The sequence below is a fragment of the Dromiciops gliroides genome, chromosome 6 (genome assembly GCF_019393635.1).
Source record: "Dromiciops gliroides isolate mDroGli1 chromosome 6, mDroGli1.pri, whole genome shotgun sequence".
Classification (NCBI taxonomy): domain Eukaryota; kingdom Metazoa; phylum Chordata; class Mammalia; order Microbiotheria; family Microbiotheriidae; genus Dromiciops; species Dromiciops gliroides.
Window position 1 is genome coordinate 223,051,099 of NC_057866.1, and position 208,875 is coordinate 223,259,973.

The 208,875-nt window shown below is 39.5% G+C and overlaps 1 protein-coding gene across 1 annotated transcript; it reads right to left on the reverse strand.

The window, feature by feature from the left end:
- Window positions 1-37,690: 37,690 nt before the first annotated feature.
- On the reverse strand, window positions 37,691-196,732 carry ALPK1 (alpha kinase 1). Its single transcript, XM_043971670.1, has 15 exons — window positions 196,628-196,732; window positions 170,316-170,394; window positions 105,686-105,909; window positions 97,829-97,983; window positions 67,266-67,464; window positions 66,029-66,088; window positions 62,662-62,748; window positions 57,039-57,115; window positions 54,595-54,690; window positions 50,803-50,907; window positions 48,114-50,226; window positions 45,209-45,362; window positions 42,494-42,656; window positions 41,024-41,210; window positions 37,691-38,069 (listed from the first exon to the last, which is right to left on the reverse strand). Exons 3-15 carry the CDS (start codon window positions 105,795-105,797, stop codon window positions 37,876-37,878), a joined length of 3,702 nt encoding a protein of 1,233 aa, XP_043827605.1. The 5' UTR covers window positions 105,798-105,909; window positions 170,316-170,394; window positions 196,628-196,732; the 3' UTR covers window positions 37,691-37,875.
- Between the last annotated feature and the right edge of the window lie 12,143 nt (window positions 196,733-208,875).

The following is a 208,875-nucleotide window of genomic DNA, read 5'->3' on the forward strand; positions in this document are numbered from 1 at the left end:
GCAAGTCACTTAACCCTCATTGCCCTGGAAAACAAAACAAACAAAAATTCCTAAATTATATTCAATCTTCTTTAGCTTATACCCATTAAAGGAGAGGGGGGAGGCTGACTGAGTAAAGCAAATGGACTTAGGGAAGTTTTGTAACTCGGTTAGAGAGCACCAGTAATAGCAGCAGAAAATAATTTAGCTAAAACTTAATCTGGGTCTTGGAAATTTTGATAGATAGTGTGATTTTTCATTTTTGGTTGAACTTTTCTTTTTAAACAATTTCTCAAACAAATCACATTCTGCTTTATATATTTCAAAAGTTCATGGGGCAGCTAGGTGGCACAGTGGATAAAGCACTAGCCCTGGATTCAGGAGGACCTGAGTTCAAATGTGACCTCAGACACTTGACACTTACTAGCTGTGTGACTCTGGGCAAGTCACTTAACCCTCATTGCCCCACAAAAATAACAACAACAGCAACAACAACAATACCATTTATATAGCACTTTAAGGTTTGCAAAGTACTTTATAAATATTTCATTTGGGGTAGCTAGGTGGCACAGTGGATAAAGCACTGGCCTTAGATTCAGAAGGACCTGAGTCTACCCTGGGCAAGTCACTTAACCCTCATTGCCCAACAAAAAAAAAGTATAGAAGTTCATAGGGCTTTTTCCCCAAATATGAGGTGTTTAAAAATTGTTTTATTAATGCTTTTTATTTTTTTACATCACTTTCACCTCCATTAAATCTTTCCTTATATCAAAGAAAGCCAGCTAAGCCAAATAAATGGTCACCTCAGCCACAGTTTACAGAATTTATAACATTTTGTGCCACTAGTTTATCACCTCCTTAGGGAGGGAAATGTTTTTCAACTCTGGTCTTTTGGAACCAAGTTTGGTCAGTGTTGTTTTCATTCTTTTTATTGTAGTCATTGTCTCTAGTCTCTAGGTACTGTTTCCTTGTTCTGCTTCTGTTCATACAAGTCTTCTCATGTTTCTTTGAATTACTAATATTCATCTTTTCCTTTGGTACAATAATAGTCTTTAAACATAGCACATATAGGTTCTGGAGAGGATGTCATTTTCCCAACTTGTACTTCTGCTGGTGGGATAGATAACCAGAATATGGCTACAGCTCTTTCCTCTTCAAAGTTCTACAAGCAGCTCTGAGGGGATTGTAGGGTTTTCTCTAATACTATTTCTTTTTTCTTTTCTGTGACTAGGTCTCCCTCCCTCACCCAGGCTAGAAGTATAGCCCACTCATGATCCTGCCCCTACTTCTGATCATCATGGAAGCGTTATATATATATTTATCCATTCATTCATTCATTCATTGTACCACCTAGCTACCTCCATGGAAGCTTTATTTTTGACCTGGGCCAGTTTGTCTCCTTTAGTCAGTCTACTGGCCCTCTGCTCCTAGGATTAACCACAGGGGTGCTAGACTTATTATAGACAGCCAATTAGCTTTAATCCTCTGTATCTCTGAGCTCTTAGAACTTCTGGACTCAGAAGATCTATCTACAGGTGTCAGCCTCCCCTGTAGCTAGGGTTGCAGATGTACACCACCATGACTGCTAATGCCACTTCTTATAAACCCCCATATCGTGTATTCTCCCCCAATACCAGTTGACCAATTACCATCTACCTGATATTTAATAATTTGTTATTACCCTAATATAATTTTGATGAATTAGCACTATTTAGCTTTACAAAGGAATGTTTACTGAAAAGTTATAGTAGGACCTCCCAAATTGGGTGCCCACCTCAGTAATTGGGAAGAGTGGACTTCATTTCCCCAAGTAAGTTACTTCTTAGCCTACTTACAGGTCACAGTGTCTTGTCCAACAGGCTAATTAATGGGCTGAGTCAAACAAGTTGATCCCAGTTGCTAGACATTTGGTGGCTCTTCTGACTTTTTGAAGATTATAAACCATAATCTAGTCTACTCTATCTATGACACTTGTTCACTTAAGATTGGGAAATAGCATATACAACATCTACAGAAGAAACAGGTGGCCATGAGTTCATAGCCATGGGTTCATGGCCACAAAGGGACCAGGTGAGAAGGGAGCCTGAGACCTGTTCCCCATCTTGAGACTTACAGTAGTTTCTTTTCACTCAAAAACCTCTATAAGGAAGAATTTCTCTTTATTCATGCCTTTTTTATGCACACTCAATTCCAGCTCACCAACCAGTTAAAAGGCTATTTATCGGGGCAGCTAGGTGGCGCAGTGGATAGAGCACCGGCCCTGGATTCAGAAGGACCTGAGTTCAATTCCAGCCTCAGACACTTAACACTTACTAGCTGTGTGACCCTGGGCAAGTCACTTAACCCCAATTGCCTCACCAAAAAAAAAAAAAATTAATAAATAAAAAAAGGCTGTTTATCATGGCAGAGTTAGTAAACAGAAAAAGTTCATGGACTACCTGTGCACACTCCAAGGGGGAGCACAAGACCCTTCATTCCTCATCATCACTCATTCTGGAAGCATGCTTACTGACTTTCCACTCAGATTACCAGCAGCTAGAGCATCCTGTGCAAGCTCCTAAGCACAGGGCTCACCTTGTCCAGTTGCCCCATTATATTAAAAACCTGGTTATCATTTCCCAGTGATTCTCAACCCAAACAATAACCTCTTAACCCTTCCATGGAATTGGTAAGTATGGAACAAAACAAAGAAGCACATTGGGCTTGCCTGGAAATGTATGCCTCAGGGGGCAACTAGGTGGTGCAGTGGATAAAGCACTGGCCCTGGATTCAGGAGGACCTGAGTTCAAATGTGACCTTAGACACTTGACACTTACTAGCTGTGTGACCTTGGGCAAGTCACCTAGCCCTCACTGCCTGCTCAAACAAACAAACAAAAAAGAAAGAAAGAAAAAAAGAAAGAAAGAAATGTATGCCTCATCTTTAGTTGTCCACTTCTCTGGTGCAAGAAGCATACTTCATCCTCAGTCATGGTGTCCTGCACATAATGAATACTCAATATTTTCTTTCTTTCTTCCTTTTTCTTTCTTTCTTCCTTTTTCTTCCTTTCTTTCTTCCTTTCTTTCTTCCTTTCTTCCTTCCTTTCTTCCTTCCTTCCTTCCTTCCTTCCCTCCTTCCTTCCTTCCTTCCTTCCCTCCTTCCTTCCTTCCTTCCTTTCTTTCTTTCTTTCTTTCTTTCTTTCTTTCTTTCTTTCTTTCTTTCTTTCTTTCTTTCTTTCTTTCTTTCTTTCTTTCTTTCTTTCTTTCTTTCTTTCTTTCCTTCTTTCCTTCTTTCCTTCCTTCCTCCCTCCCCTCTGAGATATGATTGGTTACTGTGTTGATCAAACTTCTAAAATCTTTTAAATTAACTTAACAAATTCAAACATTTCAATATACCATATAAAGAATAAAAAGGGGATTTTATATGAAACTGACCACTTTCTGAAGTCTTTTGATATTGTCTTCCTTTAAATTATCAGTTAATCAATCATCAACATTTATTAAGCACCTGCAATGTGCCAGGCACTATGCTTAGTGCAGGAGATACAAAGAGGCAAAAGATAGTTCTTGCTTTCAAGGCATTTACAATCTAAAGGAGGGGGGACAATATGTAAACAAGTGTGTACAAAACAAGCTTAGTGAACACTATTTTCCTGGTTCTGCTTTCTTCTTTCTGCATCAGTTAATACAAGTTTCCTAGTCTTTATCTCAGTTCATCATTCCTTATGGCACTTTAGTTTTCTATTATATTCACATACCAGTTTGTTCAGCCCTTGCCCAATTTGTAGGCACCCACTTTGTTTAATAGTGGGTTCAGAATGCCTTTTAGAAGAGGGATTATGATGACCTCCAGCAACACTCATAAACAGAGAAACGAAGTTTCCGGGCCCATTTTTTATGATTCTAGCTATAAAGTAAAAACTATAGCGTTAACAAATAAGAGTTTATTGAATAGAATGGAGCAAAAACAACTGAAAGGAGAAGGTTGGACTAGACAAGAAGATACCCTGATCTAGAGCCTATGATCACCCATGATCTTCCACTAGACCTGGAACTTTTAGAACTTATTAACCCACATTTAACATTTGATACCTAGAATTGGCCTACCATCTTGAATTCAGTTTGTTTTTTCATTCAGTACTTGCACAGAAAGAAGGCAACAATATCAGATTGGGAATTTTTTTTTTAAGTCAGCCATTTTAAAAAGCATTGATTCAAACCGTTTCTCGGTAGAGGTTTCCTTTTTTCTTTCTTTTATCCCAAGACTGAATTCCCTATCTGTCTCCTCTTTTCTCTCTGATCTTTCAAAGATGTCTCTTAATTTGTTTATTAGAGGGCTGGAGGCATACCCTACAAAGTTATTTAAAATTGTTCTTTCTGAAGGAAAAATAATAATTAATAATAAAAGATTAAATCTCAGCTCTCTCCCGCCCCAAACAGCACTGCTCTCTTGCTCTCTCTCTCTCTCTCTTCATTTTCTTCTTATTTAATAAAGAAGAGTTAGACTGGACCAGTGCCGATGGCATATTTACCTTTGTGAGTTAAAAAAAAAGTTAATTACTGCTTGGAGCAAGTTAGTCTGCCTATCCTGAGCTGTCTTTTATTAGTTGTCCCCTTCATTAATTTCCCTCGCTGGATTTGTTGCTAATAGCTGCCTGGTCCCAGGCTGCTCAAAGCAGCATCTGTGCTTCAGAGCAGAAGACCAGGAGCCAAGGCCAAGGGAGGGTGGGGGTAGGGGTGTTTGATCGTGTAGTGGGGAGACACTATTTACAAATCAACCCTTATTAACATGATGGCTTAGTCTGGGTAGGGGGAAGGGTGAGTGAAGACTGGGGCTGGGCATCCAGAAGCTGCCAGGACAAAGTATGGCTGTTTGGATTTTAATTTCACTCATATCAACTAGTGTTGAAGGGGCAACAACTTCCTTTCACATACAGGAGGTGGCCTCAGGATCTTGTTAGGGAATATTACATATAGAGCATTATATAGACTTAGACCTAGAAGGGATCTTAAAGGCTTCCTAGCCTAACTCCCTCATTTTACCAGTTGGGTAAATGCAGCCCAGAGAGGTTGTGACGTACGCAAGATCACACAGGAAGTCAGTGGCAGAGTTGGGACCAAATCTGGGTTCTCTGCCTGTAAAATAGCACTCAGAAGCACTGGTCTGCTATCAAGGGAAGAACTGATTTTTTCCACAGGGAGCCTGAGATGAAACACCTCTCTCTCGCTCGCGCTCCCGCTCGCGCTCTCGCGCTCTCTCTCTCTGTGACTTCCTTGCAGCTATATGCATAGACATCTGTAGTTAAAATATACAAAACCAAAGTAATGTATCAATAAGTTGATACATTACTAAGTGGATTTCTCCTTTTAAATATCACTAGGTTGTATAATGTCCAGCACTAGAGAGACACTAATCCTGTTGAGCTCTGTCTTGTGCTTAGTTTTGGGTGCCATATTTTAGAAGAGACATAGATAAACTGGAGAATGTTCAGGGGAGGGCAACCAAGTGGGAAAAACTCTTAAATTTGTACCAGATTGGGATCAGGTAGAGTAGAATACAAGATGGTGTTTCTTGTGTAAGGAACAGCACTGGATCATGGAGTAAATATGGAGGACTGAGTAAAGGTTTAAGAAGACTGGAAATGTAGGAAGAGGCCAGGTTATAAAGGGAAGAGGATTCTAAATTCAAATTTTAATTTCAATTTTTGAACAGAGGATTTTATGTTTGAGCCTGGAGGTGGAAGGGAACCATTGGAGTTTATTGAATGTGGGTGGGTGGGTAGAGAATGATACAGTTAGACTTGTGCTTTAGGAAGATCAGGTTTTTTTTTTTTTAATTCAATTCAATTCAATTAATTAATTCATTTTTTTTTAGTAAGGCAATTGGGGTTAACTGACTTGCCCAGGGTCACACAGCTAGTAAGTGTTAAGTGTCTGAGGCCAGATTTGAACTCAGTTACTTAGGAAGATCAGTTTGATAGCTGAGTGATGGAAAGAGTTAGGAGAGACTTGAAGCAAACAGTTCCACCAGCCAGCTATTGAAATAATCTAGCCATGAGGTGATAATGATGGCCTGTCCCAGGGTGATGGTAGTGTCAAAGGAGCAAAGAGAGCATATAGAAATGATGAAAGGAGAAACAATAAATTTGTCAAATGATTGGATATGGGGAATGAGAGAACGAGGAGTAGAGGATGACGGCCAAGTTTCAAGCCTAGGAGACAGGGAATATGGTGGTACTTTCAACAGTAATAGGGAAAGTAAGAAGAGAGCTAAGTTGGTTTGGAAGGGAGGGAGAAGATAATGGGGTTAGCTATGGAAGTGTTTGGTGTCTATGAGACATTCGACTAAAGATGTCTAACAAGTAATCAGAGATGTGAGACTGTAGGTCAAGAGAGAGGTTAGGGCTGGACAAATAGATCTCAGAGTCATCTGCATAGAGTCTTTGCAGCTCTTTTCTTTTCACCAGGAATGCTTAGAAATGTTCTAATTAATTAAAGGTGCGATTTTTCTCCATATATGATTATGTTAAGTTTTACTGGGTGAATTAGTCTTGGCTGTTAGCCTAGAATCCTATTCCTTCTAGAATACTGTATTCCAAATTCTCCATCTCTTTATAACACTGACTGCTAAATCACATGTGATTCTGACTATGGCTCTTCAGGACTTGAATCCTTTTTTTTTTTTTCTGATTGCTTACAGTATTTTTTTCTTCTTTGACCCCAGAGTTTTAGATTTTGGCAATGATGTTCTTGGGAGTTTTCATTTGTGGGTTTTCTTCAGGAGGTGACTGAAAGATTCTTTCTATTTATACTTCACCCTCTGGTTTATCTGGGCAAATTTCTTTTAATATTTCTTAAAATATGATGTCTAGGGAGTTATGGCTTTCAGGTAGTTCAGAAATTCTTTTTGTTTGTTTTTTGCAGGGCAATAAGGGTTAAGTGACTTGCCCAGGGTCACACAGCTAGTAAGTGTCAAGTGTCTGAGGCTGGATTTCAACTCAGGTCCTCCTGAATCCAGGGCTGGTGCTTTATCCACTGCACCACCTAGCTGCCCCCTAGTTCAGCAATTCTTAATTTTTTTCCTCATTCTGTTTTCATGTCAATTTTTTTCCTCTATGAGATATCTTACATTTTCTTCTGTTTTTTTAAGTCTTTTGACTTTGTTTTGACTTTGTTGACTTTTGTTTTAATATATTTTATTTTCTTTTAAAAATAATAAACATTTTAATTTAAAGTTTTGAGTTCCAAATTTTATCCCTCCTTCCCTCCCTCCCCTTCCCCCTCTCTGAGGCGCTAAGCAATCAGATATAGGTTATATACATATGATTATGTAAAACATTACCATATTAGTCATCTTGTATAAGAAAACTTGTATAAAAGGAAAAAAGTGAAAGAAAGTGAAAATAGCATGCTTCAGTCTGTGTTCAATCAATATCAGTTCTTTTTTTGGAGGTGGATTGTATGCTTCATCATTAGTCCTTTGGGATGGTCTTGGATCACTGTATGTTGAGAATAGTTAAGTCATTCACAGTTCTTCATCAAAACATATTGCTGCCTCTGTGCACAATGCTCTTTTGGTTCTGCTCACTTCACTTTATATCAGTTCATACATGTCCTTCCAGGCCTTTCTGAAATCATCCTGCTTGTCATTTCTTATAGCACAATAATATTCCATCACCATCATATACCACAGCTTGTTTAGCCATTCCCTAATGAATGGACATTCTTTTGATTTCCAATTTTCAGCTACCACAAAAAGAACCGCTATAAATATTTTTGTACAAATAGGTCTTTTTCTCTTTTTTGGAAACGTCTTTGGGATAATATATCTTATTTTCTTATAGATTTATTGGCTTCCATTTGGTTCATTCTAATTTTCAAGGCGTTTATTGCTTGGCAACATTTTTGTGCTAAGCTGTTAATTTCCCTTTCAATTCTTTTTTCCATAGCTCTCATTTCCCATTTTTTTTCTTCTAGTGTTCTCATTTCATTAAAAACACGACTTAAAAACTCTTTTTAAAACCCTTGCTTCATATCTTCAAGAAATTCTAGTTGAATTTTTGCCTAAATTGTGTTTTCCTTTGAGGCTTTGCTTATAAATGCTTTGGACTCATTCTCTTCCTCTGGGTTTCTGTCTTTAGTGTCCCTGCTACCATGAAAGCTTTTTATAGTGGAATTCTTTTTTATTTTTGTTTGACCATTTTTCCAGCCTATTTCCTGACTTTGACTTGATGTTAGGGGCCAGGCTCTGTGCATTTCTGAAGGGAAGGTCTAGGCTGATCCTATTGCTGCTTTCTTAGAATACTGAGTGTTATGTTATTCCAAACTCTTAGGAACATATCAAGCTAGAGACCTGCAAGCTTTCAGTACTCCCAAGGGGTCTGATTGTTGTCCCTGCAAATTCCTTATTTGATTTTTAAAGTCCTTTCTAAGTTCTTCCAAGAACTCTTTTTGCTTGGGGTCATTTGACATTTGTCATTGAAAAGGGAGTGGGTTTTTTTAGTTCCATTATCTTCCTCTGAATAGGAGCCTATATCTTCTCTATCCCCATAGTAACTCTCTATGGTTGGGTTCTTTTTCCTTTGCTTACTCATCTTCATTTATTTATTCATTCATGTATCCATCTATCCATTCATTTATTCATCCATTTATTCATTTATCTATCTGTTTATTGATTTTGTTTTGTTTGTTTTGGTTTTAGCAGTTATTTTCTGAGGTGCTTCTCAGGGCCTCTCCACTCCTAAGCCACAAGTAGGTCCCCCAGCCACACTGTCCTTCAAATGACCTTGCTCCCTGCAGTCCCTCTGGTGGTTGCAAACTACAGCTGTCCTCTTTGCCCTGGAGCTGAAACCTGGGACTCTGCTCTCCTGCAAGTGTCCACAGCCAACAGGGTCCCTGACCTTCACTACTGCACTCATCAGGTATATGTTAGTTCTTTCTCTCCACAGCCACAACCCAGGATGTGTTTGGTCAGCACAGCTATGCTTGGCTTCCCTCAATTAGTGGAAGGTATTTCAATCTTCTCCTACTTAGCCATCAGAGCCTCCACACTGATAAGATGAAAGTTTCTAAGGCTGAGGTTGCTTGCCCCTCAACCCCACTGCCCCTAGGGCTTATTTTTTGTTGATTCTGAAGAGACAGCCTAGGAGGCAGACAGGTGGCGCAGTGGATAGAGCACCAGCCCTGGATTCAGGAGGACCTGAGTTCAAATCTGGACTCAGACACTTGACATTTACTAGTTGTGTGACCTTGGGCAAGTCACTTAACCCTCAGTGCCCTGCAAAAAACAAAACAAAACCAAAAAACCACACACACACACACACAAGAATCAGCCTAGAGATATTTGTACTTCACTCAGACCTCAAGGTTGGGTCCTTCCTGTGGTCTTCTCAAATTGTCTTAGGAGGACATCTGCTTTACCTGGTATTTATTTCTGCTGCTCTGAGGTGATGTTCTGTCTTTTTTTCCTTTTTTTTTTTTTTGTGGAGGAAATTTAGAGAACTGAAAGTTTTCTGACCTACTTTACCATCTTCCCATAATCCTCTCTCTTTGTTTACATTTAGAAAAAAGTCTCTTACTGGTCTCTCTGTTGTCACTGTTGCTATTACTGTCCATGTCTGCTGCATTTATTCTCACCTTAAATTTTTGGGTTTTTTGGGGGGTGTTCAAGAGGCAAGTGATCTCTTTAATTCTAATTTTCTTTCTAAATATGTATCAAACTCTTCTTTATTATTGAACACCATCTTTTGTCCTGCATGGTTAATTTCAGATTTGTGGATAGGTCACCCTGGGCTGGATCCTGAGCTCCATTTGGAACACATTATTCTACTTTCTTTTTCTTTTTTCCAGGGGGTGCTAAATAGGCTTGTGTTATTCAAATAGCCTTTCCTTTCGGTCTGAAAGTCTTTCTTCTGGGGGCAGCTAGGTGGCACAGTGGATAAAGCGCTGACCCTGGATTCGGGAGGACCTGAGTTCAAATCTGACCTCAGACACTTGACAATTACTAGCTGTGTGACTTTGGGCAAGTCACTTAACCCTCATTGCCCCGCACCAAAAAAAAAAAAAAAAGATAAAAGTATTCTGGTGGCTTGCAGAACTTGTTTCTGAATGGAATTACTGTATCAAGTTTTTTGTTTTTTTTTTTTCACCCCAAAGACTCTTTATTTTCTTCTCATGAGAAGGAGGCACCCTAGTGTGCAGCTAATGGGTGCCCCTACTGTATCACGTTTAACCACCATGTGTCTTGGAGTTTGCAACCTTGGGTTTTTTCTAGAGGCAATCTATGAATTCCTTCAACTGGAATGTCATTTTCTATTTTTAGAAATTCTGGGCAGTTCTATTATTTCCTTCATTATAGTTGTTAAGATTTTTTTTGTTCTGTTGGATTCTTCTGGGAGACCTGTGATTCTTAGGTTGTCTCTGTGCATCCTATCTTCAACTTAAGTATGTTTGCTTGAATAGTTTAGATAATTTCTTTTAATGTTCTTGTTTTTTTGCTTCTAGATTGTCTTTCACTTCTGTGCACTTACATCTTTTATTTCTTTGGTGAGACTTGTCATTGCAGATTCAAATTTTTCTATTCTACTCATTATTTTTGCTGTGCAGGACATAAACTCTGCTTTTGTAACCCTCTTTTACAGTCAGTTAGGTGGTGCATGCATAGAGTGCCAAACCTGGAGTCAGGAAGATTCATCTTCCTAAGTTCAAATCTAGCCTTAGACACTAGCTGTGTGACCCCAGGTAAGTCACTTACCCCTGTTTGCCTCAGTTTTCTCATTTGTAAAGTAAGTTGAAAAGGAAATGTCAAACCATTCCAGTATCTTTGCCAAGAAAACCCCAAATGGAGTCAGGAAGAGTTGGATAATACTGAAAAATGACTGAACAACAACAACATTCTCATTTCTCCATTCAGGAAAAGTGTGTTGTGGTTCCATGTTCTTTTCTAATTCCATAGCATCCTTTGTGTCATCAATGGTTGGATCATTATCCTGCCCCACACCCCCTGATCCCCACCCCAGTATTTATCCATAGCTGCCTGAACTCATTTACTAGATCTGGAGTCCATATTTTCTTCTCTCATTACTTTTTTTTTCCTATTGATTTAGCTGTTTATGTTCAAGGTCTTTCAGCTTTCTTATTCCTGAATTTTTTGGTACTTTCAGTCTCTCCCCAACCTTAACTTCTTTATCACTATTCTTGACTACCTCCTCTCTGATGGTGATTTCCTTGGGGGCTGGATCTCAAAATGTCTTTACCTCCTCACATGATGGGCATTTTACAGATTACTAGCCTAGATCTCTGTATCAAGTGACTTATGGGTACTCAGAACTGGCTCCAGTTGGATGCTCTGATCTTTCCCTCAGGTTTAGTGGAGTGCTGCATAGCTCTCCACATGTGCAGTGTCCTGTTCTGATGAACTGTTCTGCTCCCTCTGTTCCTTAATTCTCTGACTCAGCACTGGCAGTTCAGGCTCTGCTTTCCTTGGCACTGGTGTTTCTGACTTGTAGCCCTTGGCAGTCAAAGCTCCTGAAAGACTGTAGCCAACCTGACTGTTGAAGCTGGAGTGAACTTGATGCAACCTGGAGCCAAGGTCTCCTCAACCCTGGAAGGAAGAGGGTGGACCAGGGTACAAGGATAGATTTTGATGTGAGCCTATGTTACATCCTTCAGTCTGCTTGTGTAGCTTCACTGTCAATAGCACAGGAGGTGGGCGTGGGGATCTTGATTCTTGGGTTTGCTTTTTTTTTTAACCTTCTTTTGGATTTGGGTGTTTTAGACCATGGAAACAGCTGAAATTTCTCTATCTTTGGCACATAATTTTTGCTTTTGATAGGTTTGAGAGGTCATGGGGATCAGAGAAAATGTCTGGTCTATCACCTTTCACTATTATCTTTTTTTTTTTTTTTAGTGAGGCAATTGGGGTTAAGTGACTTGCCCAGGGTCACACAGCTAGTAAGTGTTAAGTGTCTGAGGCCGGATTTGAACTCAGGTCCTCCTGACTCCAGGGCCAGTACTCTATCCACTGTGCCACCTAGCTGCCCCCACACTATTATCTTTTAAATATGAAACATTTACTAAACAAGAAAGCAAAAATAATAACCATAATGTAATATTTACTCAGTAAAAATAATTGAAATATTTTAGCCTACCATAAACTTGAGTTATGCTCTCATATCAAATGCAAATAGTTTTCTTGGCAGAGAGTGGGGACACTCCTATGGAGGCCTAATAGGTAGGCACATGACTAGAAAAAACCATGTTCCTAGAGTAACTGACAACTCCAGACTGGATGTCTTTGATCTCTTTAGGCAAGAGTTTGAACTGCTAGGCAAAATTATTTATTAGCTGCTTCCCTTTTAGCCTTCATACCTATCCTTCTGGTAAAACCACTTATTTGCTAATCTTGAGGTGCTAAAGTAGTGTCAAGCTCTCTTAGAGCACAGCCACCCTTGTGAGGTCACTAAGAAAATGTTACACTCTTAGAAAAGTACATTATGCTTTTTGAGTGAAACAGAAATTTCCCTGGTCTGGAACCTGATATCAACTCTATTATTTATGTTTTATAGTGGGGAGGATTTCCCTTTCTAAAGTCATAAACAATAATAAAGAACAATGCAGGCAAGCCCCTGTGAATTTTCCACCTTAAGGTATAGATGACTGGGCAATGTAATATTTCTTCAGTCAGGTGTTCAAATAGCAGAGGATTCCGTTTTCTCTAATCAGCACTCAGAAAAGAAATGCCTTTTCTCCAATAAGCATAGCTCACAGAAAATGAGATGCAAAGGCTTCTATGCATTCTCTCTCTCTCTCTCTCTCTCTCTCTCTCTCTCTCTCTCTCTCTCTCTCTCTCTCTCTCTCTCTCTCTCTCTCTCTCTCTCTCCCCCCCCCCTCCCATAAAGAGCAATCAAACACAAATGATGTTCCCTTCTCTCAGGCTATAGATAGATAGTGCTATCAAGCAATAATCCCAGCTAGTTCTTCATATAAGGAAGAAGATTCTGCTTTCCTCCAATCATCTAGCAGCAAGGGAAGTCCTCGTCAGTTTCTCTCTCTCTTACTGTTGTTTATTCCCATTCTTTGGCTTCTCGTGACTTCTCCCATGCTCATCTTCTGTCTCTTTCTCACTTTTAATGCCTAAAATCAGGTTTTCCTTGTTTATATAATAGTGAGAAAATTTTAAAATTCACCTGTTAGGCTTGAAACTAATATTCCTTATGTAATTGTTTTATGTTCCCCCAATATTAATTTGATTTATAATTTCTGTCACAACCTTCAAAACCCTGAAACTAAGGTCCAGGGAAGTTCAACTACTTTCCCCCAAGCACACACAGATCATTGGTAGAGCAGGAATTTGAATCCAGGTTCTTTGATGACAAACCCAATGCAGTTGGTCATGATTCCATTCTCATTTTACTCCAGCTGGTTCTAATACTTGTGTAGAAATGTTTAGTGAAAACAGAGGTCGGGCAAGGTGTTTATGAGCTCTAATAAAGTGAAAATCATGCAGCCCCATAACTGAAAAAAGTCTGCCTGTCTTGTTGAATAGAAAAATGAATGAATTAAAAAAATTAAGTGCTTAATACATGCAAAATAGTAGAAATACAAAGAGGAAAGCAAGACAGGACCTAAGATTCCAATAGGAGAGACAACACACAGAAGGTTACAGCAGCAAGTCACATGGAAAGGCACTTATGGTCCAGCAACAAAGCAGATAATAATGCATTCTCTTTAATGCTATTTCATCCATTTCTGATATTTAGCCACTAGACAGTGCCAGGAACTTTCATGATGAGAGCTTTCCTTTCTGGGTCCTAAATGGCTGTGCCTGCTGAGGAAACAGAGGCTGAAATACCTAGAGAGGCACTTCCCAGGTCACTCCTTCTGCACGGGCTGCTTTTCTAGACAATAAGTGTGAGGGAGCAAGCTACCAGCAGGGCTGGTGGTCTGAGAGGTGTTTTTATTCCCTGGGTTCTTAGCTATTGGTTGGTTTTTCATGCTGGTGGTGGCAGGGATGGTGGATCTAGATTCCTGCTGTGATGATAAACTATAGAACCTAGGCTCCATGAGGGTCTGAGGGGCAGTGGGAGTTGGGGTGGTTGGTACTGTTTTGACATACTTGTTACATGCTCTTGTTTCTCAAAATGCCTTGCTGTTTCAGCTAGGCTCATTTGACTGCCCTGTTGGTGGCAATTGATTGGCAGTTGGTGGGACTTATGGGCCCTATCTACACAGGTTTTGCTCCTCTGGATTAGGCTATGAGGATGGGGCTGGAGGCAATACCCATTGTCTAGGTGGGCACTTTGATTCCTAGAGTTTTGGGATTCTGGGTCCTGGGCTGCCTCAACCCATGCCTTAGAGGTAGTTATGGTTGAGGTTATGTTAGTGGTTTGATCTGCCTGGCATATGTCACCTCTTGTCTCTCCCTCAGGGTATTTTGTACATTTACAGCAAAAGCACATATAAGTTTTTCTTTTCTGGTGGTGTTGAAGTTCCAGACCTGTGATTTTATAATTATAGGGAAGTCCCTGGTGAAAAAACTCTATCAACCAATGAAAATCAGCAACAGCTTCCTAAATGAAGTCTTATAGACTTTCCTGGAGTACTGAGAGGTTAAGTGACTTGCCCAGGGTCACACCACCTGTATGCGTGAGAGACTGGACTTGTACTCTGATTTTCATGACTCTAAGACTATCCGTTGCTCTCCATTATGTGTTGCTATCTCTCCCATGTGAATTATCACAAAAATACCTACCTATGTGCCAAATGGGACCAATTATTTACTATTTAAAATGTGCATTATTGAATTTAGCAATATTGAAATATGAATATGGAAATTATCAAAAAATATCCTTCCTTGAGACTCACCACACATCGTACCATGGGCAGCTAGCTGCTTCTCTTGCCTCCAAATAAAGACCTGGTTTTCAAAGTTTCCAGTTTTGAAACAAGCTCTGTGGAGTGTGATAAGAGTGAGCCCATGTGTCCAACAGGCATATAATAGATGAAGGCTAACAGGAGAGGTTTCTTTTCCACAAAACAGGTTGACAAATCTCAACTGCTACTGAGAGCATCTAAGTCCCATTGCTGCTGAGAACCCATTTTATCCAAAGTCTTGAAGAGACTCAGAGATGATTTTATCATTAGGTATGCTACTAAGGCTTCTCATACTAATATTTAAGCTAGAGGACTACAGTTCCTCTTCCTGGCACCTCTCACCCTTCCTAGTCTGGCTCTTTATTCTATTAAATACATCAACGGTACATGGTTCTTCTTAAGTATAATAGAAGCAGCTACCAGTTCCTGGAAAGCTGTGGCCGAGAAAATTCCAGCATGAATTCTGCAGACAGAAACTTGAAGACATTGCCTACTGAGACAATTTTTGTGCATGTTGGTCTGTGAGGGGACAGGACAGGGTGGGACAAGATGGGACTGGGTGGGGCAGGGAGGACATGACAGGAAAGGAAAGGAAACAAAGAAAAAGAAAGAGGGAAGGAAGAAAGGGAAGAGAAAGGAATAGGACAGAAAACAATAGAAAAGGAAAGGAAATTTAAAGGGGGAAAAAGAAGGAATGAAAGAAAGGAAAGGAAGAGAAATGGAGGGAGAGAGGAAGAAAGGAAGGAAGAAAGAAGGAAAACAAAATAAGGGGGAAAGAAGAAGGAAGGGAAGAAAGAAAAAAGCATAATAAGACTTTAAAAACTGCAAGTGATACATTCTCATTCTCCTCCTCTTTCAGGCATAAATAACATAGACATGGACCAAGTCAGAGACCTGGGGGCTTCTTTCAGACTTTTAGAAAGGCTAAGAACAATTTCAAGAGCAAAAGTTTCTATGTCAACTTGCAACCCAAGTCATTTTCCCCATTTCTTAACCACACTGATGATCATGTGCTTATAAGACTTCAGTCTCTTTTATTTTTCAAACCTGATCCATCTTTCCCAACACAGTTTTCAACATCTCTCCCACCTCTTCCCTGCCCCCGCCCCTCGACTATCCACAGGAATTCAAATATCTGAGGTGAGGTAGCTAGATGGTATAGTGGATAGAGCATTGGACTTGGGATTCAAAAGACCTGAGGTCAAATTCTGCTTCAGATGCTAACAGTGTGATCCTAGCCAAGTTATTTAACTTCTGTTTCAGTTTTCTCATCTATAAAATGGGATAATAATAATACCTACCTAGAAGAATTGTTGAGAGGATCAATTGAGATAATAATTGTAAAGCACTTTGCAAACTTTAAGGTGCTATATAAATGCTAGCTATAAGTTATAAAATAGGTGTTGACTTAGTTTGGAGGTTCTCATTAAGGACTTCACAGAATTTCTCCATTTTATCATCCAATCCAAAAGATGGTGCATATGCTTTAAGGTGGTTTACCATTATGATTACCAGGAGCACTGCAAAGTGAACCAATCAAATGTCACCAAATTAAGAAGAATCTATGAGCCATCCTTCCATTTAGAGGCAATTTCCTCTATCTTCTGGTTTCATTTATAATTGATAATGTCAATATTAATGGGGTTCAATAGCATATTTGTTGACCATTGGACAAACATTTCATGTTTAGAGTACCAATGGTCAAGTTAATGTTTCTTGACATTCTCAAAACTTTTGATTCTTGACACTTGCTAACTCCCTTTCCATCACTGACACTTAACATGTGGGAAGGGGACATAAAAGAATGGGGACTAATTTGCATTTTTCTTTCCATTATGAATTCCCATGGTCACATAATTCATCACTTAATTACCAACATGCTAACAGCAAGTCTTTGCAACCTAAGCTAATTTAGTTCTAAGACAACCAACTCAATCTGTTACCTGAAACATACTGTATCTTTTCCCAGCATGGCAGAACTTGCAAGAAATCGCATGTCATTGATAAAGCTTTCAAGAATCCAGTCTCCACAATCCCAAAGGGCTAATGATAAAGCATACTACCCACCTCCAAAGAAAGAACTGATATTGATTGAACACAGACTGAAACATGCTATTTTTCACTTTTGCATTATTCTTTTATCCAATTTTTCTTATACAAAATGACTAATATGGTAATGTTTTACATAATTGCACATGTATAACCAATATCTGATTGCTTAGTGCCTCAGGGAGAAGGAAGGGGAGAGAGGGAAGGAGGTATAGAGTTTGGAACTCAAAATTTTAGATAAAAATGTTTATTATTATTATTTTTGGAGCTGGGTGATTGCACATATAGTATATATATATATACACACACATACATACATATATACATATATATGTATATGTATATATATATATGTATATGTATATATATATATATATATATATATATATAAACACATATCAAATTGCTTTCTGTCTTGGGGAGGGCAAAGGGAAGGGAGAGAGAAAAATTTGGAACTAAAAATCTTATGAAAAAAATGATGACAACTATATATGTAACAGGAAAATAATAAAATACTTTTATCATATAAAAAATAATGGAGCTGGAAGGGGTCTTTTTTGGGGGGAGGGGCAATGAGGGTTAAGTGACTTGTCCAGGGTCACACAGTTAGTAAATGTCAAGTGTCTGAGGTTGGATTTGAACTCAGGTCCTCCTGAATCCAGGGCTGGTGCTTTACCCATTGCACCACCTAGCTGCCCCCTGGAAGGGGTCTTAACCTTAAAAAAAAGAATTCAGTCTCCACACCACGATTAGGCATCAGAGTAGAGATATCTACACTACTGAAATCAAAATTCTTTTGAAGACCTGGAGTAAGTCTCTGAAGTGCACACATTAATACTGCTTTAAATGTGATTTTGATAAATCATTTCAACATCTTATGGCTTGAGGTTCTAGCATACTCAGGCCACCATTTAGAGGGATAGCATAGCATAGTGGATAGAGAGCTATCCTTGGAATCAGAAGACCTGGATCCAAGTCCTTCCTCTGACACATGGGCAAATCACTTAAACTTTAAGTGACCTAGCTAAGTCTCTAGAACTATAGGTTACTGATGAGTTGCTTATTTACATCAGTGGAAAGTGTTTCTATGGTAAGATTTCCCTACACTGATATGATTACAGGTCTGATAGATAAAACAAATCCCCAAATTCTATTCCCTACCACTGGAAGGTTTCCATTCTAACAAAACATAACTATCATGTTCTTGGCCATGTTGTGAAAAATGGATGAGCTCAAAGCCTCTTAGACTTTTGGTGAAGATCTTTATATATCAAAGACCTGGAGTGTATCTAGGTAGATGCTTTTTGCCTGCCCACTCATCTAAATGGGAGAGTAAATGTACAGGAGTTTGGAGGTGAGAAACCAGAACCCTAGGAACCCAAACTATGTTGGCAGCTGCTGAATGAGCAGCCCTTCCTTACATAGATGATGACCAGATCAAATCTTCTATAATTGAGAAGTATATGGAATGACCATCATAAATGACAGTAAAGTTGTCCATAGAGACCCAAGCCTAGAGACAAGGAAATTAAATTAAGAAAAAGATAGACTTCACTCTCACAGTGCACTAGCTACTTAGGGAAAGGTGTCTCTGCTGTTTTCCAAGACTTTGAAGGGAACAAGATGGGTCATAAGAGAAGGAGATTAGGAGGACTCACCACCCAGCCCCTTGGAAGGCTTTTTCTGGTCTATGGCCAGGGGGGTGGTTCTAGTCTCTGGCTTTGAACTAAAAGAGAATGATAGAGCCTACTCTTTTTTTTTTTTGAGCCTACTCTTCTTATGAGGATGAGATGACACTTTAGCCAAGATCAGAAGATGTAAACAGAAGCCCCACAGCTACTTTCCCAGCAGGGCTGTGCTTGACCAAATTCAATGGAGCAGTGGTCAAAAAATCAGTGCCTGGTAAAGACGAGTGGGAAGCAGGTACATCTGTGTGCATCTGAGCAGCATGTTGACATGATCAGAAGACTTCTACATCTCTTTATTGACAGTAGCATGATATATTCCTCTGTGGGTGTGTCCCGGACATACCTTCCATCTTAGGAATGGCTATTCAAAATGCTCGAGCAGCAGCATGGTATACCAAGGCAAAAGAATACCGGATTTGGAGTCCACCTGGGGGACGGGAGAAGGTGTCTGGGGAAAGAAAAAAAGGCAAAAACATAGTCCCCGCTCTCAAGGAGCTCATTGTCCGATGGTGGAGAGAGCCAACATGCAACTCAATATATACAATCAAGCCATATACAGGATATATTGAGAATAATCAACAGATCAACAGGTAAAGGGCACTAGAATTAAGGGGGAAGTTGGGGGATGGAATGTCTTGTCTGAGGAGGCTTTGAAAGGACAGCATTTGTATTTTGGGGTTTTTTCCTTCAAGTTTCAGGTTTGGAGTTGAAACACCTTTGGCCTAGGAAATCAGACCAGAGAAGTAGTCTCACTCCAGAGGGAGACAGAAGTCACCAACTCAAGTTTTTCCAATTTGATGGAGGATCACAGGACCTTGCTATCTACCCTCTTATTGAATCCTAAGGCTCTTCAGGCCTTTCCATCTGCCATGTCTCTATGCCCTACGGATGTTGGCACTGTCATTTGACTGACTGATACAACCTATGGCTCTTTGGGTCTAGTTATCCCATTCCTTCTACTTAGGACATTCACCATTAGGACTTCTGTAACATTCTTTCTGATGTAAAGTTGAACTTTCTTTTTATGTGTTGTCTTCCCTCAATGAACTGTGTGCTCCTTGAGAGAAGGAACTGTCTTGATTTTTCTGTTTGTATCCTCAGTGCTTAACACAGTGTTTGACACATACTAAACACTTAATACATATTGTTTTTTCCTTCCTTCCTTCCTTCCTTCCTTCCTTCCTTCCTTCCTTCCTTCCTTCCTTCCTTCCTTCCTTCCTTCTTCCTTCCTTCCTTCCTTCCTTCCTTCCTTCCTTCCTTCCTTCCTTCCTTCCTTCCTTCCTTCCTTCCTTCCTTCCTTCCTTCCTTCCTTCCTTCCTTCCTTCCTTCCTTCCTTCCTTCCTTCCTTCCTTCCTTCCTTCCTTCCTTCCTTCCTTCCTCCTTCCTTCCTTCCTTCCTTCCTTCCTTCCTTCCTTCCTTCCTTCCTTCCTTCCTTCCTTCCTTCCTTCCTTCCTTCCTTCCTTCCTTCCTTCCTTCCTTCCTTCCTTCCTTTCTTCCTTCCTTCCTTCCTTCCTTCCTTTCTTTCTTTCTTTTCTTTCTTTCTTTCTTTCTTCTTTCTTTCTTTCTTTCTTTCTTTCTTTCTTTCTTTCTTTCTTTCTTTCTTTCTTTCTTTCTTTCTTTCTTTCTTTCTTTCTTTCTTTCTTTCTTTCTTTCTTTCTTTCCTTCTTTCCTCCTTTCCTCCTTTCCTCCTTTCCTCCCTCCTTCCCTCCTTCCCTCCTTCCCTCCTTCCCTCCTTCCCTCCTTCCCTCCTTCCCTCCTTCCTTCCTTCCTTCCTTCCTTCCTTCCTTCCTTCCTTCCTTCCTTCCTTCCTTCCTTCCTTCCTTCCTTCCTTCCTTCCTTCCTTCCTTCCTTCCTTCCTTCTTTCTTTCCTTGGCAGCCACCTAATTCTGAATTCGAGAGGCGATCAGAAAAGTCAAAATGGCAGCTGAGATAGATCCACACTGAGGAGTTCCCTCCTCCCCCAACTTTCTAAGCCAGCTGCTTTAATTTAACCCCCTGTTTGTTCTGGAGAGGACAAAGCATATCCTGCTTAAAGAAAGCAGTCAATAGCAGCAATAGATAGAAGGGTGGGGGATGTGTAAAAGGAAATTATTGGGGGAATAGATAGGGGGGATTTTATTTTATTTTTTCCCTAAAAATGTGCATGGATAGGAATATGCAGATAGCCAAGCTCGGGGAGAAAATCTATTAATTAAATTCTGGAACAAAGGGAATTTTCTTCCCTTGATAATTTGGGAGATGGGTTAGATTCTCATCTGCATATGATAGTTTAGGTACAATCTCTATTGGAGATTTGCACTGGGGGTGGGAGGAGGGATGAATTGACCCTGTAGCCTTGTGTTCTATAATTCTCTAGCCCCCTTCCCCTCTCCATCTCCCCAGAACACTGTGTATTCCTAACACATAACACTTCAGGAGAAGTAGGGCACCACCATGAGCACACTCTCATCTTTTCTAGAAGAGATCTTGCAGAGACACCATCTTTCTGGTGTGCCTTCCCTTTTGTTTCTTCTGTCCCACATGCTGAGACAGATGACAAGGGTCATTTCTACTTAAATGTTGAGGACAGTGCACTCAAAGTGACCTTTCCAACTGTGAGGAAGCCATTCACGGCTGACTTTAAAACAATCCTCCACAAAAAAAAAAGAAAAAAAAAGTGCGTCTATTTCCGTCAAGTCCACACTGTCAAATTTAGGCCTGGGTTCCCCAAGGCCCTCTGCATCTTCTCTCTTTTTAGGAGATGTGGATCTCTGCTTTTTGCAGGGTTGGAGAGAGAAAGTAACTGCGAGACTTACAAAGAAGCAGGTATAAAAGGGAGCACCATTTTCCATGTTTTGGAGTGAACCATTCTTCTTTCTTTGCTCTTGTGCACAAATATAGCATTTTGAGTGCACTCATCCTGCCCCTCCAATTAGCTATATGCCAGTAACAAAAAACTTGGCAAAATGATTCCTGAGAGGAGTATGGATTGGGCCAAGGAATCACAATTCTCTCTGTTTATTAGATCTGCCCAAGCTTCAAGGTTTTTTTCTAAATCCCCAAGCTGCTGCTGCCCATTCTCTTCCTTGCTCATTTATTCATTCATTCATTCATTTGTCCATTCAGCTATTTATCTATCTATTCATTTATTCATTCATTCACTTATCTATTTATTCATTTATTTATTTATATATACATCCATCAATTTATTTATTTATATATTTTTATTCATTCATTCATTCATTTATTTATCTGCTTATTTATTTGTTTGCAGGGCAATGAGGGTTAAGTGACTTGCCCAGGGTCACACAGTTAGTGTCAAGTGTCTGAGGTCACATTTGAACTCAGGTCCTCCTGAATCCAAGGCTGGTGCATTATCTACTGTGCCACCTAGCTGCCCCCTTTCTAATTATTTATATGTTCATTGATTGATGTAAATTCCCCAAAAAGAGGTGCTACTTCATTTTTCTCTTTGTATATTCACTGCCTGGAACATAAGGATAATAAATGTTTGTTAACTGATGAAGAGTATATTCTCTTGGTGCCTTGTATTATTGAGAAACCCTGGGTTGCTCAGACCTTTTTCAAAAGGATCTATTCATTGTCTCCTTAATTATTTCTATACTTGTCCTTTCTGCTGTGATTTGGGATCATGCCTAATGGTATATGATATACTGGTCACAGTATTTCTGGGGTATCTATGCATTAGAATACGAAACTCAATGAGTAAATCGGTTCATATTAATGATAAGTTCAGGAAACCTTCCTTTATATATTTGTGGATTATTCCCAATAAATGAATGACTTCTCCTTGACAGCACAAATTGAATCTATCCCCCTTCAGTCTTTAGTTAGCACACACAGGGAATGAAGACTAATTTCAGTATTAAATTGAGGGGCAAAAGATTATAAGCAGAAATGCTGAGAGGCAGTATTGAGCAGTGGATAGAGCAGTAAGCCTGGAGCCATGGCTTGAATTCTACTTAATCTACTTTCTCATCTGTAAAATGGGTGGTTTAGATTCCATAGCCTTCAAGGCCCTTGGTCCTTTGAAAGAATTCTGGATTTTGCATGAGGCTGACCTCTACCAGGTGAATTTAGGGTCATAAGTGGGGCTGGAAGGGACATCCTGTCTAACCCCCTCATTTGGCAAATGAGAAACCTAAAGTCTAGAGTTAATTAATAAAGTAAAGTAATAAAGTTTTGTTACTTGCCCAAGGTCACATGAGGTAGTGAGCATCAGAGGCAGGCAGGATTTGAATCCCAGAGTCAGCTTCCTTTGCCCCTCACTGTAATGACTACCTATGATGCCTTGGATGAATTACTGGATCAGTTTTCTCATCTGTAAAAGTGGCCAGTTGGATCTAGGTGGGCAACTATCAAGGTATCTTCCTGTGCTAAATCTTCCATCCTGTGGCTTTTGATTGCATGCTATTTTTAAGTTATCTGTTGTTCTTTACCAGTTAAGAATTGACTTAAGAAGGCAGCATTTTCATGAGAAGCTTTGAAAATAGGTTATAAATACTGAGACTCATTCTCAATAGTAATAACTTAGATTTACCTTATTAGTGACCAAGGACTTTATGTACATCATCATCTTTGACTGTCACAAAAACCTTGTGAGGAAAGTAATATTATATCTCCCTGCCGCGCCCCCCCCCCCCCATTTTACAGGTAAGGAAACTTTGAGAGGTAAAATCACCTGATCAAGATCACAGTGTCAGAATTCAAACCCAGGTCTTCTGGCTTCTAATCCAGTGTTTATTCCAGCATACTATGCCAGGGTGCCTACATTGTCCAGGCTTTTTTTTTTTTTTAGTGAGGCAATTGGGGTTAAGTGACTTGCCCAGGGTCACACAGCTAGTAAGTGTTAAGTGTCTGAGGCCGGATTTGAACTCAGGTACTCCTGACTCCAGGGCCGGTGCTCTATCCACTGCGCCACCTAGCTGCCCCCAGATCAAGAATTCTTAACCTGGGGTCCATGGGTAGACCTCAGAGGCCCCATGGGTCAAGTCAAGAAGCAATTTTTAAGAATCTACTATGTGCCAGTCACTGTGTAAAGAACTGGAGACAACAAAAAGAAAAAGAAAAGAAAAGAAGAAAGAAAAGTAAAATTAAAAATGAAAATATATAGTACTATAAATATTTTAAATTTTATCTTTATTTTTCGATTTTTTTTTGTAATTTTACATATGTTATTTTATACACTTAAAAATGTGATTCTGAGAAGGAGCCCATAGACTTCCAGAAAGGATATAGAACACACAAAAACTTAAGAATGCCAGGATTGAATAAGCCAAAGTCCTGTCCTGTTAATTCTAAAATTCTTTTATTCCTGGAGCTCAGAAGATATAAAATTACCCCCTTTTTGTGGGGAGGGGGCAGGAGGGAAGAACTTGATAGCTCATAAGAAATCCTGGTTTCCCACTTCAAGAGCTCCCAGCACCTTCCCCCAGGCCCCAGCCTAGAGCCCAATCTACAGGGGTCATATTCATTGCATTAACTTTCCAGACTGGGCTTGGGAGGGCTTTCTTCCACATTAAGGCAGCCTGACCTGGCCTGGTCTGACCTGGCTCTTTTGCCTGAACATGCCCTGGAGGCTGGGGAAAGTTACAGCTGGCCAGAGGACGAAATCTTTCAGCCAATGCCTTTTCGTCCCATGCAGGTGGCTTAGTGACTGCTGTCCAACCCAAGGGAATTCTTCCCCAGATCCAGGTGTTACGTATAGAGAGAATGTGCCCTATTGACAATGCATTGGGAATGTAGTCCTTTAAAAACATTTGCTGTGAATCCTTCTGCTATTTGGAAAAGACCATGTCAAATGTCTAACAAAAGTGTTTAAACAGCTCCCTCCTTTTTAGTGATTTGTGATGGAAAAAAAAAAAGTTCAGTCTAGTGTCCTTTCTCAACAGACATGACAGAGCCTAGGGTACTGCTATTTATTCCTACTGGGATGCTTAGGGTCAAAGTTTAATAGAAAATTCATCAAGTAATACTTTTTAAAAATCTAGATTTAAGTAATGAATCTAGATCTAAGTAATGAACCCCAACTAGAAACTGATTTGTGCTTTAAAGGGGGGAAAATAGGCTGGGGAAAGGATTAAAAACAAAACAACCTAAATGAAGAGAAATCTTAACAGTGGTGATCCATCCAGATGCAAAGAAATCTGAAAGTTAAAGTGATCAAGTCCCTTTCATGTATTCAAATGGTAAGACATTACCATTGTATTGTCACATTATTCCAAGTTTTACTATTCAAAGAACATTGTTTTTAAGGATTAGAGCCATTTTCCTTTCTTTTATAAGGAATGAGACATTTAAAATTAATTTAACAATTTTGTGGATGCTTCACCTTAATGTAAAAAAGATTTTTTAAGAAATAGAAAAAGAAGTAACTCAGTAAAACAAACCAACACATTGAGTTTGTTAGAGCATCCCACTCTTATAGTCTTCCACTTCTGTAGAGAAGAGAGATGGGCGTATTTTCTCTACTCTTCTTCCAGTGTTTGGTCACTATTACACAGCATTCAGTTCCATTTTATTAAAAGGTATCATTTTTCAGGGCACCAATTTTTATTCATGCTTTTATTGCAAATAAAAATCAAACATGGATCCACCTGCCGTCCTCTGCTGCCCAGCTCCTCCCTCCAAAACAAACACACAAAATTGTTTTCACTCGGAAAAGCACAGTTTTTCATGTACCTGTCAACATTTGTTTCTCCTGCACTGAAGGAGGCCTGAGTCTTTTTACCCATGGATTCCTGTTTAAATGTTATTAGTGGCAATGGATATCACAGAGTGAAATAACAAAGTTAGTCACTTGCTACTGTAGCTACAGGATTTGAAGCTCCTTCTTAGGAAGCAAACTGCCTCGAAGCCCCTGGGCTGTTCATTTATTTGGACACGTTTAAATCAATTGCCCAGGCAGTCAGACAATAAATTGTGTCTGTCTCAAGTAATAAAATTGGCATCTCCAATGGTAGAGCCCTGTAGAAAGATTGAACGCCTGTCTCTCCTGTTTGGGGCAGCTCCTTCTTTGTGCCCCCTTAATAAGAAAAGTGCTTTAAAATGCAAAGTCATATTAATTTTCTCTTTTCTTTTTTAAATGCCCTAGTGATCTAAGGACTGCAGGGTCGGACCCAACTTTTTCTGGGTAAATCTCTTCTATGACTGCTGGAGGGGGCGTCTTTTGTCCAGGCAGCAGAACAAGATAACCGACTTAATCTTTCCAGGAAACACGTGAGCTTCCATGTATCATTTTAATCTGCAAAACACTAGAGTTGAAGTAGTGTCACATGCTGATTGTACTTTTCTAAGGGAAAGTGACTCCCTGGATCCATGATGGATTGCTTGTTCCCTTTAAACAACAGTCAAGATGGTGAATGCCCCCGGGTGATAGACAGAGTGTGCAATGGGGACGGGAGCAAATCTGATGGCCCAGTTCAAGTTCACCTGACAAAGCTGGAGCAGTCTGCAAGCAGCATTCTAGAAAGGATTATTCACAGTAGCATTAGATTTTTGAATGCATTTTTTCTCCTTGTGCAGCTGCAAAGCTCCCTCACACTGAAGGTTTATGCACCATAATAAAGAGATTTAATTTTTCTCCCTCTGTCTCTTGCCTCTCACTCCTTTTTACACCTAGTTTCTACTAAACTATTCAGGCAGAGGACATCTGTATATCCAAACAACTCAGAACAAACATCACCTTGAAAACAATAGCTGGGCTAAAAGGCGCTGACAAAAGCCTGAAATCTTTGCTGGTTGGAGAGACAAAAGCTGGGCATCCGCTTAAACCCAGCACAGCTCAGGAGACCTATCTTTTCAAGCATTGCCCCTTCCCCACTCCCAGAATCCCTGTAGCACACAACACACACACACACACACACACACACACACACACACACACACACACACACCACACACGAACCCCACACAAGAAGAGAGAAAACCCCTCAATCTTCTTTATTGGCAATAATATGGTATTTTCCAAAATTTACTTGAAACTGGGGTTTGTTTTTGTTAACGTGTGTGTGATGGATACCTTTCAGCAGAGAATTAAAGCCTATTTTATAAAATAAAAATAAAATCCCCTTTTCTAAACAATGTTTTTAAACAAATAAAATATGATTACAAAGGAAACTGATGATATTAAAATAGCTATGAAAATATGAAAAAAGTAAAATGAACAGACCTCTGGTTAAGATCCCCTGCTTTAAACAAAATATTTTCCCTTAGCATCCACACCAACAAAAAGAAGTGGAAGGGTAACATTTATGCTCTTAGTCATTATCTAATCTCAGTATTTACTTTTTATCACTGGGTTGTCGCTTTGTCCATCATGACCATAATTTCACTTTACAGAATAGCAGGCAAACAAACTAAGTAGTTTTCTGAAAACACGAGAGAGAGAGAGAGAGAGAGAGAGAGAGAGAGAGAGAGAGAGAAGTGGAGCAAATGAGTCAACCCCATGTTTAGAGTATAAGCTTTCCTCTCCCTACTTCTCTTGGCAGCAAGGCACAACTTCGGGGCACTTATTGAACACCTAATGCAAATCTTGTATACAAAAGAAATACTAGTCACTTCTTAACTCTAAGCTTTTCCCATGATACTAGGCTGTCACCTTCTAAGGTGCTATTTTGCTTGACATTTCCAGGACAAATCCTCTAAATTTCTTTTTATTAAAATTGAGCTCAATGTTCTAGCTTTGTTAGTTTTGGTTCTTTTTAAAAGTATTATTGTATTTGGCTCTAATGTTCTAAAATGAGATAATATCTGTTAAGAACTTGGCATTATGCCTGACACATAGTTGACTCAATAATAATAATGCTGGTTCTCTTCCTTTCCTGGTGAAAATTATTTTGGATCCTGACTCTATCATTCAGAGTCTATCCTGGATTTATGCTATTTTCAAATCTGATAAATGTGCCATCTATTTTTTTTGTTTGTTTTTTTTTCTTTTTTTTGCAGGGCAATGAGGGTTAAGTGACTTGCCCAAGGTCACACAGCTAGTAAATGTTGTGCCATTTATTAAAGCTGTTATTTAAGGCATTGATAAAAGTTAGGCAACACAAGACCAAGCATAGATCCTTGGGATACTATTGGAAACTAAATTGACATTGAACCATTAATGAGTGCCCTTAGGCTCAGGTCATTCAAGTATGGATTCTGAATCTATGTACAGTCAGTTCTGCTATCACACAATATATCTATTCCTAAAAACCACCATGCCATGCAAAATTGTACAATAAAAACCATAGGACTTTTAGGGAAAGTAGGTTTAGGGGCAAAACGTTCAGAAACATCATCAGAGTCACTTAAAAAAAAAGATGGGGAATGAATAAAAATGCTAGCACAGTTTTATACGTGTTAAATGGTTAAGAAATACATAAATAGGGAATAACTAGGTGGCGTAGTGGATAGAGCACCGGACCTGGATTCAGAAGGACCTGAGTTCAAATCTGGCCTCAGACACTTGACACTAGCTGTGTGACCCTGGGCAAGTCACTTAACCCCCACTGCCCCGCAAATAAAAAAAATAAAAACAGAAATATATAAATAGTACAATGAATAGTGGTGGTGCCTACAGTCTCAGGCTGCTACTCCATATGTCCTGGGACTGGTAGAGGCCTGAGACCCAGTTCTAGGGCTGGGGGCAAAGTAGGCATTTTAATAAATGCTATTGATTGATCAGCCATGGTAGAAGGTGGCAGAGGGGATAGGGGTGGACCATCCATTTTCAAACCATATCTTTTCTTGTTGTTGTCAGTCCTTCATTCTCTTAGTGTACCATAAGTTATACAATAAATATAGCACTGTATCATAAAGTTTGCTTATGAAAATATATATTGGAAGGTTTGCAGCTTGCAAGTTATTGTGAAGTGGTACAATTTTCTGTATTTTCTCACTGTTTCTTGGGGCACAAAACTACACATAAACAAACAAAGAATTCATATTCTGTTCAAATCCTTCCCTTATATATGAATTAGGTTGGAACAAATTAGTGTTTTCAAAACAAACATCACAACAGTACTGACTGTAATTATGGTAATGTCTAACCAACCTCTTTCCATCTTTTTCTTTTTTTTTTTTTTTTTGCGGGGCAGTGGGGGTTAAGTGACTTGCCCAAGGTCACACAGCTAGTAAGTGTCAAGTGTCTGAGGCCGGATTTGAACTCAGGAACTCCAGAATCCAGAGCCGGTGCTTTATTCACTGCGCCACCTAGCCGCCCCTCTTTCCATCTTTTTCACAAGAATAATATGAGGTAATTGTACATATATAACCTATATCGGCTTATAGCCTCAAGGAGACGGGAGGGGAGGAAGGGTGGAAGGGATAGCCTTTGGAACTCAAAACTTTAAATAAAAATGTTTATTTAAAAAATAATATGAGGGACTTTGTCAAATGCTTTGCTAAAATCTATGTAAGCTATAGCTACTGCATTTTCCTTATATATACACACGTATAATAATTGAAAACACATGTAGAATGTTTGAATTAGTCAGAGTGGGGAGCTTCTGGGGAATGTCTTGGGTGAAAACTCTTTTAACCAACCCATCTATAACTGACTAGTTACAAATATTTTAGCACATGCTGGTCCTTTCTCTTTGAACTCTTTGGGGTACAGTCCCAAGACAGGTATCGCCGAGTCAAAGGATGTGCATAGTTTAATAATTTATTGGGCTTAGTAACAAAATACTTGTCAGAATGGCTGGTCCAATTCACAATTCTACTAACAGTGCATTAATGTGCCTTTTTTTCCCCCTACAGCCCTTCCAACATGTCATTTTCCTTTTTTTTTTAAAAATCGTCTTTGCTAATCTGATGGGTGTGAGATGGAAATTCAGAGTTAGTTTTATTTGCATTTTTCTATTAGTCATTTGAACATTTTTTTTCTTAATAGCTATTAGCTTAGATTTCTTCCTTAGAAAATTTCCCATTCATATCCTTTGACAGTTTATCAGTTGGGGAATTGCTTTTATTATAAATTTGAATAAATTCCTTATGTATCTTAGAAATGAGACCTTTAGTAGAGAAACTTGCTGCAAAAAATTATTTTCCCAATAAATTATTCCCATTCTAATTATATTTGTGTTTTTAAAATTAACTATTATGGCCACTGCTGTATTTTCTATAACTAATTGCTATGGCTATATTTTATAAATTAAATTGCTATTAATTGCTATGTTTTTAATATAATAGTTGTTATTGCACCAGTTTTGTCAGTAAGCATTTAATATTATAGATTAATTAAGCAATTAATATTATAGATCAAAAAAGTATTGACCGAGTGTCTCCCTAACTTCTCATGGTCTCAGGCCTTCAGACCTACATCTTCCTAAGAAAAAGAGGCCACCAAGAGAAAGTGTCTAGAGCTGAGAGATCAAGGCACTGGAGTGGCCAAGAGGCAAGTCATTTTACATTGATCAAAGCTAATTGGTTAGCATCATTCAGTTCCATTGAATGACATGACTTGAGGGTGGTCTAAATTAAAATAAACTGTACAGATGACCTCAGGGAAGAGTATGCAGTATCTAGGTGTGGTTCTTCACCGAGCTAGACAAAAGAGACTATCTCCATTTCTTTTGTTCCATCCCGCTGGTCTCTGACAAGGGCTGAATTTTCTGGAGTGGGGGTAGGGGGGTGGGGGGGGGGTCGGGAGAGAGAAAGGACTGAAACTGATCTCTGGGTCCTCCCCAGAAATTTATTATTAATAATTATTTTCTCACAATTTTAATTTTATCTAATCAAAATGATCCATTTGATCTTTTGTGATGCTCCCTACCCCTTGTTTGGTCATAAACTCTTCCCCTATAAATAAATCTGAAAAGTAGTTTCTTCCTTATCCATTTCGAGTTTATCTTGGTATATAGTGTCAGGTGTTGGTCTACATCTAATTTCTTCTTTTTTTTTTCTACATCTAATTTCTGCAAGGATGCATTCTAGTTTTCCAAGTAGGGTTTTTTTTTTTAATTCTTTTAGTTGGAGTCTTTGGTTTTACTGAATACGATGCTACCAATTTTGGTCACTTTTGTATTTTATGTACAAATTCTGTTCCACTAATTGACCTCATGATTTTTTTACTTTTTTATTTTTTTGGAGCAATGGGGGTTAAGTGATTTGCCCAGGGTCACACAACTAGTAAGTGTCAAGTGTCTGAGCCTGCATTTGAACTCAGGTCCTCCTGAATCCAGGGCTGGTGCTTACACTGTGCCACCTAGCTGCTCCAGACCGCATGTTTTTTTAAACTAGTATCCAGTCTTTTTGATGATTACTGTTTGTTGTGTAGTATGAGATCTGATACTCTGAGACCTGATTTTTTTTTTTAAGTGAGGCAATTGGGGTTAAGTAACTTGCCCAGGGTCACACAGCTAGTAAGTGTTAAGTGTCTGAGGCCGGATTTGAACTCAGGTCCTCCTGACTCCAGGGCCCATGCTCTATCCACTGCGCCACCTAGCTGCCCGAGACCTGATACTTTTAAGACCCATTCCTTTCCACTTTTTAAATAATTTCCTTTGAGATTGTTTTGACTTTTTGTTCCTTTAAATGAATTTTATTATTATTTCTTATGGTTATCAAGAAGTCTTTTGGTAATAAAAATTGTATGACACTGAATAAATGAATTTAAGTAACATTGCCACTTTTATTATATTAGTTTGGCCTTGTGGGTGGCATAAGCAATTAGTATTCTTCCAATTACTTATGTCATAGTTTCCATAAAGAATGTTTTATAGTTGTAATCAAATAGCAACTTACATCGCCAAACAAGCCAGACTGTATCAGATTAAAACATCTATTTCTATAATTCCTTCCAGTTTTAAAATTCATTGCTATTGTCACAGAATCTAAGAGTTGGAAAGGTGTTGGGATGCCATCTGTTCCAACACCTTGTTTACATTATATTGCCTCAAAATATCAAACATTAGCAGAAGCTTGAAACTGAGCTTGAAGTAAATGATTATTTTATTTTGTATAGTCTTAGCTTTATAATCATTCCACAAGATATTATAGAGGCAACAATAAGATAGAAATCAGACATTAAGGAAAAGCTGGAACAGGTCAGTGCCAGGAGGAAGGAAGTCCATTGAAAACTCCTATTAGACTAGGAGCTCCTTGGGGGCAGCGACTATTTTTGCCTCTCCTTGTATCCCCAATGCTTATCAAAGTGCCTGACACATAGAAGGTATTTAATAAATGCTAGGTGATTGACTGACTCAAAATGTACAAAGAATTAAGTGGTATTTTAAAATCATCAAGATGCAGTCAATAACCAAAAGTATAAGTTACTCTAGAATTTTTTTCAAGTGGGAGTTAGAGAAGAAGAAATTCTATATTTGGGCTCAAGATTGGCTTAAAATGAGTTAATTGTGGAACATTTAATTATTTTTTCCACTTAATAGTATTTTATTTTTCCAATTACATAGTTTTCAACACTCATTTTCATAAGATTTTGAGTTCTAATTTTTCTCCCTCCCTCTTTCCCTTCTCCCCTCCACAAGACAACAAGCAATCCTATATAGGTTTACATGTTAAACATATTTCTACATTTGTCATATTGTGAAAAAAGAATCATAACAAAAGGGGAAAAAAAACATGAGAAAGAAAAAACAAAGAGTGAAAATAGTATGCTTCAATATGCATTTGGACTCATAGTTCTTTCTCTGGATGTGGAGAGCATTTTCCATCATGAGTCTTTTGGAATTGTCTTTGATGAAACATTTGATTATGAACAAAATGAGGTTTATTTAGCCTTACTTAGCTTACTTACATGAAAAGGATATTCAACAAGAATACAGCATTTATATTAGGTAGAGATGGCTCCCCTTGTCTCCATAGAGAACCATGTCTGGTCAGCAGGGCAAGGTCTGGTGACTCTTAAGTCTGGACATTTGGCACGTTATACCCTTTGACAACCAAGAATCCATTATAACTGCCTGAATTTACACCCTTGGGCCAATTAAGTCTCAGAGTCGGTTTCCTTGCTTCTTCATCCTCCATCTGGAATCCTGATGCATCACTAATCAGCAGTTGTACATTTTTTTTTTTGGTGAGGCAATTGGGGTTAAGTGACTTGCCCAGGGTCACACAGCTAGCAAGTGTTAAGTGTCTGAGGCCAGATTTGAACTCAGGTCCTCCTGACTCCAGGGCCAGTGCTCTATCCACTGCGCCACCTAGCTGCCCCCAAAGCAGTCTTACATTTTTCCAAAATTGTTCATCTTGTATCAGTTGGTCTTCTGGTTCTGCTCACAACATCACTTCATACAAATCTTCCTGGCTTTCTTTGAAATAATTCCTTTTGTCATTTCTTATGACATGCTAATGTCCCATTATATTAATATAATAAAATATCATAATGAGTTCAGCTGTTCCTCACTTCCTGGGCACCACCTTAGTTTTTAGTTCTTTGCCACCACCCAAAGAACTTTCATAGATATTTTTGTATATATGGGCCCTTTTCCTCTTTCTTTGCTCTTTTTGGTAAATTACCCTAATAGTAGTACAGCTAAGTCAAAAATCAAGCAGATTGGTGACTCTTTGGACATTCCCAAAAGTTCCAAATTGCTTCCAATTCACAGCTCTACCAACAGTACATTAATGTTTCTGTTTTCCTACAAGCCCTTTAACATTTGTCATTTTTCTTCTTTGAGCACCTCTGCCAAAAATACATTGTTTTTCTTTTCTTTTTTTTTTTTTTTTGCAGGGCAATGGGGATTAAGTGACTTGCCCAGGGTCACACAGCTAGTAAGTGTCAAGTGTCTGAGGCCGGATTTGAACTCAGGTACTCCTGAATCCAGGGCCAGCGCTTTATTCACTGCGCCACCTAGCTGCCCCTAATACATTGTTTTTCTGATGGGTATGAGGTGAAGCCTCAGAATTGTTATAATTTGTATTTCTCTAATTTTTAGTTATTTGGAACATTTTTTTATTTGGTTGTTGATAACCTGGATTTCTTCCTTAGAAAACTTCCTGTTCATATACTTTGATTATTTTTAAATTGGGGTTGGCTCTTATTCTTATAAATTTTATTTTGGTATTGTGAGATTTAAAATTGGATATTAGATCATAAATCTCCCCTCTTTAACCTTTCCCTTAATTTATCTCCCAGACTAGTAAATGGAAGAAGCTTCTGGTTTTCTAGTTAGAGCTTTTATTGTATGGTAGTCACAAGGCGATGTTGATTAGAAGGATAGGAAAGTAGAAACACAATACAAATCGTCTTAAATCTAAGCTTAGTCTATATTCCGTATAAAACTCACCAAAAGCCAAAGGCCACCTTTGGGGAGAGAGAGACCGTGTCAAGCACCTGCTGCTGCTAACTGCGAGCCGGGCCCAGTCGAACTCTCATCAGCATCAGCCAGTGCAGCGCAGTCAGGAGACCAGCAGAGCAGGAAAAAAACTCCCACTTCCGTTCTCTCCTTGCCTTTTAAGCTCACACCCCGGAAGTGGAGTGCTAGCAGGCAGTCTGACGTGCGAAGCAGGCGGACTGGCATGCATAGCTCATGCCATTGGTCTCCTCCCCAAAAGGGTGGTCCTTAAAAAAAAAACTGGCGTCTTTCAGTTATCCTAACCGACTGTTAAAAAACTTTCATATTTTTTTACCACAGTATTTTGGTATCTTGGAAAGAAGACCTTTATCAGAGAAACTTTCTACAAATATTTGTTTTCTCAGTTAACTGTCTGTCTTTAAATTTTACCTGCATTGGTTTGCTTCTATGCTTCCCCCTCCCCCTGTCCCACCCCAACCTTTAACTTTTTTCCAATTACATGTAAAGATAGTTTCCAACATTCACTTCTGTAAGATTTTGAGTTCCAAATTTTTCTTCTCTCCTCCCTTCCCTCCCCCTCCTGAAGCCAGCAAGCAATCTGATATATGTTATACATTACAATTATGTTAAACATATTTCCACATTAGACATGTTGTAAGAGAAGAATCGGAACAAAAAGGGGGAAAACGCATGAAAGAAAAGACAACAACAAAACAACTAAAAAAGTGTGCATTCAGACTCCATAGTTCTTTTCCTGGATGTGGAAAGCATTTTCCATCAATGAGTCTTTTGGCATTGTGTTGCTGGGAAGAGCTAAGTCTATCACAGTTGATTATCACACAATGTTGTTAATATTGTATACAATGTTCTCTTGGTTCTACCCATTTCACTCAGCATCAGTCCATCTAAGTCTTTCCAGGTGTTTTTTTTTCCCTGAAATCTGCCTGCTCATTATTTCTTAGAGCACAACAGTATTCCATTACATTCATATATCACAACTTGTTTATCCATTTCCCAATTGATGGGCATCTCCTCAATGTCCAATTCTTTGCCACCACAACAAGAGCAGCTATAAATATTTTTGTACATGTGGGTCCTTTTCCCTTTTTTTGTAATCTCTTTGGGATATAGGCCTAATAGTGGTATTGCTGGGTCAAAGAGTATGCACAGTTTTATAGCCTTTTGGGTATAGTTCAAAATTGATCTCCAGAATGGTTGGATCAGTTCACAGCTCCACCAACAATGTATTAGTGTTCCAATTTTCCCACATCTTCTGCAACATTTACCATTTTCCTTTTTTGTCATATTAGCCAATCTGATAGGTGTGGGGTAATACCTCAGAGTAGTTTTAATTTTCATTCCTCTAATCAGTAGTGATTGAGAATGTTGTTTTTTTTTTCATATGGCTATAGATAGCTTTAATTTCTTCATCTGAACACTACCTGTTCGTATCCTTTGACCATTTCTCAATTGAGGAATGCGTTTGTTCCTATACTTTCAATTAAAACCCAGAGTTCAGAGGAAATGGCATGCTCTTTGGAAAGAGATTGGTCCAAACCATAAGAAACAAGAGAAACCCAGGAGCATCCTTATCTTACAGGACAAAAATTGTGAGGTGTCAGGCTCTGTAGTGGGAGTCACTTATCTTTTAGAGTCTGTGTGCACCTTCCTGTTGCTTGCCACACTCTAAATGAGGGTGAGAGGAACCACCCAAAGAGGTGATAAGAATTAGATAACAAAGACCTGGGAAGGAGGAAGATCTTTGGGGAATGGGAGCAGGTAGGAAAAGGGTAAAGCCTGGAAGACTGTTATTTTCCATCTAACAGAGACATGAAACCTAGGCTGTGATTTGATTAATGGTCATATTCTGACAAACAAAATATGGAAATGAATTTCTGTTGTTACCAGGGACAAAATAATTTTTGTCGCACAGCACTGGTATTCCAGTAAAAGCACATGTTGATGGGCCTGCTGTACACACCTGTAATCTCTGACTGGGGAGGCTGAGGCTGGCAGATTGCTTCAGCTACAGTGGGGCTAAAAGCTGATCATTTGTCTGCACTAATTCCAATTACAGGTCCTGGTGGCCACCAGGGTCCTGAAGAAGGTCAAATTGACCCAGGTCAGAAAAGCAAGTCAAAGGTTCCATGCCCATCAGCAGCAGGTAAGGCTATGAGTTATTACAGCATTTTTTTCCATTTTGAAAAAATAATAAACATTTTTATTTATAGTTTTGAGTTCCACACTCCTCCCTTCCTCCCTCTGTGAGAGGGTTAAAAAATCAGATATAGGTTATACATATGCAATTATTTAAAACATTGCTATATTATTAATTTTGTATAAGAAAACTTGAATAAAAGAAAAAAAATAGAAAAATAGCATGCTTCAGTCTGTGTTCCATCCATCTGTTCTTTCTTTGGAGGTGGATAGTACGTTTCATCATTAGTCCTTTGGGATTGTCTTTGTTGATAATAGTTGAGTCATTCCCAGTTCTTCATCAAACAACATTGCTGTCTCTGTACAATGTTCTCTTGGTTCTGCTCACTTCACTATACATCAGTTCATACAAGTCTTTTCAGGACATTCTGAAATCATCCTGTTTGTCATTTCTTATAGCACGATAATATTCCATTATAATCATATACCACAGCTTGTTTAGTCATTCCCCAATTGATGGACATTCTCTCCACCTCCCTCCAAAAAAGTAGGTGGGGAGCAGAACACCCCACTAGGAACAAACAAAACCCATTATGATCATATTGCTATCTGACAACATCTGGGCATTCTTTAGAAGCCACCTACAATGGGATATCTCATTACCTTTCCCCAAATATTTTCTTTATTAATTGCTGACAAAAATATTTTATTTATATGGATTTAACTATATTTGTTTATAAAATTACAAAATATATTTATAAAATTATATTCCTTGGAGGAATCCATTCTTTTTTTTCTTTTTTGCAGGGCAATGGGGGTTAAGTGACTTGCCCAGGGTCACACAGCTAGTAAGCGTCAAGTGTCTGAGGCCGGATTTGAACTCAGGTACTCCTGACTCCAGGGCCGGTGCTCTATCCACTGCGCCACCTAGTCGCCCCCAGGAATCCATTCTTTATCTGGGTCAGATGTTGGTCCAAGAGGTCCCTACATGGGTAAAATGTGTCTTTACTTAGAAACTGTTTTAGTCATTTATATAGGGCATATTGATGTTGGTGAGTTTTACCTAGAGGTGACTCATAACTGGCAGGTGTCTAATAGTGGGTGTTGTAGTGACAACCCTTTCTGGGTTGTCACTCATCTAGCCAAGGGACTCTGGGGAAGGGAGTTAAATGGATATAATTGTGACTAATAACATTTACCTGAAAATACCTAGGATAATACATGGTTTAAAGGCAGAGGACTTAGTTTGACTACCAATTTTTCTGAGTTTGGGGAAATTAGAAATTCTACAGGTGCCATGGTGTAGTGACTATAGAGTGGAAGCCAAGAAGACCCTCTGACACATACTGGTTATATGGCCTTCAGCCAGTCTCTTACCCTTCCAGGGTTGTGGGCAACTCTCTGAGGCTCTAAGATAAAGAGAAGATGCAATGGTAGAGAGAATTTCTTCACCTGGGAGTTCCCTGTACAACGAAATCACAAGTCTATCCCTCTTTCTCATTCAATAATAATGCACTCTTATAAGAACAACAATTACAGATAGCCAAGTATAGTAAGAATATATCTAGGGGCAGCTAGGTGGTGAAGTGGATAGAGCACCGGCCCTGGAGTCAGGAGGACCTGAGTTCAAATTCGGCCTCAGACACTTAACACTTACTAGCTGTGTGAGCCTAGGCAAGTCACTTAACCCCAATTGCCTCACCAAAAAATTAAAAAAAAAAAAAAGAATATATCTACATGATATAAGGTAAAAACAAATAAAAAAATCCATCCCTCATTTTTTAAACAATGTTAAATATCTGTATATCTACTTATCAATGATGTCCTGAAAGTTAACTGATTTTTCTTTGTTTTATCTAACCTAAATTTATTGTTTCAATTATATCACTGTTGAAGGAGAATATGTGCCTAACTAAGATGTTCAACTGAAGGTCTAGTCAAACAAAGTCGACGGCAGATTTCATTACACTCCACGTGCTGATTATTGAAGAAATAATAAATGCCTCTTTTCCCAAAGTTCGTAGTCACATCTTTATGGTCAAGAGAATGAATCTGGGGATCCGTGAGGTAGATGACCCCTTTTCCATTACCAGTCACCCAACCTGTGATAAAAGATTTTTTGTTTTAGAATCCTTATGACACATCATTTTGGTATTGTAGAATGGGCACATTTCTAGAACATATTTATTTAGAGCAGGTGTTCTTCACCTGGGATATGTGAACTTGTTTTAAAAAATATTTTTTAACAGTCTTTCAATATAATTGGCTTCTGTATTTGGTTTTATGCATTTAACATTTTAAGGATGGGTCTACAGATTTCATCAGACTGCCAGAGGTCCAGGAAACACATAAAAAGAGGTTAGTAACCTTTGACTTAGATACCTAGTAAATTTTATGAGAGCCAGGATGTTCATAGAATGTTGTGTTCAGATGAACTCATTTATGCTAAGAGTTGACCCTAATCAATCTCCCAGAACCATTTTATAAGATTTGCAAAATGCTTTGTAAATATTATCTCATTTGATCCTCACAACAACCCTGGGAGGTAGATGCTGTTATTTATCTACATTTTACATATGAGGAAACTGAGGCCCGGGAAGGCTAAGTGACTTGCCCAAGGCTATACAGCTAGTAAGTGATTGAGGCAGGACTTAGGCTCAGGTTGAATTCAAGGCTGTGAACTCACTCTATCCACTTTGCCTCCTGAAAAAAATGGTGAAGCTGATATTTGGGTTAATAGATTACCAATGTTCTTTTTTTTTTTTTTTTTAGTGAGGCAATTGGGGTTAAGTGACTTGCCTAGGGTCACACAGCTAGTAAGTGTTAAGTGTCTGAGGCCGGATCTGAACTCAGGTACTCCTGACTCCAGGGCCGGTGCTCTATCCACTGCACCACCTAGCCGCCCCCCCCCTTTTTTTTTTTAGAAAACTGGAGTGGGGAGATCTTTATTGACAGTTTCTCAGATGTAGATCCCATATCTCAAATATATAAAGAATTTTGTCAGATTTATTTTGTTTGTGTTTGTGTTTTTGTTTTTAGTGAGGCCATTGGGGTTAAGTGACTTGCCCAGGGTCACACAGCTAGTAAGTGTTAAGTGTCTGAGGCGGGACTTGAACTCAGATACTCCTGACTCCAGGGCTGTTGCTCTATCCACTGCGCCACCTAGCTGCCCCCCGATTACCAATGTTCTTAAGGTCCAGAATGCAATAAAATAAACTTAAAATGAATACCAACTCTATTCTTATTTTAATACTTAAAAGACCTGTGATTTCGTCAGATCCTTGGGCATGGGTGTTTCCATCACTGATTCATTTTAAAGCCCTCCCTTGACTAAATAGATGGTTTCATGGATTGCTGCTGTGTTCAGAGAAATTAATGTCCAGGTTGCCAGCCTTGTATTGATCAGCTTCTGTGAACTTGACTAGGTTGATCCTATGACAACTAAGCCCATAATTTGCAGCTTGGTATAACCTTCTAAAGATTGCATTTTCTTAACATGGCCTTTAAGAAGCTATTATAATCTCGAAACACAGCTAGCTGATACACTGGATAGAGTGCTGGGCCTGGAGTCAAGAAGACTTATCCTCTTGAGTTCAAATACGACCTCAGACACTTAATAGCTGTATGACCTTGGCCAAGTCACTTAACCCTGCTTGCCTCAGTTTCTTCATTTGCAAAATGAGCCAGAGAAGGAAATGGCAAACCATTCCAGCATCTTTGCCAAGAAAACCCCAAATAGGGACATGAAGTGCCAGACATGGCCAGGCCTGGGCCTGGCATTCCATTTACTGTGCTACTCAAATCCTGCCTTGGATACTTACTAACTATGTGACTTTGGATAAGCCAATTTCTTCCTTTTAGCCTCAGTTTCTTCATTTTAAAAAAAATGGGGATAATTTGATTGAACTGAATTGTCAGTTTTAGAAGCTGTAGCAAAAGTTTTATGCTAATTTAATCTTATTTACCAACGAAATACCTACCTCATTGAAAATCAATGAAAAAATAAATACATGTAAAGCATTTCATAAGCCTTAAAGTGATAAAACTACTAATATTTTGGGGACATCCTGTATGTATTTACCACCATCATCATCAAGCTTGTATGATTTCTGCCACAGATATGAATGAGAAAATAACAAGGGGTTCAGAAGGTATTGTCAAAGATGACTTTGTAACATGGACATCACTGCCTACACTTTCTGGGCACATGTCATGCTGTAAGATCTCTGTTAGTTTTCCACACAGTTTATTGCATGAGATGCTCCCTACCCCCCACACATAACACAGTGAAACACAAAACCATACTGGGAAAGCCACCCAAATAACCAGACTTATTTGAATTGCTCTGCACTTCCAAAAAGAGGTCTCACCTCTCTCTCACTCTTTCTTTTGAAAGATAGTTACAATAAGAAGACTAATTTAGAAACAACAACTAAGAAGTTTGTACCAGATTTGATTTTTTTTCAAGGACCTCAAAAGATAAAAATCCCATTCTGGCAGCTTCATAAGGATCACCACCCAAAACGATTGCCTATTTGCCCTATGGATCAATTGGCCAATCTCTTTGATTGTGGGAGGCAGCTTACAATAACATCTGTACAATAAGAATAAAAGTCTGGAAGAAAGAAGTGCTGGAGAAAATTTAATAATCAATATTATTAAATCAATAGCATTTAGCTCTACGAGTGAGAAATTTAAATGGTAATTCATGATTTTGTAGTGGAATCTGGGGTTATATGGAACTAGATCCACTCAGAAATTATGCAAATATGAGTACCTAGTATTCAGTAGTTATTCAATAAATTTTTATTGAATTGAATTGTGACTTTTAGAAGCAGCAGTAACATTTATAGAATGCTATCAGTTCATTTACAGAATGAAACAAGAAAATGTCTACCTTAATCTCCAGCAGAATTTGACATCCTAGATGGTACAATCTGTTTTTAAAATAATAATTATTATCAGGAATGTAGACAGAGAGGCAGACAGGCAGAAATTTACATATATAATATACAAGATTATGTTTGGTTAAAAAATAATAAAAGTGGCCACGTACCTTGCAAATCAACCACAACATTTGTGTGATTGGAAAACTCATAACAAAAATGTCCATAAGCCAATCCATATTCTGTGGCTTTGTACTCCGTTTTCACTACTTTTGTGTTATTGGACAGTTTAACAAATTCTCCCAAAATGTAAGGTTCCACACTGACACATCCTTTAATTGTCTTGCCCTCTAAAATCTGAAAGGCAACAAAGAGGGGCAAAGGGGGGAATCAGGGAAGTACCATGGAAAGAGTCCCTGGTTTAGATTGGGGTTCAGATCCTGTCCTGGGATCCCGTGTGACCTTGGGAAAGCCATATAACTTCTCTGAACCTCAGTTTCCTCATCTGTAAAAAGGGATTAATTTACCCATTCCCAGTGTGGTTAAAAAATTCTATGCAGTCAGTTGGTCAGCAGATCCTTTTCCTTGCTGGCTTCTGCCACTAGAATATGTCCACAAACCTAAGCACTCTTATTTTCTATGAGGGACTCAGAAATTACCAGGCTTCCTCTGTCTAGGGCCTATATGTGTATTATGTATACATATATGTTTGTGTAAATATATGTGCATGTATCTGAATATGTGTATATATGTGTAAATATGTGTGTGTATATATGGGGTATATATAGAAATGGGGTATATATATATATACATATATATGTGTGTGTGTATATATATATATGGTATGCTGGTAAATTTTTAACAATAGACTCTTCAAAAATGCATGCAAAACATACTTTTAAGTTTAATTTGCATTATCAATTTTTTCTCTATCAATTTCTTAAGGCTGGACAATAATCAAAATAATAAATCAAGCCTTGATTTGTAACATTTGCTGATTTCCAGGGGTATAATTGCCCACACTAAAAATTTAACAATTGGCCATCTAGAGTCAGTAAGACTCAGTTCTAGCACACCAACCAATCAACCAATCAGCATTTATCAGGTGCCTACTAAGTGCCAGGCATCATGCTAAATGTTGAGGATACAAAAAGAGGCAGATAATCCCATTGAAGGCATTATTTTGACCAATGCAGGTGAATACCTGATGTTCCACATTTATCTTGAAAAGCTTCTTGGGGGGGCGGGGCGGGGTAATGAGAAATTAGATGATTTTTCCGGGGTCACCCAGTCAGTCTGAATCTAAGGCAAAAATTGAACATCCTGGCTCCAGGGCTAATTATCTACTCAATATGCCACACTGCCTTCTGTATTTTTATGTAGACTCCTAGATCTAGAATTGGAAGGCACTTATAGAGCATTAAACCCACACTCATTTTATAGATGGAGTAGCTGAGGCACAGGTAGACTAAGTAACTTGCCTAAGGTCACACAGATTCGAAGTGTCAGAAGTTGGTTTTAAATTCAGGTACGGTGACCAGAGTCAGTGCTTCTTCTACCATGCTGTCTCCTGTTCATCCTTTCAGGGAGGATCTTGTTTTGGAGTCCATCCCTATTGTGATTTAGCATAAATTTCTTACCAGCAGTACTGTGGATGGGATATAGAAGATCTGTGTTGGGATCTTTTGCTCATAGAGTCTTTTGTTAAACTCTGTGACATAGTACTGTGCTGTCATCTGTCTCTCCACATCGACGAAGTGATGCCAAAGTCCTTTTTGTGATTTATATTCTTTCCCAACGTATCTATGGGGGAGAAAAGCAAACAGATGCTAGAGCAAGCTCCCTAAACTCAGGGCAGAATGGGAGAAGAAATTGATTCAATGTATTTGAACAGGCTTTGAAAAGCTTAACAATATACAACCAATACACAAACTCTATACAAACACAAGGCTTTGCCTCACACTGTCAGTTCTATTTCCTGTATCTAGTGATTTCAATGGTTTTGCCATGACAGAAGCTGAACATATTTTGATCCTTAGCTCTCTTCTATCAGTGCTATTGATCACAAGGAGAAACTATTTAATATTGACATTGCACCAGACACCCATGGGTGCAGGGATCAAGAAGCAGGGTGATTCAGGAAAAAGAGCCTTGGATTTGGATTTAGAGAGTCTCTGATGCTTACCACCTGTGTGATCTTGGGGAAGTCACTTAGCCTGTTTCCTTATCTGTAAAATGAGAGGGTTGGATTGGATGAACTCTTTTTAGCCCTATATCTATAGATTTGACTCAAGTTCGTGACTTTTTAAAAAGCCTACAAACGATCAATTCAACAGAAAGCCTATGGTTGTTGTTTTTTTGTGTAGAGGATTGTTCAACTTGAAGGTGCAGCAGGGAGACGTGGTTCTCCGTAAAGGTTAAAGATATGTGCATTGGCATGTTGTTGAGTGGACTGAGGACATGGCTAATATCTTCAATGTCTTGACTCACTGACCCCTCACTGAGCATGCAAGATCAAGTCTCATTAATTAAGAATGATTTGGTGGGATTTGGCTATTATAGATAAGAGAGGCACATTTGTGCTGGCCCTAAAAAGGAACCTGACAGATTTTGGAAACTCTTACTTGGAAAGTTCCCAAGACAGTTGAGCATAGACAGGAAGACTGTGGAAAAACTATGGATAAACTTGAGTCCCAGGGGATGGGGGAAGGGAACACAATGAAGTTGCATGTCAATCATATGACAAGGGATAGCGGTGAAAGAGCCAGGTACCTAACTTGGAGAGAAGAGGATCCTGGGACCCAGCCTTCTAAAAGAAGGGGTGGTAGTATACCCAAGCAAGACCAGTCTCAGAGAGGAGATCATGCATACAGTCCACAAACTGGAGGAGGAATAGGCCTGAAATATAACAAAAACCTGGACTTTTCTCTCTGCTTTTATAGTGAGTTATTGAGATGTTGCAGTTCCATTGGGCAAGGAGCTTGCCTTTGTAGGAATCCCTAACACATTTTCCTTCTGAAGTAGTCCAAGTCCTTACTTAGGTAAGTACCAAGTAAGGACTTGAAGAAGGGAATTATCAGCATGTCAAGAGATTCCTGCTCTAGCAACCTTAAATTTATTTCTCTTCTACAGAGAGTTAGTATGAGCCCAGAGTCTGGGAATTTGGTGGACTTTAAGTTCAAAATGAATCAACAGGGTGAAGTGAAAGTCCCAAAGAGGAATGCAGTCTTGGGATACATTTAGAGTAGCACAGTCTCCAGGAAAAAGGAGGCGATTCTCTGATTCTCTGCTCTGGTCAGATCATTCCTGGAAAGTTGTGTTTAATTCAGGGTCACAGTTGCTAGAGCTCTGGGCCTAGAGTCAGGAAAACCTCAGACACTTACTAGCTGTGCGATGCTAGGTAAGACACTTAATCCTATTTGCCCGAGTTTCCTCATCTGTAAAATGAGTTAGAGAAGGAAAGGCAAACAACTCCAGTATCTTTGCCAAGAAAATCCCAAAAGGGGTCACGAAAAGTAGGATATGACTGAGCCACCACCACCACCTGCACCAGCACCATTGCCATCATCACCACATTTAAGGAAGAATGTTGATAAATTAGAGAGCACCTAGGATGGTGAAAGGTCTTAAGTCCGTGCTACTGGACAATTTAATGAAGGAACTGTGGACTCTTAGCTTAAAGAAGACAAAGCTCAGAGGGCCAGGATAGCTGCCTTCAAGAACTTGAAAAGCTTCAGAAGGGCTAGACCTGGTTCTGCTTGCCCCCAGAAGATAGGACTAGAAGCAATGAGAGGGTGCCGAAAAGAGGTAAATTTTGGCTTGAGAGAAGGTAACGCTTCTGAACAAGATTTGCTATCGAAAAGCAGAATGGGCTGCCTCAGAAGATAATGGGTTCTTCCTCACTAAAAGCCTTCAAGCAAAGGCAAGATAACCATTTTTCAAGTATGTTATAATGGGGATTCTTTTGGAGGAATGAGTTGGATGTAATGGCAGCTGACCTCAATCTTCTGAACTCTGTGGCACAAAAGCTTGTTTACATCTTGGGATCTGGTTCTGGATTCCTTTGGACTGCATAGCATGGGGTTCACTTGATGGGCTACTATGAGTCCTTTTCTGCATCTGCCATAGGATTGACTCTGATAAGCCAGTCAGTTCATTCCCAATTGTTAAAACTCAAACCCTCATTCTCAGTGAGGTACATATGGATTGACAAGGCCTAGAAAATATCATTAATCCTCTCAACCAAGTATTACTGGGCATGCCTACCCCCCTCTATATGTGATCTCCTCAAATTCATCAAGGAACTTCCTTGAATTGCATTTACATTAATATTTTCCCTCCTTTTTGACCAATACCTTCCCAAAATTTCTTCCTGATGAAGGAGGTGTATCCAAAAGGCATTTCTTTGTTTGCCTTTCTTCTTTACAACCAGGTAGTCACCAAAATACACAAGAGTTTCTTGGGCTGTCCACAATTCTGATTTCTTAGAGTATTTTAACAAAAGAGCATCTGGAAAAAGAAAAGGTGAAATTAGCCATATCTTGAACAAGGCTATTATAATCCAGGAATAAGACTAAAATAAACAGAGCCCTTAAGTTTTAGTACTCCTTCTGGGGAAATTTTTCTTCAAATCCTTGAAAAATATTCCCTCTCAAATCTCCCACATTTTAAACTTCTAACTTCTAGACTAAAAGGTAGTAACATATGATGAATTTGCAACAAAGAGAAGCCTTACACTAATAAAACATTCTGTTGTGGGTGATTGGCAAGGAGCAATATAAGATAAGACAAACATTTATGGAAGAAAAATTCCTGACACATGTGATGTGGGACACAGAAAATAGAAAAGTAATCATTCAGCAAGGGAAATATGACCCCATCATTTTTCGACACCCTGAGGTGACCTTGAAACATAGAATACAGAGGTACAACTGTGTAGGATGGTGTAAAGAAAATAATTTCTCTGGCCTGCTCCTCCATAGATTTGTCAGCATCCTTTCCTGTAAAAGGGTACTCTTTCTTCTCTCCTCCAATTCTGGAACTATCAACCATGATCAAATCAACCCTGCCATTCTTACTGGATGACATGTCAATCTACTCCTCATCCCTATAGCTTCGTGGGCCAAAATACCCTTCCCTGCCCACTGCTCCTTTTTGTATGTCATTTCCCTACGTGGAGGGTAGAGGCTGTCTTTGCTTTCTGTATTCCTGGCATTCACCACAGTACTTGATACATAGTAAGTGCTTAATAAACATTCATTCATTCATTCATTCATTCATTCATTCATTCATTCATTCATTCATTCATTCATCCATCCATCCATTCATTCCAATACCTCATTTGAGTCATTATTTTTCATATTATTAGCTATGAAACTACTGAGCCAGATTGTCTCATTGGAGCTAAAATCATCTTCTGTGTAAAAGGGGGAATCTATCCAACTTGTCTACTTCACAGACATGCAAAGGGGATAATATATGTGAAAGCAACTTGGAGATGTTAAAACAAGAGGCAGAGAAAAGGTGCTCTTGGTTTGTTACGGGATTCCAAGACAGCAACTGTGTAATTAATTTCTGAACCGGTTGCCTGACTGAGGCTTGTGCCTCAACCTGCGGGAGGTGAAAGCTTTATTTGAAATTCACTAGGCCGCCATGCAGCCTATGGCTTCTGCAATATTCACTGGAGTTTGCAAAAACTGACTTCACTTAGACATCACAAGATCCAATGTGCTCTAGAAAGGGAAGAGCCTTAGGGTGGAAATCAAAAATTCATTGGATCCTGGATCTAGAGATGTATGAGACTTCAGCAATTATCTTGTCCAATATCCTTATTTTAACCCAATTAGGGATGGTTAAGGAGGTTGAACAATGTAGCAAAGACCACACTGACTCTACGCATTAGCCGTGGGATTTGAACCTGGGCCCACAAACACCAGAACCATCTTCTTTACACTGTTCTGACTGTGTGCTATTCCCTGTCTCCTCTATTCACTAGCTTTGTGACTTTGGACTGTTTGCCGCTCTAATTTGGGCCTGAGTTTTTTTGTTTGTTTGTTTTTGTTTTTAATGTGTATAATGAGAGAACTGGACTAGAAGATTGTCAAAGTTCCTTCTAGTTCTAATGTTCATTGGATCATAGATTTAGACTTGGAAAAAGCATCTTAGAGACCACTGAATCCAACCCCTTTCTTTTACAAATGAAGAAACTGGGGCACAGAGAGATTAAATGAGTTGCTCACAGTTATACAACTAGCAAGTATCTGAAGCAAAATTTGAACTCAGGTCCTCTTGATTCTAGGCATCATTGTTGTCATCGTCATCATTATCATCATCACCACCACAACCACAATAACAATAATAAATGATGATGATAGATAATATTTATATATCGCCTACTATAAGCCAGTCACTGTATGAAGCACTTTACAGTGATTATCTCATTTGATTCTCACAAATACCCTGGGAAGTAGGTACTATTATTATCCCCATTTTACAGATAAGACAAAAGAGGCTAAGTGACTTTCCCTGAGTCCCACGGTATGTGTCTGAAGCAAGATTTGAACCCAGGTCTAGTCCACTATCTATTAGGTCAAACTGCTTCTGAGTTTATTATTATATTTTTGTGAGAGAGCGCAGGTGGTGCTATTCTCTTTTTTGAACTAAGAAGGACAACTGCATTGGTCAAGCTGGGCTAAAAAGAACATCGCTTGGTCTCTATCTATTATAGTCAAGCTACAAATTCAGTCAAATGCCACATAAAATGTACAATATCCTGTATACATGCCTATCTATCATGTTTGATATTTGCTAGAGGGATCTGAGCCTTTCATGAATTTTATGTCTCAGAGAATATATATATATATATGTATATATATGTATGTATATATGTATATGTGTGTGTGTATATATATATATATATATATATAATTTTTTTTTGGTAATATCTGGGGATCCTAGATTATTGTCACCACCCAACGGTCTCCGCATCCTCCCAACCTTCAAAAGAATCCTTCCCTGGAACAAAGAGTAGTTCAACAAAACAAATCAACATGTATTGCCAATGACACATGCCTCATTCTTCACTCAGTCTCTCCCACCTCTCTTCCAAGAAGGGCAACATCTAGCTATTCAATTGAGCCACACAAGTATTTATCCAAGGTTGCCAATGATGCAGAGGTGGCCATGTTCAGCTTCACAAATCAAAACCCAACTTGTCAGCTTCTTAAAATCAGACCCTTGTTCCCTACACCATTTACTTACTGTGTGCTTGGTGGAGTTCCCTGGGCTTAAAAACTCCTGTGTTCTCTAGTCTCTGGAATAACCAGTCATGCCCTACTCCTGACAGGAGTTTCTCAAAGTCATTTTCCTCCAGGGTTCGTGCTTCTAGGACTTCTTGCTTGGCCCTTCCTGGTATAGATACAAAAGAGCTTCCGCTGGAATTCAGAAATGACAAGGGGCTTCCCGCCCCAGAAGAGCCATTGGAGAAATCAGGTGAGTTGAGCCACCCTGATAAGGAGGAGCTAGAATTCTGTCTATAGTTTCCAAATTCATTCCCCCCACCATGATCCTCTGTGGTGGTATCATCACACAGGCTGGGGAAAGGTCTGCCACTGTTTGCCCAGGAGCTATGAGCATTGTTCACCATCAGACAGGTTTGCTCTCCCAAAGTATTCAGTCTATGAGACCCATTTTTATCTGCCCAGTGGCTCACTTTACTACTAGTGACCTCCGGATCTTTGTCCTCTGTAGATGCATCTGACTCATCTGCTTGCCCTTTTGCCTTTCTTTGTTTCTTTGTAGCCCAGTGATGAGTGAAAGAAGTATCAGTTACAGCGGAATTGTTGGCTAAGGAACAAGCAGAAGAGACTTTGGTATTTTTATGTTGGCCCAAGGCAGCATCTTCTACACTCTCTGTAGTTTCTACTTCTAGATCAACCCAAGAAGTCAGTTCTCTAAACACGGATTCTTTATTTCTTTCAGTTGTTTTTACTCCCTCCTCTTCTCCATTCCTCACTCTGAGATTCCCTTCAGCTTCGGGTAACACATCAGTCTCAAACAAGTCTGATTCTTCCAGGGAAGGCAATGAGATCATCTCAGTAGACCCGATGGAGGTAGGGGAACAACAAGAAGAGACCTTTGAATGTCCAAAAAATGGAGAGCCATTTTTGGATTCTGTATTTCTGATTTCCTGGACATTTTCTATTTCTATTTCTCTGTTGACTAAGATCGCTTTATCAGAGACTGTGCCTATTGTCTTGTGGGGAGTTAAGGGAGTTTGCTTACATTGCTGATTTTGAGAAGCATCCAAACAGTCTTCTTTAGAGTTCTTGACAGAGGGAGGGTGAGGCGCTGAAACATGGAGATCACTGTTTTCATCATGGTTCTCCAGGTCTTCAGTTAGGGCTGTAGAACACTGAGTGTCTACTAGTCTTTTTTCTTGAATGGTCTCCCTCCTGACTAGCCCATCATCAGCAAGATCATCTACTTCCTCCCAGCTACTAGAAAAGCTGGATCCTGATATCTTGCTCCAAGAGCTAGATGTCTGACTTCCATTCAGAGAGTTGCTAGAAACATCAGTTTCCCTATTATGGAGGTGGTCTGGTTGTTCAGTTTCTGTCTCTTCATCAAGTGAGACATGAGCTGCATTTGACTGGGGCCATTTTCTTTGTTCTTTTACTTGGAGCTTCCCATGATTCTGTGGGGTTTTTTGTGAAGAAGGAATATCAATGCTTTTTTCACTTAACAATTTGTCATCACTAGTACTCAAGGTGTCCATGCTTTTGGTTTCAGTTTTCAAGGATGTGATACAGGCTCCTGTTTTTATTTCCTCTTCCCCCCTCCTGTGGCTCCTACATATACTTTCAAATACTTCACACACTGAAGCATGGTGTTGGGAATGCCTTTCAAGGACTCCTTTGAAATCCACTTTGCCATGCAACATAGGCTGATCAATCCAAGATTTGTAACTTTCTGGGACATAAGATCTGTCATCTAAATTGTGGAAACTTTGGACTTGCAAATACTTCTTAACCTGCTCAATATTAGACATGATCTCCTGGGCCAGTGTTTCTTTGTCTTGAGTCCCCCTTGAAGCAGAATAAGCATACAGTTTCCCCACTGCTTCTCTACAAAGTTTATCCGAAACACAGACAGCTTCAGTCTCCCCACTGAGGCTCCGGTGTACTGTGGTAAGGCAGAAAGCAGCTTTGATAAAACTATGAAGTTCCTGTTTTCCAGCAACTAGGTCAGTGCCTTTTTTGGTGAGGAGGCCAATTTCAAAGGCCTCTTTGGCTTCAGATAAATACAACTTTTTCTTTTCTGGAGGACAGTCATTAGAATTAATATAGGACAATAAACATGTGCCTTGGATGTTCTGTGGGAAAAACAACAAAATAGATGTTGAGTTAAAAACCTGGGATTTTCTTTTACCAGAGCTTAGGATGGAAAGATCTCAGAGCTAAGGCACCTTTAGAGAATACTGCAGAATGGTTTTGGAAATGCATAATTAAGCAGCACAGAAAGATAAGGGATGTTGTATGTGTCTATTTACCATTCCATTGTGACCGTGACATTTTTCTGTTAAAGATGATTGACCCATGATTTCTTGCCCATAGAGCCAAGGCATGGACCTTCCATTCAAAATAAGGCAATTGAACATGTATACACACACAAACTGATCTTTGCATCAATATGCATTCAGATAATAATACTTAGTACTCAAGGGCAGATGGCATTTTATTGCTCAAGCAGAATTAACTTAGCTCCTACCATGGTGCTACAATACTAAGTATTAAAGCCTTTACCCTACATGAATAGTCTCTAAACTAATACTGTCAATTACATAGCAGGAAGCCTGGCTTAACTGGATTGATTTTTTTCCCTACCACTGGGTAAATCTGAAAGGCCATAGGGCAAGGAAAGACTAATGGGCTTGCTCTACCACACTTACCACAGCTGTGAGCACAAAAAGTGGGGTGTACTGGCTAAAGGCGGCAGCCAGCTTACAGGCTGCTGCTGCTGATAGTAAATGGTGATCAAACTCTCTGAGAAGGTTCTGCAAGAAAACAGAAGAGACAACAGGACTTAGATACCTTCTTGACCAGGGAAAAAAAGTGAGAGGGAGGGTGCTAAACTGCTCTACTCAAGATTCACACTTGGGCTTCTGAACCATGGCTCTCCTAACATCTACAATGAAAATACAGCAGGAAAGAGGAGTGGGGAGTGGGGCTGGAATTGGAATTCTGTGTATAACACTACTCCTTCCTGCCTTTTCCTTTCTTTCCCTGACTCTCTCCCTTCCCAAAGAGAACAAGATTTCACTTATACCTTTTTCCATATAATAACCAACTAATTGATGATTATTGCATATATATTGGCAAAGACCTCATTAGCTTGTAACTTAATAACAACTAGGATACTGGTATAACTGAGTTCCATCTGTACATATGGAGTTTAAGGTCTAGTAAAAAGTTCTTAGACAGAAGGGACTGCTTTGTTTTCGCCTATATAGCCAAAGCACTCAGCACAATGCCTGGCATATTTTGGGGCTTATATTTATAGCAACTCTCTTTGTGGTGTCAAAGAACTGGAAATTGGGGCAGCTAGATGGCGCAGTGGATAGAGTACCAGCCCTGGAGTCAGGAGTACCTGAGTTCAAATCTGACCTCAGACACTTAACACTTACTAGCTGTGTGACCCTGGGCAAGTCACTTAACCCCAATTGCCTCACCAAAAAAACCAAACAAACAAAGAACTGGAAATTGTGGGGATGCCTGTCAAATGAGGAATGGCTGAACGAGTTGTGGTGTTTGATCATGATGAAATACTACTGTGCCATAAGAAATGATGAGCTTGTTGATTTTAGAAAAAACATGGGTAGACTTGCAGTAAATAATGAAGAGTGAAATGGGGAGAACCAAGAGAGTGTAGAGCATAATATAATATTATATTATATTATACAATACAATGTAATATAATAATACAGTAACAGCAATATTTTAAAGAACAACTTTGAGACACGAAGTCATTTTGACTATCATAAATACCCAAATTAACTACAGAGGACCTATGAAGGAAGTCATTAGCTGCATCTAGAGAAAGAACTGATAAATAAAAGTATGTAAAAATAAAGTATAATACAATTTTACATATCTATATATACATATAGATATTTTTCTTATTAGTGTCTAATGATAGCCATCTCTAGAGCAGGGGGAGGGGAAGGGAAAAAAAGGAAAAAGAGAAAGTTACATGATAATTTTATTACATATTTAAAAGGAATAGCAAGTTGTACATAATTGATTTGCAGTTTCATGTATAATCATCTTTTTAAAAATTCTACTATGTTGTGGAAATGCTTGTTTTATTACAGAAATTAACAATAAAAAAATTTGAAAGCTTGTTGATCAAATAAATAATTGAAGTGTGATATTGTCTGAACCTCCCCATAAAGCAGAATTATTACTTTCAACATTTGATAAATAACTTGATTTTTTTGTTTTATTTTGTGTGTGTGTGTGGGGGGGCAATGAGGGTTAAGTGACTTGCCCAGGGTCACACAGCTAGTAAGTGTCAAGTGTCTGAGGCTGGATCTGAACTCAGGTCCTCCTGAATCCAAAGCCGATGCTTTATCCACTGTGCCACCTAGCTGCCCCATAACTTGATTTTAATAATGTTAATTTTAAAATTCTCAAATTGCCATAGAACATGATCAGATAAACAACTTTGAATTTGCAACAGAACTCCATTATGGCATGTAAGAAGGGCAAGAGACCAAACAAAGAGTCTTAATTTTAGCTGAAATATGTTGAGACTCCTAAGTTGTTATGTTTCCATTTTATCAATTTAATATGCCTAATATGCAACCAAATTGTGGTTTTGTTGCGTTTTTTTGAGGCAATCAGCATTAAGTGACTTGCTTACATAAGTAATGAAGTATTTTAAAATATAATATTTTATGTTATTATAAGGTTCCCTTAAGCTTGTGTTTGCCCAATCTTCACATACATTTTCCCTTTCATATGACAGCTATCATGTTCTGATTTTAATTCTATAATTTTGCATTATTTCACAATTCACCTTTCCATGTTTCTTTGTATTGTAGGAGTGGACTATGCGGGTAAGGAGGGGGGCAGTCTTTGAAACCTACACAGGTATTTCCTTTTTGATCCCTCTGGGAAAGCCAACTTCCCTGTGGCCTGACGGTTCAGGAGGTGGTCTTGTGTCATAATGAGTCATTCAATTGGCTGAAGATCTAGAAGAACTCATGATGGAGAATTACTGAGTGAGGTATCAAAGAGGGTCAATTTGGCCTTTCATTGTTCTCTTCTCCTTTGCACTTCTGAGAAAGCAGGACTAGTTTGATCTGGCCTTGATATTCAGTGGGGGAAGGATGGTAACCCTGTGTCCTAACCAACCATGGTGACTGTGAGCATGTGGCCATCTCTGTCTCTTGGGGTTTATTCTTTCCTGAATTTTGACAAAAAGGTTATTCTGGGATGTAAGTGCACAGGAAACCTGTTGAATTCAGGTGATCCAGAGATTCCATGGGTAGTCCTATTGGTGGTCAGAGCTAAATGGTAGAAGTAGCAGCAGCCACTGGATACTAGTAATGGTGAACAACACTGGAAAGAATTGTAGATGCTGTGGAAAGACATTCAACTAAGGATGATAACCACTTTGGGGAATATGGTTCCTCTTGACAGAGGGAAATGTCAACTATAAAGTCCAGAAAGGCACTGATCTTTGGAATTCATCAGAGATCTATACCTAAAGGGAACTTCATGAGGACTGATTGACTCCTCTAGGGTCGCAAGCTGGCAGGGTATCCCTTTATTACACATGTACTTCATTTCCACTGTATTTTAAGCTTGAGTACACTCTCCCCAGGGACCTTGTGTGTATAAGGAGAGAGTGCATCTTAGGTTTTAGAGGAAATGTTATTATACAAATTCTCCTTACTTTCTGTAAAAGCTAATTGTCTTCCTTGTTAAATGCTAACAGGGAGCAAACTAGTGGAGATTTGTGATCAACAGTCCTAGAAACCCACCCCCTCAGGTTTATTATCCCTATGACCCTGAGAGAGAGAGAGAGGAACAGTCAGCCACTCTCTGTGGACTTACTCTGAGAATGCTTGTGATGGTTGGGGAAGTGAGCCCAGAGGGGATCCTGTGTTTATATTCCTCATACTTATTAATTTTAATTATATAATTCCCTTAGATTGATGTAATAGCATAGCAGCCATTTCCCAACTATGGGATATTAAAGTCATTTCTCATTTTTTTCAATTACAAATAATGTTGCTATAAATATCTTTGAATGGACAGCTATTTTTTTTTCATTTTAATTATACTCTTGGGATACATTTCAAAAATATAATCATTGGGTCAATTATTTTTGTAATTTATAATGTTCAAAAAGATTCTACCAATTTGCAATCCCAACAACAATATATAACTCTACCTGTTTATTCCCAAGTCCACCAACACTGAATTTTGTTACTTTTTTGAATTTTTAGCAATTTGATGGGTTTAGGTTGGCAATTCAATACTATTTTAATTTTCTTTCCTTTGTTTTTTAATGAGGTTGGGCAAATATGCAAGTGATCATTTCAAATTTGTGTTTTGTCTTTTCGTATCTTTGGACTATTCAGCCTTTTTGGTTAAGATAAAAAAATGAAGAAATCAACATGCTGAGGGAATTTTTGTCAGTGATTCTATTCTATAACACGCTTGATAATTACCAGGGTAATTTGAGGGTTGTTTTTAAATTTTTCATAATCCTTCTTGCTCATAGAAATGAAGATATCTGCTAATATACCCAGAGATGTAGCAATTCCCTGTAAAGAAAAACAAAAGAGGTTAAGTGTCAATAAATAATTGGGTCAATTACTGTTTGTGTCCTATAGCATAAATTGAGCCCTCTCTGTAGTTACTACTCCTAAAGATTCCAGAAGCTTATCACTTAGCTTTTTTTTTTTTTTTTTTGCGGGGCAATGGGGGTTAAGTGACTTTCCCAGGGTCACACAGCTAGTAAGTGTCAAGTGTCTGAGGCCAGATTTGAACTCAGGTCCTCCTGAATCCAGGGCCGGTGCTTTATCCACTGCGCCCCCTAGCTGCCCCCAGCACTTAGCTTTTAAATCCAAGGCCATAGACATCATGGGGAAGTGGGATGAGCACTCAGCAGAAGTTGCTGACTCCACCATAAAATCAATCAGTGACATTGAACAAGTTACATTAACTCTGTTTCAGTTTTATCTTCTGCAAAATGAGGAAGTGGTTACTAAGGTCCGTTCTCTCTCCAGGATGCCTGTGAGGGCACATGAATTTACCCAAAGCATTTGCCATTTCTTGGCAAATTTTCTTTGAGTTATCACTACAGGGTCATTCTCAGTGTTTCTAGATAGTAGGAAATGTCACTTAAACCCCGCCCTCAAAAAACCTCACCCCAAACTATATTATAACAGGAGCATATAGACCATAGATTTAGAGCTGGGACCTCAAAGCCATATAATTTTACAGACAAGGAAACTAAGGCTCAGAGGAATGAAATGATTTGTATCATATCAGACAGGTAGCAAATAAGAGGCAGGATTTTAATTTAAACCCTCTGATGGTAGAATTAGATCATTTCCACCGAGGTAGTGTTTCATCTTACAGGCAATGAGGTGGGGCAGTGGACAGAAGTCTGCACTTGTTGTCGGGAAGGAAAGAATGAAAGGAAGAAGAGAGAGAAGTAAGAAAAGAAGGAAGGGAGAGAGGAAGAGAGGAAAGAAAGAAAAGAGGGAAGTAGGAAGCATTTATTGAGTACCTACTATGTGTCAGGTCCTATGCTAAGTGCTTTACAAACCCCATCTTTTTGATCCTTGAAACAACCCCAGGAGGGAGTTGCTGTTATTATCTCCACTTCATAGTTGAGGAACCTGAAGCAGACAGAGGTCAAGTGGACTCATATCTGACCTCAGACACTTCCTGGGTATATGACCCAGCACAAGTCATTTAACTTTCACCTGTAAAATGGGGACATCTACCTCAAATGATTATATGAGATAATATCTGTAAAATGCTATATAAATACTAGCTATCATTATTACTTTACTCAAAGTCTCCCAGAGGTTTAATTAGTGTTTAGAATATTGCCAGATAGTTCCATAGGGTTAGAACATTATTCAAAGATAAAAGAATGCTTTTAAAAGTTGCTACATATAAATATACTATATAAACTATACGAATATTTTAGCTATATCAACTAGGTCTTACAGTAGAGGTTCCCAAAGCTGAGGCTCTGTGCAGTTACTGTGAGGAGTTTATTCAGTTCCAGTAAAACATGCATAGTGAACAATGGGCTAAATGTCAACAGTTTTATATTATTTATGCTTTCTTTGGGCCTAATAGAATTTCCTCCCTGGCCTTTTGGATTAAGACCTTTTCTTTTCCTGTTAAGACTTATAAAATACCAATCACAAAAATGTTATTGGATTCATAGTATATATTATTACATACTTTCTAAATTAATGAATATTAATACTATATATTATTTAGGAGGGCTTGTGAAATGTTTCGATATTAAACAGAGGTCCTTATATAGGTAAAGGTTAGAAACCACTATCTTGAGATATTTTAGAAAACTCCATATCAGGCCCCTTAAATTCTTCTGGAAAGAGGTAAGATAAAAATCCTGAGTAAACAAATAAAAGTAGATAGCTTTAGAAATATGGTTTGCCCAGGATCCAACAGTGAATAAAAGCAGAACCAGACCCAAAAGCATGCTTCTGTATTGTGCTCCCTACCCATCATGCAGAGGAAAAATAAAATTAAGATGATCCAGGCAAATAAAACTTATGCTTTAATCACTTATTTTTTGGTGAGGCAATTGGGGTTAAGTGACTTGCCCAGGGTCACACAGCTAGTAAGTGTTAAGTATCTGAGGCCAGATTTGAACTCAGGTCCTCCTGACTCCAGGGCCAGTACTCTATCCACTGCACCACCTAGCTGCCCCTTTTAATCCCTTTTAAACACACACACACACACACACACACACACACACACACACACACACGGGGGGGGGGGGAGAGAGAGAGAGAGAGAGAGAGAGAGAGAGAGAGAGAGAGAGAGAGAGAGAGAGAGAGAGAGAGAGAGAGAAGGAAGAAGATACTAAGGGAGGGGAGAGAGAAAAGAATTAATTCACCTTTTTATCTGGTTGAGGAAGTTCCAAATACCCAATGATTGAAGCCCAAATTAATTCTGCAGCTTCATACCACATTCCTGAAATAAAGCAGATTAATAGTTAGCAATCATCTGAGCTTCCTCTATATAAAATGCCTCTGAACATCCTTTTAAAACAACAAAAAAAGAATATTCATTCTGTTGATAAAAAGCTGGGTTGGATTCGCAGGTTGATTTTATTTAATCTGTTTTTGACATTTGGTTTATATCTGTCCTTTTTCAGACTTATAGGGAAATGGGTACTGGATTTGTAATATGAAGATGTGAATTCAACTCTTGGTTATGTTGTTTACCAGAATGATCTTGTATAAGTCACTTAACTCCTTTATTGTTTGCTATTAAGTTGTTTCAGTCGTGTCCAATTCTTTTTTGATCCCATTTGGAGTTTTCTTGGAAAAAATAATGGAATGGTTTGCCATTTTCTTCTCCAACTCATTTTACAGATGAGGAAACTGAAACAAATAGGGTTAAGTGACTTGGCCAGGGTCACTTAGCTAGGAAGTGTCAGAGGCCAGATTTGAACTCAGGAAGATGAGTTTTCCTGATTCCAAGCTCAGTGTTCTATTTACTATGGCATTGCCTAGCTGTTCTACTTAACTCCTTCAGATCTTAATTTCCTCATCAGTAAAATGAACGGATTGGCTGAATTGATCTCAAGTCCTTCTAGCTTTAAACTCTAATGCTATGACCCGCTTCTAGTATTAAAACTACTCTCAGGCTTGAAGTTAGAAATTGTTGACAAACAAATCAATTCTCTCAGGCTAATAAGGTTTACTTCTGTATGTATGTATTGAGGCAATGGCTAACTAAATATCATCTTAGAGACCTGAATTTTAATGAAGTTTCCAAAGAAGCTAATCTACAAAAAGGCAGTAATTTTGTCACTAAGAAAATCCAGTCTTGTTAAGTGTTTTGAGGGCAATAGAGAGAGATGATACCTGATCACAAGAATAACTCATTCTTACATTATATTTATGTCTAATTATAATGTCTTATTTTTTGGGGGGTGGGGCAATGACGGTTAAGTGATTTGCCCAAGGTCACACAGCTAGTAAGTGTCAAGTGTCTGAGGCTGGATTTGAACTCAGGTCCTCCTGAATCCAGGGCTGGTGCTCTATGCATTGCGCCACCTAGCTGCCCTACACTGCATTATTCTTTTTTGTTTTGTTTTCGGTAAGGCAATTAGGGTTAAGTGACTTGCCCAGGGTCACACAGCTAGTAAGTGTTAAGTGTCTGAGGCCGGATTTGAACTCAGCTACTCCTGACTCCAGGGCCGGTGCTTTATCCACTGCGCCACCTAGCTGCCCCACAGTGCATTATTCTTAATGTTCACTCTTCCTCGTTTCACATAGCTAATCTTGCCAATGTTGCCAATCCAGGTGCTTTATCTACTGTGCCACCTAGCTGCCCCCTATAATGTTTTATTAAAAGGGATTGGACAGCTAGGTGGCATCATGGATAGAGTGCTGGGCCTGGAGTCAGAAAGACTTATCTTCCTGAGTTCAAATCTGGCCTCAGACACTTATTAGCTATGTGACCCTGGATGACTCCCTGTCACACCTCAGTTTCCTCATATGTAAAATGAGCCGGAGAAGGAAATGGCAAACAATCCAGTATCTTTGTCAAGAAAACCCCAAATGTGGTCACGAAGAGTTGGACGTGACTGAAATAATTGAACAACAACAAAAAGGGTTGGGATTGGAACTATGATTTCATGAGTTGAGAGAACTCCCTGGTGAAGAAACTTCCTCTGTTAATGTAAATTGGTACCTTCTCTATAATTTATTGTCTAAAAGTTGCCTAGAACACTTTCTTTGACTCACATATCCTAGAGAGATTAAGTGATTTACCCAAGATCATACATGTATGTATCAAAGGCAGGACTTGAACTCAGGTCTTTCTGGCTTCAAGAATGGTTCTCTATCCACTATACTACAATGCCTTTTTGTTATAATCTTAAAATTATAATATTTAAATATAATAGGTTAAAAATTCTATTTGGCCAGGACCTGTGGTTATAATGGTGTAGGGAAAATTGTCTAGAGTGCACCTAGAACAAATTCAATTCAATAAACATTTATTAAACATCTATTGGGTGTGAGGCACTGGGATAAGCAGATTAAAATGTAATGGGGGTGGGGTGCAGCTAGGTGGTGCAGTGGATCAAGCACAAGCCCTGGATTCAGGAGGACCTGAGTTCAAGTATAGCCTCAGACACTTGACACTTACTAGCTGTGTAACCTTGGACAAGCCACTTAACCCTCATTGCCTCACCTCCCCCCCACCCCCCAAATGTAATTGGAGAATATCTGAAAAAATAAATAAAATATAAAAGAACATAGATAATGTTAAAATGTGGGTTTCTATGTCAATATGCCACTGCAGGGATCTTTATGTACAATTCAATGGCTCTCTCTTTCTGAATTTGACATCACTGTTGTAGGGAATTCTTGGGAGGAAATCCTCTCTCCCAATGAAGATTGCATTTGTTTTACAATATACATACTTTTTTTTTTTTTTTTTTTTTTTAGGCAATGGGGGTTAAGTGACTTGCCCATGGTCACACAGCTAGTAAGTGTCAAGTGTCTGAGGCTGGATTTGAACTCAGGTACTCCTGAATCCAGGGCTGGTGCTTTAACCACTTCGCCATCTAGCTGTCCCACAAAATACATACTTTTAATAGCTGGGGCACTGAGAAATTTAGTGATTTGCCCAGTGTTACAAAGGCAGTATGTGTCCGAGGTGACACTTAAACCCTTGTCTTCTTGACTCAGAAGCTGGCTCTCTAGTCACTATGTCATACTGTCTCTAAGATTAACCTGTTATTATTATTTTATTCATATCACTTTAAAAAATAACAATCTTTGGAATAGTAATGTCCCATAGGCATCTCAAACTTAACATATCCACAACAGAACTCATTACCTCCCACCCTGCCCCAACCCTCCCTTTTCTCCCTATTTCTGTTTTGGGTGCCACCATGCTTCCATTCACTCAGAATGAAAACCACTACAGTATTTTTAAAATTTATTTTGATTTATCTATCATCTATCTATCTATCAATCTATCTATTTTTTTTCGGGGCAATGAGGGTTAAGTGACTTTCCCAGGGTCACACAGCTAGTAAGTGTCAAATGTCTAAATCTGGATTTGAACTCAGGTCCTCCTGAATCCAGGGCCAGTGCTTTATCCACTGTACCACCTACCTGCCCCCTCCCCACTGCATTATTCTTTTCTTTCTTTTTCCCCACTGCATTATTATTATTATTATTATTATTATGATTATTATGATTATTATGATTATTATTTTAGTGAGGCAATTGGGGTTAAGTGACTTGCCCAGGGTCACACAGCTAGTAAGTGTTAAGTGTCTGAGGCCGGATTTGAACTCAGCTACTCCTGACTCCAGGGCTGGTGCTCTATGCATTGCGCCACCTAGCTGCCCCACACTGCATTATTCTTAATGTTCACTCTTCCTCGTTTCACATAGCTAATCTTGCCAATGTTGCCAAATCTTGTAAATCTAATCTCAACAACATCTCTGACATTCATTACCTTTTCTCCATTCGTGTGACTGCCAGCCTAATTCAAGTCCTTTGCACTTCTAGCCTCGGATGTTGGAGTAAACTCCCTATTGGTATTGGTCTCTCAGGCTCAAGCCTTTCCTCTCTTTAATCTATTCAACAACATAGGAACCAGAAGTGAGGCTTCTAACATAGAGGTTTGGCCATGTTACTCACCTCCTCAATAAGCTTTAGTTACTTCTTACTACTTGTACTCTCAAACACAAATTCATCTGCTTAATATTTAAAACCCTTCCTAACCTGGCTCCTTACCTGTACAGCTAACTTCATGTATTCTAAGATCCAGGAAGACTGACTTTTTTGCTGCTCTTCATTTTATGTATAACCGTCTGTCTTCCAGCTCATTTTGCTTTTGCAAAGGCTGCCTGCCACCAAGCCTGGAATACACTCTATCCTCATCTCCCCTTCTGAGAATCTCTATCTTTCCTCAAAGATCAACTCAAGAACTACCTACTTATCCTGCATTGCTACCTATAGGAATCAAGGAAAGTCGAGTAATCTCTGTCTGCTCCAGTTTCCTCATCTGCATAATAGGGATAATAATAACATGTATCTCCCAGGGCAAAATGAGATAATATCCATAAAGCACTTTGAAAATATCTTAACGAGTTACATAAATGCTATAATATTATTGTTGTTCTTGTTATCTCTTAAATGAACTTCCCTTGCTCCCCTCAACTGTTAGGATTTCCCACTGGTTATTTATCTTGTCTATACTCAAAACCATAAGTATCATTTTTTCCAATAGAATGTAAGCTCCTTGAGGGCAGGAACTGTTTTTATCATATTTGTCTTTGTGTCCCTACTATGTAGTACAGCACCTGACACATTGTAGACCCTTACTTAATAAATGCTTGATTAATTGGTTGAAGTATGTTCCTTATAGTTCTATTAATCTTTTTTAAAATTTTATTTCAGTAGGATATTTCTACAAGTACTATTGGAAATAACTATAACTGTACTGTTCCATATTCCTTGCCAGAGAGTCACTTCTAACTTCCATAAGGACACTTCGGAAGAATGATAGGGCCAGATGTTATGGCAGATTTAGAAAACATCGTTACCATTTCACAGGAAAGCCCTACTGGCAGCAAAATGTCGGGCAGTGGCAAGTATATTAAGAGCAAAAATGCTTCTTCAGTAAGGGTATAACCATGGATAAACTTTGTTTATATCATCGAATGTAAAAGAACTTAGCATGCTGCCTTATTAATCTTCATAACTTCCTTGAAAGGGACAGTGATTATTTTTTTTTCACTTTTTTTTTCCAGGTGGAGAAACTGAATTCAAAAGTCATCACCTATTCCATGGGAAAATTTCCAATGGTTGTCAGTTTTATCAACCCCAGCCTATATTCAACACCAGAACCACAACTAGAAAAATGAGGGCATTTATCTGAGGGTTCCAATATGTATGTGTGGGAGGAAAACTTTCCCATATCTCATCTCCAAGGTCTTGTCTTCTCCTAGGGCAATCCTTCCCCAGAGGCCATTAGGCAAGATGGCTCTCTGCTTTTCCCATCAGAACATGACAGCCTGAATCTCCTTTCTTCTGGTGTGACTGAACCTTCAGTTCAACTGCCCTTTGCACTGCTACATTACTGCTTCCACTTACACAACTATTTTTGCTTGATGTGAAACTATCTACAGTAATGACTCTGCTTGGGAGTCAGCTTTGGTGTGGATACAGAAGTGGATTCAGAACTGGGAGAACCTGGGTTCAGATCTTCCCTCTGACCTATACTGACTTGATGCTGGTCAAGTGTCCTTGGTCTTTCTGTGTTCTGGGTAATTCTCTAAGATTATAAATTGTGAACAATATTCTTGCAATCTGCGTTGATAAAGAGAATTCTTTCATCTGGGAATTCTCTCTAAGGATGAAATCAAGGGCCTAGATTCTATCCTTATTACTTGACATTATAATTTATAATATGAGGTGAATAAAATATTGTATGAATAACTTATTCTTTGTAAATTATTGTGGGAGCAATGCATAGCTCACCTAGTTTCTGTAGGATTTGTCCTCTGATTTGTATACAAACTGACTGGACAAGGATTTTGTCACTTTCCTGGTTATACTTCCATGTGCCTGAAAAGAAAAGAAAAGAAAAGAAAAGAAAAGAAAAGAAAAGAAAAGAAAAGAAAAGAAAAGAAAAGAAAAAAGGGAAGCATGTATCCATCTGAATGGCTATTTACATTTCATTTATTTATTTTAAACATCAATTAAAAGAAAAATTTTGAGTTCCAAATTCTCTCCCTCCTTCCCACCCTTCACCCACCCATGGAGAAGGCAAGCAAAGCACATATTAGGCATATTGCAAAAAACAAACAATAAAAAGCAATAAACATAAAGAAAGTTTAAAAATGCTTCAACCTACACTCAGACTTTATCAGTTATTTCTCTGGAGGTGAATAGCATTTTTCATCATGGGTCCTTTGGAATTGTTTTGGATCATTGTATTAATCAAAGTAGTTAAGTCTTTCAGAATTGTTTATTGTTACAATATTTCTGTTACTGTATACAATGTTTTCCTGGTTCTGTAAACTTCATTTTGCATCAGTTCATATAAGTCTTCCCAGTTTTTTCAAAACCATCCTACTTATCATTTCTTAGTGCATCACAATTATATACCACAATTTGTTCAGCCAAGTCTCAATTGATTCCTTAATTTCCAATTCTTGTCACCACAAAAAGAGCTGCTATAAATATTTTTGTACATTATAGCTCATTTTCCCTTTTCTTTGATCTCTTTGGGATACAAACCTAGTAGTGATATTGCTGAGTCAAAGGGTATGCACAGTTTTAGTTTTATAGGTCTTTGGGCATATTGAATTGCTATTAAAAAACAAACAACTAACCTAAAGATATATTTTGGTAGAAAATGATGACTCAGAACATACACATACAGGTACTTTAAAAACATCTTCACTATATAGGACAGGAAAATGCTTCCATTTTGTAGAAGAAAAATTGATACAGAAAATTTAAATGGATTACTTAACATAGTAGACTGTTACTATTTCAGGTAATTTCCAAAGAAACACCACTAATCTTTGTAGGTAGTCCTCTTATCAAAGCACTGTTGGGCAGGTTGGTTATTTTTTGGGGGGGGATTTTTTTGTTTGTTTTTATTTTCCATGTGGTACAAGGTCACTGCAGTGAATCTTTCTACTTTTTATCTTTTTACTTTTTCCAAATTCAAGCAAGTTTTTATAATGATCTGCTTCAAAATCACATGTACCCCTAAGATTGAAGGAAGATATTCCTGAATTGTTTTGGTCCAACAACACCACATGTGCAATCATTGAGTGAGAGGGCTTCCAATATCACCTTGTAGTCTTTTCCAGGTATCTGGAACTACACTAGAAGTTCCAATTAGTATCTATTTTAGAACAAGCCCAAAATTGTTATCATAATGATACCAAGACATTAATGTATAATATGGTAAATATTATTAGACACAATCAACATAAACAAATGTTCTTTTGGGGTCTTCAATAACTTTTTTGGGGAGGTTCAATAACTTTTAAGAGTATAGGGGATAGCTAGGTAGTGCAGTGGATAAAGCACCGGCCCTGGATTCAGGAGTACCTGAGTTCAAATCTGGCCTCAGACACTTGACACTTACTAGCTGTGTGACCCTGGGCAAGTCACTTAACCCCCATTGCCCTGCCCCCCCCCCAAAAAAAGGATCCTAAGAATAAAAAATTTGAGAACTCCTATCTTATATTATTTATCTTTTTATATAACAATTAAAATAAATTACGAATCATTTTATGAAATTAATAGTAACATGTAACCTGTTAATGCTCATAACACTAAATTTTTAAAAATTTTTTATATCTTAAAATTATTTGTAAAAGTCACATGGTATCCACTCTTTACTTTGTAATTCTTGGTGAAAAGTAATAAAGCATGACCTGGGAGATCACCTTAAGCAGAGGCATCCCCCCTTTCCCAGAGTGAGCTTTACATTCGATTTCATAAAAATTTTTTTAATACTACTAAGGGTTAGGGGGGATGGGAGGTGAGGAAAGAGGGGATGAAATTACAGTCAAAGATTCTCCTGCTGCAAACTGCCTGGCTGTTGTTGCAAAAGCCTGATGGGGCCAACCCTGAGGGAGCTGTCCAGCTAAAGGGACTTCAGAAGAAATTGGAGGGGATGGAGAGGGTGGCAATCACCCAGGACCAGGCATAAAGCACACGCCCAAACAAAACTGAGGGCAACAAATTGAGAAAATTTTTTATCTCATTTGCCGTCCTCTTATCTCACCAGGTACCAAACTACTGAAGTATGGATCCCCTGCCTCATTTTGCACTATTCCCTTCTGACACCTTGGTATTCCTGGTTTTGATATTGACTTTTCTGTGATTCGTTTAACCCTTTTCTTGAGCTTGGTCTGTTTACATGTTGATTCTGACCCATTCTGACCCCGTCGTCTTCAACCTTTCCACTCCCCACAGCTTCCCACCCCAGGGACACTATTCAGCCACAGCCCCTTTTCCTTTGGAGATGTCCAATGTAGAAAGCATGGCAGCTGCTGCCAATGTTGAAATTGATCACTGGCAGTACAGATTTCCTATGGCCCTAACCATTAAAATGTGATTCTTTGCATGTAGGTTCTATATGCAAAGAACATGGTAGCTACTTGGTCTGAATGTAAGGTAACTGTAAAGTCCAGTACTTGGAGTTTAAATGCTGCCTCAGAACCTTGCTAGCTGTATGAACTAGAGAAAGTGCCTTAACCTCTCCCAGTCTCGCTTTGCTTTATCTGCAAAATGAGGATAACAATAGATTCTACTTCCCAGGGTTGTTCTGAGGATCCAATGAGATAAAACATGTACATTATTTTACCTTAAGGTACCAGGTTCGTGCTAGCTATTGTTATATGATTAGATTTTGAACAAAGAAATACTTTCCAAACATTTATTCTAATTAAAATTCTTAAATGGTTAAATTAAGTCAAAGAGCTAAATTGTTTTCTTAAAAATCCAAAGGCCACACACTTGCTCTTAAAACATCCTATTCTTAGCCACAGAGTTTCTTCTGAATTTCCTTTTCTAAAATGGTTTCTGAGAACTCTCCAAGATTTCAGTCTGGTTTTCACACATTATTCCATTAGACCATACAGAAATATTCAGGGGAGCACTGGGACCCCCTTTTCAAAGTAAGGAAAACCAAGAGACAAAAAAGGATATTAACTAATATTAACTGTATTAACTAATACAGGCAGCACTGTAGTATGAGTTAAAGCTGAAGCCAACATTAGACATCAAAAAGTGCAGAACATGAAAGAGTCATTCTGTTTCTTCTAAATTAGAAGTGTTGTACTTGGGATAATCATAGTTTGAATGTACATTTATTTACCTGTTGCTCCTTTGTTGCTGATAAGGCTGCTTAGGATATATTCAGCTTTCAACAGTTTTCCTAAAAAGAAACAAGCAAACTCCTATCAATTCATTTGGGGTGGGGGGCAGGGCAATGAGGGTTAAGTGACCTGCCCAGAGTCACATAGCTCTAGTAAGTGTCAAGTGTCTGAGGTCAGATTTGAACTCAGGTCCTCCTGAATCCAGGGCAGGCCACTGCACCACCTACCTGCCCCAATTCATATTGAAAGGAAAATGTAGTTCAGGTTCCAAGATCACTGACTTAAAGCCCATAATCAAATTAACTAAATTCTAAGATCAGATCTTTGTGTCTATTAGAATTTACTTTGTTGTGAGGATCAAATGAGATAATATTTGTAAAGACTTTAGCTCAGTGCCAGGCACACAGTAGGTGCTTAACAAATGCTTGTTTCTTTCCAGTTAAGGTAACTTTGTCTTTTGTTCATTTTTAGGTGACGCTTATATTTCTGTTCTCAGGAATGAAAGTAATGCATCACGCTTCAAAATAAATCAGAAGCAATCTAAGTCATTCCAGATTTAGAAGCTGCCATTAAAAAATTAAATAATTGATATAACTAAATAATCCTCCAATCCCCCCACCTCAAGATAAATAGGTTAGTCTCATTTTTAGTTTGGTTTAAGAGGTAACAGGGGAGAACCTCCCTCTACTCCCCCCAGTATTTTAAAGCATCTTCAGGTAGAGCTACCCCATGAATAGTGAAAATATCAAGTTACTTTGGGGGACCTGTCAGCTGCATTGTTTGTATAGTCAAGTGACCCTATAGAAAAGAGACAGGGGGAACTAAGAGAAAATGCTAGAATTCTAATCTGCTTTTTAAAGTCTCTTGGTCCGAAGTATAGCAATTCAGATACCCCTGTTTGAAAGCAGCAGGACAGATTTGTTAGGAGACAAAGGCTCCAATTAGTATTTTCCACACCCTTTCACAATTTTCTCTACTGCTGTTGGCTCTGGAATCCTTTATGCCAGGGCTTTTGTGCTGGCAAGGGGTGGGTGGAAGGGCATGGAGACAGAGATGGGAGGGGGCGGGGGCTGGGACAGAGGCTTGAACGATGGCACACTGGGATCTTAGAAGTGCCATCTTCCTCACCAGACAAAGTGCCTTCTCAAAAGTCAAGTGGCTTTTGAGTGAAGTGGAATTAAAGACACCATGGTGGCTCAACAAATGGAGGTGAGCCTGGCAGGAGGGAGACCTTACCTGTGTTGACTGAGATCCGGGCTTGTCGGATGACCACCTGGGGGGCAATTGGGATTGTTGGATGCAACCTGTGTAGACTTTTGGCGACCTGCAGGAGTTTGCCAGAGGCATCAAGTCCATACAAGAACCTGTCCATCAAGAACACGAGAGCAGCCGCTGTCATGAAGTCCTGGACCAGGATGGAGGCTTTCAAGTATGCCTGGAAAGAACAGGCAGAGAATCAACTAACTGGAAAGAAGTAGAGAAGGTTAGAAAATCCCTTGGAGTGGGATACAGTCTCAGGATGCCTCTGCCCTGCATTTCAGCCTTTTTCAGCATGGACTTGGGATTTCACTGACGTAAGGAGCTCCTGGTGCAGAAACTCCCTCTGAGATTGCATGCGATGATGCTCCAGCCACGCCATCTCCACTCTGGTCATCACTGCCACCCCCTCCCCACTAAGAAATTGGGGTTTGCCCCTGGGATGTCCCTGGAGTTTATGATAGGCCAGCTCTGGCCTTATATTAATCCACTCCAGGCCACCAAATCACTCCCGGACATCTCCAGTCATGTCACTGGGTGGGGATCCCTCTCCTTCCCGTCCTTTCCCTCCCCTCCCAATTTCTGTCTCTCCTTTATGGTTTCTCTTTCCCCATTAAAGTGTAATTACTTGACAGAAGGGACTGTCTAGCTTGGCATTACTTGTATTTCCAACACTTAGCAGGGTATCTGAAACTTAGAAAGTGTTTAATAAATGGTTTATCTATATTTTCTATTACTATTCATCCATCCATCCATCCATCCATCTATCTATCTATCTATCTATCTATCTATCTATCTATCTATCTATCTATCTTCTATCATAACCTTAGAGAGTTGCTGTGCCATTGAGAGGTTAAGAGACTTGCTTAGGGTCACAGATATGGACATTATGTGTTAGAGGTGAAATTTGAACCCAGGTTTTCCTGGCTCTGCTCTCTATTTTAGTCTTTACTCTAAAAAAAGTAAAGGAAAAATGTTCATATCACTGACAAAAGAGAGGGGAGAGACAAGGAGACAAGGAGAAAGGAAGTCCCAAAAAAGAAAGAGATGGGATAGCTAGCATGGCAAAGGGACAGGTAGACAGAGAAATGCTCTGCATCTGTGTGGCCTTCAGTGTGTGTTTTCTGCTCACTCTGTTTCTAGTTGGCCCGTTTCAGGTCATACCACAGTGGTTTTGATACCAATCAGACGAATATGCACCTGTAGGTAGAGAATATGCAGCTGCGATGTCAAGCATAAATAGAAATGGGGGCCATGGGGTCATAGGTAAGGATCCTTGGAGGCCACATATTAACTTAGTTTTAAAATGTACTATTATCTATATTTTATTGTATTTTTACTTATTTTGTTAAATATTTCCCAGTCATGTTTTAAGTTTGGGCTGCACTCAGAAGTGTTGTGGGCAGCATGAGGCCCTCAGGCCATGTGTCTGACACCCCTGGTAGGGTGGGTAGAGAGCTAGACTTGGAGTTGAAAGCCTGGGTATTCTTACAGTCATTTGTTAGCTGTATGACCTTGGGCAAGTCTCTTAACCTCTCTTATCTTGTTTCCTCCTCTATTAAATGGGAATAATATCAGCTACCTCACAGGGTTATTATGAGGATCAAACTGGATAATATATCTAAAGCACTATGTAAGCCACTTATTATTATTATTATTATTACTATTAGCCTTTCCCTTCCTCTAATTACCAAATTACAAAAAGAGATTTAGACTATCAAGCTGGCAAGTGGAGAATCCCGGGAGAGGCTGTCATGGAGGCCGGGTCAAGGTGAAACATGGGCAATGGCCAACATACGGGTAGTGGGTGGTCTATGGCTCGTGGGTCATTTAAAGGCTCACAGGACAATAGATAGATAGATGTGTAAGATCTAGATAGATATTGATGGAAGATAGATGGATGGTAGATTATCTAACAATTATCCCTGAGCTACAGTGTGGACCAGACCCTTTTTAACAGCTGTGACATTTTAGAAAATGTAGTTTAATCTGAGGTATATCTGAATGGATGAAATAACAAACTTTATCATTGTGTAAACGCTACTGGATGTAGTCAGCAAGAAGGGAGGATATTGTTATTGCTCAGTCAGTTCAGTTGTGTTGGACTCTTTGTGACCTCAGTTGGGGTTTTGGCAGAGAGACTGGAGAGGTTTGCAATTTCCTTCTCCAGCTCATTTGACAGATGAGGAAACTGACGCAAACAGGGTTAAGTGACTTGTCCAGGATCACAGAGCAAGTAAGTGTCTGAAGACAGATATGAACTCAAGTCCTTTTTGACAATGGCTCCAGGCTATAAATCTTTAAGGCTGAGCCACAAATGGTTTCAGGACCTAAAATAAGGGGACTGTATCTACAAACTTGTTTGTGAGCAAGTAATTTCAGCTATAACCTCATCTCCAATGTACACACACACACACACACACACACACACACACACACACACACACACACACACACACGCCCTGCCAGGAGCCATGTTAAAAGCATCATCTCTGAAGGTGGAAATATGAAAGAATAAGAAGGATTTCCAAAAGGCTGAAAGTTTAGTGCGGCCTATGCAGCCTGAGTCCTGTCACATCTCAAGCTTACTTCATTTTGTAAAACCACCAAAATGCCTCTTTGCCACTCAGATACTTCAGTGCATGTGTAATCTCATCAATATGGATAGTCCAGTGATGCAGACTGTAACCTATCCATGTCTGGTAATTCTGAGAGACTCCAATGTGATAGAAGTCTTCCTTCATTTGCTCTGACATTGGGAGGGTATGAGTGGAATTCTCTGGCCTCTCACTACTCATCATTCACTCTTACCAAGTCCATCTTCTCTCCTTATCAAACACTTCCCTGATAGCACCTTTGAAACAGTCCCTCTTAAATCCAATAGGCTTTGATGAGGAGGTCCCCCTATACTTTTATTTCTACAATTGCTTTAGTTTCTTTCTTTCTTTCTTTCTTTCTTTCTTTATTTCTTTCTTTCTTTCTTTCTTTCTTTCTTTCTTTCTTTCTTTCTTTCTTTCTTCCTTCCTTCCTTCCTTCCTTTCTTTCTTCCTTTCTCTCTCTCTCTCTCTCTCTCTCTCTCTCTCTCTCTCTCTCTCTCTCTCTCTCTCTCTCTCCTCCCTCCCTCCTTCCCTTCCTTCCTTTTTAGAATTAAAAGGATTTTATTATAAGTAGGCAGGGTAGCAACACATTAACAGGATGATAACTGAAGATCAGCAATGGAGTCAAGGTGGGGCCAGCTTTTATAGGTAACTTTAAGATAATTCAGATAGGTCCACCTCAGTAGAATAAATTGAGCCCTTTGCTGCTCAGTTCTTCCCCGAGGTAAATTGCCTTAGTTTCAAGGCACAAGTTTTAGAAATTAAAATTATAGATTAAAAAAAAACCCAGGACATCTTTCAAAGAGATGACAGGATCTCTTCAGCTAAAGATCTGCTATTCATGGGGAAGATAAAAATACAAGGAAGAAAGACACTGAAATTGGAAACTATTAACAGAAGAAAAAAGACTTAATTTTGTCATTGTGGGTAGTCCTACAACCAACAGTGATCATGATGCTTCTATAATTTATCAGATGCTAGATGTAGAATTCATAGGGACCTTCTAGACCATTTAGTTCAACTCAATTTTATTTTGTTTTTTGCATTCAAGATATTTATCAAATGTTCTTTTGTACATGACCCTCTTAGGAACCATACAGAAGTAATGTGTAAACCTGCCCTCAGGGAATTTACAATCTAAAATGAACAACAGTCATGCAGATGCTACTTTTTGTTACTTAGTTCCTGGTGAGATATCTTGTTGTTTGTCCTTAGTTCTTGAAGAGGATCATGACATCAGGAGGTGATGTCATGACTTGCAATGAATTGGATTTAAGTGAGGGAAGGCTGTGCAAGGTCACCAGCCTCACTCTCTCCTCCAAGAAACATCTGGGTCCATGGCAAGATATACATTAGGACAACTGGAGATCGCCCTGGATGTTTAAGATAATTGGGGTTAAGTGACTTGTTCAGGGTCACACAGCTAGTAAGGTCTGAAGTGAGATTTGAACTCAGGTCCTGTTGACTCCAGGGCCAGTGCTCTCTATCCACTGCACCAGCTAGCTGCCCCTTGTGGAAATATCTAAGGAGAAGAAGGATTGGGGAGTATAGGATTGAAATTAAAAAAAAGAAGAGGGGCTACAAATTCAAGTGACCATACACTCAATGGGAAGTGCCCTTGAAATGTGTGTTATTCAATTTAAAGAAGATGATTAATGTAATACCATGGGCACCTAGGTGGCACAGTGGATAGAGCACTAGGTTTGGAGTCTTAAGTACTTGGGTTCAAATTCAGCCTCAGATATTCATTATCTGTGTGACCCTGGACAAGTCACTTCATCCTGGTTGCCTCAGTTTCCTCATCTGTAAAATGAGCTGGAGAAGGAAATGGCAAACCCCTTCAGTATCTATGCAAGAAAACCCAAATGGTGTCACAAAGAGTTAGACACAAATGAAAAACAAACCAAACAACTATTACTTATCATTGATATAGTGCTGTAAGGTTCACAAGATGCTTTTTGAATATCATCTAATTTTATCCTCACAACAACCCAGAGGGGAAAGGATATTTTTATCCCCAGTTTCCAGTTGACAAAAATAAGGCTTGATAATCGAGGTTAAGTGACTTGTCCACAGCCATATAGTGTATCTACAGCAGAGTTTGTACTTAAGGCTTGTCAATTTCAGGTCCAGTATGCTACCCACCATGTCCTTTAGTTGTCCCACGTGCTTTAACTACAAATTAAGTGCTGCCACAACACCCTGGTACTTGAAAGTGCTTTGGCTGAGAAATTCTTCACTCTGTGGCTACTTGGTTGATAAGTCTCCCCAAACTCAGAAATGCTGCTCCTTGGACAACAGACAGGCAGGCCTTCCCTAGGCTCATACCCAAAGCCTTTATGGTTAGGGCAAACCCTTCTAGTGTTGGTGATCCATTAACATAGCCTTCGGTAACCCTGGGTAGCCTCCACAACACGGTGAGGCATCACAGTAGGATATCAATGAAATAATGGAGCAAAGTGTGGAAAAAAAAATTTGCTAACTCAGACTAATGAGAGAGTCTCCTGGTTCATGTTCTTTCTTTCTAAAATTACAGCAGTGGTAGAATTTGTCTCATCAAAATTTTAATTTTTACATTCATTTTAGAAATTGTTGGTTCCGAATTCTCTCTCCACCTCTCTCTAGCACTTCCCCAACTCATTGAGTAGACAAACACTATGATTACCCGTTATAGATCATCAACCTTTTTAAAAGAGAAAGAGCCTGTTTCTCCCCTCCCCCAATCTCTATTGTGCTTATCCCAGAAAAATTCCAAGACTCTTGACTCAGGGATTCTTAATGTGGGGTCCATGGACTTCTTCCTCCCCCATTAGCCTGTGAATATGGATGAGAAAAAACTAGTTTAAATAACTTTTGAAATCCTATATATTTTATTCTTTTCATTAAAAATTATTCTGAAAAAGGGTGTACCAGATTGCCAAAGGAAATCCGTGACCCTAAAAAGATTAAGAATCCCTCCTCCAACTCGTTTCCTACCTCTTCCCTCTTCTCCTTTAGTAGCACTTAGAAATGAACTGGCTAGGGGGAAAAAAAGGAGAAAGCCAAGACAAGTGAGCAGATCCTGTCATCTGCATCTGCTGAAAAGAGGCCAGTTCTTTAAAGGGGATGCCTTCGCTCCATGCACGTGGGGCAGGGCTTTGGGCTGCCCACAATGAAGGAATCCCTCTCCAGGCACCTGTAAACTGCTGCTGCGAGCACCCCATTCTGCATCCCCCATGAACATGCTCTATATTTTAGCGGAGAACATTGCCTAATCTATTTTTCCCCCTTTTACCCTTAATAGATTGGAGCACAAAAGCCTGAGAGAGGGTGACCTGGTTAACAAAAGGACCTTTGAGTTCCTTGCAAAAGTAGACTTGGAGGAGGATGGAAGAAATCCAAGTGGCCCTATTATTTCCACTTGCACTAATTAGACATTTTTCTGTCAGCTATTGAGCACTGCTGAGAGGCCAAACTCACTGAATTCATTTCTAAAGTGTTTACAGAAGTTTGCATCTGTTTGTGTCTCTTCAGGAGGAAAATAAGCACTTCAATAGCATTGTGGAAAATCTAAACGAAGCATCCTATTCTGGGGGACCTGGCATCCCTGCAGCTGCATAATTTAATTCTACTCATTGCTGAAATCTCTCGCATCTCTCTCCAAAACCCAAGCAATACAAAATGCAGAAAAGTCAACTTGGGAGAATCTTTTCTTCCCTTTTTCTTCTTTCCTTTTTCTTCCTCTCCTTTAAAATGGCTGCCTGCTGTGCACCACATACAGATTTTGGTGGGTATCATTCTTGCAGTTACACTCGGGTGTTCCTACCGAACACACTGAGAAATTAATACCCGTGTCTTTCATTTGCTGCCAAGAGAGAGGGTAGTAAATTCCTTAGCAGCGAGGCAGCCAAATACATCACCATCCTGGGAATTTCCACAAAATGTACACTGGGGATCATTCCTGACACCAGGGAGAGAAGAAAGGAAAGACAGACGGGGTATGTTATAGGGGAGAGCCACTAAAAGTGTCCTTATAGAGTCAGATACTCTTGGGGGACCCACAGTTAGACTGGCATGAGAAAGTCACATTTTCAAAACAAAACAGAATGAAAAATTACGACAATATGAGCAGTAACCTTTCTGACTCCACCTCTGCAAAATGTACGTTGGACTATTTGGAGTTTGACTAGAGTCTCTGCTTGGGGTTTGATTTATTCCTTGAGATCTTAAATGGTCAAAAAATAATGTGGTTATTCTGGGGTAGACACGGGGAGGTTCCAGTGTTAGCATATAGTTAAAAATGAATAGAAATTTCATCCCTTTGCTTTAATTAGGAGGTGTTTTTTTAAATTAAAGGTCTAGGTTTCAAAAACTCTGCTAAACCCAGTTATGATAATAAGTCTAATTGGGAATTCATGGAAAGAGAGACAAGAGAGAGTAAGAGTTCTGCGTCCCTTTAGAGAGAGCTTTGCCTGCACAGACATACAAATGCACAAACATCACAGGCACACACACCACACACACATGTCCATGGGTATGTATGCAACATGCACCACAATCCACAGTTGTGGTTGCTTAATTTTTCATCAGTTTCCAGTTTGGGAAATGCAGGGGCTATAATTGAGTTTCTGGCACAAAGGGGACCTCATGGCTAAGAAGCTGAGTCAGGTGGAGAAGGAATTAAACTCTGTGATGAGATTTCTATACACAGATGATTGAAGAAAACACTAGAGAGGCCTTTCTTGAGGGCTATTGCTTAACAGGGAGGGAGGGAGAGAAAGTGTGTGCTGTTTTCATGGTTTCTTGCATTAGTGTGCTAGCCCCTCCTCCCATTCCGCCTCAAGTTTGGGTCTCAGCTATGGGTTCAAAGCCGGGGTGTGTTCATAGCAATGACAATGGCAGCTGTTCTCAAGGGGGGTTAGGGGAGCTCAGAACCGCAGCCATCTGGCATTGCAATTGGCAGAAGTGTAAAGGGAAATTATTTCTGCATAGCAAATTGGAAGATTGGGAAGGGAAGGGGGGCGAGGGGGAGGGTGTTTTGAGGTGAGAGTTGATTCTGTAGGAATTAGAAGAATACACAAGTGAAATATTGATTCCAGCCAGCACAGTTATGACCAAGATAAAACAAAACAAAAATAGAAAAAAGCAAAACAACAAAACAAACAGGAGAGAAAGAGCTGAGGAGGCCGAAGTACATGTAAAATTGGGTATGGCATGTTGAACATGTATTCTGTGCTCTGGAATTGAATGGCAGAGAGAAAGAAATAATCCTGGGCCTGGGGCCTAGTCAAATTCTCCTTGACGATCATTAGGGTTTGCCATTATTTCATAAAAAAAATAGAATATGGAAGTTTGAAATATTTTTGGAACTTAATTGGGAGCTTTTTCTTTCTCTTTAGTCTAGCCTAGCTACTCCTTTTGCCTAAAGAAAGCATTTCATGAAGTAGATCCCAGTGTGGTCCAAAGACCTCTGGGGTCCCCAAGACCCTTTCAGGGGGTCTGTGAGGTCAAAATGATTTTCATAATAATACTAAGACATTTCAATTATAAATATTGTAAATACCAAGAGATATAAAGATATAACCCACATAAACAAAAGCTCTTTGGAGTCCTCCATGATTTTTAAGAGTATAAAGAGGTTCTGAGACCACAAAGTTTGAGAACTACTGATATGAAAACAGAAAATAATGTATTTTAGAGTTGGGAGGGACACCAGAGCTCATGTAGTTCAAATCATATCTAAAACATAAATCTACTTGGCAATATCTATCTTTTGCCTTTCTTCATATCCCCAACATGTAGCAATGTGCCTAGTAGGTGCTTAATAAATGCTTATTGTGGGGGTAGCTAGATGGCGCAGTGGATAAAACACCGACCCTGGATTCAGGAGGACCTGAGTTCAAATCCAGCCTCAGACACTAGCTGTGTGACCCTGGGCAAGTCACTTAACCCCCACTACCCCACAGATAAATAAATAGATAAACAAACAAACAAACAAACAAACAAATAAATAAATGCTTATTGTTTGACTGACTAATATCCCAAGCAGTCATCCAATCTCTGGTTGAAAACTTCCGTGGAAAATGGAAACATTCACCATCTCCTGAGGCAGCTGATTCTATTTTTGGCCCACTCTGTGACAAAATTCTTCCTTATACTAGGTCAAACCTGCCTCCCTACAACATCTACCTACTGGTCCTATTTCTGCCCTCTGGAACCAAGAAGAATAAATCTAATCCCTTTTCCATGTGGCAATGCTGGAAAAAATTGAAAACAAACACTGTGTCTCTTGTAAATTTTTTTTCCCCCTGGACAAATCATCCCCACTCCCCCCCCCCCAATACTCTTATCTTGGTATGATGTGATTTTAATTCTTCTCTTCCTTATTTAGATACCATCTAAACTGTCAATGTTCTTCCTCATTTGTGACCCACAGAACCGAATACAATGTTCAAGATGTGGCCTGACCAGAGTGGAATGGGGCTGAATCATCACTTCTTTTGTTATAGAAGCCATGCAGTGAAGGCTTCAGTTAGGATGTTTGGCTGCTGCATCATTGTTGATTCCGATTTAATTTACTGCCTCCCCCTTATTTACCCCCGACTGTTTCACATGAACTTTTCTTCAGCCCAGGCACCTCCAAATTGTCTACATGCAGCTAAGTTTAGAACCCAAGTACTGGCCGTTACATTTATCTTTATTAAATGTCATATTATTAGATTTATCTTTTTTCCACCAAACTATCGACTTTAAAAAAAATCTGCTCAAATGTATTAACTTTTCCCAGTCATATTTGTATCATCTGTAGTTTTGATAAAGAGATGGCGAGGCTGAAGACATAGATTAGGAGGTTATTCCAAAAGTGACAAGTAAGAAGCAATAAAGACCTGCACTAAGATGGCAGATAAGAAAAGACTAGGTGTGAGAAAGGTCACGAAGGCAGAATTAACAAGATTTGGCAACTGATCAGCTATAGGGGCTGAGAGAGAGAGGGAAAAAAAAATTAAAGCTGATTTGGAGCCTGGGAGACTGGAAGTCAACTCCGGTAGAATGATAGAACTGGTAGCTGGGTCAAAAGCAATGAGAAATGGGTAACAATGGAAGTAAAGGCAGTAAGTTGGAGAATTCAAGGAAGGTGAAGACTGAGAAAAAGACCAAAGGAGTTATTCTTTTGAAGATCCCTGGTGAGCAATGAATGGCCAATGACTATAGATATCTGGGGCACTGAGAGATTTCTTACAGTGACCCATGGTAGAAACCCATTTGACCTGAGAGGATAGTCCATGAACAATGTACGTGAAATACGTGAACTCCAAACTTCTATGTGAAAGAGGGGATACTTCGAATTCCCTAAGCAGAAAGATGCATGTCGAACTTATCCTTCCAGCCAGAGGAAGGACATTTTCTTGTCATCACCACAGGGATAACCCCAAGTTTGAAGGTTTCCAAGTTTGAGAGTTTGGAAACTGGAACTTTAAGAGGGAGGATGGGGTTTTCATTGTATATTTCTTGGAGAAGGAAGACAATGATCAATCTGGCCATGGAAACTGAGGACACTATGGGTAGGAATCCAGATAGATCTTGCCACCCCCCTGCTATTACCACAAGTTACTCAGTACAGGGCCAATGAGAAGAGGATAATTTATTTAGTAACTCCCCAAATATGGTTACCTATCTGAAGGAATTATCATAGTACTATGACTATAGGTGAATAGGAGAATAAAGAAGAATAAGGTTTTGTAGAAAAGAGTAAGTCACCAGAATATGCAAAGATTGCTCATATACCATCTCCAAGTTTAGTTCTCTTTAGGGGGAATTTACTTGTCTCTTCTTGTTTATGAGATCCTAGGATTTCTTTGTGCCTTCTCTGTTTCCTGTAGACCATCCTGAACCTGATATACATTTGGTCCCTTACATGTCTATATGACAGACGAGGACCCCTTTTGTCCACAGCTGGGGAAATTTGGACATGAGTTATCACATAAGTATATCTAAGATTTTTTTTGGAACAACCCCAGGTACAGCTAATGAGTCAAACAGAAAAAAAAAATGACCCATTTATGGAGTCAGCCTTCATGATCTATGTGAGTACAGAATCCTTGTAGGGTTCCATATGTATGAAAATAGAACTGGAAAGAATCAAGATTCTAGATTTTCAAATGACCCCTCCTTTTTGAATCATCTTGAATATGCAAATGAAACACATATTTCACAAATAGATACAAAACTAAGCTGCAGGTAGAATTGCTTTGTTTGAGGCACAATGAATTATTGTCTTAAAATGAAGGGCGAGAGATATTTTCTAGGGACATCTCATTATTGGAGGCAAGATGACATCTATACTTTTCCAATGATTATTATTAAGCTGTTTTAATTTGTAAATGCTTTAATTATAAACAATTATGTTTTAGTAAAAATTTGGTTATATATACATATATACATATACATACATACATATATATATATGTGTATCTACATCTATATCCATCCTTCTATCTATCTATCTATCTGAGAAAATCTACCCAAACTATTTTATGTGTACTTGAGTTCAGAATTCAAACCATCAATGTCAGTGCCTAGGACTGGGACAAACTCTAGTCCTTGGCATTAGAGGTAGAACCCTTAGAGGCTAAATCATCTTATGATAATGGGGCCTCCTGACTAGTCTATTAGAAGTTCAGTTTTAGAGATAGAAGGAATCTTAGAAACCATTAAATCTCACCTCTTCATTTTGTAGATGAGTAAACTGAAGTACAGAAAGGTCAAGTTACTTGCCTGGAGTCATAGAGCTAGTAAGAATCAGGTGGGATTTGATCCCAGGTCTTCATGACTCTGATACATGTCTAATCCAACATTCTCTAGCGCCTAACTAACAGACCTTATGAGGAAAGTGTCACCTGTGTGGAGCTCTAAGTGTTACCAAAGATGTGACCTTTCTATCATGAGGGGTGTTAAGTACTAGGGGGAATGAGGGGAATATCCCAGTTCCTAAGAACTAAAACCTTATAATACATGAATAAATCCCCTTTAACAATTAATGACCTGTGATAAGGAAATGGAGAAAATCTTATCTTGAACTCTAAGAATAAAAAAGTCAATAAGTCAGTCAATAAATGCTTACTGAGTACTTAGTAATTGTGTGGGTTCTACCCCCAAAAGAATACATAGTGAGACTATTATTTGATTTATATAAATATAATATATTAACGTAGATGGCAACTGGTGGTACAGTGGACAAAGTACCAGACCTGGAGTTGGGAAAACCTGACTTCAAATCTGGCCTCAGACCCCTATTAGCTGTGTGAATGTGGGCAAATAACTTAACCTTGATTTGCCTTAGTTTCCTCAACTAGTAAGCAGGAATAATAATAGCACCAGGGTTGTTCTGAGGATCAAATGAGATATTATTTGTAAAAAGGGCTTAGCATAGTGTCTGGTACTATCTTTTGGTCTTAATTTGTCTCAGTCAATAAATGCTTATTGACCAACTAAAAGGTCACATTTTCTCCTCAGGTAATCTCTTATTCTTTGCAACAGTTTCCTTTGTCTTTGTTCCTGATATAAGGCCTCTCTGCCTGACAAGAACCTTGCCCTTACCTAGTCACTTTGCCCTTGTCCTTATTTTGCCTGACAATAGACTCCTATACCCAAGCCATTTGCCCTGACCTGTGTTTGGCCCAGCCTCACCTGATTTCTTCCTAGCCTGACCGTGACCACTTCATCCTGTCCCAACCATAAACAAAACCAGTAGACCAACCAACTACATTTGTATCTGATGGGTCTCACACATACAATGTTCATAAATTGGTTGGTGTTAATACAGATGGAGGTCTCCAGTGTTCTGATACAGGGTTTTCTTTTGTTCAGTGAAATGATCAGGATGGACACATAGGGATGGATGATGACAAGAAGAAGGAAAGGAGAATTCCCAGTAAACAAGAGAATTGAAATTCCAAAAGAAATCACTGGACTGAAATGATGAACCGAATCTAATAAGATTAAATTTAATAGGAGGTAATAAATGCAAAGTCCTGCTCTGGGGTTTAAAAAAAAATCAGCTGTTCAGGTACAGACTATAGAGAAACATTCATGTGAAAAAGGCTTTGTTGTTGTTCAGTCATTTCGGTTGTGTCCAACTCTTCATGACCCCATTTGGGTTTTTCTTGGCAAAGACACTGGAGTGGTTTGCCATTTCCTTCTCCAGCTTATTTTACAGATGAAGAAACTGAAGCACAGGGTTATTTGACTTACCCAGGGCCACACAGCTGGTAGTGTCCAAAGCTGGATTTGCACTCAAGGAGATGAATCTTCCTGATTCCATGCTTAGCATTCTATCCACTGCACCCTCTATATGAGTCAATGGTCTGATGTGGTTGCCCAGATATCTGGTGTGAACTTTCACTTTACTGGCAGGGAAAGAGGAAAAGGAACATATATATATATATATATATATACACACACACACACACACACACATATATATATATATACACACACACATATATATACACACACGCATATATACATATATATACACATACATACATATATATATAATACCTACTATATTCCAGCCATATAGTTTCAAGTGTTTCTTTTGTTGTTGTTGTTGTTGTTTTGTGGGGCAATGAGGGTTAAGTGACTTGCCCAGGGTCATACAACTAGTAAGTGTCAAGTGTCTGAGGCCAGATTTGAACTCAGGAAGATGAGTCTTCCTGATCCCATGCCCAGTGTTCTATCCATTGCTCCACCTATCTGGCAAAGTCATTTAACATCTTAGTGGTTTTGGCAGCTCCATAAGAATAGAAATTGCACAGAGTGTGGTGACCTGCTTTGGAAGAGAATGTTTTCTCATCTTGGAATATCCTAACCCAATGAAATCATAGGTGTAGTACCCATCTGTATCTACTCTGATAAGCACTATTCTCCTAAAGAATTGTAAAGCCCTAGTAGTGACCCATCTCTAAATTAAAAGGCTCAGTTGCCCCACTTTAGTTATGTCTCTGCACAATAAAAATTTTATAGGTCCCACTGATCTAGTATCTTAATTTGTCCTTAGGTTATCTGCCTCCCCATCAAAATACATTTAATCACCTGATTATGCAGAGTGTGGCCCTAGATGCCACACAAAAAGAAATACATAGAATTGCTTTCTACGTTAAAATGGGCAGCTAGGTAGGGAAGTGGATGGAGTGCCAGACCTGGAGTCAGGAAGTCCTCAGTTCAAATCCTGCCTCAGATAGCTGTGTGACCCTGGGCAAGTCACCTCACCCTGGTTGCCTCAGTTTTCTCATCTGTAAAATGAGTTGAAGAAGGAAATGGCAAACCACTGCAGTATCTTTGGCAAGAAAACCCCAAATGGGGTCATGAAGAGTCGGACATGACTGAAATGACTGAACAACAATGACAAAATGGGATACCGCAAATGACAATGACTAAGCTTGTTCCCAAAGAAGGGATATGAGAAAGCACCTCCTTCTACTTCTTTGCTAGAGGTGGGAGACTGTGGTTATGGGACATTGGTAAGTTTTGCTAAACTCTTTATTCCTCCTCTTTTTAATTCTTTGTTATAAGGAATGCCTCTCGGAAACTGGGGGAGCTGGGAGCTAGGAAATGTTGGGAAATGGTTGGGAAATATAGGTAATGTGGAAACAAAAGAGATCAATAAAATATTTTTTAAAGAATTAGTCTCTACATTGTAGACATTTATGATGTAAAAAGCCACATCTGCACAGATTCAACAGAATTTATGTATTAATTCATAGCTAGGAAGTTTTGCTTGAAGAAATTTCTATATCACAAAATCTAAGGGCCAAGTTCATCTGGGATTGCTAACACTATGAAAAGGTTCTTTACTAGTGGATTCCTGGAAATGCCCTTTATATAATGTCTCCTCTTTCTAATAAAAAAAATAACTCAATTAATTATAATGTATATTACAGATAAGAGGAGTTATTTGATAGAATGCTACCTCCTTGAGAACAAGGATTGTGTCACTCTTGTTTTTGTATATGGTGCTGTGTAAAGAGAACGTGAGTTGAAGTCAGGAGTTTGAATCTTGCCTTGAACACTTAGTTGCTGTGTGAGCCTGGGCAACTCATTTACCCTCCTTCAGAATCAATGTCCTCATCTGAAAAAATATAGTTTGATTATCTATATAGATCAAGTTCATGGGACAACCCCCAAGTCTTTACTTCATTTTATGCTATGTAAAAGCTTCTCTAATAGAGGATGGAATCCAAGACATGACATGAGAGGGACTTAATTTCCAGGGCACCTTTGTCTTTAAGATGCAGTGGAAGATGTTGGCATCCTCATTATTATGTATGCTATGAGCCAGAAGAATCCACACTAGTCAGGGAAAATTGCAAGGAGCAAGAAATTGAGTATGGTTGTAGAACACATAACATTTTACTCATTTTAAATTTAGTGCGAACAGCACTGGACATGTACCAGGAGAGGTTGGTTCAAGTTCCAGACTTGCCAATCATTAGCTAGTGACATAAACAGCTTGACCATGGGCAAGACAATTTCTCTCTCTGCAGCTCACATTCTCATCTGTGAAATGGGAATAATATCTACACTGCTTACTTCATGGTGTGTGTGTGTGTGTGCACGCGCACATGTGTATCAAATGAGAACAATAGATGGCAATGTGCTTTGCAATCTAGACAGCATTACTGAACTCTAAGCCATAATTACTAATAAGCTATGATTATTTGCTTGCTAGCCTACATTTGACTACATCTCCAGAGCCCCCTGGATTTGTCTCTTTATAAATGTCATCTTCTCTTGTCTGCTCTCCACTCCTCTGTCTGTTCATGAGGCTGCTGGCGTTTTGAGCAGGGTTTCTTTCAATCTAATCACCTCCTCCGGGGGCTTGGCTCAATCTTCAGTGCCTCATTATTGGAGACTTATAGGACTCATGCCATAGGGTTAATTTTCATCAAAGGGATAGTTTGCATGCCTGGTTATGTGGCAACGGGCAGATCAATTTCGTTGGTAGAATTTTAAGGAAGAGCCACCATTTTAATTTCCTATTGAAACCTGAAGGTACTAACGAGTAAAGTTTTGCATAGTTTTGGGGCAAAATTTTTAAATCCTTTAGTATTTGAATGAAATTTTAAAAACATAATTACAGGTGCTGATATGTGTTGAATCTTCTTGGCACCTATTTCCCCCTCCTTGTGTAAGAGCAAATCTCTTTGCAAGAAATTTCAACTTTTTGTGTAGGTTCCTTTAAAACAAAATCCAGGGCTTTTCAAAAGAAACTAAAAGACTGAACTTCAACATTTGCAAGTCATGAAATTTGCTTTAATGAGCTCTGTTGTGAATGGTGAGCTAAATCACAAACACAGAAAATGACCAGTGACCAAGTCTTATCTAAATTTTGTGTCTCTCCAGTGCCTGTAATTGTGATCTTCATACGGTAAGTACTTAATAAATGTTGTTTGTTGCTATTTAATTAGTCCCACAGACCTTGCAGCTACCAAGTGGGCAGAGCAGTAAGTTAGAAGATGACATAGAATATCAGACTCCAATTAGTGAAAGGGAATTGGGTAACTGAGAAAAGACATTAGGACTCCATAAGCATTCTTAAAAGTAGTATTAGAAAAACATTACATTTTCATATGGCTAAAATATTCGTTTTCTATGCATTATCAAAGGAAATCTGGCTATTGCTGAATGTTGGTGATCAGAGACTAATTACAGATTTCTCCGGCAGTCCAGAGGAAGAAGTAATTACTCTGAGTAAAGCAAATTAAATCTTTCATTTAAAAAAAAGTCATTTAGTTGTTCAATGAATTGTTCAATGTTCAGTAGATGTTCAATCATTCCCCCTTGTGAACTTCCCTGTTTCTATATTGCACCATCTTTTAGTCACCGGGTTCACAACCTCAGAATCATCCTCTTCTTCTCTTTCTCCCTCAACCCATATAACCATATGACAATTTCTGCCTCTGAGATATCTTTTATATCTATTGTCTCTTCTCTCTTTTCTCATGGCCACTACTCAGGTACTCATCATTTCTCCTCTGGACTATTAAAATAACCCCTTAGTTTATCTCATTATCTTAAATTTCTAGTGGGGTTCCTTTTCCAATCCGTCCTTGATAAAACTGCTAAAGTGATTTTCCTAAAGAACAAGTGTGAAAATGTCATTCCTTTACTCAATAAACTTCAATAGCTTCCTATTATGTTCAGGATAAAATATGAACTCTGGCCTTTAAAGTTCTACACAACTTGTCCCTAGTGTACCTTTCCAAATTTGTTATATATCATTCATTTTCCCAAACTCTTCAGTCAACCAGAATAGACTTCTTTCTGTCTCCTATTTTCACTTTCTATCCTCTCTTTATTCCTCACACATGGACTATCCATCTTCTCTCTCTTTGTCCTTGCACTAGCTATTCTCACGGCTGGAGTGCAATCTCTCTTCACTTCCACTTCTTAGAATCTCTTGTTTCCTTCAAAACTGAGAGTAAACACTACCTTCCTCATGAAGCCTTTCTTTATACCCCTCACTGCTGGTGTCCTCCTCCTCCAAAATACCATTGCTATCTGTTTTTTAAATACCTAAAAAAAATTCCAGATAGAATGTAAGTTCCTTGAGGGCAAATACATTTCACTTTTGTCTTTCTACTACCAGGACTAGCAGAATGCTTGGCACTTAGTAGGCATTTAATTACTTCTTGATCAACTATTGTTTTCTTTTTCAATTACGAGATTTATATTTTGTCCTGTCATTTTATTGGTAGGAGGAACTTGTGGTGAGGAAACTGCCTCAGTCCAAACAGATTAGAAACTGATTTGAAACCTATAGCCTTAAGAGAGTTGTTTGGGGGCACTCAGAGGTTTTGGGATTTGCCCAGTATCACACAGCCTGTGTGAGTCAGAGGAAAGATGTAAGCCTAGGTCTTCCCCATCCATCCACTATACCATGCTACCTTATAAGATAAGGAAAAAAGAGAATCTGTATTTTAGCTCAGAAGAAAGTTGTGAAAAGCCACACACTTTAACCCAGGCTTTTATATGCAGAAGGGTCTCAAAGACCAATATAGTAAAAACAATAACAAAAAATAAACCAATGACCTAACACTTGGGAAAGGAATATAGAGTATGCTCTGATCTATGTAGCAGCTCTCAATGTTTCCAGAACTGAATATATCATCTTTTTCCTAAAATCTGATGGTCTCCCTGATTTACCGATTTGAGTCAAAGATGCCATCACCCTTTCAGTCAACCAGGCTTGATCTCACACCCAGACTATTATATTACCCTGCTGGGTGGTCTCCCTGCCTCAAGTCTTTCCCCATTCTAGTCCATCTTCCACTCAGCTGTCAAAGTGATCTTCCAAAAGCATGCCAACCCCACCAGTGAATAAACCTCCTCTGGCTCCCTCTTGCTTCCAGGATCAAATATAAATTTTCTATTTGGAATTCAAAGCCCTAAATTATCCCCCACCCCCTACCTTTCCAATCTTCTTAGACCTTACACTCACCAACTCCCATGTACTCTTCAATCCAGTGACACTGGCTTTCTTGCTATCTCTTCAACACAACAATCCATCTTTTGATCTCTTTCCTCTGGTTTTCACCAGTTGTCTTCCATGACTGGAAATCTCTCCATACTTATTTCTTCTTCCTGGCTTCCTTCAAGTCCTAGCTAAAATCTTGCCTTACAAGATTCCTTTCCCATTACTCCTTAATGCCAATTCCTTCCCTCTGTTGATTATTCTCAGTTTATCTTTTACAAATCTTGTTTCTACACAGTTGTTTTCATGTTGTCCCTCCCATCAGACTGTGATCTCCTTTTTTGCCTTCCTTTGTATCCCAGTGCTTAGTACTGGCAGATGTCTGGCAGATAGTAGGTCCTTAATAAATGCATATTGACTGATCGACTGATCCTAGACCCTCACATCTGGTCATTAAGTTATGTAATTTTAGCCCTTCAATATTTTCTTAGCCATCATCTTCCGTATATTCTTGCAGCCACCACCTAAATTCTAGACTTCACTTTTCTTGCTTGTCCTCTTTGCAATGTCTCTGTCTCTGTCTCTGTCTCTATCTCCTATTCTCTTAATGGTCTTCCTGTTCTCCCCATTTCAATTTGCTCCATACACTGTGATGCCATATTGAGCTTCCTAAAGCAAAGTTCTGATCATGTCACTCCTTTATTAAGGCAAGTTCCTCCCTAACTAAAGGAAGACTTCCAGTGACTATCCCATATGTACCAAATAAAGACCCAAATCCTTAGCCTGGCATTTAAAACCTTCTAAGATTTGACCCCAATTTGACTCCCTTGTCTCCTTCTACTTCCCTCCTGCTATCATGTACTCCAAACTATATTGCTTGCTATTCCTCGAACAGCCTTCCATATCTTTGCTCATGCTATTTATTCCCCTCTAACTTAAATGTTCTTCCTGCCCCTGGCTCTGTGTAATTCATATCCAGCCTTCAAAGTCCAGCTCAGATGCCATCTCCTCCATGATTCCTCCAGTCAGAACCAATCTCTCCCCTTTCTGAAGGAACATGGCATTTTGCGCCTGTCTGATTACATTTTCACATCCTACCTGCTGTCATTATTCAGACATTCAGTCTGACTCTTTATGACCCCATTTGGAGTTTTCTTTTTTTAAAATTTTGTTGTTGTTTTTGTGGGGCAATGAGGGTTAAGTGACTTGCCCAAGGTCACACAGCTAATAAGTGTCAAGTGTCTGAGGCTGGATTTGAACTCAGGTTCTCCTGAATCTAAGTCCAGTGCTTTATCCACTGCGCCACCTAGCTGGAGTTTTCTTGACAAAGACACTGTAGTCCTTTGCCATTTCCTTCGCCAGCTCACTTTACATACAGATGACGAAACTAAGGCAAACAGGGTTAAGTGACTTGCTCAGGGTCACACAGCTAGTAAATATCTGAGGCCAGATTTGAACTCAGGAAGATGAGTCTTCCTGACTTTAAGCCTGCCACTCTATCTATGGTGCTTGTGTGGTTATTGTTTGATTTTTTTGTTTTTGTTTTTTAAGGTTTAGCATCATGCTTAGCAGTTCTTCTGTGATTTCATTGGTATAAAGAACTTCCAGTGAGAATTGTCCCTCTGCCAATGCAGGTCTGCAATGCTTTGCAACTTATCTGCTTAGACAGTTGACTGGGACCCTAAGATGTTAAGCAATAATGTCGATGCTGCTACACAGAATATATTGATTTTTTAAAAAATCAGTAAAAATAGTAAGTCTGAATTGTAGGGACTCCTCAATGCCTGAAGAAGTTAATTAAGATTCTAAGGCAATTATTGGTGCATTACAGAACACATTGGATTAGCTATTGGCAACATGTTGGAACTATCTCCCATAAACAACATAATTTAACCCATCAATTCCATATTGGAACAATTGAGGCAGCCTGGCACAGTGGCTAGAAAATGGGTTTTAGAGTCAGGAAGACCTAAACTTAAGTCTGCCTCTACCACGTACTGACTTTGTGACTCTGGGCAAAGTCATTTTAACCTCCTACTTCTCTATGCATTTCTCTAACACAGAAATCTCAAGCTCAAAAAGAAAATGGGAAAAGAGGAGCTAGTCCCTACCTAAAGATCCCTACAGCCCTGCATATTGACTTAGCTGTAAAATGCACTGTTATTACATGTTTTGTTGTATTTTTATTTATTTTGTTAAATTTTTCCCAATTTCATTTTAATCTTATTTGGGCTACACTAGGGAGTGTTGCTGCCCACCAGCAGCATCTTTGGCACTTGTCCTCTGAGAGAATAAATCATGGAGCAGTTTCCAATCTGCTTTGGTAGTTTCCCCACCCCGGGGAATGGTATATTCCAACGAAACTACAGGCATTATTAAAAAATCCCTAGGCATCTAATATGTATTTACCACTGATTTAAGTAGGTGAACAATAGGTAAAAATTATTTTAGAAATCTAATTTACATTGCCCATGTTTCCTCATGAAACAAAACAGCTGGTGCTAGACTGTTTTCCTTTGGGGAATTCTTTGAGTTCTACAGGTTGCAGATGCCAGTAGACATTGGTGTTCCATGATTATTGTGCTCTGGAATAGTGAGAACAAGGGGACATGCTGGGTCAGTTCAGCATTCTGCACTGACACAGGACCTAAAGAAAACTGAGGCTGTCCTATACACTGCCTGCTCATAATCATGAAGTCGTCAAATATTCTTTCCTTTTCTTTGTTTTCCCTATTCCAATTCTTTATCTTATCTCACATACTCATCTGTAGTAAATATTTCCTGCATCTGAAGCAAATTTTCAATTTCTGAAAATGTTACTTTACTGATGGAAAAACTCAATGGGTTGTTTTTCATTTTCCTTTAATGTGTTGTCTTCCTCATTAGACAACAAGCTCCTTGAGGACAGGAACTCTTTTTTTCTTTTTTCTTTTTGCTTCTATTTGTAATCCCAGCACTTAGTATAGTGCCTGGCATATATAAGAACTTAATAAATGCTTGTTGACTGACTGGTGGCTAGGTGGTGCTTGTTTGAATAAGGAAGACTGGTGATCACATCTGGTCCCAGACACTTACTAGCTGTGTAACCTTGCCAAAACACTTAGCTTCTGTCTGCCTCAGTTTCCTCAACTGTCAAATGGAGCGTTGTTGTAAGGATACAAAGAGATAATCTGTGTAAAGCCATTAATTGGAAAAAATTATGTAAATGCTAGCTGTTATTATAGGCATTCTTCATCTACCTGGATTTTTCTGCATACACAGTTGGGATCAACCCTACTGAGGGATCTCCTGGATGGATGGATTCTCCATTAGGAGCCTCTGAAAAGTTCTGTGGCTTGATAGGATCAGCATAATGGCATCCAGCAAGGTGACACAGTGGATAGAGATCTGGACCTGGAGTCAGGAAGACCCAAGTTCAAATTCAGCTTCAGACACTGATTAAGTTCCTTAACCTTCACCTTCCTTAGGGTCTTCATTCATAAAATGATAATAATAATAGCATCTACCCTACAGAGTTGTGAGGATCAAATGAGATAACATTCGTAAAGTACTTTGCAAACCTTAAAGTGCTATATAAATGCTAGCGATTATTATTATAATTATTCACAAAAGGAGACTCTAGAGGACTACCATTTATAAGGATTGACCTCTGCATTAGACATCATTCAAGAGACTGCTAAACTCCTTCTTCAGTGAGCATGCCTTTACCCATCTTATGCCTTTTTTGATAATCATCAGAGAGTTTTTTGGGAAAAAAGTTATTTCAAACTGTTGATAGGTTCAGAATTGAATACAAGGAACAGGGGAGTAGCCTATACTGCCAATTGCTGAAAGGCACAACATCTCATGTCCCAGCTTCCTGCCTTCATTGGTTGTTCATCATGCCTAGAGTGCTCTCTCTCCTTACTTCCTCCTAGAACCCCTCGTTTACTCAATGTTAGGTCAAGTACAGTCCTTTACATGGAGCCTTTCCTGATATTCCCAAACTGTTAGTCCCCCTCTTCACCGACCAAACCTTGTACCTATATTACATATACCTAGATATGTATGTGTTGTTTTCCCTGGCTCTTCGAAGGCAGAGACTGTTTTCATTTTTCCCTCATATTCCAAGCACAGTGCACAGTGATTCACTGGTGGAGTAGTTATTGACAATGATGAGCACAACAATGGTACAAAGTCTTAAAATATTCAAGTATAGGGGCAGCTAGTTCAAATCTGGTCTCAGGCACTTGACACTTACTAGCTGTGTGACTCTGGGCAAGTCACTTAACTCTCATTGCCCTGCAAAAACACACACACACACACAGACACAAACACAAAATATTCAAGTATAGATGGAAGCTTGAGAGTATACATAACTTTTCATTCCATAAACCCTAATATTCATCTAGCTTCTAAGTGCTTCTTGGATTATCATAATCCCTGATCAATGATTTCTCTGAATATCTCCTTGACTCTAATTTATTTTATTTTTTTTTTTATTTTTTTTTTTAGTGAGGCAATTGGGGTTAAGTGACTTGCCCATGGTCACACAGCTAGTAAGTGTTAAGTGTCTGAGGCCAGATTTGAACTCAGGTACTCCTGACTCCAGGGCCAGTGCTCTATCCACTGCGCCACCTAGCTGCCCCCTTGACTCTAATTTATAACAGCAATGAAGGATCATCTTTTCCTTCTTGGAAGCCTTCTTCGAATTACTGCTTGGATCAAAGTAAAATTCCTGTTCATGGATGTCAATTCCCTTGCATATCGGCATACTTTTATCCAATTGCCTTTGTCCTCCAATAAACCCTTGTCATGTTCTTGAATGAAGAACCCTGCAAATCTTATCATTTAAAACATAGAATATCCTGCCTTTTCTTCATAGGACATTTCTTCCTTTCTATGAAATCATGTTCTTCCCTTTATTTGAAACTGCTCAAATCTAGAAGTATAGGAATTCTTCATAGCCTTACACCTAACTGCCCCATATATGTATATACACATACATAGACATAATCTACATAGAGACATTTACTCTGTATATGCCCACATAATATCCATTCACATGTATCTATGAATTTATGGATTTTAACAGACTCAGCATTTCTATGTATTTGTTAATGTAATTGACCTGGTTTATTTCTCTTGCAGAGAGACTGAAATTTTTGCTGGCTAAAATCCAATAGCAAAACACTCCAGCTTGGCTGCTGACATACATGAATTTTATAGACAGCAATTTGTAGCAAAAATTTCAGTGTCACTATACTCCATAGACTATGTGCTTTTTATAGACAGGGAATTTATCTTCATTTGTATATGCTTAGTAAGGAGAATTTCAATAAATGTTAAAGAGTGATTTTGGATCTTAGAAGTTTGGAAATGTTTTGAAATACAGACCCTTCTTGCTTCTCTTAACTTCACTGTTTAATAGTTTTAGCAAGCCAAAATGTCACTTTTTTCTCATCTGTAAAATAAGGGGATAGGCTCAAATAGTGTCTGAGGTTAGTTCTAGCTCTAAAATTCAAAGACTTGTGGACTGCAGAGGATTTTTCTCCTGAAGCTCATGAGTAAAATATCCAGCTTGAACACTTCAAAAAGAATAGGTACATCATTTGCAATTGCCTCTCATTTTTCAGCCAATTAAGGAAATTTCAGCTATTAAAGCCCAAGAGGAGATATTTAGAGATAAATGACCCATCCATGAAAGCCAGTCACAGAGAGGAAACCTAAGTGCAAAATGTACCTGCTGCCACCTTTGTGTTCTCTTCCTGACATGAAGATTTGCTTCTGAATGGTTAAATTACCTCCACTGGTTACCTGTATTCATTGTGGCAATATTTATTTCAAGAGCACCTTCCCTCTCAGTCTGCTTTCTGAAGGTACTTTATTGTTGCTTCCCAGACACAGTCCTTCAGCCTTCAGATTCATTAGTCCCTCACACTGCTACACATCTGCTTTTCTCACATTTGGAATTATCACTTACTGATGGTTGTTTCTCTGGCTTCTCCACTCCTAGGCTCCCCTCATTAGATGTTGTAGCTACTTTGCTATTTCGCAACACTCAGTGACTTTGGATTCATACATATCTGATTATTTTCTAATTCTTTGATGTTTAGGAAACTATTTCATTTTGATCACTATCAAACTTTCAAAAATTGAGTAAATTGCAAGGGCTTGGACTAAATGGGGGAAATTTCCTTCCTTCCTTCCTTCCTTCCTTCCTTCCTTCCTTCCTTCCTTCCTTCCTTCCTTCCTTCCTTCCTTCCTTCCTTCCTTCCTTCCTTCCTTCCTTCCTTCCTTCCTTCCTTCCTTCCTTCTTTCCTATTTCCCTCTCTCCCTCCCTCTTTCCCTTGAGTCATTCACAATGCATTGTTTTATTAAGTTACTACAAGGAAAATGAAAATGAAAATGAAAAACATTTGATTCCTCCTCCCTCCCATTCCCTCCCCTCCCCTCTAGTCCCAGGCTCATAGCTTCATAGCACCAAGAATCTGGAATTGGAAGGGATGTAAGAGTCAGTTAGCCTGCCCAACTCTCCTTATAAATGATGAAATTGAAGACTGGGGAGATTTAAGTGTATCATGAAAGTAGCACAGATACGAAAATAATATTCTTGGCAGACAATAAGAGTACAATTTCAGAACTATATAACAGTTGGAAAGTTAGAAAAAAGGCCCCTACCATGAATTTCTTTCCAGTACTTCTCTCTTTCTCTCTCTCTGCATATGTGTGTGTATGTACATATGTGTATATGTATACATACATATATGTGTGTATATTTACGTATATCTCTATCTAGACACCTGTCTCACATCTTTGGGTCCCAATCTTTTTACCTTAGTTTTAGTAAAAATTGGGTCTCTTTAAAGCCTATGAAAAGCAACCACTACTCCCAAATTGAATTCAGCATTGCATTGGTTGGGATGGGAGTGAGGGGGTGGGGAAGAACCATTGGTAGAGAAAAGATCAGAAAGAATCCAATCCCACTACCTATCAATAGAACCCCCAATTCTGTAGAAAGAGGACTTCCATTCATAATAATCACAGTTGTTTTTATAGTGTTTTAAGGTTTATGAAGTGCTTTGCACATGGTATCTCATTCAGTCCTCCCAACACCCCTTATAATGTAGGCAGTGCAATACTATGATTTTATAGAAGGAACTGAAGTTCAGAAAAATAAAATGATCTTCTCATCATCATGCAGTTAATAAAATAAAAATGTCAATACAATATTATAATTATAAAATTATAAAATGTACTTATAATAATTTATAATATAATTTATTATTATTTTATAATGCTAGCTATTAGTAAATAACAGAAACAAGACTAGAACCGAAGGCCTCTGAATCCCAATATGCTGGTTTCTTTCTGTTCTACCACACAATCTCTTGCTCCCCTAGCCGTACTTTCCAATTTAACACAATCTGACCCATTTCACTGCTTATTCAATAAATGCTCTCAGGGTTACAAATTAAATCATTTCCCCTTGTTTTTTTTAAATAGCTTTTCAGAATTTTCACATCTGTTTTTTGTTAGATTTTTAAAAGTTAATATTACAAAAAAAAATAAGGGGGGGGGAACTCCATGGAAAAAGACAATGGTCTTTCTCAGTTTACTGTGACTGCTCATGCCCACTGACAAAGCCAGCCTTCAGGAGTCAGAGCCCAACTTCATTCATCCAACCAAAATGGAACAAAATCAACGTAAAACTAGATGCTTCTAATAGGTTTTGATGATCACCATCAAAGGTTTTGCTGCATAATATTTATGAGGCCCTTACTGTTTTCTTTCATGGGGAACCCTCTTCGCCCCAACACTTGAAAAAAGTTGCTCAAGCTTTTAATCTTTTTCTATCAAATTGTAAACACTGTTTTTTGTCAAAAGGGCTGAAGGAGCTCTTGCTTTCCCTTGAAATTTTATTTTATTTTTTTTTAAGAGAGAGAGAGAGAAAATCCCCTTTCTTGACTAATACTAATAATACAGGTCAAAGTGTCAGGAGATCTACAATAAATGGAAAACAAAAAAAGGTTTCCCTCTTTTTTCTCTTGTAGTACAATAGCCCTGGAATATAAATTACCAACGGAGATGAAATAATACTTCAAAGCCCACGGGGCAAGGCAGTGCTGTGTTTACAAAGTATTTTGGCCGGCAGGATGAAACATTAAAGAGATGGTAACCCATGGACTTGGGGGGGAGGTGTTGGTGAATGGCCTAAAACTAGCATGCAGGAGAGTTTTTCGGTCCCTAGAGCCTGTGACCCCACGATATGCTTTGTTTGACACGGGCAGCTGCAGTTATCAACAGATGTTTCAGCAATAAATAATTGGTATCATCTCGGAAAAGGCCCATCTACCTGGGGAGAGGGCATAATACCCAAAACACTACTCTGCTATTACAGCCGCATTAATCTCCCATCTATCCAGGTTTCTTGGAGAGCTTACTGCAGGTGTTTTTTCTGGGAGAGAGCAGACAAACTCTCTCAAGCTTTGTGTGTATTGTAAAGGAGGTTGGCCCCTGCCATAAATTTCTGTCCGAGGCCACACACCAAAGAGAAAAAGGAAGGGGAGGGGATGGTGAGGATAGGAGAGAAAAAAGAAGGCAAAATATAGAAGGAATATAAATATTCCATTCTAGTTGAGGTGGCCAAAAGTGTCGGTTTCTCCAGTCCTACTGAGCTTGCTATACGTGGAACAACATATATTTATAACTTTCTTTTTCTCAGCTCTTCTTTCTTTGCCTTTACTTTTAATCAAGGGAGGAAGCTAAAGAGGCATAGCTTACATCCCAATTGCTCTGTGGTTACTCCCTCCCCTTTAACAAAGTGAGAACTTATTATGGGGATGGGATTGTTCTGGAGCATTAAAAAAATAAAGCAAAAAAACCCCTCACACCTTCATATGAAAAATGAACTTATTGGTGAGGAAGGGTCTCATGAAGAGAAGGGAGAATCTGAGAGAGAAAAGGGAAAATACATAAACTAACACACAGAGTGAAACTGATTATGAAAGCCAAGTTGTCCAGCTTCAGTGAAGTTTAACTTAGAAACAAACAGCACAGCAGCTTCAAGCAAATCTCTCTCTCTCACACACACACAGATGTATAATAACAACTATGGTTGTTTTGTTTCGCTTTTTAACAAACTAAAATAATATTAGTAGCCTAGGTTAAAAGTTGCTGGGTCTGACGTTCTATTAGGGTGGTAAATTTGTTATTATTTATAAAAGCGGGTCCTTTATCACCAGGGAGCTACACAAAAGGGAAAGATTGAAAGGGTCTTTGCAAAGTATATATATTTTTAAAAAATTAGAGCTCACTGAGTAAGCAGATATAAACTGGTGCTCAGAAAGCACCCAGAGTAAATATATCAGTAGAGATAAATGGAGATTTAATAGCCTAAATTCTTGAAGGCTCCAATAACTGACCTTATGAACTGGGTATCCAAATTTTAAATTCTCAATGTCACAAAGTTTCTGTTTGCCAGATGTATAGAATAAAGAGAGAAATCTGATGGTGAATAATGGATGCATATCTGTAAGGGTATTCTTAAAATATGAAGTACACAAACCAGATAATGATAATCATACTTGCCCCATATTTAGTGAGCTTTTAAAAAATAGGTAGCTTTTCAGTTGAAGTTAACATAAAGCTCTCAGTGAGATATGTCCTAGAAGAATTGAATGAGTAAAATATGGGGAATAACATTATAATAGACCACCTTTCCACGAGTCCTCAGCTGAAGCAAAGACAAAGCCCTAAGCAATGAAGGTCCAATTAATGGCCCATCCATTTGCATGGGTATTCTGTCATCACCTGCCAACATCCCATCTCCTAAACAATTCCTAAAACTTTTAACCCCTCTATTAAGCCTTTCTGGATTGATCAGGGCAGAAATGATTGTTGCATCATGACGGCCTGTCTGACCATTTCTGACTGTTTCTCCCTCGTATCCAAGCCCTATTGTGTTGGAGTTGTGTATCAGTATGCTGTGTGCTGTCATGTTTTCCCTTCATGTTTCTGTTAGGCCGTCTGTCGTGGGCTCAGGTTCTCTGAGGTCCTTTCCAGCTCTAGATCTATGATCCTATACACGTGTGTCTGTGTTGGTGTACATTTCTTAGATGTTACTAGTAGACAAGGACCAGTCAGTGGGATACTGCTCCTTGGTCGGCACTGTGTACACTCGGATATAATGAATAGTGATACTAATGTTGTTACAAAGGCCTGCGCTCTGCCTTGTGTGTGTGTGTGTGTGTGTGTGTGTGTGTGAAAAGCATCATGAGACAGTAGATTTCTTTTTCCACAGCATTCAGGAAAAAGGGAAGTTTAGGGAAACAACCAAAAATAGTCCTTTCAATGGCATTCTTGATGATGTTCCTGAGCCTTGATGTAATAAGGGACCGGCCAATGGGTTTACAGGAGCAGGCATGGTGTCATGCATGTGAAAGCTCAGTGAATCTGTTTCCAGAAATTCATGATACAATGGAGGGGCCTTTCCCTGATTCAGAGTATTCTGAGTTATTCTGTTTTGTGTCAATTTATTCCATAGGGATAAAAAACTAGAGGCAGCTTACCTAGGTGGCACAGCAGATAGAACACAGGGCCTGGACTCAAGACCTGAGTTAAAATTTGGCATTAGACACTTACTGGCTGTGTGATCCTGGACTAGTCACTTAAATTCTCTTTGTTTCAGTTTTGCCAAATGTAAAATGAGGAAAATAATAGCACCGCACATGTTGTTATCGGGATCAACTGAGATAATATTTTTTAGGTGCTATATAATACCTATCCTTTTCTTTTCACCTAATTGGCGGCTGAACTGGAATGAAAGTAAATACAAAAAAACCCTGAACAGACAAAAGGTCTCTCTCCCCATGGTGGTTTTCCAGAACCCAAGGAAGAACTGTTATAAGTCTCTAGGTGGAGGGTACGAGGCAACTGTTTTGGATAACTTATCTCCCCCCTGGGACATCTTGAGGCCAGTAAACTTGCTGCTGCTGTTTAGTGCTGGTGGGTTAATACTTTCCTTATCTTAGGTTAATGAATACTGAAGGCTCAATGGACCAGGCTACGAAGAGCCACCTCAGTCCCTAGGGAGAGTAGACCAAGAATTAAATTGGCTACTACCAAACATTCCTCCAAACATTCCTCCCAGAAGGTTCACTCCTGGACTCAGCACAGCCAATGGGAAGAATAACTTCTTTGCTCGTAAGATGCAGTGTGTTGGCTGTCTGGTCAAACCATTGTTGGGCTGGGTCAAGCTAGCTCCTCATCAAGTCAACAAACATTGCTACATACTCCAGTAGTTGAAGCTCACAAGTTTGTGACTTGGTTTTATTCTACCTTCATTACTCATTCACCTAAAGAGGAAGGAAGAACAAACATGAGAGAGACACCAACAACAGTGCCATGTGTTCAAGGACACATGACAGCTTGGGTGGGGAGATAGGCAGTTGGCGGCTACAGGCCACAGCTAACGCCTTGCTTCACACCTAGAGGCATATGGCATTTCTTCGTCCTCCTTTGAATGCTGCCAGGAAGAGAGGTGAAGTTTTCCCACTGAAGCCTTTTGAATTCACACACAATTCCAGCTCAGCGGTTAATTAAAAGACTTTTTATCACCATAGATGAAGTCAACAGGAAACAGGAAATCTGCACATGTACATAAGCAGAGAAGATTTCCTCTGTCACATTTCTGGAAGCTTGCTCACCAAGCCTCCATATAAGCTGATGTTAAACAGAAGGTACCAAGGATTGTATTCCCACTGGCCAGTCCCATTACACTGAGTTCAGGTGTGAAAATGGAACCTGGAGTAGTGGTGTGAGTGCAGCCCAGCATGGTACATCCATGCTCATAGTGAAGTTTCTATAATTGAGTTCAATGACTGAAGGATAAAAGTATTGGTCTTTCTGGAGCTCCCTAGATTGATGAGTAAGGAAAAGGGGAGGTCAGACTAAGAACCAACTGGAGGTGCATGTCAAACCCCACACAACAAGACTTGAGATAAGGTGCACATGACCACACCACCCCGAGCACACCTGGTCTCAGAAGCTAAGCAGGGTTGGGGTTGGGTAGCATTTGCACAGGAAAGGTATAAGTTAAAAGCTAAAGTTCCCTTAGCCCCCAAAGCAAAAACACTTTTGAAAATGCTGTGGATTTTTAAAAACCATAGTCAAATTTAGCAAAGTACAAAACAAAACTACATGAGAAATAATAGGATCCAATGTACTATTTCTAGCATCAAAATGGACCCGCGAATGCTTCAATACAATTGGTTGTAGATGAGCTCTGTGACCACCGATGCCTTAGCTGTTTGGGCTTCCCCCGGGACAGACTTCTGGATGACCAGTCATTTTCGGATAGCTTCTTCCTCTCAGTAGGAAGCCTAGCAGAGCCACCATAAGGGACGAAGGCATCTTGTGCTTCAAGAAATCTGATCTCGGGAGTCGTTTTTTAGACTAAAATGTTACACTTGTGGGTTTTAAAGGAACAGGTGCTGGGGGGGGCTCCCTACCAGTAACTCCTGCAGCCTGGCGCCGATCACATCTTGCAGATTTGTTTTGTCTTCGGGCCCCACGTCTTGTTTGTACTGCCACTTCTCCGGCACGAAGGGCCACTTCATTTCCTTGGCCTCTTGGATTAGGGTCCTTAACTCGCTGGGGAGTGAAGCTGAAAAGGTCAGAGTTCAGGTAAGGAAATTGCAGACAAAGAAAAGGCAACCTAGTCACTCGTGTTATGATGAAGCACCTCCGCGAGAAAAAAAAAAAGCAGCCCCCTCCCCCACTCAGCTTCTCCTTACATGCTACAAGCTGTTGGTTCTCAGAGAGTAATAATGAGGAACTAGCTGTCAGGGGCTGCCATCTTCTGCTCTGCCCTACAGGTAAATTGGGGTACTCAGGCATTAAAAAGTGTTTTTAGCAGGAAGCAAAGCACTCCAGTGACTACCTTTGCATGAAGAATCAGAGAAAGGAATGGAGGAAATATTATTTTCACTGTCAAATGAGGAACATAATGGCATTTGGGAGGGGGGTGTCAAGTGGCTAGAGGGACAACAGAGAGTATGGGGAGAACGACTCATCCAACACATTCTTACTTAGAGTGTTCCAAACTTTCACTAACAATGAGTCAGGATAGAGAAAGTTTAGAAAAAAAGGAAGAAAAATCAAAGACTAAAAATATACAAATCATATTCGAAAGGGAATAATCAAAACTGAAGACTGTCATAAGATTAGAGGAATCTTGGGGGGGGGCAGAGGGAGTGTTGAATTGATCCGTCAACAAGTATTTTGTTAAGCATCGACTATGTGTCAGCCACTGTGCTGGGCACTGGAAATGGAGACAGAGACAAAAATGAAACAGTTACATACTATTGGTAGAAACACATATAGAGACATATGCAAAATACATACAAAGTAGATACAAGATAACCTTGTAGAAGAGGACACTAAACAGCTGAAGGGATCAGGAAAAGTTTCCTACTGAAGGTATAGCCTGAGCTCAAAAGAATATTTTGAGCTGTGTTGAAAGAAATTGGGGATTCCAAGAGGGAGAGTGCTCCAGGCATGGGGCACAGGGCACAGCAGTGCTTGGAGGTGGAAGATGGATTGTCCTGCATGAGAGATGTTAGGGATCTTTCTGCTCAATCCCTTCATTTTAGAGGCAAAGAAACTGATACTCAGAGTTGCCAAAGGAAGAAAGGGAAATAAACATCTGTTAAGTATCTACTCGGTACCAGGAACTTTACAAATATTATTTGAATTGATCCTCATAACAACCCCACATATAGATGTTAGTATTATCCCCATTTTTACAGTTGAAGAAAATGCGTCAGAGAGAGGTTAAGTTACTTGTCCAGGGTCACACAGCTAATAAGTATCTGAGACTGGATTTGAATCCAAGTCTTCTGATTCTAGACCCAGTGGTCTTTTTCATTGCTCCACCTTTTGTTCAGTTGTTTTTCAGGCTTGTCTGACTTTTTTTGATCCCCATTTGGAGTTTTCTTGGCAAAGATACTGGAGTGGTTTGCCATTTCCTTCTCCAGCTCATTTGACAGATGAGGAAACTGAGGCAAACAGGGTTAAGTGACACACAGCTAGTAAGTGAGGCTGAATTTGAGCTCAGAAAGATGAATCTTCCTGACTGCAGGCCCAGTACTCTATCTACAGAGCCACCTAGGTGCCCCTACTGCTTCACCTAGCTGCCACTCTAGTCATATAAGTAGGAGATTGGAAATTTGGGACTTAAATCTCTATCCTTTGACTCTTTCCACTAGGCCACACAAATACCATGGGATTATATATAAACCATGTAAGACATAGAAAAAAAGGAGTTGTTAAATTAGGGGCAAATGTTGTTACATAGGGATGGAATACTGGAAATTGATTACATATTACTGATATCTTTAAGGAAGACTTGAGTACCAAATTGGAAATCAGTGGAAGATTATGGCTACTAAAATACCTTCTCTAATAAATAACAATCTTCGAACTCTTTTGAATCATTAATTACCTTTTTTTTTTGTGGGGCAATGGGGGTTAAGTGACTTGCCCAGGGTCACACAGCTAGTAAGTGTCAAGTGTCTGAGGCCGGATTTGAACTCAGGTACTCCTAAATCCAGGGCCAGTGCTATATCCACTGCACCACCTAGCTGCCCCCCATTAATTACCTTTTAAACCTGTCTATCCAACCAGAATTCATCTGATTGTATTGCCAATTAATCCAAATCTTATCTTCTTCCCAATAATAGTATTCACCACATTCCCCTTATCTATTAGATCAGTCATGGTATCAGAAAAAAAAAAGGAAAGGAGATTAGGTTGGCATGACTTATTCTTTTTTTTTTTTTTGTTGGGGCAATGAGGGTCAAGTGGCTTGCCCAAGATCACACAACTAGTAAGTGTCAAGTGTCTGAGGGCAGATTTGAACTCAGGTCCTCCTGAATCCAGGGCTGCTGCTTTATCCACTGTACAGCCTAGCTGCCCCCTGCACAATTTATTCTTGATGAAACCATGCTGGCTCTTTGTAATAAACTTCCCTTTCTAGTTTGTCAAATATCTCTATCCACCTCCCCCTACCCACTTTTTTTTTTCTGCAGGGCTATGGGGATTAAATGACTTGCCCAGGGTCATATAGCTAGCAAGTGTCAAGTGTCTGAGGCCGGATTTGAACTCAGGTCCTCCTGAATCCAAGGTTGGTTCTCTGTCCACTGTGCCACCTAGCTGCCCCACCCACTTTAAAAAAATTGTGACATTTGTTCTTCTTCAATATTTCAGCTAGGTGGCACAGTGGATAGAGTGCTAGGCTTGAGTCAGGAAGACTCATCTTCCTGAGGTCAAATACAGCCTCAGACCCTTACTAGCTGTGTGACCCTGGGTAAGTTCACAATGCTCTTTGCCTCAGTTTTTTCATCTATAAAAGGAGCTGGGAAAGGCTATGGGAAACCACTCCAAGAAAACCACATATTGGGTTATAAAGAGTTGGACACTACTGAAAGGACTGAACAACAGATATTGTGGGACCTCTCCTGCCTTTCTCTGTCTTTCAAATATCACTGACGGTGGCTCAGCAATCATATATGCCAGCTCTTTCAGGAGCCAGGATGCAGTTCAATGAGACCAGGAGACTTGAATTTATCAAAGGTAGCTAAGTGCCTTCTTACTATATCCTCACTTATCTGGGGGTATTGGCTCCATGGTAGTTATTTTTGTTGTCATTTACAGTGTAAAGGTCATTAACTTTTGCATTGAAAACAGAAATAGTTAAGATTGAACTATGCCTTCTTTCTCTTGTCAGTTATCATTGTCTCATCCACCCCAAGTAAGGATCCCATTCTTTCTGTGATCCTTCTTTTTAAATTTTAAAAAATTATTTTTGTTTGTTTGTTTGAAGGGCAATGAGGGTTAAGTGACTTGCCCAGGGTCACACAGCTAGTAAGTGTCTGTGGTCAGATTTGAACTCAGATCCTCCTCAATCCAGGGCAAGTGCTTTATCCACTACACCAGCTAGCTGCCCCCCCCATCCTTCTTTTTTTCAAAACAAACAAATAAAACACTTTTTGTGGTCTTTATCTTTCCTCACCAGCCTTAGCTCATTCTGAGCTTTAGTATTCCTAGCTTTATTTTTATAGGACTATGCTAATCTTATATTCCTTGGCCTTGCCTCAAACTTCAGTACATTTCTTTTTAAAATCTAAATAGTTTGGTGAGTTCCTTGTGGATAGACATTGGTCCCTTCACATAAATTCCATTTTTTCTTTATTTCTTCAGAATTTCATTATTGACCATTTTCCATCCCTCTTAGGCTGACTTGGTCAGAAACATTTCACTTGATGTGATTCTATCTTTCCCCGGAACTCTTTGAAATCTGCTTTCCTAAAATCTAAGGTCCATGTCAGATTATGCCCAGATTGCCTCTCCTCTTATCACTAACCATATGGTAAAAGGGTTATTTCCCACCACCCAGAATTTGCTATTATTTTCACCCTCGCAATCAGTTCCTCCATGGGAGTGAGAATTAGATGCAGAATAAAATATCTCCTTGTTTCTTCCTCCCCTTTCTGAAGGATGACACTATCATTAGAGTAAATCAAGAAGTTGTTAGTTGCTCTGTTGACAGAGAGGGAGCTCCGGACAATGCTTGGATTGCTGAAGTTTCCCCATCCCTAGATGTATTCTAGAGCCCTCAAAAACTGGCTCCTGCGAGCCAGCTGTTAAATTTTCAGTGTGAATATGGACATCTCAGAAACAGCAATAGTTACACACCGGGGCTTAATTTATCATTTATTTTATAGTCTACACTTTAAAAAGTGAAAGGAAAATGTTAATTAGGCATAAATGTATGCATTGTAAAACACCCCCTCCTGGAAAGCTGGTTGTTAAACATTTACCAGCTTCTCATTACTCTAAGCTGTCTCTATGCCAGGATTGTGATTTGTTTTCTGAATGCCTAATCTACTGCCTCTTTTTTGTCCAGGTGATCTTTGTCAGTGACAAAGTTACTCCTATTTTTTCCTCCTTTGATCTTCACTGAAATATTTACTCCATTTTTACTACACAGGCAGTTGGTGGTACAGGGGATAGAGCCCTGGGCCTGGAGTCAAAAAGACCTGAGTTAAAATTTGGCCTTAGACACTTAGTAGCTATGTAACCCTAGATAAGTCATTTCGACTCTGTTTGACTCAGTTTCTTCAACTGTAAAATGGGACATAAAAATAATACTTACCTTGCAGAGCTGCTGTGTGGATAAAATGAGAGAATATTTATAAAACACTTAGAACACTGCCTGGCACATAGCAGTCACTATATAATTGTATATTCCCTTCCTCCCCCATATTTTCCTTCTTTGATTCCCAGATTTCCTGGTATGAAAATAACAGCTTAATATACATTACTGTACCATCCTCTCCTTTTATCTACTCTATTTCTTTTCATGTTTTTTGTTTGTTTGTTTTTGTGGGGCAATGAGGGTTAAGTAAGTGACTTGCCCAGGGTCACACAGATAGTGTCAAGTGTCTGAGGCCAGATTCGAATTCAGGTCCTCCTGAATCCAGGACTGGTGCTTTATCCACTGCACCACCTAGCTGCCTCCTCTACTCTGTTTCTTTTCAATAAGGTATACAATCCAGGGTATTCAGCCATTTAGAGCTGAACCACAACAGTGGTTCTCAAAGTATGGGCCAAAGCACCACAGTGGGCTCCTTACCTGGAGGGCCGTGTCTAATTTCACTAGATATGCTGCAAAAATTTGAATGTTACATTATTGTAGATGAATTTGCTTGTCCTGCCTGTGCAGTATGGGAACTATAGTATCAACAAAACTTGCCCATTACATGCATAGAGCAACCTCAAAGCACATTAGACCCTTGAACCTGAAAAAACAAACTCCCCCAAAACAGTTGGTCTTATTAAAGGAAAAGGCACATACACAAGCCTCCCAAAATGCTGCCAACTTAAATATGCAGACTGCCTTGGGTTCTCAGGAAAAGGAAAACTGGTGTATGAACAAAAAAGGCTTTAAACCACTGCTGTATGCCTATGTGTATAACTATTCATTTTTGCCATCAATTTCTGGGAATATTTCTAATGTGGGCCTGGCTTTCCTTTTTGTTAAGGATCTTCTTTGGGTGAATCAAATATTAGATAACAGTACTTGGTATGCTGTTGTGTTTTGCTATAGCATATGATTTCCATACATGGATGAATTACTCAGTAGTTTTGAAGAAATTCAAAAACATTTTAATGGGCTAGGACCCATCTCATTCTAGCCTCCTCCATATCAAACTTTCTCTAAACTCTCTATCAGCAAAGTCCAGTGGAAAATACCATAATGGGGGGGGGAATCCCCAGAATAAGCCTTTTCCACTTATGTATTTGGCTTTCAGTTCCTTTTTTCCTCTTTTAAATCTCTTTGGAGAGACTTGCCCATGCTGGCAAGAACAATATCTGAGGGAAAGTGTGGGATTGGGGGGGAGGGAGGAAAAAGAGGAATAAAAAAGGCTGTGTTTGTGTTCAGAGAATCCCTTTGGCTCAAACTGCTGCCATAAGTGACCCTGTGCTAATGGCATTCTGTTGTCACACATGCAGGCTTGATGAAATCAGTTAGCACAATCCGCCTGCTCGGGCTGTTCAGAAACCACCTGCCAGAGGAGAAGGGATCTGCCGTGCAAGGCCAGCCGGCCTCCCCGCCAATCCATGCCCTCCAGTGGCATGTCCACGCACGGCAATTGTGCTCTGTTATTAAGAAGGCTGTCTCGGGCTCTGTAGAGAAGCTTGCTCCTTCTCTCCATTTATTCTCTTCAACCAGCCCAGAGCAGTGGTTTGCAGCACAAGCGGTAGCCTCCCTTTGCCCTTTGATCGCCTACTTCCTCAAGCTCCTTACCTGAAGGGCCGTGTCTAATTTCACGATTATAAAGTGTTGATTTGCCTTATCTGGAACTAAACTGATTATTTCTCCCATTCTGTGGCATTTGAGAGGAAAGAGAAGGAGAAAAAAACTATACCTGATTAAGGGGTTCAGGGGATCCCCTAAAAGGAGATCACAAAGTTTAAAGGAATTTGTTACAAGGAGGAAAAGGGTCCTGTGGAGAAAAAAGGGTATCAACATCAATGACAGAACATTACATGCTGCCCATGGAGAGAACCACGGACAGCTACTCAGTCTATTTTTTAAAGACCAGCGGACCTGTCAGTGAGGGCCGATGGGATACTTGTATAAAAATCCAGATCACAGAGCAATAAGTGTGCTTTTAGATAATGGCCTGATTAATACTCCTGACTGAGACATGCTAACTAAAGTTGACAAATGACTGGTGATACAACAAGTTATATTGAAGGGAACACAAAAGGCAGGTCACACAAAAAAACTGAGACATAAAAACAGAAAAAGAATCTTGCATTAGAAAAAAAAGATACCTGAATCACCATACACATATTAATGTGTGTGTAATGTTTAAAATCTCTCATATTAATTTGTATCCTTTGCAGAATAACCAAAATGAGAATAGAAGTGTGAAATTAAGATGGAAAAATGTCTTTCTATTTACAAAAACAAACAAACAAACAAGAACAATAAAGTATCAAATTCTCCACCACCACCCCCCAAAAACGAAGGAATGAGGAGACAAAGACACAATCAAGTTGACTGGGCTAGAGAAAAACCAAGCCAGACTAAAAGTGGGTTGTCACTTTTAAAACTGGAATGAGAACATGTAGATCAGAATCCTTTCTGATCTAAAAATCACACCTTTTCCCTCACAAACTTTTTCAGACTATGAAATTGAACACAAACCAAAACAATGGTGTAACTAATGGTTTTCATGGCATTCATTCCACATCTAAATTATGTTTTATTAAATGATAGAGTTGGTTGATTTCATATCTCTTTGTGTCATCAGAAGATTATGATATAAATCTGCTGATGCCCTTCAAAGGGGAGATTGGGCTTGGGGCATAAAACAAGAGAAACTTTAGAAATCTTCAAGTAGAGGCACAAACTCTGAGGTTTATTTGTTGTTTGTCTTTTTTTTTTTTAAGAAGTAGCACCATTCAGAAGTTCATTTTTTTAATAATTAAAATTTATGTGCAGCAGCAAACTTGGAGCCATTGTTCCTCTTGAACTAAACTGTTCCTTGTGGTCTCATGTTTACTGGAGCCTAAAATTGGAACTGACAGCAATTCACTTCAACAAAGTGGGCTTCCTCCCCTGCCTGTGTGCAGCCCATGTCCCATTCATGCCCTAGAAATCCAGCCATCTCTCACTGCTCATCTGCCAAGGAGAGATAAATAGGGCAGGGAGGAGGATAGGCATCATGCAGGACAGGGTGAGAACATGGAACCAGTGGGCTGCTTTCTGGTATCTTTCCCCCGGATCTCACCTTGGCACTGTTCGTATTGTCTCTTGCCTTCCTTCCCCATTGCCCACGAGAGTGTGTCCAGCGCCTGTTTGCACTCCTGCAGTAGCCCAGCCACAGCTTTTTGATTATTCATGATGATTACTCCCCCTCAACTATGAATTGGGTGTCCCTGGGTGCAGAGTGATCAATTACCCGGGAGAAGACACAGATTCTCAATAAAAGGATCCCCTTCAAGGCGGAGGTACCTGGTGAACAAAAGAGATGGGGGAGATAATTAACTAAAGCATCATCAATTATCTGCAAGGCTCAAGCAGGGAGAGATAATAGGGGCAATGCATGGAAATACATGACAGCCTCTGAGGACTTTATTAGAAGACAGTGTGAAATGACCACAGGGTCTGCTCCAGAGAGAGAGCCCCTCAGAGGAACTAGAGAGCAGAAGGGAAAGAGCCCCAGTGTGGGCCGGCAGCAAAGGGAGGAGGCCGAGCATGTGACCAAAAGCGAGCAGTGCACACTCGATTTCTCTACCCTTTTTTTGTTGAATTTCCGTGCATTTGGATGCTTTTAGGGACAGTCAGGGACCAGGCTCTCTTTCCCTGGAAGCCTACAGGAAACAACTATGTGATTGTAGTCTTGAAATTCACTAAGTTGGCAAATATTTATTGAGTAGTTACTATCTGTTGGGAAGTCTGCTTAGTGCTAGGGATATAAGGAAGGGAATAAATAGGGAGGAGTACTTGATAGATCGATCGATCGATCGATCAATCGATAGATAGATAGATAGATAGATGATAGACAGATAGATGATAGATAGGTGGATAGATAGATAATGGAAGATAATCTCAGAGGGAAGGGCGAGGGAAAGGGAGCCACCTACAATGAGCCATATTATCTTATTTGATCCTCACAACAATCTTGGGAATTGAGTGCTGTGGTTGCCCCTTTTACAGCTGAGGAAACTGAAGCAGGCAGAGGTTAAGTGACTTGCTCAGGGTCACATATAGCTAATATGTGCCTGAGGCCAGATTTGAACTCCTGTCTTCCTGACTCTAGGCCCAGTGTTCTATTCAGTGACCCATGTAGCTGGCTCTAGGGCAGGGAAGGACTGGGAAATCCCATTCAAGACGGGATTTGAGCTGAGTCTTGAGGGACCCAAGAACCTGGTCATGTGAAGAAAGCACTGAGTGTATCCTCATAAGAACTGTGGAGTCCTTCATGCAGCATTCTACATATGAATACTTTGAGGGGTGTTTGAGTGTTCAGGGAGCACTAGCACCTCCAATGTGAGGGCTGTCGAGCCCTTTTCAGGGCTGCTCATCCACCTTCAGTGTCCAGCCGGCATACATGGCTCCAAGAAGCTGTGGCACATGCAGCGGCAGCACCCTGGTAAAACTGACTTGGCAGACAACCAGGTTGAAGGTAACAAACAAGCTTCAAACCCATCGATGAGTTAGGGGGTGTCTACCCCAAGCACGTGGAGACTTCCCCTGGTGGAATGGGCAAATGAGAACAATTTGCTCCAATGGTCATGAAGGCAGCTGAAGCAGGCGCTATGGGGCACTTAGAGTTTGGTCAGGCATCAAAGATGCCAAGCTCATCTACTGCATTTTTGGCCATCACCAGTCATCTTGACTTTGCCCTGCCAATGGACTTTGTTAATTCTGGAAGAGTGAGGCTGATGGACTTCGTGCAATTCTGCCAGGCTCAAGTCAAGACATCACCCTGTGATGTCATTGGTCCTCTTTGAAAATGAAGGACAGACCACAACAACTCTGAGGGATACTAAGATCTGGAGTTACAGAGGCCAATACATTTTCAATCTCTATGGCCAACACAGAGAGAAACAGCATACAGACTTAGAAAAAGAAGATTAATGTAAAAACTAAGATCTGGAAAACATTTTCTCTCTGCAACTTTATGGACAGCACAGGAGCATGGCACAGTTACTATGACCACAAGAACAGGATAGTTTGTTTACCCTGCACAGAAACCTTACTGGGAATTCACATTGAGTCCTTAGCTAAATCACCTCCCCACATTGTACCTCAGTTTTGTAATTTGTAAATGAGAGGGGCTGGACTATATGATCCTTAAGAGCTTTTCTAGTTATCCCATTCTGTGATTGTAAATAAATATCCCTAAAATAACCAGATTGACAAACTTTTGTCCTATATTCAATCAATCAATCAATCACCAAACATTTATTAAGTGTCTCCTTTGTGCCAGGCACTGTGCTAAGTAAACTCTGGGGTTACAAAAAAAGAGGCAAAAGCTAATCCCTGCCCTCAAGGAGCTTACAATCTAATGGTGGAGACAACCCATAAACAAATATATGCAAAACAAGCTATATATAAGATAGATAGGAAATATTTTAAGGAGTCTAGCTGGGCCCCCATTAATGTGAAGAATGAATCCCCCTGGAGTGGTCACATTATTAGAGTTAGTGAATAGTGCAAATTTGAATACATGTGGGGATTCATTATTTGCAATTATTCATTCTGAGGATTTATTATTCATACAAATCAGGAACTACCTGTATTTCTTACCATTTCCTGTGTATAAATCAACACCCACCCTGCTAAGCAGATAAGTAGATATATAGGAGGTTCTTCTGAGGGGGTTAGATTATTCTGGAGTGCATCTGGACACAGGACCAGAGTCCATGGCAGTGGTAATGCATAAGGGGAGCAGAGAGTAGCTGTACACATCCATTCCATTCCCTTCGGCTTTGACCTACCCCGGCCCCCCCCCCCACCCCGTGTGAAATGCAGTGATGTGAGAATTCAGCTTTTAACACCAGTGTAGAAAAAAATAGGCCCTTCTTCTGAATGGGTTCATTTTGAACTGGAAAAATTGTATGAGGTTTGAAGAGATGGCAAAGCTTTCTCTTCTTTTCTGGGAATCAAGAGCAAGAAGATGTAGAATGAATTAGTGACATAAACTAGAATCAAGAATCACAAGAATTGTGGCAAGAATCACAGATCTAGGAGAGTTCTGAGGCCTCTGCTCCAACAAGGCTTCTTCCTCTTACAGCAAGGAAACAGACTCAGACAAGTAAAAGAATTTGCTCAGTGTTACATAGTAGGTGACAGAAGGTGGAGTCAAACCTACATCCTCTGGAGTAATATCAAAAGCACCTTTCCCACTAAAACCATGCTATCAAGTCTAATCAAATCCAATAAGGGTGAACTATGTGAAATGAATAAAATATTTCTTGAGCACTCAATATTTGCAAAGTAGGTAGCGCAGTGGATAGAGTGCCAAGCCTGGAGTCAGGAAGACTCATCTTCATGAGGTCAAATCTGGCCTCAGACACTTATAAGCTGTGTGACACTGGGCAAGTCACTTAACCCTGTCTGCTTCAGTTTCCTCATCTGTAAAAGGAATTGAAGAAGGAAATGGCAAACCACTCCAGTGTCTTAAAGAGTCAGACACAACTGAAAAATATCTGAATAACAACAGAAGTCAGTGCAGTTTTAAGCTTATTAGGGCTATTAGAGCTTATAACTGCACTATGACTTTTGGGACACCTTGCATATCTATATCTATCTATATCTATGTCTATGCTCTATTTCTGTGTCTATACCTTTATATCCATCTTACATGTCTATGTTTCAGAAAATAGTTAAATACAAAGTAGTTTGGACCCTAGCAGTTTGGAGATCAGGAAAGACTTTCTGCAGAAGAATTTGCAGGGATAGAGGGCATTCCAGGTGTAAGGGATGGCCACTACAAGGACACAAAGACGGGTAGAGTGGAGCGTAGCATCATAAAGGAAGAAGAGAGAGAAGACCAGTTTCAATGGATCATAGATGTGGGAGGGACAGTGTAATGTCCACTGGGAAAGCAGGTTGAGGTCAGGTAGTGTAAGGCTGTAGAAGCTACGCAGAGAAGCTCATGTTTTGTTCTAGAGGCAAGAAGAAGGCACTGGAGTTGACTGAATAGTGAAGTCGCATGGTCAGATCTGGGCTTAAGGAAATTCACAGTAGAGTATAGAGGTAAGAGGCCCAAGGTAGGGAGACTAATAAGGAGGCTTTTGTAACAATCTGGGTGAGAAGTCCTGAGTACTTGAGCTGAAGTGGTAACTGTGAGTAGAAAGAAGAAACTGGACAAAAGAGATATTGTGAAAGTAGAAACGATAAGGTTTGGCAAGTGATTGGATATGAGGGGTGAGGCAAAGGATCAAAAATACTGCTGAGATTATGAACCAGAGACACTGGAAGGATGTCAAAGCCTCTGACAGAAATAGGGAAGTTTGGAATAAGGGAGGGTTTAGAGGGAAAGATCTTGAACTTAAGATGTCTCCATGGGGAAATGTCCAACGGGGAGTTTTCTATGACTAGAAACATTGTATGTAGCGTGAAGCAATGATTGACTCCCTCTGAATAAAGTGAAGCCAGAGGGAGAAAGCCAAAACAGAACTTCGTGGCTTGAGGAGAGAAAAAACGAAGTGGTCAGCATGAATAAATACCTGGAGTAGCAGCATTGGCACAACTACCCCTACCATGTGTTACCATGCCTTGGCACTTTCTGTCCCCAAGCCTGGACTCCTCTCCCTCTTCACCTTTGCCCTTTAGAATCCCTGAATCTCTGGCTTCTTTTAAGATTCAGCTCAAGCCCTATTTTCTGCAGGAAGCCTTCCCTGGTCCTCCCAGATAGTAGAGTAGAACCTTACCCTCTATGATTATTGTCAACCCACACAGTATATATCATATATATGGACATATACATGTACATATATCTATACACATATACATATATCGCTATATGGATTTCTTTATGTTATCTTTCCTGTTAAAATATAAGCTCTTTGAGGGCAGGAATTGTTTTTGCCTTTCTTTGTATCCTCACCACAGTGCCTGTGGCATATTATAAGTATTTAATAAATGCTTGCTGACTGACAACAAACTGACTTTGTATTTGTCTACAATGAATAGTGTCCCATTGCAACAGTAAAGTTGGATGGGGAAGAGTTTGAGTCAAGTCTTGGAGTCATAAGAAAAGAGGAAGAGATTAGGACACAATAAGTAGTATGGTTTGGCTGGAACATATACATAAAGGAGAATTACTGACTGTAAAGATACATTGGAACCAAATTGTCGAGGGTTTCGAATGCCAAGGGAAGGAATTTGGTAGGCAGTGGGGAGCAGCTGAAGGTTTTTGAGTAGAAGAGTGACATTATCATAGTGATCCATTAGGAAGACCATTCAGGAAGTACAACAGATGGGTTGGAGACAGGATAGTCTGGCAATAAGACCAGGTAGGAAGCAAAGGTTCAGGTGAGAGGGTTATAAAAGCCTGCACTAGAGAAATGGAAGTAGGAACAGAATGGAGGAGATGGATGAAAGGAATGCTCCAGGATTAGAGTCACTCTGACCTGGCTACTGATGGGAGGGTGGGGAGAGTGAAAAGTAAGCATTGAGGCAGATCATGGGAAGAAGATGTGGGATTCAGTTTTGCTCATGTTGGGGCTGATAGAAAGTATTGGGTGGAGATGTCCAGCTGGCAATCAGAGATGTGAGGTTGGAGCAGGGAGCTGGGGGAGTGGTTAGACATGGAAATAGGGTGTCCCCAAAGTCTTAGTCTAGTTTCCTCTAATTAAAAACTTAAAACTTCATTCACTAAGACTTTTGGGACACCCTTTATAGATCTAAAATGATATTGTTGCATGATATTGTTCACGATGTTGTGGGATGAGATAATGTAACATGAGATAAAGAAGGCCAAGGGTAGAAGTTTGAGGTCTGTTAATTGTTTTTAGCAACTAACTCTTCATAGAAACAAATATGTATGAATGACACAAGTTTAATCTGTATTTTAAATTTAATCAGCATTTTCTTAATCACTTTATTATTTGGTACAGTGGAGAGAGCATGGTACTAGGGTCAGGAAGACCTGAGTTCAAATCCCACCCCAGATACTTACTGGCTATGTGACTCTGGGCAAGTCACTTAACTCTGTTTACCCCAGTTTCCTCATGCAACAATTGTAAAGTGCTTAGCACAGGGTCTGATCCTTAGTAGATGCTTTATAAATTATTATGTCTAGACAATCAAAAAACAATAATTCAAGCCCTGCTTTGTAGCATTTTCCAGTTTCTGGGGTGTAAAGCCAGCAGGAGCCAGCTTTAGCATGCTACTGACAATACTCATGTTAAATAAATGGGAGGAGGCAGGAAAGCTAGCAAAAGAGATAGAGGTGAAGGTATCAGAGAGCTAGGGAAAGAACCATCCAAGTTCAGTGTAATGGAAGCTGTAGGAGGAGATAGCATCAAGAAGGAAGGCATAGTGATCAATAAAAAAATGAGCTCCATTTTACTGGATCCTGAATAGTGAGATTCAGGGGTGTGATGGAAACAATTCCCACCAGCTCTGGAGAGCTGAATGTTAAATTTTCAGTGTGAACATTTTTACCCAGGAAATTGGCCAATGTTAAAAATCAGAGCTTGAGCAAGTGTTTTGTTAATTATGTAGACTTCAGGAGAAAATGTTAATAATGCAGATGAAACTTAAGAATGTATTGGGCATGAATTTCCCCCCACCCCAATAGCTGGTTGTCAAACATTTACTGGGCAGCTAGGTGGAGCAGTGGATAGAGCACTGACCCTGGATTCAGGAGGACCTGAGTTCAAATCTGGCCTCAGACCCTTGACACTTACTAGCTGTGTGACTCTGGGCTAGTCACTTAACCCCAATTGCCTCACGTACACACAAAAAAACATTTACCAATACATTTCTGGGAGAGTTTTCCATACCCATTTATGGGCCAGTTCTCCTGACCCATCCTTGTGACCTCAATGACCAAAACAGCCCTCATTAGACATCACTCTATTATATGTATTGTTTTCCATTGTTAGAATGTAAGCTCCTTGAGAGCAGGGACTGTTTTGCTTTTGGGGTTTGTTATGCCCAGGATTTAGCACAGTGTCTGGCATAGAATAAGTGCTTAATAAATGATTTTCATTCATTCATTCATTCACTTGTTTATTCATTCTTCTAGCCCAAGATATATCTAAACCATAAATACCATTTTCCAGTCCCAAATTTAAGCAGTTTCCTATTATTTTAATCAAATATGGGTAGAAGAATGAATTGTTTCATACTGCTCAAGCTATGACTATAAAGATCTATTACTAAACTCAAAAATCAATTTCTTTTTAAAGAGCAGCTTTGTATCAGTGCTGTGAAGAGCTCTGTGTTTGATTGCTTCAATTCCTTTAAAACTATTTTTCATGTAAAGTTCTATAAAATTCTATAATCAAAACTCCAACTTAGAGTCCAAAAAGAGCAATTAGCTTTTGCAAGTAATCAGCTCTTCATATCTATACTAATAAAAGAAAGGAGAGGCATAATACAGAATAAGAGATAACAAAATGTTACTTGAAATTGACTCTCAAATGAGTTCAGATATTCATATGTGGGGGGAAAAACCTACAAGACACAGGCACATACTTGTGCCTTCCTTTCCATCCATTTGATACGATGTCCCTTCACAGTTCAGTCCTACTGCTATCAGGAGGGGAGGAAGGGAGCTGTCCCTTGTTGTTTGGGGATAATTGGCTAATCCTATAATTTACTTACCAATTTCCAACCCTATAGTTTATCTGAACCCCTTGTTTCTTGGTGGTTAGCTGCCTCTGGGACACATTCTAGCACCTTTGCTAGAAAGAGGGAAAGAAATACAAGGAACAGAAAGCCTCAGTGGGTCAATTTTTCCCTGCTTGTTTCTTCCATCAACAGACAGCCCACAAATCAGTTTGCCAATAAATATTATTGAACAAGGCACAGAGTCAAACACATTGTTGTCTAGGGGAACGAATACAGGAAATGGAGTTGAGAAACCTGTGTCTGAATCCTGCCTGAGACACTTGTTATTATAGGATCCCAAATTTTAAGTTTGAAAGGGTTATGTGACTTGCCCAAGGTCACACAAGTAGTAAGTTGGGAGAGACTGGATTTGAATGTTTTCTGGTTCCAAATCCACCACATTTTACTAGTTGTGTGACTATAGGTAAATCACAACCCCTCAGAACCTCAATTTGCTCATCTCTAAAATGGGAATAATAACAGTACTTGCACTACCTCACAGAGTTATTATAAGTAACTGCTTTCTTTGCAAACCTTAATGCACTAGAGAAAATCATGTTTATTATTATTATTATTGTTAATAGCATTATTACTGTTACTAATGTTCCATACTCTCAAGGAATTTATCATATAGTTATAGGGCAACACGGGAAGCCCCCCCCCCCCAATTTACAAGTAGATTATAATCCCAAAGTTCATAGTAAATTAGGCTGTTCAGAATTTAGAACTCATTTTCCCATTAAAAAAATACAGAAGTTAGGTCCCTGTCTAACTCACAAACACCCATTAAGCCTCATGATAGCACTGCTTTACAAGGATTATTTTGCCCTAACTTCCCCCACACCCTTTGCTGTTTTTTTGCAATTGTTGTCTTTAAGTCTCAACCCTGATCAGTCTTGATCATCTACTTTCTCCATTCCATCTCTGAGGCTGCCAAATGTTTTAATTCATCCTCTCTAATCTCTGCTCTTTAGTGTTTTGTTTTGTCTTTTTTCATTCAATTCATTTTCACTATTTATTTCATGTCACACACTGACTGTTCTCATCTCGACTTCATGTCCACCCTCCATACTTTCTACAGGTAGCCTCAAGTTCTACTTTACTAAAAAGAGCCAAGCTCAACCTCTGTGGGATCCTTCAACTCCTGCCATCTACATCTTGATACACGGCTCTATTTTCACTCAACCTCTTTTTTTCTTAACCAAGATGAAGAAGTAGCTTTCCTTCCAATGAGGGCCAACCCTCACCACTTGTGCCTTTGCATTCATTCTCTGTCTTCTGATAATATTTTGCTCTATCAAACATAAAAGATCATATTTCCCTAGAGCTTTGGGGTTTATAAAGCATTATCCTCATGACAGTCACCAAGGAAGGTGGTGCAAACAATAGTCTCTCCATTTAACAGATAAGGAAACTGAGGCCTAGGGAAGTAAGTGCCTTTGCATCACAGCCTCATCGTTGATGAGTACCAGGGACTAGATTAGAACTCTGATGTTTTAGAACTCTGATTTCCAACTTCACCCAAGAAAGATCCCATCTCTTTTCCATATCTTTAATTTTCCCTTTTTCATTAGCTCTTTCCACTCTCTCTACAAATATGTTCAGGTCTCCTCTATTCTTAAAATGACAATTAAAAAAAAAACCCCAAACCATCTTTCCTCAGCCAATATCCACCCTCTCAGGTAATCATCTCTTCTAGACTTGTTACAAAAATTATCTACACTTACCGTCTCTATTTTCTTGCCACCCTTTCAGTCTTCAATCCTTTGCAATCCTTAGCTGAAACTGCTCTCACAAAAGTCACCAACAACCTGCTAATTGCTAAATCTAATAGCTTTTTTATTAGTGGCCCTCTGACCTCTCTGCTGCTTCTGGCATTCTTACCCCTCCCCCCTTCTTGATTCTCTCTATGGCTTTTGTGAGATACTGGCTTCTCCTCATTCCCAAATGTCTCTTATCTATAAACCCATGATTTCATTAACAAAGGAAACTCTAGGTGAGGGACTCCTTTTACCAATCCAGATTGGCACCTGTTCTGCAATGAACAATCTTGAAGGGTTGCCTGGAGGCAATGAGAGGTTAAGTGACCACCCCAGTTTAGCACTCTACTACTTCATGGAGTAACTTTAAGTATTCCTTAGAATGCCAAGACTAGAATTTGGAGGGACTTAGATAATCTGGTCTGACCCCATCATTTTATAGATGATAGTCTTCTGTTTCCTTATCTGTAAAGTGAGAGTATTGTACCTAATCACCTCTATAGCCTAAATCTATGATTCATGCTCCAATAAGCTTAGTGAAGAATGTAGTATATGATGGCAAAGAAGACTACAAAGATAGATTGGAGGCAGAATGTAGAGGGCCTTGAATGCTAGGCTAAGGGATTTATAATTTTTTTAGCAGGCGATGGAGAGCCATAGAGCAGGGGAATGATATGGCATTCCCTGCCCCCTGCCCATTTTTTCAGTTTTATTGATGTGTTTTGTTTTTACATTACAAATATTTACAAATATCTTTTACAATTACCTACATGAAACATCTCTTGTAATGAAGTAAAACAGTATACAGTGACCTTGTCTGAAAGTGCATGCAACATTTCACATCTGTAACATCCCCATCTATTTTTTTTTAGTGAGGCAATTGGGGTTAAGTAACTTGCCCAGGGTCACACAGCTAGTAAGTGTTAAGTGTCTGAGGTCGGATTTGAACTCAGGTACTCCTGACTCCAGGGCCGGTGCTCTATCCACTGCGCCACCTAGCTGCCCCCCCATCTATTTTTAAAATTAACAGAAATCTATTTTATCTTCTTCCCAGTCCCTGACCTATTTGAAAAAAAGTAAATTTCTCATAACAAACATTCAGTCAAGCAAAATAAATCTCCCCAAAGAATACAAATACAAAAAGACATATATCTATCAATTGATTGATTGACAGATTGATAGATGTTACATTCCAAACCTAAATCCATCTCCTCTGTTTACAGAGAGCATTTTTCATCATTGGTCCTTTGGAATAATGAGTGGTCATGGTATTGACCTATGCATTATGATGTTTACTTTGTCAGGGGTCTATTTACCTTCCTTGATTTTGGTGCAAGAAGGTAAAGAACAGGAATAACTGTTAGGAAATTATTACAATTTTCTAGGCAAGAAGTAAGGAAGGACTGGTTTAGAATTATGGATGTAGGAATGGAAAGGGAGGAATGGATTTGAGAGCTATGTTCAAGGTAACATCAATAGGCCTTGTCAACAGAAGTCAGTTGTATGTCAGAGGTGAGGAAGAGAAAAAGATAAGCTCTCTATAAAATCAAAAAGCTCTTCTATACTCTCATTCCAGTCATGAGCTCATCCCAATGGCTCAGTGTTGCCTACTAGGTAAAGATTTCTTCTGTTCAGGCCTTTATTTCACCTTGTTTAGTTGGGTTAGGGACTAGACCTAGTCACTGGTATAGGAAACTTCTGGCTGAGGAAAAGTCCCTTTAGGGAGTTAGATGGCACAGTGATCACTGGGAAGGAATCAGAAAGAACCAAGTCGAAATCTGTCCTCAGACACTTACTAGCTGTGTGACCCTGGACAAGTCACTTAACTTAGCAAAGTCAGACCTTGGCCTCAGTTTCCATCACTGTAAAATGGGAAAAATAACAATCCCACTATATGCTACCCAGCATATAGTAGGTTGTTGGGGTTTTGTTGTTGTTGTTTGTTTGTTTGGTTGGTTTTTGTGTGGGACAATGAGGGTTAAGTGACTTGCCCAGGGTCACACAGCTAGTAAGTGTTAAATGTCTGAGGCTGGATTTGAACTCATGTCCTCCTGAATCCAGGGCCAGTGCTTTATCCACAGTGCCACCTAGCTGCCCCCAATATAGTAGGTTTATAATAAATGTCTGTCCTTTCACCCTCTAGCAATGCAGGTTAGCACACTGCAATTTATAATCTTAAAGAGTTTAGAGCAGTGATGTTAAACTCAAACAGAAACAGGAATGGGGGGGCACTGAACCTAATAAAAGGATCCCTCTGGGCCACCTAATGACTTAGGGTTTTGTTTGTTTGTTTGTTTGTTTTGGAGTGTGTGTGTGTGTGTGTGTGTTTTATCTTAGTTTTAAATATAATGTTATCTGTGTTTTATTGTTTTTTAATTTATTTTGTTAAATATTTTCCAATGACATTTTAATCTGGTTCAGGTCACACACAGGCAATGTTGCTGTTGAAGGGGGTGTGTTTGATCCCTCTGGCTCCAGAGCATTGAGAATCTAAGTGAGTGTCCACTCTTTCACTCAGCAGTATTCATCAGAGAAGGCCCTAGAATGCAGGTCTCCCTGGGCTCCAAGGTCAGCTCTGGATCCCCTGAACCATACTGCTTCTTGCCTATTATTCAGTGATAAACAACATCTGAGCCAATAGTTTTATGACTGCCCCTGCTCTCCACAATAAGTTCTAGAAATCACCAGTCCTTTCAAATATCTTTCTCATATCATGCCTATGGCTCTTTGTAAACAAAATCTATGGGCAGATACTTTCCCCCTCCTAATTCATTGAAATTTAAAGTTGTCTTGATCATATTCCCAAATAAATATATATTTAACCTATATATATATATATAGTGAGGCAATTGGTGTTAAGTGACTTGCCCAGGGCCACACAGCTAGTAAGTGTTAAGTGTCTGAGGCTGGATTTGAACTCAGGTACTCCTGACTCCGGGACCAGTGCTCTATCCACTGTGCCACCTAGCTGCCCATTTCACCTACATTTGATGGATTCAGTCCTTTCCTAACTTTCCTAACATATGACTTCAGCAATGTCTAGAAATTCCAATTTCATTCTCAGACATCATTGCTCCCTGTTCTTCTGCTCAGACCACCCCCGTACGTTCCAGCAAAGAGGTGTCAGCTATCATAACTTGTATCTTCTTCCTCTCACCAACAATGGGTAGCACCTCTACAGGTGACACCTGGGGGAGGAAGCTTATCATAATCTGAAGAACAAAAAGAGTTGCTTCTTCCTCAGAGGAACCCGATATTTCCCTTTGGAAAGAATCTCCTACTTACTGATGAGGCCACTCTCTTGATCAAAAATCTTCAATAATTCTTTGCTGCTTGCTTAATAGGCGACAAATCCCTTTGCCTAGTATTCAAGGCTTGACACAATCTGGTTTCACCCTACTTTTCCAGGTTCAGTTTACCTTGCTACCATTCACATAGCCTGTGTTTCAGACAAACTGGATTACCTACCATGGCCCAAATACATTTCTTATTCTTTCTGACTGTAACTCTCAAACCTGAAATGCTTATTCTACCCCTCCCATTGGCACTGGGTGAAATCTGATACATAGTTTAAGGCTCAACACAAATGACTCTTTCCATGAAATGTTCCTTGATCTCTCTAGCTAAAAGTAAATACTCTTATTCTGAATTTTATGTACCTCTCTTATGTACACATTTAATTTTCTATTACAGTTTTAGGGTGACTCAAGACACATGGGCTTGTGAAAGGCTGGAGTTTGGAACAATATATTTGAGGTGGAGAGCAGATACATTGAGCCTTCTTGATCCTGCCCAACCTATTCATTTACATGTGAGAGCAAGAAGAGCTAAGGGAAGCTATGGTGCTTCAGATATACATGGTCCTTTAAGTTGTATTTTTGTTTCTGTTTTTGGTATTGTTGTTTTTTTGTATGTGACCCTACAAAAATGGTTGTGAGGGGGGATTTGGGTTGATAATACAGCACTGACTAGAGTTAAAGGGACTTTATGATTCTAAGTCAGATGGAGACTTGGTATTAGGACTTTGATCCTTGCTGGCAGAAGAAAGTAGGTTTAAAAGATAAAATGGATGGGGCAGCTAGGTGGCGCAGTGGTAGAGCACCGGCCCTGGAATCAGGAGTACCTGAGTTCAAATCCAGCCTCAGACACTTAACACTTACTAGCTGGGTGACCCTGGGCAAGTCACTTAACCCCAATTGCCTCACCAAAAAAAAAGATAAAATGGAGCTTGTAGGATCTATTTAACTTAATGGTTAGTCTGTGTTCTAGAAAAGTTTATGGCCTGGGCTATAGCAAAGACTCTGGGATCTGAACAGATGTTTCTCTTTAAGATGATCATGCTACACAAAGCTGAGGTTTTTTTCTTGGTCTAACTGTAAGTGTGAGGGTCTTCCTTTCTCACCAAAAGAGCTAAAAGGCAGTGACTTGGCTATGAGCTAAAAAGAGCCAACACAGCTAATTCCTCTTTTCATGAGAGGTTACTCCTCAGCTAAAGAATAAAGCTGAGGCTCTGTAGGTAGAAGCATTAAGGAAAGCCTATTGGCATAGGAGTAAGAATGATAGCATGCAGCAAAGCCATAAAGATACCTGTATGTTTCTCCACTTATTGTGCCCATAGGCATGATCCCTGTGTGTGTGTGTGTATGTGCACTCTTTCCACTGATGTTATGTGATGTGTGGAAGAGTATGCCCAGGTTTGTTAGTGGAAAGTTCTATTGCTACTTTTAAAAATTACTCCTTTATTGCTATTGTATTAAACACCTTTCCTTTGGATTAATTGTGTCCTCTGGCTGTCTAGTAACAATAACCACATTGATGGGGACTTCTAAGCTATGGGTTGTTGTTTTTTTTTAATTTTTATTGTGGGGCAATGAGGGTTAAGTGACTTGCCCAAGGTCACACAGCTAGTGTCAAGTGTCTGAGGCCAGATTTGAACTCAGGTCCTCCTGAATCCAGATCTGGTGCTTTATCCACTGCGCCACCTAGCTGCCCCTTAAGCTATGGTTTTGAGTGAATGTGAAGCCACAGAGTACTCAGAAGTTGGGCAACTTTTCTGGAGAACGAGAAAACTATAGCTAGAGTAGTGCTTTGCCAATGTAACATCTCCCTAACCAGACTTTTTAAAAAGTATTTTATTATTTTCCAGTTATATATTACATATAAGGATAGTTTTCAACATTTGTTTTCACAGGATTTTTAGTTCCAATTTTTTTCTCTCTCCCCTCCCTTCCCTCCCTCCTCCCCAAGATGGAAAGCAGTTTGATATAGGTTGTATATGTACAATCACATTAAAAATATTTCTACATTAGTCATCTTGTGAAAGATGAATCAGAGCACAAAGGAAGAACCTCAAAACAAGAAGGGAAAAAACAGTCCAAAGTAGAAACAGTATGGCTCAATCTGTATTCATAATTCACAGTTCATTTTTCTGGATGTTGAGAACATTTTCTATGATGAGTTCTTTGAAACTGTTTTGGATCATTGCACTGCTGAGAAGAGCCAAGTCTATCCCCATTGTTCATCACACAATAATGCTGTGTACAACGTACAACCAGGAGGTTCTGCTCCTCTCAGTCAGCATCAGTTCATTTAAGTCCTTCCAGGTTTCTCAGAACTCCTCCTACTCATTATTTCTTATAGCACAATAGCATTCCATTCCATTCATATACTACAACTTGTTTAGCCATTACCCTATTGATGGGCATTCCCTTGATTCTTTGCCACCACAAAGAGAGATGCTATAAATATTTTTGTACATGTGAGTCCTTTTCCCTTTTCTATGGTCTCTTTGGGATACAGACCTAGCAGTGGTACCACTGGGTCAAAGGGTATGAACAGTCCCATAGCCCTTTGGGCATAGTTCCAAATTGCTCTCCAGAATGGTTGGATCAGTTCACAGCTCCACCAACAATGCATTAGTGCCTAACTAGACTTTAATAATAATAATGTGAATTATTATTATTGGCATAATAGTGGCATGGATTGTCTTACTTTTTCTTTATATCTTCATCAACATATAAAACAGTGTTTTGCACGAAAGGGATAATGAAATAAATGACTTGTCATGGGTCATACAGCCAGTAGATGTCAGAAATGCAATTTGAACCCCAAGTCTTCCTGGCTCCAAGGGCAGTTCTCTATTGCACATAGTAGGGTATTTAATAAATGTTTATTGAATGTGAACTATCAAATTTCTGTGTATAACTTTCAGAAAATGCTTTCCAAATTCACAACAGGGTAAAGGACATATTTCCTCTTATCTAGAGGTGGTAATAGAGACTTCCTCAGCCTTCAGAGGTGTCAGTGGTTAAAGAAACTTCTTTTTAAGGGAGCAGGAGTTGAATCATAGTGAATTGGCAGGAGGTAGTAGTATAAATCTTGGGTACCTGCAACTTGGGACCTTTCCAACTGTAAGAAAACCAACCTTTTTGGGTATTCATATAAGAAGAAAACTTTTTACATCAGCCACTTCCCAGATATTCTAAATTGAGGAACTATGATCAATTACTCCCCTGGATAATGCTGCTGCTGCTTCTGCTGAATTGCTATCCTCCAGTGAGTGGTAAGACCATTGCTACAGTAGTCCACAAGTTGAAAACTCCCTTGGTGGCTGGCAGGGGCAGTAAAGTTTTTATGGAAGAGGAGTACTTAAGCCAAGTCTCTCAAGACAGTAGGGTTTAGATAAGGAGAACATTCAAAGCAAAGGTTTGAAGGCAGCAATGTACAAAGTATGTTCAAGCGACAGTAAGTATACCTAGGAATGATCCCTGCATGTCCCTTCTTTCCAAAGATAGCTTGAGTATTTCTGGAAGTCTGTGCCTAGTTTCATGGGAGAAATGTTTTATTGCTCTCTCCCTAATGTAAATACTATCATCAGTGGGAAGAATGGACACACAGGGGCATGGATAAGTGCAAAGACATATATATATATATAATGTTTTATTGCTCTCTCCCTAATGTAAATACTATCATCAGTGGGAAGAATGGACACACAGGGGCATGGATAAGTGCAAAGACATATATATATATATAAACGATGTATGTCACTAGAACAGATAGAAAAGATGCATGTTCAATGCATGCAGGTGCAGGGGGAGGCATCCAACAGTGAAGACTAATTATGAGAAATTTAACTTAGTAGCTAAAATGATTTCCAATATTTTCAGTAGATTTAATTCAACTATTTCTCTGTTGTGTACAGAGAACAGAGTAGAATGTAATGAAATTATTCATTGAAGTAGGCACTTAAGAAAGTCATTACCACAAATTTGAAAATTAATCTCTTTTGTTCTCTATATCAAGTCAGCCTTCACATTATTTAAAGTAGCAAAGTTGAGAAAATGAAATATTTTGAGAAGCCAAATTCTGTCCTTCCAGTAGTTCTAAGTCAGTCACCAAATCCCCCACTGCATTGAAGCTGGATCTGTTTACCAAACTCTGCTGTGCAGGTAAGTGGGATTGTTCAGTTAGGGTGGGAGAGTCTTTGGGGTCATGATGGGTTACCTGTCACTCTCAGGAAGAAAGGAAAGGAAAGGGCCATGCCTGCTGAGGATAATGTGAACGTAACTCGGCTACAGTTACCCACTCCATCAGCCCATGATGACATCTGACAATGGAGTCATCTGATTAGACTGGCCCTGATGGCAAGAAGAGAGGCATGTGACTGTCTCCTGAGAGCATGCCAGGTCAAGGTGAGTCATCCCTGCCATCTGGTCCTGGCTCCAGGCTCCTACACAGATGTCTTTGAAATACTGCTTCCTGGAGTTCTTCCCTTACAATTCCAAACCCAAAAGAGAAGACTCATTTATGTCCAAGAAAATCTCCACTCTCCCCATCTGTCCCTAATATTCTCAGAATTGATGAGAGACTCCTGGAGAGTAGACAGACCCTGAAGAAACATTTAAAAGTGCTGAGCAACCCTAGCTATGCCCCAGAGGGGCAGGTATTGTCGTTCAATAGTTGAGGTAAAGAAGTTGAAAGTAAAGATGTATAGAGGGGTGGGGGTGGGGGAAGGGAAGCAGTGATTTTGAAGTGATTTGCTCAAGGCCACACAGTGAGTCAGTCCCCGTGAGGATGAGAATTCTGAGATTTTGACCTCCCAGTCATGGTAGGAAGACCTTAAGGTCCCATTGTTTTCCATGCACATTGATTCAAGTGCTATGGCAATAACTTGTGATGTCTGCTTTGCTGGAAGAAGAGCGCTGTGACATAAGCAGAACTTAAGTCAATAAAAATTGATGAAGCATCTACTATGTGTCAGGCACTGTGCTAAGCTCTGGGAGTACAAAAAAGAGAGGCGGGGAGCAGCTAGGTGGCGTAGTGGATAGAGCACCGGTCCTGGAGTCAGGAGGACCTGAGTTCAAATCCAGCCTCAGACACTTAACACTTACTAGCTGTGTGACCCTGGGCAAGTCACTTAACCCCAATTGCCTCACTAAAATAAAAAAATAAATAAAAAAAACAAAAAAAACAAAAAAGAGAGGCAAAATAGTCCTTGCCCTCAATTAAGCTCATAGGAAAATGGAGAAAATGACATATCTTTGTACAAATACAATATGTGCCAGGTAAATTGGAAGTACTCTCAGACATTAGCCTTGAGGGGGATGGGGAAAGGCTTCTAATGGAAGGTGGGATTTTAGTTGAGATTTGAAGGAAGTAAGGGAAAGCTGGAGACAGAGATGAGAAGAGAGAGCATTCCAAGCATGGAGGACAGCCAGGAAAAATGTTCAGAGTCGAGCACATTCTGTGTGAGGTACAGCAATATCACTGGATCTTGGAGGAGGAGGAATGAGATAAGATTTAAGAAAACTGGAAGGAGAAGGGCAGGTTATGAAGGGTTATAATAAAGGTTAATAAAGACCCCTCTGATAGCTAAGTGGAGAAGAGACTGGACAAGGGAGAGATTGAGGCAGGGAGATCAACAAGACGACCTTTAGAATAGCCCAGGAGTGAGGTGATGAGGAACTACGACAGCATGTGACACGTCAGAGAACATGTAAGATAGGACCAAAGTGTAAATGGCAGGATTTGACAACTGATTGAATAAGTGAATGACAAAGATTGAGGATTTGAGAATGACATCTTCAAGAGTAGGAGAGAAGTTAGAAGAAGGGAGATTTTGTAGGAGATAGGGAGTTCATTTTTTGCAGGGCAATGAGGGTTAAGTGACTTGCCCAGGCTCACATAGCTAGTAAGGTCACATTTGAACTCAGGTCCTGTTGAATCCAGTGCCAGTGCTTTATCCACTGCACCACCTAGCTGCCCCCAGGGGTTCATTTTTTGAAGGAAGACAGGAAGTCATACTTTTATTTAGCTGTTGCTTGTCTTTGAAAATGTCAGGCAATCTTTATAGATCGTCTCCCTGAACAGAGCTGGAATGACAAGTCTGTGGTGTGCTCACAGCAAATCTTGCTAGACCAGGGATCAAAGTGAAGACAAGTCCAGTCTTCAGGATGATTGCTGGAAGAGGAGAATGACAAGGAGCGACCGACAACCTGGTGCATGTATCCTCCCCTCAGCCATCTTGCCTACCCCAGGAGGTGTCACCCCTCTGTGCAAAGCACTGATACTGATGGTGATCCAAATTAAAATCAAACCCAACCCATGCCCTCAACATTATAACAACAATAACAATTCACATTATAATCTAGTTTGGGAGATAAGACATATTGGTAAAGAATGATTGTAATTCCTGGAACATTCTCACATTCATTGGCCTTCCCAGGGAGGTACCTTATGTTTGGGGTATTCTGTGTTTACGACCATTTGAAAGTAGGATTCTGTGTCGTCTGTCAGTCTCCTTTTTCTAGCTGCCTTGCTGCCACAGGACTCACTCACATTTGGGATCTGCTAGGGGATCAGGAGGGCAGCTCAGTGGCACAGTGGATAGAGTGCTGGTCCTGAAGTCAGGAGGACTCATCTTACTGAGTTCAAATCTGGCCTCAGACACTTGCTAGCGGTGTGACTCTGGGCAAGTCACTTAACCCTGTTTGCCTCAGTTTCCTCATCTATAAGGAGAGGTGGAGAAGGAAATGGCAAACCACTCAGAATCTCTACTAAGAAAACCCCAAATAGGGTTGAAGAGTTGGACATGACTGAAAATGCCTCGTCATTATCAACAACAACAAAAACACAACAAAAACAAGAACAACAACAGGGAATCAGCCACAAATGGGGCAAAGGGTGGAGGGAAGAGTCTGGCACACACTCTGCCCCTGCTCGTCCACAATAAATGACATTATATCTTCCTAGTCTTTATCCCTTTCTGCCCTATATTTCCATGACTTCACCAGACTTCTCCTTCACAATGGAAAAGTAGCTGGATTTAGATTTAAAAGACCTAACTTACTAGTTGTGTGACTTTGCCTAAGTTATTTAACCTCTTTGGGCCTCAGTATCTCGATCTATAAAATGAAGGGTTGGATAATCTCTATGGTATCTTCCATCTCTAAATCTACAATTCTATGATTCTGTTTCTCCTTCTAGGAGAACAAATAATCTCCTAATAGACTCTTTCTATTTATTTATTTGATGCTCACTGAAACAAAGCCTTCTTTTAAAGACACATAATCTCTTGGCACCCTCTCCTCAAATCTCAGAAGTTTCGAGTTGGGAAGACCTCTGTGGCTGTGTAGTCCAGCCCACCCATGAATAATCTTCCCCATTATAACCTGACAAACAAGTGCTCACCCACTTCAAGGCCTCCAAGAAGGGAGAATCCACCACCTTTTGAGCCTGCTTTGTTGAACCTAAGTTTGCCCTTTTTTTTTTTTTTTTTTGGCCACTTTCACTTATCACTCACAGTTCAACCCTCCGGGACCAAATAAAACAAATATCTTCTCTACATAAAAGTCCTTCATTAATGTAAACTGTCATGCGCCCCCCCCCCCCCCCCCCCCCCCCGCCAAGTCTTCTCTTCTCCAGGCTAAACATATCCAGTTCTTTCAATAGGTTCTTGCTAGATAGGCATACAAGGTTCTTTACCATCCTAGTCCATTGGATACTCTTCAGCTTATCAAAGAAGAGCGGAGTGGAACTTTTGTTGGTGTTCAATCATGTCTGACTCTTTATGACTCCATGAGGTTTTTTGGGCAAAGATACTAGAGCTGTTTGCCATTTCCTTCTCTAGTGGATTTAAGGCAAACAGAGGTTAAGTGACTTGCCCAGGGTCACACAGCTAGGAAGTATGTGAGGCTGGATTTTAACTCAGATCTTCTTGATTCTAGGCCCTGTGCTCTATCCACTGAGCCACCTAGCTGCCCCAGTAGTGGAACTATTACCTTCTTATTCCTGAATCTATTCCCTTCTTAACTGTAGCCCCAAATCATGTTAGCTTCTTTGGCTGCTACATAATGCTACTCACTCGTATTGACCTTGTAGTACACTAAGACCCCCAGATACCTTTTGTTTTGTTTTGGTTTTTTTGCAGGCAATGGGGGTTAAGTGACTTGCCCAGGGTCACACAGCTAGTAAGTGTTAAGTGTCTGAGGCCAGATTTGAATTCAGGTCCTCCTGACTCCAGGGCCAGTGCTTTAACCACTGTGCCATCTAGCTGCCCCCCCCAGATACTTTTAAAAAGATTTAAAAAAAATACTTGTGAAATTGATTTTTGATACCAAAGTGCAAAACTTTACATTTATCCTTAGCAATTTTCATCTTATTGAACTCAGCCCAATGTTCTAGCTTGTGAATATTCCTTTGGATCTTGATTCTGTAATGAGTCTCCAAGGCTAGCTATATCTTCATTCACAATTCCATCCCCACCCCCCACCCCCCACCCCCCAGCAGGGCAGGAGGGATTGGTATATTCCTTCCTCCCCATTGCCATGTTCATACCCTCCCTCTGCCACCATCACCCAACAATCACAAAACAATCACAAACAAAGCTCTCTCCACTCAGTCCAGAGCCCTGATGCTATTATCTATGGGCTTCTAGGTTATGTATCTGATTGCAGGGTTTATACTTTTAGAAGATGCATACCTGGGATAGGGGTAGCTAGATTGTTTAGTGAATAGAAGCACTGAGTCTGGAGTCAGGGAGATCTGAGTTCAAATCTGGCTTCAGACACTTATTAACTCTATGACCCTTGGGCAAGTCACTTAACTTCTGTCTTTTTTTTTTTTTAGTGAGGCAATTGGGGTTAAGTGACTTGCCCAGGGTCACACAGCTAGTAAGTATTAAGTGTCTGAGGCCGGATTTGAACTCAGGTACTCCTGACTCCAGGGCCGGTGCTCTATCCACTGCGCCATCTAGCTGCCCCTTTAACTTCTGTCTTAATCCACTGGAGAAGGAAATGACAAACCAGTATCTTTGCCAAGCTAATGAAGAGCCATACACAACTGAACGATAACAACAACCTGGGATACATACATCCTGTTATGATACTATGAGGTCATAGCATACTCATTTAACATATCAGTAAGTATTCATTAAGCAATCAATGTGCTAGGCAGAAAGGCATTATGGCATTATGTCTAGAGACCCAGAATTGAGGCCAGGAAGACTTGGATTAAAGTCTCTGCTCTGACACACACTGGCTGTCAAATCCTGGGCGAGTCACTTAACTTCTCAGACACCCAGTAACTTCCTCATGCTTTACAGTGTGGGGAAGGTGCTGAGCTACATTGGTAGAGGAGGCTTCCCCAATTGGGAGTTCCCTGCATTCATGATATCATAAGTCGAGGCCCTATCTCCACCCCCCTCCTTAACCCTGTGTTCAAAGCACTAGGGAAAGTGCTAGGAATATAAAGACAACTATGAAACAGACACTCAAGGAACCTAAATCACATCTGGAGAAACCACATGTACATGTACATGTATACATACACAAAATGCATGAATACAAAGAAGGAATCTGAAACCGCCTCATGAAAAATAATTAAGATGTTTTAGAAATGATAGTCCATTCACTCACTCACTCACTCATCCATTCACTCATTCAACAACATTTAGATGCCTGCTTTAGGCAAATTCACTGTACTAATCTTCAACTCCTCTCCTCTCCTTCCCCTTCCCCTTCCCCTTCCCCTTCCCCTTCCCCTTCCCCTTCCCCTTCCCCTTCCCCTTCCCCTTCCCCTTCCCCTTCCCCTTCCCTTCCCCTTCCCTTCCCCTTCCCCTTCCCCTTCCCTTCCCCTTCCCTTCCCTTCCCTTCCCTTCCCTTCCCTTCCCTTCCCTTCCCTTCCCTTCCCTTCCCTTCCCTTCCCTTCCCTTCCCTTCCCTTCCCTTCCCTTCCCTTCCCTTCCCTTCCCTTCCCTTCCCTTCCCTTCCCTTCCCTTCCCTTCCCTTCCCTTCCCTTCCCTTCCCTTCCCTTCCCTTCCCTTCCCTGCCCTGCCCTTTCCTTTCCTTTCCCTTTCCCTTTCTTTTTTTTTTTCCCTTGAAAATAAAGATGGTATCTGTTCTCTGTTGGTTGTCTGTTATTTATATTTGGGTTTCCTGTTGGTCTTACTGGCGTCTGCATTTTTGAGAAGGGTAGGTTTTATGGCCACAATTTGCATTTGACCCCCAACACTCCTGAGCTGGGTTTCTAGTGCAAAGTACTAAAAGCGTGAGGAGAATCCCCCTAAATTACCCAGTAGATCCACGTTCTATCACCAAGCAGAGATTCCACTCAAAAGACTTGAAGTGTTATGACCAATTAGACATTTTTCAGGGAGAAAGATATGAGCTTTATTTGCTTTTCTTTCTTTCTTTTAAAAAGGTAATTCATCCCCAGTCTGTAATCTCCTGGTCTGCTGAGCTCCTGCTATGTTCCATTGTTCGCTTCCCCAGCCCTCTGTCTGGGGTGTCAGGAGAGCGAGCACTGCTGTGGCTGGAGGGAAAGAAGAGTCCATCGGATTACAGATCAGACAGGAACATTCCCCCAGCCCCTCCTCTCCTTCACCCTGAGACACACAAAAAGCTCTTATTTATTTTATACTTAGAATGTCAAAGGAGCCTGGGGGTGGGCCTCCCGAGCTGTGGATTGGCAGATCACACTCCGGCTCTGAAATAATAAAGATTCACCATGTGGCTGTGTGATCTACACAGAATGGGCATGTCACCCGCAATCGATGGGTCTTGGCAGGCAGCCTCCTGCTGGCCTAGGGACAAATAGAGGGCTACATTTCCTAGAGCTGTGTCCCAGAGCCACTGGATGCAGAGAGCCACAGACAGGGGCAATTCGGGGCTGCTCAGAAGTTATATGGAAATTTTTTGGTTGAACAGGACAGGCATCCAAATACTGACTGTCATTTTAAACGGAAGCGTGACCAAGTGTAGTGGAACAGCAGAAGTTCTGAGACAGGATTTTACTGCAAACATGTTGTGCCACCTCATGGTGCCAAACTCCCTTGTTTATTTCCCTAGTCCTGTATCACTGAAGCATTTGTGCTGTCTGTCTGTCTTGCTCTCCGTCTCTCCTTCTCTCCTCCCCCGCTCCTTTCTCTCTTCCTCTTTCCCCTATCTCCCTCTCTGTCTGTCTCTGTTTCTCCAGCTCTCCTCTCTCTCTTCCTCTCCCTCTCACCCTCTGTATCACTCTCTTCTGTGTTTCACGTCTCTCCCCTGTTTGTCTTACTATATATCTCTTCCTCCTTGTCCCTCCTCTTCTCTGTTTCTGTCTCTTTCCTTCCCTCTCTCTCTCTCTCAACAGGTTCTGTTGTCTCTGTTTATGTCTGTTTCCTCTAAAGTTATCCAAAAAGTTTTGCTTGGGAAAAGCATACTACTTCTACTACCTGGATGACTTTGAGAACTCGGGTCACCAGGCAGTCCTGAAAAATGAGGGCCGTTGGTGCAAATGGGCTTCTTTCTGAAGACTCTGCTTCTCAGGGAAATGGTGCTCAGAAGTCTAAGCAGTCAATTTGGTGCTGTATCTATTGTTTTTGTGTATATGGTTTTATTCTTCACTGTCTCTCCTAGTTCAAAGGCCAAAGGGCCTCATTTCCTCATTAAAAATGAGGACCTCAGGGGCAGCTAGGTAGCGCAGTGGATAAAGCACTGGCCCTGGATTCAGGAGTACCTGAGTTCAAATCCGACCTCAGACACTTGACACTTACTAGCTGTGCGACCTTGGGCAAGTCACTTAACCCCCATTGCCCCCCACACAAAAAAAATGAGGACCTCAGAGGTCTCATTTCCTCATTAAAAAAAGTGAGACAAGAAGAGAGAGACAGAGACAGTGAAAGATAGAAAGGAAGAGAGAGGGAGAGAGAAAGAGGAAGGGGGGAAAGGGAGAGAGAGGAGGAGGAGAAAAAGAGGAGGGGAGAGAGAAGAGGAGATAGGGAAAGAGGAGAGACAGAGAGATAGAGAGAGACAGAGAGAGGAAGAAAAAGGAAGAGAGGAGCGAGAGAGAAAGAACTTGACATGAATTCTACTTTTCTATTTGAGATGGCATTTGTAAAGAGCGCAAGATGATGGTGTTACATGACCTCAGGTTCAACTCTCACTATCTCCGTGACTTTAGACAAATCACTTTGCTTCCCTAGCCCTTCATTTCCTCAACTGTAAAATAAGGGAAGGAGATGGGCTAAATAATCTCTGAGATCCCATTCAGCTCCAAATCTATGATCCTACTGTTTACTAAGGACAGTACTCACCCAGAAACAGAAATAACATTTATTTATTTATTTTGCGGGGCAATGGGGGTTAAGTGACTTGCCCAGGGTCACACAGCTAGGAAGTGTTAAGTGTCTGAGGCCGAATTTGAACTCAGGTCCTCCTGAATCCAGGGCCAGTGTTTTATCCACTGGGCCACCTAGCTGTCCCCCAGAAATAAAATTTAAATGAAAGTTGTCAAAATGCAATCAACAAGAATTTAGTAAGTACCTACTATGTGCCAGTCATTGTGCTATTGGCATTGGGGACCCAAATACAGGGGAGAAAAGCATCCCTATTCTCAAGGACTTTACATTCTATTAGGCACAGCACATAACAACAATGCTAACACATTATAGGATCTGAGGAAGTAACTTAAATGTTTTTATTATTCCTTTGTGACCAGGGGATACTCTGTATATTACTCAGAAAAACAAAAAAAGAGAAATATTATATATGGTATTTGCATTGTGATTTTCTTGAAGAATCATTTTTGAACACTCAAAATGTACATAACAAAATACTTGGCATTATTGGTGGCTATGAAAAATATAGGAAAAAATAGTTCTTGCTTTCATGAAACTTACAACCTCTGTGGGAAGCAAAACATGAAATACACCAAAAGCAATTACAGCCCATTGATTAGGGAATGGCTAATCCATTGTCTACAGGATGTAATGGAATGTTATTGTTCCATAAGAAATGGTGATTATGAATAATACCAAGAAGCATGGGATGTTCTATGTGAACTGTTACAAAGTAGAGTAAGCAGAACCAGGAAAACAATCTGCATATTAACTAAAACAATGTAAATGAAAGAACAACAAAAATGAAGGCAATGCAATTAAAGTGATCAAGTCTGACCTGAAAAAGAAAGGAGAAAATGCATTTCTTTCCCTTCTTTGTGGAGGTAGGGAACTATATGTGTGTATATATGCGATATATCGCATATATACGTGATATTCCCCGCCCATGGTTACGCATATATACACATATTTGTATACATATACATATACATACACACACAAAGATGCTAGTTTTGCTGAACTGTTATTTTTCTTTCCCTTTTTTCCCCTCTTTTTTTGTTACAAAGGATCACTCTCTGGGGAAGAGAAGAGAGAAAAATATTTGGAAATGGAAGTGATCTAAAATGATAAATTGTTTTTCAAATGTAGAAAGCAATTGCAAAGTGACACGAAATGGGATTTACTACTATTCTGACTCACAAGTTGCTCTTTTGAATCTGAGGAGGATTTTTCTGGGTTGTGGAAAATTCACCTTTCCCTTTCTGCCATCTTAATGATTAGCATTTCTTGGGAGGAGAGGGAGACATTGTTACTCCTTGAAAAGAGAAGACATGAAACGATTTTCCTACAAACTTCCACAAGCTCATCAGAGGAAGGCAGTAAAGGGGACTGCCCCGTTTAACAGAAGAAAATGTGTTAAGTGATTTGATAGAACTCCCATAACAATCCGGAAGCACTTTCCAAACACCTATAATGTACAAAGTAACAAAAACCAATCCTCACCCTCATGAAAAATCTTTCCAGGAGTTGGAGCAAAGCCTTTGCTTTTCACTCAAACACACTCTCTCTAGAGATGTACATGGTATCCTCTGCCTGTTAAAGAGTTGAGCAAACTCTGAAGTGCAAGAAAGAACATCAGGGTAGTTTACTTGAACGAGAAAATCTCCTTCCAGTTCTGGTTGTAGGAGCCCTAATTTTTAAAGCACCAAAGCAACAACTACCATGTCCTAGAATAAAAAACCAATCCTCATTTTGATCTTATTCAAGAAGCAAGACAATTCCAGAGGGGCCAATGAAGGGGAAGAAAAGAACTGATGAGTTCCATGTGGGGACTGCATTTATGTATTAATCCTGACAGGGAGCAAATAACCTTCTTCCCAGGGGCATTCAGTAGAGGCCCAATGCAGCCAAGTGAGAAATGGGGTTGTTATTTATAGCTACACTGGTTTTTCTTATTAAATAAACATTTTTAATTACTGTAAGTGCAACATTCTTTGTTGGGGAAGGAAGCTAAAAAAATAAGTACTATATTATGCCAATTTGCATATCAGTTGGGGTCTTGGCCCCCTTCTTTCCTTATATTATGCTAAAGGCAGCAGTTTGTACCAATGAGTAATGTGACATTGATATAAATCCTTCATGTAAGTCATATCAGCAAAGATTCCAAGGATCTAACTGCATACAAAGTCATACGGTGAGACTAAAATGTTTTTTTCTCCCATAAATTAATTATAAAGCATTTACTAAGCACATACTATATACCATCCACTTACTACCTCTGTGCTATTCTTGGGCCAGTGGCGGGGGGCAGACAATAATATATGAAAGTTCCTCACATTTACACATGGATTCAAACACCCACTGAGGCACATACAAATCACACACCTCACTTCAATCTAGTACATAATATGAAAACTATTCATTCCAATATTAGAATAATAAAAATTATTGGCATTTATATAGCATTTTAAGGTTTGCGAAGTGCTTTACAACTATTATCTCATTTTAGTCTCACAATAATCCCAGGCAGTAGGTGCTATTATCATCCCCATTTTGTAGATGAGAAAACTGAGGCACAGACAAGTGACTTGTCCAGGTTTGGACACCTAGTAGGTGTCTGAGGTGAAATTTGAACTCAGGACTCCAGTTCATTATCCATTGCACCTTAGCTGCTAACAATCAAAACAACTCATTGGACTAATCAGGACTGAATCATGAATTTCTGGCATAAGACAGTGAGCTTTGATGACTGCAAGGAACAAGAGACAGTCTTGATCATCTTTAAGGAGTAGCTTTAATGATGCCATCATCCTGAAGCTTCTCTAGTTACAAAGCCCCCAGCTCTAAATAGAGCTAGGTCCTCAATAGCGTAGATAACGAGTCCCATGATGTGATCACATATAGTCACATTTGAGCTACTCGATGTTATAATCGTGTACAATATGATCATTGGTTCCATCCAATGCAGGAAAGATGCAGTGTGAATTCAAATAACGTGACCTCTTCATGGAATTTATTATTTGGGCTAGTTAGGACCTAGCTGTTCTAACGGACTGGATTTCAGTCTCTTTTACACTTTTATTATTCTGTAGGATGAAGCCATTGCTTCCTTTTAGAACAGTAGCTAATTTTGACTTTGCGTTTGGACGGCCTTTGTAGATTACACATAATTGAGGGTTATTGAATCATAGAATCATAGATTTTGAGCTGGAAGGGACCTTAAAAGAGGCCATCAAATCCAGACCCCTAAATTTTTCAAATAAGGAAATAGAAAATCAGAAATTAAGTGACTTGCCCAGGACCACATAGTTATTAAATGTCTGAGGCAAGGTTCAAACTCAGGTCTTCCTGATTGCGAGTCCAGCATTCTATCCACAATAGCCTCCAGCTGCTATACAATATTCCCTCTATTTTATCATCACCATCACCATCACCATCACCACCACCATCAGACTTAAGAGAGTGGGAAGCTAGGTGGTGCAGTGGCTTAGAATGCCAGGCCTGAAGTCAGGAAGACTCATCTTCCTGAGTTCAAACCTGGCCTGAGTTCAAATTGCTTCAGTATCTTTGCCAAAAAAACCTAAGTAGGGTCATAAAAAGTTAAACATGACTAAAATGATGAACAACAACAATACTTATCAAGTACTTTGTGGATTTCAAAGTACTGTTTTGTTTTGGTTTTGAGGTTGGGTCTCCATATCTCGTTTGGGCTGGAAATGCAGTGAGCATATGTGAGCTGATCCTTCTACTGATCAGCATGGAAGCTTTGACCTGCTCAATTTCTGAGCTGGGCTGGTTCACCCCCCCCCCCCCCCCCGGCAGTCCTGTCAGTCCCCAATCCTCATGACTCACTATATTGGTGTAAGGCTTGGGTATGGACACCAAATCAATTTTAGCCTCACTACAACTCAGAACTCCCAAATCAAGCCATCTACCAGCCTCAGCCTCCTATGCATAACCCCATGCCCAGCTCAGTGCACTTTCTGAAGAACAGCACTATAAGGTAAATATCACAATATTGTCACCTCCACTTTAGAGCGGATGAAACTGACACTTAGGGGGGTCAGATTTGATTTGCTCATGATCTCTTAGGTCACCCAGATATAAGAACTGAGCCTCAAACCCAGCTCTTCTAACTCCAACCCTGGGACTCTCTTCATTATACCATCTTACCTATGCTCCCAGATGAAAATACCATTATTAGAACAAGAGAATCCCAGGATTTAGAGCTGGCAACATTTTTAAGGAGATAAATCTGTTACAACATTCGGTATATCACAAAATCCAAAAGCCAAAGGTAAGTCATTCTTGGAAGATCAATTGTTTTTCTCATTTAATGTAGATAGTTAAGAGCTGAGTAAGAAATGGAGCTTATCATTTTTTTCAGGATCCTTTTCAGGTCATTAGTATTAGACTAGACCCTAGATGAATTTAAAAGATTCACCGAGCATAGTTTTACTTGTTTTCTAAATCACTTTGAGATGGGTAATTAGGCAGAATATCTATTTCTTTTACTCCACCTCACAGAATAAACACAAATATTTATACTTCACAGCTGTCAGAAGAGAGCCCACCAATCCATCTTTTTGTTTCATCTTTTAAAATCGTAACAAAATCCCACTGGCTCCAACTCCTAATGTTTTCTTACTATATAACTATCAGATTTGACCAACTGTTTACCATAAAATAGCTTACTGACTTTGTCCCATGTGACAAATCAAGATGTGACTCAATCAAGATAGCATTTGCTTTTTTAAGAAAACGTGGTGATCTGAGCAAGCCACAATCAGGAGACACTGTAAAGTGAGACTTCTGGATCTTATTTTGTGTCACGGTCCCCTTTAGGAATATGGTGAAATCTATGGATCCCTTGTCAGAAGAACATTTTGAAATGGAGAAAAGAAAATGCATAGTATTACAAAGGAAATTTGTTATGTAGTTACCAATAAAAATAAATTTTTTATAACATTCCAATTGTATTTTGATAACTGTATAGAAATACATATATAAATATATTTGTGCATATGTATAGACATTATATATAATATATATTTTTAAACAACTTCAGAGGGATTTTCATGTGTCTCCCTTTAAAAGATAGTTCCATAAATATCCTAGTATGTATATTGGTTACCCAGAAATACCTTCTTCCACATCACTAACAAATCCATCCTTGTGTAGGTCCTCCCCGAGAGCTAAAAAAAAAATTTATTAAGTGCCTACTATGTACCAGGCACTATGCTTTCCAAATATTATCTTATTTGAAATTTAAAAAATACAGAGCTCCAGAAATTCCTAATATAGTAAACCAAATTCAGGAGGGAATATTGGGCAACATTTCACCTTCTCACTCTTACAATTATCTACTAGGAAAGACAAGAGTCCTTAGTGGATCAATTCCAAAGTTTACCTAAATTTTAGTTGTCATCTATTTCCTAATTCCTCACAGAAGATTTGTCTAATAACTGATAATAAAAGATGCAGCTGGACTTATTTGCTAGGTTTCATTTTACTGTTTTCTTTCTCTTTTTCTTTATTTTTTCTCCCTCCTTTTCTCTTTTTCTTTCTCTCTTTCTCTGCTTCTTCCTCTATCTCTCTCTTCTTTTTTTTAACTTCTCCAGTTTAAAGATTAGAAATTTCTTTTTTGTGGAGCTGGGTATACCAACTGGCATGGGCTGTATTAAAATCAAGAAAACCCCCACTCCCAAGGCCTCTCCGAAGGCAGACTTTCTTGTTAATATGCACTAACATGAAAAGCTCTCTTTTCATCCTATACAACTACAGTGTGGGTAAATTGCAGGGGGCTCATTGGCATAAATCTCGGCTGCGACCTCTGAGGTAAACTGGATTTACATTACTTTCTGACAAGAATTAAATGAAGGCCTTGTGGATATATGAACAGCCTTCTAGACTGCAACAGATGGGCATGAATGTGCTCCCTAGGCAAACTATCAGTGACATCTGTGTCCTTCGAATTCTGGTGGTCTCAGCCAATTAACAGGCAAAAAAAAAAAAAAAGAAACCCCAACCAGTGGGGTTGGGGGTGGGGAGAGACCACTGCACAGCCACGGCCCTGACTGGAGCAGAAGTGTTTGTGTTTGGAGATGGGATCAGAGTCGGGGCCTCAGCATCCAGAGAGCTCCCGTCATTATTATCGCCGCCATCGTCCACATAGGATACGGTGGCTTCCAAGCTCCCTGTAGGTATGGGTGAGGGGAATATGATCTCTGAATGGGCAGAGGGGTCACTAGGCAAGAGCTTTGCTCCCACTTTAGGGCAGCATGTTGGGGAATGGAGTTTATGACTCAGTGATCTAAGACTGGAGGGTTGAAGCTGTTGCCCAGCGGACTTCTTTAGGGGATATGCCATCTGTGTTTCCCTCAGGTGTTGTGTAACAGTTAAAATTCTTTGAATGTTATCCATCAAAAAAGAAAAACACTTTTTTTTCAAAGCGTTCCTCCTCCCCTCCTCTTCTCCCTCCACCTTTCTACTCTTTCACCCCTATACAGTATTTCTTTATTTCACTGGAAAGACCTAATGAAGATTTCTTGGTTAAAATTCACAAGAGAAATAATCGAATGTTAAGGCTTAAAAGGATCTAATCTAGACACGTTCTAGCTCAATTTCACAAATTAGAGGAATGTAGATTTCAAGCTGGAAATGAGCATTAGAGGCCATCTAGTCCAGCCCCCTAATTTTGCAGATGAAGATATTAAGTCACAAAGAGAATCAGAGACTCGCCTGGAATCACACAGCTAGTAAATTGTCTGAGGTAGAATTTGGACCCAGATTATCCTGATTCTAAATGCACCATCCAAACCCTACTTAGATGAGGAAATCATGGCCCAAGTGAAATCGTCACACGACTAGTGTCTCAGGCAGAATTTGAACCCAGGTCTTCCCTAAATCCAGCACTCCATCCACTACACTGCCCAGCTACATGAAAAATAAAAGCAGCTAGGTATATAGAATGGTGAGCCTGCAATCAGGAAGACAAGTTCATTTATAGCCTCAGATACTTCCTAGCTGTGTGACCTTGGGAAAGTCACAGCCTCTACCTCAGCTTCCTCAACTGTAAAGTGGGAATAATAATAACATCTAATAGGCCCTTAGAGCAGCTAGGTGGCACAGTGGATAGAGTGCTGGGCCTGGAGTCAGGAACTCATTTCCTGAGTTTAAATCTATCCCCAGACACTAATCAGCTGTGTGACTTGGGACAAGTTACTTAATCCTGTTTGCCTCAGTTTCCTCATCTGTAAAATGAGCTGGACAAAAAAATGGCAAAACACTCTAGTATTACTGCCAAGACTCCAAATGGAGTCACGAAGAGTCAGACAGGACTAAAACAGTTGAACAATAAAAGAATAAGCACTTAATAAATGCTTGTTCCCTTCCCTACCTCCCCAAGAGAAGCTAAATGGCTTGTCTAAGGTAACACAGCTGGTTTATGACCTACCCAGGATTACAAAACAGCTTCTCCTGATCCCACTTAGTCTAGTGTGCTCCCCACTGAACTTCGATAACTATATGAAAAGGTTCCTCCAAGTGACATAGAATAACGTTTCTTCATAACACTGTTCATCTTACTGACTTGATTTTTACCTAATTGGTTCATGTTAACTTGCTGGTTCACCTGGGAACTACAAGATTTCCATACCCTTTCTGTTTATGCACCTTGGCAGCCATCTCCTTGGGTGCAAGTAAGAAATAGAGTCTGACATTCAGGTGCCCAGAAGCTCCTAAACCCTCCGGGAAGCAGTCAAAGCATTCTTCCTCAGGCTTACATTTGGGAGATGGCTCCATAGAGTCAAGTATCATGGGGACCAACCAGAAGACTGGGCACTGGATGGATGCAGAATGTTCTACATACTGAGGATTCAGGAAATAATGACTTTCTAAACCAAAGTTTCATTGCTTTTTCTATGATTTTTGAGGTTAGCTGTCTCAAGTAGGAAAGAATTTTCTGAAGATCTAGAAGTAATACCTGGTAGCTTGTATCCAAGTTATTCATGCTTTTTCATCTTCAAATCAACTCATTTAATTAAATGCCTACTTGTTGTATCCTCCCAGCAGCAGAAGGTAAGCTCCATGAAGACAGGGATTTTTTTTGGGGGGGGGGGTTATTGTATCCCTAATGCCTAGCACACAGTGGATGCTTGATGAGTTGAATTGAGGATTCCATTTGGAAGAAATAGAACTTTTTTTTTTTTCTGGGGCAATGAGGGTTAAGTGACTTGCCCAGGGTCACAAGCTAGTGTCAAGTGTCTGAGGCTGTATTTGAACTCAGGTCCTCCTGAATCCAGGGCTGGCACTTTATCCACTGCACCACCTAGCTGCCTCAGAAATATAACTTTTAAAGTAGTAGTTTGGGCGTGGTCAATTTAAGTGCCTCTTTTCCCTTAATGCTTTATTATTATTATTATTATTATTATCAATAATAACAATAACAACAACAGCAATAACGATGATGATAATTAATAATAATGAAAATGATAATAATAATAAGTGCAGGTATGCCCCCAGAAAAGGTATTCCTGACCAATGTTGTTTCTCAATCAATTTATTAGACACATTACAACTAAACCCTAGTGCAAAAGAGTTACAGAAATATGTTGCAACATCTCCTGGCTGACAGCCCATTCATGACACTGTTCTTAGGAGACTGCCCCCTGTAACATTGCTTCCTCTAAAATCAGGTTTTTGTGAAACCAATTAAGACATTATGTGGTGCATGCTTGTAAATTTCACTTGAGCAATAAGTTACTTAAAACACAAAAGCCGGAAAAGGGTACGTATATCCCTTCCGAGCAGGATAAAATAATTAACAACAACATCTGTTTTTTTCATCTTTAAAGAAGATGGAACTTGTATGTTTAATGTGATGTTGTACATATACTTACATATTTTAGCACCACTACACAGGGATTAATTTTGTTTGATATGTATGTATGTATGTATATATATATTCATACAAGGAATTTTTTTCCCTAGTAATGGGGGAAGGGTAGAAGAGAAAATAAATTTTTAATTGAAAAAAAATTAATTTAAAAACAATCAACATATCTACTAGTGCCTATAATTGTGTGGCTGTAATCAAAACCTAGGAATTTAATAAGACGGATCTTACATTGTAGACTGGCTTCTAAAGAAGCCATACCATTCTCAACAGTTGGTCAAATCCATGATTTCCACAGTGAAAAACATTAGTTCGATCCAAGTAGATTTTTGTTGGAATTCTTAAAATGAAACAAACAGGCAAACAAACGAAAAAGATGCATCTTGCTAGTCAGCAAGATTCATTTTTTTCGGATCAATTGTTCAAACACTATTGGATCTGACTTGAATCCCAGAAGAACTACATGAGGATAAAAACAGTTTAGAGCTCTGTATTTTATAAATAGTAAAGTTCTTATCTTGGACACATTGAAAGTCTCAGATCTAACCTAGCCTCTATCTCATTGATATTACTGTTATCTTGGTAAGAATTGGTAGATGGCCCTTTGTATCAAAAGTTAAGAGTATCAGTAGACAATCAGTCCTTATGAAACAAAAGCACCTGTTGTTTAGCAAGAGTGTAATGACCTTAAAAGTGACCATTTTGGGCAGGACGCCCCCCCCTCCAGTCCTTCCCTGCACTCCTCCCAACTACCATCTCACACATCATTATTAGATGTTAAAGGGGAATAATTGAGGAGATCAATAAATTTAAAAGCTCTTTAAAAAAAGACATAATGAATTTGGTACAGCACATATTTTTAGATCAAAGATGCCTTTGAAGTGACAAAACCCCAATCCATAAACTACTGAGGCACTTCCTTTCTTTCCCAAAGTGCTTGTTGCCCAATAAAATGGAAGTTAAGGAAATCATCTTTATCTCGAAATGGCCAAAAGAAGTCATCACCTAATGACAGCCTTGTCACAAGTGACAATTGGGGAAATTGTTAGGAAGGCAAGGTCTAACAACTGGAGGAGTAAGCTTGATGTTGGCACTAATCTGGCCATGCAGCGACTCCCTCCCCCTCCTCAACTTTCTCTCCTTCACTCCCTCCCCACCCCCCCAATACATACACACAATTCCACTCAGCTTGCTGTGTGAAACAGCTAAGTCTTTGTCAATGTTAACAGGGGCTGGAAAGAGTCGTCTTTCATGAATATGTATTACCACCCCTCCATGTCTACAGAGACAAACCCTTCAAAACTGAGATATAAAACACACACATACACATCAACGACCAACAGAAACACACACACACACACATATACATACATACACAAAAAACCCCTAAGCTGAGTGTGCTGAAATGCTGGTAACTAATGAAAGCTCACGCTTTGGAAATCAAACCAGAGGAACATTGGCTGCAAATGATTCCTAGGAGCTAAAACTTCAGGGTGCTTTAGAAAAGCAGGAATAAAGTCTAAGTGACTTGTGTTCAAATGTGCTATGCAAACCTACATGGAATTCAATCCCTGAACCTACGTGGGATTCACATCACAGTTTTTTTTTTTACTGTGAATTCAGTTTCACATGGTTAAAATACAGTATGAATTACTCCATGTTTGCATAGCACTTTAACACTAATTATGGTGAGGAAGAATTTATTTCTTTTTAAGAAACTGGTCAGTTTCAAATCAATTTCTTATGAGGTAGTAAAAAGAAAGAAAATAAACTCCAAATAGAACATTTTCTAGTGTTACACACTGAAAGGTTTCCATTCAGACAAAAATTGGGGAAAATGACCAATGAGGATGTTTTAGAATAAAATAAGATAAAAGGGAAACAGATTCTCTCAGCATTGTGTATATCATGTAAATGTTTTCTTTCCCATGAGACAATTGTTAAATATTCACTGCCATTCAAGATTTTTGGAATATCTTTTCGTTTGACTGAATTTTATTTTGCTGCTTGGTAGGGCAATAAGTTGAATCTTAATTTATTTTAAATCTATACATATTTCATTTTACTTGGTACAGGGGTGTTTCTCTAAGCCACTGAAGGATCTCTCTTTCTCCTTTTTTCTCTCCCGATATGATAAAGTTTGACTTCCAACGGTGCAAGAGACAAAGCTCAATTTTGAGGGTTTTTCAATATTATGCAATGTTTGCTGTAGACATTTACATTTAATTAGCATATTCTACTTTACATGAAATCCATCGATGAATGCTCCTGGTGAGTGAAGGCTAATCCTCTTTAAAGAGCTACAGACCCTTTACATGTGGCCACAGCGGCAGTTACGCCATCGCTGAATCACTTTGAAGACTATTGAACAGAGATCTCTTGTGAGTCTGTATACCACCCTATAAACCATTGCCTTCTGTGTTGTGAAATCCTTCTGTGTTCATCAAGGAGAATTATAAGGGGGATAAAACCCATGCTACCATTCTGAACACTGTGCTATACTTGAAGAGGAGTTTTTCTGTTTTTCACTTTTTCTTGAGTGTCCACCTATAATCTTCTCAAGTAGGAGGAAAAATAAAACTAATTCAAAGTTTCTTGGCCCTTTGATTATAGATCAAGTGCTAACAACATCTTTCTTAGGAGCGACCTGAGCCAGGATGGACAGGGAGAATACACCCAGTGAATGACGGATGTCACTGACCTTTCTTTCCCTTTTCTTTTTCTGATGTTATTAAATATATACATATACATATATACACATACATATATGTATATGTGCACACACACAGAGCAGGATCTCATGGTCTTCCCCTTGGGCAACTGCAATGGTTTTCTTCTCCCCACCTCAAACTATACAAAGTTACCAAAGTGATTTTCCAATTTCCTTAAACACAAGTCTGACCATGTTACCCTTTCTATTCACTAAATGGCAGGGGCTCCTTAGTGGCAGCCAGGTGGTACAGTATATAATTTGGACACAGGAGGATCTGAGTTTGAATCTTGTTGCAGACACTTATTAACTGTGTGACCCCAGGCAAATCATTTAACTTCTGTCCCTCATTTTCCTCATCTGTAAAATGGGGATAATAATACAGCACCTACCAAGATTGTTAGGAGAATCAAGTAAGCTCATGTCTCTAAAGCATTTTGCAAACCTTAAAGCATTATATAAATACTCTCTCTTATTGTTACCTTAAAGATCAAATATAAACTCCTCTGTTTGGCATTTAAGCCCTTCACAACCTGGCTCCATTTTAACTTTCTAGCCTTGTTACAATTCATTCTCTACAGTCACCCAAACTAGATATTCTTGCTTTTCCTCACACATAACATACCATCTCCCTCTTCTGTGTCTCTGGACTAGCTGTGTCCCATGGGAAGAATGTTCTCCCCCCTCACCTCTGGCTCCTTTTAAGTCTCAGCTAAAGCAGTGTTGTCAGCATGAAGCCATTCCTGGTCTTCCTATTAGCCTTAATCAATCAATGAATCAATCAATTAATTGATTAATTGGTTAAATTAATGCTTTCTCTTCACAATTATCCCTCCATGTCACCTTGTATCTGTTTTGTGTATACTCTGTGTGTATATGTATACATTCTGTATATGTATGTGTACATGTGCTATGCAAATGAGCTATGCTGTGTGTATATATTTTACATGTGTATGTGTATATGTAATATATTCTGTATGTATATTTATTCTAAATGTATATATGCCATCTTCTATAATATATAAGCTCTGTGAGGGCAAGAATTATTTCTCTTTTTTTCCAGGGGATGGGGGTGGGGGTGGGGGTGGGGAGGTTGGGAATCATAGTCTCTAATGTAGTGTCTGTAACTGGCTTAACATTTGATTGTTGATTGATAAGATAGAATTACATTTTTTGAAGGAATAATCAATAACTGATCATGCTCTCCCTCCGCCACCATCTTCATCAACAACATGTTACTCAAAAGTAACACTTTAGTAAAATATCAAGGCCAAAATAAGTATCATGATGTAGAAGATAGAAAGCTAGTTACAAGACCTGGGTTCAAGTCCCATTGCTCCTACATACTGGCTGTGTGTGACTCTGGGCAAGTCACTTAAATTTACTTTGAGACCATAAATTGCAGAGGAGGTAAAAATCTGCCTTCAAAGAGAAAATGTCTCCTTAGGTGTTTCCTATATCAATGAAATCATAATTCTAGTTTTTTAAAAAAGGTTAAATTAATCCAGGATCATAAAATTTTATCTGGAAAGAACCTTAGAAATCATCTAGTTTAAGTCCCTTATTTCACAAATGAAGAAACTGAGGTCCATAGAAAATAAGTTACTTGCTCAAGCTTGAACTGATATGAAGTGGCAGAGCTGAGGTTTGAAGTCAGGGTTTGGACTTCAAAGCCAGTGCTTTTTTTTTAATTACTAATAAAGAATGATAATTAACATTTAAATTGCACTTCACTTACTTTATCTCATTGGATTCTTGAAATAATTCTGTGGGTTAGGTACTGAAAGAATTATTATCCCCATTTTATAGATGAAGAAATTGAGACTGAGACCTAGTAATATGGCAAGAAATATACCAATACACATATCAATCCAGTACAAACAATTTACAAGGTGATTATTATACATGGCCAGAGGACTATCTAATTTTCTGGGGAAGTCCAAGGAAAATCAACAAAATCTACAGTTTGCTCAATGAGTTTCCTTCAAATCAGGAAATAGAGTAAAGATTTGTTCATTTAAATCATTTATTTAATTTGTTTTTACTCAGCTGCTAATCTAATTTAGTCACATCTTCATGACCACACAGTACAAAATACATGCTTTTGTGCATTTGCTGTGAGCTCATAATTTTAGGTTGAATTATATAACATAAAACTTTCTAAAAAGGGCTTTTCTTGATTTCACAGAAAATGTGAACTTTAAATTCTGGCATGCTGCCATCAGGGGGCAGTAGTGCCTTAGTCTTGTGGTTCTAACCATGAAAAGCCTGTGTGTGTGTGTGTGTGTGCGCGCGCGCGCGTGCGTGCGTGCATGGGCTCTACTGCAGTTCAATAAGGGAGGGAACTCTTTGCTCAAGTCCCCACAAATATTTAAGGATGATTTTCCAATATCTTATTATTTTTTCATCTTAATTTTGAACATGTGAACTTGGAGTTTCAGCAACTTGATCGAGTTGTTACAGACCCAGGGACCAGTTCCCCACAACAATACCAGAGAGAAAACCAACAGACCATAGCCTCCTTCCCATCCCCAATGTTCTAAGGAGCTAAAACCCTGTTACAACTGCCAGACCCATTCTAGCTGGCTGTTCTACAGCTAGGGATAGGAGAGGAGTGAAGGGAGAGAAGAGAGGAAAGATATGGGAACAGAGAGAGAATAGAGGGGGAGAGATAGGGGATTAGATAGAGACTGAGAGAGATAAAGACAGACAGGGAGACAAATACAGACACACACAGACAGACACACACATGCACACATATACATGTATGCATACATACATACATAGTGAGGGAGGGAAGAGAAAGAGAGAGAGAGAGAGAGAGAGAGAGAGAGAGAGAGTGTACGCTATGTCTAGGCTACAAATACAAGCATAATGTAAGCTCCAGAAGCTTACATTCTAATGGGGAAAGAAAATATTGAGAAGAAACTAAAAGGTGAAGCTTGGGGTGGGGGAGGAGGAGAGAAGTTACTTCCTGGAAGTCTGTTCTCAGGAAGTGGAGAAGTAGAGTGAGTTGAGCCACAAACATGGTTTTCCCCTCACGAAAGAGTACAGTTCAAGGTGAGGACTCATCAGTTAAAGGACCGATTCTTTGGGCCAGCCGGTCATTACGAGAATGAGAAGGTTGTACAAGGTGGAAGAGAGCCCAGAGAGATGGAATTGAGCCTGGAGCACAGTACAGGATCATTGATTTAGAGATGGAAGGTCAGCAAGTCCAACACCCTTATTTTGTAGATAAGGAAACTGAGGTTTAGAGAGGTTAAATAACAGGCCCTGAGTCACACAGCTAGTTAATATCTGAGATGGGATTTGAACCCAGGTCTTGCTGCCTCCAAGTCTAGCATCCAGTCCTTTCACTATACCATATTGCCTCTCTGTGGGGCCGGGTAGAGAGAAGACTGGCTGTTGCCCGGGGGTTGCTGCTGGGGAGAGGAGGAGAGAGTGACTGTCAAGGGGTAAAACATCAGAACCTGATATGATTTTATTAGCTGAAATAATGTTAAAGAAGATGCATTAGTATCTGCTTTGCTGTTATATCCTATGGACCATGAGACTTTTCCATGTGACTTGCAGCTGAAATCTTCCTTATGTGCGGTCTCCCCCATTAGAATGTGAACTTCTTGAGGGAAGGGACAGTCTGACTTTTCTATTTGTTCCCCTCCCCCACCCCTTCTCCACGCTTTGCGCAAAGCAAACACTCATATGTTTTTCCCATTCATTCATTCAGGTGCTTACCCAGAGGAAGGGGCTGACCCTACCAGGAGTTGCCTAAGAAGGGGCAGCTAGGTGGTGCAGTAGATAAAGCACCGGACCTGGATTCAGCAGGACCTAAGTCCAAATCTGGCCTCAGACACTTGACACTAGCTGTGTGACCCTAGGCAAGTCACTTAACCCTTATTGCCCTGCAAAAACAAAACAAAACACAAAAAAGCCCCTAAAGATGAGAGCTCAGTAACAGGAAAAGAAGGAGGGAAAGGTGATGTAGCTTCCTCCTTTAGGAGGACTATGGAGAGTTCTTAGGAAAAAGACATCCTGAGTCAGCTTGTTCCCCCTTCCCACTCCCCACCATGATACTCCAAGACTAGAAGTATTTTTGTTTTTTTTGTTTTTTTGTTTTTTGGTAGGGCAATGAGGGTTAAGTGGCTTGCCCAGGGTCACACAGCTAGTAAGTGTCAAGTGTCTGCGGCCAGATTTGAACTCAGGTACTCCTGAATCCAGGGCCGGAGCTTTACCACTGCGCCATCTAGCTGCCCCCAAGACTAGAAGTAAAGAAAGATGAAAAGGGAACCTGGAGAGATCATAGCAGCTGCAGTTGTCTTGAAATCCCTGGGAGACTGACCTAGAGAGGGACAGATAAGGAGTTTAGCCTCTGTAGTCTTGTCCTCAGGGTGGAGAAGGACTGAGAAGGGACCCAAAGATGGAGCCAGAGTAGCCAAAATCTTACATATATCACCAGTGTCCGCTCCTTCTTCACTGATACACCCCCACCCAACCCTCCAAAGTGCTGCAAAAAGAGCTGAAGAAGGAAATGCAGATGAAGTAGTTATGTGATGCCCCAAGTCTTAGAGAGAGAATAAGTTAGGAGAAGGTGGGGAAACATGTAAAACCATCACTATAAAGTAGCCTAAAGGGATAGCAGGACTCAGTAACATGCATTGTACCCCCAAAATCTTAGATTACTAAAAGAAACTCTCCTCCCCAGCATGCTAGAATAGGTATGAGAATACAAGCCAGACTATTAGCAAAGTGATGGAAGAAATACCAAAAGATGAAATAAACTGGAAAATAAAATGTATTAAAGGGAGATCCTAATTCGCTTTATTTATTTATTTATTTTTTGTGGGGCAATGAGGATTAAGTGACTTGCTCAGGGTCACACAGCTAGTAACTGTCAAGTGTCTGAGGCCAGATTTGAACTCAGGTCCTCCTGAATCCAGGGCCTGTGCTTTATCCATTGTACCACCTAGTTCCCCGCCCCCCAATTCACTTTATTTTGGTTTTGGTTTTGGTTTTGGGGTTTTTTTTGCGGGGCAATGGGGGTTAAGTGACTTGCCCAGGGTCACACAGCTGGTGAGTGTCAAGTGTCTGAGGTCAGATTTGAACTCAGGTACTCCTGAATCCAGGGCCGGTGCTTTATCCACTGCGCCACCTAGCCGCCCCCCCCCCCAATTCACTTTAAAACCAAAACCAATGGAAGAGATCAAATAAATAACTGATACAAATAAAAATCAACATGGAAGGGCTTATTTTCTGTCTTTGTACCTCTAGAACCTAGCACACTGTCTGACCCATAATAGGTGCTTAATAAATGCTAAGAAAGTGACTACATTGTCCATCTGCACCTTTGACCCAGAGATCCCACTAGTATGGATATACCCAAAGGAAATCAAAGATAGAAGAGTGTCATATACAACAAATTCTTGTGGTAGCACAGAACTGGAAACAAAGTGCATGCCCATCCATTAAGAAATGGCTAAAGAAATTGTGGCGTGTAAATGTGATAGAATATTATTGTCCTACATATAAGATGAATACATTGAATATAGAAAAAAGATGGAAAGACTTGTGAACTGATGTAAAATGAAGAAAGCAGAGACAAAAAAGCAATATATGCAATAACAAGAATATAAATGTAAGGAATAACAATATTGAAACTGAATGTTGTGTAATTGTAATGACCAAGTTTGACCTTGGAGATTGTATATGAGATAATATCATCGCCCTCCCTTCTTTGTAGAGATGGGAAATTATGGTTGTGGATCACTACATATACTGTGGGACTTTGTTGATATACTGGGGAATTTTGCTGTAGTTATTTTTTTTTTCTTTTAAAAATCCTTAATTATCATAGTTATCTCTGGGGGTGGGGGAGAGAAAAGCAATACATTTGGATATGAAGGTGATGTGAAAAACAAATAATAAAGTTTAAGTATAATATAATTCAATGAAAATGACATAACTTGCAAATTTGAACTTTATACTCAGAGGGCATTCTAGTTGGCCAAACCAACGCATAAAACAAATAAAATGAGGGGCAGCTAGGTGGCACAGTGCTTAAAGCACTGGCCCTGGATTCAGGAGGACCTGAGTTCAAATCCGGACTCAGACACTTGACACTTACTAGCTGTGTGACCCTGGGCAAGTCACTTAACCCTCATTGCCCTGCAAAGAATAAAAATAAAAAATAAAAAACCAAATAAGATGAGATTTGCCAACATTTTTTTCTCTTGTCAATTATTGGGGGAGGTGCATGGAACTGGGGAGGGTGGCACAATCCTCATGCTCATTTGGAGAACTACATAGGTCCCCAAGAATGCAGATGCCCAGCAGAGACAGCATGGTAGTTTGACACTCTTGTTCTTGATAGACATCTATTTGGATGAAGACTTTGACCTTGGCAGCACACCAAACAAAAATATAAAGATCTCCTGTGGGGAGTCCCCATTTAGATTAATACTATAAATCTAGAAGATTACATAAGTCCTTGTGCTCTCACCATAAAGTGAAACGAATATATCTTAACTTTTTGAAAGTTCAAATATAAGTTTTTCTTGTTTCCTCTACCTTGTTAAATAAAACTTATTCTGTTCTATCCCTTTCGAACCTAGGTGTTCATAGTGGGGAGTTGATGAGAAGTGCCATATACTGATGCATGATTCTTTCCACCTCTTTAGAAGCCTCAGCTCCCTTCAATGTTTAGCTCAGGTGCAAATTTTCATGCAAAGCATTTCTTGATCTCCTCAGCTTTAGGGAAATCAATTATATTTACTTTTTCTAATAATAGGAATAAGGATTGGGGACTCTGACCCAGGAACATTTTATAGGCCACCTATTTCAACTCCTTTCTTTTTATAGAAAAGAAACTAAAACCAATAAGTGATTTTTCCAAGGTCATACAAGTAGAAAGCTTCAGAACCAGAATTTGAACTCTAGTCCTCTGCCACTAAAGCCCATGTTCTTTCCCCTAAATTATCATGTCCTATAGAGTAATCTCTTTAATCTTTGTATTCATAATGCTTAGAACAGTGCCTTGAACATAGTCAACATTGAATAAAGTAACCTTGTCTAAAGAGGAAGCAAAGTTTTTATTCCCCTACACCCAGAAGTTCTCCCAGTGACCACTTCTTCCGTTTCTAAGTCTTCAAAAGTTCCCTGAATTTTGTTTTTAAAAGAAACTCAATCCTCAGGAATTGTTTTGCTTTTTTAGAGTCTCAGGATATGGGGCAATTTCTACTGTTTCTCTTCATTTTTGAAAGCTTTTCCTAAAGTTTAGGGTATATCCACAACTAGGTTTCACAAACTGTAAGATGATGAGATCACTTTGACCCAATGCATCGCTTCCTTCTTTACCAGCCAGTTCCTCCTTTTTAGTTAGAATTGAGTACAGAGGTGTAATTCCTCTTGATGGCTTCCTTTATTTTCCGAGAAATTAAACGGTTAGCAAAGACAGGTAGGAACTTAACATATGTATTTGGTGCAATGAAATGAATATTAAGTGTCTGTTGATTTGGAGACCTCCATCAGTACTATATTTTCCCAGGTGCCATTTTTTTTTTTTGCTCTGTTTCAGGAAAGTATCATCCATGTCTTCCATCTGGAATCCCTAGTATATCCCCATAATGCCATTTCTTTGGTTTCTTTCCTTTTTCTTTTGTTTTCGCACAAATGCTCTCCACTATGCTTCCTATCATGAGCTCCCATGTAAGGTGTCATACAGGGCTAGTCTAGTACCCCTTTTTAGAGGGACTTCAACATGATAATGCTTGCTATTGGTAAGAAGAGCATAGCGTCATAGATACAGAGTTGGAAGCCTTTGAAGCCATCTTCTCCAGTATCTTCATATTATAGAAAAGAAAACTGAAGTCCATAGAGCTTAAGCTACTTACCCAAGATCACCTAGATACTAAGCTTGAGACACAGATTTTTTAAAAAATTAATTAATTAATTTTTCCGTTACATGTAAAGATAGTTCTCAACTTTTGTTTATACAAGCTTTCCAATTTCAGATTTTTCTCCCTCCCTCCCCTCCCTCCTCTCCCTCCCCCCTCCCCTAGACAGCAGGTAATCTGATATAGGTTATATATATATATATATATATATATATATATATACACACACACACACATAATAACATTAATCCTATTTCTGCATTAGTCATGTTATAAGAGAAAAATCAGAGCAATTGAACTCCAAAGCCATCCTTTTTTTCACTCTACTGCAGCGCTTTGCATAGTACAGAGGTATACCATACAAGCTTGTATTCTGTACTGATTAGCCTACATGTGTAATACTGTGCTCGGTTCTGGGTGCCACATCTTAGGAGGGACATTGATAAACCAGAGCAAGTGAAGAAGATAGAGACCGCGATGGTGAGGGGACTAAAGAATGTGTCTTTGAAGGATCTGACAAGACTTAGGGGGAGTAAATGAGAGCTCTTATCAAGTATTTCAAAAGCTGTTATGTGCAAGAGGGATGCAACTTGTTTTGGGGCCCAGAGAGTAGAATAAAGAGCAAACAAGAAGAACTGCAGAGATTTATGCTGGCTACAAAGGCAAATGTCATAACAATTGGAGCCATCCAAGGAGAATGAGCTGCTTCATGAGACAATGGATTCCCCTCATAAGAAGCCTTTAAATGGAAGGTCAGTGACCATTTCTCAGTCATCTTGCAAAAGGGATTTCTGTTCACATATGGGTTATACCCAGTGAATGCTAAAGTGTCTTCCTACTCTGAGATTCTGTGAGGAGTTGCTTCCCACTGCTGTGCAAATTCGGTACTTTTCTCCTTCCCTGATCCTGTTTATAAAGACTAGCAGCGAGAGACCAATGTTTCCAAATAGGATCATATTTATGGCAGGTGTGGTTTAAGGAACAACATGGTTCAAAATATTTTCATAAATTTTTCTTTACCAGTTCAAGTGAAGTCAACAAGAATTTATGACATGTCTACTATGTGCCAGGAACTGTGCTAAGTGCTGAGGATACAAAGAAATGCCAAACACAGTCCCTATTCTTGAGGAGTTCACGGTCTGATGGGGTAGTCAACTTGCAAATGACTATGTACAGACTATATGCTTGTAAATTGGCTCTAAGATTAAGGAAGACAAGGAAAGGCTTCTTGCAGAGGTGGGTCTTATGTGAGGCTTGAAGGAAGCCAGGCTACCTAGGAGACAGGGATGAAGAGGGAGATGGGTCCAAAAGTGGCAGACAGCCAATGAAAATGCCTGGAGTTGGAAGATAGCTTGTTAAGTGCAAAGAAGAGTGAGGTTGTCAGGATCACTGGGTTCTAGAGTGCATGGGGTGGAGATGGGGGATAAGGGAGTCAGGTGTAAGAAGCCTGGAGAAGTAGAAAAGTACTAAGACTTCCCCTTGCTTTCTTCCTCCTATATCAACATGATGGACTGACTTAAAATACACATTTCATTTCATTAAGTTTTCTGGGATATTTTAAAAACAAAACTTTTTGTTCTCAATCTGATCTAGGCTACGTAAACCTGATTGGAAACACCTATCACCAGGTGGTGGCGGCAGAGAAAATTTCAGGGGAGATGAAAAGAGGAAAACCATTTTCCTTATACTTCTTGGTTCACTAAAAACTTCAGCGAGATTGTATTTATTTCCTTCAGTTAAAATTTCACCTGCATGTTGCTTATTAAGTACATACAAAGTTTAAGAACTTTGAAGAGTGAAGAAAGGCAAGCTTAGGTGCTTAGTTTGTATAATATGGTTTCATAGACATGGGGCACCTGAGCAAATATTGTGTGGCCACTGGACAAATATGAAATCATATGTGTCTCGCTGAATTTTCCCCACATAAATAACCCTGCTGTCATTTTCACAGTAAAATATACATAGGAGCAGCTCGGTGGTGCAGTGGATAGAGCACCGGCCCTGGAGTCAGGAAGACCTGAGTTCAAATCCAGCCTCAGACACTTGACACTTACTAGCTGTGTGACCCTGGGCAAGTCACTTAACCCTCATTGCCCTGCCCAATACACACACACACACACACACACACACACACACACACACATATATACATACATACAGAAAGGAGCTGAGTGAAGGTCTTCTCTACCTCTCTTTGGGATATTGTTCCTAGCCATTCTGGATTTCTTTTTCTAGTTCTTTGCACAGTGGCTGACACAAAGTAAATGGCACTTAATAAATGTTTATTGATCAACTAGTGTTTTAAAAACCAGCTGGGTGGCCTCTCTTCTATATGGCTTTTCCCATACTTTCCTATAAAACTTGCTCTCCATTAACTCATATCATCAGTGAGTGTTCCCTTGATAGACGTGTGATTATATTGGTGTGGGTACACTCTTCATCAATGTAGATTGCAACCCCTCCATGTTTTTTCTTCTTCTGGAATTTATCCATGCCTTTTTAGAAATTTTTCTTATAGAATCCACATATAGGATCAAACTGACAGGGTTCTACTAAAGAAAAGAGTGAAAATAGACTCTTCTTGAGAATGATCACCAGTATACTTATAAACTAAATCAATTCAGCTCAATAAACATTTGAGCACCCACCCTATGGGATGGAGGAGATACAAAGATAACATGATATGGTTCCCATGTTCATGGAACTTAGAATCTAGTGGTGTGGAGAGGGGACCACAGACCTAGAGCTGGAAGGGACCTTGGAGGTCACCTCCTCCAATTGCCCCACGTTACAGAAAAGGAAGCTTGGGTCTAGCATCAGAAGCAAAATTTGAGCCCAAGTGCTCTGAATCTAGAATCGGTGCTCTTTGCCCTTACTATGCTGCCTCATTAAAAAAAACAAAACAGAACAGAACATGGAATGGGTATAAGAGAAATACAGTCTTAGTGCCATGGGATATAGAGGAATTGGCTTTCCTGTTAGGAGGGAAAACATTTATTTCTGTTTCTAAGAAGCTATATTTGAAGCTATATTTGATGAAAAGAACATGTTGGGATCAAAATTTAACTAAAAAAAGAAACACTCACTCACATACTCACTGAAGAGAAAAATCTGTCCAGTACAGATGGCCTTAAATAAGAATACTCATTCAAGAAGGTATTTTCTAAACCATTATAAAGGTATGGGGTGTCAAAGATGTAGGAGACCTGGCTAACAGATTGTGAATATCATGGGAAGCAAAATATCGTGGAATGTATATTTGATGCAAATGAAATCAATTTGTGTTAAAAATCATTGCAGAAGTCTGCCAGAAGTTTAGTGTGAACTCATTATAGAAGGAAGTAAATGTGTATATTTTATATAACACACATATACATATATGTGTATAAATAATACACATATATGTATGTCTATATACAGCACATGTATACACACATTATATATGTATGTGTGTGTGTATGTATATATATATATATATATATATATATATATATATATATATATATAAAATATGTGTGTATACATGTGCTGTTGTTGTTGGTCTGTAGTTCTCAAAGAGGACCATGACATAGGGAGGTGATGTTATGACTTGTTCTGAATTAGATTTAAGTGATGGAGGGCTGGGCAAAGTCATCAACCTCACTCTCTCTTCTAGAGATGTCTGAGTCCAGTGGCAAAATATACATCAGGACAAGTAGAGATGACCCCAGATGTTCTAAGGCAATTGGGGTTAAGTGACTTGCCTAGGGTCACACAGCTAGTATCTGAGGTCAGATTTGAACTCAGGTCCTCCCAACTTGAGTTCCAGTACTCTATCTACTATGCCACCCAACTGCCCCATATGTGTAGATAGATAGATAGATAGATAGATAGATGGATGGATGGATGGATGGATGGATGGATAGATTAGATAGATTAGATTAGATAGATAGATAGATAGATAGATAGATAGATAGATAGATAGAGCGAGCGAGCATGCCATCCACTTCTTGACAGAGGAGTAATAGACTCCAGGATGAGACACATATTTTTGGACATGACCAATATGGAACTTTATTTTCCTTGTCTTTTCTTTCTTCTTCCACCTCGCCCTCTCTCCCTCCTTTCTCTTTCATTGTTTCTTTCTTAATGAGGGAGGGACGTGAGAAAAAAATAGATTTTTTATTAATTGAAAAAGTAATAAAATTAAAACGAATAAAAAGAAAAGAAAGTGCAAGCCTCTTGAGAGCAGGAAACATTTCCCTTCAATTTTTGTATACTTAGTGCCTGGCACATAAGTGTCTTCCAAGGTTGCAATCTAGTGGGGGAGAGCATGCAAGCAGCCATGTAGAAACAAGGTTGTAGAGGAAAAATGAGCTACTCATGGAGGGAAGGCATTAATATTAAGGAGCATTAACGATGCTCATCCTCCATATCCCATCAGTTGCTAAGTTTTGATCAATCTACTTTTATAACATCTCTCACCTCCGTCCCCTTTACTAACACTGGGGCTCTTTACTCAAGAAGCTTCAGTGGCTTCCTATTTTGCTAAGGGGAAGAGGGACCTAGCATTTATTAATTATTTTTATTCTTTTTTTGTGGGACAATGAGGGTTAAGTGACTTACCCAGGGTCACACAGCTAGTAAGTGTCAAGTGTCTGAGGCTGGATTTGAACTCAGGTCCTCCTGAATCCAGGGCTGGTGCTCTATTCACTGTGCCTCCTAGCTGCCCTAGCATTTATTAAATACCTACCTTCTGCCAGACATCATGCTAAGTACTTTACAAATATTATTTCATACAACCCTGGGTGGTAGGTACTATTATTACCTTCATTTTACAGTTGAAGAAACTGAGGCAGAGGTTAAGTGACTTGCCCAGGGTCATACAACTAGTAAATGTCTGAGTCACATTTGAACTCAGGTCCTCTTAACTCCAGACCCAGCACTCTGTCTTCTGTACCCAGTAGCTAGGATAAAACATAAACACTTTTCTTTAGCATTAAAAGTTACTCATTGGGGTTAGCTAGGTGGCGCAGTGGATAAAGCACTGCCCTTAGATTCAGGAGGACCTGAGTTCAAATCCAGCCTCAGACACTTGACACTAGCTGTGTGACCCTGCGCAAGTCACTTAACCCTCACTGCCCTGAAAAAAAAAAGTTACTCATAATTTGGCTCAAAGAGATCTTTCCAAGCTTATTACATATTACCACCACACACATATTCTAAGTTCCTTGAGGGCAGGGACTGTTTTGTTTTTATCTTTGTACTATCTCAGCTTAGTATGGTGCCTGGCACATACACAGTCGCAGCTTAAATATTTGTTTGTTGAACTGAAGGAAAGAAAATACTACAGAGTTGTTGCTGTGGTGGTGGTGCTTGTTGTTCAATCATGTCTGACTCTGGCCCTTCTATCCTCCACTCTCTTTCTAAGTCTTTTCAAGCTGGTAACTCAGATGCCCCAGAGGACTTCCATGGCTGGCTCCAATAGGCCCCCTGGTACCTCTCTAGTGTTGTGATCACAGGCCTAGTAGAAGCCAGCATTTGCCTTGTGGAGTCCATGGAAGTTTACACCATGGAAGTTTAGCTGCTTCCAGAATATGGCTGGACTAATTTCCCTTCATGGGGCAGAGCTGGAAATATTTGGGGAAGTCAGAACGGATAACATCGGTCAGAATGGATAACATAACATCGAGCAAGAAGTTTTGTGTTCTAGGAAGTAGTGCCTTCCCTTCTCCTCCTTCCCCAGCAACATCAGTACTGGGATCTTGTGATGAAGAACCCAGTCATATCAGATTTTATAATGCACACTCTAACAGAATGCCCAGTTCCCAAGCTCCCTTTAGTCTCCATAAAGAAAGGAGTTATTATATTAAGTGGGGGCAAGAAGGACAACCTAAAGGAGAGCAGACTCATTGAAAGTGGTGGTTCCTAAAAAATCCTGAGCTCTTTCCACTACATTGATAATGTTGAAGGAATCTCAATTACACCAGGGGCTTTAATTTGCCATAAAGCAAAGGAAGTAGGTGTCCAAGTGGACAGGCTGGAGTCGTACTCATAGTTGTATTAGCTGGAAGAACGAATTTGTAAAACTATGTTCACCTCTTAAAGTGCCTCCATTGGGGTTTTCATTCCCACTGTCTCTGGCCAGGGCAATTTGCTTTATTTAGTTTTGATGGCTGTGAGATTCAAACCAGAGCGGGGGCCAGGAGCTCAAAAGTGAGGTTGGATGGAAGGCTTGGCTGAACTCTAGGAATCAGAGCTAAGTCATCACTAGTTAGGCGAAAACTAGATCATTGTTGTGGCAAGAAGAAAATTTGCCAAGAGCCTTTGCAGCAGGGTGTTGGTAAATGTTTTACAACCGGCTCTCTAAAAAAATGTAGGCATAGAACTTTTCAGTTTAACCTGCATTATTAACATTTTCTCCATCGTTTTCTTGAGTTTAGACAAATGACAAAGAATAAACACTAGCTTTTTTGTAATGTTTGCTGATTTCTGAGATGTAAATGCTCACACTGAAAATTTAACAATTGGCTCCAGTTCAAGCTGGCTCCAGTATACTCCTGGTCCTTTGTAATACAGTTTAGCCTCATTGTTTCCTTAAAATGTAAACTGTCTTGTAGACTTGATTGACCTAAGGGCATTGACAAGGCTTCCTGGTTACCTGAGTACAAAAGAATGTTGGAACAATGATCTCTGGCTGCTCCTTCAGGCTCTGACCAGGAGACCATGGGACAACATAGAGGCAAGAAAGCTGTGATCAACTGAATCAATGTTGGATCCTTGCTAAATATCATTTCCTTGTCCTATCCTTTTCCTGCTATAGCTAAGTAAATATTTTTTATTAGCTGCTAAATATTCCCCAAGGGTCTCCTTTTGTCCCAATCTCTAGTCTGCTTCAATAGTGAAAATACTAAGGTTAAGGCTGACCAGATAAAAAAGGCAGATGTCAAGGTCAGGGTCTAAAAAAGCACCTGGGATCACTCCCAGAAGGTCTTGTAGCATTTTGGCAAGCTTGCTGTCCAGTGTGGCCTTTTAGTTGGAAGCACTCTCACCCCAGAGCAGCCCATTGGCCTTTTAAAGGACCTGCTCCAGCCTGTCAATCTGGTTCCTCTAAGTGCCTGTGTCTGAAGCCAGTTCCATTTCCTCTGAGCTAGACACTGGATGGAGGGTGATTTATCTGCTTCCTAGAATGCTGCCCCAGAGCCAAAGTACTGGCAACTGGGCTTCTGCTTAAGGCCTAAATAAGATGGGAGAGAGACATGTGCCTTTATGAGTTCAACAAGGTACCTGTTTTATCTTCATCTTCTTATGTTTACACCTCACTCTCCCTGACTTTTCATCTCTACTGTCTTTGCATTTTCAGATTCTAGATGGTGATTAAGAGCTACCCTGGTTCTGGCCCGAGCCCAGCTATCTAAACTCTAAGCTTTGCTCTATTGATTAAATAAACTGAGTCCTTGCTTTCCACCTCCAAGGACTGATCCTTCATTGTCATCCTGTTTGGTCCCCTGCTTCTGTCGTAGCCTAAAGTCAGTCCGCCTGTCTCTGTCTCCTATCTTATCTCCTGCTCTAAGCATGATCCATTTAATGGGCTCTGATTGATTCATTGTATGATTTTCCTATTTACCATCACTTCCTTATACCAGCGATTAGGTTCCTGGACATTGCCCTTGATGGCAACAGGGGCAAGATAGTGGCATGTGGACAATCTCATTCTCTAAACTTGAACAGCAGTGTTTCTAGGATGAATTTGCAAGTAATTCTATTATTTCTTTTTTTTTTTTTTTTGCCAGGCAGTGGGAGTTAAGTGACTTGCCCAGGGTCACACAGCTAGTAAGTGTCAAGTGTCTGAGGCTGGATTTGAACTCAGGTACTCCTGAATCTAGGGCCAGTGCTTTATCCACTACGCCACCTAGCAGCCCCCATAATTCTATTATTTCTTAAATATCCATGAGGAAGTGTAGCACAGGAGAGAGAGAGAGAAGAAAGAGGAAAAAAAGAAGAAAAGAAGGAGAGAGAGAAGAAAGAGAAAGAAGAAAGGAAGGAAAGAGAGAGAGAGAGTAAAAAGGATAGATGGAAAGAGAAAGAAGAAAGGAGGGAAAGAGAGTGATAGAGAAGAAAGAAAGAAGATAGGAAGGAAAGAGAGAAAGAAGGAAGGAGAGAGAGAAAGAAAGAAGAAAGGAAGGAATGAGAAAGAAAGAAGGAAAGAAAGGGAGAGAAGAAAGTGAAAGAGGAAGGAAAGAGAGAGCAAGACCAAGAGAGAATAAAGAAAGAAGAAAGGAAAGAGACAGAGACAGAGACAGAGACAGAGACAGAGACAGAGACAGAGACAGGTTTGAAGTCCTGCCTCTTTCACATACTGTTTTGGGGAGTAGACAAACCCCTGACCACATCAATCCTTGGCTCAGTGAGTTTCAGTTGGCTCTCTATTATCTCCAGGATAAACTCTTCTGTTTGGCATTGACGGCTCTTTGTAACCGTCCTCATTTTTCAGTCTTCTTCTATTTAACTCCCCTCCATTCCTCCTCGCCCTATATGATCCAGCCACTCTTACTTCTTTTCATTTCCATAAACAGAGGGCTTCCTCTCCCTCTCTGTGCCTTTACACAGGCTATCCCCCTTGCCTGGAATGCTCTGCCTATCACATCTACCTCTTGCCTAGAATAGAAAGTGGCCTGGTCCATTGAGAGGTTTTCGCTTGACAAGCATTCACTAAGCTCTTAGTACTGTGAGGTTCTAAGACTATAAAGATTTCAGAGCAGTATCTGCATTGGTTAAGGGAATCCCTCTCTCAATGCTTCCTACCCTGATGAAATTACAGGTTCTGCAAAAAATCCTTAAATGTAGAATTCTAAGTAAATTTGTTAAGTGGGGGGTATTAAAATACAACAAAACCAACACATTTGTCTTCAAAGACAAATCTTGCCTAGGCTCCCTATCCAGCCAAGGCCATGCCAATATTAATCAGAACAAGAGCTTTAACCTTTGTTTTTTCCAGCCCCTGAGTGTTCACCCCTCCTGAGGAAGACTGGTAGTCCTCTACTCCCAGGGGCTCACCATCTTCATGCCTGACAGTGTAGACACCTCATCATCTTTGGCCCCACCAAAGCTCAGAATTCCTGAACTCAGCCACCAGCCTCAGCTTCCCCAGTGCCAAGGATTAACAGGCTTGTAACACCAAACCAGGTTCTAATTTCTAATTTTTAGTTACCTCCTAGAAATGATTACAGTGAGTTGCTACTTCCTTAACACTCTCATATTCCAAATTTATAATTTGTGCATCATGAGAAGCCTTGTGTAGGTACTTACATTGTCAGATGTGTGTCCTAAACTGGTCATTGCTGCAAAAGCAACCTCTTTTTTTTTTTTTAAGTGAGGCAGTTGGGGTTAAGTGACTTGCCCAGGGTAACACAGCTAGTAAGTGTTAAGTGTCTGAAGCTGGATTTGAACTCAGGTACTCCTGAATCCAGGGCTGGTGTTCTATCCACTGCGCCACTTAGCTGCCCTCAAAAGCAACTTCTTTTAATACAAGATTCTCCTGGTCAATTTGTTTGGTTATAAATCACAGTGAATCAGAATTTGATAAGTTCCAGGGTAGCTGAGGATAAGCGGGTTTCAGTATATTCCTAATGATGACTTGCACACCAGAAGGAGTGGAAAAATTTTTCTCTCTTCATTCATCTTCGGGCTAATATCCATCAGTGATCAGCAGTGGACAGACTTGTAACACAAAGTAGGATATTATGGGAAAAACCTGGTTCCAAGCAGGCCCACAGCAGTGGCCAAAAACTCCATTAAGAGTACCAAATGCCAAACACAGCCTTCCAGAAATCTCAGAAACTGGAATCCTGTCAGGAAAGGATAATAGTTGGTCCCTGGAGAATTATAATATGCAATGCACAAATATTCGCTGTGGCCAAATGTGAGAAAGGATATACATAATCATTTTCTCAGATTAAAGGATACGGTTACTTTGGACAATGTAGTAGATTCCCCAGTAATTTAATTATCTCACCATCCATATTGAAATAGGTAAGACTTCTGAAGCCTTTAATAGACTTTTCAGAAAATCCAAGTTTTACTCACTTGATATGACTTTTTCATTCCTGGGACTAGTTACAAACACCCTTGTGAGGACTTGGCCACCATATTTTATTCTGACTTTTACTTAATGGTTGAATCACTGCTCTGTTATAATGAATACAGAAGGAGTAAGTAGATACCCAAACTGCTTAACCTTCTGATTCATGGGTATTTGTAACATGGCCCTGAAGATAGAGTGCCAGACACAGAGTCAAGGAGAAGTCCATCTTACTCCTACTGGCTGTGTGACCATGGGCAAGTCACAACCTCTCACAGCCTCATTTCCCACGTCTGTAAAGGTTGTTGTGAGGATCCAATGAGATGATGTATATAAAGTGCTTTGCAAATGACTTGCCCAGAGTCACAGAGCCTGTGTATATTCCAAGCAGGACTTGAACATAGATCTTCCTGTTTTCAATACTAGCTCTCTGTCCATTATACCATTCCACTATTATTATCATTATCATTATTATTATTAGTAGTAGTAGTAGCAGCAGTAGTGGTGGTGGTGGTGGTAGGGAGAGGGGGTGAGGGGGAGTAGCAGCAGAACATTTGATCAGGTAGGAATACAATTGTTTCAAGGGATAGTAAACTATCTGCTTCATCTCTTTGTTTTGCTTGATTACCATCACTTTCCTCCCCTGCTTTGCTCTCCTTTCTTTTAATCTTTTCTTTCCATGACCTGTATACTATACCTAGATTTCAGGTCAGAGAGTGTATTTCAATAGTCAGGTTTACAGTAAACCTTCCAAAGCTAAAGTTGTATGGTGAGGAAAGAAACCTGCTGAAATTGATAGAAATTCATTCAAATATTCAGAAGTTATGTGGATAGATTTAGTTAGCTATGTCAGTAAGACAAGCCCTTTTTCAAGTATTAAATTTATTTCAACCCAATATGAAAACCACAATTTCATTTGTACCAGGGGAAGCCTAGAGTGTTCGTTCACCTTGTTCAAGGTATACATTCAGGAAATTCCCATTTATACAACCCATTCACAACCTGGTTCTGATTTATTCCAGCATTATCACACATTATTCCATCTTATGAACTCTTTGATCCAGCCAAACTCACCTTCTTGCTGTTTGTCACACATGGTATTCATATTCTCTTTCTGACTATCCCTCATGCCTGTAATATGCCATCTCCCTCATCACCTTTGTCTCTTAGGATCCATAGTTATCTTCAAAGTTCTATTAAAGCACCACCTCTTACACAAAACCTTTCCTGATTCTCCCAGCTGCTAGTTATTTTAAGTCTTGGGAGAAAATATATTTTTGTTAATTGGAACAAATTTTTTTGTTAATTGGAACAAAATTTTAATTTAAAAGCATTTGGGAGGGGCAGCTAGGTGGCACAGTGGATAAAGCACCAGCCCTTGATTCAGGAGGACCTGAGTTCAAATCCGACCTCAGACACTTGACACTTACTAGCTGTGTGACCAGGGCAAGTTACTTAACCCCAATTGCCTCCCCCCCAAAAAAATACCTCTAAATGTAAGCCTTCCTTAGAATCTCTTCTTTTCAGTCTTATGTGACAGACATTCTCTGACCAGTCAATTAGTGCGGATCTCATTATCCTTACCAGAAATTCTTATTATAATTCTTCTTTATGCTGATCATGATATTCTAGACAGATATTCTAGAAACAAGTGATGTGTGTTTATTATTCAAGAAAAAATGTTGCTGAATTTTAGCTTCTTGAACTATCTGTACTACCCAACCATATAATCATAGATTTAGATGATGGTAGTATATTAGAATCAGAAGGGACTTATGGTCTATTGGTCTTCTAGTATAATTTCTACCTGATGCTTGAATATATTCTTATAGCTGTCCCAATAAGCACTTATCTAGCTTCCTTTGGATGACCATTTTATCCTAAGGCTAAATAGCCTACCTTATCTTTTTGTGTCTCAAAATTAATGTGAATGTATTATTAGCCTCATAGTTTTTGTCTTAAAAAAGAAGTCAAGTCCCATCAAGTCAACAAGCATTTATTACTGTTGTTTAGTCATTTTCAGTTGTGTATGACTTTTTGTGATCCCTTTTTTGGGGGTTTCTTGGCAAAGATACTGGAAAGGTTTGCCATTTCCTTCTCCAGATCATTTTACAGATGAAGAAACTGAGGCAAATAGGGGAAAGTAACTTATTCAGGGTCACACAGTAAGTGTCTGGGGCCGATTTGAACTCAATTCTTCCTGACTCCAGTCCTGACATTCTATCCACTGAATCACCTAGATGCCCTAAACACTTATTAAGCACCTACTATGTGACAAGTATACTGAGAGCTAACTAAGCTAAAATAAGTTAGTTGGAGTCATTAACTAGGTAACAATAAAATGACATATGGGGGGACAGCTAGGTGGCACAGTGGATAAAGCACTGGCCCTGGATTCAGGAGAACCTGGGTTCAAATCCAGCTTCAGACACTTGAAACTTACTAGCTGTGTGACCCTGGGCAAGTCATTGCCCCTACCCCCCCACCCCAAAGATCATCTTATGGAGATACATTAAAATAACTTTTCAAATCATTATTGCAGAAGTGACCAGGTAAAATAACTCATTCTTAATACTAATGTTTCTTTGATAATATTGGACTTAGATCTGAATATTTACAATGACTTGAATATTTACTTTAGCAGTAGCTTTCCTTGACTGAGAGTTTGGAATAGAAATAAAATCATAAACATAATAAATGTTACACCTTTGAGAGAGTTGGGAAGTCCTGAGATGGATAGACCCTCAATCACCATATATTTCTCACATAATCAAAAATTTCATGTAATTTAAAGTACAGAAAGATGTTTCTCATGCATCGCTGTCGCCCCCTCGTGGTGAGAAATAGTAAATCGCTGGTGTTTAGCATCCATTTATTACAATGCTTTTTTTTTGTTTACTTTGTTAAAAACGCAAAATTTCATTACATTTGATCCTGCATCATGCTTTGAAAAAATCTCTTAATGGGAGAGAAAATTTCTTGAAACATTAAAAGCAAAAAAATAAGACACCTATTAATTGCCTTTAATTTTTAATTAAATACAATGCAGCTAACTATTTTAAATGGGAATTTATTTGTATCACAACTCTGCAACTTAGTATCTGTGGGGCCTTGGGCAACATTTCTAGACTCAGTTTCCTCATCTGTAAAATTAAGAGGCAACTAAATTTTCATTCAGCTATGATTCTGTGACCTTCCTAGTATTTTTTTTGGTTTGTTTTTGTTTTTTGTTTTTTGTTTTTTTTGCGGGGCAGTGGGGGTTAAGTGACTTGTCCAAGGTCACACAGCTAGTAAGTGTCAAGTGTCTGAGGCCGGATTTGAACTCAGGAACTCCTGAATCCAGGGCTGGTGCTTTATCCACTGCGCCACCTAGCCGCCCCCCCCCTTCCTAGTATTTTGCCTAAGTTTTTAGCACACCAAAACTCACTAATTTTCTCCCAGTGATTCAGATTTTGTCTTTCTATTCCCTAATGCAGTTCTTTGTACATCTTGGGCCCTTTTAAAAAATGTTGTTTGGATTGGATGGGACGGTAACTTAACCTGATTAGTATTAAATTCACCTTTTAAAGGTTAGTTTTGCTAATCTTTAAATCAAACAAAATAGCATAGACAATTTAAACTGACCGGGCATACAAATTTTAAAGAGGTGTTTTCACGCTAATTATATGAACACAGATGCTGCTAATTTAAATTGGCTTTACCTGTGCATTAAAGCAAACAATGGAGTTCTAAATTATAAACAAGTTGTTACCAGTGAATTCCAAGTACATAAATGCCATTAAAAGTAATAAAACACCATTTCTTTATGAAATCCCACAATTCTGGGTGTGTTTTTTTTTTTTATAAATTCAGACTAGCTTTCCCTAAACTTGATCTGAATTAGTGAGAACTTACTGTATTTCTATTACTACGATGTATTGATTGCATTTTTCTGTTGTACTTTTATAATGGGAAATTTATTATTTTTGTCTTAAAAACCTTCTGGTCTGACAATTTTATTCCATTTAGAGACTGTAATATTTTCTTATGAAACTCAGAATTTTGAAAGCTCACTCAAGACTTATCTTCTGTATATTTCAAACCAGTCCTGATTTAGAGAAACTTTGTAGCCTTAAGCAAATGAACAAATGAAGGTCAGTTATTAGAATAAACTATTAGAATTAAAAATTATTCCTGAGTCTGACATCATTAAAATATCTGAAAGAGAATTTAATTCAATAATAGACAAACTAAAGTGATATTGAACTTACATTAAAATGTAACTGGTACATGATAAAAATTAATATCTATTCTTTCTTTTTTTTTCCTTCAGGGCAATGAAGGTTAAGTGACTTGCCCAGGGTCACACAGCTAGTAAATATCAAGTGTCTGAGGTCATATCTGAACTCAGGCCCTCCTGAATTCAGGGCTGGTGCTTTATCCATCATACTATCTAGCTGCCCATGCATAATCTATTCTTGAAAACTATTGCAAATGCTGGGGAGGTTTTTTTTTTTTTTTAATGCTACAAAAAAGCAAGAGCTACCACTGTCTCCAAAAGTGAGTCAAGAACTCTGACAAATTTAAGCATCTTTTCAAAATACTTTCTTTCAGAAACATGAATGAAAAGCTGTCAACTTTATACTAGAGAAAGTATGAGTACTACACATTCAGACACAGCTCATATGGAAATCAAACTAGCGCACATATATGACAGATTTTTTTTTCCAGGAAAAAAAGAAAATTCATCTTGAGTCATTTATTCACCTAGTAAATTTATCTGTCTAATAGGCCAAGGAAACTGTATGCTGATAATGATCTTAATAAACAAAGGATCCTGAACAAGTTAGAGTAAAAAATTCTTCTGAAATTAAACAGTAACCAGAATGAAGGAACTAGACAAGAAAACATGTTTTGTTATTTAGTTATGTAATCCCAGCTGTATAGCTAGAGCAAGAATCTGACCTCCCTCAAGGGCCCGAATAAGAACTGAAAGTAGGTCCTGGGTCATATATGTTTTTAATCCATCTCCCTGGGGATAATAGAGGCAGTTGTTATCAAAAGTCAAGTTGCCCAAACCCACCTTCTTGTTGTTCAGTTGTATCTGACTCTTCATGGACTACATTTAGGGTTGTTGCTTTTTTTTGGGCAAAGATACTGGAATGGTTTTCCATTTCCTTCTCCAACTCATTTTGAGATGAGGAAATTGAGGCAAAGACGGTTAAGTAACTTGCCCAGGGTCATATAGCTAGTAAGTGTCTGAAGCTACATTTGAACTCAGGTCTTCCTGACTCTAGGCCTTACACTCTTATCGACTGCACTACTTAGCAGTCCTGTAAACTGACTTTATGCCTACAGTTTTGGGAACCATGTCTGCTTTACTAATCTCAAGACAATGAAGGGAAAGGGCATCTGACTTGATTTTAGGAAGGTTGTAAACTCAGGTGACGTTTGTTATGCTTACCCATAGAAAGACAAGGACTTGCCTTCTATCAGAGAAGGGAGATTTTTAGGTAGCACTAGTTCTGGGTGTCATCTGAAGAATAAGCTTAAGTTCAAGAGTTTAGAAATGTGATTTTCTGGTCAAAGGATATGAACAGGCAGCTTTCAGAAGAAGAAATCAAAACTATCTATTGTCATGTGAAAAAATGCTCTAAATCACTATTGATGAGAGAAATGCAAATTAAAACAACTCTGAGATATCACCTCACAGCTATCAGATTGGCTTATACGACAAAAAAGGAAAATAATAAATATTGGAGAAGCTGTGGAAAATTTGGAACACTAATTCATTGTTGGTGGTTTTGCAAACTGATCCAACCATTCTGGAGAGCAATTTGGAATTATGCCCAAAGGGCTATGGGACTGTGCATACCCTTTGACCCAGTAATACCACTACTAGGTCTATATTCCAAAGAGATCATAAAAAAGGGAAAAGGACCCACACGTACAAAAATATTTATAGCAGCTCTTTGTGGTGGAAAATAATTGGAAATTGAGGGAATGCTCATCAGCTGGGGAATGGCTGAACAAACTGTGGTAAATGAATGTAATGGAATACTATTGTGCTGTAAGAAATGATGAGCAGGCAAATTTTAGAAAAACCTGGAAAGATTTAAGTGGACTGATGCTGAGTGAAGTAAGCAGAACCAGAAGATTGTACACAGTATCAGCAACATTGTGTGATGATCAACTGTGATAGATTTATCTCTTCTTAGCAGTGCAATGATCCAAGACAATTCCAAAGAACTCATGATGGAAAATGTTCTCCACATCCAAAACAAACAAACAAAAAAACCAAAAAAATTAAAAACCCAAAAAACTGGATTCTGAATGCAGATTGAACCATACTGTTTCTACTTTTGGTTTTTTTTCTTTTTTTGAGGTTTTTCCCTTTTGTTCTGATTCTTCTTTTACATGACTAATGCAGAAATATGTTTGGTATGAATGTACATATATACCCTATATCAGATTGCTTTCTGTCCTGGGGAGGGGGGAGGGAAGGAAGGGAGGGAGAAAAATTTGGAACTAAAAATCTTATGAAAACAAATGTTGTAAACTATCTTTACATGTAACTGGAAAATAATAAAATACTTTTATTATGGGGAAAAAAAGAAATGTGATTTTCTAGAAAGAGGAAAGTTTCCATGTAGTAGTTTTCTTGGATAAAAATCAGTGATCACCCATGTGATCCCCTTCATCCAGAGGAGCACTGAGGGACTAAAGCCATATCCTAGGTGGGAGACCTATTCTCCCTGACCTCTCTCCCCCCCTCCCATTACCATGAATTGGTTTTTTGGGGGGGTTTTTGTGGGGCAATGGGGGTTAAGTGACTTGCCCAGGGTCACACAGCTAGTAAATGTCAAGTGTCTGAGGCCGGATTTGAACTCAGGAACTCCTAAATCCAGGGCTGGTGTTTTATCCACTGTGCCACCTAGCCGCCCACCATGAATTGTTTTAACAGTGCAAATCCAATGCTGCTATGTGATAACACCAGGGAGGACTACTTTGAGTCCTATGAGAAAGAATTTCACTGAAATTTTAGGGTATTGTTAGAATGGCAACACCCAAGTTCAGTTCTCTTTTAAAAACTTTAGAAATTACTGTGAGTCCTTGGTTTAGTTTTCTGTTTCTCTTGGCGGGCTTCTAAGTTCTTTGCACATCTTCACTTTCTGCATTTTCTGTGAGATAAACTAAAGACTATTTCTCTATGATATACATTACTGGATATTCATTTACTAGCTTGAGCACACATAGCTAGGGTTCCCTACATCTTTGAAAAAGTAGACATGAGTACATTTGGAGTTTTTCCAGAATAATCTCTAGGAGGAAAGACACGAGCTAAAGAAATACTTATCTTTTTCAATAGAACCAGTTCCTTGTGAGTACAGAGCTCAGGGCATCCTGGGTCATAAGTTATATGTTAGAATTCCACCCCTACCCCCAACCCATCCCCAAATGCATAGAAGGCAAAAAGAAAGAAGTATTGGAGATAAAAGGGACCTCCTATAGTTTGGGGGATCAGGCAAGGTCTCATGAAAGAAACTTCAGATGATCTGAGCATTGAAAGCTGGGAAGAATTTCAACATGTGGCAATGTGGAGGGAGTCTATTCTAAAAGTAAGGAGTGGTATAAACAAATTCCCTACAGCAAGGGAGAGCAGAGTGAGGTCTGGAAAAGGCTAGATGTCTCATTTTGTTGGAATATATAATGGATGAATTAAGTTAAAGGTAGACCATGGGATGTCTTAAATACCAGAGTAAAGGGTATCTGTCTCATTCTGTAGGTATCTGAGAGCCTCTAAAGTATTTGGGGCAGGAGTGACATAATAAAATTTATGTATTAAGTGGTATGAAATGTAGACTTGTGGCTTCATATACAACCAATCTTCTTTCTGTTTTGCTATTCTCATTCTCATTCTCTCTCTCTCTCTCTCTCTCTCTCTCTCTCTCTCTCTCTCTCTCTCCCTCTCTCTCTCTCTCAGGTATATTTAAATTCAGAATAAAACGTGAAATTAAAAATAAAAACAGATACATGTTAAGGGATATAGTTGTACAATGAAAAGAGGAATGAAACTGAAGTTACAGGATACAAGTTGTGACCTTGGCAAGAAACTTAACTTGTCTAGGTTTCAGTTTCTCATATTTAAAATGGTGGGGTTGGAGTAGATGAGCTCGGAAGGTCCTTCTATTGTAAGAACCTAGGATTAGGAAGATTACTTTGGCAGCAGAGTAGAAGATGGATTAAAGAAGGGCGAGATGGGAGTCAGAAAGAACAGTTAGGAGGCTACTGCAATGGTCCAGATGTGAAGTCATTTAGGTCTGAATAGGCCAGAAGGAACAGGCCTACAAAGGAAGGCTGGATGCACGAGAGCCTATTGCAAGGCAGATAAGACAGATCTGGTGGGAGAATTCTCAGGGTCTCAGCTAATATCCATAATATCTGGTGTAGATAATGCTTTAAGATCTTAGAGATTATTTTATAACTGAGGGAATTGAGACCCCCCAGAACCCAAGTGGCTTCCCCATGGTTACACAACCAGTAAATAGCTGTCAGGACATGTAGGTGGCTCAGTGGACAGAGTGCCAGACCAGGAGTCAGGAAGATTCATCTTCCTGAATTCAAATCTGGCCTCAGACACTTACTAGCTATGTGAGCCTGGGCAAGCCACTTCACTCTATTTGTCTCAGTTCCTTCATCTATAAAGTGAGCTAGAGAAGGAAATGACAAACCACCCCAGTATCTTTGCCAAGAAAACTCCAAATGGGGTCATGAAGAGTCAGACACAACTAAACAAGCAAAAAAAGCAGTGTCGGAATTGGAGCTCAGGTCCTCTGACCTGTTAAACATTACCAGAGCCTGAAAAGATACCTCTTCTAGGAATTGTCGTTTACATTAGGAAAATGTCCTGGGGGGGGGGGGATGGGAATACTGTGGGACTTTGACCTGTTACATAATAGTTAATGTTTCTTGCTTTCCTTCTCTTTTATTTTTTCAAACTTCCTTTTGAAACTCTGTGTCTAATGGAAAAATTTCCCAGGTTTGTACGTGGAACTCTAGTCAGGCCAGATGCGTGATATGACTACCTAGAAACTGTTAAAATGTCAGCAAACAGCCATTTTATAAAGCTGGGAATCAATATCTAGAAATTCTCTATTTTCAAGAACCCATTGGATCAGCCACAATCACAGTTAGGTCCTGGAAAAGAGATTAAAAACAGGACCGAGCGACCTTCTGCTACTTACATGTGTGACCTCGGGTAAATTAATTCTCATCTCTGGACCTCAGTTTCCTCATTTTTGAGGAAATGAGGGGTTTGGATGAGATGAGCTCTCTTTTTTTGTCTTTTGGCAGGGCAATGAAGGTTAAGTGATTTGGCCGGGGTCACACAGCTAGTAAGTGTCAAGTGTCTGAGGCCGAATTTGAACTCAGGTCCTCCTGAATCCAGGGCCGGTGCTTTAACCACTGCGCCACCTAGCTGCCCCTAGATGATCTCTTAATCCTCTCTTTTTAAACCCTAAATACTATAATCCTTGGAAGGAGGCAGCTAGATGGTATGGTAGATAGTGTGATGGACCTGGAGTCAAGAAGACATGAGTTCAAATTCAGCCTCAGACACTTACTAGCTGTGTGATAGTTTCCTCCACTGTCAAATGGGCATAATAATAGCACAAACCTCCCATGGTTGTTGTAAGAATCAAATTAGTTCATACTTGTAAATGCTTAACATAGTGCCTAGTATGTAATACATGTTTGTTATCTTCTCTGCAGGTAGTTTCATTTTCATTTTCTAGGATAACTTTTAGCCTTGTTTTTAATTTTTTTTTTTTTTTAGTGAGGCAATTGGGGTTAAATGACTTGCCCAGGGTCACACAGCTAGTAAGTGTTAAGTGTCTGAGGCCGGATTTGAACTCAGGTACTCCTGACTCCAGGGCCAGTGCTCTATCCACTGTGCCACCTAGCTGCCCTCTTTTAGCCTTGTTTTTATGGTTTGACAAGTGATTTATCATGAGCAATTAGATCACATTCTGGCTAGTGCCCTTGACCAATTCTCAGGACCTGTGAGCTAGAAGCAATAAGTAAAGGCCTTTCTGTACTGCATTTTCCCCCTTCATTCCCTTATTGCTAATTTCTTTTCATTTGCTTCTTTTTAAAAAAAGAAATCACAAATACTCACATTAGAAAGGAAGCTAACTCCACGGTCATTGAGGCATACCTAGCACACTCAAATCCAGGTACTTGCTAATTCATGTGTCCTAAATGGATGATACAAATGGAAGGATAAGATGATTAATTTAATTATAACTTATTTGTTGAATGGCAATCACATTTTAGGTTAACCAAATGTACCTGATGGAAGTATATACTTCTTGGAGGAATACACTCCATGCTACATTCCAAAGAAACAGATTTATCTATTAGGGTGAATTCCTGATCAGAAGTCACTTTTGCTCAGTGGACACTTTTCTAACATGAGGGTTCTCCACATGGGGTCCGTGGCCTCCCAAGGGAACTATAGATAGCTTTCAAGAATTTGTATGAAAAAAACAACTATATCTAACCTCTATCTAAAATTCAGCATTTCTTTCAATCATGAATTTTTAAGAAGAAACATTATTCTCAAATGGAGTGAAAAGGCTACATTCAGTTTGCCAAAGGGGTCTATAACACAAAAATGGTTAAGAACACCTGCTGGGAGGGGCAGCTAGGTGGCACAGTGGACAGAGCACCAGTCCTGGAGTCAGGAGTACCTGAGTTCAAATCCAGCCTCAGACACTTGACACTTACTAGCTGTGTGACCCTGGGCAAGTCACTTAACCCCCATTGCCCTGCAAAAAAAATAATAATAAAATTTTAAAAAAAGAACACCTGCTGGGGCAGCTAGATAGTGCAGTGGATAAAACACCAGCTCTGGATTCAAGAGGACCTGAGTTCAAATCCAGCCTCAGACACTTGACACTTACTAGCTGTGTGACCCTGGGCAAGTCACTTAACCCTCATTGACCTCGCCCCCAAAAGAAAGAGGAACACCTGCTGATGAATATTCATTCACTTACATACAAACATGCATGTTTTTGCTTCCGGGACTGCTCACATGTTAGGCACTTGGTAAGTCATATTGGGTATAGTGATAGTATTAAGTCACTGAAAGGGAGACTATGAAGAGGCCTCCTCAGCTCAGCCATTCTTGGAAATATCATAGCAAATAACTGCTAGACTCCTAGTTGTTTGTTTTGTTTTGTTTTTTGGCAGGGCCATGGGGGTTAAGTGACTTGCTCAGGGTCACACAGCTAGTAAGTGTAAAGTGTCTGAGGCTGGATTTGAACTCAGGTACTCCTGAATCCAGGGCCAGTGCTTTATCCACTGCGCCACCTAGCTGCCCCCAACTCCTAGTTGTTTGAATGTTAAGGGCACAAAGGAGTAGGAACTGGAATAATACACCCCTGCTTCACTTGGCTTCAACTAGTCCAGGACTGACCCCAATAAGATGCAACTGTCATGTTCCCCGCAGAGTTTTCCCTTCTCCAGGTTAAACACCACAATATTCTTGTATGGTGTGATTTTACCTCCCCTTACCGGCCTTACTGACTGCATCTGAACGTGCTCTAGCTCAGTGATGTCCTTTCTAATTGGCAGACCCTCTTCCAGATGTGATATGACCAGAACAGAGTATGGAGGAACTGTCACTTCTCTCATTTCCCTGGTTAATAAATTCTAGTGGTTTCCAAGGTCCTTGAGGTCTAAATCTGTAACAAGGGATGGGCCAATTCTCACACATGAACTTTATAGAACATACTAGTATCCCCTTACTTTTTTTTTTTTGCTCACTTACTATGTGGCAAAGAAGAACCTTTTGATTGGCTGCTGAACGGGAACTCATCATTAACCAGCTAACTTGATCTCTTTCCTGAGGGTGACTGAGGCAGTACCTGCTGTAAGCATGTGGTTTGGAAGAGAGGTTTTGCCATGCCCCAAGGCCTATTCTCCTCTTCCAGGCCTGGGCATGACCAGGAATATGTGATGCCTCTGGTCTTAGTCTCCTTGTGCCTGTTTTTTGTTGCTATGAGGTGAAGAAATATTAGAGATGGAATGGACTAGGATGCCGCCTTGTGAACTTCTAAAGGTCGAGGATGCCACTAAGGGTCAGGAATCAGAGTTCATATCAGTTTGCTGGCATTTGAGCCCAGAAATGGATGGACTCTGAGATACCATGACCTGCTGCCAGAAGGGAACAATTCATCTGGTTATCCTGAAACTGGTGGGGTAGATTCTTTGTAGCGGCCATTTTACGTTTGAGACCACTCTCCCCCAAAGACCAAAGTGGTCGAGTATATCTGTACTGATGCAGCTTCTTCCACCACTCACAATGCGGAATACACTCAGGCCCCTCGCCCTTCCCTCTCTGTACAGGGATTAGCTTTACCCAAAAGGAGACAAAGTTATCTCCAGGGCCTGATTGGGCCTGACTTCCCCATGAAGCTTCTTGTACATATGAATGCGTAAAAAGTCCCAGCCATGGACAGTTGGGGCTCTTTGACTTGGTTTTCTGAAGACCACGTGAATCACTTTGTCCTTCACCCCCTCCTGCACTGACAACCAGACAAGTTTTCATCTGGAGACTAGAGAGGAAATGTCAGTATATCCTTGATTCATATCCTTGCCATGTGGGGGGGGGAAATGAAACCTTTTGTTAACTGTTCAGTGACCTTCAAGTGCTTCCTTTCAACCCAACATCAAACCTGAATGGAGTGCTAGCATTTGAGCCTTCTCCAAAAAGGGGAAAATGTGCCTCTGGTTTGGGAGGGAGAGGTAGATTTTTTGTACTTCAGCTCTTCCTATGTCTTCTCAGCAAATATCCCTTTGGAAGAGCGGGTTAATGTTAATTGGTTGGGTGTTAGTGTGGCACTAATGGGTCAACCATGATATAAGAGAGACACTAACTGTAACTGCCAATTAATATTAGAGAGAACATACCTTAAAAGGGACTTGTACCAAAAAAACCAGAAAGACACTGACAACCTCTCACACATACCCCTGGACTCCCAAGAGCGAGGTGGAGCCAGCCAGCCTTGTTCTGTTAGATCCAGTTCATAAGAGTGAGTGAGAATTAGAAGAATAAAACTTCTCCACTTAGTATTATGACAGGTAGGGGATGCAGTGGTGTGGCCTAAAGTTAGGAGGACATGAGTTCAAAGCTAGCTTCAAATACCTACTATAGTTGAATGACCTTCAGCAAGTTTCCCCATATGTAAAATGAGGCTAATAATACCACTTAGCTCACTGTATTTTTTGTTTTGTTTTGTTTTGTTTTTTGGTGAGGCAATTGGGGTTAAATGACTTGCCCAGGGTCACACAGCTAGTAAGTGTCAAGTGTCTGAGGTTGGATTTGATCTCAGGTCCTCCTGACTCCAGGACCAGTGCTCTATCCACTGCACCACCTAGCTGCCCCAGCTCACTGTATTTTTGTGAGGGTCAACTGAGATAACAAATTGTAAAGTACTTAGCATAGTGCTGGCACATATAAATGTTAGCTATTGTTATTGTTATTATTATTATTATTATTATTATTATTATTATTAAAGACCCCAAAAGCTTATAAAGGGAATGAATAGAAACTCCTCTGCTTAGCATTAGGTCTGCTAAGTGGTGCAGTAGGCAGAGCATGGGCCTGAAGTCAGAACCTGAGTTCAAAGTCAGGCACAGAACACTAACTGAGTGAACCTGGGCAAGTCACTCAAGTCCTCATCTGTAAAATGGAGATAATAATAACACTTACCTCCTAGGGTTGTTTGAGAATCAAATGGGATACTAATTGTAAAGTGCTTAGCATATAGCAAGTGCTATATAGATTTTATTATTATTGTTATTATTTTTAAAAGTCCTTCAAAATCTGGCTCCAACACACCTTTTTAGCCTTATTTTGCAATCCTTCCCACACACTTTATGATGCCAGCAAACAGGCCTTCTTGCTGTCCCCCTCACCTAATATTCCTTGCCTCTGCAGGTATCAGAAGCCACCCATCACTTCATGTTACTAGGTAACATGGGTGTTACTAGGTAACACTCCCCCTGACTCATAACCTTTCCTGATTTCCCAAGTTGGTGCTTTCCCTTTGCCACTCTCCAAATTACTTTGTATCTATTTCTACAAACTTTTAGCTATGCATGTTGCTTTTACTAATAGAATGAAAGCTCTTTGAGGGCAGGGATTGCTTCACTTTGTTTTTATATCTCAAGTGCCTAGTGCCCAGGAGGATGTGCTTTCATAGGTTCAGGGAGTTCCTGGATAAGGAAACTCCTACCAATGCACACAACACTCCCCTCTTTCCTCTCCCCTTCCCTCCCCTCCAACTTACAGGTTTGGGGAGATGCCCACAGCAGAAATGTCAAACATGCTGCCTGGGGAGGGGTATGGACCACAATACTCCCTTGTGCTGCCCCAACCAGATTAAAATCCAACCAGGAAATATTCAACAAATTAAAAAATTAAAAAGACAATTTGTGGTTTTCTAAGTCATTATGTTGCCCACAGGGTTCTTTATACACTTTGTAGTGTCCCCTCCATACCACCCACAGTTTCTGTTTCAGTTGAACATCACTGGTCCCTCTGGACCAGTATTTACCCTGGATCACAAAGACATCAGAGGTGGCACCTGAACCCAGGTCTTTCTAGCTCCAAGGCTGGTTCTCTAGGCATTATCTCATGATACCTCACTGCACATTGCTCACAAAGGTTTGTTAATCACTAGGCTAACATTAATGCTTTTCCAGCTCCTGTGTCACACTGTGGAGAACTCATTGATCGCATAGTCAAGTATTCCCCTAAAAGCCCTAGATTATTTTCTCACACCATCATCTTAATTAATGGTGTGACATAGACATACACGCACACATATATACATAGTTGATGAGTCATGTCCAACTCTTCATTACCCCATTGGGGTTTTCTTGGCAAAGATACTAGAGTATTTTGTCATTTCTTTCTCCAGCTCACTTTATGGATGCAAACAAGGTTAAGTGACTTGCCCTGGGTCACACAGCTAGTAAGCATCTGAGGCCAGAACTGGCTACTCAGACAAATACATATATACAAAACATGCACATATTAACACATATTAACACATATACACAAATACATACAAATTTACAAATGCATGTACATACAATATGTGTACATAAGCATATATACACACATAAAACACACACAAAACACAATGCGCATTGTATATATATGTGTATGTATGTATGTGTGTATGGGTGCATGCATGTATATATGTATACAGTACTCCCTCAAACACTATATTACCACAGCTATGATGTGGGATAGGTGGTGATTCTGAATCCCAAAAGTTCAGTCCTGATCTAGCCTCCATTCCTGGTTCTCTGCATCACTGTGGCCAAGTCACTCCTCGCACAAAGCATTTTGCTTGTTGATTCATTGGTTCCCACAGAAAAAGACTTCATCACCAAAGGGCAGGCCCATGGCAGGGCCCCTTTTCATTGTCTTTCCAGCCTTTCTGGGCACAAGCACATATGCACTAGAGCCAGCTTACACAGCCTTGCAAGGGCCTGTTCTTAAATTTTTAGCAGATACCTTGGAAATTAGCAAATGCTATAAAAGGCTTTGTTTATTGTATTTGTGCTTTTTTTTCTAGACTTAATAAAGTGAGGGAAAAACACTAATGATACAGATTAAACTTAAAGGTGTGTTGTAAGTACATTTACCCATCTCTCCCTCCCTAGAGCCGGTTATTAAATGTTTACCAGCATACCACAGGGCATAACTTACCAGGGCTTGTTTTCTGTTGGCACGGTTTTCAAGAACTCTTAGTTACATCCATGCATGATGAGGAATCCAAGATCCACAAATCTGAAATGTGGAAGGGAGCTGAGAAGCCATTTAACTCAGCCTACACACAAATGGGCTCTCCCTATCACAGAACAGCCTACCTGGCAAGTGGTCCTCTTGGCTCTGCATGAAGATTTCCCAGGAGGAGGAGCTCATCATCCGGAAAATCCCGTTCTACTGTGCACGGTTCTAATTGTTGGGAAGTTTCCCCTGACCTCGAGTCTAAATTGACTTCTTTGCAACATCCACCCATCCTCCTGACTGTGCCCTAGGAAGCCAAACAGTGAGGCTCAGCATGACTGTCCAGGGCCAGGAGGACAACCCCGGCTCCCTGCTCTCTCTCTTCCAGAAACTGAGTGTCAGGAGAAGGTCAGTCCTTGCCGCATGGAGACTTCAAGGTCCTGCCCACACAGGATGACCTCTTTGCCTATGTGGGCTTCTGGGATCAGAATGGGCCATTCCTTGTCTTCCTTAGCCTGTGCTCCACCAGCCAGGAGGCATTGCTGAAAATGCTCCCTGTGACCACCAGACAGGGCAGCCCTGATGCTCATCACCCACAAGGGGCCACCAGGAGGGGAGTGTACTGACCCTGCATGACTCATTCTGGCCCCTAGGGAGGGGCTGCTGCTCAAATCCCCCTTGTCTCCTCTCCCCATTGTGTCTTTATTATATTTTCGTGAGTGTTTGTAGGACTGGGGGTGGGGCTGGATTTTTTTTTAACTATTAAAGATGCCAAGAAAAACAAAATGAACAAACAAACCCCCAAACCAAACCATGATTCAGGAAAGAAAGCTGTATAATGAACTGTGGCAATGCCTTTTCAATACTCATGGTCTGCAGCATGTGTTTTATGTTTGAGATTGGCTGGAGTGAGAAAGGAAGCACTGCAATGATACCCAAAATAAGAAATGAAAAGAACCAATGTTAAGGGACAGGGCTGAGCCAGACATCAAACTCAGCTCATTTTCCCACACAACCTACTAAGAGAGAAGAGAAATGATTGGCTAGGCCAAGGATCAGCTTGAAAGTGGGACCTGCTGGGCAGCCTATGACTGGAAGTCTTTGGGATACCATGGGGCATTTAATAAGATAGAATGGAATTAGATTTAAATAGAAGATGGTATGAACCAGAGACTTTTAGATCATGCTTTTTCTTTCTTTTTTTCTTCTTTTTTTCATGCTGACTTTTCAAAGGGAAGGAAACTAATTGAGAAAATTTAACTACAAGGTAAGTGGGAAAAGTGATGTCCTAACAAAATAAAGGAAGCTGGTGAGCAGTAATGGTCTGGATCCAGCTGTCAATACACAAGCAAGGAACGAGGCTGAAGAGTCAGTGAAGAGCAAGATAATTGCATTTAGTGTGGATGTATCATCAATTAGACCATAAAATCTGCTTCTACCTATGTCCCCCAAAGCCGTTGGCCAGATAAGTAAATCCTACCAGCCATCCTCACCAACTGTCACTTTCCAAGCAGGCAAGCCCACTTTGCTGAAACAGCAATGTACAGAGAGAGAAAAGAGAGATACAGAGACAAAGAGAGAAGGGGGAGAGATACTGAAAAATAGAGAAACAGAGAGAGAAAGAGGGGGACAGAGGGGGCAGGGAGAAAGACAGAGAAGGAGTGAAAGGAAGAGGAGGGGAGGGAAGAGGAGGGAAGGGAAGAAGAGGAAGAGAGAGGAGAGGAGGGAAGGGGAAGGGAGAAGGAAAAGAGACATCACGTGTCAGGATAATCAATGCATTGCTACCATCCTGACAACAACACCTCAGACTGATGGAGATAGACTAGGACCCAGAGGCCAAGAGCCCTGGGCATAATTCTTGCAAAGGTCTTGTAACAACATCCTAATTAATCTCCCAACCTTCAGTCTCTACCATCTTGAATCAATGAAATAAATGAAAAAAGCATTTTAAGTATTAGTATGTGGCCAGCATTCTAAAACACACTTCCTGCTGTCAAGGAGCTCACACTTCAGTTGGAGGAGATGACACTTAAAAGTACAGCATCATATTATGCCTCAGCTAAAGTAAAAAAGGCAGGGGTAGCAATCCTTATCTCAGACAAAGTGCAGGCAAAAATAGATCTCATTAAACGAGATAAGGAAGGAAATTACATATTACTTAAAGGTACTATAGATAATGAAGTAATATCAATATTAAATATGTATGCACCAAGTGGTATGGCATCCAAGTTCTTAGAGGAGAAGTTAAATGAGTTACAAGAGGAATTAGACAGTAATACTATACTAGTGGGGGACCTGAATCTCCCCCTCTCAGAATTAGATAAATCTAGCCAAAAAATAAATAAGAAAGAAGTGAAAGAGGTGAATAGATTACTAGAAAAGTTAGACATGATAGATGTCTGGAGAAAATTGAATGGGGATAGAAAGGAATATACCTTTTTCTCAGCAGTACATGGCACATTTTCAAAAATGTATTAGGGCACAAAAACATCATAGTCAAATGTAGAAAGGCAGAAATGGTAAATGCATCCTTCTCAGATCATGATGCAATAAAAATTACATGTAAGAAAGAGCCAGGGAAAAGTAGAATGAAAACCAATTGGAAACTAAATAATTTCATTCTAAAGAACGAATGGGCCAAACAAGAAATCATAGAAACAATCAATAACTTTATCCAAGAGAATGACAATAATGAGACAACATACCAAAATCTATGGGATGCAACCAAAGCAGTGCTTAGGGGAGAATTTATAGCTCTAAATGCTTACATGAATAAAAAAGAGAAAGAGGAGATTAATGAATTGGGCATGCAACTTAAAAAGCCAGAAAAAGAACAAATTAGAAATCCCCAATTAGACACAAAATTAGAGATCCTGAAAATTAAAGGAGAAATTAATAAGATTGAAAGCAAAAAACTATAGAATTAATCAATAAAACTAAGAGCTGGCTTTATGAAAAAAAAACAATAAAATAGATAAAATATTGGTTAATTTGATTAAAAAAAAGAAAGAAGAAAACCAAATTACCAGTATCAAAAATGAAAAGGGTGATGTTACCACCAATGAAGTGGAAATTAAGTCAATAATTAGGAATTATTTTGCCCAACTGTATGCCAATAAATTTGACAATCTAAATGAAATGGATGACTATTTACAAAAATACAAACTGCCCAGGTTAACTGAAGAGGAAATAAAATCCTTAAATAAACCCATATTAGAAAAAGAAATTGAACAAGCCATTAATGAACTCCCTAAGAAAAAATCCCCAGGGCCAGATGGGTTTACGGCTGAATTTTACCAAACATTTAAAGAACAATTAATTCCAATATTATACAAATTATTTGGAAAAATAGGTGAAGAAGGAGTTCTACCAAATTCATTTTATGACACAAATATGGTGGTGATACCAAAACCAGGCAAAGCAAAAACAGAGAAAGAAAATTATAGACCAATTTCCCTAATGAATATTGATGCTAAAATCTTAAATAAGATATTAGCAAGGAGATTACAGCAAGTGATCACCAGGATAATACACTATGACCAGGTGGGATTTATACCAGGAATACAGGGCTGGTTCAACATTAGGAAAACTATTAACATAATCAACCATATCCATAAGTCAACTAACCAAAATCATATGATTATCTCAATAGATGCAGAGAAAGCTTTTGACAAAGTACAACACCCATTCCTAATAAAAACACTAGAGAGTTTAGGAATAGGTGGAGCTTTCCTTAGAATAATAAACAGTATCTACCTAAAGCCATCAGCAAGTATTATATGCAATGGAGATAAATTAGAGGCCTTCCCAATAAGATCAGGGGTGAAACAGGGATGTCCATTATCACCCCTATTATTTAATATTGTCCTAGAAATGTTAGCTTTAGCAATCAGGGAAGAGAAAGGAATTAAAGGAATTAGAATAGGCAAGGAGGAAACAAAACTATCACTCTTTGCAGATGATATGATGGTATACTTAAAGAATCCTAGAGAATCAACTCAAAAATTACTTGAAACAATTAACAACTTTAGCAAAGTTGCAGGATATAAAATAAATCCACATAAATCATCAGCATTTCTATACATGACCAACAAAGTCCAGCAGCAAGAGATAGAAAGAGAAATTCCATTTAAAGTAACGGTAGATAATATAAAATACTTGGGAGTCTACTTGCCAAGACAAACCCAGGAACTCTATGAACACAACTACCAAACACTCTTCACACAAATCAAGTCAGATCTAAATAATTGGAAAGATATCAATTGCTCATGGATAGGCAGAGCTAATATAGTAAAAATGACAATACTGCCTAAATTAATTTACTTATTCAGTGCCATACCAATCAGATTACCTAAAAATTATTTTATACAGCTAGAAAAAATAGTAACAAAATTCATCTGGAAAAACAAAAAATCAAGAATATCCAGGGAAATAATGAAAAAAAATTCACAGGAAGGTGGGTTAGCGGTACCAAACCTGGAGCTTTACTATAAAGCAGCAGTCATCAAAACTATCTGGTACTGGCTAAAAAATAGAGTGGTAGATCAATGGAATAGGCTAGCCTCAGGAAATGCAGTAGTAAATGACACTAGTAATGTAGTGTTTGATAAACCCAAAGACTCCAGCTTCTGGGATAGGAACTCAGTATTTGACAAAAACTGCTGGGAAAACTGGAAGATAGTATGGTAGAAATTAGGCTTAGACCAACATCTTACACCTTATACTAAAATAAGGTCAAAATGGATACATGATTTAGACATAAGAGGTGATACCATAGGTAAATTAGGAGAGAAAGGAATAGTGTACCTGTCAGATCTTTGGAAAGGAAAACAGTTTTTGACCAAATGAGAGATAGAGTATATTATAAAATGCAAAATGGATGATTTTGATTATATTAAATTAAAAAAATTTTGTACAAACAGAAGCAATGCATCCAAAATTGGAAGGGAGGCAGAAAGCTGGGAAACAATTTTTGAGGCCAGTACTTCTGATAAAGGCCTCATCTCTAAAATATATAGGGAATTAAATCAAATTTATAAGAATCCAAGTCATTCCCCAATTGAGAAATGGTCAAAGGATATGAACAGGCAGTTTTCTGATGAAGAAACCAAAGCTATCTATTCCCATATGAAAAAATGCTCTAAATCTCTAATGATTAGAGAGATGCAAATTAAAACAATTCTGAGGTACTACCTGACACCTATCAGATTGGCTAAAATGACAAAAAAGGAAGATAATAAATGTTGGAGAAGCTGTGGAAAAATTGGAACACTAATGCATTGTTGGTGGAGCTGTGAACTGATCCAACCATTCTGGAGAGCAATTTGGAATTATGCCCAAAGGGCGATAAAGCTGTGCATACCCTTCGACCCAGCAATTCCACTTTTAGGTCTTTTTCCCAAAGAAATCATGGAAGGGGAAAAGGGACCCACATGTACAAAAATATTTATAGCTGCTCTTTACATGGTAGCAAGGAATTTGAAGTTGAGGGGGTGCTCATCAATTGGGGAATGGCTGGACAAGTTGTGGTATATGAATACAATGGAATACTATTGTGCTGTAAGAAATGATGAGCAGGAGGAGTTCAGAGAAACCTGGAGGGTCTTACGTGAGCTGATGATGAGTGAGATGAGCAGAACCAGAAGAACATTGTACACAGTATCATCAACATTGAGTGCTGACCTACTGTGATGGACTATATTCTTCTCACCAATGCAATGGTACAGAAGAGTTCCAGGGAACTCATGATAGAAGACGATCTCCAAATCCAAGAAAAAAAAAAAAAAAGAACCGTGGAGTATAGATGCTGATTGAACCATATTATTTCTTTTGTTTTGGGTACTGGTTTTTTTTTTTTCTATTTTGAGGTTTTGCATCACTGCTCTGATTTTTTCTCTTGTAACAGGTTTAATGCAGAAATAGGATTAATGTTATTATGTGTATATATATGTGTGTGTATATATATGTATATGTATATAGATATATAGATATAACCTATATCAGATTACCTGCTGTCTAGGGGAGGGGGGAGGGAGGGGAGGGAGGGAGAAAAATCTGAAATTGTAAAGCTTGTATAAACAAAAGTTGAGAACTATCTTTACATGTAACGGAAAAAATAAAATACCTTATATGTAAAAAAAAAAAAAAAAGTACAGCATCAGGGAATATGGCAAAGCCAAGATGTACCAAGGATGCAATAGTGGGGACAGTGAGGACTGGAGGATGACAGGAAGCAGTGGCAGGTAGATGATAAGCCATTGGTGGTTCTCCATTTCATGGGAAGGAATAGAATTGTGGGTTCCCATCTCATTCAAGCAGCCCTGGTGAAGAAAAGAGGGTACCTCCAATTGTAGTGAGGCTCCCTGCTATCTAGCCATCCCAGAGGACTTCTCGGACTGCCAGACCAGGGGAGAAGGTGGAAAGGAAATGCAATCCATCCTGTATACTACAGTCATACTAACCTTCCTAAAATATAGGCTTTATCATGTCAACTCACACTTCCTCCACCCCTCTACAAAAATGTATACATTTTCCCAACGCGTACAATATAAAGTTCCTATATCAGTTGTTCAAGGTCTTCCATGAGCTGGCCTCAATTTACCTGTTCAGTTTTATTTTCCATTTCACTCCGCTTCACTCTGCTTCACTCCAGTCAAACTGGAATACCTGCTGTCTCCTAAAAAGGTACTTCAAGTCAGGTTGCATGGCCCACCCTGTTTCCTCTTTCTAGAATGTCTTCCTCTCCCACCTGCCTTTCCTGTGCTTCCTGTTTGATTCCTATGCATCCTGCAAAGCCTAGTTCAAAGGCAATCTGCTTTCCCTCAACATAACTAATCCCTGCTTCACCTGCATTCTCATAGGCACCATAGTCAATAGACCTGGAGTACAGGTAGGGTATGGGGAGAGGGAGAGGAAGAGGGAGAGGGAAAGGAAGAAGGAGAGCGAGAAAGACGACAGAGACAGAAAGAGAGAAAATAGAGAGACACGCAGAGAGAGAAAGAAACAGACAGAGAGAGAGACACACACACACAGAAAGAGAGAGCCAGGGGAGAGAGAGGGGGAGAGAGAGAGAGAGAGTGAGAGAGAGAGAGAGAGAGAGAGAGAGAGAGAGAGAGAGAGAGAGAGAGAGAGAGAGAGCTAGCTCCTTGCACAGGTCACATAAAGTCTGATGAATTGTTGATTAACCAGTGAACTAAATTTACCAGAACAATCAATTCATTGAAAATCTGGTTTAATTGACCTTATACTATACTTAAAAGTCATCTAAAACTCTTTTCTACTTCCAAATAAGCAAATTACTTGGATTTCAAAGAACTGTAACGAAGGAAATCATCTCCCATTTTTATCCAACAATAGGTGATGTTGTCTTGGTAGCACAGAGAGGTAACCCAGATCTAACATTCCTTCTCTTTAGGAATTTGGGCAAGTCACCCTTCCTGTGAGTCACCTTTTCAAAAAAGGGATAATTATAAAGTATAAATCATCAACTGTATTATTGAAATACCATGATGAGTCAAGTGAAATAAACATTACAGACATTTATGTGAGTTGGGTAAAACATTTCCTTAACCACTGGATGCTTAGTGTGTATGCGCATACTAATGTTTGGTCTTTCTCGGGATTTAGTTGGTATTAGAACTAAAGTTCTTGTGTTGAATGTCCTTATTGTTGAGTGCATATCTATCTATCTATCTATCTATCTAGCTATCTATCTATCTGTCTATCATCTATGTATCTTCTATAATCTATCACTATTCATCTGCATATATATCTTTTATACATATAAATTTTCTAAAGTACACACATATACATGTATATATGCATACATGTACACATGCACACACGTACATGTATACATACATGTGTACATATGTGTATATTGTAAGGGACTAAAATTCTAGCTAGTCTCTCCAAAACATCTAATGAGTGGTCACCAATAAATTATAAGCTTTAGCAAGAGTTTAGACTTTTAAGCATTTATTAAGGAGAATAAGAATTTGGCGAAGAGAGAGAGAAAGGCCTAGTTTCACCTATCTATTAAAGGGAGAGTGCATTTTTAGCTCCACTCTCCACCAGAGTCCTCACAAAAGCACATGAGAGAGCCAGCCTTGCCCCTTCTTCCCACAAGCAAATGTCACTTCCTGACACCAAAGAAAAGCCACATGGTTTGCCCTCAGGTGCCTTCTCCTCATGGTGGAGCTTTCCTACAGTAGCTCTCCAGCAGGTGGTGTCATTCCAATCGTTACAATACATAAAGGTTAGAAAATTTATATACATAAAAGATATAGAGATAGATGAATAGTGATAGATTATAGAAGATAGATAGATAGATAGATAGATAGATAGATAGATAGATAGATAGATAGATATTTACTGAATAAGGACATTCAACACAAGAACTTTAGTTCTAATACCAACTAAATTCCAAGAAAGACCAGACATTAGTACCTTATTCGTAAGAGGTCTGCTCTGGACAGCAATCCCTGCCTAAATGGGATTTGGATTATGTCAATTTCTTTCCATTTTTCCGACATAAAAGAATATAGACAGCAGAGAAGAAGCTTAACTTAAAATTTCAAGAACCAGACACTATAAGCTTAGTAAACAAAGTAAACCACAATGGCTTATAACTTCCCTAAGCACTCTTTAGTTTACGATGACTAAGAAGGGGAGAAAAAGCATCCTCTTTATTCAGAAAACCACTAACCTTAGCAAAACATCTAAAATAAGGCTTAATACCAACTGTTTCAACCAATTACACTCACATTTTGGATAAATCCAACTATAAATGTTTTTGTCATAGAGAGGCTTACGATTTGAGAGAAAAAGAATATTTAAAATGGATATTTCTTGACATGAAGTCCACAATTTTGAAACTAAGTCCAAGTAATAATGGTACAGGTATTATACTCAATGGAAGGCAGAGTTTCTCAAACGGGGGCACATTCTGCCTTTGGAAGTCTGGAGATGCTCTGTGGGTAGGAAGCAAGGCTATAGCCAGAGTAGCTACTTCTTTTTCAGGTGTAATTCCCCCATAAATACATCCAATTTTTGTCAATAAAAACAAGGTTCCTATCCAATTTGACACAAGGAAAACCAACCTAGAGAATGGGTTCCAACTTGACGGCAAATATGACAGCGATTATTTACCATGGTATATGACGACAAGATTATATTTCATTTAGAAGATAATAGAATATGGAAATCAGCATGATCTGCCATTGTCGGTCTACATAAGTTCATAATATAGATCAGCTAGAGTGTCAAGCTGCTTGCTGACCTTAAACATGATGTGAAAACCCAGATAATTCTTTGTGTGGAAATCAAAAGTATGATAATATCTATTACATTCTCAGCCTTATTCACTTCAACAAGCAGAATATAAACTCTAGAATGACTGTAGTCATGTGTTCCGTTGATTACATATGTATGACATGCTGTTAAAATTGAAGTTAGAGAAGACCTATTGCTTTTGCAAAGCTATTGATAACAATACTTCATCAAGAGAAAGTTTCACCCTAAGTGATGGGTTTTTAAATAAAAAATATATAACATCTAGAAAAACTGTAGACATGCTGCCCGGATAGAGCTCAATCATGAGTCATAGATCTAGAGATGAAGATAGATCAACCAACTATTTAGTCTACTCCCCTCCCCCACCCCTGACATTTTACAAATGAGGAAATTGAGGCATAGGAAGCTAAGAAATTTAATCCAAAGTGTCAGAGGTGTGACTGACATCAAGATGAAAAGCATGTCTTCAAACACTACTTTAAAATGTGGCTCTTCAGGCTATAATGGACATACTGTATTTTTCATAATCCACTTTTATTGAGAAATGAATAAGCAAGTTTATAAAATTTTTCAAGCCATTACAAGACCAATGAACTTTATAAAAATAATACACTGAAAGGAAGATTGCAAAAGGTTGTAGGTGGACAAAGGATAGGGCACTTTTTCTATATTACTGAAAAATAAGCTAGATTTTTTCTGCCAAATACTTTGAAGGTTGTTGGCACCACAATAACTTGCCATTTTTCTTTTTTTCACTTAATAGTATTTTTTTCAGGTAAAGATAGTTTCAACATTAATTTTTGTAAGATTTTGAGTTCCAATTTTTTTTCCTTCCTCCCTTCCCTCTCCCCTCCCCAAGACAGAGAGCAATCTGATATAGGTTATATAGTACAATCACATTAAACATATTTCCACATTAGTCATGTTGTGAAAGAAAAATCATAACAAAAGGCTAAAACCATGTGAAAGAAAAAACAAAACAAAAAAGTGAAAACAGTATGCCTCCATCCACATTCAGACTCCATAGTTCTTTCTCTGGATGTGGGAAGCATTTTCCCTTATAAGCGGTTGTTTTTCTCCATGATAATAAAGAAGCAAATTTATTTTATAATAAAATGTTCTTCTGAAGCTTGCATATTTGGTGGAGAGATCTAGATCTAGATCTAGATATATATTAAACTGAGTATCCTAAAACATCAGTGTAAGGTCCTCAAATCTGAACTGTGATCTAGAAAGACAAATGTCAATACTCATGAAAAGGTCAGTGCTTTGGAGAATTAATTTATAAAATACTATTTCTGACATTTTCCCCAATTTTAAAAATACCCACTCTCCAAAAGAAATAAAATAAAGGCCTACTTATTAGTCACTTGACTGGTCTAAAAAAGTAGTTTCCATTTTAGTTGAAATACCTACATATTTCTAAATTGTTGGTTTTTGTCCTTTGTTCTCAAAGAGGACCACAACATCAGGGTCATGTCATGACTTGCAGTGAATTGGATTTAAGTGAGTTAGGACTGCAAGGACACCAGTCTCACTCTCTCTTCCAGAGCCATCTGGGTCTGGTTGGCAAGATCACATATGTGTGTGTATACATATACACACATGCATACACATAGGTATATATACACATACACACATGCACATATACACACATATATGTATATGTATATGTGTGTGTAAATGTGTATGTGTATGTGTGCGTGTATATCAGGATGACTGGAGATGGCTCCTGATGTTTAAGGCAATTGGGATTAAGTGACTTGGCCAGGGTCACATAGCTACTTGAAACTTAACAGGAGAGTTATGAGGGAATAGTTAAACAAATTTCCTACTCTTGACGGAAGAATTAAAGAGGGGAGGGGAAGAAGAAAAGAAAAGGGAGAGGAAAGAAAAGAACAAACAAAACAAAAGAAAATTTCTGAAAATCAAAGGGTCACCCACTAGTTGGAGAATGACTGAAAAAAATGTGGCATTTTAATATAATGAAATATTATTGCTCCACAAGAAGTGATAAAAGAGACAGTTCAGAGAATCCTAGGAAGTTTGAACTGATACCAAGTGAAGTAAGTAGAACCAAGAGAACAATTCAAACTAGCATAAAAATTTCGTAATGAAAACAATGTTATAAAACCTGAGAACTGTGATCAATACAATGACAGTCATATTTACAGAGCTGATGGATTCAAGGGGTGGAGAAAGACGTAATTTTGGATGTAGTGATGGTATAGATTCGTTTTACTTGACTATGCATATTTGTTGCAAGGCTTTTGCTTTGTTTTGTTTTCTGTTTTTAATTGCAGAAAAGTAATCAGGGTGTAGAAATACCCTTATTGCCCCCCAAAAAGATGAGGGTCATTGAGATAGTTTAAAAATGTAGAAAGGAGATCAGAAGGAATTTCAGAAGGAAGCACAGACAAGCAAGACAGCTTCGAAAGTAAGGTGGAATTTCTATACACTTTTTTTAAAGCAAGTAGTATAGGGAAAAGATTACAATTTCACATAGAACCATCTTTTCATGTTTTACTTTGAAAATAGAAATGTTTATTTAGGGGGACATCTGTTAAATTTGGAATAAAAACATATATTTAAAATCTTTTTTTTTTTTTAAGAAACAAAAAAAAGAAACTGCATGAGTGTTTTGATAATCCTCAACCAATTGTTAGCACAAAAGTCCATATCCTTAGCACCAAGGCTTTCCCAATGATTTCCATTAATCATGTAAACCCAGAAGAATCAAAACTAAAATTAATTCACAGGACAACAGAAAGATATAAAGGATCACAAGTCTGGAAGGACAATAGAGCTCAATTAGTCTGAACTCCTCTTTTGATGGATGAGGAAGAGAAACCCCAAGAGGTTAAGTGATTTCCCCAAGTTCAAACAGATAGGAGTAAGTGGCAGAGCCAGGATCTGGCATTCAAATTCAGGTCCTGTGACTCCAATTTCAGCCCTTTTCCCACTGCACCACACTCCCTCTTGTCCAGTGGTTATAAGTCATCTTCACTATATTACTAGTTGATGATTTGTATGTAAGAAGTGATATGAGACAACCCATATAACTGGAAAAAACTGGTGAGGTATTCCTATATAAGAATAAAAAAAGGATAGCCTGATTGTGAAATTGATATCCCAAATATATGAAAAGAATCAGAGAAATCAGAGCCAAGATTGCGGAGAAAAGGCAGGAAGTTGCCTGAACTCTCCCCAAATTCCCTCAAAACAATTTAAAATCACATCTCGAAATGAATTCTGGAATGACAGAACTCACAAAAGGATGAGGTAAACAATTTTCCAGTCCAAGATCACTTGGAAGGGCTGCAGGAAAGGTCTGCTTCACTTGGGTAAAAGGAAAGCACAGTCCAGCACAGGTAGTATCTAAACAAGGCATTGGCTGGCCCCTAGCCTTAGCAAGGATCAGCAACTGAGGATCTACTTCCCAGTTCAACAGGTCAGCAACATAGCAGGCCAGCTGTGAGACCTCCAACTCGCTCCACCCCCTACAGCAGGCTAGTGGTCAGGCCTGGCAGGCCAGTTAGACTAGGCTAATAGATCCAGGAGAGATAATTTAAGAATTATTGGACTGCCTGAAAGAGATGTTAAAGATATCCGTATATGTGTGTGTGTTTCCATTAATTCTAGCAACTTCTTGGCTTGTCCTTAGTAATTTCTCTTGACTATAGTCAAATTTCTACCACCATGGAAGTTTCAAGGCAGGCTATTTTTTACTCTTTTTATTAAAGATACAAGGGAAGTTCACTTGTGGGTGCCAAATTGTGGTTTTAGAGATCTCCGTAGGTCTGTTAGTTACTGAAAAATTAAAAGTAAAATTCTGACTTTTTTCCTAGAAAATATACTTAACTACTTAATTTTTTTCTGCTTTATGACCTAAAGGATTTTAATTTTTATGCCTTCTGTGTTAACATTTGGTGAGGGGGGGTAAGTAATTTTTTTCTATACATACCTTACACTCTGAAGATCAAGAAAAAAATTGCTTTTTAAAAATTTGGTATCTGGCAAGATACCAAAAACCTGTGTATACCATACACATATATGTGTATGACTATGTGTATATACATACATGCATGTATGAGTAAATATGTGTATCTATATATTAAATTTAATCAGATTTTGTCATGTCTATTCCAAGTCCTTTCTTGGCTTTTTTCCAGTTTTCAACACTATTCAATAGCAATATTTTCTCAGTTGAAATTGTATATCCTTATGTCTGTTCCTTGTGACTTGGTGTGCTGACCTGACTTGGGCTGTGGCTTATGGTTATGAGGAAAAGGGTAACCAGTGCAGGAAGTGTATAAGCAAGCAAGCTTTAATGTGGGAAGAGGCATATTCACAATCCAATAGTTAGAAAGAGAGGCTGAGCATTGTGGGACAAGTTGTCGATCTTTGCTTTCTCTCTTTCTCTCTGACTGTCTCTGTTTCTTTCTGCCCCTCTGTTTCCCTCTCTGTCTTTGTCTCTCTCAAGTATAGACTTGTCCCCTTTCTCTGAGTCTTATACTCAGTTTTCATTTTGGCAGGAAAATTTATAAGAGTTTCCATTAAGGTAAATAAGGGTGTGGCTGGTCACAATTAGGTGCTTGGGTAGGACTATTTTTCCTTGGTCTCCAAGCAGTGCTCTCAAAACTAAAAGTTTGGGGCAGGGGCAAGGGGTGTCACAGTGGTTCATCTAACCCCTTTATCTTTGATTTGTCATACTTAGTTTCTACATCTGTGGAATGAGAGGGTTGGAATCAATGTCCTCTAATCTTTTTTCCAGCTTTAAATTTAAATCTAAATCTATGAATCCTTTTGCCAGTCATGGATACCAACAGAGAAAAAATGAATCTACTTAATTCTAATTTTCTTCTATTTTTTCTGCCAAGGAAAATGACTTTTGGATTAGAGAGTCTGGAACAAAGATAGCTAATACTTATGTACAAGAGAAGTTAATACTTCTGTGCAAAGAGATAATAAAAGAACACCATCTATCTTTTTATTAATTCAAGTCACCAGGCCTACATAAACTCTGGTTCTAAAAGAACTGGCAGAGATGACTCCTGAGCCTCTACCAAGGAGCCTTTGAAAGAAGACAGAGAATGCAAGTTACTACTGAATTAGAAGAGAAGAACTGTTGCCTCAGATTTCAAGGGAGGAAAGAGAATGGAACCTGAAAAGTACATGTGTAACCCTGTGAGTTTGGCTTCAATTCCAGGCAAAATTCTTTTGTCTTGTTGTTTTTCAGTTGTGTCTGATTCTTTGTGACCCCGTTTGGGGTTTTCTTGGCAGAAATCCTGGAGTGGTTTGCCATTTTCTTCTCCAGCTCATTTTACAGATGAAACTCAGACCTACAGGGTTAAGTGACTTGCCCAGGATCACACAGCTAGTATGTGTCTGAGGCCAGATTTGAACTGAGGAAGTGGAATTTTTCTGATGCCAGGCCCAGTTTTCTATCCCTGTGCTACCTAGCTGCCCTCGGCAAAATTCTAGCACATATTATTAAAGAGATGGTTAGTGAAAATAAGTGGTGACCACAACAAACAGCATGATCTCATCAAGAATACGTCAGATAGGCTCAGTGGATAGAGCACTGACCCTGGAGTCAGGAGTACCTGAGTACAAATCCGGCCTCAGACACCTAACACTTACTAGCTGTGTGACCCTTGGCAAGTCACTTAACCCCAATTGCCTCACTAAAAAAAAAAAAAAGAAAAAGAAAAAAAAAGAAAACGTCAGATGAGTGTATGGCATGTATGGCAGGAGTAAAGTGCTGTGAATTAAGGCAGAGAGCCAAACCTCTGCCTAAATATTAGGGATTTTTCTAACTGGGGGCTTGGAGCAATTGTGATTATACTTGTACTTTTTTACTTAATATAAACTTCCTAAGGAATCAGAAGGGAAAACCATTCAGACCTGGGGAGCTTTTATGCTGCCCTTTAGACAATTATTTGATCAGAGTGTTACATTTCTACCAAGGGGGGATGCCGAACAGGGAGTCATCTGTGTGCGTTCCACCTTCACCCCCACCCCAATCATATTAGACGCAGGTTTGCAGGATTCTCCCCACACAAGCCCCATCCCTTTTGAGGCCTCCGTGGGGTGTATTGTATAGAACATCCTTCAATCAATCTATTTGAATACGTAAGTTTTGTGCATGGGCTTTCTCCCCACCCTCCAGTCTGATTTACACGGATTTACCACATTATCACTCATCTGGAGAGACATTTGACAACAAACATGGGAATCGAAATGGGTAGAACAGGATCATTTCATTTCAAGGAAAACTCTTACAAACCTAGGTAAATTGCACTAATTCAAACTGGTTCCGAGATTGGGCTAACCCAAATACTTATCAAATTTGTAGATGACACAAGGATGAGAAAAAAGCTCATATTCTACATAACAGAATCAGTATCTAAAAAGTCCATTGATAGGCTAGACCATCCAACTGAATCCGGTAAGCTGAAATAAAATAGGAATAAAGGTAGAGATTTACCTTTGCTCTCCACAAATCGGCATCACAGAACGGGGGTAGACATGACTAGACAATTTGCCTGAAAAAGGATCTGATATTTTAGTGGACTGTAAGGGATAATTGTATGATGTGGTAGCCAAGAAAATTAACACAGTCTTAGGCTGGTTTAAGAGAGGAAGTGAGTTAAAGAGGCAACAGTCTTACTATATTCTGTTCTGGTTAAAGCATATTTGAAACACTTTTTTGTTCTGTATGCCACATTTGTGGAAGGATACTGATATACCAAGTGGCACCCAAAATTAGGCAACCAGGATGGTGAAGGACCTTGAGGTCATAGCATGAAGAAATGGGCTGTGTAGCCTGAAGAAGATTTAGTGAGGGACACAGGACAGGTGCCTTCAAGTATTTGAAGGTCTGTCATGTAGAAAAAACAATGAGGTTTGTTCTGCTTGGCCCAATAGGACAAAATTGATAGGTAGAAGTTATAAAGAACCTCAGCTTGAGGAAAAACTGAAGAATGATAACTTATTATCCAAAAGCAGGGGGCAGCTAGGTGGCGCAGTAGATAAAGCACTGGCCCTGGATTCAGGAGTACCTGAGCTCAAATCGGCCTCAGACACTCGACACTTACTAGCTGTGTGACCCTGGGCAAGTCACTGAACCCCCATTGCCCACAAAAATGAACAAACAAACAAAACAAAACAAAACATAACAAAAACAACCAGACATCCAAAAGGGGAATGGACAGCTTCAGTTGGTCTTTAAGCAAAAGCAGGATGGTCATTTGTCAGGTATATTGGTGAAGGAATTCTCTTCCAGTTACGAGTTAGACCACAAAGTCATTGAGGTTCCTTCTAGCGCTGAAATTCTGCAATTTTGTTCTGCTACCTTTCCAAGATGGGATATTTGAAATAAATCTGTAGCTCTAATGCCAAATAGACACAAAAACTTCTCATATTACAAAAGCTAATACAATATCACACACAAAACCACACTAAAATGACAAAAGCCAGGACAATATCGGTTAACAGCAATTTCTTTCTATCAGAGACTGACAGGACTTGCACATAAAGGTTTTTCTTTATCCATTTCCCTATGTGTCCTTTTCCACACCTAGAATCTGACTCCAGTTATTCCAGTATCCGTTGAGGAAATTCTAAGGGCCTAATTCCCGGTAAGGTCATTGATACTATCATAAAAGTGAATGATAGTTTTTATGATAATTTCTCGTATACTCTAGATAAAAAGATATATGTATGTTGTCGTTCAGTCGTGGCCAACTTTGTAACCTCACCTGGTGTTTTCTTGGCAAAGATACTGAAGTGGTTTGTCATTTCCTTTTCCAGCACATTTTACAGATGAGGAAACTGAGGCAAACAGGTTTAAGTGACTTGCCCAGGGTCATACAGCTAGTTAGTGTCCAAGGAAGGATTTAAACTAAGATGAGAGACACTTGACACTTACTAGCTGTGTGACCTTGGGCAAGTCACCTAACCATCATTGCCCTACAGAAAAAAAACAAAAAAAACAAAAAAAAACCTAAGATGAGTTTTCCAAACTCCAGGCCTGGTGCTTTATCCACTGTACCACCTAGCTGCCTCTGTATGTGGATCTGTGTATATACACATACATATGCAATTATATAATATATTACATAGGATAACATATAATAATATAGACATGTGTGTGTGTGTGTGTGTATATATATATATATATATATATTAGCTTTAAGTCTAGAAAGAGACTAGACTTGTGATTTTGTATTATAAGAAACTTCTGAATAAGGAAACTCCCTTTACAAATGCAGGTCAGCCCTTCTCTGCTTCCTATAGTCTTAGTGAGTTGCCTAGAGTATTAAAAAGTTAAGTGACTTCCCAGAATCACACAGTCTAAATATAAAACAGGAAGGCCACCCCCAACCTATGTCTTCCTGCCAGAAACCTTCTGAAGTGTGTGAATATGAAATATTTATATGTATTTATATATTATATATAAACATATATATGCATGTGTATATGATATATTGTGCATATACATGTGTACATGTCAGAAGGAATGTGGCACACACACATATATACATCTTATATACACACATATATATCATATACACATTTATAAGATACACAGTGTGAATGTATACACGCATATGTAAATCTACTACAAATTAAGAAAACCTGATATATGCAGAATGCTAGACGTAGCAAAAAATAATAATAAAAGCCCATGTTGATGGTCTTGAGGAACATACATATATACATATACATGTGCTGTTCTTATGCATGTACATGTGTGTACATGAATACGCAAATGTCCCCTACCTTGTCACCATCGAGGGGCTTGTGTAGCTCAATGAAACTATAAGCTGTGCCTGCAGGGTTGCCCAAGACAGACAGGTCATAGTGCAGAGCTCTGACGAAAGGTGATGCACTGGACAAGGAAATAGCAAATAATTCTAGTATCTTTGCCAAGAAAACTCCATGGGCAGAATGCTAAGAGATATGCTGTCAGAAGACGAGCCTCACTCAGCTGAACAACAGCAAATATACAACTATTCGTATGCATTTTCCTCAAAGATCTCAACATAGACTTTTATTATTTTTTGCTATCTTTACCATTTCTCTCTTGAGATAGAGATAGATCTATGAAACAAAGTGGAGAATAGTGACTAGAGAGTCATCCTAGAAGTCAGGAAGCCCTGGGATCAGGTTTTGCCTGTGACATGTACTGGCTGTGTGATCCTGGACATGTCACTTAACCTTTTTGTACTCCCACATTGCCACATTGTTGGAGATTCTAAGAAAGTACAGATCCAGACACTTCCAAGAAAACAGGCAACCTATATGAAGAGATGCAGAACAGATCATGCCTTTTGATTCAGAGATCTCACTGTTAGAAGTTTATTTTTTTAGCCACCTTCCCCCATCCCCACCGCAAGAAGGATAAAAGGTCTTTCCTGCACACACACAAAAAATCATTGTTGTTTTATTTGTAGTAGCAAATACAAAAACAAAACAAAAAACTGAAAGCAACTTGTATTTCCAATGATAAATTATGGTATGGTGGTATAACAGTATGCCAACAAATCCTCAAATAACAGAGAAGAATACAAGGAAATTTAGAAAGACCTACACACAATGAAGCAAAGTGAGATCAGCAGAACCACAGCTGTCTAAATATCAACCGCAAATCTACATCTATGTTAATCAACAAATATTTAAGTCCTACGTCAGGCACCATGTCATATGTATATGGGATCCCTCAAAAATATACACACATATATGTATACATATATACATGTAGCTCATTTAGGATACAAATATGCACAGTGCAATCACAGTCCGTGTTTATACAAACACGTGCATATATACACAGGAAATTACCATTTATTCTACTATGTCACACTGTCATATGTGTACACATACATACTTATGTACCTACAAAGGGCAGCTAGGTGGCTACCTCTGATACTTAGTAGCCGTGTGACCGTGGGCAGCCACTTAGCTTCCTCATCTATAAAACGGGGATAAAAATAACCTCTACCTCCCGGAGGTTTTGTGAGGATGAAATGAATTAATAATTGTAAAGCCCTTAACATAGTGCTTTGCATCTACCAAGCACTAAACTGTTATTATAAATAGAAATGTCCATATGTGTATATATGTGTGTGTACATATAAATGTGTGTATATATACATATAAATGTATATATGTGTGTGTACATATAAATTATATATACATAGTATGACATAGTAAATAGAGAGAACTGGCCTTAGACTGAGGAAGACTTGGATTCAAATCCCACCTCTCACACTGGCTGTATGACCCGAAGCAAATGCCCTTCCCTCTCAGTACTCCCAGGCAATTATCTAAAATTACAACATTAGTAGAGGGGGGGGTTCCTCATCTGGAATTTCCCACAATGCCATACCAGGACTGGTCCAAAAAACACATTTATAACAAAGCCAAATGTAACAGAACTTCAGATAAACTTGGAAAGGGACTCCAAGAAAACATTTGTGTCATCTTTTTTTTTGGCCGGGCAATCGGGGTTAAGTGACTTGCCCAGGGTCACACAGCTAGTAAGTGTCAAGTGTCTGAGGCCGGATTTGAACTCAGGTCCTCCTGAATCCAGGGCCCGTGCTTTATCCACTGAGCCACCTAGCCGGAATCATTCATTCTCACCCGTTAAATGCTTATACGTTATTCATAGATTTTTATAGCTGGAAGGCCCCTCCAAAGTCCCTACCTTCTTAAACTGTGGGTCGCGACACCACATGGGGTAGTGTAACTGAATGTGGGGGTCGTGAAAAATCTGGCAACAGTAAAAGGTTATGTATACCCATTTTATGTACCTATATGCCAGGGGTCGTGTAAACGTTTCTCGAGCGAAAAGGGGTCGCGAATGGAAAAAGTTTAAGAAGCCCTGATCTAGTCCAACCCGCTCATTTTACCGATGAAGAAACTGAGGTGCAGAGAGATGATGTGATTTCCCCGGGCCCCCGCAGCTTTGTAAGTTTGTAATAAAATCTTGTTCTCTGCACCCACGCTGCTATCAATGGGTATTAAGTTTATTTTGAAAGCTATGTTAAAAACAAATTTCAGGCTTCTGTGGTTGCAGCGAGGGGACACCACAAACTCAAATAACAGCTGGGATCTAGATCGGGAGCTGCCATGGCCGGAAGCTTCAGCAGTCCCTGTCCAGCCTGGGGATGCGGGAAGAGGAGCCGCGCTGAGATTGGCCGGCCAGATCCTCCGTTAACTTACATACTCTCTAGGGCCAGAGAGCTCACTCTCAGAGGGTTGGGCGAGGGGTGGGGGATAGGGAGGAAGTCAAATGCCAACCGTCTGGTCAGTACTTTAGGACTAATCTGATGCACACAGATTTACAGAAAAGAGATGTAGAAGCGAATACTTACCTTCGTCTCTGAGAAGAATATTAAGCAATAAATCAGGGATTTGGTGTACATTGCTATGACCCGGCTACAAATATTCAGTTTCTTAAAAACAGTTCCAGTTCCAGGAAGTAGAGAGAAGAGGGGGAAAAAAAAACCCAACCCAGAGAACAGACATTGGCTCAGCTAAGGATTGTGTAACTTTAGGGACTTTCAACAGCAGCCAGACTTGCAGGATTATACCTCCTCAAATTAAGCTGTTTCGGTAAAAGGAATTCTGGGAGTTGTATTTCTTATGGCCAGCCAGAAAACAAGCATTTATTAAGCGCTTGCTATGTGCCACTCAATGAGCTCAGTCCTGTGAATATAAAGAAAGCCGTAAAAGTCATTGCCATCTGGGAGCTCAGTCTTTTTTTTTTTTACTGAATGCATCTCTTTATTTTTTCAATATTTTAAAATTTTATTTCGTTAAATATTTCCCAATTACATGTAATTTTTTAAACATTCATTTTCTACAGTTTTGAGTTCCAAGTTCTTTCCCTCCTTAGCATCCCTCCTCTCTCCTTGAGAAGGCAAGTAATTTTATATCAATTTTATACATGGGAAGTCATGCAAAATATATTGTATACTAACCATGTTGCAAAAGGAAACACAGGCAAAAAAGAAAAAAATTAAAGGTTTAAAAATGTTTCGATCTGCACTAATTTTACTAGTTTATTAGCTTTCTCTCTGGAAGTGAATAGCATTTTCATCATGGATCCCTTGGAATTGTCTTGATTGGAGTACCTAAGTCTTTTACAGTTGATCATCATACAATATTGCTGTTACTGTATACACTGTCCTTCTGGTTCTCATATAAGTCTTCCCACATTTTCCTGAAACCATCCTGCTCGTCATTTCTTCCATTACAATCATATACCACAGCTGGTTCAGCCATTCTCCAGTTGATGGATCCCCTCAATGAACAATTGTTTGCTACCAAAAGTAGAGCTGCTTAAATATTTTTTGTCCAATAGGTCCTTTTCCCCTTTCGTTGATCTCTTTGGGATATAGCCCTAGTAATAGTATTGCTGAGGCAAAGGAGAGCTTGCATTTTAATGAGGGAGTCTTGGGTGAAATCCTACTTTCTGCAAAAAACTTCTCCTACTCTTCCTTAATCTTCTCTCTGTTGGTTATTTCTAAGCTATCTTATATGTACTTTGTTTGTTATGTAGTTACTGGAATGTTGTCTTTCCGCATTACACCATGAGTTCCTTGAGAGCAGGGACTATCTTTTTACCTTTCTCTGTATCCTGAGCATTTAGCACAGCACATAACAAATTGTTATTATTTTTAATTATCAGCTAAGTGTTGTGTGACCCTGGGCAAGTCACTTAACCCTCATTGCTCAGCCCCCCCCCCAATTATCAGCTAGGTGTTTATATGCTTTTTTTTTATTTAAATTTTTTATTTTTTAGGGAGGCAGTTGGGGTTAAGTGACTTGCCCAGGGTCACACAGCAAGTAAGTGTTAAGTGTCAAAGGCCGGATTTGAACTCAGGTACTCCTGACTCCAGGGCCAGTGCTTTATCCACTGTGCCACCTAGCTGCCCCATGCTTAATTCTTAATAAATGTTGACTAACTGACTGATTTGGGGAGGGAAAAGACTGAGGCAGGCACTGAACTCATTGAGAAAGGAAGGAGGACATCTTGGGGTGGGGGGGATCTATAAAGAACACAAAAGCCTCCTTTCCCTTAAAGAGAGCAAGATTAAAGACCATATTAAAAATTAGATTTTTTTCAGTAATCAGAATTTCCTTTTGGACTATGTTAGAGCTTCCTATCGTGGATCTTTTCTAGATTATTTTTTATAACTTGAGAAACGGTCCTGCCCTCAGGCTGATGCTCTTCTCCAGCGGGGTAAACCTGGGAGTCTATGGGGCTTCACAATTTTCTGATAGATTTAGAAGTTAAGTGTTTTGCCCAACTTCATACAAGTGGCAAATGGCAAGGCCAAGATTAAAATCCAGACCATTTGACTACCAATTTAGTATTCATTAATCTGTACCAACCAATTTTCTACTGGAATAAATAGTATTCCACTGGAAATATCAGTAGACTTTGAGTAACAAGTGATGAGTTCAAATCCTGACTCTGTTACTTACTTTTTGTGTGAATTTGGGCAAATCTCATCTGCCTAATGAGGAAGTTGGACAAGAGAGCCTTGCAGCCCCTCCTGGCTCTAAATCTATGATCTTATGATCTTAATTCTAGGAATCAAGTTGCAAATTATTCCATTCTTTCCCCTCCCCGCCCCCCACCCCCACCAAACTGCAGTCCTACTATTTTCCCAAGAACATTCTTAAAGGAAATTTCTCAGCAGCATGAGCTAAGCAAACTATTATTTCAGCAATGTTAAAAGTCCAGCCTGCTCCCAAAGTACTTCTTCCACTGCCACAGTGCCCAAAATGATCACTATTAGAGCTACTCTTTTAGGTTAACACTTTGTCAACTTAGCCTGGATTTTAGTTCAACTTTGTTCTTCAGAGGAATAACCCACTAGCACTCATTAAACACATTAATAGAGGTTCATCTATGATATTGGTCAATTGAAATGGCAGAACTTAGTGGACATTTGTCTCAATGATAGCTTTTAGAGGTCTAGAGCTCTCAACCACTTTCAACTTTTGTGAACCTCGGTCATTTTAAAAGTGAAAATACAAAATGTGACACCCCAGAAAGTGAAATATACATTGCATTTTTTCCACTTAATAATTGCTTTCTTGGCCCTTTTCTTTGTATAAATTATTGAAGAAAAATCAAGCTTTTGTACAAAATCATAATAGGCATTAATTATAACAAAACCATTAATTCCTTCATCTCAGAGTTGGATGAAGGGTGGTGGTTCTTTATCTGCCATATTTGAGGCCTCTTTTGAGGCTGAGTTCCAAGTGAAGATCAAGAGAAGTCTGGGAGGGGGCAGCTAGGTGGCATACTAGACAGAACACTGGTCCTGGAATCAGGACAATCCAAGTTCAAATCCAGCCTCAGACACTTTCTAGCTTTGTGACCCTGGGCAAGTCACTTAACCCCAAATGCAAAGGAAGGAAGGAAGGAAGGAAAATCTGGAGCCTGGATTCATGCAGAGGAGGGCAGGTCTGGATAAGATGCTGCAGAAAGAAGCCCAGGACATCCAGGAATTGGCATAAGGCTCAGTGGACTGTGAGGGGGCCAGTGCCTGCCTGAAGCTGATGGAAATGGGAAATCTGTCCTCAAGAACTTTATCCAAGATAAATATAAAAAACAAGAATGCCCCCCAAATCTTACCTATTTAACAATTATAATTTTAGCTACATTATGAGTCGTGTATGGTGGAAGGCACCCTGGCCTTGGAGTCAAATGACAGGGTTTTGAATCTTTTCTCTGACAAATACTAGCTAATCCTTTACCTCTCTGGACCTCAACTTCCACAACTTTGAAATGGGCCATCCAACTCTTAACATACTAGGGCTTTTGAGGGTTAACCTAGGGACCTAACCACCATTTATAGAGTTGTTTCTGTGAGAAAAAGCATTCTACATTCCAGACAAGTGACTTCAGATGAACTCTTAAACATAAAATCTTCATTAACTTGGATATACGTCAAAGAAATTTGACTTTGTGAAGAATAGCAGTACAATTTTACCTTACCACTAATTACATGTAGAATAAATTAATAAATGTGATAATAAATACAATCAATAATAAAATTAATGTGTATTTTTAAAATTTCAAAATATTCAGAATTGAATATTAATATAATTAATATAATTGAATATTAAGCACTTACTGTCTCCCCATGTGTCAGGCTCTTTTAGTCTCCTTCCTTTGCACAGGGTCTGGCACTTAATATAGGTTTATTGGCTGACTCGTTGATTCTGTGATGATGCCCTGTGGCAATGTTTTGGATGTTTCTTTATATCACCAGCAGCTAGCAGTGTCTGGCATATAGTAAGTCATTAATAAAAATTCATTCATTCTTTAGTACCTAGCACAGTGCCTGACACATGGGTAGATAGTAAGTGCTTAATAAATGCTTGTTGATTGATTTAGCCCATACTGCCTCTATGCCCAATGCTCTTGTTCACTTTTCTTTACTTGTGTGAATGTGGTGAAGGGGTGTTCAGGTGTGAGGGCTTACTGAGCCCTTTTTAGAGCTTCATCCACTTTCATCCAACACTCACCAGTGGCCACACCCTGGTAAACCATCTTGGCAGATGGGCAAAACCAGGTTGAGGGTAACCAGCAGGTATCAAATGCATCGGTGAGTCAGTGGGATATCTGCTCCAAGTTCGTGAAGACTTTCCCTGGCACAATGGGTGGATGAGAATAATTTGTTCCAATGGTCATGGAGGTGGTCAAAGCAGATCCTGTGGAGGGTCTAGAGTTTGGTCAGATGTTCAAGATGCCAAAGTCATCTAGTGCATCCTAGGCCATCACCAATCGTCTTGACTTTTGTCCTGCCACTGGACTTTGATGACTTAGGAAAAGCGAGTGAGGCTGACAGCTTTATGCAACTCTGCTTCACTTAAATCCAATCCACACTCAAGTCAAGACATTACTCATGATGTCAGTGGTACTCTTTGAGAATGAAGGATGACCCCCCTCCCCCAAAAAAAGAGAGAATGAGGGATGAACAACAACATTCCTCTCTCCTGTTTCTCCTATCAGTCTGACTCTTCTTTTTTAAATTCTCTCCTTTTTTAAACCAATCTACTTCTTTCCCTTTAATTGTGGATCTACCCCCACTCTCTATAAAATGCTCCAATAGCCCATGCATCTCAAATAGCCTCTGACAACTGAAGCCCAACTCCTGGCCTTCTCGTGGCAGAACTGTTTCCACTAACAGGAGAAGGGGCAAAGGCGAGTCATTGGCGCCTTAAAACCAATTGCTTCGAGCAGGTGGGGCTTGTCAGCCTTGGCAGGCAACTCGCCTAGGGGAAGGAACCCTGATTTTAAACCTCCGATGCCTTGCAGCTATACCCATATATGGGAAAGCCTTCGAGTGTTAACCCTGAGGAAAAATCAGGAGTCAGAGTCCCTTAGGCAGTTGGATGTTGGACATCACATCCCTCTGGCAACTCCTGTGGTGGCACTGGTGCCAAACTGTACTGGCTCTGCCTCTCCTTTAGATCCACCAATGTCGCGGAGAGGGAAAACCTGCTGCATAGGCAATTGATCCACCCAGGCCAGCGCCCTGGAGAGGACACTCCAGCTACTCCTCATGGGGTAGATACAACACGGGATGCAGCAGTTACTGGTTATAAGTCACTCAGGAGCTGCGGATCCCTTATCGGACTGCACAGCTACACTGTGGCCCGTGGCTCTTCAAGGTGCTGATCCATGGTTGTCCACGACTGGTGGAGGCCTACCTACCCCCAAAACTGTCTCTGCCTTTGTTTTCTCTCTTCCTCCTCCTCTCCCTCCTTTCCCTCACCCCCTCTCAATTATCTATGTTTATAGCATAAATGAAATTGTCACCGCTATACAGGCGAACTCCAAATCTACATACCCATCCTCAAACATGCCCCTGCCACCAGTCCCAGATTTCCAGCTGCCCATTGTATCTCTCCACCTGGACGGCCTAACAGCACTTGAGAGCCAACATGTGTAACACTGAGCACATCACTCTGTTCCCAAAACCTGCCCCTTCTTCCATCTTTCCTTGTATCAAATTTGTGCCTACATGTTCTCCTAGAAGGCAGGGAGATTCATTATATTTTTCATCTTAGAATCCCTAGCGTTGTGACATGAGCACAGTAGGTTTGATATCGATTGAATTGTTGAATCATAGATAGAGTCACCTGAAAGTCTGCAAATACTTTGGATATGTGTATGTGTGTATGTTTATATATGTATGTATGTATATATATACACATCCATAAAATAAATTCCTAGAGGAAAGAGATTACTTCATTTTGATTTCATATCCCCAGTATTTAGTGTAGTGCCTTACACATAGTAGGGATAGAGTAAGGGACTGGGCCTATGATTTCATTCGTATAAGGAACTTCCTCTAATGATGCACATCAGTACCTTCTAGAGAGAAGTGGTGCCAAACTCAAACAAAAATACAGGCTTCGTATTGTTTTAGAAAACCCAAAATTGATATTTTATATATATACATATATATATATACACATATATGTACATATATTTTTTTCCTTAAATATTTCCTAATTATACTTTGATCTAGTTTGAGTTGAACTGGCCACCAAGCTCCTGATACATCTGAGCCCTCTGGCCTAGAGCACTAAGAGGTTAAATGACTTGCCTAGGGTCACGTAGCCAGTATGTCAGAAGCAGGACTTGAACCCAGGTTTCCTTGACTTCCAGGACAGCTGTCTATCTATTGTGCTATATTAAACCTAATGAATGCTAAATAAATACTTGTCGACTGAATGGACTTAAATATCTATTTAACTTATTTCTATTCATTCAGTAACTATTCTTGACAAATGATTGGATTTGGTGCCTGCTTTGTTCAACGCACTTTGGTAGGCCCTCAGAGAGACACAGGTCAGAGAGTTCCTGTCCTCAATGAGTTTATAATATATCAGAATCCCAGTCCATCTCGTGGTGTGTTGGGTTTTTGCTTTTGAAGAGCATTTCTACCACATCCAAATGCCAGCATCCTTTCATTTCATAAGAAAAAAGTTGAGCATCAAAACCTCTTCACAGCTTTTAAAGGATGAAAAGCCCAAAATCAAATCTGCCCAATAGGCAGAATTCTTGGTTATTAAAATACAGCCCCAGTGATTTATATTTTATTCTCTTTGTTTTCTTACAAGGCCAAGTCAAGAAAACTGCATCTAAAGATGGCTGTTGTAAATCCTGATTCTAATGATGTATGTTTGGGATAGCACATGACCTATCATTATGGCTTGAGGTCTTTTCACTAAGCCTGTATTTTCAGGCATTATCTTTGAAAAAGAAAAATCACCATTTGGGATGAAAATGATTATAGGAATGCTTTCCTAAAAATCTCAGTAATGTTTTCTTTGTGTTATTGAATTACTAGTTCTATTATTATCCTACTATAATTTTCCTGTTACCCTAAAAATGTTTCCTGTATTATATCTGTTTATGTTCTGACCTTTGAGAACTGCAAAAGAAAAATCTAAGGATAAAATTGTAAAATGTCTTTTTTTGTTTGTTTGTTGTTTTGTTTTTTGGGGGGGGTTAAGTGACTTGCCCAGGGTCACACAGCTAGTAAGTGTTAAGTGTCCAAGGCTGGATTTGAACTCAGGTACTCCTGAATCCAGGGTCGGTGCTCTATCCCCTGCGCCATCTAGCTGCCCCTAAAATGTCGTTTTAGGAACTTAATTTTAATTTTAATTTAGGAGAAATAGTAATAAAATACAGAATACAGATTATTTTATATCATTTAGGGGTTGCATGTATTTAATGTGCTTTCATGAAATAGACTTGAAATATTTGGCCACCTCAGTGATTTAGACATGGAATCCCAAAACAATCCTTTTATTTGGAGGGAACAAAGAATGAGTATAGGGAGACTACTTCTTATCCCACTGAAATCTGAATAGAGAACTTTTTTTTTTGAGGGGCAATGAGGGTTAAGTGACTTGACCAAGGTCACACAGCTAGTAAGTGTCAAGTGTCTGAGGCCAGATTTGAACTCAGGACCTCCTGAATCCAGGGCCAGTGCTTTATCCACTGTGCCACCCAGCTGCCCCTATAGAGAACTTTTAAATGAGCCTAAGCCTCTTGTCAATCCTCAAGAAAAGCCAAGGCAATCAGTGTCCCATGTTATATGGAGAGATACCTAGGCAAAATCCATTTTGCTCTATTAAACAATCTCTGTTGACTGTTTAGTAACATAACTATGCGAAATTCACCTTACTAAACAGTTAATCCAAGCCGCCGATTCAAGGTTGTGAGGATGATTGGGAGGAAGGGAAGGAAATAAATATTTATATAGTGTCTACTACATGCCAGGCCCTGTGCTTTATAAATATTACCTCATTTGATCTTCACAAAAACCCTGTGAAGTAGGTGCTGTTATTATTCCCATTTTATAGTTGAGGAAACTGAGGCAAACAGGGGTTAAGTGAAATTAACCAGGGTCACAGAATTAGTAAATATCTGAGGTAGGATTTGAACTCAGGTCATTCTGACTCTAAGCCCAGTATTCTATCCACTATGACAATTAACTGCCTAATTGCTTAGACAAGCGGGTGCCTCCATTAGTCAATAGCAACAAAAATAATAACTAAGATCTGTCATGTCTAATTTCATTGTTGGAGGGATAATGTTGCCAACAACGGAATCAGCCAAATTATTTTTTTAAATCATAAAACTACATTATTATTTTCCAGTTACATGTAAAAATAGTTTTCAACATTTATTTTCATAAGATTTCTAGTTCCAAATTTTTCTCCCTCCCTCCCTTCTTCCCCTCCTCAAGACAGCAAACCATCTGATGCAAGTCATATATGTACAGTCATATTAAACATATTTCTGCATTAGCCACGTTGTGAAAGAAGAATCAAAGCAAAAAAGGAAAAACCTCAAAACAAAAACAAAACAAAAGTAGAAACAGTATGGTTTAATCTGCATTAAGAATCCACAGTTCTTTTTTTCTGGATGTGGAGAGCATTTTCCATCATAGGTTCTTTGGAATTGTCTAGAATCATTGTGTTGCTGAGAAGAGCTAAGTCTATCATAGTCGATCATCACATACTGTTGCTGTTACTGTGTACAATGTTCTCCTGGTTCTGCTCACTTCACTCAGCATCAGTCCACTTAAGTCTTTCCAGGCTTTTCTGAAATCTGCCTGCTCATCATTTCTTACAGCACAGTAGTATTCCATTACATTCACATACCACAACTTGTTCAGCCATTCCCCAACTGATGGGCATTCCCTTGATTTCCAATTCTTTGCCACCACAAAGAGAGCAGCTATAAATATTTTTGTACATGGGGGTCCTTTTCCTTTTTTATGATCTCTTTGGGATATAGACCTAGTAATGGTATTACTGGGTCAAAGGCTATGCACAGTCCCATAACCCTTTGGGCATGGTTCCAACTTGCTCTCCAGAATGATTGGATCAGTTCACAGCTCCACCAACAATGCATTAATGTTCCAATTTTTCCACAGCTTCTCCAACATTTATTATTTTCCTTTTTTTGTCATACTAGCCAATCTGATAGGTGTGAGGTGGTACCTCGGCGTTGTTTTAATTTAATCAGTCAAATTATTCAAGGCAAATTTTATATCTAAAATATCATAGATTTAAACCTAGAAAATACCTCAGGGACCATCTAATCCAATACCCTCATTTTACAGTTGAAATTGAGGCCCGAGTAGATTAAGTGATTTGCCTAAGGACACACAGGGAAAAAGTACAAGAGATGAGACTTGAACCTAGGTCCACTATACCTCAGATGGAAGTAATTTCTGTAAACTAAGGCATGCATTTTAAAGAGAATCTAATCATTAGACAAAAAAGAGGAATGGTACAGCATTTTGACTATTATAACATTATTGCACTTTCTTTAAAGTGACTGGACATCAGAAATTTGCAAATCTGCTAGAAATTGGAATTTTAATGTATCCCATTATAATTGTGAACCTGAAATTACATTTTTTCTTTCTCCCACCCTCTCAAGTGTTGATGAAGACACCAACAAAGGCCGCTATCTCCTTAGGAGTTATAAATTTTGTTGATAATTCACTAGCAATGGCAATCTATTTCCTAATCTGGTTAACACAGACTTAGCTCATGACTTTGATATTAGCACTATGATTATACCTTCCTCTGAAGAGTTCAAAGAAGAAGTAACCCCACCCTAAAAGCCACCTGTCAAAAAGAAGAGTCAGCAAGTGTCACTTGGATGGACAGAGAAACTTGTCTAGACACAGGCTGAGCTACCTTGCTGAGATTATGGGGTCCAAAGTTTAGAACTAGAAGGGACCTCAGAGGCAATCACATTTTATCAGTGGAGGAACTGCAGTCTCAGGGGTAAAGGAAAAGGATGGGAACAAGTACTTATTAAGTTCCAGGCAGTGTGATAAACACTTTCCAAATATCTTCCCACTTAATACTCATAGCTCCCGGAAGTAGGTGCTATTATTATCATCACCATTTTATAGTTGAGGAAACTTAGCCAGTGACTTAGCCAGAGTCACACCACCAGTATCTGAGGTAGGATTTGAACTCAGGTCTTCCTGATTCCATCTATTAGATTCTATCTAATGTGCCACCTAGCTGGCTTGGAAATAAGTTACTAGGTGATATAGTGGATAGAGCACTGGCCCTAAAGTTGGGGGGACCTGAGTTCAAATCTCATCTCAGACATTTACTCACTGTGTGACCCTGAACAAGTCACTTAACCCTAATTGCCTTAAACATCTGGGGCTATCTGCAGTCATCCTGATGTGTATCTTGCCACTGGACTCAGATGGCTCTGGAGGAGAGAGTGAGGCTGGTGACCTTGCACAGCCCTCCCTCACTTAAATCCAATTCACTGCAAGTCATGCCATCACCTCCCAATGTCATGGTCCTCTTACAGAATGAAGGACAAACAACAACAACAGCAGAAGGTCACATAGATAGAAAATATCTGAAGTAGGATTTGAACCCAACTCCTCTGACTCCAGAGGGCTGTGTTTCTGTTTTGTTTTTGTTTTTTAAACATTCTGCTTCAGATTCTAGCTTGATTCTATTTATATTCTATCTAGTTTTCTGTGACTTTTTTTCAGTTTTGTGAATGAATGAATGAATAAAGGAAGGAAAGAAGGAAATGGTCATTTATTAAGCACCAAGCACTATGCTGTGGATACAAATGCAAAGGTAGAGACAATCCCTACCCTCAGGGAGCGTAAGCTCTAATAGAAGCAGAGGGAGCCTGGTATCTGGAGAGGAGCCATTGTGGTTTGGAAAGTTATGGGAGTTGGTATTAGAATTAGGTGGTACTGCCTGAGTGGTGTCAGCAGTAATTTTTTTGAATGTAATAAACATTTTTATTTATAGTTTTGGGTTCCAATTTTTAACTCTCTTTCCCTCTTCCCTCCCTGAGGCGATGAACAATCAGCTTTGGGTTATCCATGTATGATTATGTAAAACTTGACCATATTTGTCATTTTGTACAAGAAAATTTGATTAAAAGAAAGAAAATGAAAGAAAGTGAAAAAGAGCATGCTTCCATCTGTTCCATCAATATCAGTTCTTTCTTTGGGGGTGGAGAGTATGTTTCATCAATAGACCTTTGGGATTGTCTTGGATCATTGTTTTGTTGAGAATAGTCAAGTCATTCACATTCTTCATCAAACAATATTGCTGTCTCTGTGCACAATGTTCTCTTGGTTCTGCTCACTTCACTGTCATGGGGTGCAGAGCACCCCAGAAGTTCTCTGGGGCACATCAAGGAAGCTTCTCCTTGAGAAACTAAACCAGAGGACAGATAACACCTAGAGAGATAAGCTGAACCAAATCGGACTGAGCTGTCTTGGGATTCCTACCCTTCATTCTGGTCTCCCTTACCCTGGGGAGATAAATTTGGGTGTGGCTGCGGCCTTTGCGTTCTGAAGAGGGATCTGTAGCCACCCCAATTCCCCCAGCTACCACCAGTGGAGGATGGTCCTCTCTCACTAAAGGAACTTTTCACGGGCAGATGGTCCACCCCCATCAGTCCTCTATAAAAGTACCTTCCAGTCTCCTGTTCGAGGAGATTTGGTACCTCTGAGACATGTGCTTTATGCCAATCTCCCCATGAAAGTCCAAGGATTTCTTTCATGGTTTTCCTCCCCCCACCCTTCCCTTCCCTTGCTCCTAAATAAACTACCACCTTATTCTAACTAAGTTTTGTGTGCAAGAGGGTGTAATTCTTTAAAGAGGAATTCCTAAGAACCCCATCCCCTACCCCAACCCATACCCCATCTCCCACCATTACATCACGATACATCATTTCATACATGTCTTTCCAGGCCTTTCTGAAATCATTCTGCTTGTCATTTCTTATAGTACAATAATATTCCATCACCTCATATACCACAGCTCATTTAGCCATTCTCCAATGGATGGGCATTCCTTTGATTTCCAATTCTTAGCCACCACAAAAAGAGCAGCTATAAATATTTTTGTACAAATAGGTCTTTTTCTCTTTTGGGGGATGTCTTTGGGATATAAACCTACCAGTGGTATTGCTGGATCAAAGGGCATGCGCATTTCTATAGCTCTTTGGGCAAAGTTCCAAATTCAGGCAGTAATTTTCTCAGATTTTCTAGGAATT

Excerpts from the sequence above, each read along its gene's own strand:
- ALPK1 (XM_043971670.1), bottom strand. The coding sequence starts at position 105,797 with ATGAATAATCAAAAAGCTGTGGCTGGGCTACTGCAGGAGTGCAAACAG. Across the intron at positions 57,116-62,661 it reads ACAAATCCTACAGAAACTAG|GAATGTGGTATGAAGCTGCA; the intron begins GTGAGCTATGCA and ends GCTTTATTTCAG. Across the intron at positions 41,211-42,493 it reads TCCCATCCACAGTACTGCTG|ATTTTAGAGGGCAAGACAAT; the intron begins GTAAGAAATTTA and ends GTTGCCTTTCAG.